We start from the raw sequence: 288,358 nt of genomic DNA, 5'->3' as shown, positions 1-288,358 counted from the left end.
GTTATCTCCATTCCTCTGACCTCCTGACCTGCCAGAAGCTGAACTGGCTTCCTTGCGTTGCCTGATGTGGGTGCTGCCCTTTCGTTGAGGGCAGGGAATAAGGGATCTCTTTGTTGAAGGCTCCTCCTAACAGGCTGTGCTGCTCCCCCTGCCAGGCCATTCCCTGTGGGTGGTGGGGGCTGGAAGCAATATGTTGGAAGTCACACTGTATCCCAACAGCTTGGGATTTAGAGCTGTCAAGCAGTGGCTCATTGTTAGTACAACTTCTTCCAGAACGCCAGAAAAAGAAAAGGCGACTTAAAACTTTTTATGACCTGCTGACACATGAGTCTGGTAGGAAACTGACTGTGAATCTGGAGAAGTAGCAGAGGGGTTTGGAGATTTGCTGCTGTTGCTAGTTACAGGGTTATTTTTTCCTACAGGTAGCAGTGTGAGCCAGAGGGCTCCTCCAATTTACATCGAGTTGTTCCAGCTGGCTTACATGAATCTACTTTGTGGTGTAGGTGCTGCCCTATGCTTGGTCAGCACTTCACAGGGATGTATGGTGTTTTTCTGAGGGCTTTTTGTATTTTTGCCATGGTTCAAGAACACTTGGATTCCCATTTTAGAGAGTTCCTGACCTATATGAGCCCTGAGGTGACTATGTAGTCCCAGGTTGGGCCAGCTGTGTCCTGCAAGTCTGTGTGAGTTTGCAGTGTGAGACTGCGGGATGGCACAAAATGAAACTCTTGATTGCTACTACTAAGAGAGTAGCAGCTAAGGGCTGCTCTGTGTGGCACTGGACACTTCCCCAATGCAGGTGCTAATGTGGGTTTCAATCTCAGGGCTCTCCTGTGTTTTGTGGTGACATTGTCTAGCTCAATGTTCTTAACTTTTCTCTTTCTTGAATCCTTGCTTACAGGCAGAATACTTGAAGCCACAACAATTATCAGCATTAAAATAAAATTAACTTGAATCTAGCTTAGGTTTATGGCCCTGCTTAAACCTTCCAGGTTTGTGAAGCCTGTTTTGGAAGCTGCTGGTCCATATCTTTGCAATCAATCAATCAATCAATAGCATGTCATCAATCATTGCAAGCATTTGGTTTAGGTTATCAGACCCTGCACAAATCTCCTGAATTTCTAGCATGCCTGGAGATTTGCTAGCTCTTCAGTCTCTGTTGAGATTTACCTGATCCCTCTAGCTGAGAGTCTGCCAACAGCCTCCACTTCACAGAAGGGGCCCTCCACCCAGGCAAACACTCCTGGCATCTGCTGAAACAAAAGATTTGGAAGCATTAGCCTGCTCTATTAGACTCCAGGTTAGAGGGTCACTGAAGTCTCCAAGGTATACCAAAAACCTTGTTTGGAGACTTTTTCTCTCTTAGGAACCTGCTACCCTCAACACTTACCCAATGACCAAAGACAAAATCTTGAAAAAGTCCTAATTTTCCAAAGATAAGCAAATTAGCGATGTAAATGAAAAGCCGAGGTTTTCTTTAGAGGCTCTGTTTGAACATATTTTTTCCATAACTTGCCCTTGACACCATTAGGTCTTTCTGGCAGCTCATTTTGGATGATTTTGTTTCAAAATATGTTTAGAAACTTAGGTTCTAACGAAGGATAATAATTACTCAACTAACAATGAACTTAACCAACCACCCGAGGAGTCAGAATGATTTACAGCTTTCAAGGGAGCTGATGCTAGCTTGCCTTTTGTCTTTCTACTTAATTCCTCTCTAATATTTTTCTCTGGACACAATGCCTTTATGAACTGTTTTTTCTCCTTCTTTTTTTTTGTTCTTGAATAGAATGCCAAGTCCTTCCACCACCTAATTCTCTGCATACAAAAGGAGATTTAATATCCTCTAAATGACTATAAAGAACAAACCTACCAGATGGCAGACTTCATTGCTCAAGGGGGATGCAGGCTGCCTCTCTTGGAGAAGCATTTCAATGTGGTTTTGAAAGAGAGAGTCACTAGATATATTCATCTTTCCCTTAGTGGGGTACTGTGATATAACTCAGGAAAGATGCAAAAAGAGGGAAATATATTTTGTGATCCAACAGAGGAAACAAACAGAGCTGCATGAAAAGCCTTTTTTGCTAATTTCTTCAGTGTCTCTGAGGCACATGTTGATCATGACCTTGAGCATCTCAGCAGAAGTTCTGAGATGTACTGTCTGGATGCTATGCATAACTTTTCAGACTCGAAGCAAGATTTAAGAAAGTTTCTAGCATTCAAAGACTACTTCTCCAGATTTAAAACAAGGATGTTGCTGACATGTAATCAATGCTCTTCAGGAAGAAACTGTTCTGCTTCATTCTGTTTCCATTTTTCCTGTGTCAGAAACCGACAAGATTAGTTGATTAAAAAGACTTCTTTAAGAGCAAATGTTTTGCATCTCACTTATTTTCCAAGTATTTGGCTGAATAATTCATCTGACACATAGCTAAATCATTTATCTTCATAGATTATCTGAGAAGAGGTCACAATATTTACGTATGGACCTATTGCTCAGACTTATTTGCTAAATAATTTACTGGAATAATTTGTGCTCTGTGTCTCATTAGTGGCCAGTTCCTTGGGAGATGTTGATATTCTGATGATGTGATGTGTTTCTGTTCCCAAGTGGGTGAGTGTAACTTTCTGGAATTATTTTGTGATGTAAGTGGCTGTTATTATGAGTTTGAAATGTGTTTTCATGCTAAATTCACACTTGGTGAGTATTCTTTCCAGAAAATGTGTTCCCTAGGATAACTGTGGAAAGCAAACACAAAAAAAGGAAGGAACACAGTCAAAGCAAATCCATAAAAAGATTCAGATGCACAGAAATGTGTTTGCAGGACACACTTATCTTTGTTGTGAAGCAATGTGACAGAGGAGGAGACCTCAGATTTACGAGGCAAAGATCACTATGTGCCAACCATATCCTGTATGGACAGCTTGGATGACAATCAGCTGCCAGACCTGCTACCAAACAAATATGACCCACAATCACTTGTGTTCTCCTTGGGATGTAGGTTACACAGCAAAGTACCAAGCAAAGCACAAAGCAAAGCAAAGTGTAGCATTAGATATCAAATGAAAGAAAGGAAGAAAAGATAAAAAGGGCATATTAATGGGATGGCAACAATCTTTGTATTAAGGATGAAGAAAATAGGGTATTTTATGTGTCTCCAAACCGACACAATAGCCTGCAGTAATGGCCATTACCTGATACCTTGAAAGCAAGAGAATAATTTCCATCATGATTTAGTGATCAGCTTTCACCCTGAATTTGGAGATCTGATCTCCTTATCTTTGCAAGTGCTACTGGGAGACCTGCTTGGTAACAAGAAAAGAATTCAACCTAACAACAGCTCATTCATCCTGGTGCTGTTTCAGGCAAAATACAAGTATTTAACTAGAATATTAATTCTCTACAGACCTTTGCTTCCAATCGTGTTTGCTGCGGCCAGTATGTATTTTAATATAGCCAGAGAGAGGCTTTATCTCACAGAAAGTCAATTGAACTGTGTTTTTCCCCACCATAAAAGAGTAGATTCAAATGGAACACCCATCACAATATAGTCATATAGCTTAATGGGGAAAAACAACTATTCCGGATTTAATCCCAGCTACCAGTTGGGAAAACAGGTTGCAGTTTTGTCCCTCTCTAGTATTCACATATATCTCTAAATTTTGAAGGATGTCCTTGGGCCATCTAGAAGTGATAGTGACTTTTTTAGAGCTTTGGCCATGTCTATATAAGGGTGGTATTTTTCAGTGTGTGTATACCTATACATATATACATATATATATATACACACATATATATACATTTTACACACTACATTAAACTCCCTGGTCTGCCCTCTTTGTTACAATAGTCTGAGGTGCTTCTCTTGACAACCTTTGTGCATATACTATTTTCTCAGTACTTGGGAGATATCCTGAGGTCCAGTGATCCCTTGCTCTACAATTTACTAACAGTACTTTGTAGGATGCCTTTCCAAAACTACAGGAATACTGGTGTGGGGAGTTAAGTGTATTAAACCACCAAACTCCCATGATTCACATCCTTTCCTGCCATCCATTAGTGTTCCTGGCACCATTTTCAAATTACTATTGGGCAGCAGATGGAGGACATGCTGCTAAGTGCTATGATTATGAGATTCATTAATATGGATGGGATTATGCACATGCATTTGTAGTTGGGCAAGCAGAAGAATTTATGTCTGGGGTTTTCAAAGACACTGTATACTGAGGTGATACAGCTGTAAGAAATGATGGTGTAGGAAGATGAGATCAAATTTTGTGGAGCACTTATATGCAGCCTTTTTACTTGATGAAATTTTTGTTTCAGGGCTTACGTAGGCAGCAACAACTGCTGGGATACAGGTAGTGGTGCAGAACTAGATGGTCACTGCCAGCGGCAAAGCTTTTGGATAACAAAGACCAATTAGATATGTGAGCAGAACTCAGAGCTACTAGAGAAGAGTATAGCCATGAATGTCCATGCCACCATTACCTCTGGCATCTTACTGCTGATCAGGAGCTCACCAGCTGAGTTTGGGAGATCAGCTACAGCAAATGTTGTCATAGGGATTTGAAATGGGGAGGTTTCGGCACCGTCATGTCATAAGCTTGGAAATGTGCAAAAGTTGGAGCTGGCTTTAAAGGGCTGTAAATAACCAGTCATATCTGGTCTTTGCCAGCAGAATCAGGTATTTTCCATGGGTTTGCAGAGGCTGACTGATCACTATAAAATATTCACTGGCAGTAACGGGAGGTGGAAAGGTCTGTGATGCTGTGTCATTGCAAAAAAACAGATCTGGGTGCCGGAATGGAGAGAGACTATTTGATTCTAGAGATGGCACGAACATTACGGTTCCTCTTCTTGTTCTGGGCATCTGGATTCAGTGTATGCTCTCTCCCTGGCCAAGAAGGCTCTTTGTTGGTGGTTTGGGCATGAAGGAAGAATTATTTAGCTTTGTGCAGAGTGGCTGCAGCTGATCACTGGCATGTACTTGAGGAAGATGGAGAGGAGGGAGGTGGTACTTCATGGGAAGGGTGGGTGTTTCTCACCATGATGTGCCTCATGTGATAAGTGCCTGCAGGTTTTTTGCACCTCCGTGAGAAGAGAGACATCCTGAAGGAAATATTGGAGCAGGAATGTGAGTGGGAGCAGGAGGAAGAAATTTAATGTTTTAGGCAAATGGGGAAAGGATCTCTGCAAAATGACCAAAATAATCATGACCACAACATAACTGGATTTTGGGTGTGCTTAGGAAAGAGAGTGATTTTTGGCCTATGAATGCATTGTAACCAAGGAAATGTCTTCTCCTTTGAAGTATTGATGGTGTGTGGGCATGATCTGTCATTTAGGGGTTGAGCTGGATGTACGTGACCTTTTCCACTCAAATGCACCAAAATGAATTTGAGTGAGGAAAGTAATACGTGATGTGTTGAATAAAAACTCAAAGACTGCAGCGAGGAAGCACACAAACATAACAGCTGTGAATGAGATGCCTGGTCAGACTAAGGATACCAAAAGGTGCCCAAATGGGGCTGAGAGCCCCAGGATGGTATGTACCTTGGGTTGCATGGGGTTCTCTGTGCCAAAACTTGTTTCCCAAGATGTTTGACTCTGCACTGCCCATACAATCCTTCTTTCCAGGGTGCCCCATGGGAGCATCTCGGGAAGTGCCGTCTCCCTGCTGTCTCTGCAGCCCCGATGCTGAGATGAGTTCAGTCAGCCCTGGCACAGATTCTCACCCAATTTTTTCCCATTCAGGTATCTGTCAGCCTCCCTGTGCAGGATAATGCTTCTTTTCGTACAGGTTGTGTGCTACAAGTGCTGAGGGAAATGATAAAGTATCTAAGTGCTTATTGTCCATTCCCAGTTTCCATGGCAACCATGATAAAATGTTTCTTTTCCCCCATTTCAGGAATGCCATTCACCTCCTTTCTTCCCACTCTTCAGTTCCCTTCAGGAGGGGGCAATGCATACCCCTCAGTTCCTCAGGGACAAATCCCTGTGGCAAAGGCTCAGTGCTGCCCTCACCTCCAAGGAGAGATGTTAGAGGACATGGGGCAGCGCTGGGCAGCTGGTACATCGTGTTGGTACAAACTCCCAAGACCCAAACAGGTCTTGTCTGAAGAAGAAATGATCGTGCCAGGACCACACCAGGAGCCAGCATCTGCCAGATGTGCTCTCCTCATGCCTGCAGGAGTGGAAGAGGAGATCCCAGCTCTCTTTGCCTTGCAGAGATGTGCTGTGCCATCTGGGCTTATACAGGACCTACAGAGCAGCACAAGTGCACTGCAAATTAACTGAGTTTCACAGAGGTCTTCCTAAGCACCTCACAGCACCCCAAAAATCTGCCTGCACCTTGGTCAGCCTTGAGAGTTCAGTTGCAGAAGCTAAAGGTTGATAGCTCACCTTCATCAGCTGAGTGAAATAATGAGCTAGAGAACCTTTCCTAGACAGTTTTTCTGCACAGGATGTATTACTATTATACACATATGAGGTTCACAGTGTGCTTAATTATTTAACCAATATGTTACCAGTCGATGAACCCTGCACTGTGTGAGCAGCTGTGAGTGTGCACAGCTGAGCAAACTGCCAGGAACATGGGAATGGGATGCAAGGGCAGCGAGCCTGGCTACTGGCTGCAGGGTGGTGATAGGAGGCAGAAAACCTCTAAGTTTTAGGTGACTTCATTTTGGATTGTGCAATGCATTTTGGTATCTTCTCCCAGGTAATAAGTGACAGGACAGAAGGAAATGGCATTAAGTTGCACCAGGAGAGGTTTAGGTTGGATATTAGGAAACATTTCTTCACTGAAAGAGTGGTCATGCATTGGAATAGGCTGCCCAGCGTTGTGGTGGATTCACCATCCCTGGAAGTGTTCAAAAAACATGGGACGTTGTACCTGGGGCATAGTTTAGTGGTGAAGGCAGTGCAGTTGGGTTAACGGCTGGACTCGTTGATCTTAGACGTCTTTTCCAACCTCAGTGATTTTAAGATTCTATGTGCAGAAGGAAAGAGTGTTGAATGCTAAGCAAATGACGAGTCAATACCTAGAGAACTGAGGTTTCATATACTGTCTCAATATTTGAATATATATGATATAATTTACATCTATTTGTACACATATACTACCGGAGGCTGTCTCTGCACCGTGTTCAACAGAAGGCACCTGAGTCCATTGCTCAAATCTAGTAGGTCTTTGCCCATCACTGGCCGCCTGTGTTAATGTCCACCTTGGCAGACTCTGGAGCACTTCTGAGGTAACAAAACTAAGATGCTGGTGGTTACTCTTGTCTTGTTCCTCACTGGCAACAGAGTGGTTCTGAGAAAACAGTCTGTCCAACCACTGTCCTTTCTGGCAGTGTAATCAGTACAGCACAGCTACAATATCAGGTAAATTACTTGCAGAAATATTGTGCGTCTCCTCATAAGTCAAAGAATGGACCATTGCCTGCCTGCCAGAGTGATCTTGCTTTCCTTCAGCTCTGCACTGGCTCCAGGACAGCCACCCCATTCCTGTGGCTCTCCTCATTCTGGTGATGCTTTTTCAGAGGGAGGGAGAATGTGTAGTTCTGGCCTTGTCAGGCCCCTGCAAGGTCCTCAGGGAAGCTGTGCAGTGCTGCTAAATGAACACACTCCTTTCAAGCACTGGGAAATGACAGTTGGCATCTAGTCAGGATGTTGCTGGAGCTGTGGTGCACACACATGGGTACCAAGGAGGTCAGTCCCAACAGGGAGCAGTATCACTTGGTTAATATTTGGAAACCCAGCATAAGTGCCAATGTTGGTACCAGAGCTGGCTGAAGATCAGGAATTCTGCTTCACCGAAAAGAACATTTTTCCTGCCTTCCCTTCCCTCTGAGTTTCAGGAAATTTGGGCCAAACACCCATAACCTTAAGGCTTCTTAGCCGACAAAATGAGTTTCCAAATACATCTTTCAGATTCCCCAGTTTGCAGTGCCCCCAGCCTGGGAATGTTAGGGATTCAGAGGAAGGCACCCCAGAGCCTGGCCTCAGGTTTGGTTGGCTGAACCTAACTCATTCTATAAGAGACATTCAAGTCCTGAAGAAAGCAGGAACTGTGGAGACCAAACAGCTTCACTGTGAAGTCAAAAAGTACCTGTTTATAGAGGTTTCTTATGCCCTTGTCATGAGCAAACGTTTAGGTTTAATCATTGTCTTCCTCCCTGGCCTGGTGCCAGCCAGTGCCCTGGCATGGCATGGCATGGCATGGAGGGCAGCATGCACTGAGGACTGTTCCCAAATAAGAGGCAGGGAAAGGCTGCACCAACTTCAGCACGATCCTCCCCACACAGTGCCACACTTCTTCCATACCCCATTTTTGTAGAAATAAAATATCACGCTGCTCAACTGCAATACTATTTCAGACACTTAGAATTGAGGTGAAAAATAAATAGAAATATAATTCTAATAATACTGTATTAGAGGCACAGGGGCAGCAGAGGGGGACCAGATGAGACTCAGAATCAGTTGTGTTATGGACTGGCAATGGCTGATCAGTGCCACTTGGCTTCAGGGCCAGATAATGGTCCCTGTTCTGATTTTATTTTTTATTTCAGACCTAGACTAGTCAGCAAATTCAGTATGGAAGTGAGCAGCATGGGGATGTCAGGCACTTTTTATGCAAACTTATTTAGTTCCTCTGGTGTAACATCTCCTTAATGAAGGCTTTGTGGAAGCAACAAGAAGTACAGATGTGTTGTTCCACCTGTTTAACAGGCTCATAAGAGTGCTCAGGATGAAGTATGCTACACTACAGGTTCTTCAAGTTGCCAAGGTGACCAAAATCCTCAGAGCTGCCCGGCTCTGCTGAACATGTGGATTGTTATTTCAGTGGTGGTGTTATAGACTGTCCATAATTTGCCAAATTCCTCACAGACTCATTGTGAGACAGTTACCACATGGATTTAATCCCAGTGTACAGAATGGGGAATGGGCATAATCCAAGGTTGGAGGATATTAACTAACATTATTTTGGATTCTCGCTCCTCTAGTTTATGAGTAGTTCTTTGGAAATCAGCCTGGGATCCCCAGGTATGTTGAAAGAAAGGTATTTGAAGAAAGACTTCAAGAAAAGGGTTGAAGAGATTGGTTACACAACTAATTCCATCATAGCCATGAGCATCTCATCTATCTTCCAGCCATTCCCATTATATCTAAGCATACCTGTTGTGATGAAGCATTGAGAGGTGAAAGAGGGGGTTAATGTACTAGTCTGTTACTGCTGAAGATATAATTTACAATTTGATGGAGGTCACACGGGAAAATAAGCATGGTTGTCTTAGTTGATTCTTCAGGGCATGTCCAAAGGCTAATTTTCCTGAAATCTGCAGTTTTGCATTAGTTAGGAATCTGCATAAGTGACTTCGAGAGAGGAGAATGTATTTGAGCTTGTTATGCAGTCGAAACAATACATCTGTACCTTTGGCTTTTATTTAACATTGTATTCTTATTGCCTGGGGTTTACTCTTCTGGTATGATGTATTTTCCCCCCTCTCAGATAAAGCAAAGTAGTAGCTACCCAGGGGCCTGTGAAGTATACAAATGGGGCTGAGTTGGAAAGGTCAGCCCTACAAATATGTTGGACCATGCCAAAGAGCAAGACGAGCAGATTAAGGTATATAAATATTTAAAGAGCCGTAATTAGGACTAACATGGCCTCACACTCCCAAGGTTCATTATTATACATGCACATGGCAGAAAAGCAACTAGTCATGACCTTTCTCCACTTGCTTTTCTTTACATTTTTGATAGTGTTTTTCAATCCCTAAGGTGTTCCTGGCTGTCACTGCCCCTCTAGGAAGGGACATGAGATTTGTCATGTCTTTCTTGAGACCAGGAAAATTCCCAGAAAGGTTTCAGAAGGAAGTAAGGCGGAGGAGATGTTTGCATTCACACAGGCATTACCTTGTGCTGCTGGGATCTGGGGCAAAGAGGCAAAGAGCCTGTGTGGTCAAAGCTCTTGACCAAAACCCAGCAGGACTTGAGGAGCCCTTGCTGAGGACACCCAAGTGTCCCAGTGTCACAGATGTGTTAATACCCTCCTCCTGGTGGGATGACTCCACCTCGTCCTTGGCTCCAAGACCATATACTTGCAGCTCCAAGACTCAGCTGTTACAACGCTCCTTGAGGCGTGTAAAATCTCACAAGCTAAAAACACTCTAGCTGGTACAAAGCACAATATCCTCTTTGCTTAGCAACATGCGTTTCCATGAACACTTCACGCCACGAGGATCACTGTTGCCTCAACACTCGTCAACTGAGCCTAATGCAAGGTCTCCATCCTGGGATGGAGGTAATGGGTGACACAGACACACCACGCCCTGTTGCCATGTCCTTCAGCAGCAGCCACCTTCCTTTGACACAAGGATCATTGGGACAGCCCATGGGATGGGCCACCACAGCACCAATCCTGGGTTTTATGCTCCTTGAAGTGCAGCAGTAGCTCACCACATTGGTACCACCACCTCCAGGCAGGGAGAGCACAGTGGGCCAGTCACTGGAGGAGAGTTACCTTCTCCTTCAGAAGAGCACTGAGCTGTCTATCTCAGAAGAAGAGGGTGAATGAGGGTCAGAGGCTTTTTCCAGATTGTCCACGGGCACACCCTGATGTTGGGTGGTGAATAGACCCATAAATTCCCTCTGCAACATCCTATGGGGCTTGCTATTAGTGGGGACCAGCCCCTGCAGGGCTGCTGGTGTGGGTCAGGGCTCGTCATACACACCCTCCACATTTTTAGAACTCCCGCTTTTCCAGACTTAGAATTTTAATTCTGTGCCTGTGCCCCTTCCCACCATGCTCACAGCTCAGCAGGAAGAACCAGAATGACCAGCATAACAAGTGCACCTGTTTTAAACCAAACATGGTGGTGTTGGACAACAACAACTGCACCTAAGCAAAACTTCTGATGGCTGTGAACCAGTCTGGATGACATTTCCATTGAGAAAGACTTTATGGTCATCTGACCAAAGAGAAAGACAGAAAGAATGATGCAGAGTGGGAGGGGACATGTCTCCCTGTAGCCTGGAAGCTGGCAAGAACACCTGTGCTCCACCGGTCAGTAGCCTGCACCCGGACACACACCTCAGGAAGTGGCCACAGAATAAGTAAATCCACATCCATGCACAGGGGAAAAAAAAAGAAAAAGGAAGAAAATAAAGGAAAAAAAGGTGGTTTGCTTCCTCACTCTTCCCTGTGGCCATATTAATTGGGGCTTACTCCTGCTGTCTGTATGCCGGCAGTACTCCCACAGCACTGACTCTAATAGGAGTGCAGATTGCAGGATCAGGCCCACAGTGTCCTGGAAAAGATGAATAATAATCACTATGTGGAGAAACACTGCAGTTTGCAACTCAAAGAACACTTTAAATCTGCTTAGCAATTTGTAACGCCCACAGTAGCACACTGTGTAAAGCTGCAGTTATGAGACAAATCACTTTTCCATTAACCACAGCTCCAGGATGTGCCTTATGGCAGCACACAGGGAGCAACGAGGGATGGAGGGGAGGGGAACACTGCGAGTGAGGTGGTGCAAGAAGCCAAGAGGTTTGCTTTTTCCAGCAGCAGCTGTGTTATCCCTTTATGGTTATTTTCTGGGCTCGCAGCAATTAATCCCCATACAGCCTGACTCCAATGTCCGTCCATCTGCGGACTGTTGTACCGCCTCTCAGATCTAACCATCTCTCAGTATTGATGACTTTCCTTCAACAGCGCGCCTGGGAAAAGCAAATTACATGAATTTTTCCAAATTACAGTGTTTTTCCCAAGTACAAATCTCAGTGTTGTTTGATGAAGTTTGACCTGGCCACCCAATGTTCTGCCAGCGGTTATTTGACCTCACCTCCACCTGAAACATTGCTCTATCATGCCAAAACACAACGGTGGGGCTCATTTTAAGAGCCTTTCTCTTTCTTATTTAAGACTTTGACATCCTGCTGATCTTCTGGAGGCAGAGAACATCTCCAGATCAATATGCCCTTGGTTGGCTTGGGGCTGTTTCACACTAGCAAGAGGCACTGAGCTGCTCGGATCAGGAGTAAGTGGCAGGTCCCAGTCTAAGCCACCACTTTGTGGTATAATCAAATGGTATTTGACCCGTACCTGCTGCCAGCCTCACCGTGTTCAGAGTAGGCAGCCTGGGCAAGCATTGGGAGCCTCTGGGGAAAGGAGTGCTGGAAACCCATGGCAGGGAGTAAGGAGTGGTGTTGTTGGAGCTAATCCTCCCTGTTGGTGTGAGAGGGTTGGTTCTGGGGAGCCTTGTGACGGCTTTCAAGTGAGAGAAGCCTCAGCAAAGAGAGCCAGAATTAAAGAGTTCACACTGAAATATGACAACAAGCCAAAGAGAGAGTAACTCCGATGTTCAGTCTGCAAAGCAGGTAGAGGCAGTTTGTCACGGCAAAACAACCCTGATCCATGGGACTGAAGCCTCATTCTCTTTTCCCCAAATGGCCAGCTGGCGTCTCAGGGGCCCTCTCAGATTTGGGCAGGGGGGCAGCAGTAAGGGGAGATATTCCCTTCTACCCTACAGAGAGGGAGCAAGGCTGCTAGTTCTGGAGCCAGGAAGCCGTGCAGCTGAACACCCCACACTGCCAACACTCATGACGAAGGGTGGATTTAACACATGCTTGCCAGCTTTGACCCTCTTGTCCCCAAACTCCCCCACATATCAGGCACAAAGAGATGAGTACCTGCTGATGACAAAAAGCACTGGCAGAGACACTGCCTGAACCACAGCCATCAGGCAGGAGGCCATCTACAACAAATTCTTCACCAAAGGCTTGGGCAGGGTGACCTGGCTTTGAAGTGCCACGAGAACAGAGTGGGTTGCTGAGCACAGATCTCTACAAAAAAAAAGGAAAGAAAGACCTTGTACACACTGGAAATAAAAGGGTGGTTTGAGATGCAGGGAGAAGGAGGATGGTGAGTTATCTAGAAGCATCTACACAAAAGTACAATGACATTTAAGCCTGACAAGGCCGGTGACGAGATCCAGGCAGACTGGGGAATTAGACAAAATAGCCAGGGTCTCATTGCAAGCTTTTATCTCATTCCTAGGGAAGGTGTTTGGAGACCTTGAATGAGAAGAAAGGGTAGCAAGATAAACAGAGCAGGCAGCTGAATCCCTCTAGGTTTTAAAACAATGATCAAAGGAAAATGTAAATGAGGAACCTGCCCTCTGAAAGTCAGAGGAAAAAGATTCATAGTTCAGTGGTGGGAATCAGGTATTAGAAAAGGTATTTCAGCTCCTCCAAGGAATCCAGCCTGTCCTACACTAGGAAAGCACGTGTTTGTGTTGCAGGGAGCATATGGGCAGGTCTTTACAGATAGGCCAAGTTTCCTTCTGCCTAGATTATGGGAAATGCCACAGGTCCTAAGTGTTAGATTTAGGATAGCATGGAAGGATGAATGAAAAACAAGATATTATATGAAAAGGAAAAAATTTTCACAGCAAGAGTTGTTAAATGCTGAAACCTAGGGTTGAGCAATCTCCAACCTTAGTGATTTTCAAAGCTCAGAGAGAAAAGCCCTTGGGTAATTGGATTTAATCTTGAAGTTCATCTTGCTTTGAATAGGAGGTTGCACCAAATTATCTCCGGGAGTTCCTTCCAACATAAACTCTCCATGATTCTGTGATTCTATGATCTGAAATGATCTCAGGGTAATATTTTAAAGTTTTAAAATGTTTGCTTGCTGTACTAGGAAGCGCTGCAATATTTGGACTTAGAGACATAGAAGGGAGCTTACAAAAAAATACAGGCCATCCACAGCTCAGCAAAACCTGAGCTGTTCCTAGAATGTCTCTAACAACTGAAGTCAAACTCCAGTTTGCTCTCAGACTGGGGCCTGTGCTCCCATTGTGAATGTGAGAGATTCTACCAGCCAGCATTTCCTCTGGGCAATGCATCTCCATTTCCAATGAAGCAAAAGAGCATCTCTACTTCTTTCAAGCAGTCAGATACTTTTATGTTACATCTCATCTCAAGACAAGTTTTAGTGCTGTTTGGGCAGTGATGGGGGAGAAGCGGAGACGTTTCATACACTCAAGGGTTTTTTACCGACTTCATCCTACCAGCCTCAGGAGGACAGTGTTTGACCATAATGTGTTTCAAGAGTAAGACTCGGGACATGAACCCTATAGCCCTGACTCAGAGCAGAAGCTAGGGAAATAAAAATTAAAATAAACCTGAAAAATAAAACTGGAAAAGAAAACTCACATGGCATAGGCTAGTCTTCAGTGACACCAGTGGCAACATTTGATTTTGAGCTGGTCATGCCTCGCTTACTGAAGCATGGACAGGATGCCTTATACTACAGCTGCCAGTCACTCAGGCCTGAATACCCCAAACAGGCCACATTTGATCATTATTCCTTCAGTAGTACCTTGAGGTTTCCCTATAGGACAAGCAGCCTACAGAACCAAATATTATGTGCACAAATCACACCCCCTCTCCTCCATCATCATAGTGAAATTTCCAGTCTGTTTTGTCCTCTGACCCACATTTTTGTAGCAGGTGCTTTTAAATGAAGGAAAGAAAATGAGAAACAGCTGTTTGATGGCTACTGAAGGCCTGGGATGGCAGCAGCAGCCAGGGCTGAGAGAAGAATTAACAGGCAGCATGCACATGAGGAGGTCAGAGGTGGCAAATAAATGCAGTTTATCAGAGAGTTACAGAAATAAAGGAATGAATCACATTGCTCACATCACCATAGATGAGGTATAAATAGAGTTAATCAGCACTGAATGAAAGCGTATTAACTCAAGGAGAATTATTCATGCACTGCAGGTGTTTTCCCAATCTCTGTCCATGGAAGTAATGAGTGAGAGCAGTAATTGGTGTCCAGCCCATCTCTAGCCAGCAGCTATTGCCCCTTCTGGACTGAATTAATCTTCCAAATTGCTATGCTGCTTTACAACACATATTTCAACATAATGATCTTTTACTTATTATTATTTTTGGTAGCTAGTGAGTTATAGAGATTGATAGCATCTTTTGCAAAAGAAATAATGAACCCAAGGGGAACTGATAATTCACTGAACTTTTGAACTGCCTCCGAGTCACCTCACTGGGACTTGAAAATTATGATGTATTATTTATTCAGCCCTGGCTGTGTCTCTCTCAGTGTGGTAGGAAGCTTCAGGAGAGCAATAACAACACAGGCCCTGTACACTTTCCCTGAACACTCACTGGAGAGAGTCTGCTACTAATTTGCTTTTCAGTAGGGACTGTATTTTCCTTTTGTAGATGCTTATTAAAACAGCAATTTCTATGTGTCAGTTTATCAATGCAATCTCAAGAGTTTCCCTCACTCTGGTCAGCTGAACTGCTTCTTCCCTGCTGCAGCACAGGAGGTGTTTTGGAGCCCTCCCAGGGAGGTTCACAGGCACTGCTGACCTCCCTCCTCTCTGGGCCAACACCACAAATCCCACAGACTTCAGCAATGCAAGAACTGATCCCCAAAAAAGTGGATGTAGCTCCTCTGGGTCCAAGTCTCCCGCTGCAAGGTGCTGAGCTCTATAACCAGACTGAGAAAAGTGATTAAACAAAGGCTTAACACAAGCATGTACTCTCCTTCCTTGGGAGCTTAGAGCTCAAAGGATCATTCCTGGGCAAGTCCAAACCCCATTTATTTCCCAGTGAAGTGAGGAGGTGAAGACTTCAACAGGTGCTGAGGCAGCTTTCATCCGCACCATCAGTGCCGAGTTTTCTCACGTTCACTTCCTCATCCTCCCTCCACGGTGTCAGACTGGGGGAAGATGCTGGCTTTAGGGTGCCTGATGGGACCATCCCCAACCCTCTGGCCCCTGCAGCGGGAGAGCGGCCATGGCGACGGGGATGAGATCACACGGCTTTGCCATGACAAAGGCCCATTTCTTTGCACACCTGAAGCAGAGCCGCAGGAGGAAGAGGGGCGAGCACAAGAGGCGTTCACCTTATGCCAAGTTTTGTCTTTGACAGCAAAAGTTCCCTACGAAATCTATTCCGCGAGTACTCGCGTGTGTAAATATGTTGTTAACCCTTTGACGGCCAACTCCAGCTGCGCAGGTCGTGCCTGGGGCGCTGTGGTGGGGTTGCGGGGTGAGGGGGTCCGGGTACTCCCGCGGATCCCCCGGCGCATCGTCCCCGCGGCCGCCGGGCGGGACACGGGGCTCCGCGACGGAGGCAGCCGCCGTTCCTTTACTCCTGGCTCCCTCTCGTGGGCCACCCCAAAAAGCACAACTTCGGTCGCCTCGCAGCTCCTGCCTCGGGGATCTCCTGCCCCGGCAGCAGCCCGCAGCCCCTTCGCCTCCCGATCGTCCTTCAGCTCCGGGAGTGAGTGTGATACAGAACCGGAGTTCGGGCTGCAGCACCCGGCCAGAGGCATCGTTCTGGCTGCCAGGCAAAAGGCAGTAGTTTGAGTTTTCCAGGGTATGTTGGCTTCACTGCTGTGTCCATATCCCCAGGGAGGACGGTTCCTCATTTAGTGTTCCTGCCTTTATGCCTTACAACTAGTTTTAGGGAGAAATGTGCTTTCTCCCAAGCAAAAACATCATCCACAGTTGTCACTCCTCTGCCCTTTCCTGCATTTCCTCAAGCTGAAGTATATGGTTGCTGAATCCCTGGCAGTATTGCTGCATTTCCATCTGCTGCTGCTACCCTCTGTCCCATGGGATTGAGCCTGTCTGTCCCTGTAGCATCCTCCATCTACCCTGCAACTTCATTAAAATCTTCATCTAAGTCTTCAGCTTGCAGCACTTTCAGAGCTGTCACCTTCCTCCTTGTTCCCAGGTTGCCTGCAAGCTCCTCTGCTCCTTCTTGACCCACTGCACCCCAGCTCTCACCTCTCTTTTCACTAGCCATGATGCTGCACCTGCTTGGCAGCCCTTTCACACCTCTTCCTTCTCTCTGCACCTTCTACAGTGTTCTCTGCCAGGGCACTGTCAGCACTGCTGTCTGTTTTTTTCAGCTGACCCCTTCCTTTCATCCCTGTGATGCCAAGTCACCAGAAAATATGCTCCTCATCCTTCAGTCCTTCCTTTTATTCTTTCCCCTCTCATGTTTTCATGTTTCAATCCCAGCTGTATCCCTTACTCCAGCCATAACTCATTCTGAGATGCAAGGAGTGACAAGCCATGCCACCCAAAGTTGCACTGGGGACATGGAGCTGATGTGAGGATCAGGACGTGCCTGCAGCTGCAGGGCTGTGAATTAAGGTCTGATGCTCTGCTGCATGAACTCAGGAAGGTAAATGAACCTTCCTGTGCCTTTCTTTCCCCCTTTCATCTGTTCTCTCTATTTCAAACATAAGCTGCCCAGTGCAGGACAATTTCTTATTCTCTTGTGGTAAGGTGATAGATTCAAAGAGGTCCCATTTTCTGTGTGAATCTAAGGCCTGATAACAACACAAATAATAACAGCAGCATGTAGTGCTTGTGAAATAAACCTTTGGCAAATGGGTATCTTGGAAGTGAAGTGATGCCTTCTAGTCTTTTACACATTAAACACCCTTGAGCTTGCAGCTGCCTCCAGGACAATTTATTTCAATTCCACTTCATTTTTATGTGAGATACTCCATGAGATTTAGTGACAGTATGTGAAAAAGGAGCTGGAAAGCGTTTTGTTGTAGAACAGTCACTAAGCCATTCAATATGCTTGATGTGCTTTATTCAGAGACATAAATCACTAAGTACTGAAAATTTATGGAGAATTATACCATTTGGTGATGCATCTGCCTTTCCCTTCTCACCGGTTAGGTTTCTTTGGGCTCACTGGAGCATTTAGCAAGGAGGAGTGTGCCCTGCCGATCAATCCAAGAGCTCCTTTGCCTCACGGTAAAAAGGGTGTAAGTGAAGTGGAAAATACGTGTTCTTTCTCCGTGAGAGTCACTATTTACGTGTCACTTGCTTGGAAAATTTAGCAAGGATTGTGTGTGTTAGAGATGTCTGAAGTCTTTGGAAAACAAAGCAAGGCTATTTCTGAATGCTATCATTCAGACTGGAGGGTTTCCCCATCAAGATGGAACTTCACTGTCACATAACAAGGTAGTTCACAGCTGTCAGAGAAAATAATTTTTGCTTTGACTAGTTTGCTGTCCCTTCAGTCCGGTCATCCAGGTCTCAGCAACATCAACTGCACTTGAGCTGTCCTGGGATCATAGAATAGTTTGGGTTGGAAGGGACAGTTAAAGGTCACGTAGTCCAAGCTCCTGCAACAAGCAGCAGCATCTTCTACTACCTCAGGTTGCTCAGAGCCCCATCCAACCTGACCTTGGATGTTTCAAGGGATGGGGCATCTACCACCTCTCTGAGCAACCTCTTCCAGTGTTTCACCAGCCTCATTGAATAAAAGGAGATGACGCAAAGTGCTGGACTGAGGGCAGGATAAGCATGCCTTTCCAAGCACCCCAAAGAAGAGGTAAGAGAGGTGAACAGGAGGTAAGAGAGGTGAACAGAAAGACTCAGCTTTCTTTTATCATCCCTTGGTGCTTGGCCTTTTCTCCAGCAGATCCTTCCAAGGCACTGCCAGGATCACCAGCAGAGAGCTGACCTCAGGCAGCACAGCACCAGCCACTGCCCACTGCCCAACCACTGCTGTGAGAGTGCAAACTCTTTCTGCTTTAAGCAGATGAGATGCCATCATGAGATGGGAAAGAGTACCCTGCTCCCGCTGTCACTGCCACCAGTGTGAGACATGTTTTCAGTGCTGATGGCATGGGCTCCAGCACAGAGCTGGCCATGTTGGAGGGACCCAGGCTACTACCTTAAAGCACTGGCTTGGCTCCCATTGAGTCCAGCTGCCAGATTCTCACTGCAGTCTGTAGATACTGGGTTTGACCCTTGCCAAAGTGAATGCACTGGAGCACAGCCCCTTGCAGGGCCATCAGCCAGCAAATCCCTTTCCTTGTCCTCATTCCTGGTGCTGACCATCCCCTATCACAGAGTCCCTATGCAGACATAGGGGAAGGTGTGTGACATTCATTTGTCAGTGTTTGCTAGAGACAGTAGCCACTCATGTCGCTGCCATCTCCATCCTGGCAGCCTGCAACCACTTCCCAATGCATTCTCTTACCAGAGGGATAAATGCTGGCCAGTGGCTTGGCTGTTCAGTGTCTTCCAAGTTGGGGATGTGCTACTGAATGAAGCACCATGCGCTCTCTGTCTGACCCTCCTCATCTCCTTTCCCTTCTGCAGGAATTATTTATTGCCCGGGAGCAGCAGTGAAGGGCTGGGTGTTGGTCTCCCAGTTGGAGAAAGGCTGCAGCCAGAGCTGGGCTCTGCCGTTTGATTCCTTTGCTGTTGGATCTATTTTTGTTTCAGGCGAGTAGATACTCTCTTGATGTATAATAGAAATGAGTGAGGACATAGTTCTTACCCCAGGATCAGTCTCTTTGAATTCAGATTTTTGATCAGCAGATAAAGGGGCAGAGAGCAGGGGAAGGAGAGGAGATCTCAGTACCATAAGGGTCCTGAGGAGGAAGCCTTGGCATCTCTCTACTGTTTCCGTCAGTGCAGGAAGGGGCAGAGATTTTGATTCTGCACATCAAAGTCAAAGGTGAAGGCAGGTAAATGGAGTTCATTCACCTCTCATTTGGGCAGTAAATTCACTCATTTCTCACCAGGTGCCTACAGCCCCAAGCAGGGACAAGCGCTTACTTTTGTTCATCACTGATCACCACTTTTTGTTCACCAGCACTGATACTGGTTCAAAGACAGCTTACTTCTATTTTTTTATTTATTTTCTTATTTTACACACATATATATATATCAACTTAATATCTCATAAAAATACAAAGTCCTCTCTAGCCTGTGCCCTGAAGAGGCAACCAGGTGGTACTTAGAGGGACACATAAACAGGTGATTTCCTTGCCCTGCAGCTGTGCCCAGACCTCTGCACTGAGCCCCCCTTGGTGACACCTCTGAACCTGGTGGGTATGCACCTTGGGGGGCTCCCGGGGGGGTGGGCCTTGGTGAGCCATGCAGGGTGAGGTGCTGTGCAAACACTCCCAAAGGATGGTCCCCTCCTCCTCCAGGGTCTTCATGCCGAAGGATGGGACAGGGGACTGCAACATGGCCACAAAGCAGAGGGCAGCAGCAAAACTAGTCCCCTTGCTGCCCATGGTTAACTCCTCTCCACTCCTCCTCATTCACCACAAAACCTGTTAGAAAATTTTGGAGATGACTTAAGAGAGACCCCTGCAGTCAGCAGGTAGATTTAGGGAAGGATTTCTAGCAGCTGCTGAAAGGGGAAACAAAAGCATAACCACAAGCAGCAGAATACCACAAATCAGCCATCAATATTTCCTACATGGGGGAAGCAAAATGGCCAAGGGAGTAGATGGCAGAGTACATGACTTCAAGATAGAGCCCAGGTTGTGGCTGGAGGACGGCTTCTGAGCTAAGAGGGAAAATGGCATGGCCTTGATGTTATGGAATCTTACGACGCAAAACCAAAAGTTATATTTCCTTCCTTTTTATACTTACTTTTTATTAATAATTTGCAAGGGGAAGGTGGGGAAAATAAAGTATTTCAGCCTGCATCTTTGGTGGCAAGCTGCAAAGCTGGACCGTTTAATAAATGCAGGGCGCCTTGTGAGTGGCTGCGAACTGGATGCCCTGCTCGTCCCCACACACGTCAGCTTGCACAAAACCAGCAGTGGCACTGTGACTTTGTCTGCAGCAAACCTGAGTTACAGCTCAGTTCCCCAGGGGCTCCGGGTTGCTGACTTAGAAGAGCATTTGCAGTTAGTCAGACTGGAGAAGTCCAGTTACAGGCAGCAATGTGGCATCTTATTGCTCAATTCATTCATCTCATTTGTTAACTGTTACAGAGGGAGAAACATCCTGGAAGGACATCACTTCTGACAGGGGAGAAGCAGCCAGAAGCTCTGCGAACACAGTTGCTGCTCGTGCTGCAGCTACAGCATAGGGCTGCACTTAACATCCCCATCACAGCTAGAGGACATGGTTATGGTCTTCTGCTGCAGCAAGCAGAATCGTCAGCATTGAATTTGCATTTCAAGGTGGGAAAATGGCACTTCAGAAAGAGAGTTCTGGCTGGAAATGATGGAGAAATACTATTACAAGCTCCTGTCCACTCCCTGGGAGGCTGCTGGAGTGATTTATGAGCTGGTTTATGGACTGAGACATGCAGAAGTGATTGCCTGTTCCTCTGCAGTGCAATGCAGGCTGCAGCTAGCATCAGCTGAAGGGTGTAAAGTGCTGCTGTGCAGTCCCCAAGGCTGGGAAGAGACAGGCCCCCACTCTTGACCCCCAAGAGACCCAACCCGGGTTTGTCCTCTGGCATAACATGCAGCCCAGCAGTCACAGCAGTCATATCCTGGCCTCTCACAGGTAGTCAGGGCTTGAAAACTCATATTCACAAGGCAGCTGCAATATTCAAGGGGTCAGAGCTGCAAGGACGCTCCTTTATAAATCAAGTGCATCTACTAGCTACATCTTCCCAGAGTTCCCAGGGAAAAGCAGGTTTTTTGTCAGGAATTAATGTCTGCTTTATGGTTCCAAGTCAATATCTTTAAATGCTTTGCAAAAGAGCAATAGAAAAGAAAAGCTTTGCAAACTGCCCATGCATATTAAAAGCCTCATCCTTCAGCAGACTAAAGCCAAGCAATAATCCACTCAGCTCTCACTTATTTCAAGCTTCCTTTTAAAACAAACTCATCAGAATATTTGGAGTCATTAGACAACCTGGTTTCTCTGACTGAACAGGTCACAACCTGCAAACTTTCCCAAGGACCCGTGTGTGGCCGATGTGAACATCCCCCTTCTTCTGCCATCCTGCAGGGCTGTGTGTTGGGATTGCAGCCCACTGGGGCCAAGGACAGCTTATGAGATCAGCTCAGTGGCATTTTGCTCGTCTTGCTTTGCCATAAACAAATAATTACAATCAGCATTATCAGGCTAGCTATTTATTATTGTTATTTGACTTAAGATGATAATTTGCATTATTACATGAGAGCTTCTCTCAATTCCAAGCAACCACATTGGATTGGAAAGATATATCAGCAATCAAGCCGCCCATTTTAACTGACTCCCTCTTCCCAGCAATGGCAGTGGCTGCCGGTCCAGCCAGCATGCGGAGCAAAGATCTGCCTGCTGAGCATGCTGGCAATTTGCTCAGCTGTTTATCTTCTCACTTGACTTATGCCAGTAAATAGATTCTCACTGGGAAGACCAGGCACAGGTAGGCTCCTACCTGAGCCTGCTGCAGTTGCACTAATGTGAATGATACAAAAAAACCGTGATAAAAACTAGAGAGTTGCCTGGGATAGATACAGACCCCATGCATGGGAGAGCTGGAGGAAGAGAGATTTCTTTGCCCTGGCTGTGTGCAGGGCTGAAGGGAGGGAGGAGAGAGATGCCCAGCTCAGGGCAGTGGGCTTTGGCTCAGAGCCCTGGTGCTGTAGGGGCAAGGGAGCAGGCTGAGGGAAGGTGCTCCCGTCCTCCTCGCTTACCTCACTCATTTGAAAGGGCAGCTGCTGACAGAACCACGAGGAACATTTGTCTGTGACTTTATCACTGGTTTCCATGGAAAATACTGTGTCATGAGGGAGTATGAATTCAAGGCAGAAAAAAGCTGAAGAATCGGAGAAGCTGGGTAACAAGATTGGGAAAAGGCAAGTCAGGAACTGTGCCAGTACCTTACCGGTGGGCTTCCTATGTGGTCAGCATGCTCCTACACTCACATCCCAGGCTGTCACAGGCAACCGGGGTTTCCTGCAGGCTACAATGACAAGACCACGGGTTATTTTAATAAAACCTCACCCTTGCAAAGGTCTCTCCCCAAAATCACCCCCTGAGGCCCCTCTAGGCTCCCACCACCACCCCTCAGCCGTGCCTCGAGTCCATCGATCCCCCCGGCACCCCGGCATGGCTCCGATCCTGTGTCACTAGAGGGCACTCGGGTTATTTTTTCCACCAAGCGGTGAGCATTAATATTCATAACATGCGCCGCGCTCTTGGGGCGGGTTGGCAATATTCTCTTACGGCAGAAGAGAAATTTTTTTTCAGCTGTTTTGCAGGGAGCGGGAGCGAATGCAAAAGGCAGCTCCTGTTTTCGGCGGGGATGCCACAGGATCTGACGGCAGCGCCAGGATTCCTGCGGGCACGGCGTGGGCTGCATGGGATGTGTGTGCCCGCCATACGTGGGACCACGTCCTGCTGCACTTCGAGATGGTGCTGGAGGAAGAGATGGGTCTTGGCCCTGTAGGGTGTTCAGTAAAGGGTAAACTCACAGCCTCCTAGAGCTCCAAATAAGAGCACTGACACGTCCAAAGCTTGATGCCTGGTGAAGGATGAACTAGTAGTGTGGGCTTTTGTTTCCTACCTCTGAAGCAGATTGCTAATCCAGAAGTGAAGTAATTCTTTAGGGGCCTAGAAAAGATCCTTTAGATATAGGAATGTGAGTGGTGATCTGCCTGGACCGAGGAGTTGCACTGCATGCCTCACTAGAACTGGATTTTTTCGTCTATTTTGACCTGACCCTAAGGCTCCTGGTGTCCTGCCCTGACTCTGGTGTCCCCAGACGAGCAGAGAACCCAGCCACTGCCCACACACTGTCCTGAGCTGGAGCAGCACCAGCCTCCCCAGCTCAGCGCCATGCTCTGCACTTCCCCAGCTGCAGGATGTCCCATGCCAGATCCTCCCCACTACGTCCTGCCCACAGGCACGTACACACACACACATCAGCACACAGGGCACCCACTGGCACATGGCACAGGAGCAGCCAGCAGCTGGCATAGGGTACAGCTCCAGGGAGCAAGGCTGTGAGGGAGGGACATGGATGGTTACATCTCCCAGGTCCCCCCAGATGTTGGGTCCTCCCTGACTCAGGGGGTACACGACCTGTGGCAAATTCCCTGGATGCCTCCTTCACTGATGGCTGGGAGCAAAGCCTTTGCCTTCCCACAGGATGCCAGAGCTGGCACACTGCAGTCACAGTGGGGTTGGTCTCACCGTGACCCTCAGGTCTTCGCCAGCAGGAAAGCGCCATGTCGATCTCCTCTGATGAAGCACATTTCCCTCTCACAAACCACATCTCATTGACAGTAATGCTTTCTAAGCTGTAACTGGTATTCAAATCCAAGAGAAGTAGAGTATTTTCCCTTATTTATTGCCACTTTATTTGTGCTGGAGTGGCAGCTAGAGGCTCTGATTGGGACCCCCTCATGCAAGACATAATGAAAAAATGGTCCCTGCCCCAAAGAGCTTCCGGTTTAATTACAGAATGAGTGACAACAGATGAATGCCCCATACAGACAGGGAGGAGCACAAGGTAACAGGGAGACAATTATGATTAGCTTAATAACCCACGGTCAGAGTACAGCAGCTGCCTGCTATTGTCACTAATTGTCACTCCAATTGCAGTGAAAGAATTCTTTCAATTTAATCCCAAAATGTTCTCTGTCACCCAGGGGGAGAAAACACAGATATTTTCCAGCACCTTGTGCCTCACCTCTCTATGAAACTGTCCTACCAAGCCTGAGGATGCAGGACACATTGTCTCAGCAGTGGTGCTTTTACAGGTACCTCCTTGCCCCCGTTTGCTTCCCAGATGGCCCTGAGACACAACAGCGGTTTCTGTGCCCTCCACTCCTGTCCCTGCCTGGTCTTACCATGAAATGGATGGAGGAGCTACAAATAACCTTGCTAGCAGCAGTGCAGAGATAGAGCACAGTGCACCCAGCCCCACACAGAAGAGAGCAGCAGGATGAGGTCTCACTGGTGGAGGTCTTGTACTGTTTAACCACAACCTGAGGGTTTAGCCCACCTTTCTATATTTCTCTCTCTTTTTCCCCACGGTGACTCAGCTGCATCATATGTGCTCACTCCCAGCATCCCTCATGTGCTTGGACATTGTGACTGTCACAGAGTAAGACCAAATTGCGTCCTTTTTGTGGTTAGAGTAACCATCATGGTATTTAATTTAAAACTATTCCCATAGTTTTGCAACTTTCTTGATTAGCTATTTCCTATGTATTTCTGTATATTTTTTATGTGTTTCTGTGTCTACTTCCAGATTTTGACTGCTTAGATTCATGTTTCAGATGTTCCTGAGCATCTACGGAGACTGGCTTGTCCATGTCACACACATACACATGCATGTATTGCAAGATTTCTCCATGCCCACACAGGACGAGAACAGAGGGCACATCTGGCCATCCAAATTGGATTTCTGCTCTTACTGAGCCCCAGAGGAGCCCGTCCCTCTCTGCCAAGCAAAGAGACTCTCAGGAGACTGAGGCTGCAGCTTGGTCTTAAGCCCAGGCCCCACTAGGCACACCTTCCCTGCCTCCTCTATTTCTACAGCCACCAGCCATTGTCCCTTCCCACGCACAGGCATGAATCCTTCCAGGGTGAGTTGGCCATGGGTTGACTTGGATCATCCCATCTCCCTTTTCCACAGATACCCATCTTACCTCAGACTGGAAAAAGTGACCTGTACTGCCTGCTGAGTTACATCCTGGCCCTCAAACATCCCACTGGGGTGGAGCCATGAGCTCTGTGACCATGCCAGCTCTCGGTAGCGCCTCCTCTAGGAAGGAGCAGAGCTGTGAGCATTGTCCTTGTTGGCTGCAGCAGTCTCAGTGTTACAGGGCCCTCAATCCACCCTCTCTCCCTTCCAAGGGCTTGTATTAGCTTTTGTTTCCTTTGCTGCTCTCTTCAAGCTGAAGTAAAAGACACCTGTGTAGAAGGCATGGGGTAGGGAGGGAGGATGCACTAGACTGCACCATTGAGGGCATGAACCTCTCCAGGGCTCAGGGGTTACCTGCAGCACCAAACCTACTGCTGCAGTGCAGCAAGTGATGTGGAGCAGCAGCTGGGCTGGCATCTCTTGCTTGTGCTCGGGGAAGCTTCTCTAGTGCAGGACCAGAAGGCTCCTTCACCCAACACAGCCATGGAGAGGCAGGAGAGGCTCTGGTGGCTAGGCTAGTCCAGGCTCAGCCAGGCAAGCAGTGGGCTACAGCCCACCTCTGCACGTTGGCACACCGTGCCAGCCATGCACACCAAAAGTGCTGTCTGCCAGCACTATGCCATGTGGCACACTGTGCCAGAGTCCTGGAAAGAAGGGATTTGCCAGTCTATCAGCTACGATGGAGGCTGGCCAGCTTTGAGGGAATGAAGTGGGAGCACTCGCACCAAAGGATGAGCTCTAGCGCTGCCCACCTGCCAAGTGCCATGGGCAGCTGCTGGGCAGGCCTGCTGTGTCCTGCCTGTGAAAGCCATTTCAGGATACTTCATTCAGTTTATAGTGTTCTAAAAGCAAGAAATAAGTCGCTTTTTCCTTGCGACTCAGATCACTCTGTGTCCTTGGATACTCACGTCACGTCAAGTGTGAATAAATTGTACTTGCTGCTTTCCTAGATATATTGCTTTTGTTGGAACAGCAAAGTGCCAGGTTTATCAGCAAGCTGAAGAAAATCTCTGGGTTTTGGTTTGCTTTTTTATCCTGAGCATTAATAACTTGTTATTTATGCCACTATCATTAAAAAATATATATTAAAATGTTCAAAGATTTTATGGCAGCTGCTGCTGAATCATTGCAAAGTGGAAAAACTCCTTCAGTAAAAATTAGCCCATCACATGTTTGTCAGCTGGGTTATCTAAGGTTGCATTTCTTTCCTCTCCCTACCTGGTAACTATCAACATGACAAGTACAAGCAAGATACAAGATAAAGTGTAAATGTAATTTTAAAATAAAGCCTTCTGTGTTGAAAAGTGGTAACTATACTGCAATCAATCTGCTGCTACTGTTTTCCTTCTGCTCAAGTGGATGTAAGTCAGGGAGAAGGAGGATGCCACAGGATGCAGTGATGTGCTTGCCACAGCCTAGGCTGCCAAACGAGGTATCTGGGGGCCTTAAAGACCATGACAGTTGGAAATTATTTGCCGGCACATATTTTGCGCCATATGTCCTAGCAGTTGAAGTACCTATGAAGTGTGCTTAAGCAATGATATGCTGCCAGGATGAAGGCTGGTGTTCCTCCCCCTCTTCTGAGGGGAATGATCAGAGAAGCTGCAGAATCTCTTGGTTTTTCTCTGGTTGAACGTGCCATCCAGTCCAGCAAAAAAGGTGAAGGACAGAGGTAATAAAAGGTGAGTTAGCGTAGAATTTGCAGAGTTCAAAAATTGAACCATTCCTGTCAGAGTGAGACAGTATTCCCAAAAGAAAATGCAGTCAAATAGCACGGGAGGGGGGGGAACCCATCATAAACTGTAGTGGGAAGAAAATGCTGTTCTTTCTGAAGGATGCAGTAATCTATTTGAGACAGGTCTTGGTAAATCAGTGCTTCAGTGCCTTCTTTGCAATGATGAGACAGATGATGTGAAATGATAAGAAGTCTTGCATAGCTAATTCACTGCAATGTTTCAGAGCTGTTAGTGGGATGATAGTAAGAGAAAATAGAGAGGATATTTTGTGCCAAGGTTTTTAAAAAGCACTTCATAAAGAGATTAATTGACTATTGGCTATGGTATGATAATGTACTAAAGCATTGAGTTAGATAGACAACTGGCTCAAAAACAGCTTACAAGGGGAGGCTAGGACATGAGCAAACCAGCAAGCATTTGATTTTAAGACTTTAATTATCTGTAATGTCTTGTATGTTTAAATGACTAGGTTTGGATACGAAATATTAGTTACCAAAATTTGCAGGTTAAAACAACAGTTGGATCTAATAAGCAGGAAGGGAGCTGGTATGTGTGCAATACAGCTCTGATCTGAAAGGTGACTGTGAAAATTATATACTGGAATTTTTTTTTTACATGGTTGTATTTCATGTAAAAGCAAATGATAGTTTCATAACCACTTGCTCTGCAAACTGAACAGGAGATCCGTGAACGTCAGTGGGAATATTTGTAGAGTTGGGTGCTTCTCAAAGTGAATCAGGGCATCAGTCTCTAACCCGAAGCCAATAAAGGAGAGATGGGTTTTACTGCTGATGAGTAATGTGAAACAATAAATCAGGGAGAAGTGCCAAGCTGCAAATAGCACTGTCATGCAATACACTGCCAAGTATTTGAGAGTCCTATTCAGAAAAGTTTTGAGCTCATCAGCATTGTATGTCACTGCAATAAAACTGGGAGAAATAACTGTTGCTGGGGGTACAGAATGCAGAATCTGTGCCATATGGCCTGTGGTAGGTGCATTTTGCTGCGATTACAGCACAAAACAAACACAGTAGTTACACAAATGTTGTTTTAGGACTGGATTAAATCTCATGAGCTATGGTAGGTTTCTATGCTGCTCTTCCATTTAAGGAATCTTTAAGAGGCAGTAAACATATGATTCATATAGGGGAGGCTGCTCAGGAATTCAGCTGTTCTGGGTAGTGTGGTTTTGTCTGGGTAGTGTTTGAGGCTGAGTGACAAGGGTTGAGAGACAGAGAGGAAACTCACAGGTCATCCAGAAACAGACACAAAAAGATATATTAAAAGCACAGCCCCAGCAGCTGAGGAGAAAGTGCAGGGCTTCTGTGTCCTTGTGCCTGTCCAGCCTGAATCCAGAGAACTGCTCATTCACATTGAGGCACGGACTGAAAAGCCTCCTGGGATGTAGGCAACAGAACTGACTTGGACTCTCTTGAGTCTCGTGTTCAGGAAAGCCTGACTAGCGCCCTGGTTTGAGGGGTCTGCCTCTCCTGAGCATCACCGTTACATTTTACAAGCCTTGAAGAGCAGGTTTTGATGTTCCCATGCTCTTGTTTTACTCCTTTCTCCAAACTGGCCATGCAATTTAGATCACAGTCAACCCTTCCATTATTGTTTTAAACCCCCAAGCCAGTAAAAATAGCTTGTAAATGCTTTCATGTTATCTCTACAATCCATTTTTTAGTAAATCAGCAGGAACACTCTGTGCCCTACTCCACTGTTGGTCCTGAGCCTCCCAAGTGACTTTTGCATCTTTTTTTTTTTTTTTCCCCAAAAAAATCTTTCTGTAAACAGCTCAGCTGTGCAGAAAATGGCCACTTACTCTTCACCTTTGCCCACCTCTCTGTTAAGGACCTCATTAAAGTGTTCCTCTGCCTTTCTGCAGTTGAATTCTTTAGAACTAAAAGCTTCCATTTTTCTTCTTTATAGGATTCACTCCCACTTGCTATCTTCCCTTCACTGCCACTTTTGTAAAACGCTCACATGCTGTTAGGACTCCTACTCTGACCCATCATGTCCAGAAAGCCACAAAGGAAATATCTTTTGCTTCATTCTGTCAGCTTCTTGTACCCACTTGCAGCAATATCATATGCCTCTGCAAGAGACTGAGTTGGATTTTGAATGCAAACAATCAGTCACACTGCACATTAATCCTCAGCTGCTTTTGTGTCATCCTTCCTGTGTTGGGTGTATCTTGGAGGTACCAACACCTTTCACAACTCTCATACAACACTCAGTTAAAACCTCAAGCTCAGCATTTCTGTAATGTCCTTTTCTAGACTTTGGTTTCTCAAAGCCTCCGGGGTATTTCTATGGCTGTTCCTCATCTAATTCCTCATCATGCAGGTATTTCTGCTATTGACATTCTTACAAGTCACAGTCAGAGCTCCTCAGCAGCCTCATGTTTTGCGTTTCTGATTTCCTTAGCAACTGTCTTCTGGTTGTATGTCTGCTGTTCTCTCTGCACTGATACCTATGGAACCTAATTTCTGCCAAATTTGTCAAAAGCAAAGAAATAGCAAAGACGTTCTTTTCCTGCATGTTCTGTGCAAATGGGTGATTTAATAGAAGAGAGAGAAGTTGCATTTTTACGCAAGGGAAAGTCAAGACTCTCTCCAGCCCTCACCTACTGGGTCTGGCAATAAGCACAGCCAAGGGTGCTTGTGGCACTTGGTTGAGAGCCCACAGGAAGTAGGCAGGAAACAAGAAGGAAACTGGAAACACTGACACTAGCCAGAAGGAAGTGGTAAAAGCTTTGGAGGGCTGGAGGACAGAGGCACAGGAAGCATGGGTGGGAAAGGCAGGTGTGGGACTGGAGTGCTGGATGTAGAGCGGTTCTGAGGATGCTGATGTGGAAATGTCTGAGAGGATGAGTAGAGTTCATTAATGATCATTAGTGTAAGGGCAGAGATCCAGTGGAAAAAGGTTCCTTAGTTCTGCAGCTCACAAACACTCTCCATCCTGGATCACTACTGACAAACTGATTGACATGATTAACAGTGACCTGAATAACAGTGACCTGATCTCTGCATAATATCTTTAAGTGTGTCTGATCTCATTCCCTTGTAACTGTTCACAGCCCGAGGACTCTTTTAACATGTGCTTAGTTTCTTCCTCTATTTTAGCACTGTAGTTCTCTTGCCTGTTTCTTAAGATAAACTTGAGAAACCCAGCATGGATCTGTACAGTTCTTCATGGACTGTTCCCGTTATTTCATTATTCGCTTTTGCAGTGATTACTGACAAAGCAGATACCGTGCTCCCTTTTTTATCCTGAAACAGCAAATTTATTCACTGAGGGCTTCCAAACTGGTGACTGCTAATAACCCAGGCTCATCATAATACATGCTCACGCTGCATATCTGGCCAGCTTGCTTCTGCTACAAAACAGTGGGTTTGTGCATTTTTAAATGAGAGTATTCCAGCTCTTTCAACTTTTACATGGCTGTGATATTCCTCTGGTTGCAATGTCATGTTTTGGGGGTGGCCTGAACTGCACTGGATCAAAATATCTCACATTCCAAGTTTCACTTGCACACATTATTCTTGGTGATTTCCTAAAGTGTATTTGAGTTTCATATAAATCAGGGCTTTTATAGGAGAAATGTTTGACATATGCCCAGCCTGCAGTCTAAAGGACCAGGCTTCTTCACCTGGACACTCTCTTTCAGCATGATGGGGGAAGGAACCTGCAAGTAGAACTACTGGAGGATTAGCCGTGTGCCCATGGGAATACTAAAGCCCTTCTGCAGGGCCATACACTAGCTAGAAAAGGCCATTAAAACACCATTAGAGCTCATACTTCATATGAGTGAGGCCCACAGCCCTGCCTCAGGGTAGCGAAAATGAAGCAAACCTTCACTGGAGCCTCAGAAGTTATTTCTCAAGGGAAAATGCAGTAGGCAGGAGGAAGTGCAGGCAGAACAGGACAAGCTGTAAACTTGCAGCACATCTGGGTTTAGCCTGAGCTGTAGACCCAAGACTGCATACCAACTGCATTAAAATCATAGAAGGATTTAGGTTGGAAAAGATCTTTCAGGTCATCAAGTCCATCTGTAAACCTGACACTGCCAAATCCACCACCAATATCATGGCCTGTCCCACACAGACAAGAGAGCTATTCACAGCCAGAGGGGAGATGGCCACTCTGACCAGGCTGTGCCTCACCACTCAGGGGCTGCTACAGGCACCTTGGATACGTGAGGCTGCCTACAAGTCGTCAGGGACAAAATCCTGGGATAGGTGTCCAGCCAGGCATGGCTCAGACCTTGGGTTGTTGCCCCATATTCCCATATCTGCAGCCAATGCCATCATCATGCTTCGCTAGGGGTCTAGCAGGATCCACAATGGGAACTGCACATCACCTTGCTCAGTGGTGGCTGTTCCTTGAGGAGGCTTTCTCAGTAGTAACACACCAGACAGTTTTGGGGCAAGACAGATGGGTAGACATGACTAGGAAAGACCTGAAGAGGTAGATCCATTGGTTAGCTTGGGGCTGTCTTATTTATGTTCAGAGCAGAGACCATGTCAGCCCTGCTGAGCAGTGTCTCTGCAGGTTCTCTTAACTGTGAGGCTTGGCTCCAGGGGTAATATCCTATCACTCCTGCACAAAGTCCATTTCCCCCAGGAAAAAAAAATGGCAGTTACATGAATCAGCAAGGTGTCCTTGTGACAAAGAAAGCCAAAGTTTTCCTGGGCTATGTTAGGAGGAATGTTGCCAGCAGGTTGAGGGAGGTTATCCTTCTCCTTTACTCAGTCCTGGTGAGGCCCTGCCTGGAGCATTGTGTCCAGTTCTAGACTCCTCAGTACAAGACAGATGTGGGCATAGTGGAGAGAGTCCAGTGAAGGGACACTAAGGTGATTAAGGAACTGGATCATCTCTCTTATGAGGAAAGGCTGAGAGAGCTAGGCCTGTTCTGCCTGGCAAATAGAATGCTTGAGGACATCTTCTGAATGTGTATAAATACCTGAGAATGTAAAGAGAATGGAATCAGGTTCAGTGGTGCCAAGTAACAGGACAAGAAGCAGGGGGCACCAACGGAAACCTGGGAGTTTCCATCTGAACATGAAGAAGCACTTTTCCTCTCTGAGGGTGACCGAGCACCAGCACAGGTTGCCCAGGGAGGTCATGAAGTCTCCACTCCTAGAAATATTCTCTCATCCCTATAGATACTGCCCACAGCCCTGGGCAACTGGCTCTAGATGGCCCTGCTTGAGCAGGGGGAGTGGGAACAGGTGACCTCCAGAGGTCCCTTCCAACTCCATCCATTCTGTGATCTGTTATTCTGTAATGCAGTGAGGATCGTGTGTAACACCTGGACTTCTAAAAAAGGTGACCTCAACTTTCTACCATGACAATGAGTGATTACATTTGGAAGCTGTCCCTGAGATTCTGCTTGAGTTGAAGCCTGCTGTGAGTACTTTGCATTTACTTTTAGAAACTACACCCAGGTGGATGGTTCAGAGAACAAATGTATTTAAATTAGGCATGTGGATTTGCATCTTAATCATGTTATCATGATTAAGTAGTACCTCAGTGTTACCTGAGGCAATTACAGGCTACACACCTAAATGAAACCTGAAATAGTCAAACTCCTTCTGCTTTACATATATTATGTCAGTGCAGATTTTCACATCTCCAGGGCAAATCATAGATTGGCAAGCAGCATTTTAATGACTGAAAGAGACAGCCTTGTCCAGCACAGGCCTCAATTAACTGCAGTAATGACAAATGCTTTTAAACAATGTATCCTGTTCCTGGACCATCACAAAATTCAATTTAGGTCTTGTCCTGCTCCCAGCATAATCAATAGCAAAACCTCAGAGTCAGATGGACATCAGTGGATTTCAATGAAGTTATGACCGATTCTATCAGCCCTGGGGAGTTTAGTTATTGACATAGTGAGACTGCAATTTGCTATTGACTCAAATGAAGGCATGGCAATTTACTGTAGCTCAGGACCTACTCCCCCGTCCCCACTTAATATCAGGAACAGAAGCAATATCCATTTGGAATAGAATAGAATACAATAGTATAAAGTATTTCAGTCTATTAGGAAGGGACCTACAGTGATTATCCAGTCCAACTAAACTCTGACAGGTTTGAGGCATCAGTAATCTCTCAAGGAAGCTGTTCCAGTGTTTGATCACCCTCTCAGTAAAGAAATGCTTCCTAATGTGCAGTCTAAACCTCCCTGATGTAGCTTTGAACCATTCCTATGTGTTCTGTCACTGGATCCTAGGGAGAAGAGACCAGCACATCCCTCTCCACCTCTCCTTCTCAGGAAGCTGTGAGAGGCAATGAGGTCATGCCTCAGCCTCCTTTTATCCAAACTAGACAAGCCCAAAGCCCTTAGCCACTCCTCATATGTCGTTCCATCCAGCCTTTTCACCAGCTTTGTTGCCCTCCTCTGGATGCACTCAAGGACCTCACATCCTTCTTAAATTGTGGGGACCAGAGCAGCACACAATATTCAAGAAGATCCTCTCAAAAAGAGCGATCACAATTTCGTGCTCTCCAGGTTGTCCACCCGGAGTCCTTGGCATGTGCCAATGGTCACTGCAGAGTCTTCAGTTTTGCATTCAGGAAAGTTCCCATTTCCCCATCACAGCTAACAGAACAAGTGATAACCGCAGCAGCTTCCTCCTTGTACGCTATACGTCTGCTCTCATATCTCCCAGCAGGGAAGCAGCTCTCACACACAAGGCTACTTGGAGATTCCTTCCTTGCTGCTCCTCCCATGGTGCTTGCTGCTTGCAAGACCTCCTTGCCTGGGACTATGGGCTCCTAGCACGTGTGGTGATCACTGCCTCGTCTTTTGTCTCTGAAAACAGAGCTTTGATAGGACATATGTGATACCATAAAAATGTATGTTTGACACCGTCACACACACTAGCAAATCCAGTCTCTACCCCCACGGTATTAGGAATTGCATATACGGTGTTTGGTCTTGTCTTTGAAGTTGAAAACCCAACCGAGGCAGCTCATCTCAGATTCAGTTTTCAGAACCTCAAGTTGCTCTAAAATTCATGCATCATTTCAACATGATATGGAGACAACTATACAAAGCTAAAAAGAAAACAAGATAAAAGAGCAGAAGCTGCAGATAATTTTATATGCTAGGAGTGGTTGAGGGCTAGCAACTACAGAGCCAGCTGGAGACGTCTGTGGAACTAGCCATTATCCTTTCCTTCTTGACTGAAGCTGGAGAGCAAGCCTTGCTGCTACTCCTTCCAAGGGAGGTTAATCCACTACTAGGGGCATTGCCAGCCACCATACAGGCCCCATCCCCAAATTAGCAGGTGCATGTCCAGCTCTTCAGGATCCTTTCTGGTTTTTTGTCTGTCCTTCCCCTTGATTCCTGCAGACAGCATGACCTGCTATCTGATCTCCAAAAAGCATGACCTCTGAAAAGTCCAGCTGTGTGCCACCACTCACTCCTTCAGCATCTGCTACTGGATGATGAGTAGCTCAATTGCTAGTCCGGACAAGGAGGGGATTGTCATGAGGATGACAAGGAGCCAGCCCTCAGCAGGGAGGTGGGAAGTGGGGGATCAAATATTTCCAATGGGTGGGGGACTGGCGGTGGCTTTGAGAAGGGGAGTCAGGTAGGAGTATCATTCAGACTTCCCTGTAGTGTTGTGAAGTTCAGATCTCTTCTGAATTGCTGTCAGTGTTGTTACAAATCTTTGTAATTGCTAACGTGTGAGAAGAGGGCTTTGGTGCAGCTCTGTGCTGAGGCGGGGTAAGTCTGTAAATCCAGACTGAGCAGCTCTGATGTGTAATGGTGCAGTCAAGATCAGCCTGAAGGTTGGCTGAAATTTTTGTTCAGAGCAAATGAATAGGAGCAAAATGTCTTTTTTGCACATTGTCAGAAAAATCACTTTGTTTTTGGAAGAGGTTTTATAGGACAGAAAAGTGAGAATTATCAGGAACAGCCTTTCAGGATATTTGATGCTGAAGCTGGTACAGTTATTTTTTCACTGTCCCAGGTTACTCTGAATTGAAGCCATTTTGGTCCCACCTCTTCTTTTCTGAATAGTGCTCAGAAATTTGTAATAAAGAACCATCAGCTGGGAATGGTTTGCCAGGTCGTCATTACTGAAGAAGTAAAAGCATTTTTCTGTACAATGTCTCCTGCTGCTTTTAGGGCAGTGTACAACTGCATTTTACCTGAATGCTATTTATGCTCTGCCTGTATCTTAGAAAGAGATTGGAATATTTTCTGATTTCAACGTCTCATTACCACGAAATTATTGTCTATGGATTGTCCATTGTGGAGACGGAACTAGGGAAGAGAATACAATAGAACTTGCTCTTTATTTTGATTACGCATTTTCTGAAAAATCAAAGAGCACTTTGTTAGAGAAGAAAGAAGTGTGTATTAAAGTAACATTACTTAAAATGCAAAAATATTTCATTCAAAGCAGATTACTTCTTTTCCCTTTAGATAGACTTAGTTGTGCTTATCTCCATGGGAACACTACTATTAAAGTCAGTGACAGATTTTTAAAGGTTCAAGAGAGGAGACTGGAGAAGTATTATTTTTCAGTCATTCCTCTTAAGGCATAAAAAAATAAAATTTATTAATTAGTGTTAATTTAAAATGCAGTATGAATAACACTGCTACTCTCAGCAACTCAGGAGAACTAATCCTACAGATTAGCCAAGAAAAAGAAATAAATTTTCTACCTATCTTTTGCACCTAAAACTCCTCTTATTCTCTGCAACAAAGTGTGACTCTCAGCTTGGCTGAACCACAGTGCCAGAGTATCTAGCAAAAAATAAAAAAACCCACAAAACTAAATCAGATAATCTTAGCCTAGCATCAACCCAGGCACAAAAAATCGCCTCTAGGAACACTATGCTTTTCACACTTTGTACAGAGATTGATCTGACTGAGTCTGGCAGATGTGAAGTTGCAGTAACACAACACTATTAAATGACAAAATGGCAGCTGTACAGAGAGCAAGATGTGGTGCTGTGACTTGCAAGGTGTCATAACTGGCGATGAATATTTGGGTTTTTAACATCATCTCCGTACCACTTCTTCCACCTTCTTGGAAGATCCCTAAAGAAGCAGAGATCTGAACTCTAAGGAGGGTTTTATGTTTTGTTTTGTCAGTCTTTCGATACTGCCATGTGCCTAAACAGACAGGATCATTGAGCCAATGTTTTTCTTAGGATACTGTGGACTTGAAATCAGAACTGAAATAAAAACGAGCTGTTGTCTTGCCTAAATGTGGTGATGACATTCTGTTCCAGATGTCCACAACAATGACCTCATCTAAACCCCTAGTTTCGTACACTTCAGTCATTTTCAGACAAATCCTGGGGTGGGGGTGAGGGGAGAAGAAAAAGAAAAAAAGGAGAAAGACAAGTGATCTCATAATGATTTTGATGAAAGCAGCTGCCCACTTCAGTTAATGCTGCTCTTGAAGCATGAATGGAATGGGAAGCCTGTTAATTTGATGGGATCCATTTCAGGGTCCTTATATTAAACTGCCTGTAATCAGGAAACATATAGATCAATAAGACTGACACTTTCCTGAAACAGCAACACAGAGGCAAGTTCCCTTCTTTCAGGTAGAGATATAGGCAGAAATTTTTGAGTAAGACAACTATATGAGCAAGAAAAAATACTGAGGGATAAAATTATGTGTTTGGGAACCTGCTGCAACTAGACTGGAAGAAGTAAGGTATTAGCATGGTTTCTTTGCCTATTATACCACTCTGCTCCCTAAATCCTGCAAAGCAAACCAGTCAGAAGTGATAAGATTCCTAAAAGTCTCTACTAACACACCTAATGATATTTTGCTTCTTTATTTTTTGTTCTCTTTAGGAAAGCATGCACCAAGTAAAAAACTTTTCATATCCCAGTTTGCTTCACTTTCAGTTCAAAATGTTGGGTTACACCATCACTAAAATCTAGATGCTTACAAAAGCAATACAGAAGCACTGCTAACAAATGCATGTAATGGCAGAATGCACTTAACAGGAGGTAGCCTGCCAAATGGCTTTGCTGCTCCTTTTTTTTTTTTTAATTATTGTTATGAGAAAGCATTTTACTGAAAATTGGGCATGACCAGACTCTTAGCCCTTCCCAGCACTTTCCCATGAACAACTGCCCTTTCTTTCCTCCCACTTCACTCATCATCATGTACAAAGGCAAGAGCATTTGTGAAACTGCCTTGCTCAGCTAGTGCATTACCAGTGAGCTGAAGCAGACAGAGCTCCGTGGAAGCTAAAGTAAAATTCCAGCATTGATCACCAAAAGAGCAGAGACTTTGTCTTCTTCGAGAAATTTTCTGTGTACCTCCCACCACAGCTAATATCACACTAGTGGAGACTTAGCTGTTGTTTTTAATATTGAGTACATTAGCTCAATGCTCAGGCTTACATGATGCAATGTCATCAAAGACAGCCCCCACTGATGGATTATTTTTGGATCCCAGTATGGATGACAGCTGTAGATTTACACTGCTTTTGGCAAGAAAGAATCTTTTAGAATATTGCCAAATACAAACAGAGTTGCAAAGGTGACAGTTTCCTAAAAAATAATTCCAGGAAGGAAAGTCCTTGATAACAAAACAGTCATGTTGGTTTTAGGCATATTTAACTTTTTATTATATTCTACCTTTGGAAGTTATTACTATGAGCTTTCTCTGATTTCAATTTAATTATATTTTGCATTCTGGATCCTTGAAAAACTCCTCCCTTGATGCACATTAGTCATCTTCTCTCTCAGTTAAAATATTCATCTAATTTTGTTAATTAGTAGAATATATTTAGGTCTTCTAGCTAGGTTTTCTAGCTGTTTAGAGTCTCCCCTTTGCTCACTAATGTAAAAACAATTAAAACAAAAAGCAAAAAAAATATTGCAACTTGATGGGTTTTTTCTCTCTTTTTCTAGAATTATCTGTCTGAATGGGACAAAGGAGATATTTGCAACATCTTCACTTTTTTTCTTTTTATTTTTAGCATGGGGTATTATCGATGGGGAGGCATGAACATAATGCTCACAGGCCATTATGGTCGGCAATATGTCAATTTATTATTTAAATCAGTTAACTTTTATACAGTTTAGTTTGTTTAGGGCACATGCTTATAATAAGATGATTGGATAGCTCAGTCTGTGCACGCGTCTCATGTTCCCAGTTCATTGGACCTGATGTTCTGTCCACGCGATCTGAAATCATCCTTGGCATAGAAACCTCTTTCTAATTAATCTGCTTTTAGGGTTTTACTAAATTTGCAGGTGTTTCAGTATCTTCAGTTTCTCAAGGTTTTCTTTCTATAAACATATTATGTTCTCAAACCTTATAATTAGACACACAGCTAACAAGTATAAGCATCACATATTTTCACACAGTCTATAAGTATAAACAATACACGCTTGCCACTTCCATGGCAAGCAAGGCCTACAGAGTGCAGGAAAAAATGTTCACAGAAATCTCTATGTCCGGCAACAATTCCCCAGTTCTGCTTTGAACAGTTTTTTACTGCATTCCTGCAACATTCTTCATCATACCTATAACATATTACCAAACACAATTACATATAATAATACCACTACCATTAACAAACTTAACAACCTGTTGATCTTAAAGTTTGTGCTCTTAACTCTGTGCTTAAAGATGTTTCTAAATATAGGACTTATTCTTGAAAGCTTTTATTCAATCTAAAAACACTTCTGCAAATGGAACTCCACTCAACTTAGGGTTATGTGTCTTCTGTTTTTATTTAAGGTGTTTGTGTCAAAGCTGTTTGTGTCTTTGTTCATATATTCACACACATACTTGCATACGCTTTCATTCATTCACTTTCACACGGTGGCCACCATCATCCAAGCACATTTCACACAAACATACTTTTGAATTTCATATCACTGTGTTTTATGAACTAAGAAACCATAATTATTCTCTAGTACCTTATAATGTCAAAGTTTCTCAACCAAACAGATAAAATTAACTAGATAGATAAACTTTCTTTTACCAATACCTAGTGAGTAATCCAAAGGTCATACAATACATTATACTTAAATTCTTACTCTCTATAACTTATATACCTCTTAACTTCTAAAATTATGTGCCTTAAAAGTATTGAAAAATTGTACTTCAATAATATTGAAGAGACTGTTAGCTACAACAACTTCTGGTGTCACAGTCACCTGCAGAAGCAACATCAACCTTGTTCTAAAGAACCAGCTTCTTACCAAGGCTTCATCCATCATGCAGATAACCAGAAAACACCTGTGTGCAAAAACTTCAACACATAAAACACTTTTGCAGGTCAGTAGAGGAGAACTGATATCCTTCTTTCCCCCTTTTCGCTTTGCAAAAGTGTGTTAAGAATTACTTAATACCTTTGTGCTAATAACAAAAATCTATAACAGTTCTATTTCATAACAGAGTATGCTAATACTATCTACATCTTCTAACAATTCTGATAAAATTATAGGTTAACATGTTCAAAAATTCTACTTTCATATTCTCATCTGGGTCAGGATGGGTATTAATTACATGATGCAACCGATAAATTTCCCAAATGGTTTTGTTAGCTCCTGTCGTACTGTAGTAAAAGATGGAAACTAGCCAATTGACAAGGAGCATAAAAACTAAGCTCTAATATTTCTTCTAAGGGTCTAAGAACTTCAAAGTTTTCTCAAATAGTTAAAGATCATTACAAACTAAAAAAATCTAAAATACTGCAGTGCAAGGAACAGTACAGACTCTTACAGACTTCAGTGTTTCTAGTTTATATAAGCATTCTTGCTACTAGAATATCAGATAAAGTTTGAAGAGTTAAGAGAAAAAAAAGAAAGGTCATTATTATTGAAGATAATACTTATTCTTAAAATGCTGTAACACAATTGTAGTATAACCTGATCTCAACCCATACTGAATAATTATAGATTTAGCTTCTTTTAGCATCTTCTAATTTAATGCTTAATAACTTCTATTGTCTCCTGCATCTGTTATAACTGGGAATGTGTTAGGAAGTAACAACTAAACTTTTTATTATAGCATTTCACAGAATCTCTTTTCATCTCTACTCCAGACTTTTCACTTTCACCAGCCCCTGATCTTTCAAACAGCAGACTTACAGATCTTACTAACACGGTCCCACCCTCCTCCCCCCTCCCTAAAATAGAGCTTGAGGAGGTGGTGGAAGCGACAGAAAAGGGCTTGGGGGAACCTGCCTGCATGGGGGTACAGGGAGCTGGCAAGAGGGCTTTTCTCGCTTTAACTTCTGTTCTGCCACAGATGTCTGCAAAACTTTTCTTGCAGCTGCACTCTGGTCTTTGAGTCTCTCTGTCTGTTCTCGTAGTTCGATGTCGAATCGGGAACGGAGGGGGGGGCTGACGGCAGCAGCGACAGACAGGACTTGCACGGGAGCGGGCTGGTTCGTGGTTCCTTCCCCCCTCCCCGTTCCTTCTCACCGAGACTGTCTCTTGCCGGGTCAGCAGGGGGGGGGGGCGATGGTTGTTCTCGGCGGCTCGGGGTCGGCGTCACGCGGTGATGATGTCGATCAGGTTGCGACGGTGCTCGCGGCGGCGGCGATCGTGTTCGTAGACGGGCGAGCGGCGTCGGGCGCGGGGTTCGCAGCGGCAGTGCCGGCAGCGGCTGGCAGAGGGGTTCGCGGCAGCGGCGGCAGTGGCTCCTGGCCAAGGCGGCGCCGGAGGGGCTCCGTCAGTTCGGGACTCTCGGCCGGGGCTTGGCGCGGGCGGGGGAGCAGGGGGGGGAGCGGCTCCACGCAGCAGCAGGACGGCGCCGGGCACGGCTTTAGGCGGCAGAGGGGCAGCAACCCCAGAAGCAGCGGCGGGAAAAGGGGCGGCGGGCGGGGTGGTGGAGAGCTCGCCGTGAGGGAAGGCGCAGCTGGTAGTAGCCTCCCTAATGTCCTGCACTTTGGAATTCTCCGGGGCTAAGGATGAACTGCTGTTGGGGCCGCTGGCTTACGGTCGGGCAGAAGCCTGCACTTTGAAACTCGCCGGCAGCACGGTCGTTAACATAATGAATAAAAGTTGATAAAATGACTCGCTTTCTTTGCTTTCAGTTTCGCTGCTTGCTAACGCAGCATAGGCTAAAGCTGTATCTTGCCTCTCAGTCCTTAAAATTGCTCTGTTTCAGTCAGCAGCTGCCACAATGTAAAATAACGAGCTGCTTCGTCAAGTCTTTTTGTGATTTTTTCCCCTAACAGTTCCTTAATAGCATCCCAAATGGATACCTCAAAGGCAGCTTTAACTCTGGGGATTAGTAACTCCTTAAGAGCTTTTTCATCATAATTAGAATCTCTCTCAGAGAGAATAAAATAAAGGAGCGTTTACACTGCCTCTTTCTGCAGACCCCGATTCTCCTTTCTTCAGCCGACTCACCTGATCAGGGCAAGATTTCTTTTTCACCATGCGCATGGCTTTGTTCGTAGCGCCGGGGGTCACGCCACCTGTAAACGGCTGCTTCTCCCACGTCCTTCTATTCGCCTTACGTCCCTCAGAACTCGACGAAGAGGAAGTCCCTGTATTACGGGCACCATTTATCGATGGGGAGGCATGAACATAATGCTCACAGGCCATTATGGTCGGCAATATGTCAATTTATTATTTAAATCAGTTAACTTTTATACAGTTTAGTTTGTTTAGGGCACATGCTTATAATAAGATGATTGGATAGCTCAGTCTGTGCACGCGTCTCATGTTCCCAGTTCATTGGACCTGATGTTCTGTCCACGCGATCTGAAATCATCCTTGGCATAGAAACCTCTTTCTAATTAATCTGCTTTTAGGGTTTTACTAAATTTGCAGGTGTTTCAGTATCTTCAGTTTCTCAAGGTTTTCTTTCTATAAACATATTATGTTCTCAAACCTTATAATTAGACACACAGCTAACAAGTATAAGCATCACATATTTTCACACAGTCTATAAGTATAAACAATACACGCTTGCCACTTCCATGGCAAGCAAGGCCTACAGAGTGCAGGAAAAAATGTTCACAGAAATCTCTATGTCCGGCAACAGGGTATTCCTTGTTAATGAGCTGTGTTTGCAATTTCTGTCCATACTCTTTGTATTTCTTCATTCTCCTCAATTCCAAAATGATCGGTGGGTGGATTTTCCTGAAGTCATAAAGCGGTGACACAGCTATTTCCTGTTGCCATCAAAATTCTGTAACAGAATTTCTCCCTCTTCTAGTTACTAAGTTACTGGGAGAACAGCCAAAACAACCAAAAAAAAAAAAAAAAAAAAAAATAAAGATACCTAAGTTGATTGGATCCAAAAAAACTTTTCAGTAGCCATATGGACTTTGTGCATTCAGTTCTGCAGGTCTATAAGAATTCCAGATAAACAAGTGAGAACCCATCCACTCATTAAAAAGTAAATTAATTAATTAAAAAAAGAGAGAGAGAGAATTTTTAAAAATAATTTTCCACTAAAATATGCCACAGGAAAAAAGGAACTGGTAAGATGGATCATTTGGTTCATTTTAGCCAGATCACATTTATTTTTAGTCTATGGAATTGGCACAGATGAGTAACAGAAGCAGAATACCTTCAGCTACATTTCCAAGCTTGCATATATTTCCTAGTAGGAATACCAAACGTCTACCAACTTTTCAGGTCGGTATGTTTTTTTGTAGTTGAAACCCTTGCTGTGAACACCCGGCGTTATTTACAATGCACAAGGCTCTTAACCCTTTGAAAGGTTTCTTTAAATGAAATTTCAACTCATTCTGGAATACCTACAGTTTTGCTCATAAATAATCCTGCACGTGCTGGTCTGATGTACTAAACCTTCCATAGCTGTTAAAGCCGGCTTCAATATCATCTGTCACCCATCTGTCGTTTTGCCGGCACTGGACCCGGCTCTTCCCTCTGACTGGTGTAAGTCAAGAATAGCTCCTGAAAACCCCTGAATTCTACTAATGTAAAACAGACTGAGGAGACTGGAAACAATAGAGCAGTTGGTTGGCAGGAATGGCTATTTCTTCACGCAGTTGCCGCCTCCTTTATCTCTTCCTTGCTGAGGGAGGTGATGATAATCAACACCTGCAAGAACAGATAAGAAGGGGAAAGATAGATATTGTAACAGGATCTTTAAAACTCTGTTCTCCCCAGCCATGACTCTGATCAACTGCCGGAAAATGAGTCTCCTAAGTGGGAATAAGCAGAAAATGTTAAGGTCTTCTTTTAAATAAAGGAACAGCACCAGAAAAACAATTGTGACTGTTAAAATGCCAAGGATCCTGTAAATGAATGTATCTGTGATATGACACAGTTTGAGATCAGGTGAAACAATTGTAACCAAGGAGGAACACACAGAGAGAACAACGAAAACTTTGAGATCTGCTGTGAAATGTTTTGGGTTTTTTTTTCCAAGTGGATGTTTTCAGAAGGAAGTACAAAGAGATAGAAGTTATTCAGGAAAAACAAAACTATTTTAGTCCACTGTGGGTTCTCTTTGTTTTAAAATTACAGGTTCTCAGTATAAAAGCATGATTCACAGGATCTTCTATTGATTTGCATTTTTCAGAATGAACAGGTCCTAACTTGCCTGTATCTTCTAGACCCAGGTACTGGGTCCAAATGCACAGCACAGTATTATTATGAATTGAATTGGTCTCAGATATAACAAGTGTTTGGTGTCAAAGAGATATCAAACATTCCTGGCAACAAGTATTTCTGTAATCATCAGCTGGACCTCTCTGTCACATTGGAAGTAGTACTTTCTGCTACACAATAATCCATCTATCTCTACCTGGTTATGCTCCTGACCCTTTGAAAAGGGCAGCTCCCTGTGTGCAGCACTGGTTGGGTTTGGCCTTGCCATTGGCCCTGAAGGTGATGGATGAGAACGTTCAGGTCTTTCAGCAATGACTGACATGTCACATCTGACTATGAAGGAGCCCCGGCAACTGCAGCCACCATGGTGCAAACCCTCGTCCAGCTCCTGCTGCCAGAGGCAGGGGGTTCCCAGCCCTGACAGAACCAGCATTTGGCTGCCTCTCTTTCCGGTGTGATGGTTTTGAGCACACAGCACTCCAACTACTTGCCGGGGGAGACAAGCAAGGAAATGGCATCCTTGCCAGTTCAGCTTTGCATCAGGACCTGACTGGCTGCATTCCTACAGAAGTAAACTCCCATCCCAAGCTACTCAGCATCTTGCCTTGAGGTGCTGCAGGCTCCACAGAGAACAGTTCTCAGAATAAGTTGTGATGAGAAAGAAAAAAAGCAGCACTGCAGAAAGTTTCGAGTGCCTTACACGCAGGTCCCTTCTCTTCAAGGGAACGAGGACAACAGCTGTTACTACATAGGGCTCTCTTTGCCCAGGCAAGCTGCTGCTGCTGGGAAATAAAGCCCTATCACCAGGGAGGTTCTGAAAGCTATAGAAAGCCACAGCTTCCAGACACCATGTCCTGCTGTGAGGCCATGTCTACCCTGCCAGCCCCGCATCTGTTGCCACCAAGGCAAGCCCAGCCACAGAGCAGGGAATCATGGCCAAGGCTGGGAAATGGAAGGTCTCACTCCAGCCAGAGAAGTCTCCCAGTGCCCATAGTGCCCAGTGAAGTCCTCCGGGGTCAGTCTCATCCTTTGTGGGAAGCCAGGTGTGGACCTGGGTAGAGGGGACTTTGCCCTGGAGCCCTGCTGGGATGGCACAGACTGGGGTACACACACACACACACACACAGAGCCAGGAGAGCCAGGCTGGGACACACAAGTTGTCCAGAAAATGCGATTCGTCACCTGGTGTGCAGCAAGCCAGCAATTGCACACTCAGGAGAGACATTGATTATTTATTTCACAGTTGCACAAGCCTGGGTGCCCAGTGGTATTGCACAAATCAGGCATCTGCCACCAGACTGTCCGCCTATTATTTATATACAGAAATTCAGAGTTAGTAACTTTCCAAATACAACCCCTCTATTAGGATTTGTTAGCAATTTCCATACAAGTTAAGTAAGCCCTGCTAACCTCTGCGCATGTTCAGAGGGAGGGTCTTCACCTGGGCAGGGGTCTTTTTGACATGTAGGTGTGATTTTTAGTATTATAATGAAGATAGTTCAGCTGTAGGATACATGGACCTTGAGTATTTTGCCAAGTTAGCAACGTATAGAGAGACATGGAGCTCCTGGTGTGGGATCAGTGGAGGGCAACAAAGATGGTTGAGGTGCTGGCGCATCTCTTTTATGAGAAAGGCTCAGGGAGCTGGGGCTGTTCAGCTTTGAGTAGAGACAGCCTAGAGGGGACCTCATCACTGCCTATAAGTATTTGGAGGGTGGGTTCCGGGAGGATGGAGCCAGGCTCTCCTCAGTGATGCTGAGCAATAGGACAAGAGGCAATGGGTAAAATCTGATGCACAGGAAGTTCCACCTGAACACGAGGAAGAACTACTTTACTGTGCAGTGACCCAGCACTGGAACAGGTTGACCAAAGAGGCTGTGGACTCTCCCTCACTGCTGATATTCAATAACCATTTGGATGCAACCCTGTGCCATATTCTTTGGGATGACCCTGCTTGAGCAAGGGAGGTTGGAGCAGACGATGCACTGCGGTCCCTTCCAACCTGACCCATTATGTGATTCTGTAAACATAGACACACACCAACATCTCGCTTTACTGCATCCCTAAAGCTTGTGAGCTCCGCCCATGTCCTTGAGTAAGGGATGCTGTTCCACTGATTAGATCTCCTTTCTCAGGCTCAAAAGTACACCAACGTCTCACATCAGAGGCCCTCCCGAAGGAGATCTCACACACACTCACTCACACACACACAGACACACACACACACACTCACACATACACAGACACACACTCACACACACACACTCACACACACACAGACACTCTCACACTCACACACACACACACACACACACTCACACACACTCTCACACTCACACACACACACACTCACACTCACACACACACTCACACACACACTCACACACACACTCACACACACACTCACACACACACTCACACACACTCACTCACACACTCACTCACACACACACTCACACACACACTCACACACACACTCACACACACACTCACACACACTCACACTCACTCACACTCACTCACACTCACTCACACTCACTCTCACACACACTCACACTCACACACACACACTCTCACACACACACTCTCACACACACACACTCTCACACACACACACTCACACACTCACACACACACTCTCACACACACACACTCTCACACACACACACTCTCACACACACACACTCTCACACACACTCTCACACACACACACTCTCACACACACACACTCTCACACACACACACTCTCACACACACACTCTCTCTCACACACACTCTCTCTCACACACACACACTCTCACACACACTCTCTCTCACACACACACACTCTCTCACACACACACACTCTCTCACACACACACACTCTCTCTCACACACACACTCTCTCTCACACACTCACACACAGCGGGACACACGAAAGTGCTGCCGCGGACGCTCCGCACGCGCCGCCCCCCGCCCGCTCCGCGGCGAATCTGCCGCTACAGGTCCCCGCTCGGCCCAACCTTCTTGCGCGGCCCCGCCCACGTCGGAGCGCGCGGGCGCCGCGCGGGGGGCGTGGCCGGGGCCGCTCCGAGGGCCGCGCCGGGCCGGGGGAGGAGCAGCGGGAGCGGGATCGGCCCTTCCCTTCCCTTCCCTGCCGCTGCCGGGGCGAGGCCGCAGCGCAGCGGGGTGGGGGGTGGCCGGGCCCGGCCCATGGACCGTCCGCGCCTGAGGCGGAGCCCGCGGAAGGAGCCGCTCGGCCGCGGGAGGCGGCGCGGGGCTGCCGAGCGCGGCTGAGCCCCGGGGCCTTCGCCCCAGCCCCGTCCCGCCCGCGCCCCGCGCCCGCCGCCCCAGTGGCACCATGTCGGCCAAGGTGCGGCTGAAGCGGCTGGAACAGCTGGTGCTGGACGGGCCGCAGCGGCACGACAGCGTGCTGAGCGTGGAGACCCTGCTCGACCTCCTGGTCGGCGTCTACGCCGAGTGCAGCCGCGACTCGCCGCTCCGCCGCGACCGATACGTGTCCGACTTCCTCGAGTGGGGTGAGCCCGGGGGGCTGGGGCTGGGGCCGGGGCCGGGGCCGGGGGCTGCGAGGGGCCGGGGGCGGCCCGGCCCCGCACGGTGCTCCTTGCTCCCGGCGGCGGCCGGAGACGCCGCCCCTGGATGCGGCGCCTCCCTGGGGAACACCCCCGCCGCCAGCCGGGCCTTGACCCCGCAGGTCTCCTCCCTCGGTCCCAGGCGAACCGCTTGGCAGCCGGCGGCAGGAAGAGCACCGGAGTGTCCTTGGCCTGAAACCCTGCTTGGCTTAGCCCGAAATGTCAGGCTAATCCGGCGCTCCTCGGAGGGTTTCCTACCTGGGGGAGGGGAGGAGGGGAGTACAGCAGGCTCAGGCTTTGAGATGCTGCTCTGGTGCCGGGTCGTTGCTTTGGAGAGGGCGTGTATGTGTATGTCTTGAAGAAACAACAGCTCCCGTTCATCATGCAGTCTTTTTTGTAATTTGGGTATGCCCGCGAAGGGCAGAGCGTTTCTAGGCGGCCTTTATAATACCTAAGCAGCCTGATAATGAAAGACCTCCCGTAGTCCGGAGAGCGCTGACAAAAGAAAATGTGGATACTTTTGGTAACACTTAGGATAAAAGTTTTCTATCCAGTGTTGTTTAGTTAAAGGCTATTGACTACAGGTATGTGGAGAGCAGAGGTCCTTCCCTGCTGCAAGTCTAAATGAATTTATGTTAAAGCGGCCATGGTGGCTGACTGGTTTATTCAGCTGAGTAAGTTATGAATAATAATGCATGATGAAGGTGACTTAACTTCTCTATGGAAATGAGAATTGAAGGGGAGGGAGGAGGCATCATTGCTCACGAGTACATTGTCCCGTTTATCAGCTGTTTCATGCATGTATACAGTTAATTAGGCCTTAAAAGACCACTCTTAAAAAAAGCCGCCAAAACAACAAAAAACAACCAAGAAAACAAAGGATTTCCTAAGGGAGAGGGAGGGGCAGATTTACTTCAGTAAATGCAAATGTGCGTCTTCAGCACTACAGACCAGAGCACTACCATGAAGGGACAGCTGGTTCTCCTTAATTTCTGTGGGGACCACCACTCTTTGTCATACACTAACAAACTAAGAGGATTCACTTCCTGGACTCTTCTATTGACGTCAGTAATGCGATTGCCAACTGAATAATTAACCACTTTATCACATCTGCCCCCCAAGGCTGCAGCCCGGGGAACATTGATTATTTGTTTTGTCGTGGGAGCTTTGTGCATCTTCTGCGAAGTGCATTCAGGGTGTTTTATTTTTAAGCCAATGGCTTGAACGGGTGAGCACCAGCAAACTGTTAAGTGTGATAGATCAGACTGCAAAGGTACTTTGAGCACTGAAGTTGAGGAAGGGATTTGGGGCAGGCCAGAGAATGATGTGCTTTTTCTATAGCACTGCTGGTGGTTGTATCTCACTGATTGATCCCTGCGTTGTCATTTTCTATGTGATGGAGAGGCCGATTATCCAATTGTTTATAAAATCGCTTCTTTTAATTCTATTTATTGTGTTCACTGAATGTGAAAAGGTTACTGACTTGATGAAAAGTATAGCTCGCAATAAAAACAGTGTGTAGTTCTTACTGCAGTGTGGGATTACCCTGGTATAACAAAGTGCCTATTCAATAAATAATTGAAATGTATGTGAGCTACCATCTGGTGCTGCAGAGTAGGGATAAAAGTTTATAATCCAGGCTCTTGATTGTAAGGGGGTGGGCCTAAATCTGGACTGCTGTATATTTGTGTTCCATCAACAAGGGATACCCTTAAAACCAATTACAGTTGATACCCTGTGCTCCTCCCTTTCCTTCAAGCTGTTAAAAACTAATGAATGCCAGCAAGGAGACACCTTTTATCTGTGTCCTAATGCCCTCACAGTATGTTTCCACTGACGAGGAACTTGTTTCTGCCTCCAGCTTATAAGGAAACTATCATGCCAAACATGCTAATCTTCCTTATGTCATGATATGTCTTAATTACAGCCTGATTCTCTGTTAGAAGATATTCTGGATTGATGTGCACAAATTTTCTGTGCTGTTATGTGTCTGTGGAAGCATGAGAGTGTAGTTAAATATTTGGGATATACTTTGAAGACCAGTGTTTCTTTATCAACTGCAGACAGAATTTCCTTTTGACAAAATGGAGACTTATCACTGACAATGGAAATAAGCTACATAGGTTCTAAGTTTGAATTAAACTGAGCTATGTAATAAGCATTTCTTTAAAATTTTGGATTTAAAACTGGGTGTGAGGTATCACACGTGAAATTCCCTTGAAATGATTCAGTGTGGCTAATGGACTTGCTCTCATTCTTAATTGCCAAGAGAAAAGAGTTCAGGCGTGGTAGTTGAGGCAGGGCTTTTTCTGGCTGTGTGGTGCAGAGGAGATGAAGACTTGTATGGTGTAGTGTCTGGATGTGGATATCTCTGCTCTCTGACAGCAGCATGATGCTGCTCATACTCTGGAGCTGGCAGTGGGTTGCTGGAGAAGAGAAATGGGGAGTCCAAAAAATTAAACTCCATGTTTATCTTGTGATACTTGGGCCAACTTGTCCCTACTCAACATCTGTGGAAGCCTCACACCTTACCTGCAGAGGCTGCTGAGCTCCAAATGGTGGATCCAATTGCTTCTGTCCTGTAAATCCCACTGCTGCTTCCTGGCAGACCTGCCACAGGCTTATTTCTTCAAAATCTTCTTCCTATTTTCTAACCAAAGAAGAGCGTAGGGTGTGGCCATTCGCCTTGAGGCAGCTTGTGGCTTCCACTGCTTTACAAATGTTGTAAGAATCTGCCATTTTAACCTTGGCAATTACAGCTTTCCCATGGTGATTGGAGCTTTCAGACTGTTTTTTCCCTATAGTGGATGTATAATACACATATCTTTATGCCAGATATCTTTGGAGAAGAGCTAGCTGAGCTGCAAGTGAGGAGTCTAAAGTCCTTTTCTTCTAGTTATTTTTATTTATAACTTATGTTGAATAAGATCCCACCCAGTTGGTTATCAGTATATTGAAATAATGCTCAGTATTCTCAGTGGGAATTGAACCCAAATCTCTTAGATAACAGACCGATGTCTGCATGTTCAGTAAGAATTTTCCCAATCTGTGCTTAATGTCTTTTAAACTGTTGCTGCATCTGCTGCTCCTAGAGTGGGAAATAGAGAGGAATCCTAACAGTGAGGAGTCCTCTTTATTCTAGTTGGTTTTGCTCATTCTTCTCTGAAAGAGAGACTTCTTAAAGCTATCAGCAAGCACAGAGGAGGCTACGTGTCCTTTGGACTTATCTGATGGACTGTGGTGCACACCAGTGCCTTGGTGCTGTGGGGTGGTATTGTCCATGCACTGCAAAAAAAAGTGTGCTATCCCTTGTTTAACCTGACAAGGAGAGAAGCACAGGAGTGCTGGAACAGCACTGCTGCAGCTCAGGTGTCCGAGCACCACCTGTCCTTTAGCTTTCAGGTACAGCGTGTTCCTCCCTATGGAGCCTCTTGTTCTGTCATACTGAGGCATCTGAGTCTTGCATAATCCTGTGCTAGAGTGGCTGCTGCCAGGGCACCTTGCTGCCTGGCATCAGTTTTGTGCTGGTCTGACATCACCTTGTTTTTCAGGAGTTATCTTAGTTGGCTGTGGCTGGTGCTCACTGCCCCTTACTTCCAGTCAGCAGGGACTGGTGCAACCGGCTGCTCCATTTTTGGACAGCTACTTGGCACAGTTTGCAGCCGGTAGGCAAGCATGTTCAGGGGAAAGTCTGACAGGAATGGGCTTTATTTGTGTTCAAAATTATTTTGGTGCTGCACAGCCTCTCTTGCTCCAGCCTTTGTTTCCTCTGACCCTGTGTCGTACTGCTGGCCTGCTACAGAGGGCAAGGTGGCACATGTCCCAATACACTTCATTTGGTGTTGTCTCACTCACGGACTATGTACTGGCTGGTTCTCTCTGTGAGAACACCTCAAAAATGATGTCAAAGTGGTTTAAACTGATCTGAAATGTGTTTGATTTTTTGCTCGAAGCAGGTGCATGAGATACTTGATGTGTTATGAGCTGCCTGTTTGTACGCTGACTTATCTTCTATGTTCTCAGCTTATACAAGGTCTGCTACTCAACTGGAGTGGTGTTCTGCTTTTGGAAGGTGGCGATGGTTTTTTTTGTCTGTGTGTTTGTTTTTAGTTTTTCCTGAGTGGAACTTGAAGGGGGCTGAAGCTGTGGGGAAAAGGAAGATTGCAGATGATTAGCACAAGTAGGCCAGCTGGGCACCTGCTGCCGAGCTCCTGAAGACAGTCTGGCATAATAGTGGATGCTGTTGTAGTAACAGCAATGTGCTCCCAGCGTGGACTAGAGGAGAGAAAAATGTACACGCACAGTGCTCAAAGCAACCTCTAGCCTAGCCCTGAGCTGCCACTTTTGGGTATATATCTGTTACACTCGAGGCTGGACCACAGATAGAAAAAATCACACACAGAATGTTTACCAGGAAGGGCTGCTGTTGTGCTGGTGCAGTGATTCACAGCTTTGGGTCGCTGTCAGGACTGGTGCTTCAAGTTTGGATCTTGCTGCTTGGAGGGGCTTTGTGAACTTTGCAAGTTGATTTGTTGGCCTTCTTTCTCTTCCTTCCAGTTCTTCTTAAAGAGGCACCTTAACCTTTCAAATAAAAGAATACCTAATGAGGGAAGGGAGAATCTTACAGGGTGGCCTTTCTGTCAGAATAGTGTAGAGCTTGCTCTCGACCTAAAAGAAGTTGTGTTTAGAAGTGTAGATGAGGACTTGAGAAAAGATCTTCCCAGCCTGCATTAGAGCATCTTCAGAATGAGCTGCAGGGTAGATCTAGTCCTCTGCCACAGTTACTGATGTACTAGACAAAGTGGTAGGTAAGGGCGGGGGCATGATGTGTGAGGGAGTGTGCTGCTGATACAGGAGACAGAAACTATCCTTAAGTATTTTTGAGATGATCTTAGAGTTGTTGGACTTTGAGCTTTGCTTATGAGGATCTTTTTTTTTTGGCCTTTGAGGGTTACACCAGGAAAAACTGTCACTTGATAACATGTTATATCTCTTGACTTGAGGGCTTAAATTCCTCTCTTCTTTCCCTTTGGCACTCCTACCCCATCTCCTGCTTGCAGAAATACACATAAAAAGCCAGGAAGGGACCTCAGGCTCTGCCAGTTTGTATAATGTCCTTCTCTGTGCAGGCAAAAGCTGTGCAGTGAGTGATAAGCCTGTTGGGCACGAGTGTGAAATGACCGTGGTTAGATAATGAAGACAGCTGATGAACAAGACAACTGAATTTCACATTTTGGCTAAATTTCCTCTACTTCCATCCTCTATCCAGCAAAGCCTGTTATTATCTCTTATACTGGAGCTAACAGCAGGATTGAGGGCCCACCAGGGCAGTGTACAGGTGCAGGTGCCTTTCAGAGGTTCTGGGAAGGCGAGTGGTGGTGATCACTACAGTTTCTTTGTACAGTGTGGATGCAGCTGGAACCCTTACCTGTTCCTGAAGGCTTTCGTGTGGTCAGATATGGCACACCATAGCTTGGATCACCTTTGCTAATGAAGTCTTAGTGTGAGCATGGCCGCCAAATCCCAGTTCCCCGAGTTCTCTGCTTTAAACTGGTTTTGTTCTTTTAAAAAATGTATGTTAGCATTAATTCATGTAGAAGTAGCCCAAGCTGCCATGTCATCTTTGACAGCATCGTAGGCTGGGCTAATGACCTGAGGGCCTGAAGTTCAAACCCTGCTGCTGTGTGATGATGGACTCTTTAGAGGACATTTGTTTTAATCTGTTATTTTTAGAACGAGGCAATATCTTTTAATGACTTTTTCTGTAAGACTTTATGCAGTAAAACATTGTGCTGAATGGTGCAGTCATGTTTTAGTAGTGGGAAAGTAATGTGGCCTGGAAGATGAGTGATTCATAGGCATGTGCTGTTAAAGTGACAGACTCCTGGGTGAAGCTTGTCTTTTGTCCCATAGAAGGAAGTCAGTATCACTTTTCTGTGGATAAAGGTGCTAATAAATAGCACAGGTCTTTAGTGAAGGCTTGAGGAATTGTGTGCTGTGTTAAAGGCTGTGATCTATATTTTGCATTTTAATTTTGTTTATCTATGAAAACTCAGAAGAGGATAAGTAAATCATGGATAAATTTGTCTTCATATAGGAAAAAATGTGTGCAGCTAGGAGTTTCTCAGTGATGGTACATGATAAGGTATAGAATGCAGAAATAAGGTTTCATAAGCATCCATAAATCTAATGATTTTTCTGACTTGTTTCACTCTTATTTTCATATTGATTTTTCACATATATTAAGATATAATATTTTGCAAAAAAATTTACTTAATTTACATCCTTAAAATTTTCATGGTTGGCAGAGTTTTGCATTACCAATGAAATGTCTTGGAAGTCAGTTTAGCCAACAGATCCAGTACAATGAACTTTTTAAATCAAATTAAGTTGAACTAACCTATTTTTGCAAACAATTCACGTGTGGGAGTGAGTCAGTTTCTTCCACACCTACTAGAACAAATGATTTTAACTGGGTGAATCTGAACTGAGGAGACTTGTTTCATTAGCTATTTTTAGCAAGTTGCTTTTACTTTATGGTTCTATATTAATGTTTCAGATTTTAAAAATGTTGATCTGTAGTTGAGATTAGTTGGGAACGTTAAACTACAGGTTCTTTGTATTTATAAAAATTATATTTTATCCTTTGCATGTAATTTGAAGCAATTAATGCCGGCTGGTTTTAGATGGGTATTACAAAAAGGAAGAATTATAATACTTACCTTAACAATTGCAAATTTATCTGAGCTGTTAACAGAATAGGATTAGGAAAAGTTTTATACGTTCATCTTTTTCATTACCCAAGTCTGAAAAGATTAGTAGGATGATGGACCATAAACCAACTTTTTAGAAAAATAGAAGTGGCTTGTTAAAGCTTTTTGCCATATTGTTGCCTTTGATAATGCCTTAAACAGAGCTGAGATTAATTTCCTAGGTCTTTCATAAGGTACACTTGAGAATTCCAGTGTATTCTCGATGTAGTTACCAAAGGGCTTGTATCATGCTCAATAATATGCTCTCAGCGAAGCTCTAGGTTTTGTGATGGTTTTTATTTTTTAATTTATTTATTTTTTTTTAAGAAAAGAGATTTAATTTTAAAAAGCTTCTCCAGTTCTAAGGATTTTTGTCATTTGCTCTGTGTTTCACTGTGATCTGCTCATTTCAGCTCTCTCCTAACACTAAAATCTTCCACCCTATTTTTCTCATCGGCGTATGCAGATTGCCAGAATGCAAGCTTTCATTTATAAAGATCTTGTTCACTATAATGAATGTAGCTTTCTTCAATAGGAAACTACACACTGTTTTCTTAAGCCCTGATTTTGCATAGGCCTCAGTAATCATGTCTGTAGATATACTTAGAGTGCATTCAGATTAAGTGTGTGCATCCATCATTTCCAGCTGAGGCCTTAGGCATCCTGAAGTGCCTGAGATCTTAATTTCTATCATTCATGTCATCAGGGTCTTAACACTGAAACCTGTTATTACTTAACCATGGCCTAAAGCTTCAAATGTGATTAGTATCTTTGGACACCCAACCTGAGACCTCTATAAGGGAATCTGAGCTTTTCAAACTGGTGGGGTGTCTTCACCAAGTACTGAATCATTGAAAATTAATGGAATTTATTAACCAGATGTGCATTAATAAAGGCTGAGATATAGTTCTTTATTTGCTTAAGTGCAGTGCCATTGAGGGCTGAATACATATAGCTGCCTTTCTACAAAAGGCCAAGAAGAGAAAAGATCAGAAGCAGCACAAATTTCAAATTCTTTTCACCATTTATAGTTGTTTTCCAACATAAAAATAAACATGGATAAACTTTGTGAAGTCCTACTTGAAATATGTTTGTGCCAGTTTAGCAAGATGTGCATGCTTAGGGTTTTAGAAAAGTCTGTACAAAATTCTGTCTGGATTTTAATTCATCTTAAACCTGGGTTATATTATTCTAATTGTCATTAAACAATTAGGTGAAAGATAATAAGTAAGATGACACATGTTTTAAACTCAGGTAGATATGTGAAAGTCGGTCTTAAAGAAGTCTTAAACCACTGTTTTTCTGGCAATATTGTACTTTTATTTCGGACTATGTAGTTCACGGGTTGTGGATTCATTCTTTTTATAGGTGGTATAATTTTACCCAAAACATAGCAACCACTACAGAAGTATGGGGGGGGGGGTTGTTGTACATTATGATTGCCCTGCTAGTAATGGTCCCTTAGCCTAAGAGTTAAACTGTGTGCCTTCCCTGGATAGATGAAATCTCTGTCCTCATCTGAGGAAGGACAAGTTTTCTAGTAATTGCATAGTAATACTGGTGGGGCATCTGAAACCTTTTTCCCACTCTTGAGGAATTCTTCTGTCCCTGTTTCCCCCTTTGCCTCTTCAAGAGATCCGTGTGTACTTTTGGGGTGGATGGGGATGTTTTCATTGCCTTGCACACCTTTGGATTTCTGCTGCAGTTACATCACTTCTATGATCTTCGTTTTGCGTATCCTTCCTCAAAAGCTGGCTTCTTCATGGAGCTTTTCTGTGTTGCTGTTGGCTTTACTGCTGCCCATGTGACTTGGATTATCAATGAGGAAAGCTGTGAGTGTTCTGAGTGTCTCTCTATTTTACTGTAATTAAGGCAGAGTAGAAACAGCAGGAGGGTGACTTCAGGCATGAAGATCCTATTATATCATTTTGAAATATGCTCCTAAAGGTTTGCTTTTTAAGATGCATGTTTAGTCTTTAAATTTAGCTCTTTCTTCTGATAGGATTAGTTAGGTCATCCTGTGTAGTTCCTTCCACCCCCATTTCTGTGTGTAATGGCTGCATGTCTGGGCCCTCCTTGTCTCTTGTTAGCCATGAGAGATGGATGCCCAGTGTGCAGGCACTGCAGGCTTTGTTCTGCAGGCTTCTGTCCATTCTTGGACTCTGGATCCAAAGGAGAGTAGCAAATGTGTTTTTCCTATACCTATAGGTGTGCTTAAGTAAGAAGCTTCTATTGAAAATTTTAAATTAAAGATTTTAATTTTAAAATAATAATAATATTATATATCATATTATTAATGTTAATGATATTAATAAATTAAAATTTTAAAATTAGGTTTCTGTGTCTGAGCATTTGCATTATGTCTGTGAGAAATGGCCATGTAATATCTGGCCACATCTTCTTTCTTGTTAGTATGTTCTTTAAGCAAAGGAGGAGGTCTCGCTGTGCTCTTGCTATCAGTGGTTCCTTTTAGGGTGGCTTTGTTGTCTTGCAATGATCTCGAGTTACTCACCCTAAAGGAAACTACATTATTATGATTCAGAACCTCACCCTATGTGACTTCCTACAGGAGGCTGTGAGAAGAAAAGTTTTACATGTACGAGAGGCTAAAAGTGATCTAAATGTCCTAATGGGGCTGGTAATTGCTACATGTTGGGTTATAGTGCAGAGAGAAGGCTGGAGTTTGTGGTATTTAACCTTTCTGCCTTTTAAGGGTAATATGGTATTTTTCTTAAACTCACAACGCTTCATCTTTCAGAGCAGACTTTCTGAGAAGTTGCAGGTTAGTTGTGTCACAGGGAAGAAGCACAAACATTTTCTTTCCAGACCAGCTTTAACTAGTTGTAGTAATATGCCTTAGTCATGTGGCAACATATTGCTGCTGAGAGGAGTTAAGTTTGACTGTGTTAAATTAGTCTGTTATGTAACTGAAGATTTCCATTACCACTAAGTTCAGCCTTTGGTTTCCTGAACAGTTTATATTTAAGTTGGGAATAATGACAATATACACACAGTTGTTTTTAAACTGTGGTCCTGCTGGCCTGATACTCCAGATAACACAGGACAACATACAGTGGGGATGCCTAACTGCAGGCTGTATCAGGCCCATGCACTGTCTTTATCTTGCCCTTAGAAATATTTACTGGTTATTAAGGCAACTGAACTGTGGTTATCGCTGTGTTTGTGATATTGTGGGCCAGCAGGATTTACTGGATTGGATTTAGTGCTCTATGAACAGGACTATACTAGTCAGGCTTGACCCAGGCAGGTCTACATCCATGGCTAGAAATAATCAATCCTTGTGAATCCTGAAGTTGACTCTGTCTGATGTGAATTGTAAAGATAAAAGACTCAACATTTTGAGAAGGTGGGAAGGGGGAGAAGTTTAAATTAAAAAATTAAAATTCGATGATGGAGAAGCTTTTACTGCCCTTAGGAAAGGGCTTTCAGTAATTTTCCTCAACATTAAAGGTATGCATGGATTAGCAGAAGTACCCTGGTTGATTACGAAAGAATTGAAGCTATAGGTTGTCTAGGTATAACCTTCCTGTTCTTGTGGATAGTATTAAACATCGTAAAGATTGTGTTTACAGTTTCAGGCACTTGTTGAGGATGGGGATAGCAGACCTTACATTCTGTCCTTCACCTTTTGCATACCAGCATTATGCTTCCTTCACACTGTGAAACCTCATGGAGTTCAGCATGACAAGTGTGAAGTCTTGCTGTAAAAGCTGGGGAATGACCAGCTAGAAAACAGCCTTGCAGAAAAAGATTTGAGAATCCTGGTAAACAATTAGTTGGACAAGTCAGTGGTGCACCATTGTAGAAACAGAAGCTGCCTGTGTAGAGGGCTGCATCTGCAAGACTGTAGCCAGCAGGCTGAGGGAAGTGGTTATTTGTCTCTTTGCAGCACTTCTGAGGCCATTTCTGGGGTACTTTGTCTACTTCTGGGCTTCCCAGTACAGAAAAACCACTGGGGAACTGAAGAGAGTCTGGCAGTAAACACTGATGTGGTTGGAGGCCTGAAGTACAAGATATGCAAGAAAGGCCTGAGATACCTGGGGCTGGTCAGCCTGGAGAAGGGGGGCTGATCATGATCCTCAACTGCCAGATGTGTGGTTAGGGAGGACACACAGACAAATGCTTCCTGGGTGCACTGCCAAAAAGGAGATACAGTGGACACAGTCTATGGCAAGGAGGATTCTGACTATTCAAATAGTCAGGGGGACATAAAGTACTCCTCATGAGGGTGGTCTGGCACTGGAAGAGTCTCCCAGAAAGGTGATAGTCTCTCCATCCTAAGGGATAAACCTCAGCTGGACAGGCCTTGTGTCACCTGATTGAATTTTGATGTTATCTCAGCTTTGAGTAGGAGGGTGGACTCCGATCTCCAGAGGTCCCTGCCAACCTGAATTTACTGTGTGGTTCAGTATAATATTTTTTCCTGTGTTCACAAATGCATTTTACATCATGGCTGCTCTAATAGGAAACAGTTGTTCTTCATACTTCTCAAAATGGAAAGAAATATGTGAAATAGAATCTTCTTCTTGTAGTAGATAAAGAAGTTCACACAGCTTGTGTACCTTTACTATTAATTTTTGATAATCTTCGGTGGTTACCACACTCTGAATGTAAGTATTGACAAACTTGTAACTGGGCTTGTAAATGAAGGGAAACTAAATTTTTTTTCATGCTGTTCTGCCATGTATTTAAAGAAAGCACCAGTTTCCTTGTTCCTAGCAGAGAATTGTCAGAACAGGTTTTAAGAACTTTGAACCTATGTTTTATGTCTAGTGCTTTTTCTCAAGTGTGGTTTCCTTATGTCTGGTTCTTGGCCTTGATAGCAGTTGAAGTATTTTAAAGCATTATTCCATGGAGGTGTCAGAAGAGCCTGAAATCCCTGCATGACTGCGAGCCTGAATCATCCTTTATGAAAAATACAGGTTTAGCTGTTCTTCTAGATATGTTCTCATATCCCAAAGGGATCTCTATTTAGTAGAGTTCCTAATATCCTTATATCTGACATTATAAGGAGTCTGGCTAAGCGGTTGCTAACAACAGGGTGAAACAAATCTTCCTCATAGTTCTAAAGATTTAATGGGAGATAGTAGCTGGGGTTTTTTGCTTCCTCTGTAGAATAAGAGCTTTATGACCTACATGAAGTTGGACTTGCGACATGGTTTTAATGCTGATGTTCTTTACTGATGATAGCACAGTGAGCTAACCAAAGTGCACAACAAATTCAGTGTTTCAAAATCATATTGATATATGGAAAATAGCACAGGAAGTGCTATCAGTGATGAGGATAGCAATGTATAAATGGGGCAAAACCCAAGAACTAAGTCCTTTATTAGTGGTGTGTCGTGCCTATAGGGTATCCTAAGTGCCATTTGACTTTCCATACAATGAATTTATGTCTTTGAGTGTGTTGCTTCCAGCAAACTCCTTGGAAAATAATAAGATTCTCCAAAATTCTTACATTCCTAAATACCTAGAAGTCTGGTAGACATCCTTCTCAGAGAACATATACTGTCAGCTATGTCATGAAGGCATTAATTGACAGTACTATATAATGTAATGGTCCACTGCCCTTCTGGGGCAAGGACTGTGTCTGTGAGCAGTTTATAATGTGTGTTAGTTTTTCAGAAGAAACTTTTTTCAAAGTGTTCTGTAGTTGTTTCAGATGCTCTGGTACATGCACACTTCCAGGTACCTTGGAAGAAAAAGCAGATAGTAAAATAATGGCAATAACTTCTTTTTTTCTACTGAGTCTTGCTGGCTAAAACTACTGAGAAATATAATTCTCCTCCTCTCATGTCCTTAATTTCCTCTTTCATTTAGTTCAGACTTCACTTCTCATTTCCTATTTGTATTTAGAGAAGGCACTTTGCAGTGATGTCTTTAAAAAAGCAATAGACGCTTGTGCACACATTGCAGCAATGACCTTTTGTGTCAATGGCTGTAATATGTCATTTTGCACATCGGTAATGATAGCTCTTTCTTTAAGTGTATGCTTGATAGCTACAGAATAAATAATACAGAGACTTTACTGGAAAATGTGCTCCAGTAATTTACCTTCAGAGCTCTGTGGGGAGCTCTGAAATGGGTGACAGCTGGTGAAAGATAATGGATTATCTTTCTGCAAGAGGAAGGCATGGGCAAGACCTACTTCTTACTTCAATCTCCTTGCCCTCATCTCTTCCTCCCCCTTCATGTCCCATATAACACTTAAGAACCTGTCCTCTCCATTTTCTGAGAGACTTGGGTGGAGACTGCTAGTTATCACTTTTGTGTTTAAAAAAAATTAATTGGCAGGGAAATAATTTTAGGTGTGCATAACAATTTGTGGAAGAGGAAATCAACACTGTCAGCTTGTAATCTTTTAACACTTATCCAGAAATAGATTGTTGAGGAGTCATAGTACTTGATTTAAAACTTGTAGTCTTGGAATAAAAAAGAAGCAGGTACATGAATTAGAAAGGAGTGGGAAAGAGATCATTTAAAGTCTTAAATATTGATCAGTATACTACAAACATTGGTCAGGCCAAATGTCTTTACCTGTGCTTCTAGAAGTTCTTCTACTTTAAGGAAAACTTTTAAGTTGAGTTTATTTACTAAAATCTCTGTAAAGGAAGATTTTGAAGGAGCGATGGAACTGATGGCACTCAAAAAAACCTTTTCATATGAGATAAAGATTCTTACTAGACTTGGGTGTTTTGATCTATTCAAATATGCTCATGTAAGAAAGATGAGACTTCGGGTTGACTTCTTGGTTCTTTGAAAATGCTTTTCTCATAGAGTGGATCTTCAGTAAAGAATAATTTCTTAAATTTTGGTTTCATATAATATAGCTGTGAATGCTTCTGGCTTCTTTCCTTCCTTTAAAATGCAGCAGAACAATCAGTCAGGAGCGAATTTTTGCCAGCAGTTGCACAAGCTACTCTGCTATTGTAAAATTTCTTAGAATAATTTGGTGCATTTTTGTTCCTGTGTAAGAGTAACTACTGGTCCAATCTGAGCACAGTAATAGAAACAGTGGCAAAGTGACACTTGCTGCTCATGCAAATAATAAAGTGGAATAGTTTAACACATGACTGTTCCTGCTACTTCTTTTTAAAGATTTTTATGGTCCTGGATTATTTTTTTTAATGATGCTGCTATGGACTTGGTTTTAAAATTCAAATTACATAGGAAACAAGAGTTAAGCTTCCTGAAATTATTATAAAAGTGAAATTTTGTTGCTGTTAAGGTATAAACATTAGGATAGTTGCCAGAAGAATAGTCTTCAAGACTTAAATTCCTTTACAGACAATTTGATCAACAAAAATGCAAGTTTATAAGCGCAGCCTTCTTTCCCCTCTGTTCTGCATGGTATCTCTGTCTTGCAGACAATTGCCACAAACTTGTGTTGTGTGTGTACCTGCCCATATGAACCAGATTGAAATTTGTGTGTTACTTCAAAGACCATGAAACTACCAAGAGATTAAAAACATTTTTGGTAATATTCATGTCCTTGCTAGATTCACAGTGGCAACCCAAAGGTGGAATGATAAGTTATTTATCAAGCAGTCCTGAGCAGCCTTTTCATGATATTTAAAAAAAAAAAATAAATATGACCTGAGTGGCATATATATTATCTTAAGAGACTATAAAGTAAAGCAAAAAATTAAAGATTACATCTCTTCCAGACTTTTCCGTTAGAGAATCCCAAAGAAGTTTATGGAAGAAAAGGATTACATAGCCTCAGCTAGCATCAAAAAAGAAACTAACTTGTCTGAACTACATTATCAAGGATGAAAAGTTTGACAGTCTTCATAAACTGTGGTTTGGGACTGAGTGTTTTGTTTTTTTTTTTAAAGTGAGTCGATGCAATTGGAAAATATTACTTAAGAGCTAAAAGAATCAGAGAATGGGCAAAGTAACCAAGGTTTACTTAGATGACACTGGAGACAAATTAGTAAAGGAAAATATTAAATTCTATGTGGGGAAAAAGAAGGGAATGGGGTGTAGCTACAATGATGCATAAGGAGATAGAAAGACAACTATTTGGCTTTCCTCTTTGTAAGTACTGACTCAATGTCTATACTGCTTTGCAGAGTTTCCAGTTGCATTGAAGTGGGTTAAAGTATTTTGAGGATTGACTGAAATTCCTCATTCTTCTGCTTGTGGTCACCTCTTCTTCTCATGGTCTCCTCAGAGGCCAAGTACTATGTTTAAAGATTTGTGGAAGGAAGTTAATGCATCTTCACTGGTTTGTACTCTGGAAATGAAAAGCTGTAAAAGCACATCTATACTGGTAGGGTTTTCCAGCTGCATCTGTACTGGCATGCAGCTGCTCACCCTGGTGTTGCATTGGAGCTTCCAAATGTTTGGTTGTTATTTCCAAGTATGAGTAAAGAAAAAGGTTGGAAGCCAAGAGAATGGAGCCTGAGGTACAGATGAAGATTTGAGATTGCCAGGGTACTACAAGCTTGTTCTAAATGCCCTGGTAATTGACTTTCTGTTTTGAAATCAACACACCAGTCTAGATGGGCTGTAGATGAGTAAAGAAAAGGAACTGTCCGCCTAAATGTGTGGAAATAAATCTTAGGGCAAAAGGATTATGGATGTGGTGCTTATTAAACACAGATGGCATGTGGATAATCTTACACCTAAATTTAAGTGAAGTTGTGTTTAAAATGACAAGCTTAAAAGCAGAATGTTCTATCTGATACTTCATCTGATACAAAAACTTGTTGGGATAATCCTCACTTGATATGCCTTCCTTGAAAAACTGAGGAGCAAGACATAAAGGTGAGATGTGATATCTACAACTGTGAGGGCAGTGATTGAACAGAGTTTTGTTTCTTACCGGCTTTGAGAATACAAGGCAAGAAGGAGGGAGAAGCTAGAACCCAGGGATCTTGGACTGCTGCTGATCATGCTGGAGTGTGCAGTAATGGGAGGTATGTTCTGCATTGGAATGTTAGTGTGGAGGATACAAGCGGCCGGGAGCCTACAAGAGGTTTGGGAATGCCTAGAAGCATGGCCATTAAACACCACATCATGTGGGTTGGCAGTCTGTTGAGAGCTTTTCTAAAATCATGATCCAGAAACTGGATTTAAGAATTTAAAAGATATCACAGCAAAGATGTTAGGAAAAGACAGGCTATAAATACTAAACAAAATCAAACCCAAGACTGTTCTTTGATACACAAAATACTGAGATAAGGGGAAAGAGCTTATTCAGTGTACTGTACATAAATTAGCAAAAATTTGGATAGGAAAACATGATAAAAATGCAGAATGAGGGGGAGAGAAGAAGGAAGAACTTCATCCTGCCTGTACAAGAGAAAACTGAATTTATAATGCTTGGAGACTTGGAAATGTCTCTAGGAAAAGGCATGGTGTTCTATTTTTAGATTCTTGTTCCATATGGTTTGCATATATATGTGATGTTAAAGCTGTTTAGTCATGCTGTAAATCAGTTAGATTTTAAAAATTCACTCCTAACTGTTCCAGGATTTGACTTCCCTAAGGATGACTTTTTGATTTAAAGGACAGTTTAAAAATTCAAACATGTGTAAACTGTCATGTATCTAATATTCTAAATTATCATTTATCCAAAATGTTTTCTTTCAGGGCTATTCAATGTGTGTTAAAAAAACAAACCCTGGTTCCAGGCAAGATTTAAATGGCTTTTTTTTCTTTATGTAATAGCAGGCATTATGATCTTGGTCAGTCTGAAACTTCAGACTAATTAGTTGATGCTAGCAAACTGATAGCTGGAATGGGCAGTATTCTAAAACAGTATTCTGCAGGCTTCTTGATTTATTTCCTAATAATGACATTTTGGGAATTTTTTATTTGAGGGTGGGTTTTTTTTGAACCATTACTACTTATAAAAAATTCTGTACAGCTAATGATCCATGTACCATACAATTTGACTCCATTTTTAGAAATCTGTATCTAAGGCCAAGTTTTCCAGTAGATTCTCCCCTTCCTCCACCTGCTAAAAATTTAGACCTTCCTTACCCATTTTAAATTTTAACTGTAGTATATGAAAAGCCTGGGGATAGATATAGACAAATTGTGAAATATGCTGTGTCAGTGTCAGACATTAGGGAAAAGTTGCGAAGTGAAATTAGAAGCACGTTGCCTTATCTGGATAAAGTTTTCATCACATCTTGGAAGGCTGAGAGATATATTTCTCTTTACTTTTTACACTTTTTACATCCTGTCTGAGCAGTAAGTGTTCAAAAACATCCTGACATGCCCTCTGGAGATGCGCTTACCTTCTGAATGACCCAAACCCCAGTGATTTTGCTGTTACAGGTGGCTTGCCATGCTCCTAATGTTTTGCTGGTAGTGACCTTTAGCACCTGGAGTCCATGAAGACAGTGCTGCTGTAAATGGTCTTCCACTTCCTTGCTCCCAGCTGCTGATATTGGAATTAGTAGACTGAGACGGAATGGCCTTGGCTCTAGATTTCCTGGTCTGGAGAGGGAACTGAGTGAGAGTATTTATGATAATAAAAAAGCCACTCTGAGCCATCCACTATAATGTGTAGCAAATCTTAGCATGGGACTTGTAAGTATTCTCTGCAGGATTAAAGGCAATCTCCCTGTTCACTCCTTCGGAGTAACTTGAGCTACTCCAAATATTCTAATGCCTGGTTACAGTAATTGTTGTCGCATGTCTTCGTGGCCTTTTCCTATGGCAAAAATATGACTTTCAGTGACCTTTTAATTAGATCTCAAGCTCCGGGCAACTTTTGAAAGAAGATGAGTAATGTCTGAGAAAATGTCCTCCTGTACACTGCCATTTAGAAGGAAGTGAAGAGAAAGATGTGCCACACCTGTACTTACAGTAGCTGCTGCTGCTACTTGAACTCTTGAAATTGAAAAACAGCTCAGGGTGTTTATATGTGTAGTGTTGCAGCCTTGAGCCATCAAAAAAATAAAAATCAGGTGCAGTTCTGTAGCACTGTAAGCTGATCCTTAGTCTTATGTTTCCTAGTTTGTGGTGTTGATATGGTTGGGAACTGAAGCATCAGGAAAAAGGTAATTGTTGTTTATCTCTGCTCCCTGATCCAGCTTTCCATGGGTGTTAGCACCAAGGCAGGCCACCTCTGCAGCAACTGGACGGCAGCAAAGGCTGATGTGTGGGCAGTTCATCACACCCTGTGCCACTTGGGACAGTGACCTCTGAAGAACAGCTGCGCTCCTTTACCCTTCTTGCTTGTGCTGGCCCAGCAGCCTCTCACGACCCTTCAGCAATGATGATTCAATTTGTTAAATTACAGGATGATAGTTGTGTTGTGTGTCTCAGGATCCTGCTGATTTAGTGAGTAGAATCAGGTCAGTGAGGTGAGACCAGTTGGATTTGTTGGAGCTGATACAAGGAAGAGAGCGATCTCCAGAACTGCCCCTCTGGTTGCAGCAATCCACTATGGTTGTGTCATTAAAAGGGATACCTCATTATGTGGATTTCATTCCTGTCACTCTTAAGTGCGTTTGTGTAGGGTGCTTTGGCTAGAAGAACTTCATAGAAACCTCTAACCTCTAAAATAAAGGAGTTGGCATGTGGTAAATACAGCACCAGTGTAAAGTATTAATTGTTCTGTTACATTATGCATACATTAAGTTTATAGTAACTTGAGAGAATATCTTGTATATATCTGGAGAAAAAAAAAAAAGATGTGCATTCGCTGTAAGTAATTGATGCTACTTTTTTGCTAAGTTTTACTTCTAAAGTGAAATAAAGCGTGCAGTCAGGAATTAGAACTTTGCTCATACATTGGTGATGTAAGTGGTGGCTTAATTAATGTAAGTGCATGTAAGCTTATATCAGCACAGTGTGGTCATCAGATTGGAGTTATTTTATTTCTTAGCAGGGTGTGCAAGAGGTGCTAGGTCTGATGAAATTTAGTTTCATCCTATGTCGTTGAAATTTGGGTGAGCTCAAATTTGAGATATTCTTAATCTCTACTTTGAAACCATCTGAAAAGTAAGTGATGATATCAAAGTTCTTTTTCTGAGCAGTCATAATTCTTAAACTATTCTACAAAAAAAATAATTAACCATGTTTTTAAGATTATTCATCATGCAGTAAAATAAGTGGATTTTAGCAATATTTACAACGTTGTTATGGAATAAAAGAAATGGAATCATTGAAATGTTACTGTTTGGAACTAGCGATTCATGTAAAACCCTGAAACAATTTTTCCATTACTGATGTGCTTCAATATGCGATTGCCATTTGCTGTGGCTTAAATGGCCTCTCCAACACCTGCAAAATCTGGCCCTGAACTAGGAGTACAGAAAAACTGAGGCATGAATAAAGCTATATTAAACAGAGATTTCATTCTGTGGTGTGTCACATCCATTTCTTACAGTGTTTTGACATGTATCTTGGAAGATCCTGTGCTAATTTGGTACAGGTTGACTAGAAACAGGCTCTGGCATAGCACTTCCATGCTCACTGCAGTCCAGGCCAGATTCACATCAATTCCAAAAGCCATTTTGCCCTTCTCCAGTCTTGTCCTTCTCCCTGCCTTGGACTGGGGTGCCAACGTTACAGCTGTATCTGAGTCCCACTGGGTCAATGGTTTGGTGGGATGGGATGGAATGGGACAGACAAGTCAGCTTTCACCTGGAAATGTTTCCTGGTTTGGCATACACATGAATGCTAATGTTGATCCAAACGATAGAGTGGAGTGTGATGGGAAGGAACAAGGAGAAGCTCTTTCAGCAGCAGAATTAATTTCCTTTATGAATTAAAGTGGTCATGTAGCTCCCTATTCAGTTGTCTGAGATGTCTGGAATGTCAGACTGTTACAAGGAAAATGTATAATTCAAAAGAGGACTTGATGTACATGTGTCTTCTGGGCTGGGTATGATCGTTTTGAGGAAAATAAAAGGACTGAAGATGAAGCCTATGAAGGCATTGGGTATCAGCAGTTATATAGGAGTGGAAAAGTTTCTTTACTATTGAATAGTAATCTTTTCTTTGTATTTTTTAGCGAGGCTTAGGAGGAAGGAAAGTACCACCTTTGTAAATCTTACCAAATTTGAGTAGAAGCAAGATACATTTGTTTCAGTCTCTTCAAAGAATAACAGCTTGCAGAGGCGGGGCTTCTGCTGGGTAGGTTAGTCAGTGAAGGCTCTAAGGCTGAAGAGGCTGATGAACCACCAGTGAATCCATGGTTGGTGGATAGTCTGCTGAAGGAGCTGGAAACCCTAGGGAAAGGTTAGAGAGGCATATTGGCTTTCCCTCTCCCAAACAAATGTGAGAAGTTTGAAAGAGGTATGAAAAACTGGACTACAAAGTGCAGTAAGGAACATAATTTCTCTGGGAGCTTTTTCATTCTAGTTGGGCTAGAACTTCATTTCAAGCTGCTGAATGTTTTCTGAAATGCCCTGATGAGCACTTCCGAAGGTGCAGGTTTTCTTTTACTGTTCAGTCTTTTTTTCCTGCTGTGTCTGAAATGTTACATGTTGTGAAGCTTCACCGGGTTTGTGTGGATAGTAAGTCACTTCTGGCTTTCCCAAACAAAACGCTATTCACAGTCACGTTTTTCTTCAATCTTAGTACTAATAGTTCCATCTTCCAAGATCAACTCCAATGTTTGGAAGGGGGAAAAAGAAAAAGAAAATACAAATCCTGCCTGAATTGTTTCTAGAGACCAAGTTATACTTCCCTAAATTTGGATCATTCCATGACAGTAACACAACAGTAAGCTGAGAAATTGGTTGCTGAGCTTTGCCCTCTGTTTGATATAAGGTTCTTCTCCTTGTACTTGCATCCCTTGTAGCATTGGGATATGCCATTAACCTTTAGGTCTGATTGACATGTTGTTTTTATTTTACCTGACCATTATTTTTCTTTTGGTAAACTAAGGTCTTGCATATATATGAGTACAGCAAATAGTCATTTGTTGGTTTTTTTGGGTATGTAAGCCAGCACTTACTTCCTCTCACCTGCTAGAACACTGTTGCTGTTTAGTTCTCAAAGACACATGCGGTGGCTTTGATTAAACTGGCAACATGTTTTTCACTTGGGCTGTTGGGAACCATCTGTGTGTTCCTTTCTTCTAGTCTGTTCAAACCTTGCATATTATCTTTGGTGTCCTTTCATTGTGAGCATGAAAAGCAGTGAATGGGCTAGTCAGGCAGATAGCCAGCTATTAAGTGTTTGTGGTAACATTCATCAGCGAGCTGGCATGTTGCTGCTGATTGAGTCCTTCTGTATGGCTCTTGCACTTGGGGCTTGCCACACAAAAAGAGTAACAGTGAACACAGATGATGTTTCAAGGTAAATGCCTGGCTCTTCTGCTGGCAAATTTAGCAGCACTAATAGGATCAACATCAGAACTACTACTCAATATTTTTCTTCAAAGTGTTTCCCAGTGCCATTACCCTTTAGCTTGGTGATAAATTTTTCATGCAGTTATCACAGACTAGTGTACAAATTCTAAATACCACAGTCAGGTCTTCTGTAATTGATAAAGCCACTTACAGAGCAAAATGCGGAAGCTATGAGCACTCAGTCTTGGTTTATGCCTAAAACTAATTATCTTTTTATCCTTTTAAATTTTTGAGGGGGTTGCATGTAATTATCTAATCCAAATCTTGTCCCAGTTCATAGTTCTGTTAAGTGTCAGCAAGGTATCTGATTGAAAGTGGTCAAACACTCTTTCACATATGCCAGAAAGCTTTTATAAAATAAACAAATCCATAATCATGGCTGCAAATGGATACCTCTGTACAATAGTTCTTCAGAAGAGCTTGAGTGTTTTTTAAGTATTTGGATACCAAATAAAGAAAAATATGATATTTAATAATTAGCTACTACTTACTATCTTTAAAAATCAACCTTAAGAAGACTCAGACTTTCTTGCTGTTGAGTTAATGTCTGTTTCTACTGTCATTTTAGTTCCGATAAATGCTGTTAGAACATCTTAAAATTTGGAAATACTGAGTATCCAGGCACTGTAAAACTGGATGGCCCCTTGCTCGGGGAATAAAGAGGACTCTAACAGTGTGTGAAGCAGCGTCGTATCAGGAGGCTGTTCTGCAAGGGCTGTAGGCACTTTGCAAGAGGTAACCAGGTTGTGGAGTTTGTGTCATTGTAGTGATTACCAAAGTCTTGCACCACTGCACTGGTCTAATGGATGTTGATGAATGACGGAGAATCGGATCATTGAGCAAGAGGCAGACAGAGCAATGGAAGTGTGTGTATGTATGTCATAAAAACAGTAGGGAGGGCAAGCAGAAAATGTGTCAGAGAACACAGAATGTGTCACCTTTGGCTTGTAAACAGCAGAACTTCGGTGAAGTTTGAACCCTGTAGAATTTGTATCTACCTCCTTTACTGGGTTCAGTGGAATAGCCCCCTGCCCTTCCCACTGTACTACCTTCCCTTTTCTGCTGCACTCTTCCTTTCTTCCCTCTTCTGTGTTGTATTGCTTCCCTGTCCCTGCATGACCATGGATGCTTTGCAGCTTGGTGTGTGCTGGCTGCCGCCAGGTCACCTTATTTCCTTAGGAAACCAGATTGGAAAAAGCTTTCACTCGGGTTGACAGTAAGAGGAAACAGGCAGCACAGGAAAAGGGAGGCAAGGGTCTATATTTGGAAAAATTAAAACTGAAGTCAGCAAAAGATGGAAGAATAAAAAAATGTACATTTTTAAAATACAGGGAAAATTTCACAAATGGGTAGCAAGGCGATTGTACTTCTTTAAAACTGAAGTGTGGGTTGTAACAGGTATTTATCACCCTAGTGAGCAGGTTGGGGCTACCTGGGTGTGGGTATCTTCCAAGATGTGTATACAAGCACTAACTTGTTAAACCTGCCAGCCTTCTGTTTTAGTAGCAATGTCATAGGAATGCTGTTTCTTTGAAAAGGGTGCACAGAGGGCAAACAAGTTACTTGATTTCTAGAATGTAAGTGAAGAGGGATGGTTGAGAGAAATGGTAAAACTTGCTGCTCTTTCATGTTCTTTCTCCAAAGAAAACATCTTAAATAAAATATTATATCTGCCTGATGGGAATGTGGCTCCACAGACAGTTATCTGCGTCATTTTCTTGTTTCCCTGACGTTAACCTTTTGCAGTCCACATAGTTGCCTACCACAATGTTTTGTAAAGGGGATGAGTAGATAAAGGGACTGTGGTGGCAGATGAATTTGTGTCTGACCAGACGGTTTGGACGTACCTTCAGGGTAGATCTACCTCAGTGTTGTTGTCATGATATGTAATGACTTAAACCTCAAATCACTTACAGGATTGGTTCCAAACTGTGAAACTACCCGGTGTAAGGCAGTCCAGTATATGAGCAGGGTTCTCCAAGAGCCCATGGAGTCTCCATCCTTGGAAGTTTTTGAAACCTGACCAGGCAGAACTCTGAGTAACCTGGTCTGAAATCAGTATTGACAGTGATTTGAGCAGGAGGTTGGATTAGAGACCAGCTAGTCCCTTTCAACTTGAATTGTGAGTCTGTGTATTGTTTGCTTGCAGTTGTCACATTTATTTAAAACTTGAATCTGCCAATGATACAAAACATCAGATGTTCTTGAACATTTGGCAGCTTCAGCTGAGTGATTTTTGTGAATTTCTGGAAACTTGCACTGCCTAACAAAATAGGGAGGAGTCCTCAAATTACAGGCATTGGATAATTCCACCACTGAAGCAGTAGTTACCATAAACCTAGCAGGTAGTCTTTTGCCCACTGATGTAAAGGTGCTGGCTGGTGTGATTCCAGATGGTAAATTATGGACATAAATTGAATGATTCAGAATCTGAACAGAAAGTAAAAATTTAAAATATACCTCAACACTTCTCATTTTTAATGGCATTCTAGGTGGGAAGAGGTAACCTTTTATTTTTTGAGGGTGATGTTGACAATACCGCCATCCTTCCCTGACCTGCCTTCAGAAATGAGAGGCAATTTGGCAAAAGCTTCTGACGTTGAGAGAGGCTGGTGAGCACCCATTCCTGGGGTAGCAGTGCAGAGTGCCCAGTCTGCTGTGTCAGATCGTCTCCACTGGCATTTCCTGCAGCTTTTAGTCATTCTGAAACAGCCTTCAAATATTTTCTATCGGGTGGCATAATACAGATTGACTGCAGTGGAGATGCACCAGCTCTCAAACCTAAATCACAAACCTGTTTACCTGTGACTGTGCTTTAAATTGTATTTTCAAATTATTCAAATTGATGTTTTTGTGTAAATAAAATATCCTAATCCCAGCTCTCAGTGGAAGAGGAGAATATGATCAGAATAGAAATTGCGTGTGGAAAATTATGTCTTTCATATGTACCCCTCTGTTCAATGAAGAAATAAAGGTTGGCATTTCACTTCCCATTATGAATCAAAACATCGACTGTTACTGTTTTGTTTTATATTCTTGAGAGCGTACATTACTTGGCTCCTTAAAATTAGTTCTTTGGGGTTTTGTTGGGTTTTTTTGTTGTCTGGCCTTATGGAGAACACCCTTCTTCCAAACAAGAATAAGTACAATAATGCAAAATGAGCTTGAGAGAAAAGGCAGTGATGCATACAAATATTTGCATGTAGAATGTCTATCCCAAATTCTGATTACATCCTCACAGTCATGAATAAACAAACTCTTGCAATTACTCTCAGCTAATGTTACCCTGACAACAGTGTGTATATATAACAAAATTCAGTAATCACTGCCAACAAAACCCCCAGCACAGCTAAGGCTTCTGTTTGCCAGGATGAAATACTTTCATTAAGTATTAAATCAACTCTAAATCATAAGTTCTGCCTTCAATATTAGGATCAAAACTAATCAGTAAAGTGTAATTATTCATTCCAGTATATGGAGATAAGTTTGTCTCGAGTTCCCTATTTATCAAATAGTGATATAGAAAAGGAGAAGCTGGAGCTTTTTACCAGTTAGATAGTGATAAATCACTTGGCATTGTTCTGGCAAGCACAGCAAACACAGCCTGTCTCTGCTACTTTTTGGTGGAAGTTTCTGCTCCCTCGGTTTTGCCAGTTCTGTGCATGCTACTGATCTGGATATTTGCAGATTGAGGAACAGCAGCCTCCTGGAAGGAGAGCAGGAAAGCAAATAGGAAATATTTTTTGATTTAACTTACTAAGAGATAGAAATTGTGAAATCCAGTACTTAAATGCAGCAGGTCACATCCTGGTGTAAACAAGTGCTAATAAAGTAAATATGAGTTTAAATGAATTACTGGTCTGTTGCCTCCTTTGAACTCTGACTTGATGTGTAACTTTTGTTGTGGTCTCTGTGATGATGAGATTCTGTGGATATTAGGTTTTATTATAAGACTCGAATTTTTCTATTTCAAGAGAAGTCCTGTCCAATTTAAAATATTTTTGTACATTCAAATATTCATGTTTAGTGCTTTCCAAGAGAGAGGCCACTGAAGCTGCTGTGTTTCCAAACACCAACACCTACTAAATACTAAAAGCAAACATCAGTTAAGTGCACAAATGGCTTGTAAAAATAGTAACTTCCTTTTAGGAGAAAATACTTTTTTCATTTACGTATATTAATTAATTTTAAAAGCACTACAGTTGACCAACTGCGATGACAAAACAAGATCAACTAAAACTCTTGAAGTTTTTTAATTGAAATGGTGGTCAGGAGAATGAGGGCTGCTCATCCTTCCTTCTTCAAGGGTACAATTCCTAGAAAGGTGGCGTTCATGCCCTTCCCTGCAGACACTATTTCTTCTGCTTACTGAAATTAAAGTATGTTCTCTGCTTGATACGTAATATTTATTATCTTTTGAAATATAAAACTAATCGAATTTACTTGCTTTTATACCACTTTATGCATTTCTAAACTGAATCCCAGTTTTGGTGATGTGAAGTTAGATACACTTCAAAGCAAGGAAGTTTGTAGACAAAATATTTTGTCACCAGTCAACAAAAATATAGGTTTGTTTTTTTTTTAAGTGTACAAGACAGCTTAGACTTTGATAGATTGTCTTCCTGCTTTGAATGTTGCTTGTGTTCAATTTACAGTAACAGGGTTTTTTATTCTTAAACCAGTTATTTTATTGCCCAGAGAAGTTGTGGATGTTCCATTGCTGGCAGTGTTCAACCTGGTCTAGTGGAAGGTGTCCCAAGGTCCCTTCCAACCTAAACCATTCTATGATTCTATGATTTTGATGTTCTGTTTGCTTATCAGAACTATTGCTAAAATTTGTTATTTATTTAAAACAAAAATTATTATTGGGTTAGTGACTCCAGAAATAAAATTACTAGATTTCATTTCCCCTCTCCTTGAATTTTAATAACAGAAGCTAATGTTCTGCAAAATTAGTCCAAAGACCCACTTTCTGTAGTAGCAACCTCATACTTAATAATGGAACTGTCATGTTTATTTCTTGTCTGCTGTTGTGCTTCCTCAATCTGTCTTGGTTTGGTGGGAAGGAGGTGAGAGAACCTTGCAGAATAATTGACATATATCACACGCATCAGCAGTGGTATTTACTTGTATGGGTGTCTGATTGGACTGGTATAGGTCTCTAACTGGTTTGAGGTGGTGTTTATAAACAATTTGGGGGTTTGGGGTGATAGTCTCAATGACCTCGTGGTGAGGAAGACTGTGGTAGGCATTTCTGTCCAGCTGAAATAGGGAGTCTAGCAGAAAAGCTAGTAGAGTCTCATTATTAAAGTTCATACTTTGGGTAGACAAGAAACATGCAGTGAAAGGGGTATTACTTCTGGAGGAAACCTTTTCAGTAACACCTCTCCTAACTGCAAGGAAGCAGCATGGTTATTCTTCAGTACAGCTGTTTCTTCATTTTTTTAACTCTGATGATTTTTTGCTGAGAGGTTTTCAGGCTTTCTTGGTTAGACTCTATACTGAAATCTGCAGTCTCTGGTTCAGACTTCTGTCTGTGTGGTTGTAAGGGTACGTTTGTTTGTGTTATCATCCAAAATACACTGTCAAGGCAATGACCCCTCTTGTAGGAATTCTGTTTGGCTTGTAACTCATTAGCTTAATCATAGTGTAAGGTGAGGTAAAACAGGAGTCTGGGCTGAATTACAAGTAGTAGTTCTGTGATATTTTATTCAATTGCACATGGGAAAAATGCATGTGTTGAAAAACTTCATTCTTTTTAGTCTAATAATGTTTGTAATGAAGTGAAGACCAGCGATCTTTTTGTGCTTAGTTTGAAGAGTGAGCTGCTGCTTTGCTTGTGCGTACTTGCTCTTGTGCAGTTTGGCTTGCACTTGCACCACTGTTTTTCCTTATTCATTTGATCTTCATAATCAGAGTAGTGAACTGTAACGAACGTTGTATCTAAATAGTGATCCCCATGCTGTGATCTGGAGAGGAGAAAATTGATGGAGCTGCAGGTGCAGTAGTATTTATCAACCAAATATTTTGAGAAGTGTCATGAATTCAGTGGGACCACAGAATAAAGTAAGTGTGGGTTAGTTAATCACTGGACATCTTTTAGGCTGGAGCCCTTCAGTACTTGGTCTAATTGAGATCTGGTGAATGTTGCTTAACAGAAAAGATAGTTCAAAGTAAAAATCCTAAATTAGCCACAGATCTTGTGGGAAATGGTTTCATTGCTGTTGAGTAGAGACAGCTCTCTCTTGAGAGTCGGCTGTTAAAGCTTTAGCTGGTACTAGCTGAAATAATAAAAAGTAAAGTTGCACTCTGCTTAAGAAGAGAATTAATCTAGAGGCTGAAGGGTAGGACAGATTGTCTCTAGGGTTTACCAATAATGAATGAGCTATCTCCCTTTCACGTGGTCCTTTAGTGATTCACAAAGCCCTAAAGAAAGGGGGGGAATCCTTCTGAAAGACCACTTTACTCATTACTCATTAGCAGCAAGGCAGAGCCACTCATACAATTGAACTTTTTAAAAAACTTTTTAAGTGTTAATTAAATAGTGTTAATAACTTTTTTTTCCTTCTGTAGTTCTAATAGTTGAATATTTACTGTTGCTCTGGGTATGCAACAAGTACTTTTGACCTTTGGTTTATGGATTATTTTGGCTTGCAGTGTTTCTCTTTATAATTGAATTTTCTTTTTTTTTTCTTAAACAGCAAAACCATTTACAAAACTGGTAAAGGAAATGCAACTCCATCGAGATGACTTTGAAATTATAAAAGTGATCGGAAGAGGTGCATTTGGAGAGGTAAGAGATTTTTACTTGCAGTTGTACTAATATAACTTTCATCGTTTGTGCATCTGATTTCTTGCTATAGTTGACCTGTACTTATCCTAAAGACAAAAGATTCACACAGATGTGTTAAAATACTTCCAAATGTGGGATGAAGCAAGATACTAGTGCCAGGTCCCTTTGAAGCAGGTTATTTAGTGTCCAGTTCTGCTGTTTCTGTGACTGGCTCATTCTGACTTCAGTGTAGCAAAACAAGTGTCTCTTCAATGTGTTCATGAACAGGGTGGTCCCACCTAGAAGCTGCACAGCTGAATTTAGGATCTCTTCTCCCACTTGCCATATGTACTGCTGGGTGCTGCTCTAATTTAACACAGAACTGGGCTGCTTCTATGGCAGGAGCGCAGAGATTGCTCCACCCATCTGCCTGTCTCTGTAGCAATCTGGTAATGCAGAAAGACACATTTGGCTGCCTCAAAGACTGCTCCCTGTCATCTTTGAAGATCAAAGGCTGCTGGATCTGTTTTTTGGACAGCAAGTTGAATCATGCAGGGATGATAGGAACGCCTTGTGTTTTGAGGACTCGCCAGGCCCAGGACCCTGGACTGAAGCTTTACTTCTTAATATGCTTCATGAAAGTCTCATCAGTTACACAAGTCTGGTAGGGCTTGCCACTGGCAAAAGCATTCGTGAGCACATCCCCTCCAGCAGGCATAGGATACCTGAGACTTCTGGAGAACCTCAAAGACAACCCTTTCAGCATTTAAGTACAGGTAACTAAAGTCATAGCTATCAGCAAGAGAGGTTATTAACTAGAGAATTTCTAGAAGAAAAAAACCCTTAGATTTCTTCCAGGAAACTTCTTTTAAATAGTGCCACACTAAAGTGAAATTTAGAGACTGCCATTAGTGGCTTACTTCAGCCCATTAGCACTTGGTTACAACTTCTGCTGCTGGTGGCTAAGGATAAGCTTCCTCATCTCCATCTCCTGTTGTCTCCCCAGAGAGCAGGACTATGTGCCGTGCAGGCCTTTCCTTCCAAGCGTGCTGTGCCCTGGACACCTCAAAGTCTTCCATGTAGGGTTTGGCTGTGGGACAGGGTTGTCACAGGCCAACCAGAAACTAAGCTGGAGAAATACCAGAAATTCCAGGACCCTACTGGACTGGGTTCAGAAAGTAATGAGGTTTATATGTGCAGTGATAGCTTCGTGAAGTAATAGCTTCGTATCAACATAATTTTAAGCTACTTCAGAGACTGCTTTTGAGAAAAGTGGACTCCTAAGACAGAAATTAGTGTTTCAAGAATACCTTTTCATCTATACTATCATCTAATGATATGATGAGGTACCATGTAGTTCAGATGTAATTATTGTGAATACAGCTTCTGAAGGAACTGGAGCATTTTAAGTAAAATGTGCAGATAAACAGTAACGTCTTGACTTGTAAGACAAAAGTTCACTTTCTAGTGGATGTTGAATTTGATAAGTACAACATTTGTTACAAAAAAGGGAATGTTAGGGCAGTGGAAATACTGCATGGAAATCAGTTACTTAACTTGAGTGTTTCTTTTTAGCTGATATGTATTATTCAAACATGACTTTTAGAGAAAAAAGTTACTGCAAAGAGTTTGGCAGGAAAAAGCAAGACTTGGAAAAATTTGCTAAGTCCTAAGAAGGTCTGAAAAAACCTACAAATTTAGTCCAGGAAAGAGGTCTAAGCAGAGAGGTTTGTGAGTAGATAGAAGGCCTGGAGAATCAAGACAGTAGTAGGTAAGTGTCTACCTCTCTGTTAGAGTTTTGGTTGAAAGCAGTGGCACTGTTTTGAAGACAGTGTCCCTACTTACTGCAGAATGATTTTACTAAGCATGTGCTGGATTTCTTTTGGAGGAAACTAACCAGAACCTCCATTCCAGGTGTGCGCCAAATGCACTTCTGGGCCCAAGGAGTACCTAAGAATCAATCACTGGGTTTGACTCTCCTAACAGCTTCAAAGCATGTTTGGTCCAGGAAACCAGGCTGGATACAGTCTGAAACAAAATTCCTGAACTGTACACAGTATAGATGGGAAGGCTCAGCACAGGATACTTTGATGTTGTTCTGGTCTTGCTGTGCCAAATTACTTGCTATAGTGGCTGTGACCACTGATATCTAAAGAATTTTAGATTAGTATTTTGGCAGTTTGTCTTTTGGCAAGATTAGAAGGGGTTTCTGGATCTTTTCAGAGCTAGACTTGTGAATGCTATAGCTATCAAAAATGGGAACCCTTTATAGTGACTTGCAGATGGAGTCAGTGTTGGGATTGCCTTCCGACAGTATAACTTTAAGGAAGGGCTGTTTTCCATGGTATTTGTTCTGTTCTTTTTCAAAAGATGCTCTTCTCCACTTAAGGAATTGACCAACTGGAAATCTCAGTACAACAGCAGAATGAAGTATTTATATGCACTTCCAGAGACTTCAGTTTATATTTGCCATGGGGCTTTAGGATGACCTTTCTTAGCTTTGGATCAAAAGTCTTAAGGTGTATAAAAGATACAAATTCTGGGTGAAAACTTAACTTAATAGTGTTTGGAGTGCCTGAATCAACAATGTGTTTCATATTCTTTCATTTGGATAAGCATGGAACTTAACTAAAGCAATTCAAATATCCCATCCCCCTCAGTGGAAATGAAGTTTCACAGAAGTGAAATGAGAAAGTATCTTAATTTCATCCTTCTGTTAGAGCTGTGAGTGCTCACAGAGTCAGTGGTGTTAGTTATCTCTCAATATCACATCTTGTTCATCTCTTACCTGGAAAAGTTTTAGTTTATAGTTGCAGCAGTGTGAAACTTTTTATCAGTTTACGTTATGCAGGAATAATTGATTTTAAGTTCACTGTTCTTTAAGCACTCTTGCCAGAGTATTTTGCGCTTTTTGCTTATGAAAGCATCCTTTGACCCTTGTGTATACTACATGCTATAACTGCCCAAAGATTGTAGGCATTATAAAATAGTAATTATTTAAAGGTTGACATTCCATAATAAGAAAACAAAATATAGTTTCTTGAGAGGAACTTGTGGCATTTGACTTGTATAAAATAACACTTGATAAAACTGAATGGAGGGGCTGTAAGTAATTTTTCCATAGTACGTTCATTCATACATGGGAACTATGTTAGAAATTAGTTGAGGGGATTTATCTGCTAGAAGTAAATTTTTTAAATACCTATACAATGTGTTTAAATGTATAAAGAAATTAATCAGAATTAAACTAAACATATTCCTGTTAGAACTAAGTAGTTTAATTTAAGCACTGAACAGCTAAACAAGGCAGACTTCAAAAACGATGAAAATTACATTCCATTCTTCTCAGTTTAGCTCCTTTGGACTTTTTGGAGAATGCCAGCAGCTTTATTCCTACCTAAGGCCTTTTGCAATAATCAGTAGCTTTGAAGAAGTATAGCTTAAACAAAATAAAAGCATGATATTAGTTATTAGTCAGGATCAGTGGTCAATTTTTGCCAGACAACACATAAGCCAAGGAAAGTGGTATTTGACCAGACTGAGGATTGAGACCACATGTGAGCTTATCCCTGTGAACACAACTGCAAAATCAGTATCTAATTTAAGGCAGGTTGGTATAATCACCAGTGCATACCTGTACTGGCATGTCACTACCTTTTTCTTACTTACTCCTTTGCAAACCAGCAGAACTCAGCTTGGTTCTTTACACTTTTTTCAGCAATATGAGAACAAAACCCAATGCAAAACCTACCTGAATGGAAGTTCTTGTAGCATGGGAACTGGGAGTATTCCTGCTTACAGTATGGTGAGAGGGGTAGGAGAAGGACACTGTGTATGGGGGCTGTGGCTCTTAATACTTGCATGTGCTCCTTTGCAAGGTTTGTCTGACCTCTTAGTAATGTAGTAATGTAAGTCTTTAAGGTCATGTGTCCTCATTTTGTGTAAAAGACCACTTATGCACATTGCTGTATGCAATTTCAGTTGAAGAGCAGTTGTTGAAGGAAGAATGTGTCAAGATGTACCTTGTTTGAGAACGTGGATTGTATAACGTGGCTGACACCTCCTGGAAATTTGGCAGTGTGGGATTGAAACAATTGTTTTCCTTCCCTTGTTTATTAGCAAGGATTTCTTGAATGAGCAATGCTTACTGTGGTTCCAGCGGAAGGGTGGAACTGCTTAGTCTTGCTTAGGACAAAAATAACTAAAACTCTTAATGTGCCCCACCTAAGTATTACTGCTCTGAATGGATTAGAAATACCTTTTCATATAAGTGCTGTTCTGTACAGACTTGATCTGTGTAGTGTTTAGTAATAGTACATGTCACCTCGACTCGAGAGGCTTAGTCAGTCTCAGCTGGAATCAGCAGACAGAAAAATGTGTTCCCAGAAGAAAATAAATAATGGTTGAGAGAATAAGACTGATCCTCTGTGTACCACAGGTTCTGAGCAGTTATGTGGTTCCTAATGAGAGAGATACTGGCTAAGGTCGCAGTGAGAGTCAAAAGTGAATATGTAAAACCTAAGCTTCCTGCGGTCAGTCGTGCTTGGCAGCAAGAGGCAGAGCTGCTTGTGCCCTTTCCATCTTGTAATCACAGCTGTAGGGTACTGAGTTCAATGTTTTGATGTAGTTCTAGAAATTAACCTGGGGCACAGTGAGCTACAGACTGCAATTTAAGGCTGTCTCACTTATTCAGAAGCTTTGGTGGTTGGTGTTAGGTGCCCAGCAGGGACTATACCTTCCTACATTGTGGATTAACAGAATTCCTAAGTATTGCACACAATATATGACACTTTTCATTGAACTATTCAAAGAGTCAAAGCATTCAGAATATGATGTGGAAGTATTTAATTAGCTTTGCTTTTCTTCAGTATGCTCGTCACAAAACAAAAAAATTAAATCAAAGCAAGCTATTTTCTGCTGTGGAAATGGATGAAGAAAGAAGCTGCTTTGTTTTGAAAATGCTTCAAAAGAGCTGGTTGCTATCTTAGTCCTCCCCAGATCCGTGTATGTTTGTATGGCAGCACCAAGTAACTATGGAGACAGGCAGGTTGCAAGGAGCTGGAGAGACACAGTTCATTGTAATGCTGCTGGGAGACCAGCCATTTGTCTCTGCAAACCCCCCCCAGTTGCTGAGGAACAGCTTAGGTGCTGTTCGGGGTCTTTATTTTTACTTTGCAGAATCTTTCTGGCTGGCACTTGTAAGGCATTTCTTATTTGCACAACATGAAGATATATACTGCATGTTCAAAAAAACCTGATTTTGCTTTGGAAATGTGCACCATGGCACATGAGCTCTATCAAAAGATACTCTGATTGTTAATTTTATATGTAAAAGAGACATAAAATAAACCTGATAGAGCAGCCCAGACCAGTTTTTCCTCCAAGATGCAGTATTAAAACTATTAAAACTAATGAGCTCTATATCAAAGACTTTTCATATCCAAGACTCTTATGAGGATAAAGCAGTTCCTGTGGTGTTTTTGCAGTAGCTGGTGTCCACAGTATCAATAGCATGAGACAGAAATAGTAGAGTAAAAATGGCATACACAAGCTTTAGCTGAGGGAAATGACTGTAATATTCAATTATGAATCTGGTAATAAGACATTACAGCTAAATTGTTTACATCTGAAATGACATTTTGTCTCTTCTCCCGGTTGAAAGTGTTGACTAAAATCTCTGCTCAAATGTCTAAAGCCATTCCAAGTTCCTGCCAAAGGTTAATTCATGGTATTTTACACTGTTTTATCTGTAATTTTATTGTCCATTAGCCTAAGCAGATCTTTTATCACCCACATTACTGATGTCCTTCCTCCCAATTTTATTTGTAGATGACAATAATATCTACCTTTTTTTTTTTACAGGTAAAGCTTCCTCTATTCCCACAGTAGTATGAGACACTCTTAAGTTCTTTGATCATCTCAATAGTCCTCTTTCACACCTGCTCCAGATAAAGTTTATTTTTCTGAGGTGTGGCTGTGTGTGGAGTTTCCAATGAGTTTGTATTACAAGGCAGTAATGTTTGCCCATCCCTAGTGGTGTGTATCTATCTGCCTGTGAATTCCAAAATCGAGTTTGCCTTTTTTCTTAACCACTTGCCATTATGAGCTGTTTGCATGAGTATTTTCATCTATATGTCTGTGTTCCTCTTCTTTTCAGCTGAGAACATTTTGTACTTGAGTTTCACCTTATTACTAAAGTCCAGCCCTTGAGGATAAGTTTTACCTGAAAATTAAAGTGCCATGAGCATGGGTACTGTCCTAGTGAGCATTTTTTTATCTTTGCTTGGAAATTAATGCCAGCGTAGTTTCCAAGAAGTCTTTTTGTTAACTGTCTCAATTGTTTTCTGGAAAGCCAGTCTTACATTTAAATGATTTCTGCACTTTATTGTGCCATACTTATTGTTTACATAAAAGAAAATTTGTAACTTGATGCTGCTTACTAATGTTGATCATGTCACTCAGAGGGCAAAGTACAGTGGTGGGAAGTTCTGTCATGTTTGTAGAGGCTGATTTGGCTCAGATTCCCACCCTGTAGGTTTCACTGGGGCATGAGGAAAGGTGGAAATTGGCCTGGGATGACTTTGTACAGTGCAACCCTAAATGTCAGTATTCAGTGGCTTTTGAAGATCAAAATGTAACAAAATACTTCTATAAAACAATTCAAGAAGGAAAACACTAACTCTTGCCGAAGTCTAGAAAAGTTACTTTAGCTATATTGGTTCTTTATTTTATTTTATTGCAGTACAAGTGAAACAGTGCTTTGAGGTACAAAGTATGGGAATAAAACAGATGGCAGAAGTAATACAAATCTGATTGGATATTGTGACCTGTAGTAACCAAAGCTGGATCTCACTTGCACTTTAGCACCAATGCTCATATATTTTTTGACATAAATATGTCTAAAGTTGGTTGAATGGTAGGCACTAGGATTCATTAGACTTTCTGAGGTCCTTGAGGAAACATACTTGATCTTTATTGCAGTGTTCCTGTTTCCTGAGAGTTACAGTGATGCTAATCACACCAGATAGTAATGACTCAGACAGTAAACCCATACGGACATGCCTGGCAGGGGGTGTTGCAGTGGTGGGGTAACCCTTGCATCTCCAAGTTTTCCTTACCAGTGTTTCAAGACTCAGTAAAACAGAATCATATAAATCTCTCTACCAAACCTCTCTGTGATTGTTGTGTATATGGACCCCCTGATTCCACATTCCAACTTGACATTATGAAATGCAAGCTGGGTGAGTTTTAATTTTCTTAGTTTGACACAGGCATCAAAGGTAGTTGTTCTGGGTCAAAGGTGTGAGGATTAGTTAGCCCACATCCCATCCCTTTGGCCAGGTACAGAGGTGTAGGAAAAAAAATCCAAGGACAGAGCAGAGCTGAACCCTCCCAGTTTCCAGCAGGTGAGGGTTCAGGGACTCCCTAACGCAGCAGTCAATAGTCACTGAGACCCACACTGCTGTGTGTGTTACTCAGGTATTAAGCATGTACATACCCAAATACTTTCTGAATGCCTAGGTGTCCACAGCAGCCTGTGGCTGAGTTCCAGAACTGTTGTGTGACAATAATACTTCCTTAATCTTGTTACCTTTTTATTTTATTTGATGCTTTTCAATTTCTGTGTTATGAGAAACAGCAAATTATTGTTCTCTGTTTATCTTCTTCATGGTTTTATATATCCATCATAGCTGTTATCTCTTTCAGGCCTGGAATATTTTAGGTTATTAAATCTTCTTCTTCAGAAGAGTCTTCCTCTTTTATTATACCTCTGCTTGTACAGTTTTTTCCTTTCATTATCCTCAATATACTTCTTTTTTTTTTTAACTTCTATTACAGTATAAGTTGTATTAGCCTTGGAAATGAAGAGTGAGCACCAAAATTAAATTCTGGTCTGTGCATAACATGAACACTTGTTCAGCCAGTAGACTTTTAAGCTCTGAAGATAGAAGCAATGCTTTTGTTCTTAAAAAGTAGGCATTTGTAGCAGTTTACAAATCTGTGTCCTTTGGAATATCTCTGAACACCAACTTTAGTAGGTGTGGTGGATCAGTATGTACTTTAAGAATCATGATATTTAAAACCAGGTATCTTGCATGGTTAGTACAATTGCAGTAAAAGAGGTTTCTGATCTTGCAAAGTGGTCAGTGTGGTTATTGTAATTGTAATTGAATTTGAGGTATGCCAGAGAAAGAGGAATTAATACAAAAATAAGAAAAAACAACTCCACTGCACCATGTCAGAAGCAGCCAAAGTAAATGACAATAGTAAACTTAGAAATACTGCCACCTGATGAAGAAAGTAAAAGAAATGTAACTCAAAGGAAACACTTGAGGTGTTTTATAGAAGAAAGGATTTTTTCATTATTGTAAGTACTCTTGCTTATAACAGCACTGAGTATATCAGAGCATAATTTCCTTTGTGCTTCCCTGTTTCAGTTCAGACATCAAGGAGGTTTGGGTTACACTTTTCTGTTTGTTTTCCTTTTAAAAAAATCCTAATCATTTGAATTGGTTGAGGAGTCAGGTCTAGTCAGGCAGAAATTCTGTCACTTCTGTGAGGTATCTTCCTTCAGACTTCTTTTCAGAGATAAAATTCATGGGGAATTACCTAATTTGCTGTATGGTTCACTTAATTTTTCTGCTGACACAAGAAGCTGCCCCTCTGTCACCCTTACAGCTAAAGCAGAGTGTGTTTACTGGTGTCATAACTTGATAACCACTTAATATGAAAATATGACTCAACTTTCTTTTTATGAATTCTACTTTTTCTTCCACAGAAGACAATTATCTTCCTCCAGAAAGTTTAAATTGGGTCTTTTTTAAGCAGTCCTTTCAGTTGAAAATAAATAGCACTAATATATAGTTAGCAACTGGGGAATCGCTAAATTGGTCCTACAGATTTGGCATCCTTTCTTCTTTTCTTTTTTTCTTTTTTCCAGGCCTGTTTCATTTCCTACTTTGTTCTAACATTTGCATAGCTCCTCAGCTGTGCCTGTCCTCCAGCACTCCAGGCTCCCATCCTTCCTCACCAGTTGAGCACGCTCCAAACTTGCACTATCCTGCAGTGCTTTTGGACAGTGATGGCCTTAGATGAAGTGTAGTAGATGCCTATCTGGGTTTGGGTTCGTGCACTGTATTTGTAGTTAAATAGCTGAGCAGTTCTAGTGCTGTGGTAGTGAAACTTGAATGTTGCTACTCCAGGGCTCACAGAGCTGCACTTGCAAATTGCATCTGCCCCAGAGGATTCCTTCCTTTGTTCCTCTGCAGCGGGTAACAGCATTCTGTGCTGTTCTGTCCCTGCTCTGGAGGTGGGGGCTTTTCCTGAGTTGTCATGTTCTTCCTGGAACAGTTTAAGAAGTGTAGTCAGCATCTTGCAGTTTTTCAAAGCTTTTAATGTGCTGTTTGACTTACAGTGTGCCTTCAGCTGGATCAGGGTAATGACCCAATTAAGTGTGCAGAGAGAGGCTGTTACAGTGACTTTTACCTGTGATGAGGCAAGGAGCAAGGCTGTTTAAATTTTAAGCCATTGCTGAAGGTCAGTGTTGAACGGTTTCATATGTGCTAAGGAACCTCATGTGTTTGGTTGAAATGCTCCTGTCTTGCTCATCCTTCCCCTGCAGCATGAGCAGTGTCTGCAGGAGGTGCTTGTAGGCCAGGAGACACTGGGGTTGTAATGTAGCTGTGGATATTCTACATCACTTACAAAAGCTGCTTCTTACTGCTGTGCCTTTACCAGCTGTGCTTAGAGCCAGATTCCCATGTCTTTCCTGTGGTGGATAACTACGAGACCTTTTTTAGAGCTGTGTTCCATTACATGACTCTGTGCAGGTGTGTACAAGGTGCTGTTATCCATTATGTGACCTGGTGAGTGGAGTTTCACTCATTGACGCATGGAAGGCTTTAGGAATTCACCTGGATGGTGAGATATCTGTCTAAATGTGAATATCCTGTTCTTGTGTTACTGGAGAAGCAGTAATCCCTGTGCCCCTCACCTGGAGCTTCTTTACTTCTAAGGTGCAGGGAGGTATGACACTTCCCCCTTCCCTCCTCAAGACTTACAGCTTTGTATAGTGTTGCTCTGCTTGACACATAAGTCCAACCTTTTTTTGTAGTCAGCATCATCTTAAAGCTGCTGTAGTTCCTGAATCCTTTGTAGATAAGGGTTTTTAAGCAACAGAAGAGGCGAGCTGATGTCATTCCTTTTACTTTTCACACAGCTATTCAGAGCTCTGTTGGAAGCTGGTTGGTTTTCTGCTTCTGAAATAGAGATGAGCTGAGAAGCAGTAGAAATATTCAAGCAGTCCATGTATAGTCCTGTGAAAATGTTGCTGTCTTAGTCATGATGCCTGGGGGTTTTTTGCCAGCTGCAAGAATTTTGTGGAAATGGTGTCTTTACCACAAGAAGAATTAGTTTTGGTCTTGGAGAATAGAAGTCTTGGTCAAAATAAAGTCTTTGCATTCTTAAGCCTTGAAGTTTTTGTAGTCTCTGTTTTTTCTTCCACGGTTACAACTATGTGCACAGCTACTGTTCATAACAGATCACTGTAAGCAAATCTTGTACACAGGATGCAGAGTAAAATGCTGCAAGCAAAAATGGTGAATAAATAAATGATTATTTTTTTCTTTTCAAGTATCTGCATACAGTACACAAAAGCATGCTAATTTGCAAATATCTTTCAAGTTTCTGAGACCTGAAATGTGAAAACAAATTAGTCAAATGTAGTGTATTTCTATTGACACCAGCCTTTCTTGTTTTCCCAGGCTGCCCTTTTAAATGTTGCCCCGTTGGCTGCAGGCCTGGCTACAAGCCCTGCTTGTTCTTGGGAAACAATGCAGCTCTACTACACATCTTCATATGAAAAGCTTCATGCTCCTCCTGTATCATCCCCCATGTACTTCATCACGAGCACTTGACCACACATGGTGCATCAAGCACATAGTATTAATGTAGGAGGAATATAGAAGGAGCAAAGACTCAAGCTGTGGTTTATCAATGTGTCAATTGATCACTCATGACTAACTTATTTTGTTGATTTGTGAACATTAAGCTGTTTGAAAACTGTATTTTTCTGATCATGCTTCTGTTAAATAAAAATATCTTATTATTTCAGGTTGCAGTTGTTAAAATGAAGTGTACAGAGCGCATTTATGCAATGAAAATTCTGAATAAGTGGGAAATGCTTAAAAGGGCAGAGGTAAGTAATATGTTTTTTTTAACATGGAGAATTTTTAAAATGACATTAGGAAGATTACATTGAAGCTCTTCCAGATTAGGAAGAATTATTTCATGAGCATAGGAGCTTCATTCTTTTTTTCTTTTTTTTCCTTAAGCTGTTTTAATACAATCAAGTCTGACAGTCCCTTCCAGGCATCTGTTGTTCTCAGCATTACTGTGTGTTCGTTTACCAGACAGTCTGCCCTAGTTCTTACCCTGAATTTATTGGCCAGATTTTTGTTTACGGTAAAGGCAAGTTAAAGACTACATGAAAGCTGAGATTGGTGCTACTGTGACATTCACAGCTGTATACAAAAACATTATGAAAAGGTCTTTTTTCTCTTCCATTCAGAAATCATACATTTAGGAGCTTTGCATCCTACAGTTTGTAACAGGATTTGTATAACTAGTGAAACTGTAACTAAATATTTTGGAATCAGAGATTCAAATTGTAAAACAAAACGTTAAGAAGGTAAATTTGTTTAAGAAGGACTTTTTTTGTGAAAGGAGATGTACACTGTCACAACAAATCGTGTAAATGGGAGTGGGTACTTCACAGATGAGGAAAAGACCTACTAAGAATATGCAGTGGGAAGCAGCTTTGTAGGATAGATATTCCTAGGATACCTATGCTTGCACAGTAGAGGAAAACCTTATGGCAAATGTAATATTACATAAGCTAACAGCAATAGAGTAGAAAGTACATGTAGTGCATCAGTACTTGCAGGAGTTCTGTTAAGGGGTAAGCACTAGCTGCTTTGCTGAGGACCGAGCTTGCTGACCCTTCCCTGTCCCATTCTTCTGTCCCCTTCCTGACACCTCCTCCCCCCCAGCCTGCCCTTCCCAGTGCCTCCCTTCCTTTCAGTGAGTCAGTGCCAGCTCTTTTCCTGTGATAAAAATCTCCTCCCTCCTGTTAAGCCCCTCTTCACCACTGCCTTTGCCTGATTTAGTCACACTCTGTCCATCCATCCATGCGCTTCTTTACAGGCAGCAGCAGCCCGGCTCTCCTTTGAGCTGTCAGGAGATTTCACACTCTGGGCTGTGCTGCATCAGCAGTTCCGCATTAAGCCTTTCCCTGTATGAGGGAAATTTGGTGCCCTTTCTATGCAGATTTCAGCTGTGTTAAATCATTGGTCAGTATAGAGTATTTTAAACAGAAATGTTTGCAGGGATCTCTCTCCCAAACTCTCATGGAAATACAGCTAAGCTGGCTTACTTTAGTCATTTTTAAAGTGACTTCATTAAATGGCCTATCTAAATAGCTGCAACTTTTGAACGTAGAGATGTCCTGAGAAGACAGCTATTTACAAACTGTCTTCAAATCATGCAACTAACTCCTCTTACCCTCTCAGACAGGCATGAGGTGGAAGAGGTTTGACCACCAAGAAAAATGTATAATAAGCAATAGTTTTCCCAATATACACTTAAAATAAATAACATTCGAAAAAAGTTCTCTTTCTGCTCATTTTTCACATCTACAAAAGGCAATAAAGGAACTGTCTTCTCTGCTTGGCCCCTTTGTCTTTTCCTGTTCAGTTTGATCACTTGATTTGGCTTTTCTGGGTAAGCAAGACTTTATAACCTGCATATCAAGTTCACACAACATTTGGGTGTTAAAATTTCCCAAATGTGGTAAAACTTGTTATTTTTAAAATGAAGCTGCAAGAATACAGTAGCCTCTTAAATGGGCAGTTCTACTGAAAAGCAGACTTCAGGTGTTTTGTTATCCACTGTATGAGTGGTCTGACAAGCATGTTGTTTTACTGGTTTATGTTTGTTGTGTATGACTTATTAAACCTAGCAAGAAGTTATCTAAATACTGCTTATTCATGTACTAGCTGCAAGAAAAAAAAAGCCCCACATGGTTGGAAGCCACTAAAATAAAGGAAAGATTAGTGAATATCACCTGACATCACCTGATAAATGGGTTACAAGCAAAATTGGCATGCCATCTGTGTTGATAAGGACAATTTGCATTTATTGTTCTGACAGCAAAATACATAGTCATTACCGTATTACTTTTGACAGTTCCAAATAAGTCCTGACTGGGTGATTAGGTAGCCTGTCATGCTTTTTCAAGTCACGTCTCAAGGCCTTTTAAGCTAGTGTAAGCAGAGAGGGAGAGTTTTATACTCTGAATTCATGATGCAAAGTGTTCAGCAGCATTGCTGGGTTTTTAGTGTTCATAATGTTCCCTCACTGTTTGAGGTTGCACAGTGAACTGGATCAAGGAACTGATGTCTTCGAAAATAAACAAACTAGTTTTCTGTGTTGGCAGCCTCCTCGCATTGTGGTGCCAGAAGATCTGAGAAGGGCTGTGCTCTGGTGCTGCGGGAAGGGAATAGGATTACTTGGAGCTGCTGTAGCTGCCAAACTTTTCTGTAGAGTGTTACTTTGGCCTTGCATTCATAAACCGTTAAACCACTCAGTTAGCATTTAATTACAATTTACTTCTTTTTGCACCAATGATTACTAGCTTTACAGTGTGACCACAGCATGGTCTTCTTCAGTAGAAAGGTAAATGGAATTTTGCTTCCTTTGAGGGGAAAAATGGTCAAGATACCTTTGTAAGATGCAATCGTGTATGGTAAGGCTTGGTCTCCCCAGGCACATTTCCATTATACATTTTCTAAGAAATCTGAATGAACAGCAATGACAGAAACAAAAAAAGTCAATTCTTGTCTAGAACCCTAACACTTGAATCTACTGAATATCCTGATAATGCCTCTCTGAACTGAGAGTAGTGGAAGAGTCCCAAGGTCTGTGTCTTGATGGTTTTGATCCAATAAAAACATTAATATATTTTTATTAAGGCGACTCTCTTGAAGTTTATGAAAGTTGGTTTTATGTAAAGATGCTGAGAAAACCTGTTACACAGAACTTTCTTCTCTGAAGTGTTGCAGTGTGCTGTTTGAAGTAGAGGAAAGATTATTGAAAATGAAAATGTATTGTACCGGACAAAGATAAGACAGTAATAGTAAAATCTGCTTATTTCCTATAGTGTGTTAGCAGTGTCTGGAACTGGGACTGTAACGTAATAAAAGTATACATGAAACTGTTTTCATAAAGGTCTTTATCAGAAGAACCAGACTTACTTTCCTAGAACCATTATCTTTCTGCTACAGATGGCGGTGACAAGTTATCATTTTCTGGCTCTTAAAAATACTTTATGAAACAAAGATTTAGTGTTGACTTGAATTGGTTTGTGGGCTTTTTGGTGTTTGTGGGGGTGTTGTGTGTTGGTGTTGAGTTTTTTGGGCTTGGTTTGTTGTTTTTTTTTAAAGTCCCAGTCAGGATTAGAGTGACTGAATGCCTGACTAAAGCCTGCAGAGATTCCTCGGCTTGTCACTTGTGCAGACTGAATTCCAATGAATAGAGACCTCTGTTCAGTAATTCCAAATAATCCCATAAAACATCCATATATATTCATCCTGTGAAAACTACTTGTTGATGTTGACAATGGCTTTTTCCCCCTCTCTTCCTTTAGACAGCTTGCTTCCGAGAGGAGAGAAATGTCTTGGTGAATGGAGATTGTCAGTGGATTACTACATTGCACTACGCCTTTCAAGATGAGAACTATTTGGTATGTTTGATTCATCAGCTAATAAAAACTTTGGGTTATGAAAGAACTTTATTTTTTTGTATATTTTAAGGATATTAGTGCATTAGATCAGTCCACCTCATGCCTCACAGCAGTGTTTCAACATTCTTGTTTCTCCTTGAAGAAAAACTTCAAAGGGACTGACTGTAACTCCAGGAGAGTGAGAAAGTTGTGCAGTAATGTAGTATATAGAGCTTTAGTTGAGCATTTTAAATTAAATAATCTACCGTTGCATAAAAAATATCATGTTCAAGTTTAATATTTTGGATAAGGCTGCAATTAAATAATTTGAGAGGTATTAACTCTGTGAAAGTAAGAAATCTTTTTATTTTACTTTTAACTTTCAGAATGTCTTTTGAAGCAAGATTTTGTTTAAAACTGGCAAAAGTAATTTAAAATGTTGGTATTTTAAAAGCCCTAGGGGGAAAAAAGGCCTATTTCTTAAAAGTATTTATAAAGTATGTTTTTAAATCAGCAGATTGGTCATCTCAGTAGATTAAGAGACTTTAGCAACCATTTATAAAGAAAGTCCATACTCTTATGACATTTTTTAATGATGAGTTATTAGAACTGTAAAATAAGCTGTGTTTACCTTAGTCACAGAATACAAGAGAGTACTGGTTAGGAGCAAAGACAGTCAAGTCCCCACATTCTGTAACATGCTGAACCACACAGCTTCCCTGTGGCTACTTGAGGCTGGATTTGCAAGCCTCCTACTTCTGTAACAACTGACAGAGTTGTAGTGTGAAAGTTTTCACCTTCTTAACACTTTTTAGATAGTACCACAGTAGCAAGTCATGAATATAAATAAGAAAAAATGTATTGATAAAAGGCTGCCAAAGAGTTCAGGAACTAAGCAAGAGTTAGAAAATACACATTCATTTCCACAAATGCTGAAACAAAATGCATTACTTCATCATGTTTGAAGTACTTTTAGAATAAGAAGCACATTGTAAGAAAATAAGTAGTCATGTCTTAGGCCCTCATTTACAGGCTATTTCCATTGAATGGTTTGTGATAGATCCAGGTTTTCGATCTCTCACAGTTTGGTTATCTCTGGCACTGCCTTGTGTAGGTAGCTTATAATTTCAAATTCCCACAGAACCAAACAGCCTTCAGACTTGCAGAAAAATAACATAAAGTATCCTGTTTGTATTTCCAAGTAGCTTGTAAGAATAGAGCTACCTAAGAAAAAATTGTTAGCTGTGCAAGATAGCAAGTGATAGTGATGACAGGGGGATCTAATACCATTTTATACAAATCAGTTCCAAGTGAGATGTATCAATATAAATACATTTGTTTTCCCAAAGTTCCCAGAGGCACTTAGATGTTGAAGTTTCACTCGCCAGCAGAATGTAGACATCTAGCATGTAATTAAGATCCAGTATCTGAGAAAGCAACAGCTCTGCCCAGCAGCCAAAGTCAGCAGATTCTCAGCTTGCCTGAGGTCTGGTTCTGCATGTGCTGAGATGCTGCCTTCCAATTTGGTCTGTTACTCAGCATCTATCTCCTGTAAATGTGTGGTGCTCACAGATGGAGTGGATCTGCATCTCAGTCACTGTTGTAAATGATGCATGAAGAGAAGGTGAAACACACCGGGAAATAAATTCATCCAAAAACCTGGACAGAAGGTTCTCTTCCATACCATCTAGTGCTTGTCTAAGGGCTAAAAGATCTCTGATTCTCTTCTGAACTTGAAGAAGTTTATAGACACATTTTTGATTATCCTGGAGAGTGCTGCCTTGTTTCAGAACCTGGGCAGATTTGGTTTACTTTTTAGCTCATCTGTGATCCTTGTAGAATGGAATACAAAGCTGAGAACAAAACAAAAACAGACAACAGAGCTCAGTTTTCCAACCTGGCCCTCTGAAAGAGAAAGCTCTATATTCCAGTATCTCCTCACAGTGATACTTGTGCATTATAGCTAGAGATTCTTGAATTCAAAACCGCCTAAGCCAAACCTGAAGCAGAGAGATAGCCTTGGTGTCTTCCCACACCTCGGGCTTTGCCTCTTCTGGCTGCATGACAAAGGGTTCAGAATGAGACAAAGAGAAGGTAAGATGTTAAAGTAGCAAAGTAGAAAAGGCACCTGCCTTTGAAGAGTCTAAAAGTAACTAGGGTTTTATAGGCTCTATTTAATATTAATAGAGCATTCAATAATGCAGAACTTATATTTAATCAAGAAATACAAAATTCTACAAAATGTATATCTTCTGGAGTTCATTTTTGGGTTCTGCTTCTGTAGTTTTAAAACCTTTGAAGTAAATACATCATACATTACTGTTTTCTAAACAACCAAATCTTAAATGACAATACATGGGAATGGTAGCATGACTTTTTTCTTCTGATTCTTAGGAAGCTTTCATAGAGCCATCTTTAGTCGAGATGGGTTAAGTAAGTCTTTGGTGATTCTGCTGAAGCAGATATGATGTAGGTGAAACATAGTCCATGAACATTAGAAACTTACATGGGACCTGAAGTTCTCCGTCTCTTCCAGATTAAAATCTGTTAGTTTTCTTTCCCAGTCTCAGTCATGATGAAGGGGCATATATGTTTGTCTGCTGTCAGCCTCTTAAAGGCTTCTGAGTACTCGTAAGAGTACTTTGATATCCTTTTTTTCCTTTGATTTCTAACTACTCTCACCTTGTTTGATGTAGTCAATTCCCTGGAAGAAATGCAATACCTCTAGATTGCAGCATCAGAATAGCCTTTATTTTAACCCCATAGGAAGCACCTCCTGGCAAGTAGATTGTTCTGAATTGAAAGGTGAATAAAATTTGACTTTCTTATAGAAGAGGTCTCATGATCTTTCTCTGATCCAAGTTCCTTGCTTCTGGGTCAGCTGAGTTCTTGTTGAGTTATAAATGCTTTGGGAGCTAAGGGAAGTGCATTACCTTGTCCCTGACAGGCAGAATATTTCACTTACCACAAAAGGCTCTGTAAGGTCTCTTTGCCTTGAATTTGAGAGAAAATACTTTAGGACAATATCCCTTTTAGAAGACTGATGGTTCAGAGTCGCTCTTTTAAGCCAAAAGATAGTGAGGAAACGGTTAGTATTACACTTTATGTTCCTTTGCATTCCTGTCTTCTTTAATTTCCTTCCCTCGTGGAAGATGAATCTGTGGCAGGGACAGTGGATTTTAGGTTGCTTTACTTTGAGGAGAAAGATAACATGACTGCTTTGGAAACTTAACTCCAGAATAAGCAAAGTTAGTCCTAAACCCACATATCAAATCATTTTGGGAAGCATGGAACAAAATGGCTCAAGACTGGTAGTACTAGATAAAGTCATTATACTTGAAGTGATGGTCTGGATTTAGGTGGCTATTGCTAGGAAATAACTAAAACATAATCCTTATTTTGTGATATGAAAAACAAATAGCACACCTCTTCTTTCATGTTACCCTATCAGCTTTGGTCCTTTCCCTGGATAGGGTAATGGCTGTTTGGCCTAGGAGGCTCTTTACTTTTTCATTGAAATATATTCAAAAGACGATTAATCTTCGATTTTTAAATTTCCCACTTTGGTGCCTCTGGCTTGACAGTGCTTTTGGCTTGTCGTGGGCATCTGTAACGTATAGTGTCGTCAAGCTCCTGCCAGCTATGTTATGCATCCATGATGTGAAATGTGCCAAGATGAGTATTTGAAGATGTTGATGTGATAAGTGCTACTTTTGGAAAAACTAATAGTATGAAATTATACCAAAAATAAAAGTAGTAATGAAATGTATATTTTAGACTAAGCTGCATCAAATAGTGCTTTTCACTATACTTGGTTTTTTCTTCCATCATCTCTTATTTAAAGAGTTGATAACAAGCATTAGTTGTGATATTAGATCATTTTCCTTGTGTGATAACACAATAAACTCTGATTTACTTGTTTGTTGTTGCCATATCTTGTTTGGAGGTTTTTTATGGTGAGAACTAAATGCTGATGTGTCATTCTTACTGTGATTATTAAAGGAATATGATATCTTTTTATACTAAGTAAGCAAATAAAAATAAAACAGAAGATCACCAATTTTGACTGCATTCCACAGGCACAGAAAAAAAGGTAGTGAAAGTTTTTTTTGGAGATTAACTGGTGAACTTTGAGGTTTTTTTCTTCCCAGCTGTCTCCTAGTACTTGACTGCTTTATTTCTCCATTTTCAGTATCTAGTGATGGACTACTATGTTGGTGGTGACTTGCTGACACTTCTCAGTAAGTTTGAAGACAAGCTTCCAGAAGATATGGCTAGGTTCTACATTGGTGAAATGGTGCTTGCTATACATTCCATACATGAACTGCATTATGTGCACAGGTAAAATACCATCTCATTTGGCAATGTAATGGAAACTGTACATGGAACTGTACATGGAAATACATGTACAGTTATATGAAGTTAATCCTAAAGATACTGCTGCGTATACAAATTATCACAGTAGCCACAGGCAAACTACTGTGAGTACATGCTTAGTGTAACTCTATAATAGCTGTATAAGCTATTACATTTTAAATATCAAGTGTTGATAGATTGATATTTGAAGCAGTGACATTTATCTGACTAACCTTTTACTGAAGCTTCTATTTTTAATCAGGGTTCTTGGCTTATTCTTAGTTCACCTAATGAATATTTATTTGCTTTTGTCCAAGCCAACCTAGAAGTTTGAAGCAGTTTGAAACTGTTTGAGCTTTATACAGATGTTTGGACATTCTGCAAAATTTATGCACGGGTAGCCCATGATAACATCAGTGCATCTGCTTACCTGAGGTCATCTCAGACAGTTTTTGTAATCAGTGGGCACATACCAGTCTAATTGTTTTTGTACACAGGATGTGTATTCTGAATCACTGACTACTATCGTGTAAACTCAGGTTGTGGTTTGTAACAGTACAATTAATGTTTGAAAAGCACAGGGAATTCTCAAACTATAATGCTTTGAACTCTTCTGTTCAGACTTTGCTGTTTTAAAAATCAATTAGAAAAGATATATAAACTCTGCAGAACTCCTGTGAGTAAATGTGGGCAATATATGGGGATTTAAAAATGTTACAGCCTCAGAGAAGTTCACCAGAGGCACCTTGCATCCATTTCTGAAGAAGGTGACCTGACTACCTGACCGGCTACATCTTTTCATGGGACTGAGTGAATGTCTGTTGTGGCAATAGGAATGGATGGCTCTGAGGCCAAAACATATGCTTTGAATAAGAGATGTATGAATGCCCAAGAAATTACTGCTTGGTGACTGGAATGGATTAGGAGGGAGCATGATTGCTCTGGAGAGGGTTTCAAGGACCCTTTAAAGGCTTATACAACCTGTTAGCTGTAGATAGAAAACAGTGGAGCTCAGAGATGAGAAATTAAGCCTTTCTGAACAGCAGTAATGGTCCCTGAGGCAAGTGAGATCTGCATGTGAAGCAGAGAAGTGTTGCATGAGATTGCCTCATGCTGCAAATGGCACTGTGAGCAGTGTTCTTTAAAAAACAAATGAATTACTGTATAGTTGTATATTAGCTTTCATAGTCCCCTGCAACTATTGAGCTTCACTTGTGGTTATGGGACCGTTAAGGAATGTTGACAATATCTGGAACTGAAATGTACAGAATAAGTTTAACAATACAAAATTGCTAAAGTATTTATTGGAATAGCATAGTGACATAGTCTAATTTTCTCAGCACATATTTTTCTGTATTATCACAAATAAATATGCATTTAAATTTATGTTGACAGGCATAGATTAGCATTTATTATTTTGTATTAATACTGCTAATGAGCAGCATTATTAGTGACATTTCAGGAATTAATTGCAGAGCAGTAACCTTTGGTTAAAAAAGGTTAATGCAAGTTTGTGTTGAATCAAAATGTATCAGGTTGGCAGGATTTTTACACATATGAGGACCCTTTGTTAAACCTATCACGGTTCTTCTCACAAGTCTCCTCAAGTGTGAAACCAGAATTCAGCACCTTAAAAATCAAACATTGTGAGCTTCCACATCTATGTAGCAAGGTGTATTAGAGCACGAGGTTTTTGTTTACAGCTAGTAATTCTAGTCATCTCCTCAAAGATCAAGCTGAAGGTATTGTACAGTATTTAAAGTTTTGGGCACATGTAGTGGCATTTGGAACTTCACTTTTGAAGGTTTAAGGTAAAGCATGTGTGATTTTATATATTACTAGTAGATAGTATTATTTGAATAAACATAATATCAAAAAACTCCCCCCACCCAAATCAACACATTTATTGGCTTGGTTATCTTTTTCTTGGCTAGCTCAGGTCAAAAATAATATTTCAAAAATGGCATGATGGTGTGCTGGCATGTTGGAAGTTGATCCTGGGTATTGTTGGCTAAAGGAAGGGAGAAGACTGGTATATATTATCTTGGAAGACATGGATTTTCTCCTTTTTAGCCTGCAGAATTGGTACAAAAGTGAGTTGGTTTTGCTTTCTGCTCTTGTTCTTCCCTCTTCCTTTCTTGCCAACTTCCCAATATATTGGCTAGGTGCTCTTAAGTCATTTGGGATATCTTAAGGCTATTAATTAAAAAAAATCCACTCACCGAACCAAACAAAAACAATAACCACAAAACCAAACAAAAACTAAACAAAAAACCAAAACCAACCCAGCAAACCAACCAACTAACCAACCAACCAACCAAAAAACACCAAACAAACAAACAATACGTGAATGTCTGAATGATTATCTTTTGCTGATACTTCACTTCATGTGAATTTGAGTGCAAAGTGATTAAATAAAATGTCATTAATTGGTGGACGAAATTAAATAAATATGCTCTTCAGTAAATCCTTTTCAGTGACCTTCCTAATATTAAAAAGAATATTAAGTAATAAGCTAGAATGAAACAGGAATGTTAGTTTGTGTAATTTAGTAGCTTTATCATGCTGTATATCATTTTATACCAGCTATATCTATGTAAGAACAGGAAAGATGCAGATTGAGGTTGGAGACTTTCTAATGTTACTGTATCCTGTTGAAATAGTATTACCCTGAGCCCAGAGCTGGATGAATTCAGTGGCTTGTAGGGTAACTGCTGCCTGTACACAGGATGCAAAGATCCTTAGGTATTCCTAGAAGCAAATATGCTGTGCAATAGTGTATAGAAAGACTTGAATAGCAAATAAAAAATACTGGTGAACAGAAATGCTGAACAAAATTCCCCACAGTAAAAAATAGTCCTAGATAAGAAGTTAGAAGTCGGTTATAAGTCTTGGCAAAAAAACCCAACATTTGATTAAAAGATTGTCTTTTCTCTTTTATTGTTCTTGCCTCTAAAAAATGTATTACAATGCATATAATCTTGAAATTATGTTGATAGAGTAAACTGCCTATCTGTCACAGTTGGTAGACTCATTGTCATTGATCTGCCTGGTTATTTGACCAGTGTTGAACTTTGAGCTTAAAAATCTGATGTAGTCTACATCTTCAATATTGTAGGCAAAATTTGAAGTTGGGCAGGAGGAGAGGGTAATAAATAGTACAGTAAAAAGCGTTTGCATCAGGGGGTATCCAATCTAAAATTCTGTGTTATTCTGATGCAAGAATAATCTTTACAATCAGAGCTAATACTATATGCTTAAATCTTTTCACTTCTTTCTCTTCTAACAGGGACATAAAGCCTGATAATGTTCTTTTGGACATGAACGGCCACATACGACTGGCAGACTTTGGGTCCTGTCTGAAAATGAGTGAAGATGGCACAGTATGTATGAAGCAAAATTTAATTGGGTTGCTGGTAGTAGGACCTTATAAGTGAGTTGCTGATCTTAAGGAGATTAGACATCAGCAGCGTGCATCGGGATGTGGTATATTGTAGACTATCTGATATGCTAAAAATTGAGGGAAGAGTGTAACTTAACGTACTTAAACACATTTCTGATGTCTTCATCTCCTCGTTTTACAGGCTGCTAAACTTTTAAAGTTATACTTTGCTATATTTTTCTGGTTTTCACTTTTTCTCCTACTGATCATTGGAGTTTTCATGAGATTTTTATGAACTATCCAAATTTATTAAAAAAGGACAAATTTGATATTATATATGTGTTTGAATCACATGTGACCAAGAACCATAAAAGCCATGACAGACTTAAGTATAAGTCCAAGTGAGGACATAACTAAGCCCAACTAGAACTTAATCTGGCTACTGCTGTAAAAACCAAAAATGTCTCCATAAATGTATTAACAACAAAAGGAGTGTTAAGGAGAATCTCCCTCCTTTATTGGAGTGGAAATATGGTGACATATGCAAGTGGAAATATGATGACAAAGAATGAGGAAAAGACTGAGGTACTTAATGTCTTCTTTGCCTCAGTCTTTAATAGTTAGAGCAATTGTTCTCTGGGTAATGAGCCCCATGGGCTGGAAGATGGTAATGGAGAGCAGAAATGAAGTCCCCACAATCCAAGGGGGAATGGTCAGTGACCATTTAGACTATACCACTTAGACACACACAAATGTGGAGTCACCATCCCTGAAGGTATTGAAAAGGTGTGTAGATGTGGCACACAGGGAGATGATTTAGGTGGACTTGGCAGTGCTCAGTTAGCAGTTGGACACGATGATCTTAAAGGTCCTTTCCAGCCTAAATGATTGTCTGATTCTATAATTAATAAGCAGTTTGTTTTATATGCCTTTGACAAATGGAACAGCAATATGATGGTAATTGGCCATCTTGTGCACCAGATTGGATATACATCTAAAAGCTAAATTATGCATGATGTTTTTTTGTTTGTTTTGCCTAGTTTAGGGCACTTGCAGGGGTGCCAGACCTGCCAAACTATGCCATGCAGCATCATTCACTGATTTTGGCACAAGCTCACATCTTGGTGATGTTCTCTAGTTATAAAATGCCTGCCAAGGCTTTACCATATTAAAATGCAAAATGAAAGAGCTATTGGAATTGAGAACATATTCCTAGAGATCAGAGCTGTTCTGCCACTGCCCTCATGGTCACGTCTTCTCTACTACTTGGGCACAGGGCCATTCCCCACCTTACCCCTGTATTGTATCCAGTTGCACATTAGGCAATAAACATTTGACTGATTTCTGACATAATAAAACTTACCCAAGAAACTTGTTTTGTGATCTTCAAATGAAACTGTAAAATTCAGGAGTAGGACTTGGTCTCCCTACTTATCCATTTTTCATTTCAATTTCTGGCAGCCAATTGCAATTTTAAAGTATAAACAGACACAAAGGAAAAACATATTTTGTCTTTCTGCTTTCACAATAGCTGTGATTATTTTGGGTTTCTACTGTCTACAGAATAAAACGTATCAACTGATTTTATGTAGCAGTAGACTGGAACTTAATCTTTGCAGTCTTTGTTACTTTCTTAATATTTTCTTTGTTATGTTGCTGGGAATTTATAAATCTCTTCCTTCTCCAGAATCATGTCCTGCTGTCTCTGTTTGTCAGAAATAGTAGTGTGTGAATTAAAAAAGTTGCTGAGAGAACCTGAAAACTTATGAGAATTATGTTTGCCTTCTATTCAAGGTACAGTCATCAGTAGCAGTGGGTACGCCTGACTACATCTCTCCTGAGATCCTGCAAGCAATGGAGGACGGAATGGGGAAATACGGGCCCGAATGTGACTGGTGGTCACTGGGTGTCTGCATGTATGAAATGCTGTATGGGGAAACACCCTTCTATGCAGAGTCACTAGTGGAAACCTATGGGAAGATTATGAACCATGAAGTAAGAGCTATATTACATGTCTTGTGTTTACACAGAGTTTATAATGTTTACAGAGAAACTTATCACTTGAAGATGTTAAAGTGATGGTAGTTCTTAGCTTTTTCACAGTGTTTTAGAGCCATGTTGTGTAGGTTTGATGGTTCAGGTTTTAGGAATGTTCAGTTCTCTAAACTGCAGAAATTTAATTGTTCGACAAGTTGAAATTTTTCTCTAAATGCTGATGTTGTTCTCATTGGAAAATCTAAGCAGTCATCACAAAGTCAAAATTAAAACCTACTGTTATGTTAGGCCCAATGCAAGTTTCCTCTGGAAAGTGCAGGAGAAATGAAGTAATGCATTATTTACACAGCTGTGCACATTTTCTGTCACACTGATAACAGTACCAAAAAGGCAACAGGCAAGTCAATCAGTGTAGACATGAGCTGCATGAAGAACCTGAGGTTGGGCATTTGCCCAGGGTCAGACTGGTAGAGAAGAGTTGGAACTTGTGGGTGCATTTTGAACATTAGAGAGTGAGAATAAAACAGTTCATCGTGCCCTTTCAAGAGCAGTATTAGAAGGACGTGTTTATGTGCATACTCATCCCAGGTAGCCAGAAGCTGTTGCAATAGGGTTATTATTGCATTTTCTTCTTCCCAGGATGAGTGCACTCTTCTGGGGTTTACAGTGCTGACTCTCACAGTGAGGCAGTGATGGATAAGACATGAAATGCTTGCCAGAGCTAACACCCTTGCTGTGATGAATATTAATATCTCTCTTGCTTTAATTCCTTCAATGCGTGAACTGATTGCAAATGTAACCTGTCCTGCAAACTTAATATTTTAATCTCACTTGGACACACAGTCAATATGATTGTATGTTTTTCATTGGAAGTTTTTAAGTTTAATTTCATTTACGCTGGTTTGGTCCTTAATGATCTCATTTTTAAACTTGAAAAGTTGTATTATAAATATATATTTTTATATATATCTGTCAGCAACCTGATCTAGTGGGTGGCATCCCTGCCCATGAAAGGGGAGTTGAAACTAGGATGATCTTTAAGGTCCCTTCCAACCCAAACCATTCTATGATTCTATGATATGTATAAATATGCTATTGTCTTTTACTGGAAAACAAACAAACCAACCCAACCAACCAAACACCAAAAAACCCTTCTTGACGATACAGCAGTGGTAGTAGTAGCAAGCTAAAATACTAATAAAGGTTTCCCAGTTTTTTCTGGGTAATTTCAGGTAATTTTTCAGGGTAATTTCAGTTGTTAGTGATAATTACAATTTTTATATCTTATGTTTGTTTATGATAATATAAATATTTTCTGAATGTAGATTAAATTTTGGTAAGAAAAACAGGTGTTTAACCTATAAATTAGAAAAATACATCCTTAAACATAACAACATTTGGTAAAGAATTAACTACCATCATGGGGTTTTAAGAGTTGAAATTAATTAAATCTCAAGGAATAAATCTTCAGGAGATCAATGGATCTCTGACTAAGAGTACCAGTGGGGGCCTGTCTTTATTGTATAATCTTTAATATATTGCAGTGTGTTAAAATTCTGGTATGTCTTTAAAAAAGTTTGCTTTTCCCAACAGAGTTACTGTAACCACAGTTAGTTTAAAACATATCTGTATTAAAGAAATTGAAAAATGATTTCTTGTCCTCAAAATCCATTTTAAGACAAAAAGTCTATCACTGAATGTATTGAATTGTGCTCTGTCACTGCTCGCTGCAACTAGAACAGTATTTGACTATTCATTTCCAGTTTTACTAGCATGTTCTTTTTGAAACTACTGTTGGAAGTTACAGAATAGATTCCTTCTCTAAAAACTTCTCTTATTTGTTTTGTTTTGTAGGAACGATTTCAGTTTCCATCCCATGTTACAGATGTATCTGAAGAAGCAAAAGATCTTATTCAGCGACTTATCTGCAGCAGGGAGCGTAGACTGGGACAGAATGGAATAGAGGATTTTAAGTCTCATGCATTTTTTGAAGGACTTAATTGGGATAACATCCGAAACCTAGAAGCACCTTACATTCCAGAAGTTAGCAGTCCTTCTGACACCTCAAACTTTGATGTAGATGATGATGTCCTAAGAAATCCAGTGAGTCTTTGTTTTTAAATATTACTAATGGAAGTGTGCAACCTTGCTGCACTGTAAGGTAGTAGTGAGAAATTATTTCAAAATAAATAATGTGAGAGATGAAAAATAAGTCACTTCAAATGTGAAAAATTCAAGTTTTTCATCTCTTTGACATTTTGGGTTATTAGAAGTCATGAGCTGCTTTTCTAAGTGGTAGCACTTGCCAAAATGAAGTATTGTTACATGGCCAAAGTTAAAACATACTTAGGTGGGGAAAAAAAACCTTTAGTTGCCCTTTCAGTTAACCTTTACAAGGAGCCAGTATTTGGATTTATTCCTTTTCAAAGGTGAAAAAACATCTGTCTTTAGAAATACACATAAATTCTCCATGCAGCTTGCAATCACAGCTGTCCAGGTGAGAGGACTCACACTGCTACTTCTCCACTGACTTAAGAACTGGGAGGTTGGTTTTTGGAGTAGGGAACATTGGAGTTCTGGTCCTGCATTTCTGTTGTGTCATAGTTTGCAAATGTGTCAGGAAGAGCAGAGAGCTTTTGTGGTAATTTGTTCATCAGCTTGTATTCCAAGAAATAAAGAGCTTTTGGCACGTTTTTTGATTACATGTTCAACAGTAACTAGAATACTAAAACTAACAGCATGCATTTTGGTGCCAGGTCACTTTTAATTAGGAACTTGATATTTCAGATTTTCTTTTACTGGCTGCATTCTGCTTTGAACTTGTTGAAATGCTGCCCTTTCAAGTGCCAGTTCAGGTCATTATATTAAGTGACCTAATCTGAAATAAAGCTTGTTCAGGGACAATGGAGCATAACTGCCAAGTGTCAGTTGGTGTACCAAGAAAAGTGTTTCTACTAGCTGTCTCTCTTTTAGCTGTTGAGGCTCAGTCAAATGCCTTTCACTCTGTGTGGGTTCTCTTTCGGGTTTTCATGCATGTTGTTTTCATGCAGGAAGTGGTGCCACCAAGTTCTCATACAGGCTTTTCTGGATTGCATTTACCGTTCGTTGGGTTTACATACACAACTGATAGGTAAGCAAAGGATTTGTTCTTCATTAAACTTGTTTCCCAAATGCAACTAATTCTAGGAAATTCTCATTTTTAGAAACATGTAAAAAGGTTGATGTCCACAGGTATACTTCTGGATAAACCTGTATCCTTTTTTTTTTTTTCTCTTCAAATGTCTTAACATATTTTAATTATACGTACCAAGATTAGATGCTTTTGTATTTAATATTTTATCTATTTGAAATGAAAGAAAGTTAGGGGACTAGATGTGTCAATTGCAGTTGGGTGTAAACTTGCTGTCCCTGCACTGTGAGGCTGAGAGCAAGTATTGTCCACGCTGGACATCTTCCAGTAGCTGTTCAGGATTATCTCATTGCTCCAATGTCCTGCTAGTAGGCCAAGTTAACACAGAGGGTTCTGAGCATGGACAGAGTGGCTCACTTTGCACATCTTTGAAATGGCCTCCATGTAGAGAGATCTCCATGAGATCTCTCAAATATGTTCTTGTCTCTGATGTTAAGATATTCTGCCCTGTTTGTTACTTTGTTATTTCTCTTTGTTGGGGTTTATTACCCTGTGAACCCAAAATACACGTCTCATCCTTTTCAGAGGGAGATCATATGCCTTAACTGAAATCCATCTTTGTCATGCTTTAAACTTTGGGGTTTGTCCCTCAGCTATCTCAGTGCAGGTACACTTACCTGCTTCCTTTTCTCTGCCAGATAGTAGTAACCTTTGGAATAGGAGAGTTAACATTTCCAATCATTTAGGCAGTTTGTGAAGTGAAATGTGTGTCTGCATTACTGAAGTCCTGCATACAGGTATCTTAATTCTACAGCAGCATGGACGTAGTTAGGGAATAATAACTTTGCCCTGACAGTTGTCTCTACAGTAACAATTACTGCATTAATTGTTCTTGTAAATTTAAGGTGCCTATTTGGTGGGCATGTCACTGCTATAGACTGCTGTGAGTATTTATAAAAATGTTCTAACTTATGTAATTGTTTTCAGCTCTTTATCTGATAGAGGCACTTTAAAGAGTGTGATGCAGTCTGACACTGTAACCAAAGATACAGATGTACAACGTGACTTAAAGAACACTTCACAAATAGAAGGCTATGAAAAGAAAATACGGAAATTAGAGCAAGAAAAGCAGGATTTGAACAGAAAACTGCAAGGTTAGTGGTCTGTATTTGTTTGGATTCTTACTTCTGGTCATTGGAACATATTTATTGAAAATATTTTCCTTTCTTTTCTGATTTTAAGAATCTACACAGACAGTGCAGAGCCTCCAAGGTCCAATGTGTGTTACAGTAAATACAAGCCGAGATAAGGAGATTAAAAAATTAAATGAAGAAATTGAACGGTTGAAGAACAAATTAACAGGTAAGCCTCTGGCATGGTAATTATAGTAATGCAATTTATTTTGGTTCTCCTAGTAACATGATGTGCTGTGTTTTTGCAATACGTAGAATTAATGTTCTTGAGGTACTTGAAAAACAAAAGAGTTTTTTAAATCCTCCTTCAATATGAAGTGACATTTCAGTTTTTCCAAATGAGTGCTTAACTACTTCTTCCACTTGCTTGACCTGATAGCATATACTAGAGTGGGAAGTCTAGAGTACAATGAATTGTGTGGATGGATTCAGTTAAATATTTTGTGTGATGTTTGTTTCCTTAAAAATCTCAGGAGATTATGTTCTCTTACTCCTCCTTTTTGGGGAGAGCACTGTTTTGGAGGGGTTTTAGTTGGAGGCAAGTGTAAGAGATAGGGGAAAGAGAAGTGTGGTTGCTCTTTAGTAACATAAGGGAATAGATGGGGAGATGTATAATAACAGTTCACATTTAAATATTTCTGAGCTCCTGCTCCCTTTGTGTTTCTATTTGGTGATGCATTAATTAGTAATCACTGAGCATTGCAGAAAAACAAATACTGGCATCTGTCCTGAGGGAAGACTGACTCATCCATATCACTGAAAATCTGTTGCTTGACAATGCTATTAGTTTATCCATACAAGTTTCCTGTTAGTGCCTAATTTTTAAGTGGGAATCAGTGATAAACAAAATGTTAGTTTTGAATCTCAATGATTTGGCTGAGAGTTTTATAGGGGCCCGTAATATAGCATATGTGAGTTCACATGTGGAGTTGCTGATGCCGATTTTTTTTTATTTTTTTTTTCCCCATTAGTTTGGCAATATACCCCTTTTGTAGGTGTAAGCATTGCAAAAATCTGTTCAGCTCTCCTACACAGATTATCCTTCCAAAAAAAGCTATTCTTGTGTATTCTGAAATTAGGTTTGAATCTAACAATAGTTAGATTAAGGTGCTACTTCTGCAGATGGTTCAGGTTTATCTAGCTCCTTCAGCCAATGTTAAATATAAATTCTAGCAGTATGTCCTGATTTAAAAAGAAGTGGCACTGGTTCATCTAGGGCGGGAGGAAGTTTGTGCAGAAGTGAGGAAAGGAATAATGCTTCAAGCTTTCAGCAATGCTTGGGATTCCTGAATACATGGGTCCAGTTTCCTGTTCTGCCACAGACATCAGTGGAACTTGAGGGAGACAGTTATTCCCTATGCAATTTCTTATTTATTTGTTTAAAAGAGGTAGTAATTAAAACCAAATGGAGAATGGTGGTTCATTTTATTACCAGTTCCAAGACTGAGCAGAAATATATAGAGGTTTTGGGCTTTTTTTGCACTTAAAAGCGTTAATTTCGAGTCAAATTTGTTTATTTTTCTTTGAGAGTAAAGAGAGAACAAAATGCCAGTAATATGGGCAATCCAGTCTCCAGCTCACCTCGTCCAGGATAGTTTTTCCTTCCCAGACTATTAGTTCTTATCTAGTCTAGAAAATATCTTGCCTGTCTGGTTGGATGCACTAATGACTGACTGTAGCCTTTCTTGTCACATAGTGAAAAACTATTTAGGAAACACATTACTAGAGCTAGAATTGGAACAACTCAAGTTTATTTAATGTTTTCAAGGGCTAGAAGTTGCATTCATCAAAAACAAAACCAAGCCCTGTGCTAAGGCTTTTCACTTAGAGTTCACAGTCTTTGGGAGAATTTCTTTAAGGGGCTGAGAAAAAATAAAATTGTTTTGAGGTATCAATGCCCCAAAATTACCTCACACAGTCTAAAATGGTGGGAATGGGAAAGAAGTTTATTTTCCAAGCAAAGTGATGCCAGTTTGCATGAGTGATGTTGCTTGTTTTATTGGTGTTAATTTGGGACCACTTACCTTTAGTATGTATTAATCTACAGATGTAAGTAAATTGGAAGCACAGCTTGCAGATGCAGTGGCTTTTCGACAAGAACATGAGGACTCCATACACAAGTTGAAAGGACTAGAAAAACAGTGCAGAGTACTGCGGCAAGAAAAGGAGGACCTTCATAAGGTATTGATCCAAAGACAGATACTTTTAAATATGGTCATGTAATATAGTTGTAGAATAGTTATGTTGTGATTGCAATTTTAATGTTTTAAATGCTGTTTTTTAGAACTATACTGAGATGTTAGGGAACCTGTTCTGCATACAGTAGCTTCTCGAAGTATCACTCTTTCTCTTTTGGAAGTTGCTGGGCTTTTTATTTCAGATGTGTTCTGCTAGGTAGAACGAATACCTAAAGAATGGTTTTAATTAAGCTGTTTAATTATTCTTAACTGTTTCAATAGAAATCTGAGGGCAATCAAGAGAGACTTCAGAGCCCTGGGATGACTTGTTGAGGGATCAGGAACATAAATATTGTTCTCCTCCATTCTTCCAATTTCAGAGAATGATGAGGGAGGAGAGAGGAAGAACCGGCAGATCAATAACTGGCTGGTACCCCTGGCAGAATTCTGGGGTTTTTGACCATGGGTTGGTTTACATGACACCAGGCCTGATGGTGACAGATGGGGTACACCTGTGTTAAGGGGGGAAAGGATCTTTGCACAGAAGTTAGCAGGGCTCATTGAAAGAATTTTAAACTAGATTTAAAGGGGGAAAAGGGATAAAGCCAGGTTCAATAGAGATAAGCTGGGGTGGGTGGCATACCAGTGTTTGGGGGATCATGTGCTAGCAAGGCCCTGCAGTCTGTCATCTCAGTGGAAATAGGGGATGGAGATCCATGCAGCAGCAAAGACACAAGGGTTATTGATGTGTTAAAACCAGAGAAGTGCCTGAGAATGGTCACATAGGAATTAGGACTTCTCTCCCCAAAGAGGGGATGGGATAAATAGCAAACTTGTAACAGATTCAAGGAGGTGAAGAACTGGGTCCTGCACTTCGGTCGTGACAACCCCTTGCAATGCTCCAGGTTTGGGGCAGAGCATCTGAAAATCTGCCCTGCAGAAAAGGCCCTGGAGGTCCTGTCAACAGTAGCTGAACATGAGCCAGCAGTGTGCCCACATGGCCAAGAAGGCCAATGGCATCCTGGCCTGTATCAGCAATAGCGTGGCCAGCAGGACCAGGGCAGTGATTGTTGTGCTGTACTTGACATTGGTGAGGCCACACCTTAAGTAGTGTCCAGTTCTGGGCCCCTCACTGTAAGAAAGACATTGAGGTGCTGGAATGCGTCCGAGGAAGGGCAACAAGGAAGCTGAAGGGTCTGGAGCACAAGTCCTATGAGGCCTTGAGTGGCTGAGGGAGCTGGGATTGTTTAGTCTGGAGAAAAGGAGGCTCAGGGAAGACCTTATTGCTCAACTGCCTGAAAGGAGGTTGAAGTAAAGTGAGGGTAGGTCTCTTCTCCCAAGTAACAAATGACAGGATGAGAGGAAATGGCCTCAAGTTGAACCAGAGAAGATTTAGATTGGATATTAGGAAAAATTTCTTCACTGAAAGGATTGACAAGCATTGGAACAGGCTGCCCAGGGAAGTGGTGGAGTTACTATCCCTGGAGGTATTTGAAAGACGTGGAGATGTGGCACTTAGGGACATGGTTTAGTGGTGGGCTGGGCAGTGCTGGGTTAACATTTGGACTCAATGATCTTAAAGGTCTTCTCCAGCCTAAATTATACTGTGATTCTATGATAATATACACAGGAGTTAAACTCAGATCTATATATATATGTGTACGTGTGTGTATTTTTATATATATATGAAAGAGTTAATAGAGCAAAGTCACTGCTCCAGCTCAATTGCACTTGCTCTTTGTTATACCAAAAGGTTAATTACTGCTTAAGACTGATGATGACTTTTACGTAATTGCTGATTTTATTTGCTGCTCTGTAAATTATACCTTTGTTTGCTTCCTAAAATTTATCAGTTTTTAGTTTAAATCAGCAAAACATTTTGCAGTAAAGTAAATAGGGAGTTGCACATACTACATACCACTTTTAATGATATTAAAAAAAAAAGGTATCTGTATTGGAATAACTAGTTTTGGAAAAGCCTCCTAGCCATATTGTCCATGGGCATTCAGGTGAATCCAAAAGCAATCTGTGGGCCAAAATCTCTGGGCTGTTTGTACCTTAGAATTTAACAGTCTCTCTTCTGTCTGTTAACCAGAGTGTATGAGTAGCAGAAAAGGCTACACCAAAGGTAGTCTTTGAGCTGCCACACTAGAAGCAGAGTAATGGCTGTCTTGGTACATTACTGGAGCTGCTTAGCCAGGAAAAAATCTCAAACAATTGTGTAAATTAAGAATTAGAAATAATCTTTAGAAGTTATGTGAGGTGGTTGAGCTTTCAAGTCATGCTTACGTAGGTCCAGTGTCTTTCTTCTTGGAAAGAATATATGGAGTTCAAATTACTCTTTTTATTATATTTTTTATTTAAACCAGCAACTTGTAGAAGCCTCAGAGAGATTAAAGACGCAGTCCAAAGAATTGAGGGATGCCCACCAGCAAAGAAAGTTGGCTGTGCAGGAGTTCTCCGAGCTCAGTGAGAGGATGGGAGACCTGCGGTCTCAAAAGCAGAAGCTGTCCCGGCAACTTCGCGACAAAGAAGAGGAGTTGGAAGTGAGCATGCAGAAAATTGATGCTCTGCGACAGGACATCCGTAAATCCGAGAAGATAAGGAAAGAGGTAGCTTGATAAAACAGCCAGCAGTAACATGTTCAGCTGCTGCTTATCAGTATCTCATATCTGATTGTATTGAAAAACTGGGAGTGTCTTCTGGGTTTTCTTGGGGTTTTTTGTTTGTACTCAGATTTGAATCTGGAGGAAGCTGTTTTTACTACATACCCAGGTTATTAGTTCTTGTGTTTTGATTCTTGTAGACTCTGACTCACAATCAGCTTGAAACCTAGGAAGCTCAGTGAGTTCTTCATGTGCTTTGAGGTTGGAGTATTCTAACTTCACTGTTTTTCTTAACTGAATGTTTCTCTTCAGCTGAAGGGAGGAATAGTGATACAGATTAAATATGTGGTTTTCCTTCCTCTCTCTAGTCATTGTAAGAATATCTGTAATATCTTTAAACAAGTTAATTTCCAATTAGTATTCAAGGCAATTTATAGTTTTACATAAGATGAAGTGGATAACCAGAAGAAGGCATAAGAAAAAGCTACTGTGGTTAATCCAGAGTGTTTTAATCACTGAAAAGTCATCATGTTTTAGGTATTCTCTGGGTGAAGTGTAGAAGAGAAATTCAAGAGCTTTATAAACATTACTGGAAAATGAATTGAAGGGCAGTCTATGAAAGTGTAGTAAAAGATGAAGTTTCTCAGGCTTTTATCCATGAACAAGAAGTGGTAGATAACTGGGAACTGGCAAAGAGCTCTGGCATCTCGTCTCTAGAGCAGAGTGCAGCGGGCATTCAAGTGTTGTTCTTTATTCAGTTAAATGCTTCCATGCAGAGCTTTAAAATCTCCTGTCTTTGTTCTTAAAAATTCCTCCGTACTCCCTTTCGTAACAGTTCTATCAATCTTCTATTCAAAACACAGTCTAGAAGTTCATTATCTTGTCCCACAGTTCTAAGTACAATCCTTTTAAAAACAACTTTGTGAGTTTAATTTGAACACAGAAAAACAAATTTTACTCTTCCTGTCAGGTTTTGAAACTGTGTCACTATTGCTTGAATTGCAAGTTGCCTTAGTTGCCACTAAATCCAAATTGTCTTTCTGATAAGCTTTCTGAAGTCAATAAATGGATGATCAAGCTTATTTGTTCCATAATTGCAAGGCAAAAATGTTCAGTGTTCATATTTGAAGTATTTTGCAGTGATTTGGGTCAAAGATTGAGATTTTTAAGCTGCCTTACTAGATACTGAGGCATGGAGCTGACCTGTAAACATGGGAGACTTTCTTCTTTCACAACTGCAGTGACATCCTAGTGCCATTTCCTTCTCTTTGCTTTAATGGGAGCTGTGCAGTTATCCTTGAATGGGTTTGATGTAGTTCATATCAGTACAAAGAGTCATAAAATAATAGTTTTGCTGCATGAGGCAGATGGATGCCTGAATCACTGAAGGCAAAACAATTATCATGACATTCTGAGATGATTGTTATAGTGGTGTAACTTAAAATAGAAATAAATATAACTTGCTGCTAGTCCATATGGAGGAAAGGAAATGAATGATACAGATAATGCTATCGTGGGTTGAAGTGACCTAAAATTACTTGTTACAGCTGGAAGCCCAACTCGAAGAAGTTGTAGCAGAAGCATCAAAAGAACGCAAGCTTCGTGAGCACAGTGAGGTTTTCTCCAAACAACTGGAAAATGAACTGGAAGCTCTAAAGGTTACATGTTTTTTGACAAATATTTACTCGTGGCCCAGGGGCTGCAATAGTTTTGCTTACTCAACTGTTGATACCAGTGGGAGACTTAAAAACTACAGCATTACTAGAAACCTGACCTAACCTGTCCAGATTTATTTGCCTTTTTTCTTGGAACACTTTACTTATTGGACACTAATGTCTTGAAAATGCCCAGTTTATGTAAACTTTAAGCAGATACTAAACTAATGTGGTCCAAATCTGTTATCTCTGCAACCCATTTCAACTCCTTATTAGGGTCATGTAAGCAGAGCAGTTACTTGGGGCTTAATCCTTGGAGACAGGTCCCTTTTAAATCACTTGGTGCCCAAATAAAAATTTTTCCAAATTGCCACAATTGGACAATTCTGACTTTAAAGAATATTCCCAAAATATAAAGATCATGGCCTCTTCCTGATGGTTTCTCCTCTTCTTCTGCAGCTGAAGCAGGGAGGCCGGGCAGCTGGTGCCACACTAGAACATCAGCAGGAACTTTCCAAAATTAAGTCTGAGCTGGAAAAGAAAATCTTATTTTATGAAGAAGAGTTGGTCCGACGAGAAGCATCACATGTTTTAGAAGTAAAAAATGTGAAAAAGGAAGTACATGATTCAGAGAGCCATCAGCTTGCACTGCAGAAAGAGATCATGATATTGAAGGATAAGCTAGAGAAAACAAAGCGAGAGAGGTAAACTTTTGGGCATAATTTCTAAACTATGGATTTCTGTTTGTCGCCTGTATGTATTGCATTGCAAAGGTACCTGTGCTGGCTACTATTTCACCTTAACTCTATTTATTCCCTTTTGAAAATCCCACAGGTTTAGCAATGTTAAAGTGTTCCTATTTCTTGTCCTTCTCCTTAGGCACAGTGAAATGGAGGAAGCAGTAGGAACAATGAAAGAGAAATATGAGCGTGAAAGATCTATGCTCTTGGAAGATAACAAAAAGCTAACAACAGAAAATGAGAGGGTAATTACTTCAGGAAATATTTTTAAGCAAAGTATAATTCTTACATCATTAGTCTCTGCGTTGAAGTAGTCTACTCATTGATCAAAACAGGATCTGTGAATGTTCAGGCACTATCTGAATAAAACAAATGTCATTTTCACCATATAAATGTCAGAGATTTGGCTACATACTAACTTCAGCATCCTGGTACTGCTCTTTGGGGGACTGATTCCCACAATTCAGAGGACACCATCCACTGATTTCTTCCTGAAGGCTGCTCAGAGAGGGAAGCATTGATAGACTGCCTGCCTTCCTGATGGCTTACAGTTAAACCTTATTCCTCTCTGACCTCTACACTTGCATTTTCTTTTCCTTTGTTCTAGATTATTTTGTGTGAACTGGCAGTTCCACAGTAAAGAACCCCTTCCAGTCCTTTGCTCTGTGTTAGAGCTCCCAGATAGCCCAGGGTGGTCTTGTTTGTTCAGATTCTATAGGTGTTTAGACATACACATACATAAAAAGTGACAACTTTTATATATATGTCAGTGAAACTGGCATAAGTCACAAGTGAAACTAATCTTTTGTTTCAGCTCTGCTCCTTTGTGGACAAACTAACAGCACAGAACAGACAGCTAGAAGATGAGCTTCAAGATCTAGCAGCAAAGAAGGAGTCTGTTGCTCACTGGGAAGCTCAGATTGCAGAAATTATTCAATGGTATGTGCTGTTTAGAGATCCAGATATGGCCACTTTCAACTCTGAAATATTGATTGGCTTTTTTTTTTTTTAATGTATAGCTAGGCCCTCTCTCTGTGTCTGAGATGAATAAAAGCATGGTACTTCTGAGTGTTGATTTTGTTGAAATTGTCAAATGCCACTGCAACAAGTACAAAGGAGAAAGTTTTGGTGTCAACTCTAAAGCGATTATGAAATCGTCCAATCTGGAATATTTTGATAAATTAAGTCAGGAAGATGGTCATGATTTTAAAGGTCCACGTTATATAAAACCTCACTAGCTGTACACTTGGAATTAATTCCTAGGTCTGTTCTTCCCTCTCTAATTCACTGTTTTAGCAATCTGTGTGCTAGTATTTCAGCATGCAAAACAAAAAGGACTGGAAGGTAGCCCTTATAAAAACTGAGCAGTAACATGCAGATCATGTTCCAAACTATAACAGTGAATCTCTGCAGAACTCTTGCTGATGGCGAAAGGGAAACTTCAGTTTCCCTAGCAACTGCCACAATCAAGAAAATCAGATAAAAGAAAAATCTAAAGTAGGCAATCTAAGATATATTCAGTTTTCTGTTGCTGGGAGAGTTTTTCCTGCTCTGTCCATTTCTGTTATGTCCCTAAATCTAGTGCAGACACTCTGATAATTTGGTGATACACTATTTGGTGCTATGAGCCATGAAACTGCTAAGTTACAGGTTTTTGTAATTGCACAACAGGGTAAGTGATGAGAAGGATGCTCGTGGCTATCTCCAGGCATTAGCTTCCAAGATGACAGAAGAACTAGAATCATTGAGAAGTTCCAGTCTGGGGTCGCGAACACTGGTAAGAAAATAGCAAGCATTCAGGCTGTTCTGGGGATGTCTGAGAAGCTACATTTTTAGTTTTGGCTACCTGTACATAATCAGAATTCTTTTCTAATAAATCCCTTGCTCTGCTTTCTGGTTTTTAGTTATTGCTTGTAAAATCCAAGTAGCTAATCTGATCAGAATTTGATAATTACAGGGGGTAGTTGTTTCATACTAATATCTGCCATCACAAACTGCTTTAAACAGTACAGAGGAGAGAAGAAACAATAACTTAAACCATTAAAGGGGAGTACAGAAATGTACCTCACCATGTTAGATGCAAATGAATAATTTTAACTGCTGTTACAGTGAGATAATGAAGTAAGTTTTCTTCAGTGAAAAAGTATTAACTGGTTGATACTGGCACAAACTAGGGACATGCTGAAAGCATGTAGCTTCATTTATATGCAGAACAATGAAACCTTATTCTGTAGTTTTCCCATATAGCAGTAACATGAATTCCCAAAAAAATCTGCAAATTGTAAGAGCTCTCATAAAGGAGTAGGGTTTCAAAAAGAAAAACACCCACAGAAGGAGAGGGAGAACCATTTGCAGCTTGGCATGGAAGCCCACATCCCTAGCAATGCCAGTCAGCACAGTCTGCCATGCAGAGTCCATCTGCTGCTGGTTTATACATTTAAGAAGTTACTCACCCCTTCCAAACCTATGAATATGGGAGAATAAGAGAAAGTTATTACTTCTGTGAGCTAACATTTGCTTACATCATCAAGAGGTGATTATAATATTGAGAGGTTTAATAGAAAGAAGGATCGGATCAAATGCAGTTGACATTTTCATCTTAGCTACTGCCAGAATAAAGAATGCTGTCTGTTCTTCTTATTACAACTGGTTTTGTAACTTCTGCAGGACCTAATCTAAGGCAATTATTTCTCAACATAAAAAATGCCTCTCATTTTTCATGACTGTTATTTTCAAGTTCATGTGTGACTAGAGAGGCATTCATTAGGGAATATCAGAAATGTAGTCCATACTGAAAAATGCCTGGGAAAGATCAGAATTTTAGCTTTTGGGAGTAGTAGGGTGGAATTGCATGGTGTATGCAGAAGTGTAGCATATGCTACTTAGCAAGCATAAGAATTCCTTAGGCAAATGTTCTAGGTATCTTGGGTATCTCAAGACCGGGATTCTTTCTTTCTTTTTTTTTCTCATAATTTTGCTAATCTTGCTATATTTTATATTAGTATGTTTTACATTAAATATTGACATTTATCTCATGTTTGAAAGTCCATTATGTCACTGTGCAAGTTTTACACTCTCCTCTAGATTGGACAGTGAAAACTAGCCATTTTCAAGGGGTTCTCTTGGTTTGACTTCCATGCTCAGTGATCTAGCATTTTGGTTTCAAGCATATTGTGTTAATGGTATAACCAGTATTAAAATAGCTCATTACTTCATTTTTTGTGTAATGAGGTCCAACTACTGACTGATTTTCGTGCAGCAGGTATCCTGTCCATTACTAATTAAAAGAGCATTCTCTGAACCAGTGTGAAAGCTAATTTATGTCTTTGGACAAGAACTGAATTATCCTTAGACAGTTGATACTAATATTCAGTAACTTATGCTACAGGATCCACTTTGGAAAGTGCGACGCAGTCAGAAGTTGGATATGTCAGCCAGGCTGGAATTACAGTCTGCTCTTGATGCAGAAATTCGTGCCAAACAACTGGTTCAAGAAGAGCTACGAAAAGTTAAAGATGCAAACATATCTTTTGAAAGGTAATCAGACCTTTGGTTCTGTTTAGGTTTTAATATACTGATCTAACTGCTGATTAGAATAGTAGCAACTTTCTTAAAATGGCCCCTTGTGCCTGGGATACTGGACTTTGCCAGAAAGATCCCATTCTACTGACTACACGTTTCTTCCATAGTCAAATGAGAACTGTAAAAATTTCTTCAAGTAAAGATTTCACTGCTATACTAAGATATAAATCTTGGGCATCTGAGGAAAAAAAGCATAAGAGCAAATTCAAAGCAAATTCACTACCATTTAGTAGACTAACTGGAGAGTTAGGCATGTTCTTGGGAATTAAAAATCAAATTGCTATTAGAATAATACCACGTATCTGCAAGGGTAGCAGAAATCTCAAGTTTTAAATATCTACAGTTTATCTAGTCAAGTATTGAGGTGTCTATTCATGGGAAAAGTAAAATTAATCAGCCTTAAAATAATCTCTTAAAAAAACCCCATGTTCCTCAAAAAAAAAGGCATTTTCTGAAACTTTTGTGCACTGCCATTCCTGCCTTTGAGACATTTCAGATTGCATTTTGATCATATTGTGTTGCTTTAGTAAATTAAAGGAATCAGAAGCAAAAAATAGAGAACTGTTGGAAGAGATGGAAGGTTTGAAGAAAAAACTGGAAGAAAAATACAGAACAGATTCAGGTAATTAGAGTTACTGTGTTTTAACAAAGTTCTAACACCACCTGTGATGTTGCCTTTTAGCTAAGCCTGTTCTCCTTTTGGTTTTAGGTCTCAAACTTCCAGATTTTCAAGATTCCATTTTTGACTATTTCAACACCTCTCCTCTTACACGTGATTTGACTTTCAGAGTGAGTTATTACATAAAATAACTACAAAAATGCGATAACCAAATTATATTTTTATTATGTTAAAGTAACTCTTAGACACTATATGGCACATTTGGATCTGACATATTAGCCAAATTAGCGTGGCACAGAATTGGATGCCCAGTAGATGTCAGATTGCTTGGCATTTTGTAGAGAAGCTGGCACCTTTGGGAAATATTCTCAGAAGTTCACATTAATTATTTTCTATTCTAGCTTTGTTTAGGTTAATATCAAACATTTGGCTAAATGAAATATATTCAGGGTCTTTTGGAAATGCTGGCACACCCTGTTACAAATAAGGGATTAAATGCTTTGCAGTTGGAAGATGCTGATTATTACACAAGGAAAAGTGTTCACACAGTTCAAGGAGTGTTTAAACAGATATGTAAAATTGTTGGCTCCAGATCTTAATGGAGTGGTTAGAGTAGAAGGAGCTGGGAAGAGAATCAGAGGACCCACAGATGTTTGTATAATAAGTTTATCGTGACACACCCTCTGATCCTTAGAAAACTAATCATACAGATCACAGCTCCAAGTAGGCGTTTCACTTTAAATGATTTGTGCATTCCCTGAGGAAGCAGCTGTTAAATGCAACATTGAATCACATTTCCTTACTTCATGAACTCTTGATCCGTGGAGATTTTTCTGGGATTTTTTTTTAATGTTGTTTTGCAAAGCATAGACAGTTAAGGATAAAACCAAGAGCTCGAACTGGAGAGAATAATCTGTTTATGAAGCGGAGTTAAGGGGGCTCAGGTTAAAACCTATGGGCATGCTGTGATATTTGCATACAATTTGTGTATATGCTGTTCCCAGCCACAGAATGTCCATGCTGACTTTCTTAGATGTGCTATATGGATGAGGTGGAGGGAAGAGAGAGAAACATGATATATGCTACTCTCTCAATAATAACTTTTATCTACTGACCTTGATTTTTGGAAATTGCTTTAAAAAGTACCAATATACTTAAAAAAGTAACATGTAGAATATCAAGCCCATAACTAAACAAGATTCCATTCTACAGATCCTGAAATAAGTACATAGTCTCTGTGAAAATGCAGGTGGCAATTTCTGATTAATTACATTAAAATTGCTGATACTGTGCTTAATGACTTACATTAGCAATTTTTTTTCACATGTACTTATAAAGATAGTTTGTATCATCTGCACTGGGGTTAATTTAGTTTGAATAAACATCATTTGGCCGTATAAAACATTTTATTTAGTTAGCCAACTAATATTCTATCTGAAGTTTTCCTATGGGTGATAAGCGATCGTTTTTATCCCTCATATCTGTTACAACAAAGGATTCTGTTTCTTCTTCGTCTACATCTTCTCTGCTAGCCTTTTGGGAAGAAGTAAGTTTTTGTTAGTAGTTTTGTGTCCTTATTTTGTTGTGACCTGTCATAGTAAAAATGGCCCTCTAAAATTAGATACTGTGCTTCCTTAATTTCTCTGTAACTTAATCCACTAAACCTCTTTAGAGGCTTACTTGTTTTATAGTTTGACTATCTATATGGCTAAAGCTGAATCACACTTAGCATTTTGAAATTGTTCATATTACATAATGGTACAATTTGATCTTAAATGGCCCAGCCCTACCGATCAGTTCATAACAACACAAAAATAACAAGTATCTGAACATATTTAGTGAGCTAACTGAACTTGAGCGAAGCTTCTTCCTGTCTAAACTGGCTGGGAAGTGAGTGATTCATTACTTGTTGCCTTTAGTGCTAATTACATCACTGATGTGAAGTCTAATCTGATGTTTGTTAATCATGGTTTTTATGATTTCCTCAGAGTACAGTAACACAGAATCCTACTTCCACACCCAGCTGCTTTAGCTCTGGAATTGTAGCATACTTCCCCCTTGTGCTGGCAATTAGTAGTTGCTAATTTAAGTGTGAAATTAATAGATGGCTTGTAATGGATGCTAGTCTTAAATTTTAATGAAATATAAGACACTGTGATTAAGTAAACATTTTTAAACAACTTTTTTAAAGATTGAGTGTTACTGTTTTAAGAATTTTTCTTGTGGCAGACTTTCCGGCTGCTGTGTGCTAGAAAAATCCTAGTGTAGTAAGCTACCATGAGAAATCAGCTATTTTAGGGATGATTGCCAGGCTTCTCAAACATTATTCCATACCTGCATGCAAGAGATTAGACACAGCCTTGTTGTGAGAAGATGACTTGCAGCATTGTAGCTGCCTGCTATGAGGTTTTGCACTTCAGTACTCCCAGCTTTTCCATCAGGTGGCAGGGTTTGTTTTGAGAAAAGATCTTTTTTCGAAGTGGAAGGTTGTTAGATGTTTGTGTATTTCATCTAGAAACCAACGTTGGGTTTTGTTTCCATTCTGTTGTTGTGAGAATGCTTCATTCAGATACGTGGTATCTAATATAACATGTTTGCTGTTGCTTTTGCAGACCAGCTCTATTAGTGAGCAGGAAATGCAGGGTCCCAAGTCAGAAGTTTCACCATCTACTTCAGTTGTAACTGCAGAGCAACAACAAGAAGTAAGAAAGCTGTTATTTTACCCTGAAGAGTAATTCACCAGAAAGTCTCTCTGTCTTGTTCACAAAAATACATATTGCAGCATTCATCGTGAAGAAACAGGATTGAATGCTGCTTATTTGCAATGTCTCAGTGTTAATTTCACCTGCTTTGAAGACAGTTGCAAATGAAGCCTTTTCGCTGCCTTTCTGTATGTTGATGTACCTCATTTTCATGTTTTCTGTATTGCTGCTTATTTGTTAGTGTGCAGGCTTTCCTGTGAGTGCTTTAAAACACAATTTGTTTCTATTAAATCAGAATGGTGATGTTTACGACAATTAAATTTTTGATCATATTCAAAAAAATAAAAAAAATCAGAAGACAATAAGCTTTGCTACCCCAATCTTGAAACAAATTCTTGAAGCCTTATTTTGCTCAATTACAGTTTCTTGTGATTCAGGAACCAATTCGGCTTCAGAGGATGCCTGCTGCTCCTTCCCCCACCATTCAGTCCATTTCTCTAGCTGTACCAAAGGTAGGGGGACTGTGCTGACCTTATTCTAAAGAACAAAGGAAAAAAGTATAATCTATAAATTAGCCCTCTGTGTTTGTTCTTGTCCTGTTTGGGTTTGTCATATGTGTGTTTGTTAGGTCTGTGTTTTTAATCAAATGTTTCCAAATGCGTATGGATGGGTTTTGTTTTGTTGTAGGGGATGATAAAAAATAGTTGTAGGTTTTAGTTTGAGTATCTTTTGCAGTTGGAAATAAAACTGTTACTGTTGTCTTGCAGCACCTTTTACAAGCTGCACTTACATAAAAGAAGCCCAGGTTTCATAATGTGCGCACTGATATAGGGTGGTGAAGGGAGGTGCTTGCATTACCTAAGTCCAGAAAATGAAGTTATTTTTTATCCTGAATGTATCTTTCAGCCTAAAGCTCACCAGCTCAATATCAAGTCATTCACAAGCCCTACTCAGTGTAGTCATTGCACCTCTCTTATGGTGGGATTAGTTCGACAAGGTTATGCCTGTGACGGTGAGTCAATGAAACTTTTTATATTTTCAGCAAGTCCCTCAAAAAGCATCCCAAAACACTAATGTATTTGAGGGCAACCATTTCTTTGGGGAGGGAATGAAAGAAAGGGGTGGCTGCCACTGAATGGTTCTCCTTTCTTTTGCATCCCTTTAGAAGTATGATGATGATGTATGATTTCATATTGCTAATTAATTCTGCTACCATTAGTGCTGTTACAGTGCGAGGGAGGGGGCGGGGAAGGCAGGACTGGTTTCTGTTGCTGTAGTAGAGAAGACTATGGGAATGATCTGATTATGTCTATTTTATGTTATCCTAGTCATAAACCCTGAATGTTGAGAGGACCATTTGCTAGATTATTTCATCTGTAGCTTGTCTTGCTGTCCATTAGTTTTATTTAAAATGCTCTATCTGATGCATGTGTCACTACTGAATTCTGTGTTCAAGTATAGGGAGGTATTTTTATTTGAAAATATTTACTGTATCTTGATTGGACACATGAACTCAGTTAAATAGGTCACAAATCCGATGAAGGCACTACAGTATAAATAACCTTATTTCTGTGCCCAGCTTAGTTCTTGCTAGTGACACCCTCTCCACTGACACCCTCAGTATCACATTTAGATTGCCTCATCTGCCCTTCAGGGCTTTTTTTCCTGGCAGATCTTCTGGTGGCAGTTCTTCCCCAAGAGGACCTATCACTCTGCCAGCACTTGCCCTGGGGCTTGCCTTTTGTCTCCTGTTGCTGACAGTTCTGAACTTTTGTTTTGCATTTCTTTCTACAAGCTTGAAACTGTCTTTTTCCCTTAGTGTAGCTATCAGCTTCACTCTTCTGTCTCATGTGTTTTGATTAAGCTCTGCATCATTAGTTTTCCAGTTTGCCTATTCCACAGCAGATATTAATAGCTACAGAAAAAACTAGAATCACATTCACATAAGAATAGAGATGATTCCAGTAGAACAAAACTTTGCCATGTTCCACTCTCAATCACTTGCTTTTCCCAGTTCCTCGAACTCTTTTTAATGCTGGAGACTATGGTAAAATACAGCTACACTTCCAAAGGCCTGGGAAACTGACTATATCCTGTGGATTTTCCCTATTCCACAACTGGTGTGCCTTGATATGCACAGTCCCAAATAGTTATGATACCTCCTCGAAGAGCTGAGTTTATTACCTGGTCTTGGGGAGCACCTACAGTACTTTGCATGTATGACTTTTTGGTAACCCCTGCCTTCTTGGGAGCAGACAGTAGCTCAAAGAACAAGCCAGGCAGCCTGCTCGGGGCTGCCTTCTCTGCTGTCTCTTCCCTCAGGCATCATGAGGAGGAGGTTTGTTGCCCAGTCTATGGCTTTAGCAGAAGCAGGCTGTTTCCAGGTTTTTTGGAATCCTTTGACACTTCATAATTACAGGACTAAATGTACCTAGGATAGTTGCCAGATTCCCACTTCTGAGAATATGGTTAGAAAGATACACAGGATAGATCAGAGTGTTGTGCCCTTCTCCTGCTGCCTTCCCAAGCCTACTGGTAGAAACAGGGTAGCTGGGACAAACTAAGCAGAATCTCTGTGGAAAGATCTGACCAATAAGCTGTGGGTTGAATGCCTCAGTATAACACATTAACTCATTCTGCAGTTCCTGTAGTCCTTGTCTCATGTAAAATGGCATATGAGTTTTTTGTGTGTACTGCTTCTGTATGAAGTGCTCTATAGGCAAGAGACAATAGAGACCTTTGTCCCTTACTGGTGGAGCATAAAGGGGTACAAAATGGTGCAAATGGTAAGAAAGCATGCAATGACTAGTATAGATGTTTGCTGCTTATTTGAACTTATTTGATCTCTGGGCAATATATATATATATATGCCATTTTCATGCAGTATTTCAGTCCTTGTCCGTTGTTTCTATTTCATTTATGCTTTCAAGTCTGTATCTTGTGTTTAATAGTTTAACCCTTTCTGTCTTTTTAGTTGATTTAGTTTTACTTTGTCTTTGCAGTATCCTTGCATACTTGGATCAAATTAAACACCTATTATCACTATCCTGTAATTTTTATTCCTCCTTTACTAATACTGTTTCTCTTCTGTCACTGGTTGGTGCTTAACGTCAGTGAGGCTGCCAAACTCCATTTCCTTGAAATGTGAACTCAGTTCCTGCCCTTTGTGGATGTAATAGGCTAAAAAGAGGAAATAAAAGAGCTTTGGAGAGTCTCACTCAATATCTAGGTGTGTTCACTCCTTCAGCATAGTGAGCTATTGCAAGTGAGCTGTTTACCAGTTTCAGTGTGATTAATTAATTTGCTGAGTGTAGACTACATTAATCACCTGTTGACTCATACATGCATTTCACTGTGAATTTTCTCTTTTGTACTTAGTGTGTTCATTTGCATGCCATGTTTCCTGCAAGGATAGTGCACCTCAGGTCTGCCCTATACCCCCTGAGCAAGCCAAAAGGCCTCTTGGAGTAGATGTGCAAAGAGGAATAGGAACCGCCTATAAAGGTTATGTCAAGGTAACAGTCTTTTGTTCTTGGACAAGAGAAGAATAGTAAACTTCACTTACAGCTATGCAGCTTGGAACCTCTAAGTATGTTTAAACAGATCACCTAAATAGTGCTAAAGCCCTAAGGCTTTGTGTGCCATCCATGTAACTTATTTAACCTTTGTTGCTTTAGATGTGGGAGAAACACTTGGTTTTACTACAAGAGCTGAAGGTCAGTAGATTAGTAGTTACAATGTTCATAAGCAGCAAGGGAAAAAAAAGAATGGTTTAAGAAAGAATTTCTGTCATTGTTGATGTAAACACAATATAAAAGGTAAACTGTGCTACCATTTTGGCATTCGTGCAGTATACAAGCCTAATACCTTTATACAAGCCTGAATATATTTATTAAACTGTAACAAGGAGTGGTTGAACTTAAGAGAGGAGAAATGATTGCTTGATTACTTGACATTTTTCATACTATTTTGAAGGGCAAGTAGAATGTGTTGTAATTCCATTGATCTTAGTATAATCTTTTCTAAATGTCTTGCTTTCTGTGTCTACTACATGTGCTTACATTTAATAAGCAATCAGTTATTTATACGCAGGTCCCAAAGCCTACAGGAGTTAAGAAGGGGTGGCAGAGGGCTTATGCAGTTGTCTGTGACTGTAAACTCTTCTTATATGATGTGCCTGAAGGAAAATCCACTCAGCCTGGAGTTGTGGCAAGTCAAGTCTTGGATCTCAGGTTTGTATTATTATGACAGAGCAGAAATCCTCTGTACTTTTTTCTTAACAGTGGTATTTATTTATAGTACACAAGAAGCTATAACATTATGACAGCTCTGGTCTGAGAAGATATGTGTGTTCTGTATATAGACTGCAGCTAAGTTTAGGCTGATAGATTGGGCTCAGCAAGAAGTCACTTAAGTGACTCTGTAGTCACTTATAATACTGTCACCAATATTTACAGAATTAGCATGCTTCTTCCTAGACTTCCATATGCATCTGTGGGAAGCAAATGTACTTTGGTAGATTGCTTTTCCCGTGCACTCTGACCTCAACACTGAGTCACAGATCATCCCATAGCAAATAATTTCAGCAATATTAGAAAAACTGAAGTAGTCTGCAGAAGAGCACCAGCTAATTTACACTGCAAATGGCTCTGACCCTGCCATCTCACAGGAGTTATTATTTCATGGGGAATCATTTGAACCACTGAACACTGTCTACAAAAGATCTGAGACTTACAGTGATCAGAGTAACCAAGAGGGTTTTTTATTAAAATTTATGGAAATATCAAGAAAGTGTAATACCTTTTAATGTTACAGCGCCTTTGTATCTCTGTTGAATATAAAGTTTGCATTCACAGGCACCTTGATCTATATTTTTTCCAGACAGTAGTAGCGTGGGGTTGCACCAGTAGTGCTGTGCTGTCCTCACAGTCACTGAGAACTGTCAGTGTCAGCTCTCTGACATGCTGGCAGTGGGAGCAGAAACGTGGAAGTATTGCAAATAGCAGCATTCACATCAGTACATTGCTTGAAGCAACTCAGCCAGATATTATACCAACTGTCCCATCCTTTATCTGCTTATTGTAGCTACCTCTTTGAGGCTGTCTTCTGAGGATTCTTAGATGTTTTTAATAGATGTTAACCAGCACAGCTATGAATTTTATCATGGGCAAGTTTCAGACATTAGTGTCATCTTTGCACTAAAATTGGCAATTATGGTGATCAACTTGGTCAAATTCAGTTTAAAAAGGCTTGTGTAGACAAGCCCTCTGGGGTGGAGCACTCTGAAATGCAAAAGTTGTTCTGATGTCTGTTTATTTTACTGTAATAGAGAATAAAATCTAGCTGTTTTGAAAACCCTTATTTGAATCCCACAAACTATAATTATGTTGCCAAGAGCTTTTTATGTGATTTTTCTTTTTTTCCAAAGGCCCCTCTCTTGCTACACATTGAGGTATGAATTATTCATTTCTAATGTGTCTGCTGGGCTGGAAGAGCAATATTCTTGCTTCTAATTGTAGAATAGGTGTGGTTGGTACACCAAAACTACACAAAGCCACCCCACTTAACTTCAGGTGGACTGAGTTACCAAATGCTGTAGAAACATAACTGAAGCTTGTGAGTTGTTTGGGTCAAGGATGGTTAGAGCATAACGAAGCAGTGATGGCAGTTGTGACCTCTGTGTGGTGTTAGGAGATGGCAGCCTATTGAAACAGTGGTGATACCAATTAGATGATGCTGAATAATGTTAGTGGGTGCTTGTATGTAATTCTCTTGCTCTCTTTCTTACTAGAGATGAAGATTTTTGTGTGAGCTCTGTCCTAGCATCGGATGTAATACATGCAACTCGTAAAGACATCCCTTGTATATTCAGGGTATGGCAACCAATTTACTCATGAAGAAAATGCAAGTTGAATACCAATGTTTTGTTTTGAGAATGGCATACGTTATCCATATTTAATGTTGATTGAGTTATGCAGAAGTGTAAGAATTTACAAGGGTTGCTGTGTAGAGGAACAATATGGTGGTACTCATATCTGAACTGTAAAGAAAAAAGTTCTCCTTCTTTCACTGCTTCCTTGTATATAAAGTTTGGCTTTTTTTATTTTCTTGATTATAATTCAGTATGTTTTGTCTCTTCTTGCATTGGTATTACCAGATTCTGTTTTTTCTTGCTTAGCTTTGGACTCTTGCTTTAGGACCTGATGCTGTAATAGAATATTCTGAAGCTGGGTTGTGCTCATGGATTCTAGTCTGCTGTGTATTATCTTGTATTTAAGAAATACATTTGAAATTTCAGTTTCTTTAATTACGTATTTAAGTACAGTAGGAAAAAATAAAATAAGAGAAAATAATTATCTGATTTAGGTTCTATCTGAATGCTGTATTTAGTTTTTAACAACAGGAACTTCTTTCCTAGGTTTTATGTGAATTACATTTAATCTGGAATTTTAAAATTTAGAGCAGAGTACATAGTAGCCAGTATCTATAATCCCTTGCATTTGAATACAGAAACTCACTGTTTTCAGCATCTCTGATCCTCAGTCATTTAGAATCAAGTCAGTGAAACATGGAAAGCAAAGAGCTGACAGTCACATGCAGTCCCTATCATTTGGTCCTTTAGGGTTTTACTTAGGAAATGTCTTTGTACTTGACTGCCTCTGTGTCTTTGCTTTTCTGCTTTTTTCTAGAAATATTTTCTGCAGTGGAATTTTATGCTTTAGTTTACTACTACCTTTACCTTAATTTTCCTCTTACATGTTTCTGTTTTGGGTTTTGTTAGGTTTTTTTGTTTGTTTGTTTGTTTTAATTTCCATCTGCCTGCTCTCTTCTTAAATTAGCAAATGTGGAATACTGTGGGAAAGGGCTTCTGAGGAGAGAAAATATGCTATGCAGAATGGTGGTTCATTCGTTTAAGAACAAGGCATCCATACAATTTAGCCTGCCTGACTTGCTGCTCTAATTTCTGCCTGCAGTTTTTAACTGAAAGAGTATCTAAGAAAAAAATAAAACTTCTGTCAAATATCCGCATGTAATAATACTTGTAGAGATAGACATTACAAAATATCTCCACGGTTTGATCAGATTATCCGCTGCTAAAGAGATCTGATAAATTAACTGGAAACCTGATGTGTGAGTAAATCCATTTAGATACCAGAGGAGATGCTGCCAAAGTCCACCTCTTTTTCTTAGTTTTATGTCCTCCTTCAAAAGAAGAAATTTCTAAAACTGGAAACCATTAATATCTGGTGCAAGAGTCTCTTTTCTTAATTTCATTTAATTCTAGATTTGCTTCTTGCTAACATAAAGACATAGAGTAGCTTCTACATAACAGTTAAAACTGTTACTTCATGTAATCTGTGTAAAAATGTAGTTCTTCTTTCATATGTGCCATATAACATAACACATTATGATATTGGCGGCCCACCAAAGACAGATTTTCATTTCTTCTGGATCTTCCACCAGCAGAAAGCAATACCAGAATGCTGCCAAACACTAAAATGACCTGTGACCACCTCTGACCCCCCATGAATTCAAGAAGAGGAAGAACTTGCCTCAGACTCCAACATTTCTACTTGGCAACCAGTTTTTAAAGCTGGATGTTAGGCTGTCCTGCCATTTAGATACTGCAGTCTGTATTGGAGTGTTTCCACAGCTTAGCAGTTTGAGTTAAGAAATCTTGAGTTTCCTAGCAAATGCTGGATTTTTGTATGATGAATAATGCAAGGTATATGCATATGACTTCTCAAATTTTTTCTGCATTTGACTATATGTAAGATGCCACCTTCAAAAGACTGAGAGGAGTAATACATGGTGGTACTTCAAAGGGAAAACCTTAGCTGGAGTCTGGTTTGGTTTTGTTTTCTAACTTAAAAGTATTATCCATTATGCCTCCATCTGTCTTTAAAATAATAATGCCTAGTTACAGTTTAGACATGAAAAAACTCTATGTAGAGTAATAAGAGCTGCAAACAATCGCAAACTACTTGGGTTTTTTTCCTACCTCCCTTTGCCTTCATCTTACTTCTGGAGTCCTGTCTTTGATATCCTATTGTCCCAGGTTTATTTTCAGATATATTTTATGTTTGACATGAGTGTTATTGTGCAGTTCTCTCTTTTCAGGAAATATGTGTGTTGCGTAACCACGTTATCCACCTTTATGATGACTTTCTTACGAAAGCATATAGGCTGAAGGTCTGTTAATCCATGTTACAGCCTTCAGATTTGCCCTTTTGCATCTTTTGTTACTTTTTTCTGTGACAGAAAGCATAGTTCCCATGATCTCACAAACCCTTCAAGCTCTTCATGCAGGACACAGAACTAATATTAAGAATTAGTAAGTGCTTACTTCAGGCAACAGAAGTTCCTGGATAGTTTTTTTCTGTTTAGAATGCATTCTGCTTTGAGATCTATAGGATGTTTTACCTAGGGCATGTAGGAGAAGGCAGACTTCAGTCTCAAACATCGCTTTCCACCAGAGCTTTGAATGCAGATATGATGAACTCCTCCCCTTGGACAAATACTTTGAAAATTAAGTAGCGAAATCAAAATCTAGAACCGATCATAGCAAAGCCTTTGGGTTTAAATGCATGTGGCTCAGAAGGCATGTGTGTCACTTTCAATAAGTTATTAAAATGTCATGGATAGGAGGGATCAGGACAAACTATAGTATGCTACTGAAATTCCAGTTCAGAGCAGGAAGGAGCCTTTTACTGCCATGTATTGATTGTTGAAGGATAGGAATGCAGCATTCCTTGCCCTTATTTTAGGATCCAGAATGATTAAGCAAGATTGAGTACTTTTAAACAAAACCACTGTGTCTTGTGCAGTGGTTGTTTTTAGTTTGTTTCTTTGAAGCACTGTGGCCGTATTAGCTGTGTTGTGCATCCCCCCCACGTACATCATTGCATTGTTATGAAAAAGTGTATTTCATTTTCACAGTTCTGCATGACAAAAAGGGCTTTTATTACTCTAGCTAATTTCACTTTCTCTGTCTGTTAAAAGGTTACAGCTTCTCTCTTAGGTTTGCCTTCAAAGTCTTGTTCTCTACTGATCCTGACGGAAAATGAGAATGAAAAGAGGAAGTGGGTTGGAATCCTAGAAGGGTTGCAGTCTATCCTTCACAAAAACAGACTAAGGAACCAGGTTGTGCATATTCCACAAGAAGCCTATGACAGTACACTGCCTCTTATTAAAGCAAGTTTAGCTGCTGCTATTGTAGGTATGATTGTTTTAACTTTTATAAGTGTGTGAGGGTTGTTGGAGCTTTTAGATGGAGCTTTTATGCTTCATAATGAGAGCACTGATGCTTTGAAATAAATTCTTCAGCTGAACTCCTTCATAGGAATTTAATAATGGGGGAAAATGTTAATCTTGCATTGAGATTCAGATTTCTTCATCTACTTGGGGTAAATAATACTGTTTAATTGTTTAGCAGGTTGTTTTAGCAATATGGTATATAGCATGCTTTTGACAGACTGTGTGAACTTGAACAAAATCGATTTGCTGCTGAAAATCTTGTTTGTCCAGAAATTTTTTCAGGTGTTCAAATCAAACAGTCTGTTTTAAAGACAAGATTAAGTGTAGCTGAATTAATAGCTCTTTTTTTTTCTCTTGGTTTAGATCGAGATAGAATAGCAATTGGTTCAGAAGAAGGACTGTATGTGATAGAGGTGACCCGTGATGGTAAGTTAGGCCATAATGCATGCAGTAATTACATACAGAATAATGAGCTCCATAACTTTTAGTGCTGCTGTAATATAGGTTGCTCAACAGCCTTTCATGTGTAGTAAGTATTAAGCACTCACTTAATTGATGAGAAGGAAAAGTGAATGTGAGATATAAGCACTAATTTGGTCATTATCATTACATTCAGTTGACTGGCTGAAATTAAAGGGATGAGTTACTGGGCATATTCTGACACATTCTCACCTTAACTGTGTTCCCACAGCAGGTAGCAAAATGTCTGAGCACCCAGAGCATGCACAGCACACACAGAATTTGTAGACTTTCCATCAAAGCCTCCATGTCTCATTGTCTGTTTCCTCCAGAAATGTGACAACCACTCACATTCTCTTTGACACCGATGATGGCCAAGTGCTTCCTTGCTCCCTTCCATCATCTGTTTCCTTAACTCCATGCTTCATCCTGAACCTGCTTTTTCCTTCCTGTTCTTAGTGCACTTTGCCTTCTGCTTAGGGAAAAATGGGATTAGTGTAGTCTGAAGTTCTTTCTGAAGACTCACAGTGTCCATTCCTTCCTTGACCTGCTGGTGATGCTCTTCATAATGTATCCCAGGATTTTTTTGGCCTTCTGGGCTACAAGGGCACACTGCTGGCTTGTGGACAGGTTGTTGTCCAGCAGTGTCCCCCAGTTGTTCTCCACAGAGCTGTTTTCCAGGAGGTCGGCCCCCAGCCTGTACTGGTGCCTGGAGTTCTTCTCCAGATTGCAGGACCCTGCACTTGCCTTTGTTGAATTTCAGACAGTTCTTCTCTGCCCATCTCTCAAACCTGTCAAGGTCCTCCTGAAGGGCTGCACAGCACTTCGGGGTTTTGGCTACTCCTCACAGTTTTGTGTCATCAGTGAACTTGCTGAGGAGGCATCTGTTCCTTCATCCAAGTCACTGATGAACAAGTTAAACAATACTGGACCCAGTATTGAACCCTGGGGGACATCACTAGTGACAGGCCTCCAGCTAGACCCTTTACCACTGATTACGACCCTCTGGGATCTGCCATTCAGCCAGTTCTCTATCCACCTCACTGTCCCATCATCCAGTCTGCACTTCCTGAGTTTGCCTATGAGGATATCATGGGAGACAGTATTGAAAGCCTTGCTGAAGTCCAGGTAGACAATATCCACTGCTCTCCTCTCATCCACCCAGGTAGTTGTCTCATTGTAGAAGGCAGTCAGGTTGGTAAAGCATGATTTTCCTTTACTGCATGAATCCATGCTGACTGCTCCTGATCACCTTCTCTTCCATATGCTTAGAAATGGCCTCCAGAATGAGGTGCTCCATCATCTTGCCAGGGATTGAGGTGAGGCTGACTGGCTGATAGTTCCCTGGGTCCTCCTTCTTGCCCTTTTTAAAGAGAGGGGTGACATTTCCTTTCTTCCAGTCCATGGGCACCTCTCCTGATCACAACAACCTTTCAACAGTAATCATGAGTGGCCCTGCTGTGGTGTCTGTCAGCTCCCCCAGTGCTGATGGATGCATCCCCTCAGGGCCCATGGACTTGCAGAAGTCAGGGCTGCCTACGTGATCTCTAACCCCATCCTCCTTTACCAATGGAAAGTCTTCCTCTCACTGTTCCTCTTCCCTTGTCTTCTGGGTCAGAGATTCAGGAAGGATATTTAAGTGCTGGAGCAGGTCCAGAGAAGAGCAATGAGGCTGGTGAAGGGACTTGAGCACAAGTCCTATGAGGAGAGACTGAGGTAGCTAAGGTTCAGCCTGGAGAAGAGAAGGCTCAGGGGAGACCTCATCACTCTCTACAACTCCCTGACAGGAGATTGTAGCCAGGTGGGGGTTGGTCTCTTCTCCCAGGCAACTATCAGCAAGACAAGAGGGCATGGTCTTAAGCTGTGCCAGGGGAGGTTTAGGTTGGATATTAGGAAGAAATTCTTTACAGAAAGGGTAATCAGGTATTGGAATGGGCTGCCCAGGGAAGTGGTGGATTCTCCGTCCCTGGAAGTTTTTAAGATGAGACTGGATGTGGCACTTAGTGCCATGGTCTGGTAACCACGGCAGTGTTGGATCAAGGGTTGGACTTGATGGTCTCGGAGGTCCCTTCCAACCCAGCTGATTCTGTGATTCTATAATTCCTGAGGGCTGGTCTTATCAGTGATTTCCTTGATTTCCTTTTTCAACATGACTTAGTATGTGGCTATTTGAAAGCGGGATTTTAGTCATGCTAATACTTGTATTTCAAGTTAAAAATAGACTAATGAATACTGGTTTTTATTTCCTTTGACTTCCAAAATTAAATTACATCAGGGATGTAACTTTAAGTCAAAAAGCAAAATGTTATTGCTTCGTCTTGTTTAGAATAAGACATTTCCCAGTTCCAGGAGAAATTGCTTTATACATGGAGACAGCAGATATTTGAAATTCTTTTTAGGAGTAATGAATGCCATTCCTTTGAGTAAGCTTTCAGTGGTCACCATTCTCTGAGTAGTTAGATATAAACATAACTTGAGATGCAGATAATTCCAGAGATTCCAGTACAGCTTCCTGCGTTACAGAAAATTGTACATCTAATTTGAAAGGTTATTTCATAAAGGAACAATTTTCTGCATCACCATGTCATGTGTAAATGTGAAAATGAATTGTCAATTTTGGTTTAAAGGTAAATGATATTTAGCAGGAGTTTTCTATGGCCAGTTCTGTGTGCTAATAGCATTCTTATGAATGGTAATCTCTTTTTCATTTTATGGCATTTGTAATTTTCAGTGTTAATTAACTGCCAGATGTTTATATCAAAGATCTTTGGTCAGAAGACCACTTAATTCTTGACAAATAAGCTAGAGTTGGAGCTAGAAAAAAAATCTTTTCTCTCTGGCAAAGTTCCAACAGCTGGTTATTTCATAGAATTTCTTGAGACATATCATCTGTTTGTGCAAGTGGAGGGATGCCACAACAGCACTTGGCTTTGTGATCTAAACAGCCAAAGTCTTGTTACCAAGTTTACAGAATTCGGTAACTTGGCTACGTTACTCAACTATTACTGAAAAAATGGCATATAATTTCCAGTTAATATTTCTCCTTTTTTTTATGTTTATTATCATTTACAAATACTTTTAATGCATTCAGCTAACAGAAAATGAGTTATAATTTGATATAGATATGGCTTATGATTATTATGTTTCCTATCTTAGCATTTCTCATCTATTTGTACTCCATGAAATACTCAGGGCATTCCTGAAAGTGCTTGTACAGCCACGATCCCAAAAGAAGAACACATTGTACCTAACCCCCTTAGCTGCCTCTAACCCAGCTTTAAAAAAATGCTTCAAACAGTGAAACTCCCCAGCTGCCATTGGCAGCCTAACTAGTCCTTGCTGTGGGGTTGCTTTTCCTGGTGCCTGTCCTAAACCTCTCTTCCTGCAGATTAAGTCCATTCCTTCTTATCCTTTCCCCATCACAGCATTTTTTACCTTTCCATATAGGTGTTTTACACTCACTTACTGTACTGCTTTTTTATCTGGCTGAGAGATCTGCCTGCATTTTATTTCCTCAGTTATCAGCATTAAATACTTTATATTTCTTCTCATTGTATTCTGCTAATTTGGTCTTCCTCTAAAATTTACTGAAGATGCTGATGTTTTCCTGAAGGTGGGACCCATTTTAGAAAATGTGGTATCTGACACTGTACACATGATATTATATAAAAATTATATAAAAAAATTTCTCCATTTATCCCACATGTTAAGTATCCTTTTCCCAAAAAGTGTTGTTGAGACTTTTTATCAATAAATTATAAATTGCTTCATTGTTTGCTCTCTGAATTGATAACAGAGATTGAACACATGTAATAAGTGCTCTTCCTCACCTGGTACACATCTGTGTTTAGATTCATTTTCAGACATCACTGTGTAATACTGCAGTGTTTCCAGGCCTGATGCTTTTTCCTGTTTAACTTACGGCATCTCTTGTTTCCTTTGCAGTGATAGTCCGAGCTGCTGACTGCAAGAAGGTGTACCAGATAGAGCTTGCTCCCAAAGAGAAAATTATCATCCTCATCTGTGGTCGGAACCATCACGTCCACCTTTACCCCTGGGCCTCTCTGGATGGGTCAGAAGGGAACTTTGACATTAAGCTTGCAGAAACTAAAGGCTGCCAATTGATTACAACTGGAACACTAAAGAAGAGTTCTTCTACTTGTTTGTTTGTGGCTGTCAAACGACAGGTTTTTTGCTATGAAATTCACAGAACTAAACCTTTCCACAAAAAATTCAGTGAAATTCAGGCTCCGGGAATTGTACAGTGGATGACAGTGTTCAAGGACAAGCTCTGTGTTGGCTACCAGTCTGGGTTCTCTCTGTTGACCATCCAGGGAGATGGACAATCTATAAACCTGGTAAATCCTAATGACCCCTCGCTTATCTTCCTCTCACAGCAGTCTTTTGATGCCCTTTGTGCTGTGGAGCTCAGTAATGAGGAATACCTGCTTTGCTTCAGCCATATGGGAGTATACGTCGATTCGCAAGGTCGAAGGTCACGCATGCAGGAACTAATGTGGCCTGCAACTCCTGTTGCCTGTAGTATGTATATGTTTTTCTGTTGCCATATCCCTGTTGCTGCTTTACTTGTCTGAAAATAGTCAGCATTGTATTCAATTTTGCTTCGGTTTGTCTTTGAATATCTACAGTTTAAGTTTCGATGAGTTAACAGACACATAAGTTCTTCCTGATGGTAGTTTTGGATGTGGAGATCCTGGATGGTGCAAGAAAAGCTCTGTCTTGTTCAGGACACAGAGAATAAATAGCAGAATGCAAAATAATTTCTACAGACAGTAATCCTGGATGCAGGACAGTGCAAGACTACCTGTCTGTGAAATTCTATAAAGATTTTTGTTCCCCTAGAGAGTGTAAATATCTAGTTGTCCGTAGGATGTCTTCTGTGTCCTGTACTCAAAGTACAATAGAAAGCTGAAGAAGAGATGTAACTGCAACTCTAAAGGTTCATGAAGATAACAAGAGATAAAAATACTAATTTTGGCAGAACTGGTAGTACTTTTTCTCCTTTTGGCTTTATTTTTTAGGGGGAGAATTTCCAAAAATAGTGTAGGTGGAGGGTAATTTTTCAACTACTCTGCGTGTTTCAGGAGCATTGATTTATCGGCTAGGTAGGATAGAGGTTACATGCAGAGCATTTTTCAGTATTCAGTAGTCAAAGGCAGGTGATGATAAAACTGGGATTCCTGTTTGGAGCTCAAATAGCAATTAAAAAATTTTGAATGATCGAAGGCAAGAAATAGCTTTTTGTTTAAACAGTGCAGCAAGGAGTTAGGTGCATGTCGGTTTGATCAGGCCAGGCCATAACAGCAGTTTGTTTAATTTTAATTGTCTTGGACTGAAATTGTTTGCTTGCTTTACACTGACCTAGTTTTGTACAGAAGTCTGAAGGAAAGGCCCAAGGAAACAATGTAGTGGCAAATTTACTTTAAAACACCATTAGCTAAAACTAATGTTTCCTTTTCCTTAATCAGCTTTACAGTTTTTTGCATTTCAGCAAACTAGACTTGCTAGTTAATGGTCTTGTCTGTTATTATTAGAAGTGTTTGTTATAACCTTCTTGTATGTGCAATCCTGAGTGGCACTGGCCTAGGGCTGTTTTTGTAGAAAGAGCAACATTTTTCGCTGCCAAAGGAACCTGGATTGCTTCCCTTTTCATTAGGCTTGTCCTTCGTCCTCAGTCCTGGTGCCTGTCACTAGTGATGGTGGCTTTTTTTAACTTTCCCATCAAGAGGTCATAAAATTACAGAATGGTTTGGGTTGGAAAGAGTCTTTAAGATCATCTAGTTTCAACTCTCCAGCCATGGGCAGAGACACCTTCTACTAGACCAAGTTTCTCAAAGCCCCACCCATCCTGGCCTTCAGCACTTCCAGGGATGGAGCAGCTTCTTCCACAGCTTTTCTGAGCAATCTGTTTGAGTGCCTGCCAGGAAAGAATTTCTTCCTAATATCCAATCTAAACCCACTCTCAGTTTAAAGCCATTAACTCTACATCCTATCACTCCATACCTGTGTAAAAAGTCCCTCTCCAGCTTGCTTGTAGTCCCTGTAGGTACTGAAATGTGCTATAAGGTCTCCCTGGAGCCTTCTCTTCCCTAGGCTGAACAACCCCAACTCTCTCAATCTGCCTTCATAGGAGAGATCATTGAAGTGGAACTGATTCTCCCCCTGTTATGGTTTCTACTGTGGTAAAGCACCATGTACAGAGGTTTAAGGGTACAGCAGAGAATTTGTCTCTGGGGCATTTGGTGCCCTCACACATGGAGAGGGCAGGGGCTGCACTCACACAGCTCTGTTATCCCAGGTGGCCTGTCTGGGTTGCTGCTACACCAGCTTGATTCTGTGCTGAGTCAGTGCAGGTGTCGTGGGGCTGCTTGGCTCAAGTGCAGCCTAGTGCAAAGTGTTGGAGCCAGCAGGTCTCGAGGCTGTAGCCTGGGCAAGCCCAGTGCAGACACTGACATGTCTCACTGGGAACCAGTCAAGATCTGGTCTAGCTCATGAGCTCTGACTCGCAAGTGCCAGCCTTGGCTACAAGCTGGTCAGGCAGAAGCAGTTGGTGTTTCTGCCTGATGCTCGGTTCTCTCCTTTGATTTGGACATCCAAGCCAACTGTGACCCCCTGTAATAAATACTTGACCATAAATCATTTTTGTGATACATATATATGATAGCTGTCCAAGGCTTTGTGTGAATGAATTTAATACTAGCACCACACCTTACTTCAGTTTTTCTAAGAAGATTTTGTGATGTGTTTAGTGTCCTTTTGGGTTATTTTCATTTTGCTTATTGAAGCATCTCTTCTCTATTAAATCCCATAAGTTTCTAGTAACTGCTCTTTACATCAGAACACAGCCTTTACATGAGCAGAAGCATGTTGTTACGAAGCTCTAGAGATCTCCGCTTTTCGTTTGGCCTAAAATAAAGTTGTCTGCTGATGCCTTTTATGCTTTAAGAAAAAAAAGTTGAAAAGAAAATGAGTTATGGGCTTTAAGCACTCTGACATTTTTATGTTAACCTGATGAAAGCACCCATACATGAATATCTAAAGCTAGATAATTGTTAGCAAAAGAGGAAGGAAATTGAGAACAGATCTGCATCATGAGTTCATGACCCAGCTCACAGATGGTGGCCCTCTCATCTCCTCTGCACACAGCAGATGTATCGTTAGTTTGCTGCTTCCAAAATGAAGTAATCCATAGAAAAGCTAGCTGCTCACTTCCTACCACCTAGCAAATTTGTATGCATGTGAAAACTTCAGATGCCATTTTGCAATTTCATGAAATGGCAGTGTGAAGTTTTAAAAATACTGGAAGGGTCAAATTTAAATCTTTCCATGATGCTGGTAGTTGTCATTAGCAAGTCTATTATCACAAAAAATTCTATTTGAAACTGGGGCTTTGAAACAGTGTTTTAAAATGTGTCTCGCACATAGTAGAAAACTTGTAAGTATTGAAATTTGCTCAAATATATGTCAGATCTGGACTACTGAAATGACATTAGGGTTTTCTGTTTGTTTTTAATCTGTGCAGGTTGCAATTCTTCTTATGTAACAGTGTATAGCGAGTATGGTGTTGATGTATTTGATGTTAACACTATGGAATGGGTCCAGACTATTGGCCTGCGAAGGGTAAGTAATTTTCCTTGAATATTGAACTTAATTGGGCTAATTTCAAATGAGATGTTTCTTCATGGTGTATGCTGGGCTTGAGTTAATTCGCTGTCTCCTTCCTCAAAACAGATCAGACCATTAAACATGGATGGCACACTGAACCTCCTTAACTGCGAGCCACCAAGACTAATATATTTCAAGAACAAGTTTGCAGGTGAGCAAAGGGCAAGGGGAGAAATGGGGAACTGATATGAAGCTAACTGAGTAAATTTAACCGTGTTATTACCTTTGCATCGGATGAAATTTGTGTTGGATACATCTGGGTCAGTGTGTACCTGTATATGTGAAATTGCATTGTGGTATTACAGCAGGAGCTGGCCTCAGTGTACCGGAAACATCTGACAACAGCAAGAAGCAAATGCTTCGAACCAGGAGCAAAAGAAGATTTGTATTTAAGGTTCCCGAGGAAGAGCGATTACAACAAAGGCGGTAAGAATTTAATTGTGGCACATAACTTAATGTGTATGATGACATGCAGAGACTGGGAATGCTTATTAAAAAAAAATCACTCTGTTCTTTTAGGGAAATGCTTAGAGACCCTGAGCTAAGGTCAAAGATGATTTCTAACCCAACAAATTTCAACCACGTGGCTCATATGGGACCAGGAGATGGAATGCAGGTTCTCATGGACCTCCCACTGGTAAAATACATTTTAAAGGGAGAGAGATATATGTGCATTTGTTCTTGATCACAAAAACTGTGAAGATGAGCTGTATGGGCTTCAAGTATTATCTCTGTACCAAATTCTTCTTTAAAGCCTTTTGAGAAAGGTGAACCTTCCTGCTGTGTAATGCTTCTAAATCCTGTGCAAGGAAATACTGTTAGCTGGCTTATGAATGAGACACTGAATGAAACAGATATCACTGCCAGGAGCTTGTTAGTAGTTTTGTAAATAATCCATCTCTCCTCCTTCCTTTTTCTTGTTTCTCTTCTTAAAATAACAGAATGAATTTCCTTTCCCCTCATCCTCTCGACATTCTGCTCTTGATATCACCTCCAACAGGCTTTGAGCACGTCTATCACATGAGCCCTATCTCTGCTGAATTCTCTCTCCAGAGTGACCATTCCTCACTGCGAGGCTCCCCTCTGCTTTCTTCCTCTTCCTGTCCCTCCTCTGCTTCCCTAGCAAGGGTAGGAGTAGCTACAAACTGTTAGGAACTGGAATGGTATGCTTGTGGCACTTTGCCAATTCTAGACCAATAACAAGAGGGAAAAAACTAATGCTGTGGAGGTAACTAAAATGCATGTGAGTTGCAGTGCTTTCTAGCATTAATTTTATTTTGTATTTAACTAATACATCATTTTGTGAGCTATTTTAGTGTTAAGTCCACAAGGGGAAGACAAGTGTGAAGGTACATTTCTACATTCTGTATGTACCCTCCGTCTCATAGCTGTTAGTCAGGCTTTCTCTTGTCTTTCTCAGATAGCCCAGATGTGGGTAAGGCATTTGTTCTTTCAGCAGGAGGAGGAAGGAAAGCAGAGCTGTTGGTACAGTCCCTGCCCCTTCATATAGGGTTTGCTGGCTGACAGGTTCTAGTGGCTGCTATGGGGCTTAGTTTTTTCTCTGTCTTTCTCAGGGTTTGTGTCTGTTACTGAAAATATGTGGATGTGGTCAAGTAAGTTCAGTTTTTCTACCAACACTGGGTTGTAATAGCTTCAAAAGCACAGTAAAGTTTTCATGAGTAACAACTTCTCGTTGGATAGCCTTTGTTGCTGGCTAACAAGGTGTTTCATCTCAACTGTAGAGTGTCCTACCTCCTGCACAGGATGAAAAAACCTGTCCGTCTGCAGCAAACCTCTCACGGCAGCAGCAGCAGAGAAACAAAACCTACATCTCGTGGCCCTCATCAAGTAAGGCTGGAAGGAAGCTTGTCAGTTCTGCACTGTAATCTGTGGCATCAACAAGAGGTGTAAACCTGCCTTTTTTCCTTTATTCCCTCCAGGTGGCAGTGATGTGGGAGTGGCCATGCCTTCCCGAAGTATGTCCGACCCTGACCAGGAGTTTGACAAAGAGGTAAAATAGGTTTTGTTAAACGGAGACTGGCGATATCCTGTTGACGTAGGTTGTTTTCTTTTTCCAATAAGTTACATTTCCTAGGAAATATTTCATAGAGACGCTTATGGAGATGTTTTCCTTCTACAAATGTTTTTTTCCAGCCTTTAATATACATTTGAAAGTTAGATATGCCAGCACAAAAGCAAAGCTGTGAAAAGATCTTTTTATGGTGATATTTTAAGAAGTATTATGTCTTGGATTAAGCTTTATAGGCAAGGCAAATTTGACTAATTGATGAAATGTCCTCAAAGCTCCTAAAATTGTTCTCTGGGCTATTAGCATAGAATAGCAAAGTAATATGACTCGTTAAGTAATTTTCTGTGCTGCCTTAAGGAAGACATTTTGTCATGTAACTTGAGAAGGAATCATATTTTAAAATACATAGAATTGGTTTTAGTAAGAGTACATGCCAGTAGTCACCAAACCAAAAGTGTCCAGGCTGTACAAAACTGGTGTTCTTGAATCTAAATAGAGAAGATATATAATTTTTGCTTCCTTGATTTATCATATGTGTAGCTTCTTCCAAGCTTTCCTGAGGGACTGTCTGTGCAATGAAAGTGTTAGGAAAGAAAGTGTTAGTAGTCCTGCGAGACAAACTCTTAGATCAAGATCTTTTTTAGTGCTTTTTGATACCCAGCTGCAAGCCCATGTAATGTTCTGGATTTTTAAGCATGTTTTCCTGAAGCCAGACCTTTGCAGGATGCCTTAGTACACCCCAAGTCCAGAGTTCTGATTACAGTCATGTTCTGGCTTCCTTTGTCACCTTCAGTAAGCCATTAAAAGCACAGGAAAATGGGGATCTCTAAACAGGCTTGATTTTCAAAGGTGATGATGATGGACTATGTTAGTTGACTTAGTTATTCTGCACATCCTTTCCAAATTCCATTATATTCCATGCTGTAAAAATACTTGCAGTTTGTAGGCACAAATGATAGATTCTAAAGGGGACTTTTTACAATCTTTTCTCTTTTGGTGTATCTTACAATATCTTGTGACTTTCTAAATGTTAAAAAATTGTAGTGTGAAACTGGAAAGAGGCTCTAATAACACCTTTTGGCTTTATACTTTTTTCCCCGTAGCTTTTGGCTTTATTGCAGCATGAACTGGATCATGTTAGGATAATCTTGTTATAGATGATCTTATTATTGTTCAAGCCATGCAAAATCTTGTGAACAGCGTTCTCGAAGGATGTTACCTTTCAATCTATTTGCTAAATATATATTTCCCTTTCTTGAAAATAACTTGCTGCAATGGTACCAGTTTTTCCTGTGCAGTGTTTCATTAGCTGTGAATGTGTGCAGTGCTCAGAGTTGTAACTCACCAAAATAATGGGAATCTTGCCAGCCATCCTGTTGAAGTGCGACCAGGCTGTGAAGGCAAATATCCAACAACTAATCTAACACTGGGGAAATAACTGTGGATAGTCTTTATTAGATATTGACGTAGGATGTATCCAGTAAGTCTGTTCTGTTTCCAGATCTCCAGCCTGATTCTTGGCAACCTTCACTCTTTTGTCGGGCACTTCACATGCTTGTTGCTGTTTTGTAGACAGTTCACATGCTTGTTTCCTTCCTTCTCACCAAACTGAGGATGATTTGACTGTAATCGTTTACATGTTTACATGGGTAGATAAACCTCCTCCGGGGCTATAAAAATTACCTAGAAATTGCAGGCTGGTAAGTTCTGAACAACAGTGAACAGACAGATGCATTCCATCAGGAAAGTTTTGCAATAGCTAACAGAGAGGAGCTGGAGATGTAGCGATTTCCACATACTTTACCATAATTCCTGTTACGTCAAAAGGTCACCTTTGGGACCACACTACAGCCTGTTGATGATAATGGAAGTACTTGCATGAATGTTTAACTATGAAATTAATGTAATGCACACTGCTTCGTAGGTGTTGCTCACCCTAATTTTTGAGTACCTTTGAAAGCTCTTGAGTGTAAAGAATTCACTTTAAGTAAACATAATTTTTTAATGTTTCTCGTTAACAGCCTGATTCAGACTCCACCAAACACTCTACTCCATCTAACAGCTCAAATCCAAGCGGTCCCCCAAGTCCCAACTCTCCTCATAGGAATCAGCTTACGCTAGATGGACTGGACCAGTCAACCTGTGACGCATAACACTGCAGCTCTCACCATTCCAGCTCCGGTCATCAGCTACTCCATGGTATTCAAGAGCAGGGCAAAGCTGACTCAGATGCTAGTGCCAAGACTGACACAGACTCTCTAGTGTTGTACAAGAATAATTATATATCCAGATTGTAGATACAAACTATTGAAATGAAGAAAATTCTTTACTAATAGCGATCAAGCTTTTTATGCAGAATTGTTCACTGCTCAGCTATGGTTGGTTCCTTTCTGCACAGCTGTGACATGGTTTTATTGCATAGGAGTATTTAAGGCCACCAGTAAATAGTCTTATTCTTATGGTGAAAGAGAAATAGAGAGAGATACTGATAATGTTGCTACAATATCAGGAATATTATTTTTCTATAGAATGATGTAATGTCTGATTAGCAGGAAATCCTTTTAGACAGAATTTGGACCTCTAAATAGGAAATGTGAGCAGGTCTAGTTACATCCTCAGATGAATACACTTTTCCCTTTTTCCCATAACTGTTTGTTTCCTAAATCTTAAGGAGAATGCTAGGAAGCTGTAGGTCATTTCCAACATCACCAGGAAGTCAAATGAAAGCTGGTTATAGTTTTGTGGCCTTTTAAATCATTTAGCCATTACATAAACAGCTGCATAACTGTCTTTCTATCTTTCTACCAACTTTTTAGTCTTGTACATAGGACTACTGCCAGTTATCTCTTTACCCATTCCCTGCTTTTTAGTCCTCATCAGTCACTAGTCAGGGCTTTTAAAATACTGGTAATTACTGCTGTGAAAAAAAAAAATTTTACTCCTAGTTCCTGCCTATCTCCTCCTGAGAAGTTGTTTCTCCTGGGTTTTTTGGTGTAAGGACACACTACGCTGTTTAGCTAGCAAGCCTTCTCGTGGACGCATTGCCCTCGAAGTCTGCCTGACCTAAGGGACTATATCGCACTAAAACATCAGTCTGCTTTATTGGCTACCAAAGTGGAACGTGAAGGATGTGTAACTGGGGGTGCTGCTTTTCTCATTAACTGTATCCTCACCTGCATGAAGACCCCATGATTATTAATCAAGTATTGATCATGTAGAAAAATGCACAACACACTCCTGTATATTTTGCGACGGCCCACGTGCAGTGATGTTTTGCGTGTATATTTAATCTCATGCTTCCATGTATTATACATTTAGTAATCAAGGATTTGTGACCATGTTTCATTAAAAGCTTGTAATTAATTCCGTGGCTGGCATATCCAGTTTGTCATTGTCACACTAGTGTACCTTCTGTGCCAATTTTATGACAGTTGGATGTCACTTATTTAAAATTCGGTTTAAATGGGCTAATGATATGCCAATGGCTAATGTTCTTTTCTGAAACACTGTATAGGACGTGCACTTATCTTTAGTTTAAACTGAGTGTTCTAGTCAACATTTAATCCTGTTACGTTAAGTGTTCGACAGTACTTGCTCTTTTTCTCAGATTCTTGATAAAGGGGCTCAGTTAGAGCTGGACACTACTGCTTTGGGGGTTTTCTGGTTTTTACTTTTTTAATGTAAGTCTAAGTCTTTGTAATTATTGAATTGTGAGAACATTTTTGAACAATTTACCTGTCAATAAAGCAGAAGAGGGAGGTTTTAAAGTTCATAGTCGTCTGTCTTGACATCTGAAAACAATCTGCCACTGACACTTGCTTTAGTCTCATGGTAAATTCCCTTCGTTCACATGAATGTTTTACATAAACTGAAAGATACTTCGAAGCTCTGTAGGCGAACACTACGAGAAAGGTGCAAGTTGCTGCAGGTAAATGAATGTTCAGGAGAGACAGAAGTCCTTTGGGTGGAATACAGTGTTAAAATGTTGTGCCCTCAGTTTGTGTTAGAGTTGTCATTTCATTGAGTCACTGGCCCTATTAGTTCCTTTTTAATTGATTTATGTGACTGCTTCCTTACAGCTGAAGCACAGTAAGGAGGCTGCAGGATCTCTTCAGGCATCTTAAGGGTGATAAAACAATAAATATTTTTGACTTGTTGTCAAAGCAGTAGTCCCAAAGAAAGGTTTAGGAACATTTCAAGGATTGGTGTGTGAATGGTGCCACCCCTCATATAGGGTGTTTTTTTTAAAGCTCCCCTCATGCTCTGGTATTTGAGCACCACAGAGCCCACTGTAACTGGAGCAGAGCAATATCTTCTCTAGTGTGTTCTGGGTAAACATCCCTCAAACATAATGGAGTGCCTGAATTGCTTCCTGGTTTGGCTCACCCTTAACAGGGAAGGCCTTAGTGGGTGTTTTGGACCCTGCTGTTCCTTGCCTGACCAAACCTAGCTGGGCAGACGGGGGCAGGTTGGCTTGGGAGAGTGCACCCATCCCATCCTGGGGATGGGGTGATAGCTGACAGGAGGTTTGAGGCTGTGTGCCGGAAGCATTCTCACAAGTATTCATGCTAATCAGCCTTTGACTTTTAAAAAAGATTTCTCCTGCTCTTGAGCTGATTTTTCTCTGCACAGTGAGGACTTAGGATGACAACAAAGTCTTTAATTATGGGGGTATTAAATCATAGCACTCAGCAGTGCCAGGGCTTGGTTATAATTTAAGCAGGAGAACGTTTCTAGAAAAATAAATTAATTGCTCATATGAATACATTATTCTTTTCTTTCATTTTTTTTTTTTCTTCCCTCAAGTCTGGCCAAGCAGAATTCCTTCCCAAGTCCTCCACCACAGGCCTTTGCAAATCATCTGTTCCCTTGAGGATTCTGATTCTGGTTACCTAAAGAATCCTCTTGAGCCCTCGGGGAGAACTTTCAGAAATGCAGAAATTCAGGATGTGAAATGGTCTTCTGACAATGCGCTTTCTTATCCCTGGAGGCTACCAGTCTAGGATCGAAAGTGAGGAACTGAGCTATGCAAGGAATGAGGATAATTTGGTCTCTGCCAGTTCCTTTGCTCATTCCATTTTCACAGAGGCATTACATCAGGTCCCAAAGCTGGGGTGATGGGCACACCACTCACCAGAACAAGTTGATCACTTCTAGCACAGACCTTCTCCTCAAAGCTGCATATTTTGGAATACATCATGGTGTTCTTGCCACCCTAGACCTAAACTCATCTGCCACCACCTCTGTCTACAGAACAGATGTGCTGAGAATAAACAGCTTCCTAAATAGGTGCAATCTGCTGGAGGGGTGTGTGTAAACACTTTATCTTTGCAGGGTAAGTGTTTAACTCAGGGAAGTCACAGGGGGGCTTCAGCACGGAAATGCTGGAGGTGCAGGCACCCTTGTTGTTCTGCACAGCACCAGATTGGGCATCCCTGGGAGAGAGCAGATGTGTAAAAACCTTAAGAGTAAGCCTAAAGCACTTGAGAAGCAGGAAAGTGTTTGAGGGAAGAGATGACTGTGGGAACTGCACTGCACCTTGAGGTGCAGTTAAGCAAAGTATTAGTTAAAGGAAGGTGTTGCATGCATCCTGACCAAAAACCTTGCCTAGCTTATTTTAAAAGAAAAAGGAAAAAAAGAGACATGGCATTCTTGTATGCCAGGCTACTGGAGCATCTCATGTTCCAGTTTGCACCCTGTCTGAAACAGCTCCAGCAGTCAGAAGGGAGGACAACCCAAAAAGCAGCAGTCACCTGCCCAGCCCTTGCCTTCCATTGCTGTGCCTTCTGTCCATTTGCACCCCTGAAAATGTGGCTCCCCTCTCAATTAACCCTTACAGCCTTGGGGCTCCTCACAGCTTGTGTGGCAAGAGCTGTGGCTGCTGCCACCCTCTCCCAGTGCAGGGCAGCCCCTTCCTATGGGGTGGGAGCTGCTCCCTGTGGCTAGGACAGAAAGCACAGTGATTGGAAAGAGCCATACGATCTCGGTGCTGCCTTGCAGATCTCAGTGCTCCCTTGCAAAGCCTCCTAAACATGTTTCTGGGGACGGGGTGACGATGAGACCGGGCATCAGCCGCAGGGCTGGTGTGGGATGCCTGGGAAAGCCAAATGGTGGCAGAGCATGTCCCAGCGGTGCCTGATGCTCCGGCCAGCGTTGCCGGCGGGGTTAGCTGAGGACAGGAGCAGAAGACAGCAGGACGTGCTCAGCCAGCGGAAGCTGCAGTGCTGTGCTCCAGCCAGAGGAGGAACATGGACTCAGGAATGAGCCCCTTCCCTGTCCTTGCAGCAAATATTTTCCCTGCTCCCCAGTAAGCTGCAGCACTTTTTTGTCATCTGACTGCACAGGTTCATGCAGCTTTATTGGTTGCTTCCTCATAGATAAAACCCTCAGATTTTTTTTCAGCATCGCCTGCTTTCCCATCTCTTACGCAGTCCCTGCGGTCCCGTGAGGACGGGCAGTGCAGAGCCCTGTGTGCTGATGGAGGAGATGGCCAAGACTCAGCTGTCACCCCGCAGCGCCTTGGCCAGCTCCTGCACTCCGGTGAGACCAGTCCTTGCCAAACGCCCTCCCTTCCGCTGCTGCCACCTCCTGCTAAAAAGATTTTTAAAAAGAAATTCAGTGGACCAAGTCTGTCTTTAGGTTTGAGAGTATTCTGAGCACTGTGCCAGTCTGAATCAGGGTTTGCACAACTTCTGTGAGCTGCTGTATCGTACAAAGGGAAGGAACCGTGATATGAGTTGGTGTCCATTAATAGTGTGCAAGTTGCTTTTTCTCTTAAGATCTAGGGAAGGAATGATTCCTGAGGTCTTGCCATTGGCACTAACGCATTTTGAATTAGTCTGTCCCAGCGGGGGACCCCTGACTCTCAGGACCAAGAGCAAAACAAAGCCATTAGGTGCCGCGCCGCGCACAGCCTCGGCAACCACCCATTTAATGTGCTGCTTACCAAAGATGTCTGCGAATTAAATTCCTTGTTTAGGCAGGATCCCAGGAGACACTATTACGTACCAAGCCCCTTTGCCTTGCCCTGCCTGCACCGCGGGCTATCTGCGTGCGCCGGTGCGCGGAGTAGCGATCATGGATACAGCTGTTTTTCTCGGCAGCTGTTGGTCCCCGGCGTCGCAAACTGACTCTGGTGCTTGGGTGTTTTTTTTTTTTCTGCAGAGCTCCCCCCTCCCTGCGGTGCGTTCTGTACGAGCGAGCGGACGTGGCTCCTGACGGAAAAGTACAGACTGTACTCTGCCCGCGCACTGACAAAAATTGATCTCTACTTTAATTAAAGCCTCTATTGTAAGTGACCTCGAGCTGCTAATGCATTTTAAAAATGAAGCTTCGCCAACAGCAAATCCATACACCCCAACACGGAGGGGTGACCAGGCGGTGATCCGTGCCACAGGGTGGGCTGCCTCCCTCCGTGCCGGCTGTGCGGTCGGTGATGTGTCCCAGGAGCCTGTCCCACTGCACGGCCACACGCCTGACCGTGGCTCACCCTGAAATCCCAGGGTGCCCAGGTGGGACGCAGAGCTGATGTCCTTGGCTGCTTGCAGGGGAAGGACAGCATCCTGCCACCATCCTGTGCAATGGTCCCTGTTGCCAATGTCTTTTCCCTTCCCCAGCATGTGGCCACAGGATACTCTTACCTCCTCCCTTCAGCACACATCGCAGGGATGCAGCCACCGCGAGCCCTCATAAACCTGGAGTGAGGAGCCCAAACGTAGCCAGGGAAGGAAGCAATTCACTCCGGGGTGAGCAGCGAGGGATTCCCTGGGGGATGGCCCTGAGCCCCTTCTTTACACGGGGCAGCGCCGGTGTGATGGGCTGCCTGGTGCAGCGGCCTCCAGCTTGCAGCGCTGCGTCGGCCCAGCCCTGGAAACATAACTCGTGTATAGTGCATTTAAAGGCTTGTGAGCTGGAGGAGACACAGTCACCTGCAATGAACTGATGTGAAAGGGGAAAAAAGACGAAAAGGCCCTCGCAGGCAGAAAGTATGGATGTGACTGCCTCCCTCCCGCGTAGCGAGACCCAGCCGCGGTGCGGGGCCTGCGGACGCTGCGGCTGCTCGCACAGGCACCATGGAAACATCTCGGTGCCAGCGAGCAGCCCTCGGGATGACCGAGCTGCACCGCGGCCGCACCGAGCCCCCCGGTAGCGGGTGTTGTCCGGCCTCCTGAGGTCTGTGTGAGGATTCGGGCTGGCGGTGTCTCCCTTGGGTTAACATCATATGAGTGACTGAATGGGTGAGCTTTCTGGGTCCTGTCCCCGGGTCACTGCTCCCCACAGGGACGCATTTGTTGTAGGACCACGGGATGGTGGGACTTGGATATTCCTAACCTGCCAATATCAGCCGCCGCCTGCAGCAGCCGATGGCTTCCTCTGCTTTTTGACGTGCCCGGTGACCATTTCATCCAGCACCAAATGCCTGACAGACGCAGCAGAAACTCCTGCACAGGCAAGTTGCTTTTCATCCCAGTACTGCCAGCGGGGCACCCTCGGGAGAGGCGTGCATGGCGAAATCCCAAGGGTGTGCCCTGAGCACAGACCTCCTCCCAGCCCCGGCTCTGCCCCGCTTGCAAAGTCACGGCAGCAACCAGGAGCACGGAGACGGCCTCGTTCCCTGCCTAGCTCGTGTTTTTGTCCCATCTGCTCACATTGCCTGTTTCCAGAGGCCTCTCTATGGGCACGGGGGGCAGCAGGGCTGGTCTCACCACCACATGCTGCCTGTTGCCCTTCGTCAGGGCTCTAATGCGTCTAACGATAAATTCCCAGGCCTTTGAGAAGGGATTATGTCTTCCAGAGACTTGAACAAAATATAATAAACTTAAAATAGCTGCTTCCTTATGGAATATGCCAACAAGCCCTACTGAAAACCCAGTAGAGTGTGAATTTGCATACATTTGCATACATATCCATAATTTCAGCCTCACCCATCAGACCTGCTCCATAATGAAGAACCGCCTGACATTGTGGGCAGCTGAGGGTGTTTGACACATGCCAGCACTAACGAGGCCCCTCAGTGCCACTGCCCCGACCCTTGTCAGAGCTGGGCTGATGTGACTGTCTCCAGCCTTCAGGTGCCTGTCTCCCTCCTGGGGGACCCCTGGCACCAAGCCTCTTTCCCTTTGTACCATGAGGAGACACACTTTCTCACTTCAGGTAATAACGTGATAAATCTGCACATAGGTCCAAGAGGGTTTCATACCCGTTAGCCCAGGCACAGAGGGAAGGAGCAAACTCCAGCAGCTCAGGGCAGGGGATGGGGAGGGAATTGTTTGCTCAGGACTGAATCTCACCAGCGCCCATGGGACAAGAGTGAGGGAAGGAACAGGAGTTGAGTACGCTGCTGGAAAGCCAAAGAACCATCCAGCTAATGGATCCAAGCCATGAAGGCTCCAGGACACATTTTGAAATGTGTTTGAGCACTGAATTTCTGTCATGCATCCAGGGATGCTTCCTTCAACCTGCTGTGTGCCCTGAGCAAATCCAGCACAGTGCTGGCTAAAGCACAGGATGCTGAGCTAGACTCCAGCTGCCCTGGATACCACCTGAGACTCAAATCTCAATGTTGAACTGTCTAAAAAGAACTGATACCTAAAAAATACACCTTAAAACCCAGAAGTAACACCAGGGAGGCCGTGTCCATATGCCTGAGCCCCAACAGCAAAGGTTTGCTATGTTTTCCTTCACTTCATGGACACTTTTATTCAGGTGGGATCTGCTTCTGGCTTAGATCCCACCAGGAGCTATGTGAGGGGCTGTGAGGCCTGGAGAGGGGGTGGTGTCCCCAAGGAAGTGGTGTCTGCCCCCAGCATGAGTCCACACCATCAGGTCTCCGTCTCACTTGCGTCATACAGAGGGTTGAGGTAGAAGACCTGGAGATCTTTGGGTGTCTCCTCTCCAGGGTCAGCACTTGGGGGCTCCTGCAACAGCAAGGGAGGAAAAAACAACCCATGGGGAAGGGAAGCAAAACCCTTGGCAAAACTCACCCAGTGCTGAGCCCCTGCAGCAGCTGAGAGGCTGGTGACCTGGGGGAAGATGGGAACACCCCACAAACCCCTCCTGGCCTGGAGAAAGGAGGACTCCTGCCAGATGAACCCCAACTGGCACTCAAGAGTGTCCTGGCTGGGGCCCCACACCAATCCTGCCCATGGCCCCAAGCATCCCAGTGTCCCTGGTAGCGGTGACTCACCACGTTGAACATGGGGTTGTCAAAGCCTTTGTCACTGGCTGGTGCAGGGGACACTGGGTCCTCCAATCTGTGCCAGGGCGTGCGCAGGGCAGGCAACCTGGGGAGAGACCTGGGCATTACCCACCCACATCCCTCCCAGCCCAGCAGCTCCCCCAGCTGAAACCCCACATCTTCAAGAGGTGGATGGGAAAATACAGGGGCAAAGTGTCAGGCTGACTTTGAAATGGGAAGTTTGTGCCCTTTCCAGGGAAAAGCTGCCATATCCAGCAGAAACCATTAAGCTTGGAGGTCTGGGACCTGCATTCTGGAGGGAAGAGTTTGCAGAGGCAGACAACTCTAGCACAGGCTTCCCTTTGGAGCCATCACTCCCTCCCTATGGCCTAAAATGAATTGCCACAGAGCTGACACCTGTTCCCACTGCAATCTCATCAAGTGCTAATTATCATTGCTTTTATCACATTTTCATCATCTTAATCACCATCACTACTTGTGTTATTTTCTTCACTATTCCTAGCCTAGGGGTCCCAAACACGGCACATCCTCCCCTGCACTGGGCACCTGCTGCAGGTGGGCTCAGCAGAAGGTCCACACACATCACCTCAGGAGCTGTGCTACCTGCAGGGAAGCTGTGCCAGGCCCTTTTTGGTGGAAATAAGCTGAATTCCCTGGTTCCCTAGTGGTCAGGATGGCTCTGCTGCATAGAAGCAGACTCTGCTTGCAGGCTTCCAGAGACTCATGACTAATTTGCAGCATCCCTGGTGGTGTCAGATGCCTCCACGATGCTTTTGACAACACTACCCAAAAGGGCCCTGCCCTGGAGCCACCCAGTGACACACACCAGGAGTGGGTCGACCGGGGACATTCCCTGGGCTCAGGTTCAGCTCTGTCTCCTGTAGCTACAAGAACTTCCCTCCTTCTGCTGACGGTGCTGGTTTCAAAGGCCTGTCCAGCATCCAAAGAAGTGTCAGTGAAAGATAAATCATCAAGTAGCAATTATGGGTCTGGGAGTTTTATTTAGAAATTAAATGAAGGCGCGGGTTTACTGCTAGGAAATATCACGTCAGCACGTGCCAAGTGGCAGGGCAAGCTCCCTGTCCAGGGCCACTGCTGCATGGTGAGAAAATCCCAGTGGAGGAACCAAGAGGGAAGAAACAACCTGACTTGTGACTCTGTAACATGGCCAACCCCAGCACCGGGGAGCTCAGCATCCCCTGGCAGACAGGTGCACTTTGCACATGCAAATTTCAGCAGTTCCCATCCCCTGGTTATTAAATGTATAAGGTCAACCCCACTTGCCCACAGGTGGGTGAGACAAGCCACAGTGGCTCAGCAGGCAGACAATAAACCCTGCAAAACCCTCCACGTGAAGGTGAGTGCACAAAGGAGGAGCAGAGGTGGGTGCCCCAGCAACTGCCATGGGCACTTCTGGGATGCCCTGATCACTGCCAGAGCTCATTTTCAAGCTATGAGGGAAAAAGGTGGTGGAGAAGGGGTATTTCTGACTGGCTTCCAGTTGTGGTGCAGTCAGGTGCTGTGCACCCACCACCCCTCTGCTGGGACCTGCACTCCATACTCCAAGCTGTGTGAACAACTAATGGAAGCTGCATTTGCTTTTGGATGATGCTGTCACCCCCTTTCACGGTTATGAAGCTGTGGGACAAGTGTTTTGCATTACTTTGATGCATTTCTATTTAGCAGCTGGCAGTTTCAGTCCTCCACACCCTAGCAGGGCTGCAAACTGATGGTGCCAAGAAACAGGAGATGTCACTAGGCACCATGACCAGCTCCATCTGAGCTGCAGCAGCCCTGCTGTCACCAGGGCACACCCTACCATGACAAGAAGCAATTCTTCCCAGACATGGAGGAGGCTGAATTACCAGTCCAAGGGTGCAGAAGTGCCTTTCAGTCACCTCTCCTCCAGTAAACCACAAGGAACAGGGACAACGGTTTTAAACTGACGGAGAGCAGGTTTAGATTAGATATTAGGAAGAAGTTCTTTACTCTGAGGATGGTGAGGCACTGGAACAGCTTGCCCGGAGATATTGTGAATGCTTCATCCCTAGAGGAGTTCAATACCTCAAGGTGCTTTGAACAACCTGGTCTAGTGGACAGTGTCCCTGTCCATGGCAAGGCTGTGGAAACTAGATGATCTTTAAGGTCCCTTCCAGCCCAAACCACGCTGTAATTCTATGAACCAGTAATGTTGGGTGTAGCAGATTGCCTGGCCATGCCCATCACTGCAGGAGCTCTGGGCAACACTGTGTGGCCCTGTGTGCCAGACCAGCTGGAAGGACAGCCTGGGGTGACAGTTGCCTCGAAGCAGAAGCAGCCTGACTATATGCTGCTGGCAGAAGCCCCATCCCTACCTTAGCTTTCCCTTTCTGTAGAGAAAGAGGATCCCTCCAAGGAACATGAGACCGAAGAGTAGCCCCATGACCGTCCCCGCTGTGATCCTGCTCAATGTGTGGCTCCCCCTCTGCCGGCTGAAAGTGCTGCCAGTGGCCACTTCCATTTTGCCACTTGAAATGCCAAGTGCTTCACCTGGGAAAGGGCAGGAAGAAACGGGAGTGAGGACTGTACGGGGCAACACATCCCCACACCCACTCCCAGCCAGGGCAGAAGGAGCTGTCAGTTGGGTCTGGCACTGCTCTCCTGGTTGATCACCTTTCCCTGGGGATGGGATATACAGGTGGATGGACTCAACAGGAACAAGCCCATACAACAACCACCAGGTCCCCTGGCTGTGACCTACATGCCCATCAGCATCTACCAGCTTCTATGGCTGCCTCTACATACAGCATTCTGGCTGAGAGGGACCTGGGGATCCTGGCAGGCACCAAGCTGGTCATGGTCAGACATGGCAGGGTAGCACAGGGGTATCCCAGGCTGCATGAGGAGAGCTGACAGCAGGCCAAGGGAGGTGACCCTTCCACTCTGCTCTGCCCTGGCGAGACACAGCTGGAGCACTGAGCCAGGCTTTTCTCAGAGGAGCCCAGTGACACCAGGGCAAGAGGCAATGGGCAGATATTGAAATACAGTAAATTTCACTTAAATATAAGAAAAAACTGTTCTACTGCAAAAGTGGTCAGTTGCGAAGACAGGTTGCCTGGAGATGTGGAATGCATCCTGACCTACTGCTTTCCAGAGCTTCTTATTCCCTGCCAGCAGCCCACATGTCCAGTGGGATTTGAATGTCTCTAAGGATGTACCTGCAGGGGACCTGCCAAGGAGGAGAGGGGTGTTACCGTGCTGTGCCACGTCCTCCATGATGTCTCCTGCCAGCTGCTCCGCAGCAGTGCCAGTCTGTGCTCCTGCCCTGTCATCAATCAGCACGATTTGGATGAGAGGAGTGAAGCTCCGGGATATGATGCCCAGGAAGGTCTGTGCTTTGTGCACCTTGGATATGGCCATCTGCACTCCAGTGTACTTGGGCTTTTTGAAACACAAGGAGACGTACAGCCCATGAGACTGGAGGCAGAAATTAGTCACCTCTCCAGGCAGCCACTATGGGTACAGCTGCAAGGCCCACCTGGATCCTCATGTGAGCCCCATCTCAGAACCGCCATCCTGTTACTGTGGTGCCATTGCACTTCCCAAATGAGAGGCTCCTATGTCCCCTCTCTCCCAAGCTGTGACCAGCACCCAGCATGCAGTGTGCCTCCACGGAGGCGAGCACGCTGAGAAAGCAATTTCGTGTATCACACCCATTAAAAGCTGTATTAAGATGTGTGGCAGGCAGCTGGCTTTCAGCTGTGGATCAATAGAGCAATACTTTGGTATCGATCCTCCCAGTGCAACTCGGAGCACAACCCCTCCCCTGGCAGCCCTTGGCAAGGAGGAGGGATGTCATGTTGTGTCTGACGAGCAGCAGCAAGGAGTGATGCCTTGTAGAGCATCTGAGTGCTGACCAGTGCCAGTTACCCACCCAGTGCTTGCCTGCTTGTCACAGGATGCCCTGCTGCAGGTTTGCATGATCCCAGCTGCATGCACTGACCTCCCATGTTATCTAGACTGGACCTGTGTTTTCTAGGGCAGGGTTTCCAGCAAGCCCCACCCAGCAAGCATCCTTCCACATCTGCATGCTGGCAGCTGTTCGTGCCCTGCAATGAGCAGGGCAGTGTGGCTGTGTGGGGAGAAAAGGACCCAGCCCCCACAGCTGACACACCCCAGAGGTCAAATGTGGGCTGTGGGCCCTACAGGGTGGTGGGGAGTGAGCCTGAACCCCTGGCATCACTGGGACCACATGCCCCCCCCAGACAGTCCCACCAGCACTGGAAGATGTGGCTAGTGACTTGTGGTTTCATTAGCCCCTCCTGATCCAGCAGACTTATGTACCTGGCTCAGCAACTCTTGGACCAATCTGTCCTGGTACTTCTGCAGGTCAAAATCAGGAGTGAAATCCAGGTTGATGGTGGCCCCTGCAGCCCAAAAACAAACAGAAATCAAATTGTCTGCCCCAAGTCTGGGCAGAGAGCTGTGATGGCAGCACAGCTCTGGCTGCCATGAGTGGCACTGAGACCCTGAGACCCCTCAGCATCTCTATGCAAACGGTCTGGCTGGGCTCAGAAAGAAACCTCTTGTTTCCTTCCTGGTGTTTTTGTCAACTGGCTTTGATGACAGTCTTTTGGCTTCCATTATATTCTGAAGAGAAGATTTCCCTGGAAAACTTTCTCCTCTGTATCCCTCTGGGAAGCTCTGCATGTACCTGGTTTTGGGGACACAAGACTGTGATTCAGCAGCGCTACCCTTTGGAGGGAAGGCTCAGAGGATGAAACAACTGTGCTCCCTGTACCACTGCACTGCAGTCATGGAGAAAAATACTTTCCTTGGAAAAAAATGCAAGTAAACATTTGTTGAAATATGAAATTTTCCCAAAGGCTGTAAGGGGCTCTGCTTTTAGGAGCATGTTGGAGAAACATTTTAATGAATTTGGTATGATATACCAAATATGAGATACCAAGTATCCAGGTACAATTGTGCATGAAAAATTTCCCTTAGCAACCTTTCACGTGGATTAATGGAGGAGCACCCATCGCAGAGAAAACACTGTCAATCTGCATGTTTTTATTTTAAATGAAATGAAACAAGCTGGCTGTTGGGAGGCTGACATAAGAGTGGAAAAGGCTGCATTTCCTCTGAGTGTTTTCTGCTGCAGAGCCCTATTAGCTTGACGAGCTGTGACATCCTGGCAGGATAAACTAGAGGCAGGGACAAAGGCCTGTGCCTCAGAACAGGTTCCCAAAAGCCAGGATGATGCTTCAGGGAGATCTGCTGGGAGGGTGGCACAACGGGACCTGCAGATGAGACCCTTGGGAGCAGCGATACAGCAAAACTTCAGCCTGTGACCAGCAGCACCCCCTGCACCCAACTTTCCCCCACGGAACCAGGGGAAGGGGGCTGGGGCAGCTGGCAGGGAGGAGGAATAGGGCCATGTCCCCCACTCACCACAGACCCCACAACAGTGGCCAAGGGGCTGCAAAGGGCTCTGGCACACTGGCACTGGGCACTGCTTCCCCGATGCCCTGAGCAGGGCTGCGCAGATGCGGGAGCCATCCTAGAGGAGAGCAGGGCAGCGTCAGTCCCCACCCCACAAATGGCACCGGTATCCCCCAAAACGGAAAAGGGAAGACTCACCGGGGCATTCCCGCAGGCACAGCCGGACTTGTCGGGACAGCCAGTCCCTGTCACCTGGAGAGTGCCATTGCCGTGAAACTGCAGCGGGGCAGAGGGGCCCTGCAGGTACCCAGCCCAGGCCTCTGGGGTGCTCAGCTCCTGGGCAGGGAAGAGCAGCAAAGCAGGTGAGTATCCCAGGGCAGGTCCCAGTGCTGTCCCCAGGTGCCGCTGGGACACCTGGTGTCATATCTGATGGCCATCATCGGGCAGCCCCACTGTGGGCAGTGATGCAGCAGGAAAACCCTGCCAATACACCTATTCCAGCTTTTCCACTGGACCAACAGAAAAACTCTCTCTAAAACCGAAGAGAAATAACGATGAGATGGCTGGGCCTTTTTTTCCTTTTGGTTTTCATCTTTCTCCTGGACCAGAGAATTCAAGTTATCAGCTTTTCACTACTGGGAGGAAGGGGCTGGATCTGAACTGTTTTCCTTTCATCTGGGAAACATTTCCATGGGCTTGGCATTAGTGAAGGCTGAGCTGGACTGACCAGCCTCATCCTGCCAAGCCACTGGTAATTCCCTCACCCACTCTCTTCCACAGGAAGCATATCCATGCCCTACCAATACAGGCAGACTTCTCAGGCCCTGGGGTGAAAATAGCCAACACAGAGCACGGAGTGGGCAGGATACCAAAGGATATAAGCTTATAAGGTCTGTTTTTAGGAAAAATGCTATAATCATAAAAAGCACCTTCTTCCATCTCACTGCTCAGCAGCAGCTTCTGCCCAGAGGGACAGCCAGCAGTGGTCCCTCGGGGGTATGATGTGCCGTGGAGTATTCCCCAGGCATCAGCAGGACCAGCATCACTCTGAGCACCCAAGAGCATCCACCTCTGCATCCCTGGGGCTACATGTGCCTGAGGTGAGCTCTGCTGGGCTGCTGCCTTGTCCAGACTCGCCTGCACATGCCTGGCACCGAGTCTATTAGCCAAAAAGCAGCTACCTAAGGCCTGGCCCCGAAATGGCAGATCCCAGCCAGCACAGCAGTAGAAATAATAAATAACTTATGAAATGCCTGACGCATCTCCCACTCCTGGAAGGAGCCTGTGTTTACCACTGCAGCGCCTGTGATCTTCTGCTCCTCCGACCAGCGATGGATGGGGTTCATCGTGAGCCTGATTCCCGGGCTGAAGCACAGCAAGCTGCCAGCGCTTCTATAATTATCCTTCCAATCAATTAAAGAGCAGCGCTGAAGTAAAGCTGGTAGATGATCGCTGAGCCACGGGCCACGTTAAGGTCGGGGGCAGGAGGGAGGTGTCCCCAGAGGGTCCCTGAGCAGCACGGCTGCAGACACGTGCCTGGGAAGGGAGCAGCCTCTGGGCGCCAGAGAAGATGCCATTTGCTGGTGGTTTGACCTGCGCACATTGGCCCTTGTTTTTAATATGAATAGTGAGACAGCCTGTGCTCCCACAATGCAGGGAGGGAGGCGATAACAAACCAGTCAAAGAAGAAAGCCACTGAGGCCATCCACAGCAGCAGCAGCCCGTGAAGCTGCATCCCCATAGGAGCGCCCCATCTCCCCACGCAGTGCTGCTCCTCCATCCCTGCTGGTCCCTCCTCTCCTGACCTACTTCAGGGCTTGGTGAGAAGGCGTCGAGCCAGTTTCTCACCATCCCCACCTTACCTGGCCCATGACAGAGATGCTGCGGAGGTGAATCACTTGCTGTGATGAGTCGGTGTTTACGCGGAAGGAGGTTTCGGCGGGGAAGATAACATCATCGTAGTGGCACGGGACGCGTTCCTCATCCACGGAAAACATGCGCCCACTCGGCTTGAGCTCCCCGCTGGAAAACACATCCTGCCACAGCGTGGGGTCAAACCACGAGTGCTGCTCAGCGTCAGTGAACCTCACTGTTCCACCTGGCAAGGCAATGGGAAAGGTTGAGCATGACCCAAACCCAAAGCCAAAGCTCCCACAGATGCATCTGGGTTGGTAAAACCAGGCACTGTCTGGCCCGAAGCAGAGGATCTCACCCTATGGGCTGGCCCTGGCACGACCCTCACAGTCAGCCTCTGCAGGCACTTCCTGGAGCTCAGCAAAGCTTCCCAGCACTCAGGGCTGGGGTCTCAGCCTGAAACCCCTGTCTGGCTGCAGGCCTCCAGCCCCAGATACCACAGAACATTCTTTACCCCCCTTCTTTAAAGCTCACCCTTCTGGTTAAGGAGGAAAACAGCTGCCTGAATGCTGAGTAACAGTTAAACCTGATAAAAATGGGTATGATAATTCATGCCCCAATTTCCCAGCAGCCTGGCAGGCCTAGAGAAACGTGACAAGTCCTGTTCCCTGCAGCAGGCAACCCCAAAACAAATGCCCCATTTAACCATTAATTATTTGATCATTAACCATTTCCCTGCTGGTTAGTCTCATCATGCAGTGCCTGCTTCCTTCTCACTCTTCCCAGTAGCTGAACCTTTGCCAATTCAGCCAGCATGCAGGGGCTTAGTGACTGAATTTTTGGCATTCATTTTGAAATCATGCTTTAAAAAAGTCCATTTTTGAAAGTTGCCCCAGAAACGCCTGCTGATTTCGGGGGAGCAGCGCATGGTCAGCAGGAAAAGCCCAGTGCAAGGCACAGCTGCCAGAGCACCCCTGCTGGGGGACAAACAGAAAAATGAGAGGGATGAAGGATTTCAGAGTGGCTGTGGTCTTATGCTACAGTCCTTCCTCTGGGAAGACCCGTTTGGGCTTTTTCTCTCTTTTTTCTCATTTTTTTTGCCAGTCAGAGTGCAGGCACAGTGTCTCTGCTTGGACTCTACCTTTCCTGCAGGGGAACTAAAAAGTTACTTGCCACTGAAAGCATGAGGTAGCTCTTAAGTACCTAAAATACATCTCCCCATAAAACAGCTTTCAGACTAATAATGGGCACCAGTGACACAAATGTGCTGTCTCAGCCATGGGCTGGAGGCTGAGAGGTGAGAGAAGGATGTGTTTGGGGCCAAAGGCCAGCTCGCTGTGATGGCTGTGGCTTGGCTCACCAGTGTGTAACTCCTAACCAGTTTTCTTTGGAAACACTGTGGCAAAGAAAACAAGGGCTTTGATGTGGCTACATGCCTAATAGGCAAGGTAAAATACAAACAATATTTGCCTCTCTGCTACAACTTCAAAGGCTTCCCTACTATAATTACTTTTCTAGAAGACAGGTGATGTAGCAGGAAAAAAGATCTGATACGAGGGAGGTCATCAAAGAAAAGGTAAGTATTGAAGAGGAATGATTCACTTTGCTCTGAGGTGGGACAGCAAAGACCTTTGTAGAAGTGTTGAGCCTGAATTTGCATGATTAATCACGGGCTGATGGGGTGACTGATCTGGGCACAAAATACCTGAGTCACATCCTGGATCCCAGCTGCCATCGAAAGCTGTGAATCCTGCACCGGCTGCCAGCACGAATTCTCCATTCAGGGGCAGGTACTAGATGGAGGGATTCAGAGTGTTACTGTGCGGTTCCACTGCCAGCCACCCAGGCTTGTAATCAAATAACAGTGCTAATTACTAGGCTGCCTATTACACTCCCAGTCTCTGAGGCACTTTACAGTCATCAGGAGCCGCCCTCGCCCTGCCCCATGTAAATGGAAAAGTATCAGTTCCCAGTTTTACAGATGGGGACGCTGTGATGGGGAGAGGTTTGACATTATCTTCCACAACATAGCAAAGCATGAAGCATTCAGTGAAGCAAGAACAAGGAAAAAGCAAAGTAAGCTCTTTTGACAGCTTCTTCCTCCTCTTGCACACACTCCCAGCAGCTCAGGAATTGGATTTATACATTGGTACACCATGAAAAACTCAACCTTACTCTGCAAGTGCCAGAGGTCCCCTCACTTAATGTGTTTCCACCTCAAGAGGCTGTGCTTGCCCCACAAAACATAACTCAGGAGCCCAAGCTGTTCTTGGTGCCATGACAGCTAGTGACCTGGCACTCAGCACAAGCTAAAGAAAGTACACAGCAGCATTTGGAGCAGCTTGCCATAGCTATACCCTCTTCTTGTTGGGTAGGACATCACCAGCAAGTAGTTGGGATCATGATACTGGCCTGGCTTCAGTCTGGCCACAGACAGACCTCAACAGGCACACCTCTGCCATGAGAACCTTTTTGGCAAGTAACTGTGGCCACCTGGGTCACCAGCCAGCACTGCCAACTCCAGGACAGGCCCTGGCAATTGATCAAGTCAGGTGACTCATTCACAGCACACATGTTATTCAGCCCACCCCATTTTATTTTACATCTAGAAATTACCAGAGAGAAAGTCATGTTTTCCCCCAATATTTTTGAGTGAGTGATGTTCAAGGCTCTCTTCTCTAACTCAGTCTATCCAGGGTTTAAGCATCACTCCCCAGACAGCGGCTGGAAGCCCTCCAGGACTGCATTATGCCGAAGTACTGGGTCCTGTGCTCAGGCAGAAACACGTTAAATGGGATTTTAAGGTTTCATCTACTTAATTGGTCTTTAAATATGTATGCAGGTTAGAGAAAGCAAGACTTATGACTGACTGCTGCGGGTGGCTGTGATAGCTAGCTCTCTGTCCTTGGGGCAGTCTTTCCTGAGGATGCTCTGTCCCATTCAGGGACCACCATGGGGAAGGAAAGGGGGAGATAGACATGGCAAAAAGCTCCTCACCCCCAAACTGTAGGCAGGTCTTTAGAAGTTTAGTTCCTTGGTGATGTGGTGTTTTGAAGGTCATAGCCCAGGTCCCCCTCTTGGTTCAGGAACCATGAGAAGCCAGGATGGAGAGCAGAGAGTGGCTGCCACCAAGAGCCCTGAAGTGCTTCTCTGCACTGTCTGCTTCAGACCCAGCAACGGGACGTTGGGCTGGACAAGAGGGGATGGCACTGTGACTAGCTGAGGTCTGGGCAACATGTGCCCCAAGGGTATGGGGTCTCCCCACCAGCCAGGAAGAAGCCTTTGCCTATGGACACTGCTCCATCAGACCATAGCACGTGTCCTGCCATCTTGTTCTCTGAATTTCTGTTACTCCTGAGTAAAGCAAATTTTTCCAAAACTAAAGCACTGAAACAGGCTGAAAGGTCTGCCAGGATATGAATGGCAACATGCCCTCTAGCTGCAGATAAAAAGCAACATCTGGTGAAGTTCTGAGGCTCAGGACTTGGCCTGCTTTGAGCTGGGTGAGGGCAATGCTACCAGCTTCTGTCACAAGATGCTGTACTTCAAGTGCCCTGGCTTGTTTTCCTGTGAGCCCACACAGGAGCGGGTGGTGGGAGACACAGCTGACATCTATACCCAGGGCAGTACCAGCAGCACTGCCAGTCAAGTCCCTCCTCCCAGGCTCCCTGGGCCATTTCAGACTGGAGCCCCTCACCACTGCCTTTTGCCCACTTTGCAGTCTGGCACCCTGCTGTGCACGACAGGGGGGCCAAGGAGGAAGGGTGGCCAGCTGGCTGCTGGGGTCCATCTGAGCTGCTCAGAGTGGGGTTTTGGATGGGATGCAGTGGATCCTTTCACCAATGCGGGGTACCAGCTCTTCACAGCAGTCAGCTCAGGGCACTCAGCCCCAAAGCTGCAGAGATCTTTGGGTGGAAGAAGGAAAATCAGGAAGCAGCTGCTGGTGAGGAAGATGGTTACACAGCAGGACCATGACTGGCCTCCTCTTGCTTTCCCAGGCTGCAGAAGTTGGCGTCTGTGAGTGTTGTGGTTGGATCAAGACCGCTGGGTTGGGAAGTCCCTAATCTCACTCCTGCCTGCCTGACAGCTCTCTTCCCTGTAGTTACCAAACACTTTGACTATGGCTGTGCATCAGAACTTCCCGAACTCCCTGTGATGGCCATGCAGGACACAACGAGCTTTTGGCTTCAGGGCACTGTTCATTCAGATCTTCACAAACTAACCAGGGGGGAGGAAAACGCACCAAGGATTCACATAGCAGGGCTGAGTTCAGTGTGGCAAGAAAGGAGATGAGGTAGACTTGCTCAGTAAGGGATGCACATGTGTGCACACACATATGCACAATGCTGGTCCCATGATCAACCACGGTGTTGCCCCTCCTGCATGCGCTTGGGAGGGCGAGTGGGTCTGGATGGGGTGATGGCAGACACAGGGCCAGTAGCACATGGCACCAGTCCTGCCCACAGGGAGAAAATGCCTTGTGCCAAACCTGCCCCACACTTGCTGCACCTGTGCTCTGGAGACATTGGCCTCTAGGCTCTCAGGAGAAGATGCAGCTTCTCCAGTTACTCCTGGAGATCCCCCTCCACCACCAAGGACAAAACCCCAGGCTGGCTGGACTTCCCAAGCCCAGAGGAAGCTGTCCACGTGAGTGTGAGCGTGGCAGAGAAATGAGCGTGAGCACACACAGTGTCCCTCCGCACTCAGGGAGTGCCCAAACACTGCAAGCACCAACCCTGGAATTAAGATGCAGCACAATACAATGCGAGATGGGACGGAGTCACCACATTTCCACAAAGGTGAAGTGCAGGAAGAGCCCCGTACTGGTTCGTCACAGGAATTTCTAGGGCTGGTCCCCACAGCTATGGCTCCATGCCCAGTGAGGCAGCTGTGCTGCTCATCCACCACCAGCCCTCCCTGAGATTCACACCACTGGGCAGCGTTTCAGAACTGGCTCCATCGTCCAACACTTTTTTGTAAATATTTTGCCTTTTTTCTTTTCCTAACAGAAGTTAAGCATCTTGGCTTGCTGCAGAGGACAAATGGAGACTCTGGTTGGGCAGCGGCTTTCTACCTTTGGGAGTTTAGTATAGAAACTGCATATAGGTTGGGCCACTTTCCAAGTACATTTTGAACTGAGCAATGACAGGTACCAATGGACTGAGGCCAAAAAGCAGTTTCATCTGCTTTCTCTTCCTCCTGCCAACCTGTACTCCAGGGCCATTAATACGGCGAGTGCTTAGAGTCCCATTAGTCATTTCCCATCTCTGATACTGGTAAATCACTTATCTCCTTGGTCATCGTTATCAAGTGTAATGACAACTGAAACACAGTCATCATTTTTCTTATCAAATTCAGAAAAAAAAAAAGAAAAGGAAGGACCCCATGTGGCTCTTGGCCCAGCCCCAGGATTGCACCACTGAGAAGGAATCCAATGCATAGGGGAAAATGAAACTAACCTCTGAAATGTGAAAGAAAAAAATAGCAAAGGCCTGGAGATGGCTTTTCAAGTGGGTGGCCTTGAACTAGCCTGCAGCACATCCTGGCTCCGCTCAAGTCACTAGTATTGGACTGAGATGACTGGCAGCAGCACTGTAACTGGGATGTAACCATCATCAGCACAGGAAAAATGCAGCACTTGTTTTTAACCTGGGTGAGCGACGCTCATGATTGCAGCCAGTTCTTCCCCCAGCCTTGCCCTGATTTGCAGCATCAATGTATTTTAATTCCTTGCTCAGGTGAGATGGTGCCACCATCCCCACCATGCAACACCAAGACTGCCTGTGCACACTGGGCTCTGCAGTGCTGCATCCATGGCTGCACCAGCAGGTCAGTAGCCATTGGGCCCCCAGGTACAACCCCTCACCTGGCACCCAGCCCAGGAGCAGGTCGGGGGCTGGTGCTGGTGGCATTCCATTGAAAAACATCACTGGGGTAGGATGCGAGTGGGTTATTGCTCCAATGTGGAGCGCCATAGCCCACCAAAGGCAATAATGCACCAGGGAAATTATTTCCCAGTCCTGCTCTGCTGGGGCAGTGCGGCCCATGGATGGCAGCAGGCAGCTGCTCCCACAGGTGGGAATAGCAGGGATTTTCCCAATTCCCACTGGGGCTGGGGGCCTCAGCACAGCTGGTGGTGGTGCCTGGGTGGTATCCCAGCTGCTGGCTGATGGCCCTGGAAAGGCACAGGGCCAGAATAACCCACAGGTGAATCCCTTTGACATTTCTGAAGCATTGCCAGGGGCTTGCTGGCAGCAGCATTTCTTCAGTTTATTACTGAGGGTTCATTTGTTTGCTTTCTTGCCCACATGAAGCTTTTCCACCTGCATCCTCAGGATGCTGTTCTTCCTCCCAGCCACACATGCCACCTCATGTCCCCAGAGCCAGCCTGGCCCCACCATGGCCCCCAGTCCCACACCAGCTAATCCAGATCCCCTGTGAGAGGGGTCAGCAAGGCAGGATGACCTCCATCCACCCCAAGACCCTGCTGCTGGACTAGCATCTCACCGCACAAAGATCTCCTTGCCCAGGCACATGGTCCCCTGAGAAATGAGGCTTTAGCATCCCAAGGAAGCCAGGCAAGAAATGCAGTCTGTATCCCCATGAAGCCACTGTTCAAGCAGGCTGGTGCGGCCCAGACCAGAGCACAGGAGCTGGTGCTCCTCTCCATGAGACCCATCAGTGGTGGTGGGCAATGCCCACCAGACCTCCTCTGACCCCAGCAAGGCTCGAGGTGTGGGCAGGGGAGCCATGCCCAGCAACGAAGGGAGGGCAGACGGTCCATGGAGCATCTGCCCAGCCAGACCCAGCATCCACTACAGTCCGGGATGCCGGCAAGCTGCTCCACTCATCACAGACTTTAATAACTTCACCTGCTGGAAACCAGCCTAGAAGGAGCAAATAAACTCGTGGAGATGACTGTAAAAGACTATTTCACCACACTCCTTTCCTAGGGCACACCTTCACTGTGAATGCTGATGGAGGAAAGACTGCAAGATTCAGGCTTGGAATTACATGCTGGCACATATGCGCACACACATGCACTGCCCTGAAATATTTTACCTTCATCTCAGGAGAAGGAAAAATAATCCCTTTCTTGAGTGTCTCATTACCCCGCTGTCTGGGAAGCGGTGGGGGAGGGAGCGCCGGTGCCTGGGACGAGAGCAAACTGTGGCAATTCATTAGAGCCGGTGCCCCTGGAGAGCAATTGGCATTTCAAGATCAATCTCTGCCAGGAACCGAGCAGGAGCATCCTGCAGCAAAGCTGAGTACATTCTGCTCTCACAATTAGGCAGCTAAAAATATAAGGCTGGGGGAGGAGTCCCTGGTCAGACCCCAGTGCCCCGCACACCCCCAACCCTCACTCAAGCTTGCAGCCCCTTGCCACGTGGGCAGGAAGGGGGTATGGGCAGCTGCCATCCCACAACAGAGCTCAGGGATGGGGCAGAGCTGGAAAGGTGATGTCAGCACTGCTGAATAGCCCCAGCCCCAGCCCCTGACCCTGGCACCATATGGACTGAGCAAGGCTGCTCTGCCACGTGACTAAATCCGACTCCTGCCACCTCAAAAATAGAAGCAGCATCATCCGCCCCTGGCCTGCACTTTAGTGCTGGCTGGCTTCGGCACAAACTGCACCAGAGCTGGCATTATTGGGGCAAACACCAGGCCCACAGCTGCAGCCATGCCCTGGCCTGGCTCCCTTTGGAAGCAAAGCACAGCCATAGCCAGAGGGTCCAAACCCCTCACAGGAGCCCTTCTCCCCTGTTAGGGAGACAAGCAAAGCCAAAGCCTGCCTTGCCCTGGAGCACCCACATAAGGCACCACCACCTCCACCTCCATGTCCATCTTTTTTGCACATCTACTCCCAGGCACCTCCAAAAGCTGGCTAAATACTGATCTGCATCTTTAGGCAGCTAACTACCATAGAAAATCCAGCCTAATCACAACGGTTGTGCTCCAAAGCCACTTACGCTTAAGCTGGATTTGTATTTAGTGTGTGGCTGAATTAGGGACCCACTTGAAACTTCAAATAACCATTGAACTGGGCAATCAATGGGTCTGAGCAGGGAAGTGGGCTCCCTGCCCCAACAGCCTGGCCTCCTCCCAAGAAAGCATCTCCCAGCACTCAGCTGCTCCCCACATGGGATGGATGGGGAGGAGAGCTAGAGGGCTCACTGTACAGAGGCAAGCTTTCACATAAATGTCTAGGAGGGAAGTGATGGTGGCACATGAGGACCCCCCAGCACTCTAGATCCCACTCCTCAGTGAGGATTTGAGATGGGAGATCTCATGCTGCCCCTCAGGGCACCAGCACTGAGCACCCTTCCCTATGTTTGCCACAGCAGGCACTATCCTCATGAAAGTCAATGAGAGCCCAATCCCTCTTCAGCCGTGAATTTCCTCCTGCGCTACTATAGCAAACAACACTCTCCTTTTTTTTTTGGCCAAAGGCTGTATAGCATCTCCATGGCGACTCTAAAGCTTAATGTATTCTTGCTGATTTAAGTGATTAATGCTCCAGCGCGCGTGGCCGGCAGCCGAACAGGTGCAGCCCAGCCTCCCTGCAAAAGGCCTCATGACCAATTCATTTTCTAACCAGCTGGTTGCCAAATTTCATGCCATCCGCATGAGTGGCAGCCCTGCTCAGGTGCTGGGTTTCATCCCTTTTTCATCCCTAACCTTGGTGGTCCCTGTGTCACCTGGTGACAGCAGAGCACAGCAGTGCACGGAAGGGAAGTGCCTGAGCTGAAATTAAGAGGAAATATTAACCACCGCACTAAGAAACATGCAGGGACAGTTCACAGCAGGGACAGTTCACAGGGAATCGCTGGAGTGGTGACGCTCAGAAGGAAGGTGTGAGCTGCAGTACAGGTTATAGCTGGGGACAAGCTTGGCTGCTCACCCACAGTGCAGTCTGGTAGAGGAGGGGAATGGTGCCCTCACAGCCTGTGCCATGCTTTATTCCCTCATGGATCCCCCAGCAGTCCTCTCCACGTGCCCAGCAGTGGGATTATAAAATTCATTGGAATCCTGGAGCCTGTGCAGCTGCCTGCCAGCAGCAGGGACCCAGGGAAACCCCAGGGCAGCAGAAGGTCCCCAGGGATTCCCACAAGCACTCTGGATGCTTTGATTGGGATAAGATGGGGGTCACTCTGGCAGCCTGACCCATCACTCAGTCATGATGGGAACCATCCACCTGAGCAGCCAGCGGACAGCCAGCACAGCCGTGGGTGTCATTTTGTGTTATGCAAAGGTTTGTTGGTCTCCCTCTCCTTGGGAAGCCGTGGGGCTGCTCAGCTCTGCTCTCCAGCCATAATGACTAACGCTGCTCTGCAATTATGCACTTTGCAGGCCTCTGATGAAAGTACTTTAGAAATATTATACATTCATCTGTAAGTAAAATAAAATCTACTAGAGTGGTATTTTGCTCTTTTCTTCTCTGGGTAAATTCCACATCATTTATTACATTATATTTGTACGTATTTCCCCAGTATATCCTTTCCTTCAAAAATTCATATTTAAAATGCCATATAAATAAAGTATCTCCTCCAAATATTTGTAGAGGCATTAAACGTGGCACATGGCGTTATTAAAGCATCAAAACTATTAGTGGCGTAGACAGCCTGAACAAATTACACCACATAAATTTCAAGGGCTTCTTCGGATTTAATGGCCGATAAAAGAGCAAAGCTGCCCTGAAACCGAGAGAGAAAACTCGTCCACAAGCTCATGCTGTCCAGGGAAGGAGGTTTTGCAAACAGGATCCAGCCCATCTCTTGCTGTCACAGCACTGGGAGAGGGCTCACTGGTGACCCATCCCCCACTGGTGTGTTGGGGCAGTGAGTTTGCTTTTCCCTTTAATTCCTCCCTGTTAAATTTTACCCTCTGAACCATGGAGACTGAGACTCCATGCTTTCATGTCTGCCTGTCAGCCTGCTCTGGGCAGGACTCCTCTTCTGGGGGGAAACCAGCTTGCTCAGAAACCCCTCTGAGGTGAGACTCCCCCCAGTCTTATCTCACTCAACACATATATTTCAGCAGGGTGTCGCACCCCTCCTGTCACAGCCAGGCTAATAATGCTGCAGAAAAATATAAGACCCAATGGCACTTGAAATAAAATTTCTCAAGCAACATTTTGGGATTTCCCAGAACAGTTTGTTTTCCTTTCAAGGTATTTTGGTGTCAGCTTCACTTAGCCTCTGCCTGGGGCTAGTGCCTGCTCTGTGTCGGGAATGTGGTGGGCTGGTGCTCCTCAGCCAACTAATGCCAAGGTCTCCATCCCATGGAGGGGGTTTTACCCCTTCTCTGGGGAAGAAAAATTAATTTCTTTCAAGTGAAATGGGGAGTTGGGGTGCTCTCCCCCATCTCCCCCAATTAAAATACCAAACAACACCACAAAAAAAAAAAAAAAAAAGCCCAGAAACAGCCTTTGATTCCATGGTACAGAGAAACCCTGGCTGGTGTGGGACTCCCGTCCCCTGCCCCAGCTGAGGCATCTTGGTCTGGCTGGACCATGGAGCAAAATGTCAAAGTCCACAGAATGACTTTAAACTGAAAGAGGGCAGGTTTAGATTAGATATTAGAAAGAAATTCTTTACTGTGAGGGTGATGAGGCACTGGAACAGGTTGCCCAGAGAAGCTGTGGATGCTCCATCCATGGAAGTTTTTCTTGAACTCAGTCAGGGTTGGTGCTGTGACCACTTCCCTGGGGAGCCTGTTCCAGTGCCCATCTACCCTCTGGGTGAAGAACCTTTTTCTAATATCTAACCTAAACCTCCCCTGACACAGCTTCAGGCCATTCCCTTGGGTCCTGTCACAGAGAAGAGATCAGTGTCTGCCCCTCCTCTTCCCCTCACGAGGAAGTAGATGGGGCTTTGAGCAACCTGGTCTAGTGGAAGTTGTCCCTGCCCGTGGTAGTGGGGTTGGAACTGGATGATCTTGAAGGTCCCTTCCAACCCAAACAATTCTGTGATTCTATGGAGAGGGGGAGAGGGGAATGTGCCACCAGCTGGCAGAGCTTGAGCACTGGCCCTGCCCTCGCCCACCCTCTGGTACCCCTGCCCACTGCCTTACCATGTCCGTCAGCGCATAGGGAGACCTGACGAAGACTGAGACGACCTGTAAGAAAAGCAAAAATAAAAGGGTGCTTTGCCCTGCCAGGTGAAGTGCTTTTCCAATGCCCAATGATGTTCTGCAAAAAATAAAATAAATCAAAAATGTCCAATACCTTGTCCTTCTCAAAGTGAATCACGTCTCTGGCACAAGGGACTCTGCCTTTATCCCAGTTGGAGGCGGTTTCGAAATTGGTGTTGGGGATCCACTGCTTGTACATGGCAGCAGCAGCAGCTGGGAGGAGCAGAGAAATCAGGGTAATCCAGTCCATGGGAGTCACTGGGAACCCTCTCTGGGATGTGCTTTAGGGTGGCTTGGCCTATTTGGGTCAGATTTGGGGATTTTCCACCCAAAATCAGTTCCTGCACTTTCCCAGCTGAGCAGTCACAGCCCTTCTCTTCATAGGGGATTTTTTTTCAGCTGAGTGGTGGTTTTTACCCACCCAGATAGGAAGAGGGACAAATACTTGGCAGGCAGAGGGAAGGCAGTAAAGTGTCCTGCAGGCAAAGGGCAAGAATAACACACACTTGGTAGTTAAGCAATCCTTGCAGTGCATTTTGTTGTCACTCAGACTAATTAAATAAGTAGAGATTCCTCAGCCTTTGGTTTCCAGCAGGTAGCAAGCGGGCACACAGGACTGGCAGGACCATGAGGACAGGGCAAGAGGAGAAATGACATTTGCTATGGGACATGTAGCACAAAAAACAGATGTTTGGGGCTGGGGGGGAGGATTCAGTGGTGTCTTGCAGCCTGAGGCATCGACAGGTTGGAAAACAGGGTTTTTCCCCATGGCGTTTGCTGGGATGGTGGCAGCCCTGCCCATGGGTACCAGAGATGAACCTGCTGGCCAGGGACAGCACTCAGCAGAGGGGGTTTTCAGTGTGACCTGCCCTGTTGGCACAAGCACGGCAGAGCAGCCTCATAACCTGACATTGACCAGGCTTGGCTGGAGGATGCACATTCAGCTGAAGATAAATCTCCCGCAGCCTGAATTAAATGGCTTCAGGCAAGTGAGTTATGAGACTGAGGGAAAAAAAATAACAAACCAAACAAAAAAAAAAAAAAATCCTTTACCTTTATTATAGATCATATTTTCTGTAGGAGAGAGACCCACTAAATAACAAAATATGTAAAAAGCCAGTGGTGGAGAGGCCTGGGGCATTAGAGATGGGGTGGAGAGGGGTTACAGGGACCCCCCAGCCCAGCCTGGGGAGGGATGGGGGTTCTGGATGACTCTAGCTGATGGAGGGAGGTGCCTTGCAGAAAGCCTGGGCCCGGCTACTCCAAATGTATCCCTTCCAACTCAGAATATTCTGTGACTCAAGATTAATAAATGATGGGGAGGGATGTGGCTGCAGAGGTGTTATCAGCATACAACGATCTCCTTGGGGTGTAATTTGCTCTGTCTAATTCTGCCAGGGGCTCTGCTGAGACCATTTGCTGTAGGTAGCCATCTCCAGATGAACAGGAAACAATGTATTTTTAACCAGAATGGAAGCCCTAATGTAAGAAATGGGTCTGGGGCCCAGGTGCAGAGGGGCTCCCCCAGCCTCACACCGGTCTGTGGCCACCACTTCAGCTGCCTGAAGGATCCCTCAGGCAGACCAAACACACCCCTGCCGTGTCCTCTTTAAAAGCCACTGAGAGGGGAAAAGATGCTAACGGCGGTAAGAACAGGGGCCAAGCAGCTGCTTGCAGTGTTGTAGGCACAAACACCTTGATGGCTCAGAGTCAAAAAGACCTTAAGAAAGGACAAAGCACCTGGATGGTAAGGGCAAGTTGTTCTGTCTCTGCTAGGATTGAGTCCCTTCCCTCCCGGCCAGGGAAGTGAGGGAATGGAGAGGTTAAAGCTCCAACCAAAAGGCTCAGCCAGCCCCATCGCACACACGCCTCACGTCCCACAGCGGCAGGTCGCTGTGTCAAGAGAGCTCACACCGCGGAGATGGCCCTGCATCCCACCCGGCTGCCGCGGCATCTCCTTCGGCCGAAGGTTAATCTCCTGGTGCAAAGCCTTTTGCCCCATGCAGCAGCTCTGGTGCATTCCTGCACCCTCCTCAGCCCTGGAAATATCAGTCTGCTATTTAATCAGCCCTGTCTCCCGGGAAGCGCAGTCCTTGAACATCAAAGCGACATACATATTCAACAGGGAGCGTGTCCTGCGGCGCAGCGCTGTTGACTTCAAATGAGAGGAACAGCAGGCACCATACGGCTATCCCAGCCTCATTCCCCTGCCTCAGTCATTCAGCTCTGTCCGGTTGGAAATGGCTTTTCTCGTTTCCCTTACAGAAACGCTTTTAAGTGACAGAGCCCGCAACTCTGCTCCAAAACACGACTGCCAAGAACCCACCCGAAATGGAGAAGTCGCCCAGCGGTCACCCCTGCTGGCCACGGTGGCCGAGCCCTGGGCGCACTCACCAAGGAGCTGCAGGACACCGAGGAGGAAGAACAGGCGCCTCATTTTGCAGCAGGCGGCCACCCCTCGCCCGGCTGGACCTTGCACCCTTCCCGAGGGCACGTGATGGGCTCAGCCCGCAGGAGGCTGTAGGGCGAAGGGAGTAAACCATTACGGGAGAAAGGCTTCCCCCTTCACCTTGCTCTGTCCCAGAATCCGGTTTGCGCTCAGCTCCTCTCCCAGTCTCCCCGTTTGATTGGCATCCATTGGGAGCCTAGGAAAGACTGAAGGAGTTGGGGAGGCAATAGTGGGGGTCCTCCCAGCTTGGCTCACCAGATCTCGGCATTCACACTCCCCCCACCCATCCAGGTCCAGCTAAAGAGTGTCAAGGGCGAACACGCTGCATGGCCATCCCACACCGCTCTCCCCTGCTGAACAACGGCTACCTTGTAATTATTAATAATGGTCTCAATGTATTTTCAATTAGCTGTCTTGGAAGGGAGCAGCTCCCAGCCACGACTTGTAATTGTACTTTGGCCACCAGCTGATTTGCTCATTACCAGCGCAGGAAGCGGCAGTGCCAGCACAGCCCCACGTTGCTCCTGAGGAGGTTGCTGGGGGATGAATGGAGCTGCTGGCTGTGGCACCAGTGCGTGTGGATGCAGGAGGAGGAGCAAAGACTTCACCATCCCTGTCCTCCACCCTAGCACGGAGTAGTGCTGCATGGCAGGCCCACATCCTTACCGAGGATGTGTTAGGAGCTGGAAAGGATGGGAGGGAGAGCAATGACATCCTGGGAAAGGGACAGCATAAGGTTGGTGACAGAGGCCCACACCCAGAGGAGAGCTGGAGGCCTCAGCAGACCTTCAGCTGACACTGGTACCAGCAGGGGGAGGGCAGAAGATCTGTGACTGCAGGAGTTTACTGGAGGCTGAGGAGGAGACTGGAGAAGTGCTTGGAAGGGACATCAGTGGAGGTGTCACAGACCAGAAGCAGCTCTGACGTGACACCAGAAAAGATTTAGGAGTGCAGGAGGGGGAAGCAAACCACCCCCCATCCCACCCTTCGTGCTCCCCCTGCTTCCTAGCTTCCAACTCAGCAGACTGAGGAGAGTGGAGACCAGGAAGCCATCACTCGTGGATAATCTCCCATCTCCCAAAACCTTAACCCACTTGATTCCCAGCTCTGCTGCAAGCACAGGAGTGAGAAGAGCCATAGGGCTCCTGTCCCCAGGAGGTCCCAGTGCAGTCCCAGGTGATGCACCATGCCCTGTGAAGGAACATGGAGGTGCCCCTGTCCGGAGCTCTGATCCCACCGGAGTCACAAGTGTGGACCACAAACTGCCAGGAGAAAAAGTTCCTGAGCAGCAGCTCTAAGCCTGGGCATCAGCCAAAACACAGTCAGCACTTTCTGTTCAGGGAGCTCAATACTGAGAGATATCCTCGAGGTGAAAGGCTCCTGCACTCTAATTACCACTCACAAATCTCTCCCAGAGGACTCTCGGGGTGAATGCTGGCTGCAGTGAGATGCCCTGTATTTTAATAGGGAAGGGAAAAAATATAAATCATGGCTACTCAGCAGCAAGAGCTTGAAGAAAGGACTGGAGTGTGTAGAGGGCAGGTGCATGCTTGTCTGTGGCCTCAGCATCCTTCAGCATGGCCAGGTTGGGCAGGAGGGGAGAAATCTCTCATGGGACCCTGTGCAGAGAGCAATACCATAGCCCCTGAAAACCAGTGTTTTGAGAGGTGCTTCACACCCTTAGTTTTACTTTTTGAACCCTGCAGCTGCTGCTTCTCCACGCTGCTTGTTCAGCAGCTCAGGTCCCAACAAAGCTGATACTTGATTTTCAGTGAGCCAGGATTCATCTGGTAAGCAGGCAGAGATCTAAAATCCCCAATTTGCCCTGAATTCATCCAAAGGCTTGTGAAATCCTGCTCGAGGATGGACAGTCCCTGCTCCCCCTGCTCCATCATTAGGATAGGACAAGGCAGGGCAATGACAGAAATTTCAGCAAAACTTGTGTTACAGGGGCCAGCTGCTCACTGCAGCATTACTGCTGTGAGCAAGAGGACAGAATAACCCAGCCCTTGCTGCAGGTCTCTCCCCAAGGTCAGAGCATGCTCCTCTCCATCCCAGCTTTTGTCACTGCTGCCATCCCAAGATGCTGCTACTATGCCTCAGGACCAGGGCAGGCACAACAGAAGGCTGCACAGGAGCGAGGTTTGCATCAGGCAGTTACAGGGAGAGTGAAACAAAGATGAAAGAAAAGGAGAAAGCAGTCCCCAGAGATTAAAGCAGCTGCCCTAATGCAAAAATAGCACATTTTACTTACTCCTTGCTGCCCATCGGTCCTTCTGCTCCCCAGTGCTGGCTGCCTGCAATACCCCTGGGGCAAGCACATCACCACCACAGAGAGGAAACAGCACACAGTGGATATTGACATTCCTAGCACTGAGTATCGAAGCCAGAAACACTGTTCCCCTTAGCCAGACTGCAAAGCCACCTCCTAAAGCCCATCAGGGATATCCAGCACCTCTTGGAACTTCCCTGTTGTACAGCTGCATCTCTTCTTACCACTTAAAACAGTTGTAGCCTGCAACACAAGGTATGAGCCCTCAGCCCAGGCATTTTGCACATGGAAAGGGAGCCCAGAGCTGAGCATTAAGCAGCGATGATTGTGAGCGCCAGTCCCCAAGGTGGGTGATAACACCCACACACACACGCTCCCTGCAGCCCTCCAAACAGCCAAGCAGCAGTGGCACCATCCCCAGAATGTCATTAAGTGCATGGGAAAATTATTTTGTGGTAAATAACCATATTACATGCTGTGGCCTCAGAGGGAGGACAGGCATGCCAAAAGCTGACTCCAAACACCCAGTGCCAAAGGTACCTCCAGTGCAGGGGCCAGGCTGTACCCAGGCACACAGTGTTTGCCAATTTCCTTGGCACAGCGCAACAGTGCTTAAAGTTTCAACATGAAGCTAATCCTAAATAAAAGGGTAGAAGTGCCCTGGCAGGTGACAGCCCCTGTAGCTCTTACATCTCATGGCTGCCCTCAAAGCAGGCAGACCCTAGCAGCAATCAGAGGAAATCCCCCTGTGGGATTTCCTTTAATTTAAAAAAAAAATATATAATGTCTCGTGTACAACAGCACAATCTATACTGTCAGAACCAATTCCTGGTGCCAGAGGAGCTGTGTGTGCTGCCAGAGGAGGCACGGCCCTGTTTCAGGGCTGGTCAGGAGCTAAAGGTGAATAACAAGTCAATCTGTGGAGTTAAATTCTCTTTGGAGCTCCACGCCAGTGCTTACAGGCCTCCAGCAGCCACACAGTCACCTTCCCCTTGGGGCAGTAAGGCAGGAGAAGTCACTGAAGGGGATCACATTTGATCTCAGAGCTATCACTCTGACTCACTTCTTATCTTGTAGCATGAAGCAGGGAAAGGAGCTTTCTGCTAGGAGTGGCCTTAAGGAGCAGCTATGGAGCGAGATCTGTGTGGATGGAGGGATGTGAGTAACCAGGTTTGCTTCTCAGTCCTGAGCCCACACCACACTGCACACTGGAACCAGCCCATTCCATCCAACCGTGTGCTTGCAGAGATTTCTTTTTATCCTCGAATGCCACTTATCAGCCATCGCTATCTACCCCAGGGACATCGGCTAAAAGGGTCATGACTGGGGACAGGCTCATGCCTCACCCATGTTCCTGCAGGCTGATGGCAAAGGGCATGCTGAGGCCATTTCCACCAACCAGGTAGAATCCAAATATGTTTGCAAAGAGCTCCTGCCTCCACTTGCACAGCGACGCTGCCAAAACAACTGGCACCACCAGCTGTGCTCAAACATCACTTAACCCAAGGTGCAGCCTGTGGGTGGAAGTCAGTTCATGAGGTCTCTTCTGTATTTACCAGCCCTGATAGTGGGAATTCAGCTCCCAGCTTGGGCCATTCCCCATTCTTGGGAGCCTACAAGACACACAAGAGCATGCACTGAGATCCAGTGTTTGCAACCCAACCTGAAGGAGCAGAGATCTGAGTGGGCTCAGCCTCCCCAGGTGCCACATTTTCCAAGGGGGTCAAAGGAAGACACTCAGGTTATCACCTCTTTGGGCCAAACCAAGGGCAAGCCAGACGCATTACTAGGCAGTGAGAGCCTCCAGGGCTCAATCCAGGCACGCAGGAAGGAGCCACGCAACTGACTTATGGAAAACTGGCTTTGGGGAAGGATGGGGGAAATCATCTCTTTCACCACTCGTTTTGATCACTGGATCTAGGACTTGGTTGCATTGAACAGGCAGAGAGCAGGACATAGGTCCATATGCAGGACTGAGCATTTTGACAACCTCTGACTTCTTCTTACTGGACAGCAAGCAAACCAAAGGCTTGAAGCTCTGGAAAAGTTCTCCAAAAATTTTTAACCCCCCTCCTGCAGTTCTTGCAAAAGATGGCCCCAGCAGCAGGTCTGTGCTCAGGCACTGTTTGTTTCTGCCAGCACCCTCTGTATCCCAGGAGTGCTGCTCACCCCACTGTCCTGGCTGCTCGCACTGGCACTCCCAGAGCTGGCACTCTGCTCCTGTCACTGTAAGTACCGTGTTGCCCACCAGGGGAAAGCACACCACAAAGCTGACAGTCACCTACTGTGACCTGTCGAGAAGAAGAAACCTTTCATAAGGACTTGATGAGACCAGGAAGGGCATCATGTGTCATTTCAATTATGATTCTTTGCTGGGGGAGGAGGAGCAGGGAGGCAAGGAGACAATTGGCGTTTGCCTTCATGTTTAAAGCAATTTGTTTCCTCCCTGCCTATTCTGCTGCAATGATGTAATGACAAAAACATCACATCTGAGCAGCATCACACTTCCCAGTTCGGGAGGAGGAGAAGCCCTGGGGATAGCACAGTCTGCTCTTCCCCAAAGAGTAACCCACTTTATTAAGACAAGGAAGTTCACGGCCCTTTCATGCTCCACAGCAAGATGTGAAGAGCTTCAAGTGGCACAGCCTGGAGTGCCAACCGTGGGAGTACAAGTGGAAAGTATGATGAGCAGGGCAGCGGATGCCAGAGCATCCCGAGAGTCATGTAGTGACTGCTCTTAGTAGCAGAAAGGAACATCCACCTCAGCACATCCTGCACGCAATGAGGATGGTGTGCCACCTTCTCCTCTCACCATGCCCACCTTCCTGCATTTGTCTTTTCTCTGGCATCCCCATTTTATCAAGGAAGGGCACTTGGCCAGCACTTCAGCCTACCTGCTGCAAACGCCAGTATGGGCTGGCAGGTCGTACTCACATTCAGGTGCCTGCAGCACAGCAGCAGCTTTTGCCAAGACAGTGCAGCCTTGTCTCTGAGCACAGACAAGACATTCCGGCATTGCTAAACTCAGTATTACCCCTGCAGTGACGTAAAAGAAGGGAAATTGAAATTTCACTAAGAAAGGGGTAGGAGGGACCGTAGGGAAGAAGAAACAGAAGGACAGTGTGGTGCTTAGTAGAAGAGACATGCTTCATACACCACCTCTGGGGATCAGAGTTTGTTCATCACTAGGCTGAATCTGAAACATGATGGAAATATTGTTGCTCCACTCATTTCAGAACAGTGTGTTGTTTTTACAGACTGCATCATGTTCTGTGATTCCAAACACACACCTGAAATGCATTTCTGAGTTGAGAAGAGTCATTAATGACACTGGAGAAGAAAAAATAATAAATGTATATCTTCAGACATGCAAGCCACGCTTCGACTCTCCCACGCCTCTTTGGGAAACCGGTGTACCACAAATGCATGAAAAGCCATTTCAATTTCTACTCTATTTGCACTCAACACTGATGTTAGGATGAACACCATCACCTAGTTTATTCAGGCAGAGATAGCGCCTGGAAAATAGGACTCTGATAGAAGTTATGGCAAGTTACCTGTGCAGAGGACAGGAAATGCCACAGAAAAGGTCTACTGGGTGTGTAAGCACAAAGCACTGAACAGCCAATGCACAGTGGGTTCACAGAGGAGAAAGGATGAGCCTGGGCCACCTGCAAGTCAACAGCAGTCATTCAAATTCAACACACCAGTTTTTTTTAAAAAATATGATTTCCTACTTATTTATTTTTCCTTTAATAACACAGTTTAGCATTTCAGAGTTCGGCATTCTACACTCTTACACACTGTCCTTGTTTATTAGCATTTAAACACAAAAAGACATAGCAAGACCTCCAAACACAAATAAATACAAAAACACAATATACAGTAAACTGAAATACAACATATAATAATGCTATTGGGAAATTAAGACATGTTGCTAATTCCTTTTTTTATTATTATTTTAACAACATGGTTATTGCTGAGCAATAAATTATACATTTTAAAGTTGTTTTTCCCCCTAAAAGAAAAGGACGAGAACCACTGGTTACCAGATCACTTGCACTGTATCCTTACAGCTATTGATAATTAAGACAGGCAGAATATACACAATCAAATGAGGCTGGCCTTCTTTGGTCTTTGTTTTTGATCATAAAACTGAACACAAGTGTACCGTTCACTGAAGAGTATGAGATTAAAGAAATGGATACACAAGTTTCAAACACATTAATTTGTACATTATTCTCAATCATTGATGTCTTTTCCATAGATAGTTCTTACAGAATTTCTTGGAAACAAATTTCAGCTTTAGTTTTCCTGATTATGTTGTTCCATGCATCTTAAAGGTTATCCTACTTGTCTAAGAGAAATGGACCTACACTTAGCCCATCATCTCCTAATGGGGTATTTTTCACAGCTCTCTAGTCACCACTAATTCATTGGAGTTTTATACCTTGTAGAAAAAAATCCTGAACGTCCCCATATTTGTTTCTATAAAACTGAAAAAAAAAAAAAGTATAAACCAGACAACAGCTATAAGAAAAACAAAACAGGTGGATTACACGATGCATCAGCAACGATGGAAGCTTGTACCTTCCCATTCCACAAGTACAGATTACACAACTCTCTGCCAGTGATGCAGGTCATAGTTGGAATATGTGTCCTCTCAGGTGTGAGCTATATTCAAATACAAAGCTCGGAACACTACGCAAGAAAATGACCTTTACGAATGATAATGCTGGTTTATCTCAGTAACCCTTAGACAGAGTCAAATTTTATCACTACGCATCACACTGCCAGCAATGGAGCGTGTGAACACCGGCATTCCTAAGAAGTTAAAAAGTCCTTGCAGAACTGGCAACCAAATTAAAAGCTTAGTTCCAAAGGACCAAGAACACAAACACCACATAGAGACAACAAACCCTTCCCCAAATGGGTAGGTTAGTAAGCCACAGAGTTGGGATCCAGATTTGAATTCCACGTAAAGTCTGGGATGTTTGGATCCAAGGTTTTGGTTCAGGTGCTTCTCTGTGAAATTTAGAACTTATTTGAACCCTAAGGAACTAATCCTAACTTGGAGGGGAAAAAAATGAAAAAACACAGCCTACATCATCTACACTAACATCATGAAATGGAAGACAGAAGCTGCAGTCTTGACCATAAATTAGAAGAGAAACAGGAATAGTCAGATCCCTTATGTGTTGTATATCTCTACTCTTCTAAATCTTAAGAGGATATCCCTGAATCAACAGTCCCAAGTTTTCCACCACCTTCCTATCTGGTGCTTCTCAGCAAAGGCCTGGATTAAGAGGCAGGAAAGAACAATTAAGCCCTCTAGATTTTGGTTTACAGAAAAAGGGAGAAAGCCCCACAAGAAAGAAATGGTCAGTCACACTGACTGGTAGAACAAAGATGAACCCACTTCACTGTAAAATGGTATTCTCCCTCCTCAGTTAAGAGGAGCATCAAACGAGACTTCTTTTGTTAGGTTATTCTGAACAAACAGAGCAGGACACACATTTGCTGCTATTATTCACACTGACATGCTGTGCTGGCCTTCCACTCTGCAGGCTGTCAAAGCACTGCCAAAGAGCAACTCATGTCTGGGCCACCACACATGCACAACCCCAAATCATGACAGCTTGTATGTTTATTCTAGCCCTTACTGTCCTGATGTGGGTCTTCAGTGTATGTCAACTTGTTTTTCGGTTCCTTTAAGGGAGAAATGTATTAAGAAAGTAAACCCTAGTGATTTGGAGATAACACTAGGGACCTGGAAAACCTCTCATTCAGTCCCAGCTCCAGGAGATTCCTTTTGTGACTCTGGACAAGTCACTTCACATCTCATCCTTGATTTCCTTTTTTCCAGAAAAGACAAATAGCACTTGCTATGCACTGTACACAGTATTAAAAACTATTCTCAGACAGATTAAATTGCCAAACCAATCATTTTTATTGCAGCAGCTATGACTTCTAGGTCAACCAGAATATAAAGGTATTGACTGAACAGAATAGGAATTCCAGGAAGAGGTCCAGCTGCTTTTTATCATCTTTTGTTTCTAAATTAGAGGAAAAAATTTGCAATTAAAAAGTTGCCCATCACTATGGTTGTTTAAAATACAGGAATCTCCAAATTATCAGAGCATGAGGAAGAACATACGTCCTTAATTACATTTCAAGGTCTTCAGAAAGGCTAAACAGTTTTTGCTACATACAGGTCTTCAAACCTGAAAGATAAGAAACCAAAGTTTGCCCTTAGCCAAGATCCTCCCTTAGCAGCAGCAAGTTACATTTGCACCAATTGATCAAGTAAAACTTGGAGGAAAGGGTTTTGTTTCATCACTTCTACATAAAGAAAAGACTTTGCATATACATGTGCATGCATGTCCGTGTGTATATGGATGTACCTACACACATACAAGTAATTCACAGAGCAAAAACTAAGAGATTACATATGCAACCCAAGAATTTCCCCCCCTTCACCTATTTGTATATTTGCATAGTTAAATCATATCAAGGCATCAATACTGCAGTCACGTTTTTCACTCTTCTACAGTGCAGGCAACATTTCTGTCACTCCCTACACGTTTCTCTGTCTTGGACCAAACAGCACCAGTGTTTTAAAAACTAAACAAAATATCAACAGAAACCCTGCACTGTTGGTGAAATGCCTATCCCAGGTGATGGAACATAGATACAAATAGGTGGTAGCTTTTAAACTCCATCTCAACAAGCCATAATTGTGGCCAGCTGAGGAAACAGGAGCAATACAATCACAACCTAAGATGGGTTCAGCACTTAAATTCCAGATAACACAAACCTCTTTTACCTTTGCATTTGAGAAATTCACCAGGCACAGAAACAGGCACATATCTTCATCTTTCCTTTTCCAAGTAGAAAACACCACAGGAAAAGGAAATAAGCTGCATTTCATATTTTTTTGTATTTTTAAGAAAGCTAGCATGTTTTTTCCATCAAAATTATACTACCCACCATTCCCTTTTCCTATTGCACATTCTCTTTGTGAAGAACAACATTTACAGTACATGGCTGAAATCAACATTGCATATTGTAAGTCAGCAGTTGAAGGTGTACCATGTAGACAGTAACTGAAACAAGACCCCAATTAATTAGTTCGGAGAAGTAATGCAGACATGGTGCTGCATCATAATCACAGGTTGGTCTTTAAACACCCAAATAGTTTCATCCTGTTTAGAATTCAAGACTTTCTAGGTAACAGATGCACTCACCCTGTGCTGAGAGTGTACAAAAAGGGCAACAAACCGATTGTCACACACTGGAATCTCCCTAGAGAATGTAACTTCGAGCATCATGGTGGAGAAAGAATACCAGCAAGAGACTTCAGTTGTGTGCTGCTAAGAATTACTAAGCAGAAGACAAAAGGGTTCCATTGAAGAAACTCTGTTCAAAGTAATGCAAATACTCTGAGACCCCCTTGCAATAATGGCACACTCCAGGAGTTAGCCAGGATTCAAGAGCATACATGAGGGCAGGTTGTTGCCCCATGAATCACTTTAAACAGACAGTCCCTAGAAAACTTTGGATATCTTACTCAAGAACAAAGAGAAAAAGGATAAAAGGGCATTTCAGCAATGAGAGAAACAGTTAAATAATTTAAAGTGTTGACTAAAGCACCAGGTATCTTTTCCTTTCAACTTAGAGAATATACAGTGGCCTTGTTTTCACAAAATGCTACATACTCCTTGCTGGAAAGCAGAGGAAACCGATTTCTATGTACACAGTAAGAACTCTACAGAGATGGCCCACGAGTTCTGCGGAGAAAGGGGTGTTACAGTCAAGGCTTCAGGTATTCCACAGCAGGCGGTGTCTACATTTGTGTAGCAAGATCCCGGATTTCACAGTACGCAGGGTTGGCAAACTGGAAATTCTCTGGCAGCTTCATGTAGTTTTAAAAAATAAGTGCAGTAGGCCTCCATTTTATTAACTGTGATAAAAAGCATATATGCAAAAATATTTTTATATTGATAGCACATTACTGCATTATAAAAGCTGCCCAAGTGAAGCTGAAGATTCTGGCAGCTGGTGCTTTTGGCACTTGGGAGATGTGGAAAGCAGCATAGAGATCTGTGAAATACAACAGTGACTGATGTTTCTGCTACAGTGATCGGCATTAAGATAGTTAGCAGTGTTCATATTTAAACTTCTCTATGAAGTTTCTGAGTCAATATCCCACCAAGACGAGATATTCAGATCTCTTAAAGCTACTAGTTTAGGCTGTGTGCAGACTCAGGAAGACTTCCCTATTGGTTTACACATTCGCATGTTTCAAAGTCCTCTTTCAATCACCAAGGCTGGAAATGCTTTTTTTCCTCCTCTTTTAAAGAGCCTGGATTTAGAAGCGCAATTCTGTCACAGGAGTTGGAAACTGTAGTCACAAATCTGCAGAATATTCTGGGCCCTGCTTATACTAGAAATCTCCTCCAAGTCCCAGATCGAAACAGGATATAAACTGTTTTGAGATGGCCAAACGGTTTCATTTAAGTTTACAAGACATGCATTAGCAATGGGAGGAGAGTCCTTTGGACATTTCCACTTGGGAATCCTGTTTTCAGTAAAATTCTGTGATGCACAAACACAAAAGCTCAGCTGCCTACATTCACAATTATTAAAATGACACAAGTCGAGCGAACCTTCGCCCTAAAGCGTAAGTGATGGGTTTGCTTATGCAGCCTGCATAAAACTGCAAGTGCCATACAATTATATCTAGAGATATAGGTGTGGGTATATCTATAGATATTTGTCTCTTGTGCAGAACATCCTCCTTCCTTCCGTGCTAGAAATTAAATGCCAGCACGTGCCTCCATATTTGAGCTTGCACCTGTTGACAGCTACGTACCATAAAGGGAGTACAGTACCCGGACAATGGAAGGCAAGAAAAGGAAGACGAGTTGCTGCTGACAGCCTGGACGGTCAGCAGCAGGCAGTATTCTAGCAGGTGCCTGGAAAACCCATGAAGACCACTTAGCATGCATTGTATATCCATAAATACTTCTTGCAGGCACTGTGTGTGAAGGCACAGCCAAAAAAGACAACGGCAAAGACAAGCTGAAATACAAAGGCATGAATTCAACTGCACCTTGGACAAAAATTGTGACTATGCCTCAAAAAAGCAGAAAACTGATACAACCTGACAGTAGAGGCTGAGATGCAATGTTTTCTTCTAAGCCCATGAAGGCTGAAAACATGGTGGTGCAAGTCCACTCTGCTTAAGCAGTTTGTGGGTTTTAAAGAGCACCACAGTCAGGCTATGCCTCTAGACTCGCTTGTCACAGGCTATTAAACAGAAGCAGATGAACACAGCAGGTTGCAATCAGCATGTTTCAGGGCAAGCAAATGCTTTCCACTACAGTTCAGGCTGTTACAAGAAAGAAGCCCGTGCATTCCCCATTAGGATGCTTGTCTGCTATGAGAAGCTGTCACAAGCATCAATATTCACAGCCCCAGAGTTCTCAGATGGGTTCATTTCAAGTGATGCCACCTTACAACCACAGGCATTAGAGGAAAAATGTTGCCTGCCTTCACAGTGGCCATGGAGACTGTCTAGTCCAAGCTCCATAGGAGCACTGAGCATAACGTTTTGACACCTGAATAAGATGGATTCCACCATGGCCAAGTCATAGAAGCTCCAGAAGCCAAAGGAACGGGCTTTGGCTTCTGTTCTGTACATTGCAAGGTACCTAAGGGCTCTGAAGACAAGGCTAAACATTATGCCTGAAGTCCAATTAAACTACCATTTCAGATATCAGAATTAATCTGAATAAAAAGCTATGGTTTATAAGCAGCACAGCACATCTAAGGCACATGTATGCATGCAAGCCACCATCACTGTATTAAGACATTGCTGGTTTGTCTTGAAGCAATGGCTGCTAGTACAGAACAAACATAGAGGCTTTTTTCAGCACTAATCCTCCTCCCCAATACTGAAAATACTATATACTGCTGACAGCATAATGTGCAACATATATAGCTTGATTGGAAAGCATGGGGCAGAACTTTAAAAAATGTACAGGATTCCGTTTAGAACTCCAAAGTTCAACAAATGCCCTATTTTAGGGTGAAAACAATTATAAATCTGATAATGATGCACAGCATCCATGAGTGATTTTTCCTTAATTTTGAAATAGTGTCATTAACTACGACATATATTGTAGGTTTACATTTCTAAAGAGAAATAACAGAATTGAATAGTTTTTTTTTCCTATCACAAGTGATAACCAGTGTTTGATATCTTCTATTTTTCTTCCAAGAAATATCAGTCTATCAACAGTTTTAAAATAAAATGTTTTCTGTAACAATAGAACTTTAAATAAAAATATGATTTTGATTCAGATACTTTTGAGAAGACATGGATACTTTTCCAAGATCTTCTGACAAAGTAATTATTAAAACAGAGACCAGATGAGGCCTTAAAAAGACAATATACTATATTTCAGACAAGATTGCACCTCAGTTTTTCAAAGAATATCATAATTGCAACATTACTTCATCATTTCTTCTTTTAACATGCTGACAATTTCCAGCTAGCCCACGTGTGAAGGTTTTTTTGTATTCTAGCTTAAAAGAAATAAAAGTCAGTAACTGATTCAGCACATACTGTATATGTCTTTTCACCTCCAATTGACTAGATCATTAATAAGTTAAAAAAAATCCTCTCTGACCATAATCATTATCCTCATGAGGGATAAGTGATTCTTCAGAGCTCAAGTGTTGCTAGTTCTATTAAAAAATATACCATGGTATGATTTCTTAATGTGTTGCTACTTTCGCAATTGGACCCTATGCAGTTATGCCTTCAAACTCTTCCGTCTGTTCCACAAGGTGGTTCTGTGAGCTTTAGGACCTCTGATTGAAGACAAACTGATACAAAACCCCCAAACGGAGTTGCCTTCTGTTTAATCTGCCTCCCCCATTGTATGTCAGGGGTCTGGTAGATCCGATGTATCCACTATGACTTTAATAAAAATAGTATCATCTTTAATATACGTTCCATTCTCTAGAACAGTTTGAGCCACAAAGACTGGGCAGCCAGATGCAATGTTCATTTCTCCAGTTGGCTTCTTGAAACTGCTGCTGTTTGGATCTGGCTTGAAAGCATCTCCTAAGTGGCGCCGAGACGGTCCCTGATCCATTAGCATGAGAGTCACTTTCTGTTTGAACGGCCAAGGAAGCAAAGCATCGTATTCACCACGCATTATGACAAAGAACAGAGACAAGTGCGTCCCCTTTCCCATGCCATCTCCGTTAAGGTAAACTCTGGCACACATCTTGTAGCCAAAGTATCCAGTATAAAAGGGTTGGCTGTACAAGGACAGAGTCTTCCCCATGACTGCCTCTTGCTTCCGACGTTTATAATCTCGGATTTTCCAAATCAGCACTCCGTTGTAACTCGCAGTTTCTAGAACTTGGAATCGGAGGTCCATGTCAGCCAGCCGGATATCATGAACACTCAGCATCTGATCGTGTCTGCTCAGCTGTGTCTCTAGCAGGCCTGTTAGAAAGCAGAAGGGATGGGGGTGAGAAAACCGCTGTTTTCTAAAGACTGTAAAAATCAAACTGCCAGCGCTGCTATTGTATATGAAAACACTTTCCTCCTCAAGAACCAAACTGCACTTGGCCACTGATGAAGCCGTCTCCACAGGCAATAGTTTGCTGGCTGGCATCTAGGTTAACTGGGATTTTTACAAATGTGGGTGTTAATAATAATAATGCAGAAGTCAAATATTCAAATCACTTAACAAATTTTTTCTGGTCACTAAACAATATAACTATTGAGGCTTCCATTTTTTGAGAGGAGACTTGGTAGTATTATCTGCATATTGCTATTTAGCAGTCAAGACCTTGAAAGCAGTCACACAGCCTACATAATCCCTCTGAAATTCAGAAGCACTGCTGATCACTCAAAACATGCTTTTCAGGCACTACTTGTCTCAGAAGTGCAGTGCTGTTACCATGCCTAAAGTTCATCATAAAAGAACAAAAAATTCAAACTTAGCTCTGTATTATATGGCAATTTATTTAGTTTGGAGGGAGGGCTGTTTTCTGTGTCCTCTTTCCCCTACATGAAAATGTTAGTCTTTGCACACTGGCAAAATTGGCCAACATACAATACTGAGAAGCAGATAAATTCGTAAGGCAAGTTTATTTTATGTAGATCAACTTAAATTTTAAGGTCTTTGTCACAATCATTTAAATACTTACATATGATCTACACTATCTTGCCAAACTCTAGTTTTTACTTTATTCAGCAAGCACATCAATAACCTTATTCTTAAGCAGATCTCACTGTTTTCCTAGGACCAAATACCCCTCTGTAGCAGCTGTTAGGATGGGTGGTTTCAGATGGATAACCATACTGTTGATCCATTCACGGGGGAGAAGAGTAGCAAAAGATGTCAATATACCAAGACTATATTTAAAGAAGCTGCTGAGAGCTATCAGCTGTCAAAGATCGATTGAGAAACTGTTTATAATGAACTAACAATGTAATCAAGAGAATGGTCAATAAAACAAAGTAAAAGACAAGAATCAAGCCTAAGAAACAGCATGGAAGCAATGCCACACTATCAACAAAGGAAATACACAGTCTCCTACTCAAAAAATCAGAAGAATCAGTATTATTGATGTTTCCATATAAAAGCCACAATGGGAGTGCCATTCAAAGGACACCATTTTTCTCTCAACAGCACTGCTGAGTACTTCAGTCCATTGTGCTTGCACTCACTTGTATTCCGAGCTCCTTGCCCTGCAGTTTTATCAACGCTTTCCAGCTCAGTCACTCTGTTCTGGAGGGATTCCACACTGCTCTTCATGCTGTCAGCCTCCTCCCAGTTCTGTCGGAAGGGACGGATTTCTTTGTCCAGTTCTTTGAGTTTCTCTGCTTGGCTGTCGATCACTCGCTTTATAAAGTAATAGTGTATGAGTTAAAATAATGCAAAGACATTAGTTTATTCACATTAAAAAAGGATTATGCGTTGATAATAAGATTCAATCCAAATATAAGCAAGTTTTGCTTAAGTGAAATATTTTAGTAACACAAACCTTGAAAATTTAAAGGAATAGCCCATGTATTTATAAAACACTTAAAAGATACTTAGTGCTGCACAGGTATAAATATTAGAGCACTATTAGAATTAACAACAGATTTATTTTAAAAAAGGGAAAGGTTAGTGTGCTCTTGTCTAAGGTAGGGGTTTTGGGTTTTTTTAAACCTTTCAATGTAAGAACAATATTCTGAATGTCTCTATATTGGTATTATGGGCCGATACTTGTTGGGTTTCACGTGAGAGTATTTAAGCAACAAAGTATGGGCACAACATACCCTGGTGTGAATCAAATGGCTGCTCATGTGCACACATTTATCATTGTGAGTGAGCAAAATAACTTACCCCTCCAGGAAAGCATCATTACTCTTGCACACATGGAGCATGAGTACATACATGTGCAAGCTCCAAGCTCACATAAATCAGTCATCAAACCCTAAGTTATTATGTGCCCATAACAATAGCAGAAGCCCTCGAGAGTTTAAACACAACTATACCACTTCTGCCCCCTAGAAGCACTTTCAAAATTCCCACCCTTACTTCCTAAATTGAATAAGCCATGCATCCTGAAGGTGCTTGCTGGTTGAGTATTTTTAAGAAAGCAAAGGGAAAAAAACCAGTTGGTTTTGGAAAGGCATGAAATATAATACTCAAGAAAAAAATATACAGAGAGGCCGGTATTCTCTGAAAGAGGGCTATTGCAAGCACCTTAGTATATTACAAATATAAAGAACATATTTCCCAGTCTACCTCAAATCTGATGCAAGAAATACATAGCACTTCACGTTATCACAGCTAATTTGGACTAGCAGGAATTTTAGCCAGAACCTCATAATCACTTGTGAAGTTCAAATGATAAGACAAATATTTGAGACAAGAAACTACTTTTGCTACCACCTACAGTTAAATTCCAAATCTAACTTTATAGTTTTTCATCATATAGTGTCACTATGTGTTAAAATGATTTTTCACTTCTTAAAAAAAATTAAGGGGCCGTTGAATACAAAACAAGAAAATGAAGTTATTTTGCATTTGCCTTCTGGTTAGCCAAGTGGATTCAATGTTCCCCACTGATGGGGAAAACCCTTCTGCCTCATGCCACCTTCATTTCCCCTTTTAGCCATTTGCTTTTAATCATGTGGTTTCAGTTACACTGAAAGTCCAGAACGATTAATTGAAGGCTGTCAATTTGATGAGGCAGCTAGCAAAACCAGGTTCTAGGAGTCTTATTTTGTAGTGTCTCAAAACTACTGAGTCATCTAGCAAATTTCAACATTAGCTATTTATTTCTATTGTAGGTGTTTTAAAACAAGTTATATATCTCACTTACAGATTTACGACTTTGTGAAGGAAAGCTGTGTACTGAACCATAAATGCAGGGGTATGGGCCCAGCAAATAGATGAAGCAGCTTGCCTGGACATACTAATCACCACCTACCAACACAGGCACACCCTCTCACTCAGGCTGATGATAATCAGACAATAAAACAGGGAAGGGCTGTTAGCTATATATATAAAAGGAAACACACCACAGAATGGCCTGAATGCATGTTGTAAGAGCAGAGCCAAAAGATTTGGCCCTTAGTTCACAGTTATCATTCAAAAGTAAACTCAAAATATGCCCAAGGCTGATCTTTCCCCTTTACTCACACCAAATATGATCTCCCCAAGGCAAGAACAATAACATGGCTGTGGGTTTGTACAGTGCCTCACACAGAGGTGTTCTGATTTCCAGCTGGAACCTCTGTGCACTACCACAGCATCAAACAAAATGAATAAACACACTTTTACAGGAACTGGCAAAGTGCTAAACATGCAGAAGAATTGTAAGCTATCCTTCTTTTGGGAGAAGTTTATAAAAGTTGTTATTAGGCACCAACTTCTCTCCATTCACCTGTGTGCAACATTCTACCTTTGTACATGCACAAGCAATTCTGGTTTAGCTGCTTCTACTTCACTCTGGCAGATGTGTAATATTTTATCTCCTGTACCTTGAATGAGAATTCAAGAGATACAATATAATCAGATATAAGACTTCTACTTTATTTTTAAAAAGCAGTGGCATCTCTACCTTTTTACCCTACAGGGAGTCAACTTCCCTCATACTGGGAGATACTGATGTACTAAATCTGAATTTAATGCAGCAGTGGAGATTTTCACTCTAATTATTCCATTAGAAAGCACACAGATGTCTCACACTGTACTCATAAATTTTCAAGTAGATATCAATTTTCTGCATGCACTTTTTATTCTAGCAACTGACCTCTCCAGATCATCAATCCCGAGTTATATGCCTGGCAAACCATCAAGGGCTCCTCTTGATGTTGATTTTCATCTAGGTTTTGTTTGGTATTTCTGATTAACAACTTCCAGAATTTTAGCACTATTATTACTAAAAAAATTTAGAAAATGTCATGAGGAACTAAAGAGTTATATTTGCAGTTCTCTCCCTCCTAATGGACCTTTCCATTGCAATTGATAGAGCAAAACTGTAAAGCTAAAAAACAGACTAGAAAAGGTGCTACTTGACTTAGAAAACAAATCATATGTCCTTCTCCTTTGAAGGAACATATTACTGATCAACTCATTTCATGTTGATAAGGTCACTGTTTCTGTTGTCTTTCAGTATCTCATGTCCACACTCAGCTTAAGACTTGGCTTACTAATATGCTTCCATACACTCATAAGAAAGACTCAGTATTGCATGTGAAATTTCCCTTTCACATGACAGAAGTCATAAAAGTATCACATACCCTTGGTAAAAACACTTTCCCCTAGAGATCAGCATATAGAAAATTAATCTGAAAACAAAACATCAAGGCTGAGGTTCCTGCCAGTGACCAGACACTCTTGAATGCATTAACACTGGTTTTGTCAGATGCCTCCCAGTGCAGATGGTGCCAGCTGTGCTCAGTGACACCGCTGCTCCCCAGCTAAAAAAGGCTACATGACACCTAATACTGAAACTGTACTAGAAATTCCTAGCATGCATAGGTCTTGGGGGACTAAGCAAATATGCCTTGCCCAGACCTGAACTGGTTAGCTCAGTATCTGTGGCTCCTGTGTAACCATGGCTGCTCAATGCAACCCAGGAAAAGAATGGCTCACAACAGGTAACTAATTCCCTCCACTCCTGGTAGGCAACGGAAGGAGGCTAATTGTGTTGTACAGGGAAAAACAAAATCGGGGTGTGTTTCCAGGATACCCTTAAAAAACCTGACTGAACTGGGAAATTCCACTAAGTGAAAGGAATCAGGTTGAAACAGCCTTGAAATACAGTTTGGCTTAAAATAACTGAATTGAAATAGCTGGCAAAAGGAAGTAAAGATGAGGAGGGGAAAAAAAAAAAAAGGAAAAAGAGGGAAAAAGAGCAAAACATCCTCTCCAGTATTTATTACTGCCAAAAAGCCACCTGTTGGAATGTGCTGCTTTGTAGTGGTTTTTTTTGTAAACAAATAATTTGAAAATTGATTTTGCTAACACTTACAGCTCGAGGAAATCAAAGGTATTGCAATCTGTTATTTCAGACAATAATGAAAAACTCTGCTCTATGTTTTTTCCATTTCTACTCTCATCACTGGCCATTGAGACAGCATGTGTAAAAGCTCCAGGCTTACAAATTAACTTACCTCCTGGTAGATTCAATCAGCAATATCAGTACATACAAGGATTGGCTTCCCAGTGTCAGAATGCAATATTGTAACCCATATCCCATCAATGGATAAGTAACAATGACTAAGGCAGCATAAATTGGTTACTATGTGCACAGGTCATGGAAAGAAGTACATGCTATACGGAGAATCGCTGCAGTTGCCAAAACTGAAAGTTTCCTTATAAATCATCATTGAGGGTCTCCAGGCTCTGAGCTCCTGAATGTGCTACCCCTTTGTATTTTAGGCATATTTTCTACCAGTAGACATACTACAGTAACATGTAAATGATACCTCCACAGTTGCTTGCTAAATATCTCCTGAGGTTTCCCTAATTGTGGTTAGTATCATGCAAGCTAACACAAATTCCCAGCACCCACATTCGAAGTCTGAATACAAAGCAAAGAATTTCAGCTTGGGCTAAGCACCAATGCCAGAGCATCCAGAGGATTTCTAGTTTGATGCTGGCTTGTGGCCAGGTCATTCAGATCACAGAATAAGAAACTCAGACCTACTGGCAAAGGAATAATTAGATACATTTTCCTCAGAAGGACAACAGAAACAGGGATTTTAAAAAAGTGTATTCAAATGCATTATGCTACGTTTGAATTAAATCACACCAGATTGATCTCACTCATGATTCATATTTTTTTAAAATACCAGCAACTAGGAAAGAAAGATACATTATCCATGACAGTTTTAAGGTGCTAATCTTGTCCTCCAGTTTGACAGTAGTTCCTTGAACAGGCTTTTTTTTAGAAGTTAAAAAAATAATTATGGTTATTCTTCAGAGAAAATTTCTATTTTGTTTTCAGTCTTTTCCCTTTTTAAACAAGGTTCTTCGTTTTAACGTAGGCTAGGTAATTGCAGTGTTTTAGTGAAGTATCTTACTTTATTAAACACAACAAACCAGAAGAAAAAAAAAATCAGAATGGCTTTGTAATGAAGTAAACTCTCTCCCCCCCTTTTTAATTAGACCATCTCACTTCAAAAGTGTAAAGGCACAGAACAGAAGCTACTACCATTTCTGTTTAATGGGGAGATTCTAAATTTCTTACCTGTAAATGAAGTATTTTAGATTCATTATTCCGCAGCATTTCCTTCTGTCTTTCAATTTCTATTTCAAAGCTACAAATCTGATTATGTAAAGTTTGTATACTCTTGTTCTTTTCCAAACTTTCATTCTGGAGCAAGGCCACCTGGAAAAAATTCTAGAATTACTCCTGCCAAAGGTTGTTAAAATACCTATAACTTCATTAGTTTAAAACTATCTTAAACACATGAAAGGGATGAGATCCTAATAAAATCTCTCTCCATATCTTGCAAATAAATAAATAAAACCCAACCTTCTGATAGCTATTTTTGCACTTCCACAGTATGGTACTGGTATAACTTCAGCTTATGAAAGTGCAGAGAGGACATAAAAACAGCAAAAGAACTTGTGTCTAAACATAAAATTTTCTTTATGTTATTTAGTAGCTTGGTTTCCTGGTTTCCACCAACTGACTTGGGAGTTGCTTGGAGTTTGGAAGAAACAACCTAATTCGCTCTAGATCAGTGTTAAGAACTCGAGGCCTGCACAGAAGGGACACCGGAGAGAAGCTGAGCACCTGAAAAGATAGCTGGGGAGGGAATATTAATCTTCCCACCTACTCCCATCTATCCTGATCTACAGCAAATTTAAGGAAGAACCTCATCTGCAGGGGATTGGCTTGGTTTAAAAGAATGTGATGGTGATGAAAACTCTCGAAATGAGTGAATACAGAAGGGATCCATGCATTTGAAGGAAAATCCAATGGTGCCTACTAGTAGAAAAGACCAAAGAACTACAGGCTGCAAATTATATTCTCTCTCTGTATTGACATTTTATTAATTTATTCATTAGTGACTCATTCTGTTTTTAAAACATGAGTCTTGTTAAAGGAATATCATACAATATATCTCCTTGGGGATGAAAGTAATACAGTAAATATTTTCCATCACACATATTTTCCATGCTTGTTCATTAATGTGGTTTGGAGAAGGGGGCTGCTTTGTGGTGGTGGGTTGCTTTTTTGAAAAAAATCTAATTTGTCCCCAGGCAAGATTATTGAGCAGCAAAAGCGTAGAAAACAAACACTTGGCACAAGGTGATTTGAGACACGCCCTGACTAGTTCCACAGACAGATCTGGATACGAAGTAGCACCATTTTAGATCCAGGAAACTCTCGATCAACGTTTCACATTAAGACCAATTACTTGGAACCTTCATGTTCTCAAAAGATCTACACCATGGCCCCTGACAGAGGTGCTAGTTTGAGGTCAAGCCATCTTTACCTCTGATGTGGGTGCCACTGCAGAATTCCATCACTCTACCCTCTAATCAGACATGGCCATCAAATCTCTTATGTGTCACTGCATTCCTAGCAGAATCTAACCTGTTAGAAAAGGTAAATAATTTCAATCTCTAAACTAGCCTAAACTAGACAAAGGACTGTCAAAGTCCACAGGCATTCAGCAGGTTCATCAGACAGGGGCCCAAAAATACAGAGATACCATAACATATGTGTGGGTATCTACTTTCCAGTACAGTACAGTATGTGTGCACATACACACATTGGTTCTGCATTTTATATATGGAAAAACTGTCAGAAGAAGCCCAACAGAAATGAGACAAGGCTAATTTTGCCATGCAGAAAGAGAAGCAATACTGAGGGTGAAGGAATGCATGCCTAGGTACTAGAGAACATTTTCAAGAACAAGTTTAATTTTAAACTAGTACCTCTGCCTCCCAGGTATTTCAGATCTGCTGGGCAGACACTTCATTTTTTTGCATCCTCCATTTCCTTAATGAATCAGAGTTCTTTAGTTAACTGTGATCTTTACATCCCTCTTTTCTCACTCTTTCCTCCCCAGGCCTCCCAATCACAAGGCAGTTACGCTCTGGGTCACTAAGCATTACATTTCCATTTTTGTACAAGTTATAAAATGTGGACCTGTCTTGTACTGAGATTTTCCACACAGTTTTACAGAACACAGAAAAGCAGAATTATGTCCTGCAGTCCTTAATCATACAGAACTGTCATTGCTAAGTCAGCAATTGTAGTTTGGCGGTAATTTGTGAATAAAAGAAAATATTTAACTCTAAATAGTTTCCTAACTAGAACTTTGGCATAAGTCTGTGGAACTTCAGTTAAAAAAAGGGTAAAGGAAACACAGCATCTATTTACAAACTACATCCTTTACTTCCTTGTCATATTTGAAATATTCCTAGAATAAAGTGCTATTATTCAGTCGTTTTTCAAACTAAGTTGCTGCTTATCACTGCTTACTAAAGAAGAATGGAAGAAACCTTATGCCACAAGGAACTATATTAAAGCAGGTCCCATATTTAAGCCTCATATTAAAAAAGAAAAAAACAGTTTATACCAGTTTTCATTAAGAATGTGATGAAGCCACAAAATTACGTTCAACTGATTGTTTCCACAAGACTGTGGGAGTTCAGTCTGCAAGCCTACCTCATTACAGAGTGAACAAAGCACCAAATTTTAATTTGCCCCACAAGGTTTTGATTCAAGATTTAACATCTGACCTTCTCTTACTACTCTTTGCCAACAGCACCATTCAATACCAAACTCCTGACTTAGTGCAAGCTTTGCAGCTCTGAAGACTTTGCATACTCCACATGCACTGTTAAAGAACATGGTGACTGGGAGAAGGCAACTTCTCCTTTCCCCTCCACACATATCACAGAATACCCCAAATGAAATCTTGATCCTAGAGAACCCAACAAGACTTCCACTGACTTCAGCAGGGCTAAGATTTCTGAGGTACTCATCAGCTAAGTTAACTTTGCCCTGTTGTTCTTCAGTGCATTGATTAATTTTTTCCTCAAAGAAGAGCACAGTAATGCAGTTACAAATCATTTTGTTACCCTACCCTACAATAAAGTCACTGACATATGACATGTGGTTAGCTATTCTGGTAACTTGGCACTGTCTTGGGATTTCCAGTGATTCAACTCTTTATTATGAATAGGAAGAAGTCTACAAAGCAGGAAGTGAAGAAAAAAAAAATGGACATACAATGATAAGCAGTTATGTCCTAAATGAAAGTTAAAAAAAAAGAAAAAATTAAACATAAAAGAGTATTAAAGTATATATTCTCTTTGCTCTGTAAGAGACAAACATAGAACTGCCGGGCATTTTTTAAATGACAAAGCACCTCTCAGGACACTAACAAAAGACAGAACATGATCTATTCTGGAAGTCACAGGGAACGTGGGTTTTTTCCTATGATGTAAAATAAATTGTATAATTTTAATCAGACTAATGAAAAACGAACTAAGGATATGAGTCTGTATCTGTTAAAACTGAAAAATGTACAGTTCCTACATTAACAAAGTTTCACATGCAAAAGCAAACTTAAATAATATTATGGATTGTCAAACTAAGACCTACCTACACGCATAGGAAAATTCTATCTGAAAAAACCCTACATTAGATCTCTCCCAGTTCAGTGGTTTCCTTAAGAGTTCAAGTTCCTTCAAATTGAAAAACAAGCAGTTCAGGGACAAACATGCTGGGGACAATAAACCATATTATGCTGTTCTAGTTAACTCCTGCTTTAAAACTACACTTCCTGTGGTGGCAGGACCTTGCTGGAGCCCCACACAGAGAGATCACTGTAGCCCGAGAAGGCAATAAGCTTTCTAGACAAGAGTTTGCTAAACTCCAGTTTGTGGTCTGCTGTGAGATGACAGAAATTCTCAAGCCACACATATTCTGCCACTGAGCTTACACTGGAATTGCTACGTATTCAACTCATTGCAGGAAAGTCTGAAGGGGCTCCTGACTCTTCTGCCTGCATTACTAAAATCGTTTGGTAATTCTGGGATCTTTTTTCCCCCCCTAAAAATACAGAAACGTTGTTTTAATGTCTATGTCAAATTTTTTCGAAAAGATTTAAGAAACCTGTGATCTGTTCTGAAGTTTTGTATTTTTAAGTCAAAGTTTTGAATTTTATTTGCAGAACAGGTGGTTAAGTCATCCAAATTATTCACAAGATCATAGCTGAGACTGACTGACATGACTCCCAGCATCTCCCAAATCCCAAACAATTAAAAACCAGGAGTCCCAAGGAAGCACTGCAACATGAACTTCATTCTGGTCTAGCACTAAAGCAGACATCATCATGCCCATGAGATACAATATGTTTAATTAACCTTTGCAGGTCATTAAGTTTGGAGAGTTGGAACAAAAATAAATGAAATAACCAGTTTATTACATACTTCTAATAATGTTATTTCTGGAAGGATGCTGAGGTAGCAAAAATACAGCTCATAGTGCTGCCATAGCTTTCTGGACCCTCCATTTTGTAAGAAAGCAGCACAGAGAGGAAATTTAATACTGGACTGTTTATCAATGTGAAGAAAGAGTTTTAATTAAGTTACCAATGAGGAAAATTGTACATGGAGTTGCGAAGCCAAGTTTCTCACAGCATTTTATTATATAACAAAGGTACCAGATGCCAAATGGCTTGATAGCTTTTGGAGCCTACTAGTGCTTTAGCTGTACTGCTGAACAGCTGCGAAACAGAAAAAAAAGCCCTTCTTCCAGTGCTTTTATATGATTCAAAGAAGTCAATGAAAATTAGAAGTGAGTAGAAGATATACCTTATTTTCTAGAGCATTGCTCCACTCTTTCAATAAGTTAACATGCTGCACTGCTGAGCTGGCTTCATGTGCTTTAATTTGTTGGTTTGTTCCCTGTGACAACAAAGAATTTATACATTTTAGCCAATTCCAGTTCTTTTAAACCTACAAACAAAGAGTATATCAAGACATCGAACCAACACTACATACTTTGGTTCACTAGTGCATGTTGCAGAACTGTAGAGAGAAGGGAAATCTATTTGGGAACTTACAAAAGTCAGGAATACATTTCATATAGCAAGTGTTTTATACAACTGCCATGTATTTCCATCCAGTGTGCTTGATAACTCAGAGACAATAAAGATGAATGAGAGTTACAAAATGAATTGTATTTTAGAGTCTTCTGTGTAGCTTTGAACTAAATAAAGCACAATAAAACCCCTGAGTCATACAAAATCTAAAACGTCCAATTCCATTAACTGTAATTTAAAACTTCTGTTCTATTTCATGAACAGCTTCATAAGCACTACATTTTCCCCTCAGATGGGTATTGAAGACAAATATTTAAGATAAATTTATCATCACTGGAAACTGCCAGCTTTATAAACTATGTTGAGAGTTATTACAATGCCTAGTTTGTCATCTCAAGATGTTACCAAGATTGTTCTAAGATATTCAGATATGCTGCCTCTGCACAACCTTATAAATGCTGTTACGAATAACCACTATATAAAAAGTTTACAGAACACACATAGATTATATACAGAGTACATAAGATGCAGACCATATTACTTTATCTGTATCGTGCTGCATTACACCTACTTCAGTAAGTGCTTTGCAATGCAGAGTATATTAGCTTTGATGGTAGATATGCTGCAGAAAGGGTTTCAATGATCCTCAAGGTATGTACTCTATATAAAATACTAAAAATATATATGTGGATATATGTACATATATGCACACATATACATACATAAAATGAATGGCAATACATACGACATAACAGTGGGCAGGGTTAGGCTCTACCACTAAGAGCATTACTGTTAACACTTAAAAAGATGAATGCTCATTGTTTAACAACCTGGAAATACCTGCAGGAAGTAGTCTATTGAGAAGTGTTGCTCCTTACAGTTCTTGCCTCTTTAAATTGTCGTGGGCTAAGAAATTAATCACACTATCAGATAAACTCCATTTTTTCCTGTCAGCGGTTTCTGAAATGTCCTGAGTAATCTCTTTCTTATATAAGCATTGAAATTCCCCAAGATATATGGTAAGGGAAGGAGAATATTGGAAGAGACTGGAATAATAATACTGAAACTAAACTCTGAGGTTTGGCTTTTTTATTTTTTTTTAAATATTGCAGGGATTGCCAGGATTAAAATCTAAGACTTTTTTTAAAAAATAAATTTCATGCTTTGATTATACACCTATGTGCACACAGACATATTAATGCACATAAAAATACGTGTTTTAAGTGTGCTAACCTATGTTTAACCTTAATAAAAATATTAAGACACACAAATGAGAGAAAATATAAACATACTTATCTCAAGAAAATGCTTTCATAGAAACAACTGAAATTGTTAGTCTATCTTCTGAAGAACTAGAGAGTTTCTTCTTACCCTAAGTTAACAAGTTCTTCAAATGCATGATCTTCCTATTTCAGCAAGATATACCTAATAACTGAACTCCAAAAACCACTGCAGGAATATGTGGGCTTTTCATGTTGTTTATTTTTAAAATGCAAAACCAAACATCTGCTGTATAATCACTTGGTGCAACTGGATGACTTTTTCTTAACCAAAACTACAGAAGTCCAGAACTTGCATGTCAAATAATTAGGTTCTATTTGCAGACTTTCATCAATTGGGAAGTATAATTGTTATATACTGACCTGAAAAGTGCAGCCATAACGCTTAAAACTACAGGTACTTGGGGCATTAATACATTCTGACAAATGTGCATTCAACTGCAATAGGAAAAAAACGTGAGTTTTGGCAAAAAGACTTTTGCATGATAATGCTCAAAACATAAAGGGCAGAGGTTATCAGGTTTGTATTGTGTGCCATTTGCAGAACATACAATACACATGTGTATATTTTCTCCAGTCTGATCTCAAATGCAAATTCTCTCTATACACATATGTAAACCACACGCACATGCCAATACAGTATACAGTGTGATACATTTAAAATACAGTGAAACTTCTGCTAAAGACTATTTCAATAGGCAACCCATTTGGAAAAAAAAAACCCAAACAAAAAGAAGACACTACAATTATTTGATTTCATTTGACTTTAGTGAATGACTAATCTTTTCTCAACAAGTGATTTTTTTTTTTTTACTGGTGCTCTGAGCAAGTCTTAAGATCAGTTTCACTGTAGTAAAGTACATTTTTTTTCTAATCCTAATTTCATGAGGAACCAACTTTTCAAAACATAACATGCAATTCTCGGTGCCTAAATTTAACAGTTAAATTACACAAAAAAAAGACTAAACAAGTACTGCATGAAACAGACAAAGAGTTTTAGAATAGGTACAGTTAAGTAACTTTTAAAAAATGCAGTACACGGGATTAAAACTAATTAGTAAAATGCCTGCATTTTTCACAGATTGAGATTTAGTCCAATATCTTGGGTAATTATGAGCACAGACCACTTTTCATTTAAAAATAAACCAATTCACAGAACCATATACATATATACAGACAGCAGCCATTGCAGCACAGAGGGCAGCAGCTGGATGCAAACTGCCTAAAAGTTGGAGCAGAGAGACATTTTTGGAAAGGACAGTGCAACAGAGACTCTCTCTTCAAAAACAGGGTCTGCAGTTTGTTATTTCCCACAAAGCAGACAAGAGCTGGAGCCTTGCTCCTCAGTTGGCATCACTGTTTTGGGTTTCAAAATCTCATTTGAAATTCCCACACCTTAAGCCCCACATGACTCAGCTCATCCACCTCCCTGGGAAGAAGTGGAGAATCAACACTGCTTTGAACATGTAGCTCTGGAACAGACAGGACAGTCTTTAAAATCTGATACTGAGATGCCATCGGTCACTCATCTCTGATATGCACCTGTTATCTTCTAAACGCTATCCATAGAAATTCACACTATAGTTTCAAAAGACATGTAGTTTAAAAAAAAAAAAAAAGAGAACAAAAAGAAAAAAACGTGTGGTCTAACAGGTTTTGCAAGAATGCCACATTTTCCAACTTCTCAAAACTATACGTCTGCCACAGAGTTATGAATTAAATATGAAAATTGTCTTTTATTCTACAGTAAGATATTTGCTTGTACACTACAGAATTTTCTCAAACTGTTAGGCAGGCATTTTCCCATTTTCTGCATTAGATTCATTGTCCCTAACCATGCAGTTAAGTAATATATACATTTTCACAGTATCAGAAAAAAATTAAGCAACATACAGCAACAGATGATGCAGGGCAAATAGCTGTTTAAAGTTCTGTTTCTACCTGCAGTTTCAGAACCCCATTCTAACTGCGTGTGTAACAACCCAGGCTTTAATGGGTCGGTTCTTACAAGCACTCAGATACACCTCTTCTCAAAGTAACTGCAGAAGTCAAGGTTTAGGAATATGCTAAAGTGCTCCAGAACCAGGATCTAAACTTGGAAGTAAGCACTGGGAGGACTGGTCAGTATGCATATTTTCTCTTTTCTTAGAAGCTCCATTTCTCTTAATAAATACAGTATCTATCATATATTTTGTATTTCATTATCTTGGAAGAGAAGACTGCATTTGACTTTGGCAGGAGCCTTATGTGCCTTCTGCACTATGCCACAATTAATAATTTACAAGTGTAAGTGAAAAATGGTATGAATCTAACTCAGGAAGTAAGTAGTAGAGAAAAGAGAAAAGCTCATCCTTAGATCAGAAACGTTATTTTCCTTAAGTGGGCCTTACAGAGTGATGAAGACTTCAATAAGCTCTTCCCTATCTTTGGTAAGTTCGTTCTATTTTTAGGAAAAAAATTAAGTACATCAATTTCGACAAATGCTACTTCTGTCTTTTCATGTACAAGAACACGGATCTCTTCAAACAAGCCAGGTTTTAATTTTTTTTAATCTGGTCTACATATTATTGCAAGCTTCTATACATTAAGAGAAATTTTTATGCATTCTTGCATCTGCTGTTGGAGTATTGAACTCATATTAACCTTTTATCTTATACTGTTTCTTTAAGTATCAGTTACTATTTTTTCCCCTAGATTTGACAGATTTAAACATAATTTAAGTTTTTCAATGAAATTACACACTTCTATGATTTTTCTAGTCTTTACTAACTCTTGTCAATGTGCACTGAATTTTAGTTCTCTATTTTTATTTTATTATAAGCTAACTACCCCAAGATGCTGCTCTATGGTGCTAAAATGAGGGAAGGGCAGGGGGAGAGCTAGTAAAAATGAAAGCAGGAAAGACATGCGCTAATCTTGGGCAAGCCAAGTGTAATAATGACTCAAAACTAAGAAACTGTTTATTTTTAAATAGTTTTTCAAGAAATCATTAAAAATATTTGAGCGTTATCACACTTAACTGTGTGGTAGAAAAAGCTTTTCTTTAGATCTCACATCTTAATAAGGAAATGGCTTCTGGCAAAATTCTTGCGAGATCTTACTAAAAAAATTATTCAATTTTTCAGCACAACATTGGGTATGACTTCTTACCTCGCTCCTCATGAGTGTTTTAACACTGCATTTATGAGGACATGAAACCATGACACACGGGCAGTCTGTATCTTCATGTTTCTACAAAGGAAAAAGGAAACAAACCACAAATCAGCTTTTACTGTTTAATTGAGGACTTACTCACAAAGAAAAGCATTCTACAATAATTAAAAACTCCCACAATATTTTTTTCAACGTTTATCCCAACTGGGCTAGACAGAACTGCAATTGCTAAAACATCAGTTTATACTTTTGACAGAGGTGTTGATATTCTGAAGTGAAAACAAGGGTTTCCTTGTGTTTTACCTTGTGTTTTACCATGCAAAGCAAATCTATTCGCTTACAATTTTATTGGTTTTATTTTGCACAATGAAACAGTAATAGGAGTCAAGTTTTCTTCCCCAAGAATTACTCACAAAAATGGGCATCTTTAAGAGCAAGCAGAACCACTACAAATGTCCCTTTTAGTAAGAGTATACAGTGCACGGAACTTCAGAAATGTACATTGTCCACTCTCAGAGAATCTCTTGCCTATGTATGGATATTCATCTTCCAATTATCTTCTAATTTGGATTCCCAAACATCTGATACTAAGTCTCACTACTATATACCCAAAGTTCAAAGAGATGCTGAAATTTTATGATGATTCTGGGCAGGCATTTTAATCTGAACCCAGATGATGACAGACACTTCAGCATGGCTGTCAAACCCTATCACCATAGGGAGTGAAGAAAGTCAGGCCCAAGATAATAATTTACATTTCCTCTCAGTTTTCTCAACAAAATGAAAAATTCACTTCTCGTCAAGTGACACATCCCATTCAACTTGAAACACAATGTTTCATTTCTGGTACCTAGGAACAGCAAAGGAAACAAAGGTCTAGATTTATAAGCCTGTTAGAAAAGGAGAACAAATTGCATGCCCTTTTGCCCAGTAACGATGTCTTTTTTTGAAACAAAACCAAGATATAAAGGAGATCTAAGCTCTGAGATGTAAAAGGCCTTGGTTCAGAACTCTGGCATAAGTCTCCCAGTATTTGAAAATACTACCTTCCTAGCTTTTAAAACACACCATCAGGCGTGCTGTTCTGACACAAGTCTGTCCTGCCATCCTCCCCATCCGCACGCACTCACTCTGTGTAGCACATGCAGACAGTCACAGCAACAGAGAGCAAGGAACCCTCAGCTGCTCCATAGCCAGGAAGCCAGGACAGCCTCCCCAAAGCGTGGGGGTGAAGAGCTATCTTCATTCCTTCCCCACTAGGATACCCAGCCAGGAGCGATGCCAGTGCCTCTCCTCAGAACACCCTCTGTCAGGGTGACAGTGGTACTCTTCTGATGAGCAGAGGCCCAAAGGACCACTCCTGCTCAGGGTCAAGAGCTGGACCTGGGCTCCCTCATTCTGAACACATCCATAACTGTGCTGAAGGGAGACATCAGACAGAACCATGTGGCTCTAAGAGCCTAGTGCCCTGCAAGCTTCTTTAACGATTTATCAACTACAAAACCAGAAAAGTAATACTCCCTTCTAACATTAATTCCCTAACTCTCTTCTTTAACCTACCCAAACTAACTGACAAAAGCTATGACACTGACTCTTGGTTCATGTTACTTCTCAGCATTCTCTCCAGTTCTCCTCACCCCACATCCCAGTTTCATCCCACTGAAACTAAGGGAAGCCTTTCCAATGACTTCAGGATATACCAGAGTAATCCCAGTCCAGTGGTAGAATCCTCTTCCTTACTGACCAGCTCAATTTACCCAGTCAAGCACACAAAACCAAATGCCAAATCAAGTACAAAGCACAGCTGAAGCCACAGGCAGGGCACCCAGCACAAACGAGGGGAAGGCAGGATATTAACACGGCTCCCCAGAAAAGCCAGTGCGACATCAGAAACATGTCTGGCTCCAGCACAGTGACAAGGGAGCAAGATGACAATGTCTTGTGTCTTCCCCAGTGGCTGTCCCAGTCAGCAAGGTTGTATTTCAGGCCACTGAGCTGAGTCCATATTGCCTTGGCAGGGTCTGCCTGGCACAGCTATTATGTGGCCAGGCTGGCAGCGAGGAGCCGAGGCACTAAGCAGTGCTGTCCTTCCACATCCCTATCATACTACTACTGCCTAAGTATCAATTTTATAGGAGAAGAACTTCCAAGTAGTTTTGTGGATCATACACAGAAAAATATAGTAATCCAGGCACCTTTCAGGCTACTGATTTCCATTTTAACAATGTGCCAATTCATCTGTCAGGAGTTGTAGGATGGAAAAGGCAGGTTTGTGACAAAAAAAACCACAACTTTTTAGATGGTTTAAACAAAAGACATTAAGAAGCTAACTCGGCCAAGTGACTATGCAGGCAAGACAAATGCAATCTAAGAAAGTTCTAGTAACATTGTTAACTTGCCAGAGTCTGCCTCCAGCAACGGGGATTTCCTACCTCATGGGTCATGGGATTCTATGAAGACACGAACCACATGTTCTCCAGTAAAATTATTTTGTTTCCATTTGCATACCTTTTTTCTCAGTCTGCTCCCTCTATATCCGTTTTCAGTTCAAGTCACTGAGGCCAGCTTCAGTCATTATTACGGTAGAGAAAATTTTAGGCTACATAAGCTAGAGATGAACTCAAGTTCATCTCTAAAAATCCAGTTTTGTCAACTAGGTGATGAAACTCAAATGAGAAGTCAAAAGAAGCCTTCCAATACCAAAAGGGGCCTACAGAAAGCCAGAGAGGGACTTTTTACAAGGGCAGGTACTGATAGAACATGGGGGAAGGGCTTTAAGCAGAAAGAGGGCAAGTATAAATTAGATATTAGGAAGAAGGTCTAGACTGGGAGGGTGGTGAAACAATGGAGCAGGTTTTCCACAGAAGTTGTGAATGCTCCCTAAAAGTGTCTAAGGCCACACTGGATGGGGCTTTGAGCAACATGGTCTAATGTAAGGTGTCCCTGCCCATGGCACAGGGGTTGGAACTACACGATCTTTAAGGTCCCTCCCAGCTCAAGTCCTTGTGTGATTTTAAGGTTCAAATGGAAAGTTTCATTAAGCTTCTGATTCTTATTACTGAAGTACAACGAGGTAACATTTTATCAGGCCCCAACAAATAAACCCATCTGCATTTCTATAACTACTGAACTTTTAAAAACCTAGACAAAACAAAAATCAAAAATAGCAGCCAATTGCTAATCATCTAGTTGCAGAGCTTTCTGCACCCTTAAAGCAGTATAGAGGCAAAACTGTCCTCCTTTTATGCATGGTGGTACCAAATTAAATACAATAAACAGAGTGACACCTCAACATCAAACTACATTGTTAGCAAACCACTGGCTTTCTGCATCAACCAGTCCTACAACCTCTTAAAGCAACTCAAAATTCTACTTAAGGTTCTGGAGAACAATTACTTTGTTTACAAACACTCTTTTCTGTACTTCAGAGTAATATGCCACTGGTTTCCAATATGAATGTCTGTTTCTCTGTGAATTAAAAATCTTACAGCCTAAAACTTGCCTCAACCTCTCAGTATCTTGAAAGCTACCACTAGTTCAAAGATTTCATAAGTGTTACATCTATCAACAACTGATAAAAGGGAAAGTTCTTAAACTAAAACAAAGTTCTATGCTCCTCAAAGTATAAGGATTTCAGACTCTCAAAAATTTAATTACATTACTCCTATAAAAAGAAACTGCCTACAAGGAACCTGTGAGCATGTTGCTTAGAGATGGAAGACCAGTTTGTAGACATATTTAATACTCAACTGATTTTGTCTGTTATGACATTACACATTTTTTATTATCACTCTTTGCCTCACATCAATTCCCAAGCCTAATGATAATTCTGGAAGAACAACATGATCTAACTAAATACACTTTCACCTCTGTATCAGAATGTGCCAGAATAAACACAGTGCAAATTTAATTTTTTCTGTGTATTTTCACATCTCAGCCACCTTATTCTAGGTCATGTGCAATTATTAAAGTACCAGCCCCTGCAAGGATGCACTCAAATAACTGAAAGCCAAATCTAAATCAGAACTTGGAGAGATTCTATTTATGCCTTTTTGTAACAACATCTCTGAGCAAAGAACACTTCTCATCATTGTGAGTCTTCATCTAACAAACAATACACAAGAACAAAAATGAAATTTTTATCACTCTTACTATACTAAGGTCTGAGATCCAACACTATCAAACTACAGAAACTATGGAGACAGAATTTTTAAGAAGTGTTAAAATTATAGCAAGATAGATTCAGCATAATACCTTTCAATGTGAAATGCCACAAACAGTCCAGTTACAATTCTATGTGTAAAGCAAGCATGACTTTCTCAGCCTCTGCTCTATAATTCTAACTCACAATATGCTGCTTATCAGACAACCTACTCTGATGCCAAGAACAGCAGCAACTGGTCCCAGGCCTGTCATGTACCGCTACTGGTTATGCCAAGACACAATTTGTTTTTACATTGTTTCTTCCCTTCCTCTCATAACAGATCACACAGTACCCAAGAAGGATTAAGCAGAAAAATGCTATTTCTCCTGTCAGTTGCAATGCTTATGCTTTTCCTGCATCTAACTACCTGTTTTCATGGTACTTGCAATTTTTTATCTAACTTTAAAAAAACTAAAATGCATAGCAAAATTCACTTCAGTATCAATATTAGGTAGAGGATCTGATTTTTTTAAAATGCAGTATCTGAACATCAGAATAAAGGAAATGCTTCCTAGTAAATGCAGGTTTTTTCCCCACAGGAAAAGAAATGTATTTTGAAAGTCAACCTATTTTCTCTTTAAACTTATTAATCCTGGCTGAGAGGCCAAAGTTGTTTCGGCAGCTACAGAGAGGGACAAGAACAGTTATTATTCCACATTAATGTAGGGAATCTTGATCTATATACACAAGAAAATACTGCACCTGCAACATAATCATTGGGACTTGGCTTTTACAGTATTTACAGGTTGTCTCCCGATATTTACAGGTCTTCTCTACATGGTCCGGCAAGTCTTTTCTCAGTATTTTTTCTTTGCAATCAGCACGAGGACATGGGAGTTCTTCAAACTGACAATCAGTTCTCAAATGCATCTGAAAGATTGAAAAAAAAAGTCAATCTAACTAAGTTTTGTACATGTCTATCCTTTGAAGATATCCAACATTAAATAATTTCAGAACTAAAGGAAGTAAAGTTATTTTGTGCACTGTATCACACAAGAGCAAACACTAACAAATCTACTCAGGAATACATTTCTGACTGTACAGTCCCTTTACTTAGCAGATTTCACTGTATTAGAGAGGTACATGAGCTACTTCTACACTAAAAGCATTCTAACACAGTCCAAAACTCCACACAGGCTATTCAAACAAAAGGTAAGCATTCCTTTTCAAAGTATATTATTCCACATAAACACAAGTGCTGCTTTAAGTGGTTTAGGTACCTGAGCTTGCTCATTCAAAGGAAAAGCCTACACATCTCCCTGCAAACTGGTGTGTAGCCATACCTTACACTTGTTAAATTATTGGATTACTGCTATGTCATGCCTTCACAGAAAAAAAGCCACCAGTTACTTTGCACAAGTCTGGAGAAGCCAAAGGTTTAATTTCACGCATAAACCACCACTTCCATGAGAGGATTAAGACTGGTAAATAAAAATAAAACCATACCAAAATAGAAATCATATTTCTCACATTTGTAAAGTACACAATAAGATCCTTCACGATTTTAGTTCTCCCTCTAGTTCTCTTTTACATTTCCAAACCTCAATGTCATGCAATCACGATTTTTTACAATTCCTTACAGCTCATCAAAAAATCAAGTTTCAAAGCAGTTTAACTCCATCATGACATTTATAAATTAAATTAACCACTAGCATGAGCAAGTCAACAAATTGACTGGGGTTTTAATTTGCAAGGTTTTTCCCCTTACTCTTTAACTCAAAAGGAAGCTTACGACTTTTAGATTAACTTACCAGTAATTGACCCAAAGATAGTTGTTCCTTACAGCCCTTGTTTTCATTTCTGCAGTATATCTGAAGGGCAAGTAGTTCTCTCCTGCAACAATTATCCTTAAATACCTGAAAAATCAAAAATCACTTTATTGTAGAAACTGAGAACCACTCAAGGATACACAAGTTCAAAAAAAGTGGAGGCCATGCAATTTGGCTACAGCAGTGTCATTTAATTCCAACTTTATGTGCCAGAAATAAAATCCTGCCATTCAATTTCTCTTGAATGTGCACAGCAGTGAGGTTCCCCCACTATGAAGCAGCCCAGTGAAACAGAATATTTTTACAGGTACTCTACTACTGTTTCAGTTTTACTGTAAATGCAATAAAGGGAAAGGTACAAGAAAGGACTAAATTTGTTGCTATTTGCTCGCCAATAACAGGCCTGCATAAGGTAGAACTCTATGTTGTTTGGGAAACTGTTGTATTAGGCACAATTCCATAAGACAAAAGAGACTCAAAGTGCAGTGGTTCAGAGGGCAAGGATTTCAGGGAAGGTGGTCCCAAAATGACTAGAGTGTTTAGCTGGAACACTTGCTTACACTTCATTAGTAACACATAATTACAGATATTTTCTAAGGTCTTGGACTGGAGGACGTTTATTATTTCACAGCTAAGCAAGCTTTAACTATCTCTCAATTTTAATGTTTCTAAGCACTTTCAGCATCTTTTGCCTACAATTAAACAAAGTTACAAATAGGGATCTTGGGGTTTGGATTTTACACTTTTTATGGGTGACACCTCATAAAAGACACAATAACTGCACTCTCAAGAAGCCCCATTCCTAAGGGCAGGAATTAGAGAGAGAGAAGGACTGAAGACCATTACTACTGTTTTAAAGTCCAAAACCAAAGAAATAAAAACTTCTAGTTATTTTTCAACTGCTCTTATGTCTATTAAAAAACACCATTAAGAATCAAGTCCAATCTATGACTGCTCTGACAAATGGAGTTCTGTGATACTGTGTACACTGCAGTGCTACTGTAATTATAGAAAGGTTCTTCATGCTAACATTTAACCAAGAATTATGATCAGATCTGTCCACAGTGACTATGAATCTATCCCCAGTATCAGAGAAGGAGGAAACATTGCAATCATTCTCATCTGATCTCATCTGACACAGGTCACTGATTTCTATTTACTTTTCGGATGTGTATAGGAAGCTTAATGAATCAACAAATCTCATTTAAGTAATCAATTGCCTATATCTTTTCCAAAGTAATTCACAGGGTTAGTATGCACAGTTTAGCTGACTGAAGTTAAGATAAGAAGACAACTTTCAAAGTTTTTCAGTGATTTTGCACTTCAGCATTCTATGGGAAAAGTTTCCAGTTTGAAAAACAATGACTTGCACAGTTAGTCTAACAGGTATTTAGTATACACTGGCCTTGTCCTCCTGCTGTTTTAGAGATATTTGAAGTTTCATAAAAAATGTACATATTTATGTATATTGAGAGCTAAAGAGTCAAGACTTAAAAGAACAAATAAAGTAGGCATCATGATTATTGGTCTGAGCTCCTGGAGAGTCCATCCGTGTCAAAACCAAATTACGCTGAGTACTATTTAGAGAACTGTTCTGAGTTAAGACAAGGAGAGATTAATGTACCCACTAACCTTTTCTTGAAAATGGTTACTAATACAAGTATTCATTTAGGCAAAAAAGGCTACTAACACCAAAGAATTTACTGAGCACTTCTGCAATATTGTAAAACCGCAATAACCCATGACTAAGCCAAGAAAAATTTTCTCAACCCTTAACCTTTCAAAGGCAACAAAAAGTTTTGCTGTGAAAAACAGAGAAGAGAATATCACTGAAATAACTTATTCATACAAAAAGAATCTGATTCTGTTACCCTTAGTGTAACTCTACACTGTCCTAATTCCAGTGTGGTTCACTGAACACCACATTGTAAAAGAGATGAGTTCAAAGAGTAGACACTGATCTGGAGCCAAATCAGGAGCAGTGTTCATCTAGACCTGTCACATCTCTGCATCTACAGGAGATAGAATATTTCTTATCATCCGCCTGGTTGATGGGAAGACAACTGCAATGTGTTGCTGCAGTTCCCAACTACGAATACAAGATGTGACACCTGTCTTGACCTTTTGGAATGAGGCTGACATGTTGTTTTCTACCATGTGGTTAACAGGAATATATGAAAACACATAAAAAATATAAAATACATGGTTTAGATTTTATAACAAAGCTGTCTTCCTCAGGCAGCTTATTAGGCCTATGAAATAATTACCACAAACCAATAATGCATCTTATGTACACCACGCAATTCAACACTCTTGAATAAGAAACAGTTTTAACAATACCTTATCTTTTGCTATGCTTTCTTGACACGCTGTACATTTTGGACTAGAAGAACTGAAAAGAAAACAGAAAAACTATTTTAGCTCATCTGAATTATTTTAGTGCAAAAAATTCCATTTATGAGGCACTTGGTTATGATTATTCAATATATTTTAAAATCATTAAAAGTGGACATAGTTCATTATAATGAGAAAACATGATGTTATTTCAATAAATTTTAATGCTTGAGTTTTCAGTGGACAGTATGTGGCATTCCCAAAGAAATAAGGCCAGCACAATGTCTCCAGCCAACTGCACAGCAATTTTCTTCAAGGTAGCAAAATTCATCCCCTATTTTCCAGCCTGCATCTGATCCACAACTGTCATCACTTCTCAGTCTGTGCAAACAGGCAAAATACTGTCTGTTCAATTATCCAGTCCTACAGCTGTTTCTGGCTCTGACCTGCCAGGTGTTGCCCCTAGAATCACAGAATGGATTGGGTTGGAGAAGAACTTGAAGATCGTCTAAGTTTCACTCCCCTGCCATGGGCAGGGACATCTTTCATTAGACCAGGTTGCAATGTTCCATTTTAGCTCCTTTTCCCCATGTAAAATGGGCATGGTCAGACCGATCTCCCACGTAAAGCACCGAGACGAAAAGCACTAGGTAAAAGCTGGGTGAATTCCTTCATAAAGCAAGTCATTGACAGGTTAACTAAGTTATGGCTGCCAGCAGCAGTGCAAATCAATGTAAAAGGCTGAAAAAGTTCAATTATGTTATATAATCACTACGGTTATGTCAAATCATCTCGCTGGATTCTGCTCCTTGAACTGACCGTTCTATGTCTCATCATATTTCTGAGCATCTTAACTACCTTGCAGCTTCAATATCTGTAATACTTTTCTCAAGTTAAAAAAAAAAAAGGGGAAACTAATCTACTTGAGGGCATATAGTGTTTAATACAATGTCATGCTTTCCTTGCTCTTACTGAATTCACTCAAGCATCCCACTTGCTTTTACAAACTACTCTTGCATACTGAGCAGACATCTTTACTGCTTTATCCACACTAAATCCCAATTCCTTGTCCTCAAACAACCCTGGAGCAGAAGCTGCTAGCATATAATTAGTGTGTTTGTGTGTACAGCAGCATATAAACAGTGAATAAAAAAATTTTGCCCAATACAGAAACATAAACCTATTTTGCTTTCAGTTTTATGGCACACTTTTTATTTCCAATAAAAAAAAGGAAACGTAAATTTAATTTCAATAAAGGATTTGTTTGCAACAAGCACTTAAATATTGTGAAATAACTCAATGGCCTTATGCACAGGTCCTTTTCAATAACAGACTGGTTGGAAAGTCAGGAAAGTAAAATCGCACATATATTCTCGCTGCACTGTAATAAACACGTGCATGCCTCACACCAGGGAAGGAAAACTGCCCACATTATAGCAATGCCAGAATTGTTACTGCTTAGATTGTCAAGGATCTGCTCTGTCCACCTGTGCACATCCAAGCATGGCAGGTGTTTGGGTTTTTTGCAGTCACTGTTATTAACCATGTAAGAGTCTTCCAAAAATATGTATTGAGAAAAAAATAACTGCATTTCTTAAACACAAACTACACCTCACTCAACACTGGGTATCAAAAGAAAAGCTGGTGGTTTTTTTGTTTTTGTTTTTGTTGTTTTAAATTTGACATGCTGTAGCACAAAACCTGCAGGAGTGGATTGGTGAGCTATGGACCCTTGTATTTGCCCAGTAGAGAGACTACTCTTTCTCAAGAGACAGAGTATCGTAATATCTTTCATACTCTTTCACCATGCTGCATGGAGTCTTGACTTAGATATCTAAGTATTAGATATCAGATTATACTATTTCCAAGTGACATATAAACCAATACCTAGTGTCACAAAAAGTAAACAAGAGACCACCAAAAATCCCAAAGTCAAATCTTCTCTCTGTTAGCAGTCCAGTATGCAACATCCGTTGAGCCAAATCTCTTCTATATTTCTGCTTTCCCAGTAGTAAATGAAAATATTATTCACTGCTTATTTAACCTAGGAGATTAAAGTTTCCAGAATGGCCTCCAAACATTACACCAAGTTTTGAAATCACACTGATGAATACATTCAGTACCAATGCATCAAAAGTTCAGAGGCAAAGAAATACACTTCTACTGATGCACAAATACTTCTTAAAAGCTAGACACTCGTTGAATGGTTGCGCTTTTACCTAGACTGGGAAAGACTGCACCTCTCAGCATCCATTTCCACATCATCCACTCACCCACTTTGCACTCTGGCCCAAGAATCTCAGTAATACAGAAGCTAGTCTTTCTGACCCTCCTGCAATCCACAAAACACACAAGTCCCAGGACAAACAGCTGGAAGGGCTAGAGGGGAACTGCTCCACAAGCAGTTACATTTATCCAAGGGGTCCCACCACCCAACTCTAAGGCTGGGTCCACAGCCATGTTAGCTCTCATCACTAAGGAATCTCTGCAAGCTCACTTCTCCACAAAGACACAATTTACTACGTGTATTCAACACCAAACTAAACATGTTAGAAGTCTTGTGAAATAGCCACTCTGTTTAGCCTCCTCAGAGAATGAAATTCTTACCTAACACATCCTACGCAGGATTAAACCACTTTAACAACTCTTTCAACAATATTGATGGAAAGCTTAGCTGTCTTATTCTAACCCAGAGTAGAGCACAAATGTTTGCACCAGCACACGGATAACAAATAATCAAGCAAGCAACAGTGGAAGGTTGCTTTGAGCAGCCTATGTTAGCTTAACATATTCCCAAAGCCACAATGGTGTTCACACTAATTTCAGTAGTTCACAACATTTAAGGGTATCAACATGTCCCATCACAACAAAAAACATACCTTAGCAAGGCATTCATGCAGGTTTCACAGAATCTGTGTCCACATTCAGTCTGTTTAGGATTGCATAAGATGAGGCGACATTTTTCACATTTATACTTATCTTCCACGGCATTTACGAATTTCTCTTTGTAGCCACCTTGCTCTGGAACATAAATCGATGCTGAAGGACTGCGGTCAGGATTGGCTCTTTGTTGTACCATTTCTACAGATAAAGGGGGTTCTGACTTCTTACTGGTGTCCATGCTCTAAGATAGTTTCTGTGAATCAAAAGTGAGAAAAAATGAGAAATGAAGACCGCTTTTGCCATTTAAATAAAACAAATACAGTATCTGAGAGACTACATAAAAACAGAAAGCATCAGGAACAGATACATGTCCACACATCATGTGAGCATAATACATACATAACTGCCTAAATATATTCAGCATAGCAAATCTGTGAAACACTCCATGTGTTTCAAGGGCTCTAGAAGGTACAGAATTAAAATCTGTTCCTGAAAGCAAAGTGTTCATTAATTATGGGCATCATTCTAGGAACAAAGAAGGGATTCTTCCATATCTTCTTCTCTCTCTCTGTAAAGTATTGCTTAAGATTGAAGTTTTATCATGAGAGGAAGCAGCAAGGAGTGTGGTGAAGAAGGTGCACTGGCACAGGACCACACATGATACTGTTCAAATGCTACTGTAAAAGCACACAGCCACCAGTGTCCTATACAGGCTCCACTGACAACTCTTCCTGTCTGTCCCACGCAATAGCAAAGTGTAACACACGCTGCTTTTAAGTCTGTTTTAGAACAATACAACAGGCTTTTACTTATTAGACACGTTCCCACCTTTTCATCGTACATCCTCACATGAAGAGAACAAGTCACCAAAGTCTAACTGACAGCAGAGAAAGGCGTACATAACATGGCAATTTGATTAATTCACCAGGACTAAGCACAGTTGACAGGTAGCTGAGAAAATAATTAATCCAGTTGAAGAGTAAATTACAGTACCTACTATCTTGGACGATGTTTTGTCTAGGTCAGCATGCAGAGCATTAGCGGAGCGACAGAGGAATAATACCACAGATTAAGTTTTAAAATGTGTTTTCAATAATTTCCTAGCTGATCTTATAATCAAACAAGTGCAAGTGCTCTTAAGTAAACCTCAGAATATGGAGGAGAAAGCAGTTGGAGGATACAACACCGATTTACATATGAGAAAGGCAAACTTCAATTCTCCCTTCACGTTAACTGATATTTGTGATATAAACCTATTCCACTGCTCTACAGTTCCCTCAACTACTATAGTTATAATTCAACTTTAAGAAGCAGAATGGAGACAAGTCCCAGTTCACTTCTCAATTACTAAAGTATATCCACCAATACCACAAAGGGAGTAAAATGTCTCACAGTCCAAATACACAAACTCTTTTGTACACAGTTTTTCTGATCTCTTATCTTCCCCTGCTAAGCCCAAAACAATGCACTTGTAACAAAATGTACTTTCCTGTAGATCATTTCTGCATCAGTGCAGAATGCAACTTTTGGTACAGAATTCTCCATGCACACCAAACAGACAAGGAAGTTTCTTTGATTTCTCATGCTGATTGTTATTTACAGAAACAAAAGACAAAATCACTGTGACTCATTGCTGAGACCACTGCACATTTTTACACCACCAGCTGAGCAAGGGTAGAGGTGTCGAGCGAAGATTTCTCACTTCACTGCCCCCTAACCCAGGGGAAAGCCTCTCTGTATGTCCATCAGACAGAGAGAGCCCAAGGAAACCATCCTCATAACTCAGCACATAGATCCAATGATTGGGTCTTATTCAAAACCACCAAAACAATTCCCCAAACCCCCTCAAAAACAGGTTCTATGTTAACTGAAAGGCAACTATAAATTCTGATCCATAATTTGAATTTATTCAGAATGTTATTCTGTTACTTGTCTGCTCTTCAAAGACCGCAGAGACTTATGTATTGACAGAACAGTATCTGAAAGAACTGAAAAGTCAGTGCTGAACTGCAAGTAAGTCACACTTCTCATTAACGAGGAAATTCAGCTTATTTCAGACCAGGGAAGGAAGCAAAGCCTGAGCTAGTTTCAGCAGCAAGCATAAAAAAGCCAACAAATAATGATGACACTGAAGAGGCAACTCAAGATTGTAACCAGCACACAAGAAATGAAATTGGTGCTGAGAACACAACACAGAGACAGGGAGGTTGAGAAGTACCACGACTGAGAAAGGACAGCAGCTGACAGTAGTCTAGTTTTAGAGACTGCCCAAGGCATGACTGATGCCGCTGAACATCCACGGTTGGACATAAGGGAACACAGTCATGAGCTTAGGACCTCTGCTGAAGTTCTAAGAGAAAAGGAGATTAGAAAGGGAGGGGGGAAAAAAAGTGCAACTCCATAAGCATCCAGACTGGTGATGGTGAAACAGAGTGGACTTACTACGGACTTGCTTCTTGTGCACGACTGTGGGAAAAGCTTCATTTGGCATTTGCAGTTTAGGAATCTGTAAAGGTTTCAGTTCCCCAATTCATAATTTGTAGATAGATACTAATGCCTCTTCCCCCCCTGCAACTGCGCCTTTTTAAAATCATATTCAAGGTCTCCACCGTTCTGTCAATTCTTGAAGTCAAAAGCCAACTTCAAGCATGTTGACTGGTAAGAACAGCACATTTTACTTTCCTTAAAATGACAGAATAAAACAAGACATGGCCTGCTTCTGACCCACAAAAGAAATAGAGGAAAAAGAAGCACTAAAAGAGATGTTGACAGGAGAACTGGCAAGACAAGAGGGCACAAAGTTGCTGAACTCGTAAGTCATACCACTACTGAATGTCTGCTTCTCCATTAAGTTTCTTCCAAAGAAAAAGAAGCTAAAGAAGATGTGAAGTCTTCCAAAAGCATGATTTCTTCAAGGAAACTGAATAATTAGTCACAAGGAGGCAGGCACGGGTGACAGGAGAATATTCAACAGAGAAAGAGTACCAAATGCCAAATGAGCAGCAGGTGAGAGTTTCACAGAGATATGAAACTGCTCGGGGCTGGACTGTCAGCTGTCAAGAGAGATTTCATACCAAAATAAACTGCACAGGGCTCCACAGGCCTGCACTTTTGGAATTGACTTATTGGGTATCTTGTCACAGAAAACCACCAGAAAGCACACTGACAAATAAAATGTACTATGCTATATGCCTAACAGTCGCCTGCCTTGGGTTTTATGTTTATTTTATGAATAAGTCTGTCAGATCAGAAAAGCTAAACAAGCGCAGCACCAGAGTGGCCAGCCTGGTGAAGAATGCTCTTCCACAATACCCTGAATGCCGGGATTTTCTTATGCAGCCAAACTAGGAAGCCATTCATTAAGTACTTTCATAAAATACAACAGAGAACTGGGCTTAAAAGAACATCTGAACCTTATTACAATGAAAGACCTGCATTTACAAGGGGGTGGGGAGAAGTGATGCCTATCAAACTGCACACAGGTATTTGTATGCACAGAGCTATGCCCTTATGCATATGAGTTATGTGCTCTTACACCTGTATGTGGGATCAGTGGTAAACACAAGCGTAGATGGTACAAACAGTTCAGCTGCCACCCTTTGGCAAACAGCTTTCTGTTATGGTTTCCATACCACTGCAGGGTATCATCTGCAATGGCTTCTTTTTCTTTTCAGGAACCTTTAACAGCAGGACTCAGATCATACCCTGATAATCATGTTTTAAACTGCCAACAAGAAGCAATTTTGAAGTCACACCTCAGTAAGACACTGTGCACTTAGGCAGTGAAGATAACAAACTTCCAGGGAGCAGGGAGAGGAGTCTGGCTAGAACACTCAAGATAGGCCAGTTCTACTGAGGGCCTCTGATTCCTAAAGGCATGGCAAGCTGCCATCAAGCCAAGGACTCCAGTTCTTATTCAGCAAGCTAAATCTTAATGCCTAATTAATCACTAGCTATTTCTTATGCTCCAGTTTCTTATCCCTGGGAAAAATCATCACAATGGAAGAATGTGACTTTTAGATGTCTTTTTAAACTGTTAAGTCTTGGACAATCACTCTTCAGGACAGATAAGCACATAAAAAGAGGCACAGTCACCAAAGGCTGATTATGTCTCCTGTTGATTACATTCTTCCAGCCCCCTCTCCTGCAGCCAGCATATGCCAGTATGAGAGTAACAGAAATGGATTGTTCTGGCCATCAGATGTGTGACACTGCTTGCTCCAGTCTGTCAGGTCTCACCAAGCTCCAGTTTGGTCAATACAAGTGCAATTCAAGCAACTGAGGCTGGACCTCAGTTAATATTTCAGGCTGTGTATACTGCAATAAAAGTTTGAACAATTTGTTGGTGCTTAACTCATACTAACATTAGTACAGAGGGTTAGAAACTGGAAGCAAAAGTGAGTTTACTGACAAAGATATTCCAGGATTTAGAAAGCACGGGGGTTCCCACACAAAAGGCATTTTGCTCTTTCCTTGTTTAAGCAAGGATGTTGTTCTCACTGCGGAGAGGGCAAACATCCTAGAAATCTGCATGAGTATTCTGTATTACCACCTATATTTACAATTTGCTCTTTGGGAATAAAACCAATTTGTGACACAGAAATACAATACAGTTTCCATAAAAATTCAAAATAAATTTGCATCTTAACAGAAAAAAAATTACCTCTCATATAATCTAAAACACCCCAAAAAATTTGATTGCAACAGGTACCATGGGATTTGGCACCTAGCAAGCTCTGCATGAAGACAGTTTCAGCATATCGACAACAATAAGCTTCTGCCAAAGTTTTAAAATTCAAAAAGGGCAAAAAAGCTATTAGAAATAAATGTTTTCATTACAGTACCTTAGAAGAGGATAATGGATGATACAATTTAATTTGGTTATTACTGTAGGACAGCAAAGCTTTTTTGATCAAATTACAAATTGCACTGAAAACAGAAGTTCTTCAAACAGAACAGCACTGCATGCACAATATCTAAATTAAGCTTTGAAAGAGAAACCTGAAGTGGGACAGGGAGCTTAAGATCACAGCAGAAAAGTGACCAATGAGATGATTTAACCTTTCCTCTTCAAAAAATTTAGTATCTAAAAAGTGTAAAACAACACAAACTTCAGTACCTCATCCTAACTAGGTCTTTTTTTTGATAGCCTGGGGTGTGTTTTTTCAGTCCAGCTTGTAATGAGATAAGGGCTTGTGACTGTGCTTGTGTCTCCTCCCAACCTCTCAAAACCACTTGGAAACCAACTGGACAGAGAGGTTTCGTGAAATTGCACAGCTATGTGTGGAACAGAAAGAGAAACTTAACATAGTGTCCCATTGAGCAAGAGGCTATAAAAGTGCACCTCCTCTGTGAGGTCTGTCAGTCAGCCAGCCAGTACACAGTTAGATCCAAACCAGCCAACACCTGCTCCCTCCTGTCCCAGCAAACTTCATGGTCTTAGTCTCCTCCTATATCATAATGGTTGGTTTGGGTTTTTTTTTGTGAGGAGGGGGGGGAGTAGGAGTAAAAAAAAAAAAAAAATGTTGTAGGAAACCAGATTTCAGGAGTTTAACTGCTCTTCACAGAATTTTCTTCTGTACTCTACAGGATATCCTCAGAGAGCCAGATAACCAGGTACCTGGACTGGTACCTGACTGAAGCTCTTCAGTCTTCCCAGCTCACTTGCTTTCCATCATCAAGAATTATTGCTTCAAGTTAGCACACAGAAATCTTTATCTTAAAATTAAATTATTAAAACAATCTGAACTTTTCCTTTGTCTTATATTTCAGCATTTTATAGCTTCTAATAAATTCCTAGCACATACTTACTGAAAAGAACGTCCATCTTTCTTTCACTGTCTTTTAGACAAGTCTTCTGACTTGGTTCTGCTTCTGAGTGCAATTATAATATGCAACATATACTGTCATGCCCTGATTACTTGTTAAAACAACAATGCAAGCTGAAAGCAGTATATTGGTGACAACATATTATCAATTTACTCAGTACACACATGTCATGGCAGGGAGGCTGCCACGGGAATCTCGACTCAAGACCTTCATGCTTGAGAGCTCTAAACTGCAAAGGGCCATTCTCACAACACCCACCACACCTCAGCCTGACCCTCTGGCAAAACCCCCACCCTTAAGTTTTGACAAGGGCACTGAACAACTGATAAATAAAATGCAAATGGCTCAAATCACTCCACAAAAATACTTAGGCCGTGACAGAGGCAGCACTGGAGTGGCAGGTTTGAAAGCAGACAATCATCCATCAAATTTGTTTTGTGTGAGGTCAGAAGTCCTGGCACTTTCACTCCTCTTGTTTGTACAGGGGAACTACTGATTTATTTATTTTTATCTCCGTGCATTTTTCATGCTTGAAGTTCTATTCACTATTTCTGTAAAGCATAGATAGGACCAACTAACCAGAGGTTTAGGTATTTCCCAGCATATGCTTTAAGAGAATATTGTGAGAGGGGGTAGGGAAGGACAGGGAAGGGTTGCTAGTCATCAACACTAATAAAACTTTACACAGTAAACAATATGAGACCACTCCTCACTTTCTTTCATATATATAAATTCAAATACTAAGTCTAATTCTTGTACAGAAATAAAAGCAGCATTGATATTTAAAACTTATTTTTTCTTGTGTTAAAATAAATTGGGTATTTTGACTACTTTAAACTTTGCCCCATGATTTCCTAAGACCTTGAGATCATTCACATAATAGAACAGATGAAGATTAACAGGAAAAAAAACAGTGCTTGGATATAAGAAGATAGGACAAACATTTGAAAACATACAGAAGACACACACTTAGTATTCTCCACACAGGAAGCTTCTGCCACTTGCAAGCTCTCCACAGCCACTTATCAGGGCAGTATCCCAGCTGCTGAGGTTGGAAGGTAGCTCAGGAGGTCATCTAGCCCAACCTCCTGTTCAGAGCAAGGCCACCTTCAAAGTCAAATCAGGTTGTTCACAGCTGAGTTTCCAAACACTAACAGGGTAGGATACTGCAACCTCTCCAAGCACTTAACTCTGTGAGAAGTTTTATTGTAGCAATTATGGTGTGATATTCTCAGGCAGGAAAAAGGCCTGTTCTGATACATGAACTACTATGTTCTCAAGCAACTAAACCAGATTTCACCACAATCTCCAAGGGCTCTAAGACTGTAGAAGTTATTGAACTAAATACAAAACTGTTTTTGGCTTGGAAGGTACATGCTGTTCCTTCTTGTCCTATCTGACCTAGAAAATCGGAAGTGTAATCAAAAGATGCTATCTTGATATTCTGGCAAAGGAACAACCGTGCCTGTCACTTGAATCACAAACGTGTATTTCCCATGCTCTAGTTTGCAAGATGACTCAAGAGATGAAAAGGAATGGTAAGCTACATCTCACGTTGTTTTATTATCTTATCACTTTCCTTGACTCTGTTTCTTTCAATAACAAGTCTACACGTTCATGTGAAGTGTCTTATAGGATTAAACAAAATAGCATGCCAGTACAAGGGGACTCAAGTCCAGCAAGTCTGCTGGACTACGTTTTCATGAAAACAGTTCTAACATATGCTCCCTCTTGCTCAGTGTGACAAATTTCTAAATTCTAAATAGAGTATAGATGGGGAAAGTAATTACATCAACATTAGGAGATGAGAATAAAAATATTTCTAAATAATAACACAGTATTTATACAGTTCAGAGTGCCCAAGAGCCCAGGGACTGACACTTTTAGTAATTATCCAATATTATGTTGCATAGAATTAACATTTAGTCTAACACATACTGTACAGGATGGGAGAAAGAAAACTCCACAACTTTAAAAAGGATTAATTTTTATCTATAAAAAAGACAGCAGAAAAAGTCAGTGCAACTAAGGAAAGATGGTTTTTATGTGACACTGTGTTCAGCTATTACTTTTTTGAAAGTTAACAGCATTCCTTTGAATCATGACAAATTGGTTGGACAAACAAGTTTAAGATTCAGCCTGAGGCAGTATGAAAAACAAAGTGTTTGTATTTTGACTTATGCTTGCTATCTACAGCTCTCAGTAATTACTTTGTAATCTCAGTGGGCTACCAAAATACAGTATAACATCATTTAAAGTGCAAGAAATCAAAAACATCTTTTAGAAATCAAAAGACCTCTTAAGCTTTGAAAGCCTGGGTCACAAGACAACACGTAAGAGAAATGCTGTCCAAGCTCACTGCAAGTTATTCTTCTGCATTCTGAATTCCAATTCAGGTTCTCTTTTCTCTCCTGTACCCACAGACAAGGCTATTGCATTTCACCTATGAAGTTAACCCCCAGCTGGGATCTGTATTTCTACACAAGGCTTTTAGTAGAAGTAGATAAAGAATATAAAAGATCAAAAGATGATTAGATGATCACAGAAAAAAGTGTACTTTAATCTCTTCCTCTGCTGTTCAGGGGACATCCATGACTGAGATACATATGACAGTCCTATGTGGAGGAAGTGGATAAACACCATGAGTTGTTGGGTTTTAACTTCTGGCTCTGTTTACAAAGGAAAAGTTCTATCTACCACAGAAGAAAAATATCTAGGTAAAATATTATTGGAAACAGCATGAAAATCATATTATTTGAAATTAAAGGTAGTTTCCTCTTACAGAATGCGTTTATATATGCTTTGAAGAGAAAAATAGGAAAGAAAAATAGGAAAGAAACAGCTTATATTCGCATTCTGAATAGTCTGTTTTTATGGAAAGCTATTTCCATCTGTCCACATTTCCTCCACTTCTTGTTTTACAGCAAGCCTAATGCTTCCTTTGCTTTTATTGCATGGCATAGAGGTCCCTGGTTCACATGTTACAAGTGGCAGTGTTAAATCACAGACACCCAAAAGGTAAGTCACTCACTATGTTTCCCACTTCTGACTGCTATGACTGGGCAACAGTAAATTTGAACCAGCCATGACAAATCCTAACAAGAATCAACAAGGGTTAAGGCAGATGGCATGTTCAAATCATTCCAGCCCAAGCACACAGTCCTGGAAAAAGATGTGTCATCCTCTAGTGATCCAGTCTAGTCCCCTTTTCCTCCCAAGGTGTGCCTTCAAGAAAAATCAGCTGCATGATTATCAGAAACAATTCACTCAATAAATTATAGCAACTTCAGACCCCAAAGTCTCTTTATTTCTGAAACCACCAAGTAGGAATCAAGAAATCCTTGCTATCTTTTAAAGTTATTTTCAACCTTTTTTTTTTTGTGTGTGTTTTTGCGTTATGTTTGTTTTTGTTGTTGTTGGGGTTTTTTGTTTGGTTGGTTTGGGGGTTTTTTGTTTGGTTTTTTTGTTTGTTTGTTTGTTTGTTTTAAACCAAGACCTATTGATCAATGCTACTTTTTTCCACTTTGTTAATCAGAGATCTTCAGCTTCAAATCTAACAAAATTTCAGAATTCTATCGGAATAGCAACACATATTCTTCAAATCAGAAGTCTATCTACTCTGCTGTCTGCCAAACGCATGAAGAATACTTTCTGCATTGCCAGTTCCCAACAGAGTGCATCTGTGCTGTCTCTTAATGAATCCAGCCTTGAAATCTCAGCAGAAGTACTACCTGTCTTAAAGTTTTTTACCTCATCTTCTAAAATTATTAGATGAAAGTATGTGAAGGCAAAGGTGTCAGAGAGGAGCAAATAAAAAGAAAAAAAACCAAAGCACTTCAAGAGGCTTATTAAGAATAATTACAGCTAAACTACCTTCTCAAGAATCCCCACAAAATATTACTTAATTAATTTTAAAATGCAGCTCATCTTTAACAAAAATAATCCTCCCAGGAAATTCTGAACACAGAGGAGTTCAGAGGAAGCTGGTAAATGAAACAGAATGCAACTTCAAATATGGCTCCGAACTTTTTGAATTCAACACTGAAACCAAGAACTGTGGAACTAAAAATGACCATACCAGAAAACTGAGAGCACAGCATCTCACTTCCACATGAAATTCTTTCAACTCTAACCAAAGTAAGATTTCTAATCCTACATCCAAAGCTCAAAAAAAAAAAAATAAAATCTATCTATCCTGTCTTCTATGGAAATTAACTCACCCACATAAAACATTTCCTGCTCTTCCATTTTATCCCATTGACTACAGCATACTATGAACACAGGTATGAAAGATATACTTTTTCACACTGCCCTAAATATTAATCAAACTCTAGAAATTAACAACAGCAAGTGACATTGTCAGAATATTTTATTTAACACTGAACTGCCTGGAAGACACTCATTCATGCACAACCTCTCACTAATCTTAAGTGAAATTTGTAAATGGAATCTGGAAGAAAGAAAACAAAACCACAGAAAAAAAAACTTAAAAGAACCCCCAAACCTCTAGACCACTTGTGCTAGTATTTCTAGTTATACTAAAGTGCATTTCAATTTCTACATCTCTAGTAAAAATGTGTTACTGAAGTTGAGTTTTCAGGAAGAAAAAAAACAAGGTTGAGAAAGTCATAGACCCTTTATCCAGATTTGTCATAGCATTCATAACCAGAACTTCACATTCACTGCTATCTAAAGCATTTCTCACCTTCATTGAGGTGTTAATTTTTCAAAATGGAAGATTTAGATTCCAAAAACATGTTTCCCAGCAGTGTACTACTTCCTCTTGTAGTAAACACAGACTCTGGGAATGTGCTACTGAAAGCCAAGTCTATGTTAGACACAAGTGCCTTCTGGTGTATGACAGTATTCATTTTTCCAGCTGTAAGGTCTCATTAAAAGCTTCTTTTACCTGGAATCTCCTTGCAATTTCCTAGTTTCTGTCCCAGTTTCTCTTAGTTTCTCTCTTCTTTGTGATTACTTTCCCAGATAACAAACTACTTTATTATTTTTCTGCCAACCTTAAATCTTGTATTTGATGCCTGCAGGTTTATATCAACTGCTGATCTGGAAGTTTCAGATCAATTGATACCGTTGACATCTTGAGAACAAACCATCTCTACAGCACTGGTTCAGACTGGATACTACTAAGGTTTAAAAAAAAAAAACCAGGTCCCTTTTTGAAGGTTTCCATTGCACTGGCTTAAGAGAATTAACAAAAATCTATGACAATGTTATCCTTTACAATATACTTAATGTGAAGATTTTAAGAGTAACTTGTGCATTTTTCTCACTGAATTTCACATCACCACCCAAAAACCAGTGCTTATCACTGTTACACAGCCAAAAGAAGTTTAACAGAAGCGATAGCAACCTTTCCAAGAAACTTCTGGTAGAACTGTACAGTACTGCTGCTTCTTCAGAGACATGTTAAAACTGGTGCTTTCCACACCATCCACAAGGCTTAAAGAGATTTGTGTCTTCAGATTTGGAATATGAAGTTGACACTTCTAGCTGAAGATTCTTTTTGCATGCTTAATGCCTGAGGGCTTCTCTAGTTAATATTAATGAAATCATGTTCACCTCTACCAAATAAATACTGAATACAGCAATTTTGTTCAATGTATTAATGGCAATCTAACATTTAAACATGCATTTTTATTTTTGAAAATTCAAACCTGAAAGCCTCCAGGTGTTACACTAGACACTAAATGAGAATACTCAGATTCCTTGGAGAATTTATACTCATAAAGACTATCTGCCTGCATTATAAAGATTCACACAGGCACAGTCTAGATATACAGAATGCAAAGAATAATTTCCAACTGGAGCAAATGCCAGATTTAAAAGTATGCAGAGGACGCTCACTGTTAGAGCAAGGGGCTTAAGTTCTAAGATTAGAGCTTATAGGATGTTGCACTGCTAATGACATTTCAGAGGAGATAGTGCTGATTCCCCACTTTTTGTAAATAACTTGTATCTAGGCAATGAAGCTTCCAATATTACAGCAGCAGTTTGGATTTCTTTTCACCCCAAATTCTACTGAAAAGCTACACAATTTTAAGACTTCACCACTTCATTTCCCCTTAAACTGTAAAATAAGCAAAGTATTGCTTACCTTTTATAGCATCTCTGGCCTGAAGTGTTCTACATCAGTAGGAAGTATTATTTTTAGACTCTTCTAGTGAGATTTGTCACCACTCTAAATCCTCCTAGAAGTCTGGATAAGAAGAAATCACCTGCCCACCCTTCTTAGTTTCGTAAGAGATTTTTTTCATGATGTTTTCCAACTAAACTGAAATTTCTAATGCTTTATGATCTTATGAAGCAATTTCAGGATCCTAAAACACTAGGCATAATATTATAGACAAACAGCTAGAGAGGTCAAGACACCTGTATCTCTCTCTATAAGGAGAACTACCACCTTAACATTGTAAATGCTTCTCTGAAGAATCCTTTCTTCTGCCTGTTTCACGCTGTTTTGGAAATTCTTCTACTGCTGCCTTTAGAAAATCCCCAAAAAGTGTCAAATTTAATCCAATTCAGAACATATAAATGCACTTTCTACATAAAGTCCCAAAATACATCTAAAATGCTGCAATGTGGATCCATGAAGCCAGGCACAAACCAGTTCCTGGGTTTCTTTTCCGTCATTATACAGCAGCTACTACACATTAGTGGATAGGCAAGAGGAAGAAAAAGGGAAAAAAATGTAGCTCCAAAGCATCTGTTAAGGCTGATTCCCATTTCCTCTATACAGCTGCTGGCCTTACAAGCAATTATTTTGAGGCCAAGAGCAGAAAATTCTTACTGTTATCACAGATCAGTGAGTTCTGCAGGTTAATCATACAGTGTCAAAACTTGGGTTTTGGTTGCTTTTGTTCTTTTTTAACAATTTTCCACTATTCAGGACAGTTATTCAGGGGGAAAAAATGATTAAATAAGGTATATGTAAACTCATACTGCATTTTTTTCTTCATATAGTTTCAGTAATTTATTCTCCTGGGTATTGACTGCACCAGAGTTATACTTATGTGCTGACAGCTGTGCTGACAATGGCTGTGATTGGTAAAAGTGAAGGCTATTCCATTTTGGAACAAGAATATGTTATCAATCCCAACAGCTTCTGTGCCTCACTGAAGTAAGAGATTTCATTAGTGTGCTTACAGAAGATAGAGGGCCAACAACAGATGTAATTAAGGCAAATCCACAGTATATTAAGTTCAGCTGAAAGAGGACAAGAAAATTTTAGATCTTTATTGATATGTCATCATCCAGTTTTTTAAAACAATTTCCAGATATAAGCCAGATATAATAAGCACATAAGTGTTCACCTCTTAATACAACTTTGGTACTCATATGCTACCCTTCATATTGCCCCTTTTTTTCTCTCATCTGCTGAGTTTTGATCAATAGTTTCAATCAAGCCCTCCACTACCACATTCGAGTTTCACCTTGATGCACAACACAAAAATTAACAACACAGATTTTCAGAATATATACTCCTGGTATCTATCTTTTATCATAGGAGCAGTGAAATGCTGAATGGATTGCACACAAAAATTCAGACCAAAGTCATCAAAATAAATGCTCATCCTCATAAAGGGTTGTATTACATTTTTGATGTAAAGAGGAAATATTATGTGTATGACTAGACGATGAATTAAAAACAAAGCAAAATGGAGATTTTCAGTAAACTTTGAGATGGCAGGTAAGCAGAAAAATATTTTGCTTGAGTCCTAAGAACCTACTTCAAAATGCAGTAAAAAGACCGCTCAGGTAAAATGTTCTTTTCTATCCAAATGTTCATGCTTTAGGAGGAAAAAATAAATTAACAAAAAATAATCACAAACTTCTTAATAAATGTAGCAGCTATTTATCTCCTAACAATTAACTAGCAAGCTCATGAAATCTTGACTGAGTACAGCCCAGTTCAGCCATGTACCCAAACAGAAGACAAAAGAAACCTATGAGAGAAAGTATATCAAACTGTAATTCCAAATAAATCTTCTTCAAAGATTATCCAATGTTATCAGAATTTTCATGCTTGACAAATCTGAGATTTTTCCCAGCCACCAAAAAACCTTACATTAAAAACAAAAGCAAGAATTTTACTGTATCACAGCCACACAAAGCAGTGGCAGTGCCACCAAAGAACATGCCATGTATGTGAACATGGTTTCAAGCAATTCACAAGTTACTGGCATTAGAAGATTAAAGGTGAGTGTCCAAACTAGCAAATCCCATAAAACATATGTATTTTCTTAGAATGTACTCTTTAGAAAAGGTTCACCTTAAGAACAGGTTACAAGACCATTTTCCATTCAAATATGTCATCGCTATCACAGTTGCTGCCAGAATGGCATAAAGGTTGAAAACCTTGACAGTTCTTGCTCAACCTTTGTTCTTACTGCTTTTTCTAACCTCCTCACTAACTACCTGCTAACAGGTAACCTCTGTATCAGTCTGAAAATTATATGCTCCTTCTCACATAACAATTCTCCTTCACAGACAACTGAAGAGACTATAACATTAAAAGGGGAATTGTTAGCTTAAAAAAAGCTCTTGACTTCCAAAGTTTGTGCAACAGCTTTCTTGATCAAAATCTGAATACTTCTTTTCTTCCCACACTAATACTCCTCCCTTCCCCCAAATTTGGAAGACTCTCTGATTGCTTACATTTCCTTCGTTTTATTTGAATCTCATTTGATCCGCAGCTTGAGGAGAAAGAAAAATAGGCTTTCTCAGTGCTCTGTTAGGGTTCTCTACTCATGCCAATAAGGGGAGCTTTGCTACAGTCTGCCTGGTTTCTTTCTTTGCCCTGAAGAAAGAAAAAGTTTGAGTTACATTACCTTCATTCAAAAACCCTACAACAGGCTTCTCAGCATTTGTTAAGTTGGCTCTAATGAAACTGAAGAAATATCAAACTAATTCTTAATGATAAATTTAAAAAATAACCTAAGATAAATAACACAGAATATGTAACTTATCATCATGAGTTTTAAACCACTGTTTTCTTCTCTTCCACTATTGTTCATAAAGGACTTAAAAAGACCTGCATTTTAAAGAAGGACGTGAACAATCACAGCTCTTTCCTGCTTTCACCCACACACAAACTTTTCCACCCAGATACAATGCGTATCATTAGACTGTATAAAATCTTCAAAGCAGTGCCATTTTCTTGGAAACAGTCTGATAAATTCCATTTGAAAACATCAATACAATTCTGAGAAAATAATTAATTGTTCTGCAGAGTGTTTCTTAAAAAAACCCATCCTATGACAATATTCCAAGAGATCATTAGAAGGAAGCAACTTGGTTTGGGAAAGCTTGTTTGATCCTGGAACTTTCACAAGCACAGAGAAAAAGAAGAAAATAGTCTGAAAGTGTAATACAAATCTTCATCAGTCTGTATCGATGTGCATTCCTAAATGTGACAGTAAAATTCAGATGCAACAAATACCACAACAATGCCCACGCCACCGAAGTCCCCACAGTCTCTCTCATATTTACATATCAAGGCCAACATTTTGTAACCACACAGCAATAACCTCACCTGGCCATTTACAATTTACAACCACATTTTACAAGAATTTCAGTTTCTCAACTCTTGCCAAAGAAGTTTGCATCCACCCACCACAGAGTCCCACAGTGTCTGTGAACTCTGACAGATGTGAGCAGCTACTCCGTGGTGCCAGGGCAGAGGTGATGTTCCCAGGTGACCCTAAGCAGACCAGCACCAAGGGCCCAGCTCGACAGCATGCTCCCAGCTGTCATCCTGCACAGAATGCTGTGAAGATGGGTCAGCCTCAGCAGTTACACAGGGCTGGTTATGGAAGGTCAGACAGTCACAGAAAGGCTCACCTGCCACTCAACCTGCTGGGCTTTCATTACTGTTGCCACAGCTAAAGCATGGGAACTTTGTAACATGAGACCAAGATAAGATTTATTTAGTCAGGAGAAACGCCACAAACTTCCACATCTATAAATGAGTCATTTTTTGTGGCTCTGATTTTTTTTTTTTAATCTTAGTCACATGCTACAATTCTTCTTTGGTCCTCAGGAGGTAGAAAGGAAAGGCTACTGCTACTGAAAGTAGCAGCCATGCTATTTTCCATAATTACATTAGGTAACATGCTAACGACTGGTTACAGATTCTGGCAAAAAAAACCACTGGCCAAGGAAAGCCCAACCTGGCTCATTCTAGAAACACAGTAGCTGGGAAAAATAGCCCAGCAGTGAGATTTATCGAAAACTACAGGAATAAGTGCTTACTCATACAAAAAGGAGATCTGCAACTGTACGACACTTTCCCCACCAGAATAGTATATAAATTACAAATCAGCCCAGAATTCCTACAGATGTCACGAACGAAGTACAAATTTCTGTACTAACCATTTATATAGTAAATCAGCAAGACATTGAAGTTCTAAAACTCTTAAGCTCCCATCCCGAGTTCAGACACCAATTATGTCGGCGACTCTGGTCATTATTCATTTGTATTCTTAGCTATAAATCTGAATTTAGCACAGGGAGTTTTGCACTTTCAGCCTCTCCTTTCCCTCCCAACACACCAACAACCCCTTCCAAATCACACAGAATTCAGGTGCCTCCAAAGTTTCATTCTTCCTGAACAAGTGCACTCCACAGCTGAACAGCAGCATTATGACAGTGCTATACCCTTAAAATTCTGGCATTTAAAAAATCCAAAGATATTGATAAGCCAAAGAAAGGATCAGCTTTTTAGCTCTTAAGATTAACATAAAAAGAGGAACATTCCCAGAATGTTCTTGAAGATAATTTCCTATTATATCGTATAACCAGAATGAAAACCGACTTAAAAAAAAAAATAAAATCTTTTAATACATATGAAGTACAAATAACTGTTTCTTAACTTTAATATACTGGATAATTCAGGGAATTTATTACAAAGAATTTCAATGAGTTACAAGCAATAAAAAAGGTAATCAAAATTTTTACTTTCCAACAAACACAGTTATTGTTGCATGCTACAACATGCAAAAATTACTTCCATTATCCTTTATATGTTAGGCAACAAAAAGCACCTTACCTTATTCTCCACTCTCTGAGCACAGAGGATTAAAAACAAAAGTATGAGGTAGAAACTGCAGGTGTTTTGTATCCAGAATAAAAAAACAAACCACTGCATCAATGAGCTTAGTGGTTGTCCAGCATGCCATGCACACTCTAGGGACATTTAATGAAATCTTATCCACATCCTTTTTTGCAAGCATTCAGATTTCCAAACTGGAAACCCAAAGGCAGCCTTTCATTACCTTCTCCAAAAATGCAGATCTCAGCAACACCACACTGTAAGAGGAGCCACTATAGCTTGATTTTCCCTCCTAGTAATTCCCTTCTTGCCAACCACTGCACTGCAGTCTTTCTGAGGGCTGTGTAAAGTGCAAACGGGGAGGGCTGAAAGAGCCTAGGAAAGAAACACAGCTACAGGAAAGTTCATTCAAATCATCTCGTGTCTTTCTAGTTGTGGGCTGAAAGGAAGAAACTGCAGAGTTTGGTGGGATCTCTTTGCATTCTCTCTGCTGTTCCTCCTCTCATGTTCCTGACTATTTTTTACTTCATTTTTCACAGGATAATTTAGGGATAGTAGGTAAAACTACAAGGAATTGGTGGAAGATAATAAATAATTTTGTTTCTTGTAAGTTACATTAAAGCTACCTTTTATTCTCATAATCTTTCAAGGAATTTTTAAAAAAGTCTTTTAAGGTTTAGGGTGTCTGGGGATTTTTTAGGTTCAGGAAGCAGGGGTGATGTTGGTGGATTCTTTTTTGCTTTTGCTGCCTAAATCAAGGAGTTTAGTCAATTAACTACTTAGCACTTGGATGCTTTCCCTATACAATTAAAACTGCCGTGATTACATGGCAGCAGCATTTGTGAGACAAGTGCCCAGCAGGGGCATTTGTAATTATTTCCCAAGTGTTCCACAACAGTAGCTAAAGAATACATCCAAATATTAAAGAAGCTTTCACAGAAGGGCAGTGGTTGGAAGGGACATCTGGAGGCCATCCAGTCCAACCCCCACTGCTCAAGCAGGGTCAGACAGAGGCAGCTGCCCAGCACAGTGACCCACTGGGTTTTGAGCACTTGCACAGAGAGTGACTCTACTATCACTCTGGGCAGCCTGTTGCAGTGTTTGAGCATCCCCAGTCAAAAGTTTCTCTTGTATTCAGACAGATTTTATTTTTTTTATTAATACCCATTGCCTCTCTGGACACTAAGAGTCTAATTTATAATTTGAGTTAGCTTTTTTTTTATCCCTCCCATCCTGCCCCCCAACTTCTTCATTCTCCACAGCTGCGTTTAAGAGCAAAGGGAGCAACAATGAGCCCTCAGTGTCAATCAGCCAGTTGTTGGCTCATTTGAAATAATAGGCTCATCACTGCTTTCCACCCCTCCTTCCCTCTGCATCCTGCAGAGCCAGGCTCAAGGCCAGATCTTTTAGCTCATCGCAGCCCAGCTGCCTACCATTAGCAATCTATTATTCCTGGAGATCCAGGTCCTCCTTTGGGGAGGATCCTGCCCAGTCTTCTCTAGTTTGGCCTCACAGGAACAATAGGTAGGACTGAAAACACGCTGACAACGACATGGAAAGCTTGGAAACCTCCAGCAGCTCTTCAGCACCTCCCCACCTTCTGCTGCAGCCCCCAGGAGAGGGGCAGCAAGCAGCAATCAGAGCATGGTATATGGGGATAAGCAGAAAGGAAATGAGAGAATTTAGAGGTAGATGCCTCCTTTGGGGGTTTGACCCAAAGCATTGCAAAGGCTGGCTGGTTTTAGTGCCGTGGTTTCACAAGGTTTACGTTTCCTTTAAAAGGCCACCATAATGGGCAACATAGGTGCAGACTCGAAGACACAATTAACATAACTACTACCCACTCCCCCACCAACAGATGGGAGGAAGATTAATTTCTCACTGCTGTGCACAAGTCCTTTGCTTATTCTTCACAGGGGCTCCCGAGTTCCCATGCACTCAAACAGCAGTTTTACAGTTTTTCTTCTAACACGGCTTAGCTAACACTGAAATTCCTGTAATGGACAATATATACTCAGTTTAGGCTCCCAAACCAAGTTTTAATTAGTTTTATTTTAAACCTGTCTCTACTGAAAATAATTTATCACTAAAGGTCATATGCAGCTTCCAATATCCTCCCTGGTTTGCAGACCACATCACGTACCACATTTTAAAAATATGATCACGAATTTGAAAAAGGGAAAAGACCTGTTGGCTTTGAAACAGAAAAAAAAAAAAAAAAATCAGAAAAGCTATCAGACTTTCTGCATGACTTAGAGCACTTCTGTATATTTCTGTTCTCCCTCGGCAAGGAACAGATCTGCTTTCTCTGATCTTACCTGGACACCTACCAAGTTCCCATCTCTTCATATACTTGTACACGTATTACCTTGTAAAATAGGACTCCAGTCTTAAGCTGGGAACTGCCAAAAGTGAAAAAATAACTAGAAATAAGGAACACTCAAGTATAATTATGTAAATTAAACTCTTGGTAAAGTTGGGAAGAAGGAGGACCAAAAATATCCCCTTCCCCTAAAAACCAAACTTAAATGATAAAATAAGATCTTTAATTATTTTGTGGTTTCTGCAGTTAGTCTAAGACTAGCATCTTATGACTTTTTAACGTATCTTGCTTCAGGACAGTGAGAATGATTTGAAGACAGCCTAGTTGCTTTCTGGCTGGCATTCACACACCAGGAACTGGTGTGCACACTGCATTTCTTAGGAAAAAAACACCAAACACCTAGCAGTAAGTTAGAAGACACAGCCAAGGAAAAAAATCTTGAACCATTTGTGAAGCAGATTTGATATCTTTGTGCATGGTCCAGAGCGGGAAGGTGAGAAAGAAAGAGAAAAGGCCAAGAGAGTATCCAGTCATTCCAGCAGGCTATTTCCTCTTCCTGCACTCTTCAGATGCTACATCTAAATCACAACCTAGAAAGGACTTGTCATACCGTTATGTGAACCTATAAAAAGAACTTATTGTGACAAGAACATGAACTTCTGTATATAAACAGCATCACTAATTCACACAATTTATTACTGACAAGAAGTTCTTAGTCACAGTGCTTAACACATTGTCTAGTATTAGCGTAGTAAAAAGCTTTTTTTTGTCCATTTCCACACAAAATTTTTAAAGAGTCTCTCTACCTTCCAGCTTTATAAAGCTGCACCTGTTCTGAGGAACAGGCCACAGAGTAGACCCAGAGAATCACCTGCTGCTACTCTCCAAAGACACAACCTCCATCACTCACCTGAAGGATTGATGAATTTCCTATGTTCATGTCAAGAAGTTGAAAGGAGCATGTTTCACTTCTTTTATCCATTCCTAATTTAAAGCTTAAACTGAAGGCAAACAGGACTAACTTTTTTTTGTAGAGGCATCATTTCCTTTCAAACTCCAGTAAAATCAGAGTGGAACAAGGAAGGAAAGCACAACCCCAAGCATATTTAATGTACTGTTTAGAAGATTTGAGATGTTTTCTCCTCTTGCAACTAAGGTATAATGTAGTTTTCCAAATTAGGCTTGGCTGACTGAGGAAGCTGGCTACCACCTATGAGTTCAAATCATATTTTTAGTCTATTTGAAATCAAACATCTGAAGGAAAGATTATTTTTTTTTGTGAAATGGAACTAATAATTTGCTTACTTTTCTCGCAAATACAACTTATGAAATAAACAAAATATTTATAAAAATCAAGCCTCCATATACTATCATGCAACTTAAGTCCATCAGGCAGAGAATGAAGAACAACTTGCTAAATAGTCCATTCTGATTGTGTGGAGGACACAGAATAAGAAAGAACAAGGCTAAAAGAGGGTTTACTTACTGAAATGAGAATGAAACTTGTTTTGACTTTTGAGGTATCGCCCCCACTCATAAGTAAAATAAGTCCAGACACTGAAGATGATTTGTAAAATTAATGCCATCAACTTAAAAGATGTCAAAACACAAAGGAGAACAAGGTACTTTACAGTTTCATGCAATGATACAAATACTATCAAAAGAAAAAAAAAAGAAAAACCCAACAAAAAACCCCAACTCACACAACTGTCATGAGGTTTCTGAATGTACATATTACAAATATATACAGCAGAAGAATTGTTCCTACCTACCTGTTTACATGGAAAAAAAGTCACAACACAAACCCCAGTGACACACAAGACTGCAGTCTGTGCTTCCAATAGATTAATATATTGTTTCCCACTGCTGAGAGATGGTCTTGATTCAGTTAAAGCCTAAGCACTCAGGCTTTCCTGCTGGGAAACAAACAAGTCAAGTCGGTTTCAAGCATCTCCTATTAATATACAAAAACAATTCTCAAAAGCCTGAAGGCAGAAAAGGGAAATAGTAGGTTAAGGTTGCACCAAACCATAACAAACTACAGCAAATCAAAAAGCTGCACTGAGACTTACTAGTTCACTAGAAAATTGCAGAAGTCTATTTACCTCATGGAGGAAGTCACCACTACCACCACTTAGGGAGTCAAGCTAATCTACAAGAATGTTTTACATAATGGGAAAATTTTTACTGGCCAGAGGTTCACAGCGTTCTTAAATTTCCAGAAACTGCAGATGTAAAGATACTTCTGTCAACCTAAACCAAAACCAAGAAAAGAAACTATCTGAGATGCACGCTCCATTTCACAACGCGGGTCTAAATTTACTGGCTACTGTACTTCAACCTATTCAGCACAGGAAAGATTTACATTCCAATATTAAAGAATTGAAATGTGAACACTGAAAGCAGAGGGGGGTTTTAGACTACCATCAAGTGGTATTAAAACATATTAGCCAACATAAAATTTTGGCCAGCACATCGCTGCCATTTCTGAATTGTGACACTAAGAACTGAAGTAGTTTAAACAACCAGTTTTATTCTTGTAGAAAATTAGGACTAGTGAAACAGTCGGAACAGATTTACAAGAAAGCACGATGCCATCTTATGTCTTCCATTTTCACCTTACTTTTAAAAGCTAATGAGAGAGCCAAGAATCCCTACAGTCAGTCAGTAATGAACTGAAAGGTGTTCTTTGCTTCTTCTAGCAATGAAAATATGCTGCAATACAACTACAGTATAAAATCCACTTCACTCAAACAAAGTCAAGTAGCTTCAATGAAGGAATCTTTGCTCAGTTTTCAGAGGGGTGATAACAGCTTAAGTGTTATATTTAAAAATCAAAGAGTATATTCAAAACATCTCACAGGTCATATTATTCATCTTTTTCTGCTAAAAATGATCAATTTAAAAATGCAGATTATGTTTTAGTTGCTGCGTTTAAAATACTTTTAATGCTACTTAAGAGTAAGTATTTTCATTATACAACTTTTTGAAAGTTGGAAGTTGAATAAATATTTTGAATTAATGTCAGGGATCATAAATGCACAATTATTAGAATTAGAGTTTTAAGAGACTTTAAATTACATAGCTGATCGTAAACTAAACCCCACTACGTAAAGTCTCAAAAGCACAGAGACCACATTTGTTTTAGTACTGGAGAAGTATAATTCTGTTACCATGACAGTGCAATACAACTTTCCTAGCAGGCCACAAAGTATTTGGGGGGCACATATCATTAGAAGCTCAAATGCAGAAAGTTAAGTTCATCTTTTGCCAACCCTTGGTGCTGGGGCTTCACAATGTAATATATGAACAACCGTTTCTGTGGCCCTTACTTTTTTATCCTACTTTTGGGAATGTAAATCCTTCATAAAGCATTCTGTCCTACTGAAACATTCTCATCTCCCCACAGTACATCAAGACATCCCACCTCACTTCTCTTCTCATAGGCAATTTATTTTTTCTATGTGTTTGCCAGAAAAAGTCATGTTGATGGCAACAGAAGAATGAATATGAATGGTCTTCAGACTCAAATAACTATATACTTCTTTTTAAACTGAAACCTAGTTATGGGAGCTGCCTCCACTGCGCAACAGAACCAACCTGTAATTATGGAGAAAGAAGAAGTACACACAGAAAATAAAAAGCATGTTTCTTTTTGTTATCTGCCGATGCACTCGTTCTTGTGAAGGCCTAAATTCTCCCCCTGGAGCACACAGACCAAGACAAGCAATATGGCTGCACTGCTCAAGTAAAAAGTTGTCACCAACAAAGCAACCTCTTGGGTCCTCGGGATAGTTCCCAAGGTGTCCCATCAGTTCACAGGGAAAGCAAACAGTAGCACAGCTCTAAGTTCCCTGGGATAGCTAAACACTTCCCCTCACCTGCAACTAGACTCTTCTGGTCAATCCTGACAAGTGCTGTACTTACATGGACTTCACCATCTTTATCCACACATGGAGTATCAGCTCTCACCCTCCATGAACTGGCAGGCTGCACTCCCTGTATGCCTTATCAAAAAAAACACAGTCAGAAGAACACTGGCTTTGCAGTCTGCCTTAGGTTTTCCACCTAAGGCAATTGCTAGACTTCAAATCTCCAGAGGAAGCGCAGCTCTTCCTAGAGTGTCAGGCATGTAGAAATCATGCTGGAGCAAGCTTAATCTGCTACTTTGCAAGATAGCCCTACAGAGCTCAGAACCCTTGAAGCTTCTGTTGTAAGCTAAGGTCACACCATAAGACCCATTGACTTGATTCAGAGAGGAACATAACGGCAAAGAGGCCTCAGCAGGTCTTGCCTAACACTATCTCCATGTGCTTCAGGGAGGAATCTCAGTACAGTAATCCAAAACACAAAACTTACAATGTAAATTAAAAACAAAACAAAAACCAATCAAAACAAGAAATAAAATACTAATGAAAAACCTAGACCAGAGGCAAAGGATGGATCAGAAAAATAAATCCTTGCAGCAGCAGCAACAAACAGCTGTGTTCCAGTCTATAGTCCAGCCCTTGGTGAATGAGAAAAAGGAGAGGATGAAAGCAGGCAGAACACCACTACACACCTGAAAGACTCCTATTTCTGTAAAGGAGACTTGTGTCCTTCTACAGTGCTCTGCCTGCAGGCATAAGAAGATAAAGCCCCCTGTATCACATATTGGCTTCCCAAACTTTATACATTCAGTCTAACTATCCACGAGTCAGAGCACAGACTGGAGACAACCCTGAAGCCTTCCGTGTTCAGACAACCACCAGAAACAATTACATTCAGGCAAATTGCAGGCAGTTGGTTACTGATTTAAAATGTGTAACATCCCAACATCTATTTCTCCTATGCATTTCTCCCTCATTCCATACTGGTAGTGGATCAGTTTTATCAGTAAACACAGTGCTGAGAAGTCATCAGCATAATATCAATTTTCACCCTCCTGCTTTTACAAAGTTAATTAGTTTGGAGTGTCTAACTAGTTCTACCACAGTCAGAGCAAAGCTGAAATACTGTCAAAGAGGACCTGATGTCCATACTAAGTACCTGCAGAGACAATGACCCCAGTCTCATTCCAGTTAGTGAAAACAGGTTAATACTCTACACAAGCTTAGGACAATGGGAGCTGAACTCTTCTGTACTAATTTTCAGCCATTATACGTTGGCCTCTTTATTCTTGTAGTGAACATCTGGACATGCAGGGTTGTGGTAGGGAAATGGCATCTCAGAAGTCACTTGTATGCAAATATTAAAGCTTTCTTAAAAACGTTTCTAAAAAAGTAGAGACCAGATGAAGAGAGAGAGAGAGACAACTTCAGTTTACGGAGTGTATCATACAGACTCAGGGAGCCCTAACGGGATATAAGGCCAGATAGAAATGTTATTAAAACACTCAATAAAAGCTCTTCTTTCTATTTTACTTATTGTCTGTAATACTTGGCAATAGGCTCTGATGCTTGAACCCTGGTGAGTAATTGCAGCATTAAGATATTGGTACATCTTTATTTGGCCTTCCCATCTCTCCCTTGGAATTTACTATGCTTGTGGTAGTAACAAAAAAAAAAAAAAAAAAAAGAAATCCAAAATCGTGACTCCTTGGTTTTTACAGTTCACTTCACAACATCATACAATATAAAACTTGTGTTCAGTGGTGACTTAAACTCTACCCAAGGTACAAAGCAAGTTCCAGCACTCTGCAGCTCTGAGTCTACTCTAAGAGTGAGGGAGACACACTTTCACTTCACTGCTGGTAACAGCATTGAGACTGACACATCACATCTAGTCTTAATATCAGGTTCAAGCATTTCATTTAATAACTCAAGACAGGCATCCATATTTATTATCAAGAGCTTTCCTGTATGTCAATCAGTTCTTACACAGAAGTGCATGTCCCATAAATCTTTCACCAAAGATACCTCTGCAAATAAAACCCATCATTTACGCCAAATCTCATGTTTGATCATTTGTTTATTTACTACTTTTTTTAAAAACAGAAATATATTTCACCACCCCAATCACTTTTGGATGTGAGTATCACAGTACTGCTCTTATCACTCCCTAGGCCTCCCCTCATTACCTTCTTCACCCGAAAATAAACAGACACAAGCTTAATACACTACAATACGTTGTCACTTCTTCCCTGACTGTCCTTACTACGCCCTCACTGATCAACATGCCTTTGGGACATGCTATTGATGCCATTTTGGCTGTAGAAACAACAGTTATTCCTCCATCTGGAATCTAAGCACAGCAAAATGCAACAACAAATTCTGTTGATTGCCAAGTTTAGCCTGTAAACACAGAGGTAATCTCCTAATGAGTTGCAAGTCAAGGTAGGAGAGAAGAAGGGAAGCTAGGTTTTGTTAGTATTTAAAGATCCATTAATGGAGTGTAGAATATTATCACCCTTCTGTCTATACACCATCCTAATGCAATGTTAGAATCAAGGCTTTCTATTCAAGGTGACCAAGCACAAGTTTCTTTCTGCCTGATTCATTCCCACCTTTGGCTTTGGCCTCACTCAAGAAGCCAATCACGTAACTGAGGAATGACAAGTTCACATTTGATATGAAGTCGTATGGCTGGATGACATCACAGCCACTATCTTTTAATTGCCCCTTTGAGGGTTATTATTAGCAAGCTGTAAGTTATTATTAGAAACTGATAAAACACTAATGGCCAAATTCTCTCACACAACAGCTTGTCCATTTCTCCAGTTATCACGTAACTGATAAGTTTCCCCATTTGAGCTATTCCAAAAGACCAAGGAGAATCATTGCCCTGCCTATTACTTCAATCTGCTATATTTTGAGGAACTAACAGCATCTGACAATCATACATTTTAACCCTGGCCAAGGTTAGAAAGTCAAAGATTTTTTTGCAAACCTCTCAATTTCTTTCTTTGAAAATAGAAAGTTACATGTGACATCCACTGGCTGTCCCACACCACTTCAAAAGCTGTTAAACTCAGGTCAAGTCTGTTAAGCTAGGCTTCCCACTGCTGGATCTGAAATTATTTAAGCTTTCTAACTCCAAGAAATGGATTCTTGCTAAGCTACAGCATCTTCAAAAGAAAAAAAAAATTAGTCTCAGTCTCTTCAGAAAAAAAATGCAACTCTTGCATTTCTTGCTCAGTGCTATTTAATGCTACTAAACTTTTTTTGCTAGCTGGTCACAATTACTTTGATTCTGTAAATCACATAAAAATATTTCTACACAGTGTAGAGAACCCAGTGTGACTAACTATTGTTCTTGGCCAACACTATTTCTAAAAAATTAGGGTTTGGGATTTTTTTTGATACTTTTTTTGATACACAGTGGTGTGGGAGAATTCAAAGACCTCAGCAACCTCATCCTTCTATCTTTGAAGGAATCCTAACAACAAAGAGTACTTAAATTCACTTGCTAATGCACTTTTTTTTAATTTAATATGTATCTCAACTCTAACTATTGCAGAGAGAGTCAGGTGTCTAATTGCAGGGGTTTAGTACAACTTCAGATGCCCTAAAATATCCCAGTCATGTGTAGAACTGGCAGACAAAGAGTTTGGCCATATGGAAGATCACACACTTTTCAAGCATCGACTTCAGACCACCGAGGATGACCGTCACTATTTAAGATGGTACTCAGTGCCTCTGTGTGCAGGCACCATCTTTCTTCCCTTAAGTTTTATAAAATCATTAATTAGCCAGGGCTCAGACAGAGAAATACCACCATTATGTGTTTAAGTGAAAACATGGCTCTTTAAAAAGAAATGCTAGTGGCTGGGGTCAAAAAGCAAATAAAAGATTCATAAGGGTGTTTCTGCTGTAATGGTCAGTCTAATTGATTTCTGGATTTTTAAATCAAGTATTTCTTGTCACTGAATTTCTTCAATGCTACAGTATCCCCAACTACATGGCAGCAGGGCATGAACATATCAGAGTCAACACTTAAACAGATGAAAGCTACAACAGAGGCAGCTCCTAAAATCTAATCACCCACACAAAAAGCACAAGATTGATTTCTTCCATACCTCCTTCGCATGAAAACAGCCTGTCTTTTTAGTATCTTATCTATTCATTTCAAACTGAAAAAACACCAACATTTTAGCAAGTATCTTGCTTTGCAAATACTTTGCAAAGTATTTTACTTTGGAAAGTATTTTAATAAAGACAAGTCCTTAAAAAAAAAAAAACACAGACATGGAAATAGTTCTAGGCAGAAGCCTGCTTCCATTAGGCACATAAATATTTCAATCCCAGCAGCACCACCTAATGGAGAGCTCACCAATATTTCCCCTTCTTTAACATGACAAACATTTTAGTTTGGAGGTGTTAACAACTGATACTTTAGCACATGGCCTATTTAATACTCTATAAAATCTGATTAGTTACAAGAGAAGCCAAACCATTTCTCAACAAACAGTTACAGTCCTTTCCCCCCACACACACACACACATTACCTTCCTATCCGAATTTATTAAGTACAACAAGACATTTGTTTAACCAGGAGATAGGATTTTAAGAAGACTTTATTTAAAAAAAAACCCAACACTTAAGCAGCAGTGCCAGCTTAAAAATACAGCTACTTTAGGCATGTCTCAACTTGCCCTAAGAAAGCAAAACAGAGATGTCAGTACCTCTAAAGTGAACAGAACATTGACAAACCTCCACATTAACTGTAGCAACAGAAGTCATTACCTACATCTGCTTAAGATGAAGTTAAGCATCCCCAGATATCTTCAGGTTGCAATTCTGCTACAAAATATAATATGAGGTATGGGGAGAAATTTATTGTAGGCATTAATAAAGTGTGTAGCATGATAACTTGTCAACTTCCACCATTTATCTCCTGTAAAGAGACATGATAGAACTTATGTATAAACTGGATCCATAAGAAGTCGGTTTTTTTCCCCTCACTGCCTTTTGTTCTCCTTGTTTGTTACATAAATCACAACATTGTAAGCAAGGGTTCAACTACTTTGAACTTTTCCAATTAATTCAGCATATGGACACTTGTTCTAGAATAACTGCCTTTTCATGGATATCTCAGAGGACTTTCAAAGTCTATCTGCCTCAGCTCATCTCAGAATGGTCAACTAAAACATGGAGAGTTTTTGCACAAACAGGGCAATTCCAAGCCTCTTCCTCATTAATTTTGTCTCCTCAGAAAAAATATACAGAATGCAAAGGGTAGATATTTATTTGTTAGTCCTAAATCTTTCTTTGAAAACAAATAAAAGCACACACAAAGCTAAACCAAAACAAACAACCCCCTCCTCAAAAAAACAAAAACAAAACCACACAAACTACCAACAGAGTAAATCCCCCAAAATTCCCTCAAAATCTTACTGGACAAAATACTGAAAGTTGCATGCCTAAATAATCTTTTCAAAACGAAAGTGAAGTTCTCAGGAATTTGCAAAAAGGAAAGAAGAATAGGGGAAATTTATGGTCCCAGTTAGTAAAAAATAGTTGATGAGATTCAATACATAAATAACAATAAACTTCTTTTATCTTCCTAGAGATTGCAAGAGCATTCTTCTGTCCATGCCCAAGAAAGGGTATCAAAATATCTTGCCATAACACAGCTACAAAAACCACCCACCAAGCACTATGAGCAACACAACAGCAGTATCTACTAACTGAACTACAGTACAGGATCCATTGGCATTCCCATCACATATTGACACCACTGGTGAGCAGTGAGACATATTTGCTAATATGAAATATAGCATGCTCAGGTTCTGTAGATAGAAACATGATTCAACTCCTGACAGAAAACAGAGAGGATATTGCTGACTTCAATTGATACTGCATGTTATTAGCTTCAAACACAGTTAGCACAAACCCTTCATTCCCCCTCCCCTAAAACGCTGCATTTTAGAAGGCAATGAAAATACTACTGCATCAAAGGGTTCCAAAACTGCTAGAGATGCACACATGCAACTCAGAGGTCTTCATTTATTTAGGTATCCAACTTCCTTCTACGCAAACTGACAGCCAAATGGTAGCATTTTGAGAACATGTCATTTTACAACCACAGGCACTTTATCTTTGGTGCATATTGAATGTAAAACTGGTATCCAAATCAAGTTCAACCACAACAGTCATAACAACAGAAACATTCCCAGGCAAAAGCACAATGCTCCTCTCTTAAGGATGTTGCGCTGAAGAGAAAGGAGCACAGTACAAAGGATGGAATGAGAGCAAGCGTAGCTATAAAGACATATGTAGTTCAGATAATAGCAGGGTACACTGTAATGCATCCTTGGTGACCTGGAAGAGAAGACCCTGGTAATTCACCTGGAGTGGGAGATGGGTAGGGAAGGAATCAAAGAAGCAGGTAGCTACAGAGAGGTCAAAGAAAAGTAGATTTGCAGATAAAAACTATTACCCAGAAGTGCGAAAGTAAGTACAACCGTGGAAACGGGTATTTCAAGAGGGGGAAAAAGTGATATAAATGGAAGTAAAAGGGCAAATGCAGTTACTTTGCCCAAGTGCAAGGATGAAACCACTTTAGAATGAAAGTCATCCCTTAACAGCCCTAAAATTCCAAGAGATCTGACTGAAAGCAGGTCAAAATAAGCCACTTCTAAGAATCAGAAGAACCAGCTTGAGAAATTAAGAGCATTTATACTGTTCAGCCAAACAACTTGGAAGAGAAGCACAGCATGGACAAAAGCATTCCATTAGTAACTAAAGAGCATAAAATGCAGAAAGAGGAGTCACTTGGGATGGTTTAAAGGAGATTAAATCAAGAACAAGTTAAATGAAAATTATAAAGTTATACTTCCTAGGAAAAAATCAAGACTTACATCTGCGAGTCATTAATTTACAAGGCACAACACCCAAACCAACCTAATCTCAGAAGGTTCCTCTCTGTGGAAAGACAGAGAGGGCACAGTCAAACTGGTACATTACGCAAGATCTTCATTATAAAAACGTCTAATAATTGTTCTAATTATCTCCCTCTCTCATGTACATGGATGAGCTTACAAAACTAAATCCATTCACATGCCAAAATCTGGTTTATGAGCTGGGCTTTGCTGTTACAAAGTTATCTTAGTCACAATTATCATGTAAGATGGTTCCACAGAACAAGAAAAAAGTGTTAGTTCTCTAAAACATCCAAAGGAGAAAGCCAAGAACAACTACAAGCACCAGAACAGCAACCACTGACAAATTCCGTCATGTACACTCAGCTTCATATAGCACTGCATGTTTGTTGTGGGTATCAGTGGAAGAGTGAAACAAGTGCTGCTTCCTGTCCCACGATGCTGGGATGGCACAGCATTGCAGAGGAGGCAGGATTGGATGCCTCTACACAGCCACTTGTAATTCACTCCATTTATCAACAGATTAGACATGTACTGCCCTGCTGGGTCTCAGCACCTCATCATTTTTATGTCCTCAGATCATAGGAAAGTACCACTATTCCCATGTTATTACAGACCAGGAAAATTGTCTGTATATGGAGCAAGGAGCCAGACACAAATAAGCCACTAGCTGCAAAGTTATTTTCAGAACTCCCGGTCAGCTACCACCTAACCTGACTGACACCCAAGTACCTTTTTTTTCCCAGAACATCTTCCATGCTTAAGAAAACATCTTCACAAGGCTGATCACCTCAGGAAGCACCTCAACATTGAGTTTGAAAGCACCAGAAAACAATAAACAAAACAGTGGATGAAGCATCAGCAGATTCCTAGTCTTTACTCATCCTGGTAATCCTAAAAAAAGTCCTAATCACTTGACTGAGACATCACGTTTCCTCTTGCTCCATTTCTTGGGCACATCGAGTTTTGATTTTTCCTGGCATGGCAAAAAGTTTCAAGAGAAGGAAGTGACACTAATCTCAACTGGCCTGTGGCTTGATGATGAGAATACTGCTCAGGGAAGTAGGAGACTTGGACTGGAATCCCCCTTCTGCTCCTGGGACTCAGACATGCTGTTACATCTCTCAGCACCGCAACATCGAAGACCCTTATTGTTTTTGCCCTAACTGAATGACTTGTAGTACACACATCTACAGGAATGGGAAAAAAACAAAACCCAAACTCCAGGTCTCCTAGATTTTACACTGGTATCTGCAGTGGACCATCTCCTCTTTCTTTATAAATGTCCAAGCTTGCAGGAACAAAGCGGCAACCAGGAAGGCACTTCTCATCTTACAGTAGCATCTGCAACATGCTTTTCAAGACAGACCAAATCCAAATAACTCTTTTTGCTAGACACTCAAGAAAGCTGTAAAGACTCATGGCATTTTGAGCTTAAGTGCACATATTTTATTTACAGAAAGATGTTTTTCATATTAATGCAGAGACCACAAATTTCAGTATTACTCCAAATGTTAAACTTTTCTAATTATGAGCTTCCATACAGTCATCAGTAAAGCACGTAAAATGGAAGATTCATGACTTCTTTCACTAATATTTTTGACTGAAGCATTTGCTATATATATAGTAGGTGAAAGGATATATTCATTTCAGAGCATTTAAATTATACTACAGAACTATTAGCAACTTTTATCATTGTAAATAATCTACATAGATTTCTCTGATATATAGAGGAAACATTATCTCATAAATCAACATTTATAAATCAACTATATATAATAATACTGGAACAACTTAAAGCATTCCAACAGCTATGCCTACTGAGGTTCTAATGCCTGCAATTTGCAAAAATTCAATCTTGATGTCAAAGTACACAACACCCCAGTTTTCAGTACAAGGAGTGAGGCAGGGATGGAAGCCATCACACATGTCCAAAACTGAACTTCTGCACACACTAATGTGTTGAAGTTTCGCTTCCCATGATACCTTGACTAGATGAACAGCAGAACTTGAAATTCTACTAAAAACACATTTTATACATGCACAGTAAAGCAGCAGGGAAGACAAACAGCATGGAAATCAAAGGCTTAACATTTTTTGGCGGGTGGAGAGGATTAGTGACCTACAGTTGTTGTATGTAATTTTAGAGACACTCGCCCTGTTAACCTAGTTACAAAGCCAACAGTCAGTAGCAATTGAAGTCACAGTGGCAACGATATTTTGCTGTCAGTGATCCAGAAGAAGAGATCTCCAGGAAGAAAACAAACACTCCCTCAAAGACTATACAAATCTCTCTCCCTCTCTCTCTCTCACACACACTTCTCCAATACCAAATAACCTTTTGCCTTATTTTCTCTCTAGGTTCCAAGATGTTTCCACTGTATACTTTCTTTACAGATTTTCTAAGGGCTTTTTTCTCTTTATTTCCTTTTCTCTTCTTTCCCATTACAAGAGAGCACCTCTTCCTACATTGCAGGCACCTAATGATCCTGCATTGTAAGTTGACTCCCTGTTCGTCCCAATTCTCTAGTCCTTTCTTTTTCTACCATAGAAAGAAAAAAGGCATAGAAGAAAATTAAATGTTTGTGATTTGTCAAAATTAAATATACTGACTTTGGGCTTCCAGCAGGCACAGCTGGGAGACCAGTTATATTCTCTCTGCCAGCCCCTCACTCCTGAAGTTTCTACATCACCATAGGGTAAAAAGTGTAAGATAAAACCTAGTTTAACTACAACACTCTCTCTTGTGCTACAATCACACCTTTATTCTGCTGCACAAAAACACACAACTCTTCCTCACTTGGCTTCTTTTCCCCATATCACATCTTGAAATCTCCAATTTCTCCCACCACTTCTGATATTCCTGAGCCATACACTAAAAATGCCAGGAGGTTTCAAATACAAGCATCAGATTCATGAAGTAACCAAAGCTTAAACAAACAAACAAAATCAAACCAAACCAAACTTAAGCCTTGGCAATTCTTTAAAGGAACTGTGCATAAGTGCACAGATACCTGAAACCAATGTGTAACAAGCAGTCTTCAGACATCATAAGATGCAGCACCTTCAACTAAGAAACATTATCACAATAAAAGAACCTAAAGAAATCCAGTTACTACATCATCTAAGATACGAGACATCAAAATGTTTTATTATTACAATATCTATTCATACAAAGCCAGTTTAGGATAGTGGAGTAGATTTAAGTCTACTTTATTTTTAAATTGCCTTTTCATCTGCAAAAGAACTATGATCGGTTACTTATCAATGTATTTATATTCCAGTGGTTTAACAACACAAGTTAAAAATTAAGATTTTTGGCTTTTTGTATTTTCAGCATTGCCATATCTACTAATAGAACAGCTGGACTTTGGTACTAAAAAAAGAACCCACATTCCTCTTCTAGAGTCTTCATTATGGACAAGAACAGTGTAAAGTTCTACAATACAACAAGATCTTAAAATCATTTAAAAGACAAACCATATTAGCATGGACTGGTAAGACTTTCTAAAGAATCTTTTGTCACTGATGCTAACTATTGCCATATTAGAGTTTTCAAAGGTATCAACAGTAAATATTGTTACACAACAATCAAATTCTCTGAATCCCTACAAGAATGGCTTCTCAGAATTGGTATCATCAAACTTTAACACAGAAAGACTTCGGGAAAGCCTAAAGACTGAGTCATTTAGTACCCTCTTTTTATTAGAATTAATTTGCATTGCTACTGAATGAACTTTACGATTCTATTTTCTAGGTCCAGCTATTATTAGAAGCTTCTCATCAAGTCATATTTCAGTAAAACACCTACCATTCTCGTGTTGGAACAACACAACTTTTATAACCCCGTAGTGCCGCCTGCTTGCGATGCCCAAGCTCATGATACATCAGTGTTTCCGTTACCAAGCTTTACAAGGGGTTTCCCAGTTCAGACATAAAAAATTCTGATTCTGTCCAAAGGTTCAAGTATTTCTCATCTTAAATGAAGAGCCCTCTCCCTAATCACCATAAATAACAGTTAGATCTACATTAATCCATCCGCGGTATGAGCCAATGGTTCATTTTAAAGGACCAGATGCGGTATATGCTATAAATTCTTTAGTTCTAACCAACCATCAGTGTAGCCTTTAAATCTAGGCTTCTAGACAAGTCAACAGCTATCTCAAATACAGATTTTTACAATTTCAAATTATACTACTTCATTTCTCTAAGCTAAACACTGAAGTACACCTTCACATCGTTCAATAAAGCTCCTTTTTAGTCTATGAGTGCAAGTTCAGATTAGTGCTCAGTGATGGTATGTGCACCCTATGGGACAAACCTGAAAGGAAAACCACACACTTCTACTGAAGAAATAAAAACCGCACAAATTACAATAAACAAGGCTCAGTTAGATCTCAACAAGCCAGAGAAGTCTCGGACCCAAGGAGACGGCATATTTCAAATTGTATCATTGGAACTTCCCACATTTTACTACCACAGAAACAGAAAAAGATGAAAGATGCCCTAATGCGTGGTAAAGATCCATGCAGAGGAGCACATACAGTCCGTCACGTCACACACAAGCTCTGATCGGCAGAACATGAGATTACGCCTCTTAATATTAACAGAGTTTCTCTTGTTTTCTGCAGATAAATCAGATCTCAGGCACTCAAAGATACAAATAAATCAAGACGTAAATGCCTTACCTTCCTATTTTACAAGCCACTGCAGTTCTCAGATTATGAGTCAGTCATAGGTTCATCTGCAGAGGAATGACTCAGTATAAACTTTTAAACATTCGTTATTTTTCCCTGACCTACAACACGGCGATTCATTCAACGCGCTAAAACGCGGCGTCGCGAATCAGCGCACGAAATGAATGGCGTGAAAACAAAACACTTTTTTTTCCTTTCCGCTCACGGCAGACAAGGCAGGCAGGCGGGAGGGCATAGCGCAGCGCCGGTGCGGGCAGGCGGGCTCGGTGAAAAATACAACTCCTCCCGCGGCGACGAGGGGCAGCTCCGGCGGCGGGGCGGGCGCGGCCCCATGGCCGGGCAGCGGCGGGGGCTCCGCCGCAGCGGCAGCCGGGGGGGCGCAGCCGGCACCGCGCTCCGCGCCAGGCGCGGCGCTGCCGGCAGTGCCCCTTTAAAGGCCGTCGGCCCGCCCCCAGCACTGCATATGGAGGGAGCCAGGAGCGAGCGAGCCTTCTGCATTCAAACGACACATCAAACGCCGCAAGCGCCGCCGCGGCTCCCGGCTCCCCGCTCCGGCCTCGCCTCCCTGCCCTCCCCTCCCCGCACAGGCACACGCACCGCGGGGTGCGCGGCAAAGAGCGAGAGGCGCGGGGAAGGGAAAGGGGGAGGCGGGAATAAGTAAGTGAAAAGGGGCACCTGCAGAAAGCCCTGGAGTGCGAGTGCGTCCGGGCAGGAGAGGAGTCCGCGCCGCCCCGCCGCAGGCTGATCTGATCTATCCCCGGGCACCAGGCGCCGCCGAGGTCCCGGCACGGGCTGCGGGTGCAGCGCGCTCGGCTCCTGCCTGGCAGCAGATGCCTCGGTCAGCGCCGCGCCCCCGCCGGAGCGCCCCCGGCCCCCGCCGCCCGCCCGGCCCCGGCCCCCCGCCCGGAGCGCCCGAGCGCGGGCAGGCGAGCGCGGCCGGTGCCGGAGCCCCGCGCGGGAGCCTCCGCCACGGCGGCAGAGCAGCTCCCGCCCTCCCCTCCTCCGCCGCCCAGCCGAGCCGAGCCCAGCCGAACCGAGCCCCGCGGCCGCCCTACCTGCGAGCGTGTGCGGGGAGCGGGGCGGCGGGCGGCAGCCGGAGCCGGGCGAGAGCGACCGCCAGCCCGGCGGAAAGTCCCGACCGCTGTGCGCCGTCTCCCCCCGCCCCGCACTTCCTCTCCCGCCCGCTCGGGCTGGAAATCCCCGGCGAAGCCCGCTGCTCTCCCGGCTCCTCCCCACACACCGAGGGGCGGGCCCGGCACAGCCGCTCAGCGCGCAGGCGGCAGCCGGGGGCCGGGCTTGCCCTGGCCGCTGGCCCCGGCTGCACCTGATGCTGCCGTCACCCCCCCCCTGCCGCGGGCACGACTCGGGGAAAGGGGCCCCGCCGCCCGCGCCCGGCGAAGGGGGAGCGGGGTGGGCTGTGGGGGCACGGAGTGTCACGCTCCCGGCGCGGGGAGGTGCCGATGGAGCCGCGGGGGCTCGGCCGGAGGGCGGGCGCTGTGTTGGGGCACTGGGGGAAGGAAGGGCGCGGGGGATGGCGCCGGGACGCGGGGCGCCGGGAGAGCGGGATCGGCGCGGCGCAGAGCCGCCCGCTGCCCCTGCTCGTCCCGGGGGAAGTGCAGCAGCCCCCGCTCGAAGGGGCGCCTCGAACACAACAGCCTTTATTAAACAAAGAAAATGCCACTGGGAAACACGGGAGGGAGGGAAAATAGCGGTGGGGAGCAGGGAGAAGAGTCTGGAAGAGATCGGGAAAGAGCAGCGAGGCAGAGCTGTTCGACCCCCCGAGAGGCCGATCCCGGGAGCCGCCGGCCGTAGGTGCCAACCCCGAGTCCCGGCGGGCGGGCAGGGGGTGTCTGCCCTGCCTGGCTTCCCGAGGGTGCCAGAGGCATCCGCGACCTTCCGCAGGAGACCCCCCCGACGGCCCAAGGAACGTGTGGCTCCGGGCGGGCAGGTGAAAGAAACGCCCGTGTCGGGCTCCGCTCGTATCGCGGCGTGTCCCGACCGGGGCAGATGCCCGGACGGTATCGGCGGTCTCGCTTTTACGCGGGGGCATCGCTGGGTGGCTTGTCGTGTCCCCGCCGCCTCACTGGGATGTGGGGAGGGAAGGAGGGAGGGGTAGAGGCGGCTCTGGCGCAGAAGCGGCGCGGGGGCTCAGCTGGAGCCGGGAATGGGGGCTCAGCTGAAGCCGGAGGTGCCCAGCCGGACCTGGGGATGGAGGCTCAGCCGAAGCCGGAGTCCAAGGTGGGCTGGAGGAATTTCCGCACAGGGGCCTTCGGAGCCCCGGGTGCAGCGATGTGGTTGGCATCCGGGAGAGCCGGAGCTGTAAGGAATGTGCGGAGCTGAACACGGAGAAATGTGTGGTGTTTGGCTAATTTCAGTGGGATGAGGTCACCGTCCTTTTCGGACGTTGTTTATCGAGGGATCACTAGGGAGGAACAGTTGGATGCGTGATCCTGAACGAACAAGCTTTGCGTCATAGTTGCCGCTTACAGCATCTCCACGCGTGCCGAAATCCATCCTGACCCTCCTCGATCTTCATCCCCCGGCTCTTTATAACGCCCACACCAACCTGCCCTGCAAACCCAAACATCTCTAGCTCGGCTGTGTCCTCCCTCACCAGCCCCTTAATCACGACTCTCGGCCACACTGCTAATTCTCTCCTGTGTGCTGTTTTTCTCTTCATCCCACTTCTCTGCTTTCTCTCTTCCCCCCTCTCTCCCGCCTTTGCTGCTGTCCCCAGTCAAAGGCTGGCTTAGCTGTCAAGACAACTGCGGCTTTTGAAACGATGCCACGAACCTGCGATCAGGAAGACAATCTCAGACGTATGCCTTGAATGTTCCCATCACTTGTTCAAGATTGCTTACCTCTAAGGACTAGCAGAAAGGACTGTGCGCCAAGCCTGGATTTCTCCAGCGGCAGGGCTGCAAATAAGTTTCTATCAGAGACAAACCTGCAATTTCCTCCTTTGCCACTCTTTTTGCTGTTGTATGTATGTCCTCTTGTTTTGCCCTAAAAAAAAATAGGAAACATAATAGGATTCTAGTGCCTGTAGCTCCAGCAGCTATACTAATGTAGTCTACCCCAAAAAGAGAAAACAAATTCTTATACAATTTAAAGATGTCAGAAGCCTTTCCACATTAAAAAATGTCTGTAGCCAAAGGGATTAAGTGTTGATCTAATGAAATATCTACCCTTTAAATTGCTTTGTTGTGTTTTTTTCTTTTTCCGTATCATGACTACAAAATTTTAAATATTTCTAATACAATTATTACAGCAAGATATGTCACCAATGTTTCATTGGCTTGTAATTTCTTGTTATAAGCAATGCTGTGTCTCAAGGCTGCTGCAACATGCTGCACACCTTTGCTTGGCAGTAGTGTTTAGAATATAGTCATTGGAGGGGTAGCTACTTAGAAGAACAGAAATAATAGTAGAGACCATGTAGTTACTCTGTATTTTAGTAAAATGGTTTGAAAATGTAAAATAATAGGACATTTCATTGGAAAACAATATGATAGCAAAGAATTAAAAATTAAAAAGTCCCCTGAGAGAAGGGTGGTAATCTCTTGCAAATTTGGACAGGGACAGTTATCTCCAAAAACTATGGGGAAGATATAGAAGAGCATGTGATTATGGGAAACATTTCTCAGCTACAGACTGGGAGGTACCACTGGGAAATGGTAGGGCTTAAATGTTCTCGAGTGTCGTAGAAACTCGATTTCTCAAGCAAACAGTCCATGAGAGAGAATGCTATTTTAGGCCTGGTATTAATAAGCAGCAAGGACCTTGTAGAAGGCCATAGTATTGAAACTAAGCTTGAACCTAGCGATCACAAACTAAGCCAGTTTATGTTAAACTGCAAGAGGAACAAATGCAGATATTTGTCTAAGATTTGGGATTGCAGAACAGCAAACCTAGAGAAATGGAGAAAATTCCTGAGGCTGACATGATGGATGAACCCAAAGATGGTTTTTACTCAGACATACTGGAAGAAACAGCAAATAACAATTGCCAAAGCAAATATTTGTTCAAGGTTGGAAGCAGTACCCTGCACTGAAAACACTCTGTAGTGAAAGGAGGAAGGTGATGATGTTGGTGGCCTTAGGCCTAGTGCTCTGACCTTACTATGTGGGTGCACTCCTCCATGAGAAAATGACTGTGAGCTGCCAGTGGAATAGCTATGGAAAAGGCTTACGTGAGTCCATGATGCACAAAGCAGGGTATTTTTAGTAGACAGAGGGAAGTATTAATATGGCTTTACACAGTACAGCTAAGGACCCTTGTTTGGGAAATTGTGTCCAGTTCTGGTGACTTACAGTCAGAAAAGATTGACTCAGGTTGCCGCAGGTGCAGAAGAGGAACACTGGGGTGGCAAGGGAGCAGAGTATCCATATTCTTGAACGGGAGCTGCAAGCAAGCAAGCTTGGCTTCCTTAACTAGCCAAATGAAGCCAAAACAGTGTGATTCACCGTAAATACATTCAAACAGTAAATATCAAGGAAGAAGACTATTTAAGTTAAAGAATTATGCTAGCACAGTGATGTATGGTCATAAATTGGTCATGAGTATACTTAGATTGAAAAGCTTTCTAACTATTCCAGGAGCAAACAAACAGTACTCCAGGCACAAGCACCTACCTGATTTTAAATTGGGGCATGATACTTTGGTGTGTCCAAAGGGTATTTAAAGGACATTGAGCTGCTGAGCTTTGACATTGGCTTTAATCATGCCCAAGCTCCAGGCCTGCTTCTGGTCCCCTGCCCCATCTACATTTGGCTTATGAGGTTTTTGTCAACTGCCTCTGAGGCACTGGAAATTAGTCAGAGACAGGATGTAGATAGGGCTGGTGACATTAAATCATCAGGTGGTTTGTGGTACATCTTGCTCACAGGCATACAGTTGAATTGATTGCCAGATTTGTGTCACCACAGAACCTTTTCCCTCAGGTGAGCCTGGCAAAGGACTGTTTTGCATTCCCTCTGCCACCTTCTCAGAATCTTCTGGGAGATTTATTTGGTAAATACCTTGTTGCACAGGTACTGCCTATAGTCTTCTCTGCTACTGTGCTTGAGAGGTTTGGCCTTTTACTGCAGCTCTTAAGTTTATTACCTGTTACCAAAAAGTGTTTGGTGACCCTTGGTAAGTGGGGGCTGCAGAAAAGTTATTGCTCTGAGGCCTCCTGAACAAAATGACAGTTGTGTGGTTGTAGAGGGGGATCATTTCCAATCCTATCTTCCCAAAAGTGGCATCAACAGGTTATTTTTAATACTGGAAGTAAATCTGAGAGAGGGAGAGAGAGAGAGGGCAGCAAACCATTTTTTTCCTGTGTGAATTTGCTTATTGCAATTAGCAGTCTTTCAGCTGAACATTTGTAATTGGGAATGGTACAGTACATCCTTATTAGCCCTACTGTTTCAGGTGCAGTTTGGCACTGCTTCTGTATGGAATGCTAACTCTAAGTGTTGTGGTTTGTGTGGTTCACATGGCCTCTCCACAGCTTCTGCAGGAAGTGGTTATGTTTTTTTCCTAATCAATACCTATTGTGGATCTGAGCAAGACTTAGCAGGAGCCAGTTTCTACATTTCTGGCACTGAAGCAATTTCTTGACTTGCAGCTTCCTCATCCTATGCTTCGGATTGAAGATGCTTATTAACAGAATAATAAAATCATTAAATTTATATTCCTTTTTATTGCTGAAGCACTGCCCAAGAGGACCTGTATCATGGGAATACACATTCATTTATTGCATCCTATACGTGAGATAAAGATTCCTCAGGGTTTATTTCAACTGCTACTAGGCAATAATGTCTAATGTGATAGCCCACTTGTTTAAGGAAAAAACAATTCCCCTGCCCAAGCTATGATTTTCTACTTCAATTTTCTAAAAAGTGATGGCTTTCCAAATGACAAGCATTTGAGGTGAAACATTCCCCAACTCTTCCAGAAGTAAGTTATATATGCCTTTGTGCATGTGCTATATAACATTTTTCCTTTCTTTCAAGACAATTTTAATTCCCAAGTCAACTTATATATCTACTTCACAATTAACAAGAAATATTAGTATGGCATAGTACAACTGCGTCTCAGTAATCTTAGGGCCTTCTTACTCTCTTGTTGAGACTATTAAAAATATATTGAGGTCCCCAGGCTCCCCTATCATCAAGACTGCCATTGTGCCCATGCCAAATTGACTTTGGAGTCAAATGAAATTTTTGAGTGCATGTCAGTGGATTCCCATAGAGGCCTGTAAAGTGGTTCATGTGAATTCTGAGCTGTGCCTGGAAAAAGAGACAAGATACAGCTCCACAGCAGGGAATTACTAGAGCACAGCAATGCTTCAGCTATATGTCTGCCTCTCCGTACGGCTGCAAAATCAGAGCTGGGATGGGAAGAATGCAGACTCAGCAAGATCAGCTCTCCACCATATGGAGATTTCCCTGTGACAGCTGAATCTGAATATAACCAGTAAAAGCATCTTAAAGGCTGTTTTGTGCCTTTAGAGCAGCACAAAGCAGCTTTATAAGGAACAAGGATTTGGTCTAAAAGATTTTCCCAGACATAAATCATCAGTTATTATACTAGTTCGTAACTAGCAACTGCTAGGATTCTGTGGAAGACCTGGCAAAGTAAAAGGCTGACATGAATATAACAGCTGTATTGATTTATCCAGATGCCCTCATTTTTTTGATGACACATCCTTAGGATATCCTGATATTCTTAGGATCTTTTCTCCATCAAGAATTTCAGAATCTAATCATATAAGAGAAAAAATCTTACCTATTATTGTCAGAAACGCCAGATGGGTATACTTTCAATGCTGAGAGTTGTTCATTATTGTAGAAATTGTTACAGGCTCTTCTCAGTAATCAATAATAGCTGTTTCTTCAGAGTGATGTAACTACTTTTACTTTCACCTTTTCTGCATGTAGTCATGGGAACACAAACCGACCTGTGAGAATCAGGCTTAGGAACAATTTGAGCGTTTGAGGTGACTGGGAAGTGGTCACTGAGTCTCATCACTTCCCTGGCTTCCAGTTTAGCCCTGTGCCTTATCCCCAGTGCCATCAGAGCATCAGAACAGATCTGAGAGGCTTTTTCACACCCCTAGCCCTTTTATTGACACTGCTCTAGCTAGTTCTAGAGGGAGATTTCAGAGTGTTCTTGAAGGTTGTTTGAGCCTCTGGATGTTCTTTTGTTATAAGTAAACTGTCCATAAAAAATGCATTTCCAAACCCTGAAATAATCTGTCCTGACTTCACATGCAGCCTGACCCAGGCAGACTGACCAGGCTTCAGTACTGAAGGGATTACCACGGGATGAAACCTCTGTGTTTGCTGCTCCAGCAGATTCCTGGAGAGAATCCAGTCAGGAGCAATCATCATCTGAAGAATAGTTGTTCTAGAAGCCTAAAGAAAAACACTTCTCTTGTCAACACTGTTTGTTTGGGAGCTATAATTGATAGAGCTGACCTGGATTCCCTCTGTTAAGTCACATGGACCTTGCCCTGCAAATGTGTCAGAGACACTGTCGTGCTGTTAAAGGATGTTCTATTCTGGATCTAGTTCTTATAGATGCAGTTTTGGGACTTCCTTCATGGCATTAGCAACTCCCTGGCAGCCTTTGTCTTAACATGTATCCAGCTGTCTAGTGGATTCACAAATGTTGGATCCACAAAGGTGCACATACCTGCACCTGTACAACAGCATAAAGTCTTTCTCTCTATCTTTTACCACAAAGCTTGTAGTCCCTTCTTGGTCTGTCTCTTGTGACTCAACAGTTTTTCCTGCTATTCTTAACAATTTCCTCACTTGTATAGCAAAATGGTAATTCAGATTTACAGTTTCCCAGGTATCATTCATTCTGTCTCATGATAGTATGCATAAAATGAGGTGACTCTAGAGAAAAAATAGTTACCCAGATGTTTGTCTGAAGACACCTCTTAGCTGGATTCTACTTATCCACCTGGGACTTCAAGTTAGGAGTCACCAGCATGTTCATGGGCTGATATTTAGAATAATTTCATTTTCACCGATAATTTTTTATCATGGGTGTTGTGGAGGTTTCTGCCCTGTACATATGAAGAAAATGACTGAAAGGGCTCCAGGTGGTATCAGGAAGAGAGTGGCTGTCTTGGGATGCAAACAACTGGCTGTCTTAGCAACCCCCACATATTGCATAGTTAAAACCCAAGAGCAGGTATCTATTTTAAACGTATCTTCAGGGAAGCATGATTATATTCGGATATTTTCCTTGCCGAGTTTCAGTGTTCTCTGTATCAAATATGTTCGGTTTTCAAGTGAAAAATGTAAACTCTAAATGCTCTCAGACAATTTCAGTCTAGCCCCTAAGAATCAAGCTTCCCTTCTCAACAGTTATGATGAATGCTCTGCAAGCCACATTACACCCTAATCAGCATTTGCATAATCTTTACTATCTCTGTGATTGCAGTAGGAGGGGGTTATACATAAGCTAGACAGTAATTAACGAGAGCTTGAAAGAATGCAGTTCCAGTGATTAGCATAAGGCAGCAATGACTCAAGAGCACACTAACTGGGGAGGAAAGCTGAGAAGCAAAAAGATAAGCTGGCTATCCAGTGTAAAGCTTCCAGTGAACCTGGGAGATGTAAGATGGCAGAGCTGCTAGCGCAGGGACGAGGAAGGAATAGGCTTCCTGGTCTGAGGAAGGCCAGTGCCAGTCAGCTGCCAGACAGCTGTGGGTCTTTCATGTATGGCATTTGGAAAAGAGCTACCCTGCTACAGTAACTACTTAAAGTTTCTTAATCAGGAAGGACTATTCAGATCTCTGTTGCAGACCCCCACCAAAGCCCAGGCAGCAAAAGGAAGCCAGACAGACCGGTTGGACATTGTGTCTTCAATTATTGGATTATATCAATGATTCCACTCTAGAGACTGTTTTGATATTTGGGGGATAACAGACAAGTTCTCTTGGCATCAAGAGAACTCTGAGAACTCTGAGACAAGAGCCTTGTCTACCAGAGAAGAAGCCCCTCCTGCTCTTCTGGATGCTGAAAGACCTGTTGTGGAAGTGGTGAAATATTAGCTAAAGTACTGCAAAGATCTGAGCTAGAAGTATTAGAAAAATTCCTTTGGAGCCTTCGAGTAATAGGAAAGGAGTGTTCCTTGACAAAACTGGCTTGAAGATTTTCCACAGTAAATGCATGAGCTACTTCTGTCAGCAGTGGTCATCTGCTGTAGCCTTGGGATGGTGTGTCAGTCACAGCCATCTCCCTGCAGAAAAATGGACAGAGGGTGGTAACACTTGGCTGTAGCTGCCCTCGGGGGCGGGGGGAAAGAGCTCCCTTGAAACTCAGAAGAGATGCTCAGGCTGCAAATATGTAAAGAACCCTTGGAGCAGCAGAAGATGTAAGGAGAGGTCAGCTTACAGGACGCACTTAGTAATCTGCTGCCAGTGTAGAAAACAAGGATTCTTTGCAAAGCAAAAAGAAATTTGCAATTATTTGTTCATAAGAGCAGATGATAATAAAACAGAACCTGTTGTCAAACTGCAGGCAGGCCAAGGCACTCTTGTAATTTTAGCAGATGTAGCCAAAGGAGCACCAGAGTATTCTGAGGACAACCCTCTCACTTTAATAGTAGCAGACAAATGTCGTCAAGGTTTGAGGACAAGGGGCTGCTGTGTTCAGCCTCAAATGGAATAGCTGAACTCTCAGAATTCCTAGGGAGCTGAGACAATGGGACTTCACCCTTCACTAGGTCATGCCGCAGCAGTTCCCAGGTCCTTCACTTTTTCATCCTTCCTAGTTTATATCCCAGAGAGATAAGAGCCTTTTTGTGATCCTGTACCACTTTCCTGAATTCAGTCCTCAGTGTTTGCTAAGAAAAGTGCTTTCACATCCTGAATTAAATGCTCTTCTGTTGCAGACAGATGCGAGTTAAAATGCACAGAATCTTATGTCATCTTTGCACTGAAATGAAAGTCACAAAAAGCTAAATTCTTCTTTGGCTTCAGTCTTACCTGAGGAATGCTAATTTGTCTTCATGCAATTGCTGCAGAATGAGACCAACATAATCCAGAGCAGGAAGAGGCTCCAAACCTCTCCTGGGCTGTTTGAGATAATACACAGTCATAAAACCAAAAAACCAGTATCCCTTCCCCCTCCAGTTTCCTTGAGGTACCAGGAAACATTCTGATCTTAGCTCCAAAGTGGAAAGCTGTGGTATTTGCATTCACTTTCTTGGAGTTACTCCCAATCCATACTGCGGTAACAGACTGTCGACTCAACTGAGATCAACTTTTTTTTCATTAGCTGGGCCTCCCATTTCAGCAGCTGTGGCAAGAAGGTGACAGTCTGCATCTTTCCCTGCAGAGGAGAAGTTATTTCTAATGGTACTGCTGCTAACATATAGCTTTACATCTTTTATAGACCTCAGGAAGTTCTTTATTTGTAAGAATGGCATTTCTAAACCTCAGACACATTTGAGGAGCTACAAATTGCCAATTCTTACAATCTCTATCATAAGTTTTGTGATATTTGAGACTTTTTCCTCAAAGTACCAGCTCCTGGAATGATGTGATTATGTAAAAAACTCTCATTTTTCTTTCATTTAAACAAAAGTAGTAATTTTCCTGCTCTCATGGTTGTAGATAGCTTAAAAATATAGGCTGAGCACACTGCAAAGGCTCAGGAATCAAAAGGCAAAGCAAAATGAATTGAACATATATTCACTCCTAAACATTATAATTAGAAGTCCCTGTCATAATACTTTTTTTTTTAAGATCTGACTCATTATTTTTAAATGATTCAGTTTGGCAATACCATATAGATTCACTAGGCTCTTGGATAAAATTCTTTGTCACGCTAAAAGCTAAATTGAGCCAAGAGTAAGTTCACTATAAAAAATTACATGTATTGTCTATTCTTGGCTTTTTAAAAACATCATCTACTCTTTACAAAAACTCTGTAACACAATGAAGGCTAAAGCTTTCATCCAGCCAAGCTCCAGTATGTGACAAATGCAAAAATTGAGAGGCACAACAGAAACAGAAGCTAATAAAACTTGAAATAGGTGAGATTTATTTCTTTAAATTGTAACTTTTCTCATACCCACTGGACCACACTCTGTTCTGGGTTACACTAGGGTAAATCCAGTGAAATAATCTGACTTTATTGGTCACTACTAATACATTTTGCAGTGAATTGATATAAGTTCTGTTAAGTGTATTTGTCATTCCATTTCTATTTCCAGCACTTATATCAAAATCTAGTAAGAGCAATGTGACTTGGGGATTGAGGAAGTACTAATATTGAGCCAGTGTGTGCAACCTCAGTTTGTCTGATATCCCTTCTGCCCTGCTTCTGAAAGTGTGTTCTGAAGACTTTAATGATGTGATCACATTTTTTCCACAGGACCTGCTACCTCTCTGAGTACTAGATCATTCTGTTTGGGTTTAGATGTGAAGCATGCAGCAAGAGGGATTCCTCCTTCCAGGTCTCTATTTCACTTTAACCTAAAGGAGGAACTTGGAGCTATGCAAACCAAGCCCTACAGAAAGGAGTTGAAAAGGGAGTATTTGTACAATCAGCTGGTAAGGAATCCAAGATTGCAAAGAGTTTAACATGCTGTGCTTCAAACACCTTGAATGAGAAGGAAAAAGGCCTGCAAAAGAAACATGATCCAGGAGTCATCCTTGCAGTCCTCTCATTCATAATCAGAAGGTGTTATCCATTATGCCACCAGCATGCTGTTGGCTGTTGTCCAGCATGCTTGGACAAATGCACCCTATAATCAAAGTTGAAAGATGGATAATGAAATTTATTTCTAAAACCCCACCAAAATTTTCCCAAAAATAACAGAGCAAAATTAAACCCCTGCCAAGTTGATATGAAGATCAGTTGAGTGTTTGTGAAGCCCTCAAGAGGAGCAATAATGAGTAGTAGAAAGAAAATTTTAGGACTTGAGCTAGCATATCACTGACAAAAAGTAAGAGGAGTAGAGGTCTTAAATGGTAACTGTCAAATCCTCCAAAACTCAGAGCACTTATTCCTCAAACTCTCTTTTAAAATCCTGTTTACTGCCTAAGAGGATCATCCAGATGGGATTCAAAGGGCAGAAAAGAAGTATGTACCAGAGAAAAACAAATATATGGCATCCTTACTTAGGAGGAAACAGATGGCTTTTAAAACAAGCCTGGATAACACACAATAAATATATAGGGCACCACACATTAAATACTGCAGATAAAACAAAATGACTAAGGGATTCTCTGTCCCTCCTGTGTACCAAAGAAATTCAAGTCCTTTGGAAAGAATAGTATCCCAGTCTTTATTCTGTCATTTTTCTGAGTCATCTGAATTTCTGAATCACCTGAACTTCAACCTCATTGTCACTTGTACTTGTAGATTTCTATTTTGGGTTGAGGGTAAGGAGACTGACGACTTATTTTTCTTTAAATGTGTCATCTGAAATCATTGATATTCTCATGCTCAGACAGAGGAGACTCTTTCATCCACTCCACAGACTTCTACTGCTTGACCTAACAGAGCAGCTTCTCACGGTACTGCAACGCCATGTGCTCTGAAGGAAGAGCTCCTCTCCTGCCATCACAGCATCACTGCTGTTTAACCACAGCAGAACAGTGAGGCTCAACAGCCTGAATGCCTTTCCATGCCCTGATGGGGGATGCCGCACACCTTGATGGGCACTCCCCTAAAAAGGACCTTTCTGCCTTTCAGTCTTTTTCACATCTCTGCTTCCTCTCATGCTGTTCATTTTTCCCATTGTTTTAACTTCACTCTCCATTTCTCAGGGATCCCACTCTCACCGCAGTCTCTCTGATGGTATCACTATAACCTCCAACTCCCCAACTCCAATCCAGGCAGCTCTGGATTTTCCACCCAAGTGCTGTTCTCTTTCTACACTGTCAATGCCTTCACACCAAAGACCAGCCATCTTTCAATCATGTTCATTACTGTTTCTTCTCCCTTTTGCTTGTACAATTTCCCTTTCTCTCCTTCTCACCTCTAGCCTTGTGCCCCACACCAGGCTACCATTGTAATGCCTTTGCCAAAATAAACACCCAGAGGCAGGTTATTGAAGGCAGCCATGCTGCAATCTGAACTCTTGTTGGTGTGTGAACACTCTGAAATATTGAAATACTTCCATAAAAATACATGCAGGAGTAAGAGGCAGTATGTTTTTCTGTAATTCACGTTCACAGTTTCATTGTCCATCATGCAGTGCACTTCACAGAACCTACACATTTTAAAATAGTTATGGGAAGGCCTAGGAAACCTGAAATGTGTCTAGAACTGCAGAGTTCAAGAACCAAGACCTTTAACTTGCTCTAGTCTGCTTAAGAGACCAAAGGAAAGGGGCTGATTTGGCTTGACACACTTTTTTTGTGCAGGGCTAGACTAGGTTTTACAACCCAAATGGAAGGGGAAAATTCTGGATGTTTGTTGAGTGGGAATTAAACCCAGACTCAGCCCACTCTACACCCTTAAAAATTAGGCAAAAATCACAGAATCCCTAAACTTCTCATGGCATAGTCAAAGGCCTTTTCTCATTGAAGTAAATCAAGGAAAACAGGTTTGAAAATCCAAAATTCACCGAATTTCTGAAGAAAGAAAGAAAAAAAAAAAAACAGATGATTTTACCATGAAGCGTTTAGAAGAGACACAAGTACAAGTAAAAGGGTCAAAGTAAATGCAGTATATCCCTTCAAAGGGATAGCAATAACACACTCAACAACCAATGTCAAATTTTATGACCTTGAAATATTCCGGTAATAACTGGAATAAGACTGATTTTTGTCTCTAAGCTTGTATGTCTCTTTTCCCACAGTTCAGAGAAACCCTGCTGTCTGGAATGAAGTTTTGAGGAAACAAAGACAGAACAAGACTAGGCATGACTAGCTAAATTAGTAGGGATGACCTGGGATGCTGAGACTCAGAGATAGGTGCTGTAATATCTGGAACACTTATTCTTCCCTTTTCTCCTCCCTCAAGAGTCTCAAATTATTTCATGAAACAGAGAAAAGCTTCAAAAGGTCTGCAGGGTCTTCTCTTCTAGCATAGTTCCAGCTCTGCCTCAATGCTCTGCTGATTGACAGGAGGTGAATGGATCTCTTTGTCAAGTGCTCTAACCCCTGCCTCTTGTGTCATCTCCAGCAGCTGACACAGAAACAACAAAAACAACAACAACTAACACAATAAGGCAAAGTTTCAGGCATCAAGCCCCAGTTTGAATTCTGAAAGGAGACAGGCACTGCCTGGTGGCATGCAGTCAGATGTCTGTGCCATGGGAAGGGATGAATTTAAAGCTTCAGTCAGTTGGCCTCCTGCAAATACAGCTGGGGCAGTGTAAGGAGTGTCCTTGTCCCTCATCTACAACTCCTGTGCTGAAAACTGTTGCTTTCTCTTAGCAGGGCTGGCAGAGTTGCTTCTGACATAACTCCTCTCCTCTGAACTGGTCAGATGTTTCCTGGAGCAGGTGAGGAGCGCTCAGGTGAACCATTGTGGTGTGACAATGGTAACCTCGAGCAGAGGCATGGCCAGCTCAAGCAGCTGAAGAGACTTCAGGTTAAATTGCTTAAAATTGTCCTAAATTGCTGCAGCTTCTTCTAAAGTGGTAATGTATAACCAAGGATGTGTCCTCTTTTCAGTGCCTCCTTTGGACTATTTTCGATAACTGGCATTTCAGTACAGTGGTTTTTGGGATCCTCTTCTGATGTTACCTTGCCATGTCCGTGCACAGGGGGCCCAAGGGGTCTACCACAGATTTTCAGATCCTCCTGTGGCTGGTGTGCAGCTGTGTTCTGATTACCCCACCAGCACAGAAATCCACCCTTCACAACAAAAAAAAGTGCTAACAACTCAAAGGCATTAGTAAAAGACCGGAAGGAGGCCACAAGGAATTTTTCCCCATATCGATCTCGCAACAAAGTTAGTCAAACTCAGCCAAGAGTCATATCAAAAGAAAATATTTTTAGCTAAAACTAATTGTAACTGTTACATGATGGTACAAATAATAACTTGAAATGAACCTTTAACAATACAAAACCCCAATAGCAGGAGAAACGCTTGGAGATGCCTGATGACGCCTGCTCAGTCTTTAGGATCCCCAGACATGCACAAAGCCAGCAGGCTGCCTTTTAAATCTTGAATGTTTTTACTATTGACTGACTTTGTTTCTGCCCTGTCCTCTGCCTCCCTCCCTCCCTCCCTCATCATCACTATGGTGACTACTGTATCACAGCCTGTCTCCTAGTCTTTGAAACTGTCTCTCTCTTTCTCTCTTTTATTTATTCTTTCTCCTTTAGCATCCCTTTTCCTTTTGACCCAATCCTGCCCTTTAAATGATAGAATCAGCTCTGGACTGTGGCTGAAGTCATCCCAGCTGTCCAGCCTGTCCCTGCTGCGTGCTTGTCTCATTGCTCATCAATCATCTCCTGAACTACCTCGGTTTGCCAAGCAACATTTTAAGGCAAACTGAAATAAGCAACAGTTCACCTTGAAACACATGCTCCCAACTGTGGCAGCCAACGAGCTGACTGACAAGCAGCTGTACAACAAAGGGGAGGGGAACAAATGTCCTAAGGTAAACTTTCCCTTCTCTTAAAACAATCTCCTTGATGATACAGGTAATGAATGCTCATCCATCTTCCTCTTATTGATTTAATCTTATGTCAAACCTACCTTTTCACATATTCTGGAAGAGATCCTGTTTTCCTCCACGTGTCACCTACCATCACGTAGCGCAGCAACTGATAGGAGCAGGGTTCGGGGATGATAACGAGCTGTGTTGTTTCTGATGCAAGACACAGCCCCAGAGGCTCAGAAGTGCTAACTCAACTTCAGCTTGGCAAATGAAGTCCGAGGCTTCAGACAGAGCATCTCAGCCCCGTGTATCCCCCCTAATGTATTGAAAGAGGGAGGAAATATTAAAAGCATCAGATATGTGAAGGCTCAAGTGAGGCTGTTATTTTAAAACAACTTATTCTCTTTCCCATTTTATACCAATTTCCTATAGAAATAAAGCTTATGACATCAGCTGGGCAATGCACATCTCTCCCCCCTCAATCTTCTTTCCCCCATTAGCCAATCTCAACAGCACTTAATAGAAATTAAAGTCCTTCAGACTTAATTAAATTCTTACGGGATTTATAAAAAACAGTATCCAGGAAGCAGAGAGTATGGTTTGGACTTTCACAAATTGACCTCTGATGGTTTTGGTCCTGTCACCCAATTTCTAGAATCGCTTGACTTTAAAATACTTGATGGGTGGCGGGGGTGGATTATGTGTGGAATGTTGTAAGGGAAAAGAAAGGGGAAGTGAAGTGCCATGGTGAGTACATGTGGTGCATTAACTAACGCTGAATGGTTGTCTGAAACAGCCACTGCGGTGCCATCATGATAAAGGCCAAAAGACAGGAGCCCTCACAGCCACCCTCGAGCAATGGGCAACGGCCCAGGCAATGAAGGGAAGAGGGCAAGCTAATGCATTGCCAAAAAAGTGTGAAAAAAACAGGAAACCTCTTGTAGCTCTGTAACTGCAATCACACCAGTGGGACTGACAAGCTTCTCCCGAACAGCATATCTTATGGTCCAGGCAAGGACTAACCAAGTCCTAGTCTAAAGGTCTGACATCTGACTTAATATGAGCTGTAAAAGGATATTGTACATTAGAGATATGTCATCCAGGAAATTTCTAAATATAGCTTTACATGAAATGAACATGGGGTGATGACAATGACTGCCATGAACGTGCGACCTTAGGATAAGGATGAAAAATTAATCAATTAAAAATGTATAATAAGAGATAGCAGCCACTGAGGAAGTGCACTGCTCAGTGCAAAGGGCTGATCGAATACCAGAGGGTAGCTGTGGCTCAGTTCTTTCACCTTTAAATTGCTGTGTCGTTTAGGCCCTGGTATTAGTGTTAAGCTACTGTCCCACTCCCATGGCAAGAGCTGGGGTGAGCCCTGTGCTGCCTAGAGCTGTGTGAAAGAGCTGTGCAATGGCAGGCAGCAGGAAAAGGAGATTCCCTAGCTGGATTGTGTTCAGTGGTCAACAGTGGAGGAGAGGGTTGATGAGTTCTGTCTCAGGAGCACAGCTAGTTCTGGAGTCTGTTGTTGTTAATGGGGATGAGAAAGACCTTGAGAGATCACCAGCTGGGGGAGGGTGTGTGAGGTATCCCCCCATTTCCCCTGGAGCTTCCCCTCTACTGGGAGTTGTTACTGCTCGACCACAGCCCTCCTGCTATTCATGCTGAAAATGGCAGCTCACACAGCCTTGCAAAGAGAAGAAGGATCATGTCAGGGGAAGGGATGGGTTAAAAAGGAGGAGGAAATGACACGACAATCTCAAGAGAAACCTGGAGCAGCAGAAAAACACGGAAGCTGTAATCTGCAGAGAAGATGGAAAGGAGGAGGAAAGGCTGAAGGCAGCAGAGCAGCCATGAGGAGGTGAGGGAGGCAGGGTGTCTGAAGAACATGGAAGTCACAGGGCACGATACGCTTTATGCTTTATGCAGAGATAACAGTAGATTTGAGTATAATTAACTTAAAAGTCAATATTGCCCTTTATGTGATAGGAACATAGATCTGCAGAGAAACAGGCTTCATTATTTTTCCTCCTTACAGAATGACCTACTCTCAGGGAAAGCCACTCTCTGTCTGGCTCTTGTAACGTGCTGAAGGTGACAACAACTGTCCATTCTGGCAAAAAAGGAAAAGGTTATTTTAAATGATCCAGAGCAGATGTTGTTTTCTTTTGTTCCTATTTTTTTGAAAATAAAAAAGTCAAATGCACACAAATGGAGAGCAAGAGGGAAGAGCCGCAGAGACAGAAAAGACAGCGGCTGTTGTGGTGCTGACTCTTCCTCTCCATCTCATTGTGAAAGAAAGAGCACAGCATAAGCTCTTATCATTTCCTCTGAGATGATTTGTACCAGCACTGGGTTGGTCAGGGCACTGCTCAGCCTTCCTGAGCAACTTCAGAGCGCTCTAACAAAAATGCAGTCTCCGCTGCCCAATACAGACTTTGAAATAGGGGCACAAGCAGACAGTGGAGAGAAGAGAAAAGAGGGAAAGTGAAGAAAGAAAATAAGAAACTGACGCCAAACCATGTGGAAATGAAGATATGGACTAGACCCTTTCCTTTAATTTCCCTTACTGCATAACTTTTCTGAAATCAGGTAGAATACACCCATCTTAGTATGAGTTAGTGGATTCTGGGATTTGAGAAATGACTGGGAAGGGTAGACCTGATTTCCTCAGAAATCTGTTTGCTTCACCCACTGCCCACTGCAGACCCAAAATGGGCAGAAACCCCACTCACTCATCATTTTAGCCTTTATTAGTGACCTTTAAGTTTGCCATGCGAATCTAATAGAACCCTGAGTCCATGACAATAGGACTTTTGCTGCAATCAGTTATGTGGCTTTTTAATACTTTCATCAGTTTTATTTTTAAAAAAATCTTGTGTGAGGGACTGAGTTCAACCCTGGGTAACCCAAATACCTTAAATATGTTGATTTTCATATTTTCACCCCGCTCTATTAAACCACAGTTAGTCCTGCTGTAATTAAACGTAGTGGACTGTCACAACTGCCACCGTTCAGGAGCTCCTGCACATCCTCAACTCCCATCCCTGATGTAGGGATACTGGGGAGGGTGGGTACATTGCTGCTGGGAAGCTGATTCAGCCCTCACACTCTAATCTGCTGCAAAGCATGCAAGCTCCCAGAGTGGTCACCTCTTGTAGGACAAGCTCTCCTTGTGCCAGGCTGGGCTGTAGCTGAGCACACATGGATGGTGCTGGGAGGGGATCAAACACTACATGTGTCCTGTTTCCATGCTCTTGCAGGGGCTCAGGCAGGAAGCCACAGCGTGTCCTATAGCACAGTGGTCCAGGCACTAACACAGGAGAGAAACCAGCCCTGTCTTTCCCAGCCCCTGGAAGCCTCCTGCTGCCATGGGGCTGCTTGCAAGGCTGTTGTGGCAGTGCCAGAGCAGAGCCTTGGCCCAGCACAAGGGAGACAGGAGAAATGTGGCAGAACGAGAAGTTCCCCTCACTATGATTTGCAAGGGAGCACAGCTATGGATACACTGGAGGTGGGTTGGGTCCTGCAGTTTGCTGTCCCTCAGGGGAGATGTGTGGGCACGGGCTCAGCATCACCATTTTGGCTTTAGGGCTGGAGTGCCTACACACACACACACACTCTTCAGGTGCCCAGGAAACTTTCATTTCAAAACCCAAGGTGCTTCTTTAAATTAGGTTTTAGATACAGAGGAATTTCCAGGATTGTGGTCTTCCCCTTACCTGGGTACGGATCTGCCCTTCACTGCCCATGTGCTCTCTCTGCACAGTGGGTGCAGCAGCACCTGAGAAAGCCCCCACAGCCCATGGCTGGAGGCTGTGTTTGGGGCATTTTGTTCATAGTGTTGCAGTGCAGGCTGAAGGTTACAGCTGCTGACTCCTCTCTCCCTTCGTTTTAATAGGGTCAGTCCCACCTCAGCCATGCCAGCACAAATACTTACTATAAGAGTACAAATGTGAGGAAAAATAAGTTGTTAAGATGTTAGCCTTGCAGTACAGAGTTAAGCAAAGAGAGTCTCCTGAGAAAGCCTCCTATGCTGCATTTTATTAAACAAAAATAACTTGCAGACAGCGGAGAGTCAATTATTTGCCCAGGCCCCAGTGAAGAGATCTGATTTTTATTCTGTTCTTGCCTCTTCCCTGTGAAGGAAGGAGGATTAAAACACACACACACACCCCGAGTGGGTAGGGTAGTCCTGTTCAGCCCTGGGCCCAGTGTCCAGGTGAGGGATCTGACAACTGAGTATGCTTCTCTCTGGTGGGAGAGAAGGGACAGGAGCAAAGAAAGCCAGACAGGCTTTCTGCATCACTCAGCGACCCACCTGTGTGAAGTCACCTGAAGGACTGACATCCTCCAGGGCATTTGATACATCTTAACTTTATGCTAACAAACTGAAACAGATATTTGCCCCCACTCCCTGTAAACTTTCGTAAGACAAGTTGGTTGGGTCTTTGCTTTTGCTTTGGGACTGTCATTTTTCTGAACAACCTGGTCATTGCTTCAAGAGAGAGCTCAGAGCTGAAGGACTGCTAAAGCTGAGGAGCACAGGTAGGCCCAAGAATGAAACCAGTAGTCCTTGAAGAAATAAACCATTATTGGAAGAGAATCTAATCTTAATAATTTTGTAATGCTTTTTTTCTTTTTTCAAAGTATAGAGTTCAAGAACTGAATGAGAGCTATCAAGAGGCTAAAATGTACTAGTCTCTCTAGATTCTCCCCAAGCCCCCAGAGATGACACATGTGATACTGGGAGTTCAATGGCAAACACTCACAGAAAGACATGAAAATACCCACTTTCAGTCTCTTTGCTTCTTACCCCTCAGGCAAGCAATCATCCCATTCCCAGCACTTGGAGGAATTCTTTGAGGAGTGTGATAACAGAAGAAAGGAACTGAAGGTCCCTTAAGAGGTCACCTAATCTATCTGGTTATCTAGTCCATTCAGGAGGATCAGTTCTACCTTACAGATGTACACACCTCAGGACTCTCCCAGACTGCAAGACATTTAGTTGCTAATCTGGGGTGAGAGGATTGTAAAGCTTCCCTGGAGGATGACTGGAGCAGAGAAGAACTGTACCCCAAAGTGCTAAAGCAAGATATAGAAAGAATAAGGAGCAAAACATAACACAGCGAATTTGCATAGCCTTTGCAACACCCACTGGGGACACAGCACCCATGCAAATTAAAGCAGCTTTTCAGAGTGGCTGCATCCATGCTGCATGCTAAATGAACCCTTGGGATCTCAGTTGCAAGCTTCTCACCTTGCACCAGCATTTCTACCAGCACAGCAACAAAGGGGGACAGACAACAGCGCGGTGGCTCCTCAAGATCTGGTAGATGAGCATGAAACGTGTACAACAGGGCAACCTTCACAAAAGCCTCCAAGCCTGCTCAGAAATGTCAGTCCAAAGAGAACCAAAATCAGGCAACTCTTTGAGACCTTCAGTTATAGCAGAACACTGAGACAAGGGAGCACTCATCTGTAGCTTAACTTTGGAAGATTACTTTGGAGAAATGATTGTGATATATTTTAAATGATCAGGATTTTGCAGTGAGGGTCAGTCCACTCCTTTATTAAATAAGATGTCATTTGTATGTGTTCAAACTACTCGAGCATCAACACAATCTGAGACCTGAAGTGGTCCTCACACATCAGCAGCCAAACCTAGCCCATAGCTGCAGTTGTCTAGGTGGAAAGCACAGCATCCACCTTCTTCTTGGTCATCAGATTAAAATAACAGATTACGAGATAAGGCCCAGGCATGATTTTTGCCACTGCCTTTCAAAATGGACACCGGTTTTTAGGTCACTAAAGGCACTTACTTTTCTCCATCCAAATTACTTATTTCCTGTGTTCTTATCAAATCATTTTAGTCCTCATGTGCAAGAAAGAGGGATTTTATTCAGGTGACAAACAGAATGAACATCCCCGAGACAGCTGGGGAGCCCATGCTTCTACAGGCATTGGCACACATGTTTCCAAGGGCCAGCATTGCCTGAGACTTTGCAAGCAGTGTCTGGAGAAGCTGAGACATGCACTGTGAAGGAGCTGCTTTCCTCCTGGACGTGTAGTGTTTCCAAGAAAAGGACGTTCTGTTCTCCGCCACCTCTAAAAACAAAACTGAGTCTGTCATCTCCATGTTTGCTTTTCTGCAGCTGATATTTTTAAGTTGTTTATTAAATACAGTGCTGATTTAATTGAGTGTTTGTAGTAGCATGAGATCTGTGCCTTTGGTTTAAGCCAAGAGCCAGAAGGCATGCAGAAGAACTTCCCCCATCACGCTGACGTTGCCAGGCTAGCAGAAAATCCCTTTCCAATCACCCCGTACTAAATCTCCTTAACGTGATTCCATGACCACTACCAACTGGGATGAAACCACTGTAAGAAGTTTTCTCAGGGTCTGAACTAATGCACAAAGGATCTCTCTTTATTTTACCATAATTGTCAAAAATTGTCTTCCAAATCCTGTTGCAACCACAATATAGAAAGAGTTCGTGTAAAAATCTTCTCACTGCATCTACCAGAATCACAGGACTCATGCTGCAATGCTGTTGTATTGGAAACTATTATAAGAAAAGCTCATTAAATTTCATTGTAGAAGTGACCAAACATGAAATGTATATAACAACACAATTTCAAGGAAAGATCTTAAAAGATCCCATTTCAGGAAAATGAAAACGCAGGGGTTTCCATCTGGAAACTGAAAGGAAGACTGTGCTCATGTAGTTACAATGCTAAAACAAATACTAGAAAATATGAAAATTGTCTTTGTTACAGTTAAATAAAGTCATTGCAAATTGAGTACTTACACAAAATACATTAAACAAAAGCAAAGTTAAAAATATAATATTAAGACGTAAATACACAAGAGGGAAATTCTAAATTAAATCAACTCTTTGCTTAATGCAATTCTTATAAAAATGACACTTTTCCAGAAAGATACCTTATTCCCCACATTTTTTGTTCCTCTCTACCAGGCTATAGAGTGAGAATGAATAAACTATTGTTTACACAGTTTAAATAATGCTCCATATCTCACATCCACAGATAAATGTGTGGGACTCAAGACATCCAGCAATATGAACAAGCTGCCAGGTCTCCTTTCGCTGTGGCCATCTTTCTTCCTGTCGTTCTCCATGGTCCAAAGTCACTTCTGCAGGGGAATTGGTGACGTTTATATCCCCCCACCCCATGCTTTCCCCCAAAATAAAAGCAAATAACATGCAATGAAAACTGTGTCACCTTTCTCTCTGCTGCTGCCCTTCCACACACAGAAGATAGACAGCTGCTTTACCCTGGGGGGCAGCAGGGTTTGTGTCTGAGCCCACTCTCCCACCCACAGCAAAGGTCCACAGCTGAGCTGGAGAACCATGTGGACACTGGTACCTCTGCAGGGCTTGAGAGCACCCATGGGAGATGTACCACGACAGCGTCAGGAGAGACCCTGAAGAGAGAAACAAGAGGTGAGCTGAGGATTCTGTGCACCATGGGATCACTGAAATGGAGTTGAACAGCCATGGCGGGTGACACCTCGCCCCTGTTGAGGACTGAACACTGGCCTGAGCCATCAGCACTTGAAGTCCTCAGCCACCACTGTAAAGCTGTGCCTGGCCCTTGATGTAGCAGTGCCTGGCTGGAAGGTGAGGGAGCCTGACCTGAGTGGAAAGAGAAACCAAACCACTACAAGCAAAGAGGTCAGTCTCTAGGAAACCTGGGTGGCAAAGCAAAGGCAGAGAGGAAAAGCAGCAAAATGGGGAGAGAAAAGACAAGGAATGCAAACACTGGGTGCCACAGGAGGCCAGTGGGAGAAATGTGGTAGAGAAAAGGATGGAGGAGGCAAAAACTGAGGAAAGGAAAGGGAAAAGAAGAAAAGTACTTACTCCTCTTGAGGACAAGGCACTGGCCCCTGGAAAACTCCTAGTTAGACAAAGTCTTCCTTCTGTTTCCAAATTGATTGTACAGAAATGTGGACAAGAAAAAATTTCCTCCTGGTCTTGACAAAACAAGTTGGGACATACTCTATAACAAAAGCTACAGGAGGAAAGTCAGCGAGTACAAATGGGTGTGAGCTGGCCATGAATGTGTTTAAGGTGGCAGCAAGATGGGTGGCTCTGGAGTGGTAAAGGAAGGAGCTTAATTAAGCATGAAAAGGAGCTTGATGCATTCATTAAAGGGATTATGTAGTGTGATCATCTGCAAAGACAGGCAACTTGTTCCAACAGTCTCAAAGACCCCCACCTCTGTTCCCAAATCCCACTGTGCTTTCCGCACCTCACTTTTGCCAACCTCTCACACTTTTCATGGACCCATGCTTTCAGCACCAGGTTTCAAGAATAAAGGACCAAGGCACAAAACAAATTTGGATGCTATTAATGTAGTGCCATACATATTTATTTTCTTACACAAATAAAACCAACTCTTTCACTTAGAAATATAGGGTCTATCAAGGGCTGCAAGAGTACATACAGATCCATCCCAAAATAATGCTTTCTGTATATTTCAGGAATGAGCCTTAACTATACTTAGGATACGGAATTTGTCTTCATGTGATGAGCCTGACCTCATCTTCTACAAAGGGAGAGGTTGTGAGCAAGCAGACACTCCTCTCATCTGCAAGGTCCAAATCACCAGTATATTTCATATATTTAAACTACTGATCTGGAACCCATTGCCATAGTGTCTGGGTGCCTCATAGTCTGCCTAAAAATAAACAAATATCAGTTACCCAAGTGAGTGACTCATACACAAGCCCCTTCCAGTGTGAGCGGGTTGGCTGGTTAATTAACTTGAAGTCTGACTAACAGATGATCCTAATACTATCCTCAAACTACCATCAAACCACACTAATTAGCGTGTGTAAAAGGGCCAAAGTGCACAAAGCTAGTGAACTAATCACCTCTTCCCTCGTACATCACGTGTTAGGAAAAATTCCCTCTTCCCAGACCAGAATTCATCCTTATTGACAAGAAATGCTCATAGAGCTCTTTCTGTCTCACATTCAAAATATGGGCAGAGGGGCAGGTTTTCATTGCAGCATCAGTGAAAACCTTTCACCAAGCCATGGACTCAGCATAAAATTCAATCCACTCTTGGAATACTTGCCATGATGCTCACATGGAGTGTTGTTGATGTATTTTATAACTTAACCTCACTTTCCATCCCCTTCACACTCCTAAAAATATAGTCTATTGAGACAATCCTTCTGAATCTTGACCTCATGGGAAATATTTTTTAAAAACAACATAATATTTCGAAATTAAAATATTTTTGAAAGAGCAGAGCCCATTGGGATCTGATAAGTGGTTCATTTCCTTGAGTTTAGCTTTTTGTTTTTAAAAACTCCTGTCTACATATAGGTATACACACACACACACACATGAGAATATATGTATCTATTGATATACACATGCATACATATAGATATTTAGGACCATAAGGAACTCTCTTTGTCAGGCCAGACTCAGCCCAGAGGGAGCTTTTCTGGCAAGCACAGGAACCTTTGCTATCCTTCGCCTCAGTAGCAGCCCTCTCACTGCCAGCAATATTAGTTTAATTACCATTCCAAAATGCAGAAAAAAAAATAAATCTGGGTTTAATTTCCCTAAAAAGCCACTATTCTCAATTGTTCCAAGAAAAACAAAGTTCACCTTTGAAGAAAAAAAAATAAAAGAACAGATTTTGTTGTATGTCTCTGAAGTGTTACAACTGGCCACCTTTAAAAGACTCAGTTTAAACCCATGTCCTACTCCACATGCTGGTTGCTTTCCAGTCTAAGCAACTCCTCTGGGGTGGAGGGGGAAGGAAGGGGGATCCTGAAAGACACTCCTGACCTACAATCAGCAGCTATAATTTCACTTCACTTTAGCTGGCTCCAGCATTTTCCAGGCTAAACCACACCATTTGCATGCAGGGAAAACTCTTTGAAAGTCAATACAGAATTGCTGCTCCAAAGTCAACCTGAACTGACTTTTTTGGTCTCTCTGCAGGTGCTGGCCATGGTTGCTTTTTGACATCCCTGCATTACTTTGTGTGTACAAATGAGTGAAGTTGTTCCCCGGTGACTGACTTGAAGAGACTTATTACTACCAACAGCTGCAGGAACTCTCTTTTTGCTCAAGAGATAAAAATGTGTGTTTTGGAGCCAGATAGGCAGAGTAAAACACACCGGAGTTGATGAGAAAACTCCTACCAACTTCAGTGGGGCCAGGAATTCACCCCTTCTCCTGGGGGCTGACAGTTGTGCCTCTTGGCTTTGGGGTTTCTTTCCAGCTCACACCCCGCCCCGGGTCTGCCTCTGCAGCCCTGCAGCACATGCACGCAGCAGGACCAGGTATAAGAGCTCACATCACAAAGGGGTCTTGTTTCTACATCAATCCCAGCATTTTTCTGTACAGAATTGCTCCTGGCCAGTGCTTTTTAATGAATGAGAAAAACACCTGGTCTTGTAACCACTCCTGCGGCTCCATGGAGCTGAACTGAGGCAACTCTTTAAAGCTTAATATGCATGTACAATACTTCTCTTGGTGCTGCTACTTGAGTTTTCTATCAGCATTCCAAAATGTGTGAAAACAAAGATAATTCAGGTTTTCACCTTACTTTATTGACTGTTCCAAAGTGATGTTCACCAGTGCCTACATAATTATCTAAGTGAGATAATGCAGCAAACACCTTTTGAGCCACAGGACTGCACCATTGGATGAGCTGTGCATATTACTTGTACTGTGAAAAATACTGTTGAAGTAAGTAGGGTTTTGTGCTAAGTTATCCTTCAAAGTTGTTTTTTTTTTTTTTTTGTAGGAGTTATGAAAGTACATGAAAACAAATGGAAAAATGTGCTGTAAAGGCAAACACGACTCTCACCACAAAAGCCATACCAAAGAAAGAAATAAATCTCAACATTGTTTTTTGTGGGTTTTGTTTCAGGGAAAATAATTAGCATGAATAGCATGAATATGCAGTTCTCTGACCTGACAGGAGTCTGAACAAAGGCAAGAAAATCCTCATCTTCATGTTGTGGGTTTTTTTTTTCCTTTTATATTTTAAGATGCTTGTGAATTTCATGGGATATTTTCTGCCTGGTGTTGGGAAAGTGCAGACAATTTCATGTGCTACACCTGACCCTTTTCTCTCCACTGAATGCTTTTCTGGACATATAATTGCAGTTTCCTTTTGAGCTTCCTTATTATTCTAGAAAAGAACCCATAGCTACAAGGGAAACAAAACAGCTTATTTTACGTGAAAATAGCAGGAAAACCAATTATACAGAGGATATCTTCAAGTTTATCCACTGAAAGCACATGAAAAATAGAGACATTTTAATTATTTTGAGTAAAAGTCGTGTGATGCTGAAATCAGTAGCATCCTTTCAGCATTAGCAAAGGCTGCCAGTCTGTGCTGGCGGTCAGTGTTATCTCTGTGTAATGGGGTTTTCTCATTTATTGCAGGTATATACAGCCCTGTCATCAAGCTGATGGTTTTTTTCTACCTCTTTTAAGGAAAGCAGGAGATGAAACAAAAAATTAGAAAATTCCTGTCACAAAAGCAATGAATGACTTTAAAAATTATTCCAACTACAAGTTTTATTTCTGTCTGAAATATGTCATTTGTCCCAAAGTACTGTGTGCTGTGACATTACACTGCATTAAAGGGACTTCTGCCATGAATGTTGCTAAAGGAAAAAAAAAAAACAAACCACTTTGGGGATTGTGTCTGGATTTGTTTTTTGAATTGAGGGGTTTTTTTCTTACCTTAAAGTCCCTATGTAGAAAATACCTTCATTTTTTAATTTGTTTACTTTTTCTTAATTTCAGTACCTGAAAAGGAATTAATCCCTTTTGCTTTGGTGAAATCCTGTGGTGGAGTAATGCCCCTATGCCTAAGGGACTGCTCATCCTCAGGGTGAGCCCTTCTCTTTGGTTCCCTGGGGGAAAAACTCCCCACTTCTCCCTCCCCTTCTTCCTGTTGCCAGGAGTTCAGAGATTTGCCCCCATTTGAGTGCCTCGTCCATTGCTCATCTACCAAGCAATTCCTACAGGATCCAGAGGACTTCAAGGTCCCTTCCAACCCAAACCATTCTATGATTCCATGATATGACTCAACATTATGGGCTTGGCCACTCTCTCCTTTCTCTGTATCACAGAACTGCAGCGAGTTCTATCTTCACAGTCTGCATCAGTGCACTGAGGTACACGCAGTTACACTCCACCCATGTGGTGCACACATGCTCTGGACCATTCCAGCTCATGGAGATCAGACTTTGCTCCAAATGGAAGCACTTACCAGGTGCCACATATCCTGATATCCTGATATATATATCCTGATACACATATCCTGATCCTGGCCGAGCCGGATCAGAAATAAGATCTAAAGTCTGTAGAGACCTCAGAATCCAGAGAGTTTGCCAGGAGGTTTTTGTCATGATACCAGTGACAGAGGGACTTGGAACACCCTGTGAACATCTGGTCATGAAGAAAGGACTATCCTAGTGCTGTATTGTAACGCTGTTGGTGTCACTGTATTCAGGCAGACAGATTTCAAAAATCCATTCGGAGCCCTGGTCCCTGTGATTCAGTAACCAGCTGATCCCACAACATCCGTGCCAGCCCTGTAAGCCCCAGAGGCACGTCCACTCTGTGCCAGAAGTGCACGTGTCTGTGAGAGACTCAGTCCACGCTGCCCTGCCTCGCTCTCACATCACAGCCCTGAAATACCTGCTAAGCACCATCAGCACCAGCAAAACCATGTCAGTCCCCACACTGGTTTACACCAGCAGCACAAACTCAGGCTTTGAGCACAATCCTGAGGTATTCTGGTACCCTGCCATGAGTTGTGTCTCAAGCTCCCTCACCCACCATCCTTCTGAAATTCGAGAAGGAAATTACAGTCTGTCATTGCCCCCATTTCTACCAACCCATCATCATCCAAATTTGACTTTGTGAGGGTCCTACCCCAGGTATATCCAAGTTGTTGTTACCTTTCTGCTGAGGAGATTTACCCACCAAACAAACTGGCAGGTCCACATCAGGTTCAGGCCTGGGTCTCTCTGAAAGTCACTGCACTGGGTTTTGGCACAGGCAGCCAAATTGGCCCTGGTGAATGCCAGAGCTGTCTCGTTCTGTATCACCTGATTGTTCATGTTGCAGGCCATGAGTGCTGCTCGGCATCTCCAGGCTACACCAGAGGCTCCTCTGAAAGACTTGTCCATAGGGGACATCTGAAGAGCAGTTGCTCCCCTGTTCATCTCTTGCCTCCCAGACTCCGTGCCATGACAAGGTCCAGCATAGATGGAAAGGCTGTCCTGCCCTTGGGCTTTAAATAATCCCCAAGTCTCAGTGTCATGGAGCCCTGCTTGGGATCTTCATACAGTAAAACAGAGAAGTGCAATCAATCAAAGAAACAAGTAATACTGTGTATGGCAAAATAAATATAGTTTTGCTTTCTACAAAGCTGAGGCTGGATTCTTCCCAGATACCCAGGAAAAGATCACTTGTTGCTACTTTCCTATCCTAGGAGTGGTAACAGGTCTATATATTCGTGGAACTGAAGGAGCTTAATGCTTCTGAAGTCCCTGAAATTTTGTCTTATTTGGTCAAATAAGTTAAAAATCTAAAGAGGACAGAGTGATAATATGAGCACATAGTATCACTTGCATAGCTGTAATTTAGCCCAGCTCACAAACCCCTTTCCTGCAGCTCCTTGGTCCTCTGTGGGAACTGAGGGCAGGACAGCAGGACATGTGCCACCCAGACCTTCTTCCTGGAAGAACGGAACGTTTCCCATGTGCTGTACAAGAGCACAGCAGAGCAAAATGTGTGTGTCAGAGACCTCAAATGGGACATCTCTACGTGGGCATGTATCCATCTCTATTTTTTTCTAGCTGACCCAATAACACCAGGGGGACCATTCACAACCATGACAGGGACTCCTATTCACTGCTACAAAAGTAGTAACATCCAGGAAAGGCTGGGGTGGTCAGATAGAGACATTCAGGCTTCAAACTACCACCACAGGATTTCCTGGAGCTCTTCTGACAAAGCCCTTGGTCTCTGTGGCTTAGTCGTTCTCATTAATTACATAAAACTACTCTCCCTTTACTGCTTTCTGGCTCTTGCAGTAACTGCAGAGGTTCAAAATGCATGCAAGGAAGCACCCCAAAAACCTGGGGTTTGTTTCTTCATTTTGATTTGGTAACAGAAATGCATATGAATTTGCAAGTGGTTGGTTGATTCATGTTTTCATAAGGATATCTTTTACTTCCTGACTATCTCCACCTTCTCCAGATACAGGTCACATCCCCCAGCAAACACCCTTAAGGAAACGCAGCTTATTGCAACCTCCTTCAGCTGGAGTATCTCACACTGGCTCTTAAGAGATAGCAAGCAGTGCCAGCAAAGTCCTTTTCAACTGATACGACTGCATCAGCACTAGGACATTTGCCAGCACAGCTATTTTTTGGCAAGAGAAGGGTGAAAAGCCACTGTTCCAAACAACACAACGATGCTGGCAAAACAGAAGCACAGGGCCACTGCATCCCTGATAGCATCTGTCTCCTCTGTCCCCCTTCACTGGCCCCACTTTCTCCCAGTGTAACTTACACACACTGTTCTGGGTATGCCCAGGAAGGAGAGGGATGTACCTCTATCTTCTTATGTGGATAAAGCCAAAATGTCTCATGTAAACAGGTCCAAACGACCTGGGAGAAGTGGGCCATACGCTGCAAATCAATTCATTCCCTCAGTCACTCATCACCTCGTTGAGTCCCTAACTCGACAGGGTCTCAGATATCAGCTCACTACAAAGCCTTGGTTTCAAAGGGAAAAGCTTTGAATGATCTTTGTGCAGGAAAAGATACATCGTGTTGGCAACGAGAGCTGCAGCGCTGTCGCTTGGTTGTGGGGCACTGCTGAAAGAAGCAAACACCCAGCGGCGTGGCTGCAGCCCCGTGGCTTTAATGAGCAGTGAACTTCACGGGGGAGTTGGGGCTGTTTCGTCAATAACGTTTGCCCTCCTACCTCTCTCCTGTGAAAAAGGAGCGAAGTTCAATTCCGAGCTCTGCGCTAATGCAACTGTAAAATTACAGTTTAAAAAAAGCTCAGAAAGGGGAAGCTGAGGGGCTGTTTCAGCAGCAGCCGTAGTCCAGCCCTGCTGCAGTGACCCAGGTGGGTTCCCCTGGGCGAGGACACGCTGACAGCGTTACAGCTTCGATCACGGTGTTTTGGCAGAGCAAAGAGCTCAGGGAGACTTGGCACAGCCTTGGATGCAACTTCCAGAGCCCCTGCAGGCTCGCACCTTGGCTCTCATTTTAACAATCAGTGCATGGTGCAGTCTGATGGTGCCCGGAAGGAGCCTGTGCCATAGCTACACATGCATGCAAGCAAGCTGAGGAACAGGTAGGAAAAACAAAGTATATGAAGCTGCATTTCTGCTGGCATGCATGTAAAGCCTGATGACAGACTCTAATCCTTCTTGTTAACGTCCCTAAATTTCGTGCTACGGTTTAGCAAGTTGATGATATTTGGGCAAAATACCACAATCAACATATAAGTTGGCAGGCACGGCAAATTGAAAAGGTTTTGAATAATGTTGTTCCAATTCCTAGCTTGAAAGCTTATAGCCCACAAACAACATAACATGTAACAAGACTATGTATTGATTTCATTAAATAATAGCACTGGGTGGGGGGAAATTGCTCTGAAAAGTGGCTTTTAGGAAAATCACTTTATAGTCCATAGCATCTGATAAAAATCACGGTGCTATCAATCCAGACCAAGGGGAGAAAGAGCTGAATCAGAAGCCCTTGGGATGCAGCGCCAGTCTCTGCTGCAAGGGTGTGGGAATCCTGCAGCAAATTTTACTAATTCTCCTCCAGCCCTGCAGTAGCAGCATGTGACTGCAATCCCCCGGCCCCGGGCTGCCGCCAGCCCCGCTCGGCCCTGCGTCCCCAAGAGCCGCCACTGAAATCCTCCACGGCAAGAGACAGCATCAATCCTTCTGAGCAGTGCTTGTGCTTGGACCAGGCAGGTTGTGCCACAACGTATTGTGCCAGAATAAAATGTTTTAAACTAAAAGAGCAGAGATTTAGACTGGATGTTAGGAGGAAAGTCATTACTCAGAGGTTGGTAAGACACTGGCACAATGAATTGCACACAGGTTGCCCAGAGAAGCTGTGGCTCCTCATCTCTGGAGGTGTTCAAGGCCAGGTTGGATGGGGCTTTGAGCAACCTGCTCTAGTGGAAGGTGTCCTGGCCCATGGGAGGGTTGTTGAACTAGATGATCTTTAAGATCACTTCCAACCCAAGCCATTCCATGATTCTATGGCTTGGGTATGGGCTAGAGCTGCACAGGTGGGGCTTTATCAGAACAACTAGACCAGAGAGTGCAGTCATTGGCCATCTGCAAAAGTGAATTTCTGCCAGATAAATGTACCCAACCTCTCCTCTGCCTCCCTTACCCCAAAACAGCCCTAGTAGGGAAAAGACTGCTCAGGGCATATCCAGGGGGCTTTTTCCATCACTGTTCTCTCAAGCACCCTCTGGATGTCATCACACTTCCAGCTGGTGCGGCTCTGGGAGGGTCACCAGAGTCTGGCCTCCAGTAAGACAAAAGGGAAAAGCTTCAAAAATTGACAGATTAGGTCCTGCTCAGAGCAGCACGGACAGTGTTAGGATCTGTGGGGCAGCCATTTAACATCATCGTGAAGTTTCCATCACAGGTGACACCACTGGCCCTGTCAATTCACTGGGTAGATCCCAGTTAATTGTCACCTCCCCATCCCTGGCTCCTCTCATTCAGAGCAGTCTGTAAAGGCACAGACCTTGCCAGCCAGAAGCACACTATAAGTAGTACTAGTAGTGGCACTGTTATTATTAGCTAGTCTTGTATTTATTTTTTAGGAAGTTCTACTGCTGGACTGCAGACCTGTCTGCAATGCTTTTCTAAGGGGGGGTTGGGGAGGGCAGACTCCCCGGCACCAAATCCATCATTAATCTATTTTGAAAACAAGATCATGTTTTCCAAATAGCACTGCATGACTCGTTCCTATTCTGCAATACATTTTTATGGTGGTTTGGGATTTTTAGGGGGTTTCTTGGTGGTGGGGGAGGAGCTTAATGGCTGATAAGTGTACTAGCCTGCTTTGCAGCGAGCCAGAATAGTCTGTGCCCTCACCCTGGGCTGCTGAGTGAGTAAAGACCTTCTGTGTTGGGTGGGGACCGGGTCCCCGGGAAGCCCTCTTCACAGGAACTGGCTATAATCCATCCAAGCTGGAGGATGTGCCCGTTTCAGTACACAGCTGGATCACCGGCCATGCACGCAGGAGGTTGGCTCAGGCACACCCTGTGGGAGTGTAGTTAACACCCTCAAAAAGCTGCCGTGACTGCAGCCCAGCGAAATGTGGGGCTGGATTCTCCATCAATGCTCTGTCAAGCTGAGCTTTAACTGCCTTGTCCGGCTGGAAATGCCGCCTCTGCTGCAGCGCAGCATCCCTCGCTCCCCGCGGGGCTGACCCGGCTGCCGGAGGGCAGCCGGACCTCACAGGAGCGCTCTGCCCCTGCCTGGGGAAGGTGCCTGGGGTGGGTTCCTGCAGGCCTCAGCCACATTTGCCAAGTGCAGAGGTCCCTCCTCTGTCACTGCTGCGATTAAAAATGAGGCTCAGTTATAGGCTACATGTCAGAGCTGGTCTGAAGGGTTTATGGTGCTCGAGTACAGGCAGATGCTCCAAATCTGAGTGGATTTGCCCTGCATCTCAGCACAGACTTGCTCAGGATGGAAAGCTGGTTCAGTCTCCAACTGCTGCTGTTTAAGGAGATGTGTGTTGTCCAGATAGGAAGAATTGAGCTGGCTGCTGGCAGCCACTGTGAGCAGGATCAGGAGGGACAGGCGAGGACCATCAGCCTTGCAGTGAAGACAGTACGGAAAGTGAAACCCCAGCATTTTAGCTCAAAGCTTTGGACCCCTTTGGGGAATTCCCAGCATTCAAGACGCTATTTCCTTTCTCCTGGGGTCCCTCAGGAGCTTTAGGGCAATTACAAATGCATGTGGTGAAGCACAAAACCTGGCTTCTCCCTGGGATAGAGGAGGAAGTCTGGCTCTGCAGCAAGATTTTCCAGCAGCCGTGCTCATTCTGAGTTTCTGCACCTCCCCCGCCTCCAGCCCGGCACTAACGTGGGTAAAAGGCACCCGAGCAAGAAGCAGCAGAGGCAAGAGCACAGACCTACAGTTCAGAAAACACAGTCTACTTCCAGTGCCACCTTTTCCTCCTGATGGTCCTGTACAAGATGCCTGCCTGGCTCCATGCCTTGGTTTCCCTCTCTGTAAAATGGGCTAGCAGCCACCCTTCTGGTGAGGTCTCTGACAGGTAGGGAGGGGAAGCACTGCTAGTGCCATTGCCTGGCTGCTGCCCTGGGGAGAGGCAGGGGGCTGGGGGCAGGTAGATGTGTCAGCTGCGTAGCAGGAACAGCAGAAAGGACCTTAGCACCTGCTTTTTCCACGACATTCAGTTTAAAAAAAACAGGAATCCTGGCTAAAGGAAATGAAATTAAGAAATTCGGGTGAGAAAATGGGTGGCTGGCAAAGCCAAACAAATGGGAAAACTGAGGCAGAGACAAGCTTCAGTTGAGAATCAATCCATTGACACTGAAAAGCCTCTTCAGCAGAGGGCCTCATCCACTCTTGAGACTAGGACATTCCTGGCAGTCCATATATTGCCTCTAAATATTGCAGAAAGTCCCAGCTGCTGCAGAGAAAGGAGTCTTCCCCCCAGGATAGTGCCAGACCGGCTCAGGAGAATGTGAGTGTGCTGCAAAACAAATCTCTTGGAGAGGCTACTGGGTGCTTTGCTCGTTTAGAACAGCGTTGTGCTTATTCATCTCTGTGCAATGTCCCCTGTGATCACACACGGCTGCATGCAATACTGGGGAAGTTAGGAAAAATTCAATTATATTGATTTACAGAAGAAAGAGACAATAACAAATGTAATGGGTAGTTGCTATTCCATATTTTATCGTGAGCCATTAAGACTTCGGGTTCTAATATCCTCTACCTTTAGAATGAAATTAAAACAATCATTTTCAGGATGAGGTGCTTCTCCACACAGAGCCTGGAGCTGCCAGCTAACCAAGCGTTGACACACATAAATCAAAGCCTCCTCAAATCTGGGTGCCCTCAGATACTTGCTGGAAATCAATGGAAGAAGGCTCCTCTCAGTAAAAGTGCTTCTTGGTACAAAATATGCCAAGCAGGTGCCCCACTCATTGTGCAAACCTAGTTGTAGACTGGATAAATACACAGTAGGAATCTGAATCTGCAGAGGCTTCTGTTTGACACCCATGCTTTGAAGATCCACCTTCTAATTATTATGTAGGTGACCACAGTCTATAGCAGGGAAATAGAAAACTCAAAGTATTAAGCTAAAGCAAGTAGAGAATTGTGCTGGTCTGTAGCATTTTACAGGAACCAATGATTTTATGGGAGACTTGAAAACAAAACAAAACAAAACAAAACAAACAAAAAAATAAAAAAAACCCAGATTTTTGAGAGGGGGTAACAAAACCAGCCATCCAGCTAAGGAGTCCCTGGCATCAGCTGCTGCTGGATACACATATCACTACTGGCAGCTTAATGTGCTGCTGCTCTGAAGCTAGGTGTGCGGCTCCACTCCCACAAGGAATAAAGCCCTGAGCCTCTCCTAGCTGGCTTTCCTCCTCTGGCTCACCTCTCATTAAGTTTGCAGTGCCACGATGACCCAGATGGAAAACAAAGTGCGACCAATTCTCCAAACCTCCTCCTTTCAAGCAAACACAGTCTGAAACCCCCTCATGGATAGGTATGCTGCTAGTGGAGGAGTTTCCCTCCCCAGCATTCAGATTCTGTTGGGGACACATAACCAGGCAGTCACTCTGTCTAACACAGTCTGAAAACAATTGTTCTTTTTTATGGGTAAAGGCTAAAAAGCTGCTGAGACACATTCCAGCATTGTAATATTGCTCTGAATAGAAAACAATAGGATAAAACTCTGGCTTCGGTGAAGTATAGCATTTCTATGTTAATTGTGGTTTAGAAGCCCTGCTCAGTGGTTGAATGAGTGGCCATTTGTTTGCATCATCTTAAGCTACCACTGCATGCAGTTTACGGCAATTTAACAGAGTATTTATAGCCAAGGCTAATAATTTCCCTGCAGTTTTTCTTAGCTCCTTGCCATCATCTGACACCTTGAATGGCTCTTGCTCACCCACTGCCTGGACCGAGCAGCAACATGCTGCCAAAGCAACAGTGATGGGAGCAACTTTTGCCTACCTAAGGCATGGCCCCTTGTTCCCAGCAATCAGTCTCAGAGTTGTACATCTCTCTCCCTGATGCTATCAATGCTGAGGACTTCCCAAAAGTCCCCCTTTAAGAAACACCACAGCACCCCCTGCACTGGATCTGGTGGGACCCTGGTGCAGCTCCCATGGGATGTGAGTAAGACTGCTAACACACCCAGCCTTCCTCCATTGAGCAGACCAGAGTGCTGCTTCAGCTCACAGCTGCCTGGCACTTCTCCAAGTGATGCTTGCTTGCATTTTAAAAGCAAGCCACCCACAGCCAAGTCCCACCACAGGTGGTTTCCCCAGCACTGGCTTTCTGCATGAAACCCAGAGGCACCTCATGGTCCCAAAGCACCAGCGGGTGGAAAGTGGCTCCCTGAGCCCTGCACATGAGCCCACTCCAGAGCACTGCTCCTGCTGACAACCTCCAAAGTCCTTTCTCTGGGTGGGGAGAGTGCAGAGGGCAGTTACCTCCATCAGGCTCTTCCCTCTGTTTCTCACTTGTTTAGAAGGATGGATGGATGGATGGATGGATGGATGGATGGATGGATGGATGGATGGATGGATGGATGGATGGATGGATGGTTCAGTGCCTCCACATCCTCAAGGATGCCCAGCTCCTGCAGGGCAGCTCACTGAGGGCTGGCTCTACCCCAGCTTGAGCCTGGAGCTTGTCCTTCCAATGCGTTTAGACCACCTTTGGGGAGAGATGACCTGATGTTTGGGTGGAGGCCAGGCAGGTGGGAGGGGGCTCTGGGGCATCCCTGGGGTGCAGGGCAGGGGTGTGAGGGGAAGCAGCAGCTGCACACCTTCCCTAGGGAGCAGAGAGCTGAGAGACAAGTTTCAGTGCCAGTTTCAAAGGCACATGCTTCTCACAATTAACCCTCTGACCTCCCTGCATGCCCTGGGCCAGGGCAGAGTCAGGCAGAGCAGATTGCTCGATTAGGCTTTGTGTATCTCTGTGGGTGGAGATGCTACGTCCTCTCTGGGTGCCCTATACTCGTGTTTGACCATCTATGACATCCAGGCAGGCTGGGATTTAATCTCAGTCAACATCTGAAAATGTCATCGCAGCTGAGCAGAGCTGGTCATCTTCATCCTTATCCTAAGTCTCCTCCCTATGTGTGTAAAACTGTCACTCTCTGCCTGGCCCCAGTCCAGCTCTGCTTCTTGGGAGCCTGCACCACCTCAGAGGTACCATCACATTAGGACAGAAGACAGTCTCTCCGCTAGATCAGCTCCCCCCTCTAATTGATAATTCACAGAGTCAAATATTCTACCTTTTGCCATTTAACCTTTGTTGACAAAGTTAATTTGCAGAGGCAAATTGTGAGCTCTGTGGGACAGAAACCACATTTTTCTACTGTGTTGTACATAGTAACAGTTTCTATGTAATATTCCATAGAAATAAGAGTCTTTATAGGACAGACTAAATATAACAGCTCTAATGAAGTTGCCTCTGGTCTTAAACATAACATGTTGCCTTTTCAGCCTGCAGGGCTTCAGTACATGTATTGTTCCCCTTTCTCAAAAACAGGGGAGTGGGATGGCTGGTTTTTTTTGTCCTCAGGCAGCTTTACCAGCTGTTTTTCTGTCCTTATGCAGATTTACCTGCCTACTTTTTGTCCTGGGAGCCGTTTCAATACATCCTTTACTTTCTAAATATTGCATGGTGACCCTTAGGACATGTCACATCCCTCTTTTGCCACCTCCTCCTGCCCAGACCATTTCCCAGCTCTGTCCCACCACTCCACACCCTCCTCACCCAAACCCCTGTCACTGCGTTTCTTGGCATCTCCATCCCTCATTACTTCCCAGAACTACCTAAATCTCAGCAGAAAATAGGTCTGCCACCTTTTGCTATGCTCATTTTTTTTTAATTTTCTGTTACTGTGCCTAAAAATGAGGAGATAAATCTCATGTGAGAGCAAACAAAATCATCCCCCAACTTCAGGATGAACAAAATGAAGCCTTGCCTGATTAGCTAGAGCGGAATTGAAACTTCCCTCTAAAAGCTCTCAGCATAGTAGCCTAAAAACTGAGGAAACTTTAATGACCTCAGCTAATGAATTAGGTTGCTCAGGTTGATTCCTGCTTGTGAGTTACATGGCATCACACACAGTGCAGCAACGCAGGCATCCAGGTTAAAAATGTGTGCAATCACCTCCAGGCTTGCAGACAGTAATGGAAGACAAGGGATTCCTGCCTGGCCCCGAAGAGAGAGTGCCTTGGATCACTGCACCCTAAACATGTAAAGTTATTAAATGTGTTTGTTGGGACCATCTGCTCCGAGAGCTGCAGCGGGCAGGCAGGAGGAGCTGCCTGCCATGGCTTGTTGTCTGTAGCTGCTTATCTGGAACCCAAGTCACAGTTGGCTGCTGGTCCAGAACTGAGAAGCGAAAGGCACCCAAATGAAATGTAGTCAGCTCGAGCAAGGCTTTAGCATTTCGCTCACGGGCCGCCTCACTTAAAATCACTTACAACTTCTGTTCCACATGCAGAGGGAAAGAGCACTCCAGAAGTCACAGATACTCTACAGACGCACAAAAATAAACAGTGGCTTAGCTAAAATTGTGTATAGATATGAGGAGGGAGGGGAACCCACTATCCTTATTATGCATTTCAGGCTTACAGATAATAAGAATCTCATTTCCTTTTCCTACCTGCTCTCTGCATCCTCTTCCATCACAGGGAGTGTTTGAAGAACCCAAATAAGCAAAGAGTATCTGACAATGTGCCAGTGCAGATGCAGTGGTGGCACTTGCTATTTGCACCTTTATTGTCTAAAACTGACATCATGCCCTTGTAAAACAAGCCAGAGACTCTGCTCCACACCCCTTCACTAGAATAGGTACACCTGCTATAGCTGTACCTATAGAACTCTATCTATTCTATTGACAGAATAGGTTACACTCACTATCTCTACCCAAAAGTGTGCTGGATGAAATTTGTGGAGAAGCTCCTTTAAAATACCCAGTTTTCATTGCCTGTGAAGGCCAGATCCAGGCAATAGCACTCTGTACTGTGTGCATTGCAACAACCTGTAGATCACTGTGTGACATGAGACTTACCTGCAGACTGCCAAGCTGTCCAGGAGCTCGAGACGAGAGACCTCAGTGCTTCTGACTAACCTCATGTGCTCAGGACCTGTGGGCCACTGTGCACCACTTTCCCTCATGAAGAAGGCACCTCTTAGCCAAGGTCATGAAGTCACTCTCTTTGGCAACAGTGACCAACACAAGTTACAGCCAAAAGCCTCTTGGCTGGGGTTGTTTTCTACAATCTCCATGGCTGCCTTTGCAAAGGCCTACCAGGCAGGGTGGAGGCTAATGCCACTGGTCAGCTACCTGGCTCCTGGATGGTGTTCCAGGTAGCAGTAGGGAGTTTTCTGCCTAAGGGGATCTCAACTTGGGATGTTCAAATTCCAAGTAATGGGTTAATTTACTGAGGTAGACCCAGAGGTCTGTGCTTACAGGAGCCTGAGATGCTGTTTTGAGCACAACACTGTCATGAGGAGCCAGCCACCTGCCAGCCCCAAGGTCTCCAGGCTGGGGTCGCAACTCTATTCCAAAAAACCAACACCCCGTGCAATATTCTCTTTTTCTGTTTTACCACTGAGAAACTCTGTGTTTTCTCATGTTGCCAACTGCACCCAGCTGTCACCACCAAGCAAAGGCAGCTCAGCAGCCACATCCACTCTGGAAATCCAAATTGGAGAGTGTGGCCAGACAGCCAGGGGGAAGAGCTGCACCAGAGAGACTGTGTGAGGGGCAGCAGAGAGGATCTTCCTTCTGCTTTGCTCTCTGTGTTTTCTCCTTTTATCACTTGCATTCCTTCTTTACCTTTTCCTGCTGTCTTCTTCCTCCTCTCTCCTTGATAACAAACCCACCCTTGGTTCCCACCAGAGCTCAGTGGGTTTCAGCATCTGACAGTTGCAGCTCCAACACCAAACTAAGCTGTGCTTTCTCTCAGGCAAGAATCATCAGTTCCACCATCAAGACTGCTCCCTAATCTCTGCACCTCTGTCTCCCCAAACAGCTTTTTTTCTCACCAGTCCCCAGAGTCCCCAAGCTCTCTGGGTGAGGTTAAGTTTGGAAACTATAAGCAGATGTCCATGGTGGCAGAGGACAGCATTTGGCTGGATCAGGAGAGCACAGCACTGTGGATGCCTGAGCTTTGTTGCCAAACCCACAAGTCCTTTGTGGGTGCATGCAGGCATGGGGTGTCCCTCTGTCCAGCCGTGTTTGGACCTGCAGCTCTCCCCTCCCAAACCGGCATCTCTGCTCACGTCGTCACTCCATTCTCTGCTTCCAGCACTTGCTCAAAGTCAAAGCTCGCTCAAACTCAACTGGCATTCACAGTGATTGGGCTAGGGGTACCTATATCCTTTATTGCCAGAGTTTCACCATGGCACAGGGAGCAAATACTCTTCAGATTTAGTTTAGTGCAAGAATTTCTTTCATTAAATGCTCACTAGAAACCCCTCACCTTATCCATGCTGCTAATGCCGCACAGGACTTGGCATTAATCCAACACGCAGCCACCAACACTCAAATTTGTTGCTAATAAACATGAAGAAATGCTTGGCTGCTGATGCATCCATGACCTTGTCTCTGGCATCACAAGGAATTGCTGTTTTCCCCTTACCTGACTTCTCTTCCTTTTTCCAGGATGCGAAACAATCAATCATGGGGGCTGGGAGGGGGGGGTGGAAGTTGGGGGGAAATGCTCTTTTTTGCTCCTGGAGAAGGGAAGAAAGGAGCTGCAGGACACTTCTGGCCCAAGTAAAAAGCATCAGGCAGTCTGGCACCAAGTCATCCTACAGAGAAATTAGCAATGATCTCCACTGCAACAGGAACAGGAGCTGGCTGGATATTTGTCAGGATTTTGGCATGTGTGGGTTGGGATTGGTTGGGGTTTTTTGCTTTTATATAAATTAATTTAGAAATGGAATGCAGAGGTGCCCCTTTTATAGTGGCTCAGCTGAGAAAATGTTGATTTGCTGTTTTTGTGAGCGTTTAAGTGATAAGGTTCCTCTTGCTTTCACTGAACCAGCCCATTTCTACACCATGGACACACCGGTTTGCTTCCTCTTTGCTCGTTTGTGAGGAATATATATCAGCTATATAAATGTTTGTTTGTTTTCCATGTTTGTATTTCAAACCTCCTTTTTTTCCTCTCCAGGCATCCTTATTGACAGACTAATAAACAGTACAGCCTCTCTTTCCCATGGATTAGGAGGGCTGCAACTATCTGTTCAAATGCTCAGAATAATCCATTTTTTCACTGCACGTAATAGGGGAGGGGAAGAAAAAGCATCATAACCCGCAATGGGCAATCAGGCAGGAGAACAGCGTGTACACAAAATGCTCCGTAGCAGCTCTGGAATTACACTGTACCTGTTTCTGAAAGCTTCATTTTTCATTTCAGGATTTTGTATACCAGAAGATCCAGCTGCAAGCTTGAATCACTGTATTCCCATCCAGGCAGCTCACAGAAATCACGCAGGAGGAAAGCCATATACCAGCACCAAGAGGTTTATTGTTTTCAGCAGGCCAGGTAAGAATGGGTGTTTCAAAACAACAGCGTGCCCTGTATTTCTGGAAATGAAGAATTGGGTCTGAGGCTCTTGAGTCAAGAGCAATCTTCTGGTCTTCTCAAGAACCCAAATATCTCAGGATGCCACAGTCTCCCCTCCTTTCCCAGACGTGGTGCTGAATTTGTTAGTCCTGTGCTGCAGGGTGGGACCAGACATGGGAAAGCCACACCAGATGTGCAGGTAGGATTTGCATCTCTGGTGTATTATGGCTGCAAAGCCCAATGCTCTAGGCAAGACCAAGGCAATGGGACTTACTAAAATCACTGCTTTTCCTCAAAAAAAAGTCATTTCTTGCCTTTACCACAGGGACGTTACCCACGGACTCATGGAGATTTGAGAGCACAGGGCATCGACTGGATAAAACTGGCAGGAGTAAAGCAGAAACGAGATATGAAATTAAATAATGGATTATAACACTTGTCTCTTGCCTGTGAAAATCTGGAAAATAAGAGACGGGAATGTGCCTAGCACCAGAAATACCATTAATAAAGGTTTATGGAAGGTTTTATTTTTATGAAGACATGCTCAAAAGGAAGACAAGCAAAGCATGGCTCTAAAACAAATATAATTTTTCACAGTCAAAAAGATTAGTCTTGCTCAATAGTCTACAGCTAAGTGGGAAGAGGTAGTAATTAGGTGACATGAGACAAGAAAGAGAACAACACTGCAATCTTACAAAAAATATTGGAGGGCTAACGCTTTTATACAAAGACAGACACTCCTGAGGTATAAGATGGGAGATTTACATCAGACTCAGTTTGGTGAAATGCCTTGTTTAAGGCTAGGTTGTAAGGGCTGTCAGAGCTACAAAGCTCAAAAAGATGCTGCTAAAAAAGCCCAGTGAGGATTCACTACTACTGCAGATCACAGCTGCAAATCCTGGCCAGAAAACCATGGTGGGCTGAAGGAGAACATCGCAGTCCCAGGAAGTGGTGATGCAGAGCCAGGATTGCAAGACCCAAGAAAAGATTTGCAAAGTCCAGTGTCTTTGCAGAAAGGCTTTCCCATCCACTGTGGAAGTATGCATGGGCTTCTGCAGCTTTGCTGCTTCGACAAGAACACAGTGAGGACCCACAGAAACAAACCTTGAAAGAAACCCCAAAGGTCCATCCCCATGGGGCCTTGGTACAGAGATGAGGAGGGGAACCTCTCACGGGGATCTCTCAAGAAGTCAAGGCACTCAGCAGGTGAAACATGAGCATCAGCATGAGGGTCTCTTATAAACTGAACACTTCTATGAGTGGGTAGAGAGAGGCTCAATAAAAGGGTTGGAAAGAAACTGTAATTGAGTTCATTGCTGACCTCAGCTAGCACAGTGGGAAAATAATTTCTGTCGTGGATAGAGGCAAGCTACATGTCTGAGGAAAACAAAATATTGAACTGTTTCTTTCAAGTAACAAGTTTCTATCCCAGAGCTGAAAACATCTTAAGCTTCAGCACTTGGACTCATGTTCCTCAGCTTGGATGGAAACCTGAGTTTCCAGGGTCCCCTCATGCGTTAAGGGGAGAACAGACACCTCTGAGATGCAGTTTAGCTCAGCTAGTTTAGAGAACTAGCTCAGAAGGAGATGAGCCGCATCCAAGAAAGGAGTGTTTTTCTCCATCAGATAAAAAGAGGGGCTTTACAACACAGGTATCTACACATGAGCTGGTTGGTCACCATCATCTGAAACCAGGGTGGGATTCATCTTACCTAACTGAAGGAAAATTTGTAGTACAGGAGCTTGCAAGGAAAAAAAAAAAAAGAGAAGCAGAATTAAAGAAGGGAACAAAAACAAAATAAAAGCCCAATTCCCAGTAGTAGGTGAAGGCAATGCAGAGAGAGATATCTCTAAAATAAAATGAAAAAGAGACAGAATAAAAACACTTCCAAGCTAGTGTTTCTGAACATACTGAAGGAAGCCAGATTCACAGGCCAAGGCTGGCACAGGCCTGCTGATGCTGGGAAAATATATATATTGATTTTGGATCATTGTTCTTAGAATCCCAAAATAGCATGATTAAAGATTACAAACCAGTAACAATGTGTCTAAAAGTCTATCTGCCAGTCACAGCATAGCAACTATGGAAACAACAGATAACAAACCACAGTTTGTCTATTACAAGTTAAAGTGGTCCAGGGGGGGAAAAATTATTGTGAATAAAATCCACTGAGCCCAAAGCGATTTGGCTCAGTCTGGGTTCTCCAGCTTATCTACCTCATGGGAAGCAATGCCTACTGTCCCAGCCCGGCATACAAATGTATAATGAGGTGTTATTCTATTTGCTGGGAGGCAATTTCACCCTCCTGGTGCCTCCAAAGGGATTACTAGAGGGGACAAGACCTATAAGAGAAACAGGAAACCCTTCATCAGGTTCACCCAGGGAAAAGAGAGATGGTAGCTCTGGTTCTCCAAGTTGCTGAGGGAGGCTGGCCGGGCTCATCCGACCTGGAAGGGGACTGAGGGGTCAGCACAGGGACACTTGGGGTGCACATAAGCGAGAAGTCCAGTGCCAGGCACAACCAAGTCCCAGTGATTTGCTTGTTCAGTGCTATGCAAGTCTATCCTTCCTTCCTTCCAGACAGTGGGGCTGAGCTGCAGTGTCCCAGAGCAACCCAGCCAGAGCAGTTTTGGGAACAGTAAGAGTGTGCAGCCAGGGACAAGAAGATGAGACCTTTTTTCAGCTGGCAGGAAGATTTTTTTTTAATTTATCTCATACACTAAGATGCATCCAAGTCATTACTCCAGCCAGGCAACTGCCTCCCCTCCACCTACATGTATTGCCTGTGTGAAGAAGCTGTAATCAACAGCTGGACCCCTCCACCCAACGAGTGGCTGTACCTCCTTGGTGGCTGAGCTGCCTGGAGGGGGGAGTGGGCTGGTCCCACAGGGGCCAGCACTGCCCAGGGGCTGAGCAGCTGCTGGAGCTGCAGCCCCTCCAAGTCTCCAGCAGCTCCTCTGTGTCCAGGGCACTGTGACTTCAGGGTCTGCTGCAAGCTTGATGTTCTTGGCAGAGGCACGAGAAGGATGGAGGAGGGAGAGGGTGATGGAGAAGAATTCAATGCTGTTCTGAGCACAGTGAAAACTACAGAAAG

The 288,358-nt window shown here is 42.4% G+C and overlaps 3 protein-coding genes and 1 long non-coding RNA gene across 29 annotated transcripts; 2 read left to right on the top strand and 2 right to left on the bottom strand.

The window, feature by feature from the left end:
- Nucleotides 1–46,936: 46,936 nt before the first annotated feature.
- On the top strand, nucleotides 46,937–141,282 carry CDC42BPB (CDC42 binding protein kinase beta). 15 transcript variants are annotated; one of them, XM_064659225.1, is made up of 39 exons: nucleotides 46,938–47,238; nucleotides 75,094–75,185; nucleotides 86,278–86,361; nucleotides 89,869–89,964; nucleotides 94,136–94,284; nucleotides 97,589–97,682; nucleotides 99,476–99,676; nucleotides 101,531–101,779; nucleotides 102,727–102,806; nucleotides 103,794–103,960; nucleotides 104,049–104,168; nucleotides 106,047–106,180; nucleotides 108,546–108,788; nucleotides 110,330–110,440; nucleotides 110,897–111,141; nucleotides 111,317–111,422; nucleotides 111,992–112,116; nucleotides 112,849–112,954; nucleotides 114,566–114,714; nucleotides 115,287–115,381; nucleotides 115,469–115,548; nucleotides 116,874–116,924; nucleotides 117,991–118,080; nucleotides 118,503–118,592; nucleotides 118,987–119,092; nucleotides 121,459–121,595; nucleotides 122,173–122,312; nucleotides 123,872–123,953; nucleotides 127,084–127,300; nucleotides 127,702–127,764; nucleotides 131,743–132,339; nucleotides 135,341–135,438; nucleotides 135,550–135,634; nucleotides 135,792–135,909; nucleotides 136,003–136,120; nucleotides 137,058–137,096; nucleotides 137,226–137,331; nucleotides 137,424–137,494; nucleotides 139,534–141,282. In XM_064659225.1, the coding sequence occupies exons 1-39, from the start codon at nucleotides 47,061–47,063 to the stop codon at nucleotides 139,663–139,665; spliced, it is 5,244 nt and encodes a 1,747-aa protein (XP_064515295.1). In that variant the 5' UTR covers nucleotides 46,938–47,060; the 3' UTR covers nucleotides 139,666–141,282. The 15 variants fall into 15 exon arrangements, 13 of the variants coding, with proteins under 13 accessions (XP_064515295.1, XP_064515296.1, XP_064515294.1 ...); XM_064659226.1 differs by having other exon boundaries at nucleotides 46,939–47,238; nucleotides 118,518–118,592; nucleotides 135,789–135,909; XM_064659224.1 differs by having other exon boundaries at nucleotides 46,939–47,238; nucleotides 135,789–135,909.
- Nucleotides 141,283–147,148: 5,866 nt separating this feature from the next.
- On the bottom strand, nucleotides 147,149–168,607 carry AMN (amnion associated transmembrane protein). The gene is made up of 12 exons (XM_064659238.1): nucleotides 168,516–168,607; nucleotides 166,216–166,334; nucleotides 166,062–166,106; nucleotides 156,694–156,781; nucleotides 154,997–155,232; nucleotides 153,333–153,470; nucleotides 153,144–153,252; nucleotides 152,034–152,116; nucleotides 150,944–151,130; nucleotides 150,065–150,239; nucleotides 147,699–147,795; nucleotides 147,149–147,429 (listed from the first exon to the last, which is right to left on the bottom strand). Exons 1-12 carry the CDS (start codon nucleotides 168,556–168,558, stop codon nucleotides 147,334–147,336), a joined length of 1,416 nt encoding a protein of 471 aa, XP_064515308.1. The 5' UTR covers nucleotides 168,559–168,607; the 3' UTR covers nucleotides 147,149–147,333.
- A 5,945-nt stretch (nucleotides 168,608–174,552) lies between these two features.
- Nucleotides 174,553–250,672, bottom strand: TRAF3 (TNF receptor associated factor 3). Of its 12 annotated transcripts, XM_064659214.1 has the most exons (14): nucleotides 244,854–245,008; nucleotides 244,474–244,618; nucleotides 243,790–243,845; nucleotides 223,583–223,724; nucleotides 209,074–209,330; nucleotides 206,201–206,252; nucleotides 203,843–203,947; nucleotides 202,794–202,961; nucleotides 197,885–197,965; nucleotides 195,098–195,172; nucleotides 193,225–193,317; nucleotides 188,630–188,770; nucleotides 183,603–183,777; nucleotides 174,553–182,369 (listed from the first exon to the last, which is right to left on the bottom strand). In XM_064659214.1, exons 5-14 carry the CDS (start codon nucleotides 209,313–209,315, stop codon nucleotides 181,798–181,800), a joined length of 1,704 nt encoding a protein of 567 aa, XP_064515284.1. In that variant the 5' UTR covers nucleotides 209,316–209,330; nucleotides 223,583–223,724; nucleotides 243,790–243,845; nucleotides 244,474–244,618; nucleotides 244,854–245,008; the 3' UTR covers nucleotides 174,553–181,797. The 12 variants fall into 12 exon arrangements, with proteins under 12 accessions (XP_064515284.1, XP_064515287.1, XP_064515282.1 ...); XM_064659217.1 differs by lacking the exon at nucleotides 244,474–244,618 and having other exon boundaries at nucleotides 244,854–245,012; XM_064659212.1 differs by lacking the exon at nucleotides 223,583–223,724.
- Nucleotides 245,307–246,994, top strand: LOC135416273 (uncharacterized). The gene is made up of 2 exons (XR_010431519.1): nucleotides 245,307–245,746; nucleotides 246,536–246,994. It is a non-coding gene; the product is annotated as an uncharacterized LOC135416273 (long non-coding RNA).
- Nucleotides 250,673–288,358: the final 37,686 nt, after the last annotated feature.

The sequence above is a fragment of the Pseudopipra pipra genome, chromosome 6 (genome assembly GCF_036250125.1).
Source record: "Pseudopipra pipra isolate bDixPip1 chromosome 6, bDixPip1.hap1, whole genome shotgun sequence".
NCBI classification, from domain to species: Eukaryota; Metazoa; Chordata; class Aves; order Passeriformes; family Pipridae; genus Pseudopipra; species Pseudopipra pipra.
The sequence above is the reverse complement of the archived record's forward strand: the minus strand, read 5'-3'. Positions and strand labels throughout refer to the sequence as shown.

Coding starts and splice junctions, on each gene's coding strand:
- CDC42BPB (XM_064659224.1), top strand. CDS start 47,061: ATGTCGGCCAAGGTGCGGCTGAAGCGGCTGGAACAGCTGGTGCTGGAC. Junction 137,097..137,225: donor AAATATGTGGATGTGGTCAA/GTAAGTTCAGTT, acceptor TCTCAACTGTAG/AGTGTCCTACCTCCTGCACA. Junction 137,495..139,533: donor ACCAGGAGTTTGACAAAGAG/GTAAAATAGGTT, acceptor TCTCGTTAACAG/CCTGATTCAGACTCCACCAA.
- TRAF3 (XM_064659219.1), bottom strand. CDS start 209,315: ATGGACACCAGTAAGAAGTCAGAACCCCCTTTATCTGTAGAAATGGTA. Junction 195,173..197,884: donor AAACACTCATGAGGAGCGAG/GTAAGAAGTCAT, acceptor TTCCTATTGCAG/TTGAATGCACATTTGTCAGA. Junction 193,318..195,097: donor GTTATGGCTGCACTTTTCAG/GTCAGTATATAA, acceptor TTGTTGTCACAG/GGAACAAACCAACAAATTAA.
- AMN (XM_064659238.1), bottom strand. CDS start 168,558: ATGAGGCGCCTGTTCTTCCTCCTCGGTGTCCTGCAGCTCCTTG. Junction 156,782..166,061: donor CCTATGCGCTGACGGACATG/GTAAGGCAGTGG, acceptor CCCTCCATCTAG/TACCTGCCCCTGAATGGAGA. Junction 153,253..153,332: donor GTGCCTGCGGGAATGCCCCG/GTGAGTCTTCCC, acceptor GCTCTCCTCTAG/GATGGCTCCCGCATCTGCGC.